The sequence below is a fragment of the Haliotis cracherodii genome, unplaced genomic scaffold (assembly GCF_022045235.1).
Source record: "Haliotis cracherodii isolate W230 unplaced genomic scaffold, xgHalCrac1.p SCAF_17, whole genome shotgun sequence".
NCBI lineage: Eukaryota > Metazoa > Mollusca > Gastropoda > Lepetellida > Haliotidae > Haliotis > Haliotis cracherodii.
Genome location: NW_027266272.1, coordinates 13,760,620 through 14,001,881, shown reverse-complemented (window position 1 = coordinate 14,001,881; position 241,262 = coordinate 13,760,620). Strand labels below are relative to the sequence as shown.

Genomic DNA, 241,262 nt, shown 5'->3' with positions numbered 1-241,262 from the left:
CGGCCATGGGCTGAACCCGTTTAATTTGTATAGAATCATTCTAAATGTCATGATGATTTGGGGAACAAACAAACGACTCATTTGGCAGTCTGACAATGGACGAGGTAACCGGAAAGTATTAGATAACTGTTGATAAGGCGGCTTGTCCTGGGATACGGGCGACAGGGTGGAATGAGTTGGGAGAGGGGGGTGGGGGCAAGTGTTCTTTTGGTATTCTATGAGCACACAATATCCAGATTAACCTGTTTTCTATGTATTATCAGAGAGACAAACTTGGATATTACCTTATATGGACTATTTTTCTCTATCTGAAATATATAATAAAAACAGATCTCTATCCACTTTGCAAGGATTGTATGCGACTTGTGTTGACGCGGTGTTGTGAGAGGCTGAAGTTGTATATAGTAGCGAATTGGTGGTATATAATAGTGATATGGTGGTATATACTGGTGATACGGTGGTATATAGTGGTGATATGGTGTTATATAGTGGTGATATGTGGTATATAGTGGTGATATGGTGGTAGATACTGGTGATATGTGGTATATAGTGGTGATATGGTGGTATATAGTGGTGATATGGTGGCATAAAGTGGTGATATGGTGATATATAATGGTGATATGGTGGTATATAGTGGTGATATGGTGGTATATACTGGTGATATGGTGGTATGTACTGGTGACATGGTGGTATATACCGGTGATAAGATGGTATATACCGGTGATATGGTGGTATATAGTGGTGATATGGCGGTATATAGTGGTGATATGGTGGAACATACTGGTGATATGGTGGTATATACTGGTGATATGGTGGAAAGTACTGGTGACATGGTGGTATATACTGGTGATATGGTGGTATATAGTAGTGATATGGTGGAACATACTGGTGATATGGTGGTATATAGTGGTGATATGGTGGTATATAGTAGTGATATGGTGGAACATACTGGTGATATGGTGGTATATAGTGGTGATATGGTGGTATATACTGGTGATATGGTGGAACATACTTGTGATATGGTGGAACATACTGGTGATATGGTGGAACATACTGGTGATATGGTGGTATATAGTAGTGATATGGTGGAACATACTGGTGATATGGTGGTATATAGTGGTGATATGGTGGTATATACTGGTGATATAATGGAACATACCGGTGATATGGTGGAACATACTGGTGATATGGTGGTACATACTGGTGATATGGTGGTACATACTGGTGATATGGTGGTACATACTGGTGATATGGTGGTACATACTGGTGATATGGTGGTATATAGTGTTGATATTGTGGAACATACTGGTGATATGGTGGAACATACTGGTGATATGGTGGTATATACTGGTGATATGGTGGTATATACTGGTGATATGGTGGTATATAGTGGCTATTTAGTGGTGATGTGGTGGTACATACTGGCTATGTGTGGAACATACTGGTGATATGGTGGTATATACCGGTGATATGGTGGTACATACTGGTGATATGGTGAAACATACTGGTGATATGGTGGTATATACTGGTGATATGGTGGTACATACTGGTGATATCGTGGTATATACTGGCGATATGGTGGTACATACTGGTGATATCGTGGAACATACTGGTGATATGGTGGAATATAGTGGTGATATGGTTGTACATACTGGTGATATGGTGGAACATACTTGTGATATGGTGGTATATAGTGGTGATATGGTGGTATATACTGGTGATATGGTGGTACATACTGGTGATATGGTGGAACATACTGGTGATATGGTGGAACATACTTGTGATATGGTGGAACATACTGGTGATATGGTGGTATATACTGGTGATATGGTGGTATATAGTGGTGATATGGTGGAACATACTGGTGATATAATGGAACATACTGGTGATATGGTGGTACATACTGGTGATATCGTGGTATATACTGGCGATATGGTGGTATATACTGGTGATATGGTGGAACATACTGGTGATATGGTGGAACATACTGGTGATATCGTGGTATATACTGGTGATATGGTGGAACATACTGGTGATATGGTGGAACATACTGGTGATATGGTGGAACATACTGGTGATATGGTGGAACATACTGGCGATATGGTGGTATATACTGGTGATATGGTGGAACATACTGGTGATATGGTGGTATATACTGGTGATATGGTGGTATATAGTGGCGATATGGTGGAACATACTGGTGATGTGGTGGTATATACTGGTGATATGGTGGTATATAGTGGCGATATGGTGGAACATACTGGTGATATGGTGGAACATACTGGTGATATCGTGGTATATACTGGCGATATGGTGGTACATACTGGTGATATGGTGGAACATACTGGTGATATGGTGGAACATACTGGTGATATGGTGGTATATACTGGTGATATGGTGGTACATACTGGTGATATGGTGGAACATACTGGTGATATGGTGGTATATACTGGTGATATGGTGGTATATAGTGGTGATATGGTGGTATATAGTGGTGATATGGTGGAACATACTGGTGATATAATGGAACATACTGGTGATATTGTGGTACATACTGGTGATATCGTGGTATATACTGGCGATATGGTGGTATATACTGGTGATATGGTGGAACATACTGGTGATATTGTGGTACATACTGGTGATATCGTGGTATATACTGGCGATATGGTGGAACATACTGGTGATATGGTGGAACATACTGGTTATATGGTGGAACATACTGGTGATATGGTGGAACATACTGGTGATATGGTGGTATATACTGGCGATATGGTGGAACATACTGGTGATATGGTGGTATATACTGGTGCTATGGTGGAACATACTGGTGATATGGTGGTATATACTGGTGATATGGTGGAACATACTGGTGATATGGTGGTATATACTGGCGATATGGTGGAACATACTGGTGATATGGTGGTATATACTGGTGATATGGTGGAACCTACTGGTGATATGGTGGAACATACTGGCGATATGGTGGTATATACTGATGATACAGTGTTACACTATTTTTCGAACTCGTTTATTAATGTATTTGCGCCTTTCACTGTACATGACACTATAGGATATCATCCGAAAAAAGTATTAATATTGTCTAGTCTCTGGATGCACCAAGAAACATCGACACAATTCTCATGTATCTGCACACTAACCCATCAATGGAGACGCACAACAAAATAAAATAGCACGTAGAAACATCCTTGGCGTACACCAATTACACAGGCAAACATGTGAGACACAATCCATGCTTTCGACCGTATGATTGAATACTGTAATGTATGTGACGAAGAATTTTCCTTTTTATACCCTTTTATTTAAATGAGGCAAAGGTCTTAGCAAAGTTGAAAATTAATGCTTATAATTTACCGCCTTTGACAATAGTAAGAACGTGTTATTCTTTGTGGAATGGCCAAGTCTAAATCTTGCATCGTGTTCTAAGACCGTATAACTAGTTTTAAGTGGATTATTTGCTAAAGATCTATCAAGGGAAATAAATGAGAATTCAGTATCTGGTATCCAGTAACCCAGGTTGTCGAACATCATGTTTATTGTTGTTTGCAAGCTACGTAATACTTACTGTTATGGTGTTTGGTCTGCAGAAAAGAATACACATTTTAGACTGCTTTGATTATCAATTATCACGAAAAGACGAAAATTGCTCTGGAATTAGTACCAGATACCAAACATGAAAGTGAGTGATTGAGTACGGTTTTACGCCGCTTTTAGCAATTTTCCAGCAATATCACGGCGGTGGACACCAGAAATGGGCTTCACACATTGTGCCCATGCGGGGAACCGAACCCGGGTCTTCAGCATGACCAACGAACGCTTTAACCACTAGGCTACCCCCCAACCCCCAACATGGAAGTATTGGCTTACTGTCGTGTCATCATATAAATATTTAAGCGAATGTTTCACAAGGAATCCATCTTGGTTAAAACCCCTTAATAAAGGACTCTAGGCTAAAGGAATACTGTTTTCTGTCTTGAATATGTAATAATCGTGAAATATAAACGTATTCTTTGTACACCATTTTTTTCCGATTTTGCTGGTACTGAAACCTGTGGTACGAATATAAACATTGTACACACACTTACCTGTAAAAGAATCTTTCCCATCAAATCCAACACGCCGAATCATGTCGCACGAGGTGAATGTGGTAGATATCCACTTTATATATTGGCGTTTAAACGCTGCATCAAATATTGGCGTAAACTGATAAAAATGTCAGATTCACTTTTACCCCCAAAAGTTATCAAATGTTTTATCAGGCAGGTAACAATGGTAAAACCAAATGAGGCATAGATAATGTCTCTTCTTTATAAATGTGGTTTTGACTTTATTTGGAAAACCAGAGAGTTGACAGTCAAGAATATGTTTCTTTTACGTCAGCATTTATCTGTAGTTTAAATGTTACCCATGAACAAGATTGGCATACTGAATTGTGTTCTAGCACTAAGATGTTTCATTATTCATTGTTCTTGCATGGATCGATGCTCATGATGTCAATCACTGGATTGTCTGGTCCAGACTCGATTATTTTCCGGACCGCCGTCATATAGCTGGAATATTGCTGAGTGCGGCGTTAAACAACAACGAAACTAGCAAACGTTGTTCAAGAATAAATTTTCTGTTGAGCTTTATATAATATAGTAAAAGAAAGTAAATTCAGGTCTTCTATTGCACAGTTCCGCTGTAGCTCACATGAGTTATGTATTGAGACATGTAGATATGTATACGTACCTGGAGAAAAAGAAATGTCAAGTTTGTAATCTGGGTTTGGTGGAGACGGAGTACGCTTGTTGCTGATCAATAATGTGTATAAAGACCTCCGCCAAATGTACCAAATCACTGGTAAATATAACACAATCATACCTACAAATGAAACAGTTTTAAGAATTTAAGCTACCTCTTTTTACCATGCAATGAATGTCAGAAAAATGATCTCGAAGCACAAGGTAACGCATAACCGATTTGAGCTGCATACTGTACAAGTACAACAAACTACGGTTATAACGAACTCAAAGGGACCACTAATTTTAGTTCGTTATAACCGTAGTTCGTTATAAGCAGATATACAGCATGTGTGCAAAAAATGGTCGGGACTGTAAAACAAGTTCGTTATATCGGTCAGTTCGTTATAAGCGTGTTCGTTATAACCGTAGTTTACTGTACCATGGGCCTATGGCATACATCTGCTCTAAAAAGAATCAAGAATAAAGAAATCAAACTGCGCCAATTTGAGGGCACGAGATTTATCTGGATAGCAATGTATGAATGATAGCTCCGCGTTGGTATCTCAGAGTACACCTGTACTTAGTGTTTTGGCATTGCGTGGCGCGGTGACATTCAATAGCAGCGACATATATCAGGTATCTGTTAATGGCATCTCCTCGGTTTGCAGGTACTTAATGACTACACGTGACATTTAACATGCGTCTTTGAGGTAAGGTGTTTGTGCACTGGAGTGAACCTGTCACACTTATAATATATAAAGTCGGGAAGGGTTTGGATAGTGATCACTCGCCCCACGTGGAGGTTCATGGTTAAAATCCCAGCAATCTCTGCTTGTCGTAAGAGTCGCCATGGATCGGTCGGTCAGGCTCGGTGACTTGCGTGTCATTGCATTCGTCAGCACTCGCCCCTTTCCGTAATCTGCAAGAAGACTCGTCCCCCTATCGATGAATGTTATGTGCGAAAATACGACAAACCAATCAGAATGCGCGTATGATTTCAAGTTCTTCGTCAAAGATTCCCTCAGAAATAATTTTTGATTTTACATATGTCTTGCATCTAAAAATATACCCAAGACACAGTTAAATGTGTTCAATCATACTGTATAATTCCTCATGTCCAGCTGTGCTTTAAATTGCATCTTAAATATATATAATATATGGGTAAAGATGTGTGAACCATTACGCAACGAGTTGAAAATTGTTTTGGGTATGTCCGTTTGCGCTAAGACGGAGTAAAAATGGCCATGAGAGGGACACGAGTCGCTATTCGGCTTGTCCCGGAATAACACGAGTTGGTCACGAAGTAGGGGCACGAGTCGCTATTCGGCTTGTCCCGGAATAACACGAGTTGGTCACGAATTAGGGGCACGAGTCGCTATTCGGCATGTCCCGGAATACCACGAGTTGGTCATGAATGGTGTCACTGCACACCAACGACGTGGGACGATGTTAAAAAACAAGCTTGTTGTGACTCTAGGACTTCATGCTCCGTCATATTGGTGTGCGAGACTGATACGATCTAATCCTCACTGAGGAAATGCGAAATAGCGACATCTTTTGTTGTGGCCATTACAAGATGCCATGGAGGTATATCCACACACAAATTAGTAAAATAAGCAGCGTCGTTGACCATTGGGAAATAAACATAAGTAAAGAGGTCCCTTCCAATGCCACCGTAAAGAGGTAAAGACCGTAAAGAGGTAAAGACCGTAAAGAGTTTCAGCGTGGCAGGGAGGACCGTGAAGCGGACCAGCGCCCTGGAAGTCCTGCCACATCAGTAACACCAGAAATGATCCAGAAAATCCACGATATGGTTGGTTGGTTGGGTTGTTGTTTAACGCCGCACTCAGCAATATTACAGCTATATGACAGCGGTCTGTAAATAATCGAGTCTGGACCAGACAATCCAGAGATTGACATCATGAGCATCGATCCACGCAATTGGGATATAATGACATGCATCAACCAAGTCAGCGAGTCTGACCACCCGATCCCGTTAGTCGCCTTTTACGACAAGCATAGTCGCCTTTTACGGCAAGCATGGGTTGCTGAAGACCTATTCTACCCCGAATCTTCACGGGTCCCACGATATCGGGATGGCCGACCGGCGAATGACCAGGGGTCATATCGCTAGTTCAGTAGGCAGGTCCCGGGCGAGAGTACTTTCCACTGTCATAGAAACAATGAAGAAAGTCGTCGGGTTTCAAAGCTTTACGTCTGATCCAAAACGTATCAAGGCACAACAAATCTAGCTTTGTTTGAAGCTGATCCATCGATTTGTGGGGCCACGGGTAATTTGTGGGGGCACGGGTAGCCCAGTCGTCTAAGGCGCCGCTATTCGCTGTGGAGAGTTGTGTCCCTTGGGCACAGAAACCTATGATTGTGGGTTCGAATACCGGTTCGCCCCGATTATGTTCCTAGGTTTGTCAGCACCATACCCGTTCTCGTGGTTTTCACCGAAGTGGTAATCGTCTGAGACCTGCATCACTTGGGGCTTTTCTCCCACAATAAGCTGACACGCCGCGACATTACTGGAATGTTGTTAAAAACGGTGTTAAACACAACTCACTCACTCACTCCAACGATTTGTAACAAAGGATGAAACCTAGATTTACCACTTCCAAACAACAATCAAAGCAGTGAAGCATTTGGCATCACCATCACCAAAGAAGACAAAGACTGTACCATTAGCTGGAAAGGTTATGGCATCCTTGTTTTGGTAGTGATAAACACAACATGTCAGGTGGTAATCTAGCTCTGTTTGATTCTGATTCAGAAAGGTTGTTGCAACGACTTGTAACTATGGAGGAAACCTGGGTTCATAACTCCAGCATCACCATCAGAGTCCAAACAACAATTTGCAAGTACTTGATCACTGCACGTCTTCACGTTTGTCCATTTTCTAAAGGTCGCACCCCCGTACTAATTTCCCTGACTTGTCACAGCGAAACAATTTTCTCAAGTGACTGAGGTTTTGCGTGGATATACTTCTATGACATCACATAATGTCCACACCAAAGATTTTACCATTCCTTGCTCTGTGAGGTTTAGAACTCAATCAACCCTCTCAGCTGGAATTGTGCTGAATGAGGCGTTAAAAACAAACAAATCATAGATCATCGTAGCTCAAGACGTCTCCCGAAGACTTACTGACACTCGGAAGCGTTGAAACCGAGCCTAGCACACAGTCAGAAACAGGGCTGGCTAGCCATGGCTCTATTAGTCGGAACGCGGAGAGACTCACTTACAAGGCGAAAATTCCAATTTCGTTAACTCACTCACCTTCCTTCCATTTCTGACGCCGTCTCTGTACCCACACGGGCCTGGCATCGTGTCGGACATCCGGTACTGTATCTGCCATTCATAACACACACATTATGATGGGGCCAGTACAGTCATAGCTGCCATCTTGTATACACGGTCACATATTGTTTTCATGGCTGCACAGTGATCATTTGTTTCTTGTAGAAGTGATCTTTTATCAAGATCGTCGGCGTTAGAAGTAAACACACATACCAAGACTGGCGGGCCGAGTCATGCCAGTCAATGGGGCGTTCAGGCCTCCCGGTGACATGCTCGTATATATATAGATATAGATATACACATACACATACACATATATACACAAGTATGTGTGTGTGAGAGAGTGTGAGAGAGAGTGTATGTATGTATGAGAGAGTGTGTGTGTGTGAGAGAGTGTGTGTGTGAGAGAGAGTGTGTGTGAGAGAGAAAGAAAGTGTGTGTGAGAGAGTGTGAGAGAGAGTGTATGTATGTTTGAGAGAGCGTGTGTGAGTGAGAGAGTGTGTGTGTGAGAGAGAGTGTGTGTGTGAGAGAGAGTGTGTGTGAGAGAGAGTGTGTGTGAGAGAGAAAGAAAGTGTGTGTGTGAGAGAGTGTGAGAGAGAGCGTATGTATGTTTGAGAGAGCGTGTGTGAGTGAGAGAGTGTGTGTGAGAGAGAGTGTGTGTGAGAGAGAAAGAAAGTGTGTGTGTGAGAGAGACTGTGTGTGAGAGGGAGTGTATGTGTGTGTGAGAGAGAGAAAGTGTGTATGAGGGAGTCTGTGTGTGTGTGTGAGTATGTGTGTGTGAGGGAGTGTGTGTGTATGTGTGAGGGAGTGTGTGTGTGAGAGAGGGTGTGTGTGTGTGAGGGAGTGTGTGTGTGTGTGTGTGTGTGTGAGGGAGTGTGTGTGTGAGTGAGAGGGAGTGTGTGTGTGTGTGTGTGTGTGTGAGTGAGGGAGTGTGTATGTGTGAGTGAGAGGGAGTGTGTGTGTGTGTGAGGGAGTGTGTGTGTGTGTGTGAGGGAGTGTGTGTGTGTGTGTGAGGGAGTGTGTGTGAGAGAGAGAGGGAGTGTGTGTGAGTGTGTGTGTGTGAGTGAGTGAGAGGGAATATGTGTGTGTGTGTGTGAGGGAGGGAGTGTGTGTGTGTGTGTGTATGAGAGAGAGGAAGTGTGTGTGTGTGTGTGAGGGAGTGTGTGTGTGTGTGAACAGATCGTAATGCTGATTAGAGTGAGCGGAACAGTGAGTGAGTTTTCCTTTACGCCGCTTTCAGCACTATTCCAGTAATATCAAGGTGGAGACAGCAGAAATGAGCTTCACATTAATGCTGAATTACGTTTGTAGGCATGGCGCCGCTTTGAACAGTATTTCAGTAATAACACGGCGTGTCAGCTTCATGTGGGAGGAAAGCAGATCATTTATCATTTTGGCGATTCACGAGTACGGGTATGGTGCCGACAAACCTATAAACATAATAAGGCGAGTCTGGGATTCGAACCCAAATTACGCTTCTGGTACGCCTAAGGGACGCCACTCACCACGGTGAATTACGGCGCCTTCAGCATACAGGGCAATTCGTGACTCCAGAACTCATGGTATATTGTTTGAAGCAAAAGGTGTTTTCTTCGACATTACAAATTATCACAACATAAATTACACCACGTAAATTACAGATCCAAGCAACTGGGATACGATGACATGCATCAACCAAGTCAGCGAGCTTGACCACCCGATCCCGTTAGTCTTATCTTACGACAAGCATGGGCTGCTGAAGACGAATTCTAATCCGGATCTTCACGGGGGATCAGTACCGTGAAATTGACAGCTGTGTGTGAACCCAGATAGCAGGTACATAGTCAATAGTCCACCAGTACATAGTGTCGTTACCGTGAAGATCCTGGGTAGAATAGGTCTTCAGCAACCCATGCTTGCCGATAAAGGCGACAATGCTTGTCATAAGAGGCGACTAACATGATTGGGTGGTCAGGCTCGCTGACTTGATTGATGCATGTCATCGTATCCCAATTGCGTGGATCGATGCTCATGATGTCAATTACTGGATTGTCTGGTCCAGACTCGATTATTTACAGACCGCCGTCATATAGCTGGAATATTGCCGAATGCGGCGTTACACAACAAACAAACAAATCCTAGTGGCGTTCAGTTTAACAAAGGTCTGATATCCCATGCTGCCAAGTAGTCTATATTTATTTAGAGCAAGCCCACAGCTCAAGCCGAGAGATGAACAAGCCCACTAATCAACTCCCTCCTCCACTGCCTACGTGGTTGGAGTCTAAAAACTCTAATAAATAGACCCAGGTATGTATAAGTATCAACTACTTCTAGTTCGGTGTACTTTTTGTGTTGGTAGACTGACTTTGATTTATTCGAGTCAGTGTCATCTTATTACACATGCCCCAACTGTTGTGACAATCCACCAGTACATTGAGGTCATTCTCATCAATATCGTCTCCGTCGGCTAGAATGCCGATCGTACCTACGATCGCAAAGGTGACAATAGCCACCCTTGTCTAACTCCATAGTTAACGTCAGTCCACTGATATTTGATATCACACAGCACGAAGACCGCCTTTTATAATGAGACAATGGAATTGTAGAGTGTAGTACCAAGACCATCGAACTTTTCAAACAGAAGAAATACATTATATTGTAACACAAGGTGTTGTTCCAGTCTGTGTAATATCGTTATTTCATTACTTGGGGTACCCCTCATGAGTGAGTGAGTGAGTGAGTGAGTTGGGTTTAACGCCGCTTTTAACAGTATTCCGGTTATATAAGGGCGTGTTAGCTTGATGTGAGAGGAAAATTCAAAGTGATGCAGTTCTTAGACGTTTACTTCTTCGGTGAAAAACCAAGAGCACGGGTATGGTGCTGACAAACCTAGAAACGTAATCGGGGCGAACCGGGATTCAAACCCACAGTCATAGGTTTCTGGCGTGCTCAAGGAACGCAACTCTGCACACCGAAAGTTTTACCCAATATGACTAAAGGTCGACATCGTGCGAAGACACCCCCGGCTACACTGGCAAAATCATCATCATCATCATCATCATCATTAATATGAGAGAGAGAGAGAAAGAGAGAGAGAGAGAGAGAGAGAGAGAGAGAGAGAGAGAGAGAGAGAGAGAGAGAGAGAGAGAGAGAGAGAGAGCGGTGACATCAAAAGTTACATTTGTGTAAAAATAATAAGGTACATAATTACGTCTAAAACTGTCATAATATGGACATTGTAAACAAAAATGATATTCAGATTCCACTTCAGGTCTTACACAAAATGGACATCGTCTCTTAGCTCTAGGTATATTGTACTTCCATCCAATATCAATTAGTAAGGTATGACCATAACATGGTTTTGCTGCTGTTGCTGCTATTTCTTCCATGGCAGTGAGAGGTCACATGACAAGCAGGTGAAGTATTCTTGAGAGAAAAGTAAAAGTCCACTGGAATGGACACATTCCGTTTATGGAATATAACTCCATGAAAGCAAATATGCCTCAAAACATTTTAATTCTGACCTAATGACATCAATAACATTTCTGATTAAACGCAATTCACTCGCCGTGTTATTACTGAAATACTGTTCAAAGCGGCGTCATGCCTACAAACTTAATTCAGCATTAGTGTGAAGCTCACTTCTGCTGTTTCCAGCTTGATATTACTGGAATAGTGCTAAAAGCGGCGTTAAGGAAAACTCACTGACTGTCCCGCTCACTCAAATCAGCATTACGATCTGTTCACACACACACACACGCACGCACACACGCACGCACGCACGCACGAACGCACGAACGCACGAACGCACGAACGCACGCACGTACCACGCACGCACACACACACACACACATACGAATGGGATATAACGAATACGAATATGTGTGTTAATGTCACTGTATTCAAATGGTGGCACAAACGCAGCGATCGACTTGTTTCACCATCTGTTCAGTTTCCATCTTATCGGCTGACCCCTCGGGCAGGTTCTAGTAGTATTTATTGACATCAGAGCATCGTTCTCACTGTTGTCAAATAGGACGGAAAAGTAAAAGACATAATTACTTCTACCATATCACCATTTCCTGCATTTGACTGCATTTTCCTCTGACATTCCCGACCCTTTCCGACCCGTGAAGATTCTGGGTAGAATAGGTCTTCAGCAACCCATGCTTGCCGTAAAAGGCGACTATGCTTGTCGTAAAAGACACCTAACGGGATCGGGTGGTCAGGCTCGCTGACTTGGTTGATGCACGGACATCGATCCCAATTGCGTGGATCGACGCTCATGATATCAATCACTGGATTGTCTGGTTCAGACTCGATTATTTACAGACCGCCGTCATATAGCTGGAATATTTCTGAGTGTGGCGTTAAACAACAAACAAACCAACCAACCAACCCGACCCTTTCCTCGTTGTACCCAGAATTACACTAATTGTAAATATCTCGTACGAGAACAAACTCGGATTCCCCGGTTTCGACATTGCTCAGAAAATCAGCTCTCAACATGTCGCCTCCTCTACGTGGAAATTAGAACTACGTTTATATATGTTTGAAAGTACATTTTGCGGTTGGTAATATGATTTGCAATAACCAGCACGTCACAAGTAGCCTTTAAACATGCAGAGTTGGTGCATATAAGCGTGCATTGCGATACCACGAACTAAATGGTAGTGAGTGAGTATGGTTGTAAAGGGTGCAGGCTAAAACGGCACCTCAGCAAAACGTCACCGATTTCTCTGGCGAAAACGGCACCGCATTTGGCGAAAACGGCTACTATGTGTTGGGCGAAAACGGCACCTCTATTTTTAATAATGATAAGAACGATTTTTGTAGTAATATATATGGTTTATTTACATGTGATTTGATGTATATGATATGTGATGTCTTTACACGGACATGTAAGAAGTCTGAAGGTAAGAAGGTGTGAATAAAAGTTAAAATACAATATTCGTTATGTTACAACAATGCGGTTATTCTGAGAATTTATACAATAGCATTATGTAGTTTATTTTATTATTATTTGTACCTCCAAGTCCAGTTCCCGTGTTCAGTTCGCCATGCGAATGAGGGTTGAATGGTTTTGGCGTCCACCAGCCTGGTCGGGGTCGACGAGTCTCTGTTGAGCATCTTCAACGATGCTGACGCCCGATTTGTAGATGTTTTCAACAGCTTGTTCCTTTACCTAAAACTTAATAGTTCAATTACTCTGCTGTAACAATAAACTATTCAACATGTAACTGACAGCTTATTGTAAATTACCGAGAACAATTACACCAATCATTTATAACAACAATATTAATACCTCAACTCGGAATTGAATTGCTGTCAACACTGTCCTGGTACCTGGTTTTTACTGCTTGATCATCCAGAAGAACTGTATACCGTATCGATATGTCCTCTATTAGACGCTCTGATGCAAGCCAGGTCTCGAAAAAACGCCAGATTAAGGGATCTCGCGAAATTAATAGACGCCCGAGTGTCTGATAGAGGAGCAACGGTACGTTTGATATTGGATGTTCTTGGCGGCGATTTTGACGTCCATGGACGTAATCCTTACTGCTTCGATGATGAGATTACAAAACTTAATAAGGCATATTTTTTACATTCAAATGATAACGTTTATGAAACTGTTAGGGGCATATTTTATGGCGAGCAGGTAATTTCCTCACTGAAACAAGCGATAATGAAAGTCAAATAAAACATAATGAAAAGTGATAAAAAACTTTATTCATGACAACATGGTGTTTCCAGACCTTTTTGTGATCGATATTTATTGTCATCTCCCTCAACCACCAATTTTAGGATTTGGCAGAAAGGGATTTGAAAGTCCATTAGAAAACACTGGTCCCTTCCTAAGGCCAAGACAACTCACAAACAAATGTCCCAACATAACTGCAGTCACAGCACAGAGAAATAAATTCGTTCAGCATTTTTTTTCACTATTTCTACCAACCAACAATGGGAGATGAAATAGTTGATTTTCAAGAAATTACGTATATTCAACGGGTTGCAATGAAATTAAAACATATATCATTGGACTCAGTTTGGAGGGTTATTTGTCAACTTCTTTTTTAAAAGCTATGTGTTTTGAACTAGTAAATACCATTTTTATTTTATGCTTTAATACTTTAGACTTCCGATTGCATGTGTAATACGCATTCCAAGAAAGCACCATTTTCAAAGTGCCCTTTTCATCATGGCAGAATGAAGATAAAACTACTGTGTTTTGAAATTTGATGAAGTTACACTATAGAGTAGATACACCCTTTTTATACATTCGAAACCTCCAACGCTCAGTTCCAAATTAAAGTAAGAGATATTTACTCTACAATGGGACTTCATCAAATTGGACATCACAACACAGTAGGTTTATCTCCTAAATACTAATGTGCTCCGGGAACTGTGCACTATACAGGTACGTCTCATTTTCTCAACCCATGGACAAGCTATATCATCTCATATGATACACCAGTAATATAATAACACAAGCGAAGATTTCAGTGCCCCGTAAATATTTGTCAGTATTTGAAATTTCCAACATCCTCGATTATCAAATATACTTCCTTTAGATTGTGAAGTACCAACAGAATTCTTTGATAATACCATATCTCTTAACAGCTGCTAAATGCGAGATGCTGCTTGCTCACTGACTGGTCCAGGTAGGAAAAGTATATGCAATGCCTGTATAAGAAAACAAGCTTCTCTCGGCATTATGTTGACATTATTAGTTAACAACTAACAAAGTATGCAACTCCACATACATTGAAGATTATTGCACTTATTTGCGTCGTGTGTGTGTGTGTGTGTGTGTGTGTGTGTGTGTGTGTTTTCCGGTCTAATCCAGATTTTATAGAACTAGCCCACCAAGATACCATGCTCCAATTTAACTTGAATCCTCCACTCAGACAGTACACTGATTCCGAGCCGACCAGTCCTTGTTTTAGTCCCTTCATGCCGAGCACCAGGCAGGGTAACAACAAGGACCATCTTTTGGTTTGACGCAGCAGGGCATCGAACCCCTTACCTTCCGCTCCAGGTAGTCGCACTACCAGGGGATATTCTGACTGTGGGACCTCTAAGTGATTGGCTGCTTGGAGATGGAGTCATACAAATAGTATCCCATGTTGCCATGGAACTGGAGCATGTTCAGCTTCATTTAAAGTTACTAAAAGTAAGTACACAGTTCAAGTATACCAGCTGCTGTCCTCTAGTAAGGTAACAGTATAAAACAAAAATCTAGGGCTGCACGCGTCATATTAATGTGACTGGTCCGAGGTGTGGCAAAATACTTGACTTGCAATAATTTCGAAAATATCCTTGATACCTCACTCAGACACATCATACTCTGAGATGGCCAATCCGTGTTTATCCCTTCCGTGTGGAGTACCATCTTCTAATGTCTTTTGGTATGATGTGGCCAGGGTTGAACCACCGAGCTTCCGCACTCTGGAAGACACGGAGTACCATAAGCCATGATCTTGAGTCTGCATTTTCTGCCCGGGGTACTTTCTGTAATTTTGCTGGGACAGGCCCACAGCTGCCTTTTCTGGTCACAAGAGGCCATCAGATTGGACCAGTTGGTCAGGTCTGGTGGCATTGTTGACTGCATGTCACCACAGCCCAGTGGCATTGTATGTTGCTCATAGTGAGTGAGTGAGTGAGTTGGGTTAACGCCGCTTTTAACAGTATTCCAGTTACATCGCGGCGTGTCAGCTTAATGTGGGAGGAAAGCCCGAGGCTATGCAGGTCACAGACGTTTACCACTTCCGTGAAACCCACGAGCATGGGTATGGTGCTGACAAACCTAGAAACATATTCGGGGAGAACCGGGATTCGAACCCACAATCATAGGTTTCTGGCGTGCCCAAGGGATGCAACTCTGCACAGCGAATCGCGGCGCCTTAGACGACTGGGCCACCCGTGCCCCCATGTTGCTCATAATATCAATCACGGGTTTATCTATTCAAGATTCAACTATTTACAGTCTGCCTTGAAACTGCTTGAATATTTCTGTTCTGCAGCATTAGACAACAAAAACAAGACATTTGGTTTCATCATTATATATCAACACAAAGGACAAAGCAAATAATAATAAAAACAATCATTTAATGTGACCACTTCCCAATCACAGATAGACAATGTTGCCAGACATGGCTAAAACAAAATCAATATACAAAATCAACTGTTGTACCTAAAATTCCAATCACTTTTAGCCATGTATTTTTCTTAGTTTCAAGAGACATTATATTCACAATTATGGAATTGTGGTGAATAATCCTGAACGGTAAGGATTTTCATCTGAATATGTTTCCTTCTGCGCTAGCCATGGCATAACCTGGCAGTGTTACCTGATGTCTGCACAGTTGTGTGCGTGGTGAACATGTACATTTGCATTCAGTATAATTAGAAATTTGGACCTTTTCAGATTCGATTTTGTTCCCATTATCTCAGCTTCTGCAAAATCCATAAACCATTTTTTCACAAAGTCCAACCTAATCATAGTTTTAAACTTGCTTCAGTAAATTGGGTCCCTTTTCAAAAAGTGAGCAAAGTACTTTGCAAGGGTCTTCAATGCATGAAAGGTTTTTTTAAATTCTAGACATTATTTCTTTACATGGTTCAGAGATCTGCCAACTCTCAACATCATGAATGTGGGGAAATTGTAGCTTTAATACTGCCAAGCCAGAAAATCACACTTACTAAAAACAAATAACAAATTGTTTCCTTTAAATGTTTTCCCAGAGATTGAGATACAGCCTCAACAAATCCTATCAATAACTTCACTGATATCCCAATCAGTGTCTGGCTTTGTCCCTATGTAAACTGTTAAAAATCTGTTAAATTCCTGTTTCACAGAAATACAAAATGAAAAATACCAAATTTGAAATTATGTTTTTTATTATCCTACTGGCCCTATTCTTTTCAGCCCAAAATCCAAATTGAAGAATCTTATATTTGTTTCAACCAATAACCCAAAACCATAAAACTGATGAAAAAAATACCCTTCCCTGAAACTGGAGCCAAGTTCCTTATCATCAGCATACCTCTCACCTGACGACCCCTGACGATTCCGGGGTAGAATAGGTCTTCAGCAACCCTTACTTGCCGTAAAAGGTGACTATGCTTGTCGTAAAAGGCGACTGTGCTTGTCGTAAAAGGCGACTAACGGGATCAGGTGGTCAGACTCACTGACTTGGTTGATACATGTCATCGATCCCAATTGCATGGATCAATGCTCATGATGTCAATCACTGGATTGTCTGGTCCAGGCTTGATTATTTTACAGACCGCCGTCATACAGCTGGAATATTGCTGAGTGCGGTGTTAAACAACAACTAACAAACAACCAAAATCTCACCTGACATTACAGAAATATGACGAACACAAAACACAACAAAGGCTATAGCATGACATTTATTCATAGGGTGACCCAGAACAGTGATAAACAGGGCTTGACATTCATGGAAGTACTAGCCAATATGTCTAGCAAGAGATAGTCAACTAGCCAGGTTTGTATACCACTAAAACAGGTGGATCCAGGATTTTGAAAAAGTTGGAGTGCACATAATACTCAAGTCAAGAGGTGAATTGGCCGAGGGTGCAGTTAACATGTAAAGTGTATGAAAATAAGGAGGGATAGGGTTGGGGTGGGGAATGAGTATCCCTCTCCATCTTCCCAAGTCTTTTTCCACCCTTGCCACATCAAGCCCACTTTCCTGTGCTAAATATGATTGGTCTATCGCACATATCAGGTCCAATCAGATAATGTTTCACAAAATCAACATCCACGACTGGTACACCTTCGTATGAAAGTGATTTACCAATGCCTGTCCTTGTTGACACGAATATGTCATTTTCATCTTTTAAACCCTTCAACAATTGTCTATATTTTTGTGTCAGGGATGAAATCGCGAATGTTTTCGTTATCTGACTAACTACTAACGGTAGGTCATTGCCTTTGGTAGTCGCCACCTCTGTGATGCTATACGAGATAAGAACAGAGATCTGATTGAAATACGCATTTTCATTTCAAGGGTCACAACTTGTGATCTAAGCAAGGTGGTGCCAGGGTCTAGCCAAGAAAAATGGCCTTGATGTGGCAAGGGTAGGAGCTAGGCTTTGATATAGGCCAGGGAAGATGGTCATCAATAGATCCACCAGTAGTCCAATGCAAAAAGGTATGCATTTATCAGACATCATATACACAGAAAAGAACTGACAGGACAACATTACTTATTTACAATCGGTAGTCATCAATAATAATCGGCTGGTCATAGCTTTTAGGTCCAAAATCTAATAAAATATTTGTAAAGGTAGTTTTCAGGTCAATGCATCAACCCAACTTATTGCTTGCATCATCGACCATAAACCATATATAGTCTCTGAACTGCATCTTGGCCAATGAAACAAAATTGATGACCATGATAAAAACCAATAGCATTCGACTAGTTGTCCAACATATTTGTCAAGCCCTGATACATACCAAGGAATAGTCTTAAATCATGTTCATAAGTATACCGGTTGTAAATCGTTGATGTGAAACATTTATATACATATTTTGATATACATATAACAACCTTAATATATATATATATATATATATGTATATGTATATGATAATATCACAGACAGATGAAGACAATCTCACAGTGGAACGCCTGCACCCATGCAGGAACACTCAAATTGGGAGCAGATAAACAGAATGCGTCATAACTGATATTCTAATAAAAAAGTTCAGGACCACGGCATGACATATTGACTGTAGTAAAATGAAATAATCGGGTGGTCCTTAACTTTTTTTGAGGAGTATATAACAGCAGTATCCATTGAGGACCAGGTATCTTTGACAAAACTATATCTAATTAGAGATAAGAATTTATGGATGAACAACTTCTTTATCACAATTAAGAGCAACGTTTCATGGTAGGTTCTAACACCGTTATCAAGCAAGTGATGAACTGCCGAATCCAGAAAATGAAGTTGTTATGAAGGTGGTCAGATATGTTTTCATATTGCAGAGAACTTGCATTTCAATGCTTGCAGAACATGCTGACGCTTTTCTCGAACACCTGGTGTCATCACTGACGATTTTCAGTGATCCATTCATAAATTTTTTAACCCTACACCTTTCCACTTACATCCAATAAGTTATTATTCTCTGATGTTGTAGATTCTATTCTATTCAACACTTGCCAGTTTTTTAAATCAAAACATCAAATACAGAAATAAGGCTGATATGTGTCAAAAAGGCACCAAAAAAAATATGTTTTAGGAAAGATTTTCTATTATTTAGACATGGGCAAGCACTGAACTGATCGTCTAATTAGCTCTAAAAGATCATCTGATGTCATGGACTCATTCAACCATTATTCTTGTTTGAATTCCATAGGTTCAAAATGTAGAGTAAGTGAGTTTGTTTTGATTCCGCTCTGAAAAGTATTCCAGTAAAATGACAGCATATCAGCTTAATGTGAGAGGAAAGTCCAAAGTGATGCAGGTCTTGGACGTTTACCACTTTGGTGAAATCCACGGACATGGGTATGGTGCTGACAAACCAGAAACATACGGAGGGGAACCCATGATCCAAGGTTTCTAGCATGCCCAAGGGACGCAACTCTGCACAGTACACTGCTGAAAACATGCTATTTGTTAATCAAATGAACATGATCAATGACGTTCGAAACCATATTTAAATATTTCGTAAAATTTGAAGTTTTTAGTTGGCCAAAAAAGGGCCCTTATCTTCCCTCAACATTCCTTGGCTGATATTTCCACTCCACGGGTTGTAAAATACAGGTAGGTAAAACATCTAAAATTCTGAACCCTACTAAACATGTACAAAAAGAAACAGTTCACAAACACTATTCTGCATCAAGAAATTAAGCAATAAACAATTGTATAAGAGTGAGTGAGTGAGTTGGGTTTAATGCCGCTTTTAACTGTATTCCGGTTATATTGCGGCATGTCAGCTTAATGTGGGAGGAAAGCCCGAAGTGATGCAGGTCTCAGACGTTTACCACTTCGGTGAAACCCACGAGCAGGAGTATGGCGCTGACATACGTAGAAACATAATCGGAACGAACTTACAATCATAGGTTTCTGGTGTGCCCAAGGGACGCATTTCTGCACAGCAAATCGTGGCGCCTTAGACGACTGGGCCACCCGTAGTTTGTACGATATCATAAGATATGATATAAGGTTTGAAAGACTGAGAGTGATAACTTCTTCATATTTCCACAGAGAATGTAGCAATTCTCACAGCTGACTAAGTAGTGCAGGTTAAACAATCATATACATGCCATGCTGTTTTCATTGTCAATTTGGTGTCATCATCATCATCAAAACAAAAGGTTAATTTAACCCCAAGGAGATTCTGGGTTAAAACTGGTCCCAAGCAACCTATGCTTGTTGTTAGAAGTGACTTAATGGTCACTGCATGGATTGATGCTCATGATGTCAATCACTAGATTGTCTGGTCCTGATTCAATTACTTACAGACCAACATCATATAGCTGGAATATTGCTGAGTGTAGCATTAAACAACAAACAAACAAATTTCAGTAGAAATGCTGTTCAACGCTGCAGTCAGTAATATTTAAGTTATATCCCAGCAGCCTCTATATAATGTCTGGGGCGGTCGGGTAGCCTAGTGGTTAAAGAGTTCGCTTGTCACACCGAAGACCCGGGTTTGATTCCCGAACAATGTGTGAAGCCCATTTCTGGTGTCTCCCGCAGTATTGCTAAAAGCAGTGTAAAACCATACTCACTCACTCACTAAATAATGTCTGGACCATGCAAAAAAAGCTTTAGCAATGATCCAACCCATTTGGGAGGCACAAAGACAGCCATTTCACAGATCTGACAAACCGATTGATCTTAGCTGACTCTACCGACCAGCACAGATTACAAGGGACCTCCTCGATCCTGTCATCCCTTTCCCATCTGAAAGTCCAGCAACAGCAACTTCACCATTGACAGCCTAATTCCACTGACTTGGGTTGGGTTTAACGCCGCTTTTAATAGTATTCCAGTTATATTGCGGCGTGTCAGCTTAATGTGGGAGGAAAGCCCGAAATGATGCAGGTCTTGGACCTTTACCACAACGGTGAAACCCACGATGGTATGGTGCTGACTAACCTAGAAACATAATCGGGGCGAACCAAGATTCGAACCCACAATCATAGGTTTCTGGCATGCCCAAGGGATGCAACTCTGCACAGCGAAGCCACAGAGAGCCACAGATGCTTCTCACAACATTCTGATTTGTAAACAAACCATTTAACGGGTATACAGATTTTGACAGAAAAAACTTGTCCTTTCGATTGTCATTTGATAATTGTCATTTATCTCCTTATCACAAGAAAATAAAAATTATCTACAAACATGGATTAATCTAGGATTCCAAACTAAGTGCCCTTGGCAGGCAAATAGGGAAAAAACCTGATAGTGGATTTTTCATAATGTTCACATTTTCATACATTGTGAGGAGCTGTAATTTTTTAATTCAAATAAGGAGTGAGTGAGTGAGTATGTTTTTACGCCGCTTTTGAAATTCCAGCAATATCACGGCAAGGGACACCAGAAATAGGTTTCACACATTGTACCCATGTAGGGAATTGAACTCGGGTCTTCAGCTAGATGAATTGGCACTTTAACCACTAGGCTAACCCACCAACCCAATTCAAATAGGGACTTTTTATTGATCATTTTCTGCAGAGTAAAGGCAAAATATCGGTCTCTGAGCACGTCTAGATAAATCCCTGATGAACCATGAATTTTCACAAACTTATAATATTATACATAGTGCCTAACTAATTAAGCCTAAACATTCTAGGAGATATAGGAGTTGCAGGAACTACAATCTCATTCAAAATCAGATCTTAGTTCTCGCTACCGCTAAACAAAGATCTGAGGACATCCCATTAGGGGTCACGTCAGAACGACCTTTCATCCGACCAATCAGAGCGTCACTTACAAGATCATGAAAGTGACAGTCGGAATGTGATTTCTAATCATGCAGCCTCGAAAACATTAAAACGGGGTATTCCGAACGATAGTTACGGGCTTAACAACTGAATCTTTACAATCTAGACCATATATTAGCCATTCTAGAACATTCTTTTGTTCAGGTTTCAAATTTTTAAGCGAGAATTTGTCAAAATATGTTTCGAGGCATAGTCACCAATTTGAAATTAGTGCTGTAAAGCACGAGAAAGCTGCCTTCTGATTGGCTAATGTCGACTTTTTGTCAGTAATTCCATTGGTCGGTCAGAGTTTGCCAAAGGTCGGTCTGACGTGACCCGTAATGGGATGTCCTCAGATCTTTGTTAACGGCAGCGAGAACTAAGATCTGATTTTAATGAGATTGCAAGAACTACAACGTTTCTAAAAAAACCTAACTGACAATACATCCAAATATAGTTGGCTAACAAATCCAGTCGAGTTGCAACCTTGACAGTAACCATGACAAATTACATGACAAATACATGTATACAGCAATGGGTATATAGGAAAATATTAACAATTCATCTATACTGATGGAAGATTGCCACAGAGGCAACAGATCTCTGTGACCTTGACCTTATTGAAATCAAGATCTTCAAAACATCCCTTCACATTGGGTATAAAGGCTCTCAATAAGTATGTTAAGTACCCAAATGTCATGACAGCAATATTTTTACACTTAATAAATCAGCAGCGACCTTGACCTGTAAGATGCACTAATCCATGATTACATCATTTTCTCAACATTTCACTTGTTCTTGTCAGCTACCAAGGTAAAGACATGAAAGAGATCCTGTCACATGAAAGTTTGAATGAAAGTTCAGATGAAAGATGTATGATACAAAAGAGACGGAGAAATATCATCATTATACGCACAATATCAAATTCTGTATTCTATTCCACTCAAAACAAATTAAGGACCAGCTGATTCTTTCATATTATAATTAATTTGTCATGGGATAACATGATTAGCAGATAACTATGGTAATTTTAAAGAATCCGGTGGTGCTTAACTTCTTTTGAGTAGTATATCTATGGTGAACAAGAAATTCACATTTGGTAGAAGAATAAAATCATGGTTACTGTTCCTTGTACTGATTTAATAGTGAGTGAGCGAGTGAGTTGGGTTTGAACAGTATATCGCGGCGTGTCAGCTTAATGTGGGAGGAAAACCTGAAGTGATGCAGGTCTCAGACGTTTACCACTTCGGTGAAACCCACGAGCACGGGTATGGTGCTGACAAACCTAGACATATAATCGGGGCGAAACGGGATTCGAACCCTCAATTATAAGTGTCTGGCGTGCCCATGGTACACAACTCTGCAGAGAGAATCACGGTGCCTTAGACAACTGGGCCACCCGTGCCCCCACTGATTTAATAATACACTGAGGACAGGGTAATGTGATCTGCATGAATGGAACAAAACAACCAACACTGTACCATGATAACATCCCTCGAGCCAGGACCTGGCAGAGGTAAGCTAAATATATTTACACAAATATTATGCTATTAAAAACAATGCCATTATGTGGACATAAATATCATGTTGTCTGTGTATCATCCAACAAATGCCATATGTACCATTTTAAATACATTGTGTATGATGTATCTCTTAACAAATATCATGTATACCATGTATTGTTTAACAAATACCATGTACCATGTATCATCCAACAAATACCATGTGTATCATGTATCATCCAACAAATACCATGTACCATGTGGATATAAATATCATGTTGCCCATGTATCATCCAACAAATACCACGTATATTGTGTGTTATTTAACAAATACCATGTGTACAAGTATCTCTTTACAAATACCATGTATCTCTCAACAAATATCATGAGTACCATGTACTACTTCACAAAAACTGTGTACCATGTATCAGTTAAAAAGCGCCTTGTATCACTTCACAAACACCATGCAAAACATGTGTCACTTCACAAATATCATGTGTACCAAGTATCACTTCACAAATACCATATGTACCTTCACAAATACCATGTACACCTTCACAAATACCATGTGTACCATGTATCCCTTCACAAATACCATGTGTACCAAGTGTCACTTCACAAATACCATGTGTACCATGTATAACTTCACAAATACCATGTGTATCATGTATCACTTGACAAATATCATGTGTACCAAGTATCACTTTACAAATACCATATGTTACATGTATCACTTCACAAATATCATGTGTACCAAGTATCACTTCACAAATACCATGTATCACTTCACAAATACCAAGTGTACCATGTATCCCTTCACAAATACCATGTGTACCACGTATCACTTCACAAATACCATATGTACCAAGTATCACTTCACAAATACCAAGTACCACTTCACAAATACCATGTGGACCATGTATCCCTTCACAAATACCATGTGTACCAAGTATCACTTCACAAATACCATGTGTACCATGTATCACTTCACAAATACCATGTGGACCATGTATCCCTTCACAAATACCATGAGTACCAAGTATCACTTCACAAATACCATGAAGACCATGATCCACTAAAAACCATCTGTACCATCACAAGAAAACAACATGTACCACGTGTATCATTGCAAGAAAGTGTACCACCAATATCGCCTGGTACCTGTGTATGATATTGCATGACAAGCATCCCACACCTACATATCACCAAACTCTCATTAAACACTTGAGCAACAGTATCTGGAACAACAGCATCAGCACGTGCAACACCAACAGCATTACATAGAGATGAACTGCCTCTGTGTTTCTCCTGAGAAAAAACTATGTCTTGAGGTATTAATCATTAATATGACATGAGGTATTATTTATTAATATGCGCATATTAATCTGGAGTAATTGATTGGAAATTTTAGTTATACTGCTCATCTATAATGCTCATCAACTATTTGGACCCCAAAGGTAGCGTTGTAGCGAGGGATCACTGTATTAATATATTGTATTGTATATAGTTTCACAATGTATTGATATATTGATCAATAATAAATTAATTGTTCTGTATGTGAACACATAAGGAATTAACTATACAGACCTGAAATTATTAAATTTAATGTCTTTTCATTATCCATGTCAATCATGGAAATCTTAATAAATGTAAACATTTTTGTGGCAGTGAATTATCAATTTAGTATAGATATTAATAAATTTGAATCGATAAAGCATAAATATTATAAATTTATTGATCTTGTAATATGGGATGATTCCTAGTATTTATCATTCTCACACTCACCATCCTCGATGATCTAGGGAATAATATCTCTGTTCTATCATGACCTTGGACTAATTATACCTTGATAAAAATCCGGGTTAGAATTGGTCTTCAGCAACCCATGCATGTCTTCCCACATGAAGATCTGGGGTAGAATTGGTCTTCAGCTTGCTGTAAGAGGCTACAAACGGGATCGGGTGGTCAGGCTTGCTGACATACTGATGCATGTCATCGCATCCTAATTGCTCATGATGTCAATCACTGGATGGCCCAGCGCACACTCAAATATTTACAGACCACCGTCGTAAAGCTGAAATATTGCTGAGTGAGGTGTGAAACTACCTGGATCCACTACAACCAATACTTTTTACTGTTTAATTCGAATGACAACAATGAAAACGTAAAAGTCTTTTTGGTTTGTTTGTTTTGTTGTTTAATGCCGCACTCAGCAACAATCCAGCTATATGACTGCGGTCTGTAAATAATCGAGTCTAGACCAGACAATCCAGTAATTGACGTCATGAGCATCGATCATCACAATTGGGATATGATGACATGCATCAATCAAGTCATCGAGTCTGACCACCCAATCTCGTTAGTTACCCCTTATGACAAGCATAGTCGCCTTTTAAGGCAAGCATGGGTTGCTGAAGACCTATTCTACCCCGGATCATCACAGATCCTGTACAAAGTCACTGAAGTGAAGTTATAAGACAGATTGAGATGGCGTTGTCTCTTACCACTGGAGTCCTGCATATTTATCATAATCGAAACAAGATAAAATACGAATACTTAAGGTAATCGAGGACTACACACATTTTAGCTGTTGAATGAGTGAAAATGAGAGGTTCCCCTGTTTTGGGTTTTCAGACTCTTCAGAAACATTTGTAATTTTCTCGTTAATCACAAGAACAACTGTAAAACATCTCACTAACTTATAAAAGACAACTTTATCTTAAAAACAGGTCATCATCTGAGTATTTACAATATCTGTGTGACGCCACACCCCTTGTTATAGCATTAGTAAACACAATAAACATGGCCGTCTGAAAACGTATGATGTCTGAAAATCTATGATCTGACGATAATTACTTTCAAGTCAGCAAATTACAGTAACTATAGTAACCTGTACACAAACACTTATAAAATGACTGATAACGCGTGTTGGTATCTTTTTTATGCATTCAGTGTGTGACTCAGATCCTTGTGTATTGGAGTGATCCACCAACCTTCTATAAGTTAATGTATCACTGATCCCACAAGAACTGTGATACTGTGATATATCTGCAAGAAGACTCGTCCCCCTATCAATGGATGTTATGTGCGAAAATACGACAAACCAATCAGAATGCGCGTATGATTTCAAGTTCTTAGTCAAAGAATCCCTCAAAAATAGTTTTTGATTTTACATATGTCTTGCATATATAAATTATTTAAGGTATGCCCGTTTGCGCTTAGACGGAGCCCGGTCACAAAAATGGCCATGAGAGGGGCACGAGTCGCTTTTCAGCTTGTCCCGGAATAACACGAGTTGGTCACGAATGACTAAAACACTAACCAGCAGCAATGGTGACCATCTGACCGCCATATTACAAGTCACATCTCACCATAATGAGGAAGAATATAGGATCCCACATGTTCTTGACACGTAGTGGATCCCTTTCTCTCTGCCTTCCTACGTCACACTACATGTTAAGGCAAATCTGGCAATACCAAGGTGGATGAAAGTATTGACCACTATGTAGACTAACCATATTCCACGTAATAAGCGCCCCGCTCTAAGAAGCGCCCATGGCGATATTTGCTAATATATCGGCTAGTTAACAATCCCAGTTAGCACCCCTTCCGATTGATAATACACAAGACATATATATTCGTGTATAATATGCACTCATGTGTTATATGCACCCTTAATAATGGGCAATTAAATTCTGGCAAAATATATCTGTCGTATGTAAACATTTCAGGGTGTGGGTGTGGGGTTATGAGACGTGCTCTGTGCTCTGTTTCAAAAACTCTTCTCTTTTATACAGTAGTTTTACAACAGGAAAGCAAGAACAGAAGAAGGCATAACTCAACTACGTGTGTATGACCCAAAGACATTGAGATATCAAGGTTTCACTGAGGGCCAAACTCTTCACCCAACCCATAAAATATGAACATGTCCATCTTGTTCTTCAAACTTCGTTACATCACTGGCAGAGTAATGTCCCTATAAAACACAGACTGTTTCATTTCTCTGATGTGTTATTGCATCGATGGCCAATCTGTGTGGAACATAAAACTCTGCTTATGTAGAATGTCTTCTTGACGTGTAATACTTTCAAGGTATAACATCATCATAGGACAACCTGGATATAATAATGAAATGACAAGGAATTCAAGAGCATAAAAGAGGCGTTAGATGACCCTGTCTTGCCAGTACAGTCGTGAGATAGAGTGAGGTAGATAGCTAGGACTGGAAGCTCTTCTTGATGGCAGTGTTGGGGTAGATCTTCCTCCAGGACTCCACCACCACGTTGTCCAGGCCCGCACAGAACGACACGTCGAAGAACCGCAGCTTCTTACAGTTCTCCAGCACCCTGTGGCAAAAACATGGTGAGTGAGTGAATATGATTTTATGCCACTGTTAGCAATATCACGGCAGGGGGACACCTGAAATAGGTTTCATTTTGCATCAGGAAGTGACATTTATAAAAGCTCAAATTGCACTGAGGTACTTATCATGACATGAGCACTTCTACCCTTATTTGTCACCACCCACCCCTTTCCGTAACCCTCAAGAAGACTCAACCCACTATCGAAGAAAGTTATGTGCAAAAATACGACAAACCAATCAGAATGCGTGTATGACATCAAGTAATTTGATAAAAAAAATCCTTTCGGAAGAATTTTTGCTACTACCCATGTCTTGCATCTAAAAATATACCCTAGGTACAGTTAAATGTGTTCTGTCATACTGTAAAGAATACCGTAAGTCCCGATGTGTTTTAAATAACATCCGGAATATATATTACATGGGGGATATTTATGTGAATCATTAAGACAATTCTTTTACTTATGCCCGTTTGCGCTTAGACGGAACCCAGTCGCAAAAATGGCAACGAGAGGGGCACAAGTTGCTATTCGGCTTGTTGGTAACGAATGTTCTAACCTCTGTAACCATGGAAACCATACCTCTTTGTAGATGAGTATCATATTCACTGGTTAAATGTCTATATTGACTTACATAAAATTCATCAAAATTCACCCAGTGTCCATCCATCCATTCTTTAATATAAACAAACTAGTTTGGTTTAAAATATATTCTTGCTTATTCATCTTGTTCATCATACAATGTCAAAAACAGAATGTACCACTCACTAAATATATTTTATTGTACTCGTGAACCATGTCCTAACATTTCGGATATAATTCGTATGTACAATAACATAGAAGTAACATGTGGTCAAATTTGATCTTCATCCTTGAATTACCTTACAGCCGCATCAGCAGTTACCTCCCTTGTGCCCAGAATATCCAGCTGTTCTAGATTGGTCAGGTTCTTGGCTATGGCAAGGAGGTCCACATCACATACAGTCCTGTAGCCAAGCAAAGCAACATTTCACAAACACATTGCTGCAGATTTGTTAACTTGTTGCTTAACACTTCAGTCAACAAATATACTACTCAAAATAAGATAAGGACCACCCTATTTTTTCCTATCAATGTTAACTATCGACTATTATTGGGTTCTATCATATATCAAAAGTTAATCAAAAGTCAGATTAATTATCATCATATGAAAGAATCAGGTGGTCCTTAACTTCATTCATATTTCTGGAGCAGAGAAACCAGATAATGATGCTGTCAGGTGAGGTGAGGTGAAATCGGGTTTAACGTCGCGTCCAAGATTATTGCACTTATATAACGACGTGCATGCACGTGTATGTGTGTGTGTGTGGCTGCTTGTACTAGTCCGGACTGATGCCGATTTATAGCGCTAGCTCACTGAGATACCATGCCGCAGTTTAACATGAACACAGTTTACTGACTCTGAGCTGTCCAGTCCTTGTTTTAGCCCCTTAATGCCGAGTCACAGGGTGACAACAAGTACCATCTTTTAAAATCTTTTGGTATGACGCTGCTGGGGATTGAACCCCAGACCTTCCACTCTCCGGGCAAATGCTCCACCATTAAACTACGGAGGCGGTCTCAGTGAAGCTGTCAGGGCACAATGACATCAATCAGTCAAGTAGCCGAGTTTAATCCAGTGTTCTAGTTTCCCGGATATTGCCATTTTTTAACCGGTACAATTAGGCTTGGACCAGTAATTCTTGTGACTGCCAGTCCCTGTGGACCAGCAAATAAGGTATCTTGTAAATCTTTGTTGTTGAACAAAACATTGACCATAGTCAACAAATAGGGCCTGTATCGCTCACCTGGATATTTACGCAATCATGACAAAATATACAATTGCATTGTACATGTATATATTACTGCAAATATTTCGTAATTTTGACTCTGTGAACATTTAAAATGGGTGGATGGCAAATCTGACAGCATGAACGTGTATTTCTCTACAAACAAACGTAGCATAAAGATCTGAACCATTTCCATGTTATGATCCAGGATAAATGATATTAAAGGTATAATTCTCTTCATAACAAACAAATGTATACAATGTATCTGTTTATTATAGGGTGGGGATAATATCGATTTGCATGTAAGGTTCTAACTCCTTTGGTGCCAGACAGATGTACTGAAGGCCCAGTCCTGGTAGCATATGCCCATTCCTCTCACACTCTCAATTGTACATATGGTTATACGGTGGGGATCTTAACTGTGTCCAAGTCATAAACTCTTTTTAGCCCCTCTCTTTGGGCCCTGGGGTGGGGGTAGGGTTCGGCCCCTCCATTTCTCCAATTAGAATCCCCACCAACGGAGAAAGCTTCCAACCAAATATGGATGATAACTATCTCTTAGTTCCACAGAGGAAGTCGTTTAAAGCAATAACGCCAAATTTCCCCTATTTGGCCTCGCCCCTCAGCCCCTTGGGGGGTTAGCCTCTTCATTTGAACAATTTTGAATTCTCACCAATGGAGAATGCTTCCAGCCAAATATGGTTGATATCTATCTCTTAGTTCAAGAGAAGAAGTATCTTAGAGCAATATAGCCAAATTACCCCTATTTGAAAAATTTTGAATCCTCACCACCGAGGGATGCTTCCAGTCAAATTTTGTAAATTTTGACTTAGTGGTTCAGAAGAAGAAGTCATTTGAATAAATTGTTGACATACGGACGATGGAAGCCGGACGCCATGGTGGATGGCATAAGCTCACCTTGGTCCTTCGGACCCGGTGAGCTAACAATAGCCATATGACAAGTTTGGTTGCTGTTTCACTTCTTTTGAGTAGTATATAACCAATGCATAAACATGACATTGACAAATGTGACAATAAGTTGGTACCTGTTTGCAGTGAGGAAGAGCTTGCGTAGTTTCTTACACTTCTCTACTAAACTGATGAGACACCCGGTACTGGAGTGGAGGTCTGTGCTGCAACACAGGTGAATGAGTGAGTGTTGGTTAACTCTGCAATATTCACCTACATCATGGTGGCCGGTACATATTCAAGTCTGGACCAGGCATCCAGCTGCTGAAAGTATGACCAACAGTCCACACCATCGGTCAGCAATATTTACCTACATCATGGTGGCCGGTACATATTCAAGTCTGGACCAGGCATCCAGCTACTGAAAGTATGACCAACAGTCCATACCATTGGTCAGCAATATTCACCTACATCATGGTGGTCAGTACATATTCAAGTCTGGACCAGGCATACAGCTACTGAAAGTATGACCAACAGCCCACACAATCGATCAGCAATATTCACCTACATCATGGTGGTCAGTACATATTCAATCAAGAGTTCAATAGCATGACAACAATGCTTTATCTCAAACACCAGTTATCTCCCTTTGTAACAACAGGTGCTCACTAATATATGAAATGCTGTCTTCAAATGCTTTAGAAAATTCTCTTTTTCAGTAGACTAAACTCCACTGACCAATTCACATCGTTCTCTTCTCTACTCTGTCCCTTCTTATATGGAAGGGAATCCAAAGAAGGAGAATAGTTTAACACATCTTTGGACAGTACTTTAGTAACATCGCTGTGTCAGCTTCCTGTGGGAGGAGCCAAGGGGAAACAGCACATAGATATTTACCACTTGAATCAGCAAGCCCAACAATGTAGCTGACAAAGCATAACTGGTTTCAGACAAAGAGAAAACAAAGCTATGTGCCAACACATACCACCAGCCTATATCCAGCTCCTCCAGTTCAAAGCAGTTGTTGGCAATAGCTTGAAGCCCGATGTATGAGATCTTCCGAGATCGCCAGAGATCAAGAGATCGTAGCTTCCTGAAAACCAATACATCCGACACATGAAAACTTCTTTGTGGTACTATCACGACGCGCTGAATGGACCTCTATGCGAGACCACAGGTCAGAAAGTTGAACAGAGAGTACGGCAATCTAACATGCTAACACAGTGGTATAACATTTTGGGTCCCCATTCTTGTTTCAGAGTAAATCGTCATTAACAAAATAACATGAAAATCATCATCTGACACATGAAAACTTCTTTGTGGAACTATCACGACGCGCTGAATGGACCTCTAACCGAGACCACAGGTCAGAAAGTTGAACAGAGAGTACGGCAATCTAACATGCTAACACAGTGGTATTACATTTTGGGTCTCCATTCTTGTTTCAGAGTAAATCGTCATTAACAAAATAACATGAAAATCGTTCATTTAAATTTAATCAAAATGAAATATATAAATATTTTTACCACAATTATGACAATATTACTTAAATTTTGCATAAAAAGTGATTTGGATTTCTGAACAATTGAGAATGATTTACATCACATTTTTTCAAAATTTTAGTAGACATTTATATAAAAAGTACGATGGTAATGAGTGACATCGAGGAATACTGTACTTTGAGAACTTCCCCAGTGCTGCAGCAACATCGTCGTGACTGGAGATGCGGCTGCAGGAGCCGATGTTCAGGTGCTGGAGATCAGGGCAGGAACTGCAGAAGATGGAGATTTGAAGAGTAACACACATGTCAGATACAGGCAGGGATTTGTCCAGGGCCCACTTGCACAAAGCGATCTTAGCGCTAAGACTATCGTAAGCCTATGTTAAAGTATGGGAGTTACGATCATCTTAGTGCTAAGATCGCTTTGTGCAAGTGGGCCCAGGTGTTGCTTCTCGGATTGCCGGCAGCTTGATGTCTGTCTAGTAGACTAAGTGGATGATCTGCATGTGTGGACTACAATGCTGCTGTAGTGTAGTGCTGTCCCAATGTAGCTACTAGCGGGACACTTATGATTGAACTGTATACTGATGCATTGATTTACTGATACCGAAGGTATATTTGAATCATTTGTTTTCAAGAGAAGACACAATTCACCGATAATTAGGATTGTCTGAACATATATCAATATTTAACAATAATTTGTAGATTGAGTAGTGCCATCCAGAGAGTACAAAATGAAATTCACAAATGTGAAATTCACTCAATTGCAAAATGGCAAACGCATATGTGAACTATCGCTTCATTATCAACCAACGGAGTTGGCAGAATCTTGCAAATTCTGGGTATATGCGGTAGGGCTGGGATGATATATTGCTCACGATCCGATACGAATCAAGTTACTTGCATGTGCCCTTATCTGTGGTGTGTAAGCCATCTTTTTCAAAGACAGGATGGCCAAATACCTGTCACACTGACGATTTACAGTTGGCAGTGTCAATTTATGACGCAATGGATGAAAATATTTAAGTTTTCACTACTAATTTTCACTACTAATTAGTGTCTGATGTAACGTTTATCATAGCAAACATTTAAGGTATGAAGCAGTATTTTTTACTTAGTTTGCAACTGTGGTAGATACTTGTACACAGGAGTAAAAAACTGCGATCTACCGATGCATCAATATATCGCCCAGCCTGAGCCTCACATAGAAGGAATCATGTGATAGCGAAATCTTCTATTGCGGACATTACAAGGTGTCAAAAGGTATACAATCATCCACAAAAACAAGAACCAGTTGAGCAAACTTGTTTCACTGTGACAAGTCAGTAAACTAAGCAGGGGTCTGTGACCTTTGGAAAATGGACAAACCTCAGGAACGTGCAGTTCATTGAGATATCCAGTGCTAGGTGTACAGACAATGACAATATTACAGGGATTCAGAGTATTCCCCTTATTTATATACTTATCCCGACGAAACAGTATGCAATATTCCTTCTTGCTTCGATCATATAACAGTGTAGGACATTGTGAAAACAGTGAGTGAGTATTGTTTTATGCTGCTTTTAGCAATATTCCAGCAATATCACAGCGGGGGACACCAGAAATGGGCTTCACACATTGTACCCATGTCGGGAATCGAACCCGAGTCTTCGTGACGAGTGAACGCTTTAACCACTTGGCTACCCGACCACCCCTGTGAAAACAGTAATCACTGGAACACACCCTCCAACCAGCTCACTCCCAGCATGCTCCTGTACAACTCATCACTTTTTCCACCATCGCCCGTAGACAGGAGATAAGTGGATGCAAACATTGAGTGAGTGAGTTTGGTTTTACGCCGCTTTTAGCAATATTCCAGCAATATCACGGCGGGGGACACCAGAAATGGGCTTGACACATTGTACCCATGTCGGGAATCGAAACTGGGTCTTCGGCGTGACGAGTGAACGCTTTAACCACTAGGCTAACCGACCGCCCCCCAAACATTGAGGGGATGGACGGGCATGCAGTCATGACCTGTTATGTCAGGATAAGTACATAAGAAAGGGGAATACTCTGATTCCCTATATTTTGTAACTTATCCCTCCACAACAGTATGCAATTAGCCCATGGCGGGTCGGATCAACTGCATGTCCCCATTTGTGATTGAGTGGTTGGGCCAGAGCATGGACTAGATTAGACTGCCACTTTGTCCCCGACCCAAGGGTGTGTTCAACCTCACTAGTCCTGTAATCACATCACCACCATGTCTGGTGACAGGTAAGGCTGGGTCTGAAATTACGTTGCAACTGGAGGTACTCGAAAGTATGTAGTACAGAGTTTAATGCAATCATTCCATAGAGAGAAAGAACAAACATGCTGTCGTATCGGTATGGGTGTCCAGATAGGCAGGTGTTCTGTTCCAATTCATCAACAGGATGGGGAGGTGCGACGAGTTGGTGTGCGAAGACAAGAGCACCCAGCTGGTGGACTCCATCGACATCCTCAACGGACAGATCTTGGGGGTAGAATTGGCGAAAGTAGAGTTGGTTCGTCAAAAGCAACTTCGAATGATGTCTGTGACAGAGCTGTTTGTGTGTAGTGCATTGTGGATGCCAACGTCCGATTTTCAATTTCATGTGGATGGGAAGTGCTAGGAGGTTCAAACCAAGCATGGGCGTAAGCCTGAAGAATGGTGGAACGTAACCAAAATGACAGGGTATTCTTGGAGATATTCCTGTGACCCTCCTCTGTGATTGGGAGGAAAAGGCGTTTACGTTGATGCCGAAAACGACGAGTGACTTTAATATAATTTTGAAATGCACGAACAGGACATAGAGAGATGTTCTCTTTGTCACCAGACCCAATGAAGTTAGTCAGCAGGGCAATAGTGAAAGGGTGATCTGCCTGACCAGGCAATAAAGTCCCACATTAAGCCAAGATGTACCTCTGCACATGGACCACAGTCAAACGTGATTCAGGTGATGTGGAGAACGTGGAGTTCACTGACACGTACAACAGTGGCAAAGGACAGGAGAAAGGCAGTTTTCTGCATAAGATAAACCAGTTCCACGGAGAAAGGTTCGTAGGGAGACATGAGGAGGTGATGTAGAACCAGTCCCAAGCCCTAGTCTCGAAAGATAACCATTTCTGGTTATACAAGGAGGCTGTAGAAAGGCGGGGTGTCGGACGAAACCCCTGGCCGTCAATGCATTCTGTAAATTGACCATACTCATAGATGTGTGATTGATGAGTGTGTGGATTTCTGAGCAGACCGGGAAATACAGAGAGTTTTAAGTCTGGCTCTCTGGCGCATTGGCACGGATGCGGGAACCACGTCTGACTGAGCCAAAAAAGAGAGACCAAAAGTATCGTGACATTCACTGTAAATGCCAGTTTCTGGAGAACAAGGGGAAGGGGTGTCGGTTTTGGAAACGCATATATGCGTGTAGGCCGTTCCACTTGATGTGAGTGTGTCGTGATCCAGAGCCAGAGGGTTGGGTATCGGTGATATGAATGTCTGAAGCTGGAGGTTGTAACGTTTGGCGAATAAGTCGCTGTTTGGGTGGCCGAAGGGCTGGCAAATCATCTGGATAACATCTGGTGTGACTGACTGAGGCGAGATAGGGTGTCCTCGAGAATGTTGGAAACGCTGGGAATGTGACGAGCTCTCACCTCCAGTGGGATGGCATCTATGAGACGACAGAACATGAACGTGAGGTTTAGGAGACTCTATGAGTGAGTGGATCCCAGTTGATATCCCTATGGAGAAATGGGGCGGTCCATAATCCTGAGGCCCGGAGGTCCCTGAGATGGGCCCCTGATCCTTTGATGCATCCACGAACAGGTGTTGAGAGGGAACGAGGTGGGTCAAAGAAACCCTGTTGAAGACGTTCGACTCAAGGGTCCACCAGTGGAGGTAATGTCTAAGCGAGGCTGGGAGAGATACAACTTGGTCTGGTGTGTCCCGGTCGAACCATGGTTGAAGAAAAATCTGAAGATGACGTAACTGCAGGCATCCTCGGTGAGTAGCCCCAAGGACGGATCCACCCGTAGGTGTAGCTGAGGCAGTGGAGGTGACAGTCGCAGGCTTATGAGAGGGGTTTGAAGTCTGGCGCTGTAGTTGTTGCTGAGCCCTTTTTCGGAGTTTAGCTAGGTAAACGTTGAAATGGTCGGAGGAAAAGTGGGTACTTTCAAAACATCGCTGGGCCTGGCATTCAGGGCAAAGGCCGTCGATTTCTTCTCATGGCAGTCCACGCACTTTTGAAGATGGCAAAGGTATTCCTCAACTCCTAACACCATCTTCGAAATGATCACATCATGCATTATATTTCAATGAGAATAAGAATGGACAACATCACAAACATTAACCGACACGCAGCCATTCGCATTAAAATGAGGAAGGTATAAAAAAAAAAAGAGAAACAGAAACCAAAACGGAGCTTTCATGTGCCGTAAGTTATGTTAACAATGGTGAGGAAAGAATCGTGTGCGGAATGTAAGTAGCCATTATTACATATATTTATTGATAAGGAACGGCTTGGGACCTGTAGATAAATGTACAAAGACAAAAACTCAATTCAAACCGAAATGACAAACAAATAAAATCGAAAATGTGGAGTGGAAACAAACACCTCTGTTCACTACGGGCGATGAAAGAAAAGTGATGAGAAGTACAGAAGCATGCTGGGAGCGAGATGGTCAGAGGGTGTGTTTCAGTGATTACTGTTTTTACAATGTTCTCCACTGTGATCGTGGTTATTTGTTTGTTTGTTTTTTGTTTAACGCTGCACTCAGCAATATTCCAGCTATATGATGGCAGTCTGTAAATAATCGAGTCTGGACCAGACAATCCATTGATCGACATCATGAGTATCTATCCACGCAATTGGGATACCAAGTCATCCAAGTCAGCGAGCCTGACCACCCGATCCTGTTAGTCGCCACCAACGTCAAGCATAGTCTCCTTTTATGGCAAGCATGGGTTGCTGAAGACCTCGGATCTTCATGGGTCACACTGTTATATAATTGAAGCAAAAAGTAATATTGCACACTGTTGTGGAGGGATAAGTTAAAAATTATACTGACTATATGATGTTGAGGAGGGGCGTGAGCTCAATGAAGGTTCGGTACAGATTCAGCTTCTGCAACTTGGCCACGTGGGTCAGCTCCATCATGCCCTGCCCATCAATCTTCCGACAGCAGCTCAAGTCCAGATCTAGCAACAAACAACAAACTTGAAACCATGCTTACAGTGAGTGAGTATGGTTTTACGCCGCTTTTAGCAATATTCCAGCAATATCACGGCGGGGGACATTGTACCCATGTCGGGAATCGAACCCGGGTCTTCGGCGTGACGAGCAAACGCTTTAACCACTAGGCTACCCGCCCCGCCCTACAGTGAAAACATACTGACTATATTTTACGACTGATAATAAATATAGATGATATTGAACAAAATATATGTCTATAGCCACCATTAAATGTGAGTGAGTGAATATTGTTTAACACCACAGTCCAGCAATATTTCAGCAGCCTGTAAATTTGGGGTAAGCCAACCAGTGGTTGACAGCATAAGCATCAATCGAGGACACCATGAGCTCAGCAAAGTCAGCCAGCCGGAAACGACCGAGCATGTGTATGGTGGATGCTTGTACTAGTCCAGATTAATTCCGCCTTCATAGTGCTTAGCCGAACAGCCCTTGTATTATCCCCTGAGTGAGTGAGTGAGTTGGGTTTAACACAGCTTTTAACAGTATTCCAGTTATATCACAGCATGTCAGCTTAATGTGGGAGGAAATCCCGAAGTGATGCAGGTCTCAAATGTTTACCACTTCCACAAAACCCACAAGCATGGGTATGGTGCTGACAAACCTAGAAACATAACTGGGGCGAACCGTGATTTGAACCAACATTCATTTATAGGTTTCTGGCGTGCCCAAGGGATGCAACTCTGCAGAGCGAATCGCGGCGCCTTAGACGACTGGGCCACCTGTGTCCCCTGTATTAGCCCCTGAATGCCAAGCACCAGGCAGGTAACAAGTACCATCTGTTGATATCTTTTGGTATAACGTGGCTGGGGATCAAACCAACAACTCTCTGCTGTCCACTCCAGGCAGACACTCTGTCTACTTGACCACAGTGAGTGAGTGAGTTGGGTTTAACGCCGCTTTTAACATTATTCCAGTTATATCGCGGCGTGTCAGATTAATGTGGGAGGAAAGCCTGCAGTGATGCAGGTCTCAGACGTTTACCACTTCGGTGAAACCCACGAGCACGGGTATGGTGCTGACAAACCTAGAAACATATTCGGGGCGAACCTGGATTCGAACCCACAATCATAGGTTTCTGGCGAGTCCAAGGGACGCAACTCTGCGCCTAATACGCCACCCATGCCCCCTACCAATATATGAAACATGTTGACACTAACTAGTAGACCAATAAATTGCTTAATCTTACAGAAATATGGATAAGTGATGTGTAGATTTGATGGTACAAAATTGAATTTGAGAGATTTCAAATGATAAATTTGAATAGTGCCAATATCATGTTGATCTCCATTCCACAAAACTCAAAGTGGACTCTTGGGCTGGGATGAGTCCAAATTTACTACCCGGATATACCCACCCCTCTACTACTCTGCACAGCGAATCGCGGCGCCTTAGACGACTGGGCCACCCGTGCCCCCTGCTTGACCACCCGTGCCCCCTACTTGACCACAGAGGCGGTCTACCATCAGGTATGAACTGTGTGTGTGTTCCTACCTGTCAGATGTGGACAGTTTTCTGCAATCAGCTTCAAATATTCCCGAGTCACAAACTGGCAGCAGGACAGCCCCAAACAGGTCAAAGTCTGACCACAGACGCCCAGAAATCTAAGAAATAGATGAGTATAATATAGAATAAAGAACAAAATATAATTGCTAAATTGGACATTTAGGGTTGACTTGTACATCTAATAAATACTTGTCATCAGGACACAATATATTGAACACAAAATTTTCACCAATTATTCAAACAAATATGGGTCAGGTGAGGTGAGGTGAAATCGGGTTTAACGTCGCGTCCAAGATTATTGCACTTATATAGCGATGTGCATGTACGTGTGTGTGTTTGTGTGGCTGCTTGTACTAGTCCGGACTGATGACAATTTATAGTGCTAGCTCACTGAGATACCATGCCACAGTTTAACATGAATACCCCACTCAGACACAGTATACTGACTCCGAGCCGAGCAGTCCTTGTTTTAGCCCCTTAATGCCGAGAGCCAGACAGAGTAACAACAAGTACCATCTTTCAACGTCTTTAGGTATGACGCGGCCGGGGATCAAACCCCGGACCTTCCGCTCTCCAGGCGGACGCTCTACCACTAGACCACAGAGGCGGTGTATATGAGGCAGGAGGCATTTTATCTCTTATATGTATTTCCAAAACAAACGGTTCAGGCATCTGTGAACATTACCTTTAACTGTTGACAGATGGGATGCACATGAAACATGAATATATGGTTGGCTAAGTATGTGGTGTGTTTCTTCCAGTTGTCGCCGGTTATATTTAGGGTTAGTTGCCAAGAGTTATCTCTGTTTCATTTTACGGACGCTTTATCTCGCAATCTTACTCCTGGTTGTCTTACCAGCAGTATCTCTGCACATACCTGGGGTGTGACGTGAACACTTTCAAATGCCACTTTATGTCACGCCATTGTCGAGGGAAGACGTTCTTTCTCCCTTGACTTATCAATTCATGTTGATGTCATTTATATCTTTTTACAGGTATGTACCCTTATCGATCTACTTTCTTTATGGTAATCTAGTCAATAGTGAGTGAGTGAGTGAGTTGGGTTTAATGCCGCTTTTAACATTATTCCAGTTATATCACGGCATGTCAGCTTAATGTGGGAGGAAAGCCCGAAGTGATGCAGGTCTTAGACGTTTACCGCTTCGGTGAAACCAACGAGCACGGGCATGGTGCTAACAAACCTAGAAACATAATCGGGGCGAACCGGGATTCGAACCCACAATCATAGGTTTCTGGCGTGTCCAGGGGACGCAACTCTGCACAGCGAATCGCGGCGCCTTAGACGACTGGGCCACCCGTGCCCCCCTCTAGTCAATAGAATAGGTAACGCGACTGTTGAAACTAAATCATAAATGTAACAAATTGTGAATATCATTCTCCTTAAAAAGGCACTGCGTTGCATGAGAAAACTAATTCAAAATTTAAAGCACCATCCCGTAAGTAAGATTGTGAGTGAAAGATCTGGTTAAGTTCCTTTGTTTATCATGTATATATATTTGATCAATACATAAAAGATCATAAAAATATGACTTTTATTGTTGTGACGTCACACCTAACGTGTGCCTCCCAAAACATTTATTGCTGCGTTTGTAGTCTATAAAGTAACAGTGTTTGAATATTATATTGTGCCATTCTATTCAACGTAATTATGAAATGCCACTTTTTGTCACGCCATTGCTGAGGGAAGACATTTTTTCTCCCTCGTATCATTCAATTCATTTATATATTTTTACAGGTAATAAATCCTTTTGACAAGTTACTAATAATGTGCTAGATAAAACTCAGAAAAACAATTCAGATGTTTTTCTAGCACACACAGGAAAGAAGTGGGATTCCAGCCTTGCATATGTGCAAGAGGATTGGGCAGCAAGGTACTATTACTTGCACAACTGATTACAGATAGTGGACAGTGAAGAGGACTTCTGTTGAAACTGTGAAGATTTTGTGATGACGGTCAAAGTACAGGATTAATGGCAATGATGTAATCATGGTAAGAGAGCTATTGCATTTGCATGGGTTATCAGTTTTTCAATGTATGTTGCTAAAATGACTAATCTCTCCATTATGTCCATAGAAGAAAACAACGACTCCAAAATTCACATCAGTAAGCTTGTTCAAGAAAAAAATCATATTCAATTTACTTCAAGTACTAGTGATAGTACTTTTCACAAATTGAGCAAGACTGATCGAGACTTATTCCCTATGTCAGACTGTATGCTTAAGTCGTTGTCTGACCTGGTAAGAGCTGTAGTTGTGATGGGACCATTCTTGCCACACCAGGACAGATTTAGCCTCTGTATCATGTAACACCGACACTGCAGGCTGTCCAACACCTCGTCCGATATCTGAAACAGATGCTTCATGTTACTCCTCTCACATGGATTCAGTCAGGGAGCCTGTCAAGGGCATTTCTACTATCTCAATATTAGGGACTGGTCATTTATCATTTGGGCTGGTGGGATTGGTCTTAGGACTGTAACATGACTGCCCCATCCTACAATAAGGCCCTAAATAATAATCAAATTTATTCCTTTTTTATTTTAAAAAATAGAATGGTGTCATTTTTTCATGCCCCCATAATTGTGATAACTTTTGGTGCTCCCCAACCAGTTTTACCAACTGGCGTTATCCTGAAAGGTAACCTACCCATTACATGAAAATTTACAATACTGATACAGCTATTGCAATAAAACTGCAACAGGTTGCCGTTGTACAAAGGGAACTTAGCGCTAAGGTGATCGTAACTCCCATACTATCACATAGACTTACAACAGTCGTAGCTCTAAGATCGCTTTGTACAACGGCACCCAGGAAGATAAGTACCTCTATCGTCCTACAAACTAGAACCTTACAATATTGAAGATGTTGACAAGCCAATTATGTTCACCAAGTCCAGGGTCCCTAGACCAGATTATTTACACACCGCAGTCATATAGCTGGAATATTGCTGAGTGTGACGTTAAACAACAAACAAACCAAACCCTATATCACAAAGTGATTGTAGCGCTATGACTGTCCTAACTACTATACTTTGAGAAGGACTTATGCCAATAATAGCACTAAAATCTCTTTGTGACATGGGATCTAGGATCCATCAGCTTGCTTGGAAATAAATGAGTGAGTGAGTGAGTTGGGTTTAACGCCGCTTTTAACAGTATTCCAGTCATATCACGGTGTGTCAGCTTAATGTGGGAGGAAAGCCCGAAGCGATGCAGGTCACAGACGTTTACCACTTCGGGGTAACCCACGAGCACGGGTATTGTGCTGACAAACCTAGAAACATAATCGGGGCGAACCGGGATTCGAACCCACAATCATAGGTTTCTGGCGTGCCTAAGGGACGCAACTCTGCACAGCGAAATCGTGGCGCCTTAGACGACAGGGCCACTCGTGCCCCCTGGAAATAAAAGAGTAAAGGGATTGATTACTGTCGAGTATAAATTACGACTGCTACAAAACGAAAGACTCTTCTGAAAGAGTTTCCATAGCTACCTGAGGCCAGTGTGGCTGCAGGTTGACCTGGGTGTACAGCAGAGGGTCGTAACAGTGCTGGCGCAGCAACCTGTACATGGAGACAACCAATCGTAGTCAAGTTAGTCAACACCTATATGGGATCGGACGGGTAACTTGGGTACCCGGGTTGGGTGGGTACTGAGTAGGACCTGTGCCCTTGCCCCTGGCTAGTCATGGGATATATTGTTCAATCACAAAAAAATATCTAGAACTCTGTGGTTACACTATGAGTGACTTATGTTTGCATTTCTTTCTAAGCATGCATTCCTTCTGACTTCTATATGTTTGAGATTGTTTTATATGTCTATCTAAAAATGAGTGAGTGAGTGAGTGAGTGGGTGGTTTGGTGAGTGAGTGAGTGAGTGAGTGAGTGAGTGAGTGAGTGAGTGAGTGAGAGCGAGCGAGCGAGCAAGGTTTTACGCTGCTTTTAACAATATTCAAGCTATATCACAGTGGGGGACAGCAGAAATGGGCTTCACACATTGTACCATGTGGGGAATCAAACCCTGGTCTTCGGCGTGACAAGTAATACTTAAACCAGTAGGCCACCCCACCGCCCCTTTTCAAAAAGAAAAGCAGATCTATAAACATGGTAAACACATAATGTTTCTCTCTCAATTGTGTCGTTGTGGCCTTACTTGCATGTCTGGGAGGCACAACATATAGAGGGTGTATCCAGATAGCTGAGGATGAGTTGAATGACCTCCTCCTGAAATTGATAAACAATTTGTATAATATAAACATATGTTCATAATATTCTTAACAAACCAAGCCTGGAATAGCTCATTAAAAAATATGAAAGAAACACATTTTCTATAACCATTACAAGAATATAGTGACCACATCTACAAATCAGTACTGAAGTGAAGGCTCTTTTTTAAAGTCAAAGTCAGCAATTCTCAACACAGCTAGACCACGGTTGTTTGAAAACAAGTCTGAATCAGAAAGCATCAAGAGGCATCTGTTCACAACACGCTATCAGTCCAGCTATAGAGCCTGACCCCCTGACACAAATAAGCCGACTTAGCCCCAGTCCATACAGTTGTTAGAAGATTCCGGGGTAGAATAGGTCTTCAGCAACCCATTCTTGCCGTAAAAGGCGACTATGCTTGTTGTAAAAAGCGACTAACGGGAATCGGATGGCCAGGCTCGCTGACTTGGTTGATATATGTCATCGATCCCAACTGCATGGATCGATGCTCATGATGTTAATCACTGGATTGTCTGGTCCAGACTCGATTATTTTACAGATCGCCGTCATATAGCTGGAATATTGCGGCTTTAAACAACAAACAAACAATCAAACAAAACAGTTGTTACCAAGATTGGGGTTAACACATCAAACCCCAGCAAGATAATCCAACTCTTTAACTAGGCTACCTTATCACCCAAATATAATGTTTTACCTTTACCTGATGCTACACAGTGCCTTAGCTTCCCTACTTTTTACAGTATTGGAACAGAGAGACAGTTGAAACAGACTATAGCCCTTGCCTTGCCTCATACTCATTCTAGGACTGGGACGATACACCAACTGTGAGATCCGATATGTATCACAATATCTTACTCACATTTCAATATGTATCACGATACTTGCATGTGCTCTTATCTGTGGTGAGTAAGCCATGTTTGTCATAGACAGGATGACCAAATACCTGGCATACTGATGATTTACAGTTGGCAGTGTCAAGTATGGCACAACAAATGAAAATATTTATGTTTTCAGTAAACTTTTCACTATTAACTTGCACTACTGATTAGTGTTTAGTGGAACAGGTATTACAGTAAACATTTAAGGTCAGAATTGATATTTTTGACTTAGTGTGTGACTGTGATCGATACTTGTTTCGAGAAATAAAAAATCACGATCAACCGATGCATCCGTGTATCATCCTGACACTTTCATCAGTTTCTTATGTTTTCTGATGGTGTTGCAGGCATATATCCATTCCCTGGTACATATATCCACTTATCTGAGGTATATTTCTTGTTTAATTCATCTTTTTCCTACGACCACATAACTTTGCATGTTTTGTGCCTTGGTCACCATCTTAGCTTTTCACGTTCCTTGTGTCATGTTTGCTATGGTTTCATGAACTCATATATTTTCTTGTAAATGACTTTCAGTTTACATATTTCCTATTATTTAGGCATAATATGTTTCTGTTGTCTACCAGGCACTCTGCACACTGTGGTTGTGTTTGGGTGTGTGGTTTTACTTTTTTTCAGTAACGTGTTATGCTTTAACATTTTATACTGGTAATCTTACCGCTGTTTACATTTTTTGCTGAATGTCTTCCCATCCCAAGTCGGAAAAGACCCACATCATCTTTGCCCTTACAGACGTCCTGTGAGTTATTTCTGGACCAGACAATCCAGTGATTGACATCATGAGCATTGATCTACGTAATTGGGATATAATGAAAAGCATCTACCAAGCTACCAGCCTGAAAACCCGATCCCATGATTCTCTTACGACAAGCAAAGTGGCTGAAGACGAATTCTCAACCAGATCTTCACAAGTTCCAAATAATATGAAAAGTATTAGATGGACAAAGTCTTGTCCAAACTTACAGGTAAACAACCAAAGTATCCATTCACAAAAGGATTCCAGTCCCTGCTGGTTGTCTCTGGGGGATGGGTGTCTCTCAGCTCCAGCCTCTCCAGGGACTGGGTGAGAGTCTTGTTGGTAACTGCCCAGGCCTGGTACTGGTCCTTGTCGGTCAGCCCCTGCAGGATGACGGCATCCAGCTCGGTGTAGTACTGCAGCTTCTCATGACACAGCTCCAGTCGGACCAGGCTGCAACAGACATACATCACTCAGTTACATAAACAGACCTTGATAGACCTTGAATCTAAACCACCGACAATATGTCAGATCTTTGACCCTTAACAAGACCAATATGATAGAATTTGAATCACCGACAATATGTCAGACCTTAGACCTTGGACCTTTACAATATGATAGACCTTGAATCTAAACCACCGACAATATGACAGACCTTGGACCCTTACCAAGACCAATATGACAGAACTTGAATCAGCGACAATATGTCAGACCTTGGACCTTGGAACTTTACAATATGATAGACCTTGAATCTAAACCACCGACATTATGACAGATCTTGGACCCTTACCAAGACCAATATGATAGACCCTGAATCTAAATCACCGACAATATGACAGACCTTGGACCCTTACCAAGACCAATATGATAGACCTTGAATCTTAACCATCGACAATATGACAGACCTTGGACCTTTACCAAGACCAATATGATAGACCTTGAATCACCGACAATATGACAGATCTTGGACCTTTACCAAGACCAATATGATAGACCTTGAATCTAAACCACCGACAATATGACAGATCTTGGACCCTTACCAAGACCAATATGATAGACCTTGAATCTAAACCACCAACAATATGACAGATCTTGGACCTTTACCAAGACCAATATGATAGACCTTGAATCTAAACCACTGACAATATGACAGATCTTGGACCTTTACCAAGACCAAATATGATAGACCTTGAATCTAAACCACCGACAATATGACAGACCTTGGACCCTTACCAAGACCAATATGATAGACCCTTGAATCAGCGACAATATGACAGATCTTGGACCATTACAATTTGATAGAACTTGAATCTAAACCACCGACAATATGACAGATGTTGGACCTTTACCAAGACCAATATGATAGACCTTGAATCTAAACCAACGACAATATGACAGACCTTGGACCCTTACCAAGACCAATATGATAGAACTTGAATCTAAACCACCGACAATATGACAGATCTTCGACCTTTAACAAGACCAATATGATAGACCTTGAATCTAAACCACTGACAATATGACAGACCTTGGACCCTTACCAAGACCAATATGACAACTTGAATCTGAACCACCGACAATATGACAGACCTTGGACATATACCAGGACCAGTATCACAGCAGCAGATTATAACCATGATAACATAACATTAAACTATTTCTCTACTTACTCTGTAGCAAAGTTGACAGTGTTGAGGGGTGGGGAGAAGACTCGCGGCCTCATCTCTATCTGTGTGGGAGTGTCGGACCACAGGGTCACCCATCTGCAATCAGGAAGCACAAAACAAACACATGAAGCATCGGAAGCATGTTGGTCCCCGGAAGTTCTACCACATAACACTACTTCATAGTGAGGTGAGGTAAAATTGGGTTAACGTCATGTTCAAGATTATTGCCCTTATATGGAGACAGGCATACGTGCGTGCGTCTACTTCTACAAGTCAGGACTAATGCCAACTGAGATACAAAGCCGCAGTTTAACATGAATACCCCACTCAGACACAGTATGCTGACTCTGAGCCGACCAGTCCTTTTTTTATTCTATTAATGCCTAGCGCCAAGCAGGGAAATAAAAAGTATCATTTATTAATGTCTATTTGTATGGCACTGATGGGGATCGAACCAACAACCTTTCGCTCTCTGGACAGACGCTCTTTCCACTAGATCATGGAGATGGACACTTCATCTTGATTGATTGATTGATTGATTGATTAATTGATAGGTTGGTTGATTGATTGATTGATTGACTATGGTTAATGACAAATTGAACAATATTTGAGTCATATCAAACTTGAAACTTGATGAGGGTGGAAAGATGAAAGTGATGCAGACATTCACCACGTTGACAAAATTCATCAGAAAGAGCAGATAGAGCAAGGATCATAACTGGTATGAATCTGGAATAGTAAACATACAGCAGATCCTGGCAGCTAAGGGAGATGACTCTGCACACAGAGGTCCTGTGGCCTTTGACCACAGGGCTACCGATTCTGACTTACTTCCACAGATATTCTGTGACAACAATTTCTTTTTTTTACCAAAACAAAGTCTGTAAGAATGACCATGAGGAATGTTGCCTTTCAAATAGCTGTGGAGAATACACAATGTCTTAGGACTCTTGCTTGATGCATTAATAGCTGCACATACTGAAATAATTTTCTTATTTGAAGTTTACACGATATAAAGCTTTTTCACTGGAAGAGAGGCCAATCACATGACTTCGAAACTGACTTTCATAAGCATGATAAGCGTATGAACGACTTAATTTGACGTTCATACTTTTTTTCATGAGACTTCTGGAAATGACGGACTACTTCCACATTCCTGGGGAAACCCCTGGGAATTCCCTCGGATGAATACAAAAAAGTTCTTTCAGATCATTAAGACCCTTTCATCTTGAACTCAGCTTTTTAGCATATATTTAGAAATGTCGGAGAGTTTGACTGCATGATCATTCACAAATATTCTCACTACGACCCACCCTAGTGAACAAATCATAGTAATGCACATGCACTATCGTAGTATCGACTCGATCCATGTCTAGACTGACAGTTACAGTCTAAAGCAATCGATGAATTTACCTTAGTATCTATCTGACACATCTTAATAATGACTTAACATAACAGATCTTTCTCACCCAATAATGATATTATTTGAATACATTTCTTGTAAACAAACTATGACAGATATTCCTGTAAAGCAAGTTGAGCATACATATGCTCATGTCACCTCTCTTTTTTTGGAATTATCGTACTCCGTGGCTCAGCTTGTTGTTGTAAGGCTGTCAGTGTAAACATGAACTCACATGTATAGATCTAGCACTACAAATCTCAAGGTATTAAATAGTGATATAAAAAATTATAAGAATTAACTTTCACTTTCTGTGAGTTCATTGGAGTAAGAACCTTCATAGAGTGAGGACCAAACATTGTATGAACATTGTCGTAAGCTCCGACGTTCATATAGCTTGGCCCTCACTCTATGAAGGTCCATACTCCAATGAACTCACACAAAGTAAAGGTCAATTCATAAATATATACATTTAGATCCATGACATCCTCTCTGATTGTATACTCAGAACAACAGGTGTGAAGGAGGAAAGAACCATTGTCATAGTTACGTTACTTTTCCTGTGTCTACATCAGTACCAGCTGTAGTATCACATGCCATTATCTTGACAACTGCTCCAGGGTGGTAGGTCTCATACACATCCAGTCGGATTGGATACACTTTCTGCTCAAATGATAATTCTGAAACAGATAAGATATAATTAAACTTAAAGGTAACCAATGAGCCACACCAAAAAGCTTCCAGACATCAGCATGATCAGTATCAAATGACCAAAATATTTATCTTTAGTTTTGAATGTAGACAGCTGATAGACCAGTCTTGAAAGGACTTTGGTTAGGAAACCCCTATTACCGTATTCGACGTAATAAGGGCCTGCTCGAATAAGCGCCCACGGTGATAATTGCTAATATATTGGCTGGTGAATAATCCCAATTAGCACCCCTTCCGATTGATCAATGTACACAAGACTTATTTATTCGCGTATAATACGCACTCGTGTGTTGTATGAACCCTTAATTATGGGCAATTAAATTCAGAAAATATATCTGTCATGTATGATACGCACATACTTTTCTTTGGTTTCATTTCAGGCTGTCAGCATGAACTACGAAATTTACAATTTTTCAACTCTGTTTTTGTCTCACCAAAATTATATTCTAATAAGAGCCCCCTGTTTCTAATTTTGAGAGCGCCCTGGGCGCTTATTACATCGAATACGGTACCTTAAAATTAGAACAAAAAAGAACATCTTTGATTGAAAAATTAAGTTCATTCTTGTAACTTTGTTTAAAATAAAAGTTTGGTAATTTGCACATGTTGTACTCATCTATTACCTATGAAATCCATACTGCAGTATGCTCTGGGTGTCTTCTTGTAGACTCTACAGGATGCTGGAGCTTGACGCCACCAGGGGCCGTACGTCCTCTGTAATGGCAAATAATCATAATAAAGGATTTATGATCATGATGATAACATTCGCAGATTTGGAATATGTTTAATAATCATAATTAAGTTTTAACATAGTTGAAAAAGTTTACTGGACAAAACAGGAACAAGGTAAGTATTACCCTGATAAATTACCTATTACCTGATTACTTGCCCTATATCTTAATCATTTTGCCTAGAGTTCCTGATATAATTATCCCTCCCAAACTATGTTCTGTGGTGGATATAGAAACTGTTCTGTCAAGTGTCTGTCTGGCGGTCACATTTTGTTTCCAGACTATAACTCAGAAACTGATTAATATTTCTTCATGAAATGAATGAATAAGCATGCATTAAAGTTGTGCCTTGCCATTCATGAATTTGTTTAGATATGACTAAAGATGTGTCCCCCGTGGGGATCAAGGGTTAGGATAGGTCCCCAACAACTGATGTTGGTCAGTAGTGGCGACTAAATAGATTGGGTGGTCCGACTCAGTGACTTTTGGGATTGTGTGTCATTGTAACCAGACGGTGTGGATTGTTGCTCACAATATCAATCACTGGATTGTCTAGTCCAGAACTGATTATTTACAGGCGTTCATTGTATAGCTGGAATATTTCTGAGTGCGGCGTTCAACAACAAACAAATTAAACAAACAATGATATATCCCTGTGTTATGGGTTTTTGGACGCTTAAGAAACAGTCATAGTTTTCTGGCTAGTCACAAGAACAACCGAACATATCTCACTCACTTATGAAAGACAACTTTATCTTAAAAAAACATGCCATCACCTGAGTATTTAAAATGTCTGTGTGAAGCCACAACCCTTGTTATTGTGGGAGTACTCACGATAAACAGTGAAAATGTATGATGTTAGAAAACTTTATCCAACGATAGTATTTGGGTTCAATCAGATATTTCATTGGTCACTCTTGACAATCCAATGATTACAAAAAATAGCCGTTCAGACAAAAATTGGCTTGTCTGTTTTGAATGGCTCCCATTCAGACATTCACGAAATTGACCAATTCAGACATTCACGAAACTGACCAATTCATTCACACCCATCAACCCATAACATGCCTAACATTTTGTTTGCAGCTGACATGTCAGTGCATTGGATCCGCCCACGGTTAAGATCGCTTTTAGCAGAGACCATCTGCTTCTTGGAACATGGATCAAATAAGGAAAGCACTGGGCCTGGATCAAAATGGTTGACTTTATTAATGACAAAAATACTTTCACGATAACTACCGAACGTATCAGCTGTCAACTTACAAACACGCACGCTTGAGTAAAATCTCCATAGCCTGGATAAATATTTGATTTTCCGGCCAAGTTACAAGCAGTGTAAGAGATGCTTGTTTCACTTCCGTACTGCGAACTGAAATCAACCACATCTTTGGCGTAGTGCTGAATAATATTTAAATCTTGCAGGTGTTTGAAAGAATCGTCTTGTTTCGACGCCATGTTGTAAACGGAAGTAAACAAAATGCAAATGTGAAGTAGATCTATTTAGTTTCGTATAAACATGAAATTGCAAATCAAAAGTTACCACAAGTGCTAATTTAGCTTATTTAACATAACAACATCATCAACAATATCGACATTAATTAAAAAAATGAAAGGGAGTTTTGTTGTTATTTTTGTCTGCGAGAACTTTGGTCCAGTAAATAAAGTTAAAAGGTTGGCTCTACTTATCTGGCTCAAAGTTCACTTTCTAGCAGACAGGTGCTTGTTGAAAATTACTACAGTGACATACATCTTCTATGCTTTGTTACTTTGAAGTGACAGTCATAAACAATGGTTGATTATAAAGTAGTTGGGTCCATTGCATTTCTGGAAGTCAACAACCCGCCTGTCAATGCATTGAGGTTCGTGTTTTTTATGTGGCAATAATAAATGTAAAACCAAAAATGCATACCCACTGAGCTGTTTAAAATATTAGAAATTTATTTTGGAACTTTCAGACGAACCGTCAAGACAGAAATTTGTCAATTTTCTATCTCCGTGACGGCACATTCATTGCATCATGTCTGTTGAATTATTTTGCATTTAATATTTGCATCGAGTCTACTGGGGGCAGGGACGGGTAACTCGGGTCGAGCGGGTAATGAGTCGGACCCAGGTTCTCACAGGACTACCCGGACCAGTGGTTATAGTCACGTGATATATTGTTTAATGGAGAAAAAAAATCTAGAACTTTATGGTTACACTACAATTCACTGATGTTCGTATTTCTTTCTGACTATGCACCCATTCCTTCTGACCTTTATATGTGTTTGAATAAACAAAAACTTCAGTCAATGTTACTGTATGCATGACCAGTGTTTAATACGTGTATGTCTAAAAACATATTTCGGGTTAAACTGAAATCTGTTTGATCCATGTGACGTAAATAACATGTATGTAATTATTATGTTTATGTCCAAATGTGGAATTGCATAAAGCAGCTTATGGGCCTAAGGCTTTTCGTAAAATGAATCTGTATTTGATTTGAATATGTTTGTCTTCTTATTTGTTATATATTTCTTATGGCAAAGGGGCAAGGTTGAAGTTGTAAATTGTTGAGATTTTCTTTCTTTCTGATATTAAAAAAAACATCCAAATAAAGACTTTTTTTGTTACATTATTCAGGAAATCACATGATAAAGTTAGGCTCAACTCTCTGGACATGTCCACCTCTTGTCTTTTCAGATAATATTTTCAGAAATAATTACCTGATAAGCATGTACAAATGTAAAATTTATCGTCTACAGTCATTCAGTGAGGGTTGGCTTAGTGGAAGGCCTTGACCGCTCCAACAAGGAAAAAGCTGTTAAGGCCATCGTCATTATTGGAAAAGGATCGACCTTCATATCTGGTGCAGATATCAAAGAATTTGGGAAACCTATGCGAGGTATTGTCATGGAAAGTTTGTTGTTTTTTTGTTGTTGTTTTTTTAAAAAAATTTATTCAGTCATATACACAGGATACATATGCACTCGGAAAGCAATACAGCTTTATGAATACAGGTACTTCTCAAAAGGATATGGTACAGAGGAGGCCTAAGGCATAATCCACATCATGGTACAGATGAAGGCATAATCCACATCATGGTACAGATGAAGGCATATTTATGTATACAATTAAGAAGATGCTGTATTTATGGTACATCAAATTATGTTGCAAACATCAAGTGAATAAGTTATTTTGCAGTTTGAGTAAACAAAGCCCATTTTCTATTAAAGGCAGAGAAGTCAATATATCTACGTGCAATATGATATTCAGCGTCATAGATACTTCTTATTGTGTTCTTAAAAGCAACAAAGTCAACATTTTCATTCTTAATACACTGGACAAAGATAAATCTTTTAGCAGCTACAATCAAATGGTTAATTAATACATCAGAGGTACCAAAGAGGAGCTCGTTGTCAGTTATAAGGATTTTTCTATGCAAGATATGAGTCAAGTAAATACAGAAATCTGACCAGAAATTCTTAACATCATGACATTCGATATAAACATGAAAAACATTTTCTTTGTGAGTATGACACATAGAACACTCATCGTTATCAATAAGTTTCATTCTTAATAACTCACATTAGTAAATATTATTATATGAATAAATCTAAACTGGAAATCCCTGAGTTTTGTGTCCCTTAGCCCATGGCAATATACACTGAATATTTGATTCCATGGAAAAGAACATCCCAGCTGATTTTCCCATTTCAAACAAGATTTAGGGAGAGGGAGGGAATTCCCTATCAGTTTATTATAAAACACTTTTGTTCCTTTAATAGATCATAAGATCATAAATCCAAGGAGATACTGTGAGATTAGAAGAGGAATGTAGATTTTTATCAATATTTTGTCTCCAGCTTCTTGGAATATTGTCATGGAAAGTTAGCTACTGTAAGCTAACAGGACTAGTTGAACCTTCACACACACAAGTTAGAACCAGAAAGGAAGGCCCCAGTGGGCCAGATGTCTGAGGTCAGACTGTTTTTAAAACTTGGTTTATGATTCTGTCGTCTCTAAAAAATTGAAATGTTAATTACCGTATTCGACGTAATAAGGGCCCCGTTTTAATAAGCGCCCACGGCGACATTTGCTAATATATTGGCTGGTGAACAATCCCAATTAGCACCCCTTCTGATTGATCAATGTACACAAGACTTATTTATTCGTGCATAATACACACTCGTGTGCTATATGCACCCTTAGTTATGGGCTAATAAATTCTGGAAAAATATATCTGTCGTACATAAACACTTCAGGCTGTCAGCATAAACCACGAAATTTATCTTTCAACTCTGTCTTTTCATCAAAATAAAATTCTAATAAGGGCCCCCTATTTCTAATTTTGAGAGCGCCCTGGGCGCTTATTACGTCAAATACGGTATGATCTTTTTTCAACTGAAAAGCAGTATGTCTTTTTATACTGCTGTCCAGAAATAAGCAAGATGTTTATGATGTTAAAAAAACACTCATGTGCTGTCACTATGAAGATAAATCAGTTTTTTTATATAGAATTGAAGCTTCTTGATTTATCTTGAAACTTCAAAATGCAATTATGAAAAAAAAAAATTTCCTCCCTCTCCCACTTTTTTTTCTACCTACTTAAAATTTTGGGGAAATGAATAAAACAACCTGAAACTGGATATTTTAAAAATATATTTGTTCAAGCTATTGACCTGACATTTTGAGCCCAAGTGAGTGAGTTTGGTTTTACGCCACTTTTAGCAATATTCCAGCAATATCACGGCGGGGAACACCAGAAATGGGCTTCACACATTGTACCCATGTGGGGAATCGAACCCGGGTCTTCGGTGTGAAGAGCAAACGCTTTAACCACTAGGCTACCCAACCGCACCCCCTTCCGCCCCCAAACAAAGTGTAGTTATTTTTAGATAATTTTATGTACAATTATAGGTTACAAAATGCAGAGTTACTGCTACTGCAAAATTCAAAGTGTGTGTGACAATACATTTTCGGCAGAAGAAATGACAGAAGTCACCTTTGAGATTTTTGGGCCAACTGAAAGCTTGAAATTTGGTACTTTTCTTTTGATGACTGTGATGCTCGGTTCCAAATTAAATGGCGTTCGCCCGGGTTTGATTCCCGACATGGGTACAATGTGTGAATCCCATTTCTGGTGTCCACCCGATATTGCTTGAATATTGCTAAAAGCGGTGTAAAACCATACTCACTCACTCACTCACTCACTCACTCACTCACTCACTCACTCACTCACTCACTCACTCACTCACTCACTCATCATCATCATCATCATCATCATCTATTTGTATGTTTACAGGGCCATGGCTAACTGCAGTGGGTGAACACATCGAGGCCAGTGAGAAGCCTGTTATTGCTGGTATCCATGGCAATGCCCTAGGTGGAGGACTTGAAATAGCCCTCTTTTCTCATTACAGGATAGCATTGAAAAGTGCAAGGTGAGCTAAATACTTGTTCTTCATTAATCAGTCGCAGACGAATTCTGCGATTCCGCCATCCTGGAAAGATGTAACTTTCAGAAAATGTGAGTTACTGCAGAATTGCAGAAAAATCGCAGAATTTAGCCTTTTTAAAATCAACAAAGTGTCTTATACAATTTTGCATTGAATGATGCCCAAATATTTGACATGTGATTTAAACTTCAAAAATATGAATCCTACAATAAACTAAAATTTGAAACAAATAATTCTCATTTTTAGAAGTTCTTGTGGTATTATGACTACATAAACTATGTTTAAATCTAATATGAGTGACACGATGCATATGAGTTAGTATTAATTTTTTAGGGGGAAATGGTTGTTTTTAATGCAGAATTTACAGCAGAATTATGAAATTTTAGCTGCAGAATTTCAGTAATTTTAACGCAGAGTTTGGATAATTCTATCGCAGAATTCGTCTGGGACTGATTAATAATGAGACGCTTTGTATATTAGAATTTATTGTTACCAGTCTTTATTTATCTCATATGATATCAGTATCACTGCTGTTATTTGTTTTGTAAAGAGGCGTAAGAGAAAGAACTCTGATTCCAAGTACAGGGCTCTGTTCCACAAAGCGATCGTAGCACTAAGACAATCGTAACTCCCATACTTTAACATAGACTTACGACAATCGTAGCACTACTATCGCTTTGTGGAAGGGGACCCTGGACTCAACTTAACCTGGGCCCTGTTCCACAAAGCGATGGTCGTAAAGTATGGGAGTTACGATCACCTTATCACTACGATCCCTGTGTGGAACAGGGCCTTGGTTAAGTTGGGTCCAGTACTTGGAATCACAGTTTAAATTTAAGAAATTTGCATCCTATTTGCATTTAAAATTAAGAATTGATGCAAATAATATCCACTGCGAGTCACATTAAACACAATAGAATGGATGTTGGAATAAGTGAATCTAGTGAAATTGAAACATGGTCATTATATTTATCTGATATTTCCATTCTTTTAAGAAATAAAATCAATGTTCAGGCAGCCAATGTTGGAACTTTTTTACTCGATCACTTAGTTTCGATACAAAGAGGGAAATCCCTTTTTGTAACAAGCAGTAGGGCTGGGACGGGTAACTCGGGTACTTTGGTCGGGTCGGTCCTTAGGAGGACCCGGATACCCACAGGACTACCTGGACCCATGGTTAGTCACATGATATATTGTTAAATGACAAAAACACACTATAGCTCAGTGGTTACACTACAAGTTGCTAATGTTCGCATTTCTTTCTGACAATCCACACATTCCTTTTGACTTGTATATGTTTGAGTACAGATAAAGCCTCAGTCAACTTCACGGTACACATGATCTGATTTTTTTATGTATGTATCTAAATAGTTTCTGCCAGGGCTGTGGTAAAACAATTCTCAATTAGACATTTTGTACCCAACTCTTGAGACCTACAGTTGGTACCCGGGTAGGGTCGGGTAATAGGGGGTCAGGTAGTAAATTTCAACTCGTCCCAGCCCTATTAGACTGCACACTTACGGTAGTTTATATTATATTTGTTGTTAGCACAGTGGTCACCCAGAGACCCCCATATTAATTTGTGGGACCCCTCAAATTTATTACCTTGTGTCCCCAGGTATATTCCTGAAAGTGACTTTCTGTTATATCTATGCATTTGCTATTCCAAACTATGATGTGGTCAGCGACTATGAGCAACTCAGTTTCATCAAGATAAGTACATAAGATAAGACTTCCTGCGCTACATGTATTTCGATTGCGAAAACGTTATGTTGACATTTGATAGTCAAACTGCCTCAAATATTTTAGCGAGTCATGGTAAGTATTTATGATATGTGTATCCATTCTCTTGCATCTAAAGTTCGTTTCAAGGCATCAATAGCGGTAATCTAACCGTGGTTGCTGTAAATAACGGTGAGTTGTGTGATCTACCGATCACTTTGCATACGATTTCGCCGAAATTATTGTGAACATTATTATAATTATTGAATGAAATTTTTAATATAATTGATAAAATATGTTGCAAACATTAGTCCAGATAAACAATGAACAAATTGTTTACAACCAGATATTATAATAATAGGATTAAATTGCATTGGAGTTAATGACTGGTATTTCCGGTGTTATGTGATCGCGGTGATCAGCTGATAATGTTTTCTGAGATGAGGGAAAACATCGTGTCATTGGAAAAATTCAGTTTATGTTAGTAAATTTTGGGAGCCGTGCTTTACCGCACGCTATAATCAAGTTAGCGCTATATTGAAGAGCGCAATAGTGAGGGAACACTGTACCCAGAACCCGTGTGTCACCAAGTTTCGTTTCAGAAGTGACATCACCACCTCCATCTCGGGCAGCCTCCATCTCGAGCATTACTAAATTTCTCTCCCTTTTGAGACTTCTTTGATTGGACAGTTATTTTTAGAATTGTGCCATCTCAGGCTCGAAACAACGTGAATGGGTCGAGGGTATTTATCATAATAGAATGATATGATACAGAGGATAACTGCTGTCAAATGTCACAATTTATCAAACAGATTGATCATTGTTACAACAGCATTGATGTATTATTAATGAAATGATTCTAACGATAGGATGAAATACAGTATTTTTTTAAGTCTAGTGGCCACTTTTAAAAATTAATTACAGCGAGAGAGAAATAGTTTATTTGCGTGTCACGAGTTACAATGTTACAGATTATTTATATACAAATTCAATACAATATAAGTACAATTCATCAATCTCATTGAAATCAGATCTCAGTTCTCGCTATCGCTAAACAAAGATCTGAGGACATCCCATTAAGGGTCACGTCAGAACGACCTTTAATCCAACCATCAGAGCTTCGCTTACCAGATCATGAAAGTGACAGTCGGAATGTGTTTTCTAATCATGCAACCACGAAATATTTAACACGGGGCATTCCGAACGACAGTTACGGGTTTTATGATTACCGTATGTCCAAACCATCTAGGCCATCTATAAGAAATTTCAGAATGTTCTTCTTATCAGTTTTAATCTTTTTAATCGAGAATACGTCAAAATATGTTTCGAGGCGTAGTCACCAGTTTGAAACTAGTGTCGTAAAGCTCGAGAAAGCTGCCTTCTGATTGCCTAATGTCGATTTCTTGTCAGTCATTTCATTGGTCTGTCAAAATTCGAGAAAGGTCGTTCTGACGTGACCTGTAATGGGATGTCCTCAGGGCTTTGTTTAGCGCAGCGAAAATAATGATTTTAATAAGGTTGGACAATTCATATAAAAGATAATGATCATTTATACATTACTAAAAGGGTCTTAGATAAGCCATACAGCTGTGTAGAGAGGGTTATGTATAATACAACCCCAAGGAGGTTTGATGTTTCATTGCAATTTTTTTATTGACCATGTTTATTATTTACTGTTCCTTCACCTCAGGTGATTCTGTGTAGTTGTTTACTGTGCATTATACTAAATAAATCTGCTTTTTCCAAAACACTGCATCCGCAAGAGGGGTGCGCATAATGCTTGACTGTGCACCATAATCAAAGAATGGTACGTGTTATTAAATAACTGAAGGAATAAAAGAAGAAACTTTAATTTGCAGAGTGGGTTTTCCTGAAGTCCTCATAGGCATACTGCCTGGAGCTGCAGGAACACAGAGGTTGCCAAGGGTTACCACGGTGCCGGTTGCCATGGAAATGATAGCCAGTGGACGGCATGTTTCAGCTCCAGATGCCTTGAAATATGGCATTTTAGACAGGGTATGGGATGATGTCAACTGTTCAATAAGCTGCAGTGGAACTCTGTTAATCAGTGATGTTGTGCAGTAAATATCCAGGTCAAACAGAGCATAAAGCCTTATGATTCTTTTTAGATGGTTTACAAGACCAACCAACATTTTTATTTTTAGTACTGGACATGTAATCAGTGAAATGAAAGCGACAATGTGATTTTATCACTGCAGTTCATAAGAAATGGTGATAAATATGAGTAAATATCTTTGTTCTAACAATGAATCCAAACAATCATCTTGGTTTCACTCAATAGTACAGTACTCGACGTAATAAGCGCCCCGCTCGAATTAACACCTACAGCGATATTTGCTAATATATTGGCTAGTGAACAATCCCAAATAGCATCCCTTCCGATTGATCAAGGGTACAATGTGTGAAGCCCATTTCTGGTGTCCCCCGTCGTGATATTGCTGGAATGTTGCTAAAAGCTGCGTAAAACCGAACTCACTCACTCACTCCGATTGATCAATGTACACAAGACTTATTTATTCGTGTATAATATGCACTTGTGTGTTGTATACACCCTTCATTATGGGGAATTAAATTCTGGAAAATATATCTGTCGTTCTACCCTAACTGTTGCAGGTTGTTGATAAAGATCTGTCGTCAGAGTGCATGAAGCTGGCCTACAACATCATCGGCAAACCGCTCCATGATCGCAGGTTACGGAACAGGCCTGTGACACCTGTGGAAAACCTCAATGCTGTCTATGATGGTAATGCAAAATTTTCTTCAATTCAAAGGGCTAGTGTGAACCTCATTGCACTAATCCACAGTGTTTGTAGCAACATTTTTAAAAATGTGAACTGGTTCAGAATTATTACCCTCATATGCTACTAGTCCATGAGGGGCGGTCGGGTAGCCTAGTGGTTAAAGGGTTCGCTCGTCACGCCAAAGACCCGGGTACAATATGTGAGGCCCATTTCTGGTGTCCCCGGCCGTGATATTGCTGGAATATTGCTAAAAGCGGCGTAAAATCAAACTCACTCACTCACTAGTCCATGAGGACAACTATCATTGGGTCATTATGTTTTTACTTGCCCTCAGCACAATTTAGTAGTCTTGGGCGAGTTGACCAGTGAAGAAGACTGAATTGTTACACAGCCAATTATGTGTCAACATTTTCCCAACAGATATTCAGTTTCAGCTTACTTTAAAAATATCTCGCGTATGTATAAGAATTGTTACAGCAGACATATCTTATGAGAGTTAGTGAGTGAATTTGGTTTCAAGTTGGTTTGAGCAGCATTTCAGTTATATTACGGCATGTCAGCTTGATGTGTGAGGCAGTCGGGTCTTGGATGTATACGACTTTAGAGAAACACAAGCAAAGACGTGATGCTAACAAACCAAGAATCACAATCGACGTGTATCTGAGATTCAAACCTACAATCATAGGATCCATACATGCCTAAGGGACACAACCCTGCAGAGCGAATGGAGCTTGTCATTAGAACTTTAAATAGATGAGTAGAAATCTTGTTGATGAGGAGCAGGGGGGTTGCCGAGTGGTTAAAGTGTTTTTTTGCAATAGATAACAGTTCTAAATGTCAAAACCAATTATCGATTAATCGCTCTACCACTAGCTTTAACATATTTCAATCCATTGATCGTATAAAGTGAGTGAGTGAGTGTGGTTTTACGCCACTGTATACTCCCCAGGGAGCTGAGAATGAAAATCAGGTAAACACAGATCTACATGGGGAAGCACAGCCATGTTGATTTGAGAAATACTTTCGGCTTTCTTTTTTCAGCTGCACTAGCGCAGGCGACGAGACGATTTAAAGGCTTCATAGCACCAGTGGTAGGTATTCTTGTGGGCTTCCAGTCAAGTGTAAGGATTGATCCAAGTATCAGTGAGTGGCAAATGTTCACGTGAATATGTTGGTTATCCACTAGAAATATTAATAGAGGGAACTAGAAATATTAATAGATCTTCCCTCAAGAAGATCCTGGTTAGAATTGGTTTTCAGCAACCCATGCTTGTCGGAAGAGGCGACTAACGGGATTGGGTGGTCAGACTCACTAATTTGGTTGATGCATGTCATCGTATGCCAATTGCATAGATCGATGCTCATGACGTCAGTCACTGGATTGTCTGGCCCACTCGATTATTTACTCGATTATCGGCCCACTCGGCCCACTCGATTATCATATGGCTAGTATATTATTGAGTGTTGTGTTAGTTAAAATTGTTAATTCATAATGGTTTCAATCTAGAAATGCTTACAAGCTGTGAAGGCGGCAGTAACAGCAGACAACTATGAAGCAGGTGTAAATGAAGAATCAAGACTCTTCGCGGACCTGATGAGGTCTGGGCAGGCTCGGGCGTTGCAGTATGCATTCTTTGCCGAGCGAGCAACAGCAAGGGTAACTCATTTTAATATGAGTGTGTCAGGTGGAATGTTTTGTACTTTTTGTGAGAGGGGTAGTTTTATGATCTGATTTAATCTATCTCTTCAGATGAACAAAGATTGGGGTCACTGTGAATCCTATAAGCTCTTATATAACATATCTACTTAAAATGGTTAAAGCGTTCGCTTGTCACGCCGAAGACCCGGGTTCGATTCCCGACATGGGTACAATGTGTGAAGCCCATTTCTGGTGTCCCCCGCCGTGATATTGCTGGAATATTGCTAAAAGCGGCGTAAAACCATACTCACTCACTCACTCACTCTACTTAAAAACGGGCGGTGAGGTAGGCAAGCGGTTAAAGCCTTCGCTTGTCACACCAAAGACCGGGGTTCGATTCCTGACATAGGTACAATGTGTGAAGACCATTTCTGGTGTCCCCCGCCGTGATATTGCTGGAATATTGCCAAAAGCGGTGTAAAACCATACTCACTCACTCACTCTACTAAAAAAAATCGCAAACAATAAAGATCAAAGCATGTTTTATTTCACAATAAAAAATTGCACTATCATGACGTCATTTCTGGTGATTCGAATATGCGTTCACAACCTGATGACGTCATATATTGGACAATGTTAATTTTGAGAGGGAAGTGTTCAGTGAGTTGTTCCCCTTGTATAGTCTGGAAGGTACCGTAATTTAAGGTACCGACGTTTACTACAATATCTGAAAAACTATCGGACCTACTCCAGTCAAAGTTGGTCTGAGATTATTAAACAGTCATACATAACTGGATATTACATTTAAAGACAATCGGTGCATGAATAAAAACTCTATTTAGCTATCACTATATTTCATCAACAACCAGACCTCTTCGTCACGGGAGGAACGAGCATGCATTGTAACAGCCATCTGCATAATGCTACCCCTGTGTCACAGGGCCATATGACACAGTTGAACAATCAACACAACTCAAAAGGTTGCACGGGAATCACACACGTTGAGACGCCAAACGCTAACACCGTATTCGTGCGTGCATGATTCCCGTGCAACCTTTCGAGTCTTTCTTTACAGATTATAAAAGAATACAATAATACCTCATTACAAATAAATTACAATCTTAAACTTTGAAGACTCAGAAATTATTTTCTTCCCTTACCCTGTGTTTGTAGTGGCAACTCCCAACAGGAGAAAGCTATCGGACGTGTAAACCCCTCCCCATAAAGACGGTCGGTGTGATCGGCGCTGGCACCATGGGAAGTGGCATTGCGGTGACGGTGTTGAGGGCGGGCCTGCCTGTGACGTTGGTGGAACAAGATAGGAAGGTTGCACTACTAATCATTATATGATCCTTGAAAATCCAGGGTAGAATAGGTCTTCAGCAACCCATGCTTGTCGTAAGAGGCGACTACCTGGATCAGATGGTCAGGCCCAGTGACTTGGTTTGATACATGTCATTGTATCCCAATTGCTCCCAATAGATTGATGTTCATGATGTCAATCACTGGATTGTTTGGTCCAGATTTGATTATTTACAGACTGCTGTCTTACAGCTGTAATTTTGCTGAGTGCGGCATTAAACAACAAACAAACAGTTATTATACACCCTTCTGCAGGAGAGTTTACATATTACTATGTTTTGTAGTTAAAGTGATGCAGTGTCAATTCTGTTGTCACATTAACATTGTCTGTTTCCATACTAGAAGGAAACACTTTTATTTTAAAACGATAAAACTTTAAAACCAAACTCATTAAAATCAGATCTTAGTTCTCGCTACCGCAAAATAAAGTTTTGAGGACATCCCATTACGGGTGACATCAGGTCGACCTTGCGCGAACTTTGACCGACCAATGGAATGACCAATCAGAAGGCAGCTTTCTCGTGCTTTACGGCACAAATTTCAAATTGGCGACTACGCTTCGAAACATATTTTGACTAATTCTCGATTACAAATTTGAAACCTGATCAAAAGAACATTATGGAACGGCTAATAGATGGTATAGATTGTAAGGATTCAGTCATTAAACCCGTAACTATCGTTCGGAATACCCCATGTTAAAGTTTTCGAGATTGCATGATTAGAAATCACATTCCGACTGTCACTTTCATAATCTGGTAAGCGACGCACTGATTGGTCGGATGAAAGGTCCTTCTGACGTGACCCCTTATGGGATGTCTTCAGATCTTTGTTCAGCGGTAGCGAGAACCGAGGTCTGATTTTAATGAGATTGCTTTAAAACAAATTTAATGTAAACTGCATTATTAGTCACCTGGACTGAAAGGCTATGTGTTAGGTTTGAAAGTGAGAGAAAAATGTCACTCACGTGATCATTGCAAGATAATGGCAGCAACAGGTACTTTCTGAAATGCTTTCTTATCTTCCAAATCTTCCCGAGGCAAGAGCATCCACTAACCTTTTCATCAAAGCCTTATTTCCACCTTTGCCACATCAAGCCCACTTTCCTGTTCTAAATATGATTGGACTGTCGCATTTATGGATAGTCCAATCAGAGAACATTTCACTAAATCAACATTCACGACTGGTACATATTCGTATGAAAGTGATTAACCACCATGTCTTTTTCATCTTTTAAACCCCCAAACAATTGCCTGTTTTTGTGTCAGGGATGAAATCTCAAATGTTTTCTTTATCTGAGCCACTTCGTTGTTGCCTTTGGCAGTCACCATCTTTGTGAAGCTATACAAGATAACAGTGATCTGATTGGATATATGTTTTCATAACAAGGGGCACAACTTGTGATTGTGATGTACGTGAGGTGGCACAAGGGTCGTATCAAGAAAAGTGGCCTTGATGTGGCAAGGGTTGAAACTAGGCTTTGATATAGACAAGTGGACACGCTTGCCTGGGGAAGATGAATCTTCCAGTACATGTTTCTGTTGTTTGCAGTTCCTGGACCGGGGAGTTGCGATGATAAAGTCGGTGCTAGAAGGGAGTGTCCGCCTCAAGAAACTCAGTCCTCAGGGTTTGCAGAAGTGTATGTCTCTGCTCAAAGCCACAGTCAACATGGACGATCTCCGGGATGTCGACTTGGTAGGATTCTTCCTCTAGACATATCACCCATCTGTCCCTGTGGGACCTAGGATAGGTCCCCTGCAATCTATGCTTGTCGTAAGAGGCGACCAAATGGATTGTGTGATCAGGCTTGTTGACTTGGTTGATTCAAACAGTGTGGGATATTGCTGATAATATCAAACACTTGTTCATCTCGTCTAAACTTGATTCTTACAGGCCTCTATGATTTGGCTGGAATATTTCGACCGCTGTGTTACACAGTAAACAAACAACCCATCTGTTTATCCCTCCAGTCAGCCACCCTGCCACTTTGGTTCCATGTTTTCCTCCAGGTGATCGAGGCAGTCTTTGAGAGTCTCAGTCTGAAGAAGCAGATATTTGGGAGGCTGGACAAACTTTGTAAAGCTGAGACTATCCTGTGCAGCAACACATCTTCCCTGGACATCAACATGGTGAGTTGAGGAGTGGGTACCTCGCAGGTGTGTGGGTACCTTGCAGGTGTGTGAGTACCTTCCAGGTGTGTGAGTGTGTGGGTACCTTGCAGGTGTGTGAGTACCTTCCAGGTGTGTGAGTGTGTGTGGGTATCTTACAGGTGTCTTACAGGTGTATGAGTACCTCGCAGGTGTGTGTGGGTATCTTACAGGTGTGTGGGTACCTCGCAGGTGTGTGGGTACCTTGCAGGTGTGTGTGGGTATCTTACAGGTGTGTGAGTGTGTGGGTACCTTGCAGGTGGGTGTGGGTATCTTACAGGTGTGTGGGTACCTTGCAGGTGTGTGAGTACCTTCCAGGTGTGTGAGTGTGTGGGTACCTTGCAGGTGTGTGAGTACCTTCCAGGTGTGTGAGTGTGTGTGTACCTTGCAGGTGTGTGTGGGTATCTTACAGGTGTGTGAGTACCTCGCAGGTGTGTGAGTGTGTGGGTACCTCGCACGTGTGTGGGTACCTTGCAGGTGTGTGGGTACCTCGCAGGTGTGTGTGTACCTCGCAGGTGTTTGTGGGTATCTTACAGGTGTGTGAGTGTGAGTGGGTATCTTGCAGGTGTGTGAGTGTGAGTGGGTACCTCGCAGGTGTTTGAGTGGGTGGGGGTACCTTGCAGGTGTGTGAGTGAGTGGGGGTATCTTGCAGGTGTGTGAGTGGGTGGGGGTACCTTGCAGTTGTGTGAGTGGGTGGGGGTACCTCGCAGTTGTGTGAGTGGGTGGGGGTACCTTGCAGTTGTGTGAGTGGGTGGGGGTACCTTGCAGTTGTGTGAGTGGGTGGGGGTACCTTGCAGGTGTGTGAGTGGGTGGGGGTATCTTGCAGGTGTGTGAGTGGGTGGGGGTACCTTGCAGGTGTGTGAGTGGGTGGGGGTACCTTGCAGTTGTGTGAGTGGGTGGGGGTACCTTGCAGGTGTGTGAGTGGGTGGGGATACCTTGCAGGTGTGTGAGTGAGTGGGGGTATCTTGCAGGTGTGTGAGTGGGTGGGGGTACCTTGCAGTTGTGTGAGTGGGTGGGTACCTTGCAGGTGTGTGAGTTGGTGGGGATACCTTGCAGGTGTGTGAGTGGGTGGGGGTACCTTGCAGTTGTGTGAGTGGGTGGGGGTACCTTGCAGGTGAGTGAGTGGGTGGGTTAAGAGTTCATACAAGTTTCAAAAGGATGTTAGTGTTACAGCGTGCTAAAACTGGGTTCCTGTCTGGCACAGTTATCTCACGGTAATGTTACAGCATGCTACAACTGGGTTCCTGTCTGGCACAGTTATCTCACTTTAATGTTACAGCGTGCTACAACTGTGTTCCTGCCTGGCACATTTATCTCATGTTAATGTTACAGTATGCTACAAATGTGTTCCTGTCTGGCACAGTTATCTCACGTTAATGTTACAGTATGCTACAACTGTGTTCCTGTCTGGCACAGTTATCTCACTTTAATGTTACAGTATGCTACAACTGTGTTCCTGTCTGGCACAGTTATCTCACTTTAATGTTACAGTGTGCTACAACTGTGTTCCTGCCTGGCACATTTATCTCATGTTAATGTTACAGTATGCTACAAATGTGTTCCTGTCTGGCACAGTTATCTCACGTTAATGTTACAGTATGCTACAACTGTGTTCATGTCTGGCACAGTTATCTCACTTTAATGTTACAGTATGCTACAACTGTGTTCCTGTCTGGCACAGTTATCTCATGTTAATGTTACAGCATGCTACAACTGTGTTCCTGTCTGGCACAGTTATCTCACTTTAATGTTACAGTGTGCTACAACTGTGTTCCTGTCTGTTACAGTTATCTCACGTTAATGTTACAGTGTGCTACAACTGTGTTCCTGTCTGTTACAGTTATCTCACGTTAATGTTACAGTGTGCTACAACTGTGTTTCCTGATGAGTGACAGTTATTTCACGTTAATGTTACAGCATGCTACAACTAGGTTCCTGTCTGGCACAGTTATCTCACGTTAATGTTACAGTGTGCTATAACTGTGTTCCTGTCTGTTACAGTTATCTCATGTTAATGTTACAGTGTGCTACAACTGTGTTTCCTGATGAGTGACAGTTCTCTCACGTTAATGTTACAGTATGCTACAACTGTGTTCCTGTCTGGCACAGTTATCTCATGTTAATGTTACAGCATGCTACAACTGTGTTCCTGTCTGGCACAGTTATCTCACTTTAATGTTACAGCATGCAACAACTGTGTTCCTGTCTGGCACAGTTATCTCACGTTAATGTTACAGTGTGCAACAACTGTGTTCCTGTCTGGCACAGTTATCTCACTTTAATGTTACAGTGTGCAACAAATGTGTTCCTGTCTGGCACAGTTATCTCACGTTAATGTTACAGCATGCAACAACTGTGTTCCTGTCTGGCACAGTTATCTCACGTTAATGTTACAGTGTGCAACAACTGTGTTCCTGTCTGGCACAGTTATCTCATGTTAATGTTACAGTATGCTACAACTGTGTTCCTGTCTGGCACAGTGATCTCATGTTAATATTACAGCATGCAACAACTGTGTTCCTGTCTGGCACAGTTATCTCACGTTAATGTTACAGCGTGCAACAACTGTGTTCCTGTCTGGCACAGTTATCTCACGTTAATGTTACAGTGTGCTACAACTGTGTTCCTGTCTGTTACAGTTATCTCACGTTAATGTTACAGTGTGCTACAACTGTGTTTCCTGATGAGTGACAGTTCTCTCACGTTAATGTTACAGCATGCTACAACTGGGTTCCTGCCTGTTATAGTTATCTCACGTTAATGTTACAGCATGCTACAACTGGGTTGCCTGATGAGTGACAGAGATAAGGCACTGTGTCACATATTACTGATATTGGTTCAGTTGTTTATCAGGTGGAAAGTTTGCCTAATCATAAGTTACCCGTTGAGTCAAATATCGATGATTCTTTCGTTGTCTTTCAGATTGCGTCTGCAACAGATCGCCCAGACAGGGTTGCAGGAATGCATTTCTTCGTGCCGGCCTATGTGATGAGACTTCTGGAGAATGTGTATGGAAAAGCAACGTCAGGGACAACAGTCGCCACCATCATGCAGTTGGGGAAGAAGCTTGGAATGGTATGTCATTAGTTAGGCACGACTTTTTGGAAAATTGGTAAAGGAATCTGCCAACTCCCTAAAATTGAAATCTTAAAAAATTATTACCATTGTTTTGTTTTTTAATTCTTCTGACCAGAAATAAGTAAAATGCTTAAAAAAATATTTACTGTTGCTATCATTAAACATATTATATTTAAAATACTGTGATTAAAACATGAAAATAATATTTTGAACTCCCATTTGAGCCGAATATCAGCCTCTGAGCTGGGCTCTGGCCCACAAAGCAATCATAGAGCTAAGACGATCGTAACACTTCTACTTCAACATAGACTTACGACAGTTGTATTGGTACATTGCTTTGTGGAACAGGGCCCACGTGTAGATAAATCGCTGGTATGATACTGATTGTAACAAAACTGATTGTGATAATACCAATGCACTGCTTGGTGTGTCTGAAGTTGACATGTTGTTGCTGTCTGTCAGGTGTCTGTGCTGGTCGGCACCTGCAACTCCTTCGTGGCCAACAGGACCATGCAGAAGTACGGCACACAGGTGAGATATGCACAGCTAGTTAGGTATGTTGTTTCATTTGGCGCTGACCCGTGAAGATCCGGGGTAGAATAGGTCTTCAGCAACCCATGCTTGCCTTAAAAGGCGATTATGCTTGTTGTAAGAGGCGACTAACGGGATCGGGTGGTCAGACTCGCTGACTTGGTTGATGCATGTCATCGATCCCAATTGCGTGGATCGATGCTCATGATGTCAATCACTGGATTGTCTTGTCCAGACTTGATTACTTACACACCGCCGTCAGCTGTAGCTGTAATATTGCTGAGTGCGGCATTAAACAACAAACCAACCAACCTCCCCAGATGAGCTATCATTGAGCTGACACACCGGGACGTAACTGGAATATTCAAAGCGGCATTAAATCCAACTCACATGCAAACACAATCTAGGTCAGACATTGACATATACCGGTCTTTCATTTATATTTGTTGACCAATAAGCAAATTGTAGTTATTTTGTGTTGCCAGGCAACCTTTCTAGTGGAGGAAGGAAGCCTGCCGCAGGAAGTGGACCAGGTCCTCACAGACTTTGGGATGCCCATGGGGACGTTTGCTGTCGGAGACCTTTCAGGTGACTGCGGAATCATTACAGTCTTTCATGATCTGTTGCAGTCTATCTTAATCTGATACCTCTGTCACATTCTGACAAATCCTCGATATGAAGTCAGGTCTTATGAACGCTGAGAGAAACTGAGCGCCCTATCAAAAAGTGATGAGCTGAGGTGAAATTGGGTTTAACGTTGTGTTCAAGATTTTGCACTTATATAGCGATGTGCTAACCTGCCCGGGCACGCGAGCATGTCTGCATGTATCTGTCTGTGTGTCCACGCGTGTGGCTGCTTGTACTAGTCCGGACTAATGCCGGTTTTATAGTACTAGCCCACTACTATCATACATCATTGTAACATGAATACCCCACTGAGCTGACGAGTCCTTGTTTTTGGCACATTAATTAGCATCAGGCAGGGTTACAACAAGTACCATCTTTTAATGTCTCTTGGTATGATACAGCCGGAGGATTGAACCACCGACCTCCCGCTCTGTGCAGAGATGCTCTATTCACCAATCAAAATGAAAGATGTGAGGTTTTTGAGCCGATCAGATGTCAGCTTTCTGGAACAATTCATTACTTGTAGATTTGAGTATTGAGGATATTTTACTCCATTCACATAAACTTTTAGATGTGAGCATTTGACTTGTGACTTCTGGTAGAGAAAATGTGGGAGTTACTGATGTTGCAGGACTTAAGCTAACAGTGACTTTGTGCATCTGTATTCAGGTCTGGACATAGGGTGGAACATCCGGAGAGAAATAGCTCAGGCACAGGGCATGACCTTGACCTTTGCTACACGTTTCATGGGCGGCGACCGCTACAGCTCTCTGTCAGACAGACTGGTCCAGAAGGGTCGTATTGGACGGAAAGTGGGCAAGTACATGATTAGGTTCTGTGTGTGCACATTCAGTACAACTTACACAGTAGGACATTTGGGCATGTTGCCAGCCATGATTTGCTTAGAGTCAGCAAATTAATCGCTCACCCTGGGGACTGCAACAGCTCGAAGCACTTGCACACTCTTCCAAAATGGCGGCACAACTAGCGCTTGTTTGCCTTTCCCTAATGAAGAGTGTAATAGAAGTGGCTCGGTGACGACTATTGATGGCTACCTTGAGGATGTGGAGCAGACTGGGTATGCTGGGGGATGTTGGCTGCCTTTGCCCATCTCGCAGTTGATTCAGTCAAGAACTTCTTGTTCTACTTTCAAACTCAAATTTCAGTCTGCCATTTTGGTTTGAGAACAAAACGACATCAGCCAGCAATTGGTGGAATTGCAAGCGACTGAAAGTTAGTGCCCCGTTGTAAGGTGAATCGCTGTACATCAGCGATTGACTGTTTTCAACGCACCCTGAGGAAGCACTTGAAGTTATTAAAATCTCATTCACATGATTATCACATGACACAACAAAATGTGGCCACATCTGACTGTTTCAAGGTGCTTTACATCTAAAGGGACACGGGGTGGTCGGGTGGCCTAGTGGTGAGTGAGTGTGTGAGTTTGAGTTTACGCCGCTTTTAGCAATATTCCAACAATATCATGGCGGGGGACACCAGAAATGGGCTTCACACATTATACCCATGTTGGTAATCGAACCCAGTTCTTCGGTGTGACGAGCGAACGCTTTAACCACTAGGCTACCCGACTGCCCCTCCTCCCTAGTGAGAGTTAGCACCTATTTCTGTTCAGCATGGTGAGATGACTATCAATTCCATACAGTCATACTGCGCCTGTGAAGATCTGGGTTAGAAATGGTCATCAGCTACCCATGCTAGTTGTATGAGGCGACTAAAGGGATCAGGTGGTCAGACTGGCTGACTTGGTTAATGCTTGTAATCGATCCCAATTGCGTGGATTGATGCTCATGAGGTCAATGGCTTGATTGTCTTGCTTGTCGTATCACAACTGTGTGGATCGATGTTCATGATTCGATTATGTCCAAACTCAATTATTCACAGATCAATGTCAAATGGCTGAAATATTGCTGAGTGTGGCGTTAAACAACAAACAAATATAATAAAGCAAACTTCCATACTGTAACATGGACATTGTTACACACACAGCATGTTTTCCTGTCTGGTGTTTGACAGCAAGGCGGACAGGGATGAAAATAAAATACCGTATTCGACGTAATAAGCGCCCCGCTCTAATAAGTGCCCAGGTCGATATTTGCTAATATATTGGCTAGTGAACAATCCCAATTAGCACCTCTTCTGATTGATCAATGTACACAAGGCTTATTTATTCATGTATAATACACACTCGTGTGTTATATGCACCCTTAATTACGGGCAATTAAATCCTGGAAAAATATATCTGTCGTACATAAACATTTCAGGCTGTCAGCATAAACCATGAAATTTATCTTTCAACTCTGTTTTTTTCACCAAAATGATATTCTAATAAGAGCCTCCTATTTCTAATTTTGAGAGTGCCCTGGGCGCTTATTACGTCGAATACGGTAATTAATTTATTGTGACTTATATCACAGCTTGAATATATTGATGACTAATGGAGATCAGTAAAATTACTACCAGTAAGGCTGTGCAGCAAGATCTCATTTTTGGCTGCACTTGAAGACAGTAATCTATATTTATGTATTGACCCTGTTGAAAAGAATCTGTGGCAAAGACGCTAAACATGGCCACGGCTTTCTTTGGAATTGTAACTCTGTGATAATGATAAGTTGATATTTCAGGCAAAGGTTGGTACAAGTATGAAAAATCTGGTGGCAAGGTTGCAACCCCTGACCCTGAGGTCACTCAGATAATACTGGATCACTGCAAGGAGCTTGGCATAGAGCGGCGCAGTATTTCACCACAGGTAAGCATTGTTTCAGCAAACTCCTCTGCAGGGTTTTGTGCTTCGGTTTCAGGCTTATCCTGGAATCAGTAAGCCAAGAGTGAGTGAGTTGGGTTTAACGTCGCTTTTAACAATATTCCAGTTATATCACGGCGTGTCAGCTTGATGTGGGAGGAAAGCCCCAAGTGATGCAGGTCTCAGGCGTTTACCACTTCGGTGAAACCCACGAGCATGGGCATGGTACTGACAAACCTAGAAACATAATCGGGGCGAACCGGGATTCGAACCCACAGTCATAGGTTTCTGGCTTGCCCAAGGGACGCAACTCTGCACAGTGAATTGCCCCCAGTAAACCAAGAGTCAATGTAGTTGCCCAATGTCACCAGGCAAGAAATGGTGTCATTATTCAGTGAATGTTCAGTGTGTTGCAATACTCCATAACAATTTTGTATTGGCAGTTCATGTATATATATGACATGCTGTACAATTTTAATTTTTAAACTTTAATGATTCAATATGTGATGCTTTCTTGAATCTAATTACAGTTTAAATTATGTGTACTTATTCACAATTTTTATGCATGTAGATGCAATATATGGCGTAGCAGATTAACTATAGTAATGTTAAAGAATTGGATGATCCTAACTTCTTTTGAGTAGAATGTATATTTTTCACCTTATACGTATATGACTTGCTGTAACATGAATCTGTTTTACAGAAGAAATATCTATAGACTTTACTTGACTGAAAGACAATTTTTGGTGGGCACGATCTAGACCTAAATTTCACACAAACATAACTTCACCAAATATTAGTCTATTTCACATGTGAAAAGTGGTGAAACGATACGTTGATACAGTATTGTATCCCAATAGAGAGCCCATGGTACATTACATTGATTTACACCCCCTGTATCATGATACATACGATACATGACTTCACAAATTAGTTTGATGTAAAAACATGTGAATAGTAACAGTGAGTGAGTGAGTGAATATGCTCTTATGCTGCTTTTAGCAATATTCCAGCAATATCACAGCGATGGAAACAGGAAAATGGGCTTCACACATTGTACCCATGTGGGTAATCAAACCATGCGTGATGAGCCAACGCTTTAACCACTAGGCTACCTCAACCCAAATTGTAACAAACTATACAACAACCAGTTCACGCAGATTCTCTAGTATGTCCTGGTGGTCTATTAATAGCAAAACATCCCTAGTGCCCTCTAGCCTGTATTTCTACCCTACAAAGTCCCATCTTCTATATCTGAATTAAAAAAATATGTGGGGTGGAAAATGTCAGAAATAATGGAATTCAATGGTCATAAGTCCAATGATGAAATCCTTAAGAACCAGAACAGATAGTAACAGAGTGTCTTGAAAAATACAATGGAACATGTGTAATTGCTGTTTGTTATGCAGGAGGTGATAGAGAGGACATTCTACGCAGCAATAAACGAGGGCTTCCGATGCCTGGAGGACGGAGTGGCAGCTAAACCTGAGGACATTGATGTCTGCTGGTGAGTGTTGTCAGACTGACGTCTGCTGGTGAGTGTAGTCAGACTGACGTCTGCTGGTGAGTGTAGTCAGACTGTCGTCTGCTGGTGAGTGTAGTCAGACTGATGTCTGCTGGTGAGTGTAGTCAGACTGTTGTCTGCTGGTGAGTGTAGTCAGACTGTCGTCTGCTGGTGAGTGTAGTCAGACTGCTGTCTGCTGGTGAGTGTAGTCAGACTGATGTCTGTTGGTGAGTGTAGTCAGACTGTTGCCTGTTGGTGAGTGTAGTCAGACTGATGTCTGCTGGTGAGTGTAGTCAGACTGCTGTCTGCTGGTGAGTGTAGTCAGACTGATGTCTGTTGGTGAGTGTAGTCAGACTGTTGCCTGTTGGTGAGTGTAGTCAGACTGATGTCTGCTGGTGAGTGTAGTCAGACTGCTGTCTGCTGGTGAGTGTAGTCAGACTGATGTCTGTTGGTGAGTGTAGTCAGACTGATGTCTGTTGGTGAGTGTAGTCAGACTGTTGCCTGTTGGTGAGTGTAGTCAGACTGATGTCTGCTGGTGAGTGTAGTCAGACTGCTGTCTGCTGGTGAGTGTTGTCAGACTGATGTCTGGTGGTGAGTGTAGTCAGACTGACGTCTACTGGTGAGTGTAGTCAGACTGACGTCTGCTGGTGAGAATAGTCAGACTGACGTCTGCTGGTGAGTGTCGTCAGACTTTTGTCGTCTGATGAGTGTAGTCAGACTGACGTCTGCTGGTGAGTGTCGTCAGACTGTTGTCTGCTGATGAGTGTAGTCAGACTGACGTCTGCTGGTGAGTGTAGTCAGACTGCTGTCTGCTGGTGAGTGTAGTCAGACTGATGTCTGCTGGTGAGAATAGTGAGTTTGACGTCTGCTGGTGAGTGTCGTCAGACTGTTGTCTGCTGATGAGTGTAGTCAGACTGACGTCTGCTGGTGAGTGTTATCAGACCGCTTTATGCTGGTGAGTGTAGTCAGACCGCTTTCTGCTGGTGAGTGTAGTCAGACTGTCGTTTGCTGGTGAGTGTAGTCAGACTGATGTCCTTTGCCAGAACAGACGTGACCTCTCAGATGTCAGCTGGTGTTGTATGATCGTTCTTACCGAGAGCAGTTGTCCTCATTCAGCAATCTGTGGTACAAGATGACTGCATGTCTTTAACTATATGAAATGATAATTCTATTTTCAGGCTCCTAGGCTTTGGGTTTCCACGGTACCAAGGTGGACCAATGTTTTACGCCAGTCAAGTTGGTCTGCGCAGTGTGTATGACAAAATATGCCAGTTTCATGAGCGCTACCGTGAGTAGAAATCTGTCAATAAAAAGCATACATAATACATAATAAACCCACTGCAAATTATCCACAAATTATGAATAAGTATTTGTTTGAATAAGTTTCCAGATAACATGGTGAAATTGGTTTGTCATCAGTTGTATATCAATAGGGTCGAAAATGTCTTCTTGATTGTTTCAATGCAACGTCTCAATATAAATGCTGGTAATATGATCAAGCAAGTGTTAAAATTAGTCAATCAGCTGAAAAGAAATCTGTATTCATGTGATGGGTGAGTGAGTTGAGTTTATTGACAATATTTCCTGGTGTGTCAGCTTGATATGGGAGGAAAACCCGAAGTGATGCAGATGTTTGCCACTTTGGTGAAACCCACATGCATGTGTATGGCGCTGACGGACCAATGATCAAAACTAGGGCAAATCTGGGATTTGAACCCATGAACCATGGCACCAATGGTCACATCCCTGTACTGCAAATTGTGGCACCTTAGATGCCTGGGCCACCATATCTAGCATCCAGTCCGAGGACAAACACAATCTTCCTGGATACTTTAATCATGACGTACATTAGTACGGCGACAATTTTCATCCATTTTTAAACTCATGCTGGTCATTGGACAAGATACAAATATCTTCGAAACTACTTTTATTTTGTCTGTAGGCATTGATGCAACACCGTGCCCTCATGTGATAGGATGATGACACTGTTCCAATCATACACTTTGTTATGTGTTTCCAGCCAACCAGAGTATCTGGATGCCCTGCGAACTCCTTCGTCGACTGAGCAGGCTCGAGGTCACCCCACCCATGAGTGAATGGACCATGAAGACCACCAGTAAGCTGTGATCAGCTCCACCAGCCAATCAGTACACACCATGCCTTGAAGGATGCTGATAATCAGACAGTTTCGAATCATTTTATGCTTTGTTTATATGAGATTTCAGGGCCTTATCTAGCAGAGGCCAATATTCTACCCAAGGTTCATATGTACAGCAGAAGTGAGTGAGTGAGTGAGTGTGTTTTTACGCCGCTTTTAGCAATATTCCAGCAAATATTGCGGATGTGACGTTAAATATTAACTCACTCTCATCAAGTAATGAAAGAATGGAACATTGATTTTCTTCATCTGTATGAATGCATTGGGACAACAAAATGATGTGATTCAGGGTGCTTGGTTGTGAGGCAGAGATGAAAATGTACTAAATTGTTGTGGCCTAACACTTTGAATAATGCCAGAAATAATTTTATTTAAAAAAAAATCAAGGATGAATTATACTTTATTTACAATTGTTAAGTTTACATATGCCATTGAATGATTTCTTCCACAATATATGTATAAATGTCCACATGATCATATGTTTTTCATCTGATTTTCTTGATCTATTTTGATAAATTGCTGTTGGGGATATTATGATAGTGTTTTCATATTGGGTTCATTACCTGTCAGCTGATAAGACCACCCTTTCACCACGGAAATGTGTGAAGTGAGTGAGGTGGGATTAATTCCTGTCATATCACTGCGTATCAGTTTGAACTTGGCAGAGAGCCCAAAGTTGAGAGATATTTACAAGGTTGGTAAATCCCTTAACACGTGTATGCTGCGGACAAGCCAAAGATCAATGTCAGGGTGATGATGGGAATCGAACCCATGACAGTAGTCCACTAAGGGACATAACTCTGTTGAGCAAATGTGTCACCTTGCTCTTGCCTCCTGTCGCATGTACACAGGATTGTTTTCTGCAACCATGGTTATTGTGTGAGCAAAGCAGAAATCCGGGGGAACCATTTTGCCATATTGTTATATTATATTATATATTGTTTTATTATTATATTTTGATACATATTTCATGTTATACAGACCCGTGAAGACCCAGGGTAGAATAGGTCTTCAGCAACCCATGCTTGCGGTAAAAGGCGACTATGCTTGTCGTAAGAGGCGACTAACGGGATCGGGTGGTCAGGTTCGCTGACATGGTTGATGTATGTCATCAGTCCCAATTGCGTGGATCGATGCTCCTGATGTCAATCACTGGATTGTCTGGTCCAGACTCAATTATTTAACAAACAAACATGTTATACAACTTTACAATTTAACCATAGTCTTAGATTGAATGGGATTTTAAACTTTTAAAATCTCATAAACAAGTACCACAGCGATTATCTCACTCCACAGCCTTATTGTGTGCAGCAGTCAGAATACATCAGCTTTATCAGCGATCTGTGAATCTGGACCAGACAAACCAATATTTGACAACATGAGCACATTATCTCCACGTTAATCAGCTTCCAATGGGAGAACCAGGGACTGACAGATTAAATATCACGGGTATATATTGGATGAATAAACAACAAAGGTCTTGCAGTTTCATTTCATGTTTACTGAAAATGTTTGTGAGACAGTGTTCACAATGTAGAAATTTTCACATTTTCATGATTGCATTCAGAACAATGTACATTAATACATCTATGTACAAAATACACCGAGTCAATGAACAGCACATACATGATGAACTCGACAGATTGTGATGAAAGTGATTACAAGAAGATGGGAAAGAATTCCTTCTTTACCGATTTCAAATTTACAACATATTGGTTCACGAACAAAATGTCTGGACAGACAGCACCAATAACCATGTTCCATACAGTCTCTCAATATGATCCTTCACCTCAGAGGAGTTTGTGAATTGTGGAAGGAAAACAAGTCACGCAGGACGGAAACATTTCCATTTCAGCTGCAACTCGAGCATGGAGTGAGTGAGTTGGGTTTAACACTGCTTTGAGCAGTATTCCAGTTATATGTCAGCTTAATGTGGGGAGAAAGCCCGAAGTGGTGCAGGTCTCGGACGTTTACCACTTCGGTGAAACCCACAAGCACTAGTATGGTGCTGACAAACCTAGATTCGAACCCATGATCAATCTGGCATCAAGCATGGATATGAAGCTGACCACAAAGCATCATAGTTGGGGTGAATCTGGGATTCAAACCCACACCCAATGAACCTCACTACAGCTAAGGCCCATAACTCTGTCCTTGTCCTTACATTGGAAAAACTTATTTGAAAATTAACAACTCATGAGTGTGAGTGAGTTGGGTTTAATGCCGCTTTTAACATCATTGCAGTTATATCACGGCATGTCAGCTTCATGTGGTAGGAAAGCCCGAAGTAGTTGAGGTCTCAGACGTATACCACTTCGGTGAAACCCACAAGCACGGGTATGGTGCTGACAAACCTAGAAACATAATCAAGGTGAACCGGGATTCGAACCCACAATAATAGGTTTCTGGCATGGTACGCAACTCTGCACAGCGAATCGTGGCGCCTTAGACGACTGGGCCCCCTAACAACTCGTGAAACTAGACATGAAATCAAGAATACACAAATTCAAACATAGCTCCAACAGAAACACAAGCTGTTCTACAAGCAGAATACAAATCATGTTGGCTGAGCCCTGTTCGAGGTTCAGTCTGGCCCTTTGATGAAGGCAACTGAATCACAAAACCAAGACGAAGCAGATATTCAGCAAATATGGATGCAAAAAAAAAAACATTCCAAAGAAATTCATCATAATTTGATACAACATCTTAATATAGCTGTTGTAAGTCGTATCTTATAGATATCTGGTCATGTGGTGAGTCGGGACCGTCTCCTATGAGCCTGAGGGAGTGTGTGGCACAAACACTTGTTCTGGTCTGGGCCCATGGCAATGCATCAATGACATGAAACATCAATGGTTAACACCGATACCATGCTCCGCCACTGATGGTATCAAATGCAATGCAATGAAAACAAATTCTGATAGATTCCGTTTCCAGTTGTTTTCATCCAAATTAGAGCTTCTTGAAGACCTGAATACCCATTTGGAAAAAGTTCTGGAGTTCACATTTCGAGGTACCGCCATTGCTCCACAACAAGTTCCCCAGAGCTTGATGGACAAGGTAGACTTTGTCATCACCTCAAATAACGCAAGGAAATGTATGCCTTAGGATTATAGAGGTACTTATCAAGCTATCACAACTCTGTTATTCACACTAGCTGTATCTATATCGGAGTGGTATAGCAATTATTTTGGTCAGCACTCCAAAAGTGTATCATTCCTTGCTGAAAAGACACTGATGAGTGAGTGAGTTGGGTATAACGCCGCTTTTAACAGTATTCCAGTTATTTCACAGCTTTAAGTGGGAGGAAAGCCAGAAGTTCTCAGACTTTTACCACTTCGGTGAAACCCACGAGCACGGGTATGGTGCTGACAAACCTAGAAACATAACCGAGATTCTAACCCACAGTCATAGGTTTTTGACATGCCCAAGGGACGCAACTCTGCACAGCGAATCACGACGCCTTAGACAACTGGGTCACCCATGCCCCCTAGACACTGACGAAGGTGCACCTCCACTGATTATGCCTAGTTGCCTTGTATATTGTTGGATCACAGTGCTCGAAATAAAGAGAGGTCCTTGAGGTTTGCTCCAGTAGAATTTGAAAGACCCTCTAAATCTTCCAACTTTTAGCCTGAGGGCAATGACAAGGACTCCTTGACTTTCAGGCTTCATTTCAAACACTAACAGCAGTGTGTGAAGTCAGCAGTCTCTACAACCATGGGTGCCAGGCCGGGTCCATCCGGCAGAGATTATCATGGCTGTTGGCGGCAGCTACTAGCGTGCTCACACGACTCTCAGCTCCATCAAAGGTGGCCAGATCTGGAAAACAGCAGAGGTATGTGAGAATGTTTACATATCATGTCAGAGACTATAGTCTGGAAGTTAATTTAAGGTACCGAAGTTTACTACAATATCTGAAAAAGTATCGGACCTACTCCAGTCAAAGTTGGTACGAGATTAAACAGTCATACATAACTGGACATACATTTAAAGACAATTGGCGCATGAATAAAAAATCTGTCTATTTAGCTATCACTATATTTCATCAACAACCAGACCTGTTCGTCACGGTAGGAACGAGCATTCATTGTAACAGCCATCTGCATAACGCTATCCCTACGTCACAGGGCCATATGACACAGTGGAACCAATCAACTCAACTCGAAAGGGTGCACGGGAATCAGGCACGTTGAGACGCCCAACACTAACACCGTATTTGTGCGTGCGTGATTCAGGGACTAGCATAGGCTGAAACCTGGTATGTATGAAGAGCACCATCCTGTGATATATTCTGCAATTATCTTGCAATCTGACTGGCCAGTATGTTTCTAACTCATCAACTTTGGCATTAATTGAAATTCTTTAATGCAATGAGGTAAACAAAAAGCTTTCAATACATACTCTGTAGGCGTGTCATGATGGCGCTGACAGCTTTGGTTACCATGCCGATGAGTTGTTCCCCCTCCATGTCGACAGGTTCGGTACTTGGGCTGGTCTCCTCGTGCTTCTGGAAAAGTGGCCAAATTTTAATATTTGTAGTCGTGATTTCATGATGATGTTTATATGACATATGTTTTAACCCATAATATCTGGACCTTGATATTTATTAGGTAGCAAAACGTGAGACATTAGGGACCAGTCATCTATTATGGGGGGTGTCATCAAAGAGTGGGACAGTATTGAGTCTTTGTCTACCATTCAGCATTTGAAATTAACATTGATTTCCATGGAAGATCCTGTACCTTTTTGTGCCATGTGATGTATTCATCTCGGAGTATGGCTCGGAGAAAGCTCTGCAGTTTAAACTGTGGCTGCACGAAGCATCTTGCTGCTGCAACCATCGACGCAGTCAGCGGACCTGTCACTCCAGTCATGGTGAGGAACTCCGCTATATTGGGGGTCAGTCGGAATGGAACTGGTCTGTTTGCATCAAGGTCACCTGAAACAGCCAACAGAACAATTATAGGATGTCACATACAAGCATTACCCATAAAAGAAAACCAGCTATCTGATAAGTCCTCATCTTTTAAAAACCCATACCAGTTGTAATGATGGATATTATGAGTGAGTGAGTGAGTTTGGTTTTACGCCGCTTTTAGCAATATTCCAGCAATATCAGAGCGGGGGACACCAGAAATGTGCTTCACACTTTGTACCCATGTCGGGAATCGAACCCGGGTCTTCTGCGTGACGAGCGAACACTTTAACCACTAGGCTACCCGACCGCCCCGATGGATATTATGATGTCACACTATTTGATGTGGCATAACTTGCTTCACACTTTGACTAACTATTCAGAGAGTCCCATAGTGGTCACAAGACAGATCTCACCGTCACAAATATTTCATCAAAGTACTCTTTGCAACTTGTGAGACGGTCGGGTAGCCAAGTGGTTAAAGCGTTCGCTTGTCACACCAAAGACCCGGGTTCGATTCCCGACATTGGTACAATGTGTGAAGCCCATTTCTGGTGTCCCCAACTGTAATATTGCTAAAAGTTGTGTAAAACAATACTCGAACGAACGAATGAACATACGAACATACGAACATATCTGATATCTGATTTCCTCCGCAGTGTGCCAGGATGCCTCAAGCGATAAGTCAATATTAAATTTTTTTAGCCCAGCAATACAGTTGCTGCAGTTACAATAACATACTGCGAGGTCATCATCATCATTGTCAAACCCCATACTTGGTGAAATCTGGGATTCAAACCAGTGACCAGTGCATCCACATATGTCCTGAGGTTCTGGCCATTCTCATCCTCAGTGTTGTCTCAGGTACATCCTACAGGTGCTGGGGCACGGGAGGCCCAGTTGTCTAAGGCGCCGTAGTTCCAGTTCACCCTGATTATGTTTCTAGGTTTGTCAGCACCATACCCGTGCTCGTGGGTTTCACCGAAGTGGAAAACGTCTAAGTCCTGCTTCACTTCGGGCTTTCCTCCCACATTAAGCTGACACGCTGTGATATAACTGGAATACTGTTAAAAGTGGCGTTAAACCCAACTCACACACTCACTCACTCTACAGGTGTGGCCGACATTGGACTCACCTGACTGATCATCAATGTCGAACTTGAAGTAGGAGATGTTGAGATAGCCACAGTCCTGGTGCAGGTACATCATGTCAGGGTTCATGCGGGACAGGTGGAGGATGAACTCCGCGAACCCCATCAGCGCCAGCTGGATTGTCAACTGAAGACAGAAAGTTTGTTGTTTAATGACACACTTAGCAATATTCCAGCGATATGACGACAGTCTGTAAATAACCGTCCAATCTAGAACTATGGTTCAATTGTAAAGTTGTATAACATGTTTGTTTGTTTGTTAAATAATCGAGTCTGGATCAGACAATCCAATGACTGACATCATGAGCATCAATCTCTGTAATTGGGATATGATGACATGCATTAACCAAGTCAGCGAGCCTGACCACCCGATCCCGTTAGTCGCCTATTACGACAAGCATGGGTTGCTGAAGACCTATTCTCTACCCAGATCTTCACTGGTCAGGACAGAAAGACTCAGGACAAGAGACAAGCCAAACAGTTTACATGAAAGTCACCACAAAGGAACACGGTAAAGGGGCCTTTTTTGTCTACAAGATCTGCATACAGTCGTATCCCGTTATCTCGAACTTAACAGGACCATGTTGTAAGTTCAAGATATCCGGAGATTTGAGATAACGAGGCATGATAGAGAGGTGGTCAGGATCAGAGAATAGGTTCGAGATATCATTATGTTCGAGATAACAAGGTTCCACTGTAATCTAAAAAATGAGCAACTTGCGTAGAAATCATTACTGACATTATCACATGTTCATATGAATGAGAATTAGACGTGTTAAAGACCAGTAAAGTGCATATTTAGTCTGAAAGATGTTTTCAAGAGTATTAAGACAGGAAGGAACTTGTTAAGCTCCAACATATTCCCAGTTGTATTGAAGACGACTCACAAGACGGACCGACAACTGTTGATATCACTGTTTATATTTTGTGTAAGTTGATTGGATGGCTATTTGTAACATTATGTCATTGGAAACACTATCAAAACAAGGCCATAAATATTGTATGGTTTTCAAGAGCAAAAAAATTTTTTTTTTCAAAATCAAAATCAAAATAAAACTTTCAAAAGGCACCAGTTCACTACTAACCTATCTATGTGCCAAGCTTGGTTAAGATATCTCTCATGTTTTTTAAGTTCTGCTCTGAAAACAGAACATGATGGACGGACAAAAGGCGGACAGACAGAACCTATTCCTATATTCCCCTTCCTCTTTGTGGTGGGGGATAATAAACTCTGGTGACAAATGGGTATTTACAATAACAGAATGGTGACATAATGTACTGGGCCTTTTAGGGGGAAATATTCTTTAATCCCAAAGGACACAAAACTGCCACAATGAAACAACTGGAAATTTTCCAATAACTTGTATATTCGTGTAAGGTCGCTATGCACGTGTGTGACCCAGTTGTTGGGTGGTGACCATGGTGATGCTGGCATCTGTTTGGGTGAATTGTTTTTCAGAAGCTGGAAACTCTGTTCAAGCACGTTTCCACACAGGATCAAAGAAGAAAGAAGAAATGCATAGTGGGAGACAGGATAAGAGATATGTCCTGTGTAGATCATTTCCTTCCAAAATGTTTGTGATGATTCTGTGCTAAAAGATAACCATATACTTACAGTCTTCCGGAAGGTCCAGTAGTCCGTGGCGTTCAGGAACGTGTGCAGCGCCCACTCCTTCAGAAGACCTCGAGGTACCATGTTTGTCTGCACCTCCTTCAAGATGTCTCGCAGAACTTGATGGCTGGCTTGAGAGCCGCGGGCTTGAACTGTTGCCAGACGCTCATAGTACCGGGCTATAGGGGAGTCGTGCTCAATCCCTCTCTTGCTGCAGCGCTGTGGACAGAAGGGAAGAATTATTAGCTCCTGTGTTCTTGTAACTTGTAAGACAAGGCTAATCTAAATGGGGCTGTTGTAAGTTGCAGGTGATTTCTACCACTAGGAGATACTGCTAAGATATAACTAATTTATCTATGTCTTTATAATGAGTGGTGAGAATCACAAGTCATAACATTCAGAGGTAGCAACAAACCCCTCATAAACAGAGAAAATGTCTGCTATACGTTATGAACGTTACCACTATCCCGGCTTGAAGACATTACAGGTAAATTTCTATCCCTGAGTTTCTAATCACAGACGCAGGTCCTGGATTTAATAAAAGGTGAACATGATTCCCAAGTGATGAAATGATCTGGCTCAGGGCGCAGTTAACTCCACATAGCGTGATCTGTTTTCCACAACCATGTATCGGAGTAAACGTACCTGTTTGTAGATATCCAACAGGGACACCGAGGCAGGGTTGTCTTCCACCAGCCTCATCTGTGGTGACACTGCCACCACCCGCGGCACCGTGAAGTACAGCATACGTCGACACGTCTCCTTCTGCTTCGTCAGGAAGTGGTTCAACATCCTCAGCAGCTGCAACACCCTCTCCTCCCGCCGCGACTCCGTCAGACACGCATCGTTCACAACCAGATATGGGTACACCTGAGGAGTACAGCATATGTGATTATCTGTGATGGTGTTTGTTCTAGATTCGGTGTAATTCTTATCAGCTGCATCAGGAACAGTTAGGTTTGTTTGTATGTATAAGTTCTTTGTTGCTTAACACTACACTCTGCAATATTGTACCTATATGACAGTGGTGTGTAATTATTCAAGTCTGGACCAGACAATCCACTTGGTGATAACACATCAATGCTATCATGCTCTTTGTAGTAATCACTGCAGCAATATCAAATTTAGCAACGCTCAAAATTAACTGCAAACATTTTCCCATGTGAGAAATCTAACAAGGGTCTTGGATGTGATGGGTGAACACTCTCTGGGCATTACAGAGTTATGTCCCCTCCCTTGCCGTTCTGACCTCTGATGTAGATTCTCCAGGCATTACAGAGTTATGTCCCCTACCTAGCCGTTTTGACCTCTGATGTAAAGTCTCCAGGAATTACAGAGTTATGTCCCCTACCTTGCCGTTGTGACCTCAGATGTAGAGTCTCCAGGCATTACAGAGTTATGTCCCCTACCTTGCCGTTGTGACCTCTGATGTAGAGTCTCCAGGCATTACAGAGTTATGTCCCCTACCTTGCCGTTGTGACCTCTGATGTACAGTCTCCAGGCATTACAGAGTTATGTCCCCTACCTTGCCGTTGTGACCTCTGATGTACTCCAGACATTACAGAGTTATGTCCCCTACCTTGCCATTGTGACCTCTGATGTAGTCTTCAGGCATTACAGAGTTATGTCCCCTACCTTGCCATTGTGACCTCTGATGTAGAGTCTCCAGGCATTACAGAGTTATGTCCCCTACCTTGCCGTTGTGACCTCTAATGTAGTCTCCAGGCATTACAGAGTTATGTCCCCTACCTTGCCATTGTGACCTCTGATGTAGAGTCTCCGGGCTGCAGTGTTGTGTTTCTGCACGATCTCCACGCGGGGCATGAAGCGAGCGATCCTCACGTAGTAGTGGCTGTGCTGTAGGGGAAGAAGCACGGATGATCAACTCAGAGTAAAAGACTTTGATGAGTTAAGGTGACATGTAGACAAGATACCAGGCAGCTTGAACATTGAGTTGGTTGGTTGGTTGGTTTGTTGTTTAATGCCGCACTCAGCAATATTCCAGCTATATGACGACGGTCTGTAAATAATCCTGACAATCCAGTGACTGACATCATGAGCATCGATCCACGTAATTGGGATCGATGACATGCATCAACCAAGTCAGCGAGACTGACCATCCGATCCCGTCGGTCGCCTTTTATGACAAGCATAGTCGCCTTTTACGGCAAGCATGGGTTGCTGAAGACCTATTCTACCCCAGATCTACACTGGTCTTGAACATTGAGAGATAGGCTTCTAAGCATCCGTTCTAAACATTGAGAGATAGGCTTCCAAGCATCAGTTCTCAAAATACAAACATTACCGGTCATGTTCTCCAAAAGGGATACAGGACTTGAATACCAACTTCCTTTAATATTTCTAGTCAAAAGCCACAGAGTAAGGAGCTGCCAGTCACTTGGAGTCTCTAGTGGTTCTTACCTTCGGCAACAGGAACTCCCCAGGCAATTCCACCTCTGCAGTGTTCACAGAAAAGTTGCTAAGGAAACGGCATTTTTCTTCAATCAAGAACGACCTAGAACAGACATCAACACTTAACATGAAAGCAATGATAATTATCTCAGTATTAGTATTAGTATCTTTCAGTGCCATTCAGAAGCAGTGGCATCAGTGAACAGAGGGTTGAAAGATTGAAGAAATTTAAACCCATCAGTTAACTCTGTCACAGGTCACAGATGACTTTATGGGGGAACAAGGATACTTGTCAGTTAGTCTGAGACGAGTGATAAATGCTTTATCTCATGATTTACTGGTCTGAAATGAGCTGTGGGCTAGTTGGACTTGACCAATGGGGTCTATCCCTGTAAAACCGCCAAGCACGAGACAATTTTGGCACATGATCGTCATCATGTTAATCCGGGACACACCAAGACACACGAGGAGTGAGACCACCTCCATATCATTGAATAGAGAGAAAAGAATGAGGTCTTCTATATTGCGAGATGTTTCCACACCACACAGGGCATGATCAAAGCACTACATTATTATTACCCTGGTCAGTAAATCAGTGTGCACTCAAATTTCATTCTCAGCTCCCTGGGGAGTATACAATCTAAGCATGATCAAAGCGCTACAATATTAATACCCTGGTTAGTGAATCAGTGTGCACTCAATATTCATTCTCAGCTCCCTGGGGAGTATACAACCTAAGCTGTCTGTGAGGTACTAGAATATTAACAGTCACATGTTTACCAGATCAACTTCCAAATGTGTTACATTCCTCCTGGAATGAGTAAACCAATGAGTCGGCGTGTTCTCCCACACTTACTTTGGTAGCAGCTTGGTCTTGGCCTCGAGTATTTTGATCCACTTCTTGAGTTTGTTGATGAGGTTGTGGAGCTTGGTGGATCCTGGCACACTGTGGAGGAAATCAGATGTCAAGCTTTGTTTGTTTGTTTGCATATTGTTTTACACCATTTTAAGCAATATTCCAGCAATATCGTGGGGGGGGGGGAAACACCAGGAATGGGCTTCACACATTGTACCCATGTGGGGAATCGAACCAGGGTCTTAGGCGTGACAAGCGAACACTTTGACCACAAGACTACCCCATGGGCCCTCAGGCTTCTAGAACACAGACAGTGGGGTTGTCATGATTTACAGGATTACCAGGGCACTGGAACACTTTGTGCCGTGATAAGGATTGTGTGGATGGGATGCTGTCTTCAACCTTCTCTAAACACTACAGACAACTTATATTTCTTAAATGGTTGGCTGCGGGTGAAACAGGCCAATTTGAGGGGTAGTGACATGGATGCCCCACCAAACATTCTTTATAACCCGAATCCACAATTCATTTGTATGTTTGTTGTTTGACGCCACATTCAACAAATAAACAAAGAAAGACAGTTTCCCCTACTGCCTAAATAATATGACTTGTGTTTGTTGCTTAACGCCGCACACTGCAATATTCCAGCCACATGACAGCGGTCCATTGCGCGATTGTGATTCGACTATGCACAGACTCGTTAGTCCAGTCCAAATCTAACTGGACTTTTATAGTCAGTTTACTCTACATGCATAAACCAAGTCAATGAGCCTGAGCACTTGATCTGGTTAGTTGCCTTTTATGACAAGCATGGGTAGCTGAAGACCCATTTTGACCTGGATCTTCAAGGGTAAATGACTTGTGACCCACCTGAAGTCGAAGTCTGTGGTGAACTGGCTCTTCATCTTCTGGAAGACGGGGTCCTGTGCTGTGGCCTGGGCGCGGCGGGCGAGGGACTCGGAGGCGGCACTGGAGAACGTGGACGATACACTGGACACGTTCTCAATGCCCACGCCAAATGTACTGACCAGCTTCTTTACAAAGTTGAGCGTGTGAGGAGTGATTGTGGCATCGGCAACTGGAATCAGTGTAGAATATGTGACGTGCCATTATGGGAAAGATAGACCAATGTGCATGTGACCAACAGGTGAGACACATGTTCAGTTGAAGAGTGCGTAATGGAAATATTCATTGACAAACAAATACAAAACTGTCTGTATCTAAGATGAGATTATTTTTTAAGAAACCTGTCAATAATATGAATTTGTTTCTTTTTTAGGAGAAAAAAACTAATCTAAAGGGATTTCTGGTATTTTGAATGAGAAAGCAATATTTCCACTTGTGGTTAACACAAAAATTGCATGTTTCGAAAATAGAAGACCAAATATGAAACTGAACATTCGGTTAAGCCTATTTTATGACCTATTTCAACTATCCACACTGAAAGTTAGTCTGGTCGACCCCACAAGTCATGTACCAACTGACCTGCTCCTCTATTTTCGAAGGCCACAGCGTAGCACTTGGCAAGCCCCTGCCGTAGCTGTCGTAGCACTTCCTCGTACCAGTTTTCCCGGAACCACACCATCTAGACAAACAAAACACACGTCAAACCGACTGGTCCAGGCATCGATGTACATTAACGTTTCACAGATGTGATTCAAGCAGGTATGTGATCATTCCCAACAATGTGAATCAGGGCGTATTGTAGGGATTGGTCGGGGATGAACATCCAATAATAAACTTTGTATGGCCCAATCATAGAGGACACAGAAACGGACTTCACATTGTACCCATTATGGAAACTATGGATTTTTGATGCGATGAGCAAATACACTCTCTAGCAATGGGCTAACTTTGACATATCAGTGAGTGAGTATGGTTTAACGCCGCTTTTAGCAATATTCCAGCGATATCACGGCGGGGACACCAGAAATGGGCTTCACACATTGTTCCCATGTGGGGAATCGAACCCGGGTCTTTGGCGTGACGAGCGAACGCTTTAACCATTAGGCTACCCCACCGCCCCATGTGATAGCAGCTTGTATGACTAATACATCAACAGAGGATTTCATGACAGCAAGAAAAAAATTAAAACGGTTCATACAAATGGAACACTCAAGATTTACTGATGGGGACCTGAAGCGTTCAAGGCCTTTTTGAAGCCTGTATGAACCTTGAATGGATATCAGTCAATTATGTTTTATTTTTGTTCAAATGGAGGTTTGTTGCCACTTTAGAGATTTCAATCTAGTCAGGTCCTACTTTCACCTGATCGACGATTCCCTCGAGTGAGGAGAGAATGGTTGGGTGCAGCTCCCTCTGCATGTGCATGATCCGACTGCAGCGCCACATGGGGGCGGGGGCCTTGATGGGGCCCGCGGCGTCTGACTGGCTGGCACTGCCTGAGCGGCCAGACTGAGATGCTCCTCCTGCTGTTGTGGGCGTGTCTGTAAACATGGAAGATGATACAGTGCTGTCAAGTGCTAACAAATGCTCACAAATTTTAACAAATGCTGATAAGTGCTGACTGACAAGTGATGACTTGTACTGTTTGTTTGTTTGTGGTTTAACGCTGCGCTCAGCAATATTCCAGCCATATGACGTCAGTCTGTAAATAATCAAGTCCGGAACAGACAATCCAGTGATTGACATCATGAACATTGATCCAGGCAGTTTGTTGGTTTGTTTGTTGTTTAACGCCGCACTCAGCAATATTCCAGCTGTATGACGGCCGTCTGTAAATAATCGAGTCTGGACCAGACAATCCAGTGTTTTAATATCATGAGCATCGATCCACGCAATTGGGATTGATGACATGCATCAATCAAGTCAGCAAGCCTGACCACCCGATCGCGTTAGTCGCCTTTTACTACACGCATAGTCACCTTTTACCGCAAGCATGGGTTGCTGATGACCTATTCTACCCCGAAATCTTCACGGTTTCCAGGGAATTGGGATCGATGACATGCATCAACCAAGTCAGCGAGTCCGAGCCCAATAGTCGCCTCTTACAACAAGCATAGTCATCTTATACGGCAAGTATAGGACGTGAAGACCTATTCCACCCCGGATTTCACGGGGCCGGAATAAACTGTATGTCCTGTCAACCACTCCCATGTCCCTACCTGTGACTGAGGCAGAGGGTTCGGGCGTGGCTGGGGCACTGGGGGGTGCAGGGCTTGCAGCCTGTGCCTGTGTTGCAGTGTTGCCACGGTTACCAAGGCCAGCTAGATCACCTCCACTCTTATCTGAAATGATATTTTACTCATTTAGATTGATTCCAATTCAAAGAGATCTCAATTTATTACAATTTCAGTAAATGCTAATCAACGTTCACATGCCAGATGTATTGTACATGTAGTACTGTCAGTAAAGGGACAAAAAAAAATTCAAGTAAACTAGTATGAACTGTCCTGTCCTCTTTAGTATTACTTGTCAATATTTGCATGCATTTGTATGACGTGATATGACGTGATCAGCATCTTTGTTCTTTCCCAGTGCAGTTAAAGATGTACCAGACTGACATCGCTGCTACTATTCTGTGTCTATGTACAAAAGTATGGAAGAGGAAACAGTCCTTGCCTTAAATCATTTTGTGCTTAGAGTGCTTGTGCTTAAGAGATATTTGCAGCAGATTAAATGAACATAAAATAATTAGCTAACCATTATGAGTGAGTGAGTGAGTGAGTATGGTTTTACGCCGCTTTTAGCAATATTCCAGCAATATCACGGCGGGGGACACCAGAAATGGGCTTCACACATTGTACCCATGTCGGGAATCGAACCCGGGTCTTCGGTGTGACGAGCGAACGCTTAAACCACTAGGCTACCCGACCGCCCCTAACCATTATGACGACGTCACCCTTTGGTAGTAGAGAAGTTATACATGCAACAATACATGGTTAAAGCAGGAGAAATCACTCGAATCTGTTCATTCTAGAAGTAGAATTCTTTGGTGCTGGTGATTCTACTTCCGAAGTCAACAGATTCAAGTGATTTCTCCATTACATACAAATACCTCACACCAATTACAGCGACACCCCATAAAACAACCTGAACAGCCTAAAACCCTCCTAGCCCTCAGAGTGCTGTAACATTGATGAACTGACTCTGCTGTTGCTAGCTTCTATCTCTGAGTGTGTGGATCTACTCACATCGCTCCCGCTGCTCGATCTTGAGGGTGAGGTAGAGGGTGCGGATGGGGAAGTAGACGGCCTGGGGGTACATCCTCCCCACCTGACTCAGCAGGTTCATGATGAGGCGACCCTCGTTCCGCACCAGGCACGTCAGCAACTGCGGAATCCTGAAACAAATGGCAAAATGAGGACTCCTCGTAATATCTACCATATCATTGTTTTTTTGTTGCTGTTGTTTAACGCTGCACTCAGCACAAGTCCAGCTATATGACCCCAGTCTGTAAATAATCCAGTGATTGACATCATGTGCATCGGTTTATGTAATTGGGATACGATGACATGCATCGACTAAGTCAGTGAGCCTGCCCACCTGATCCTGTCACTCGCCTCTTACAGTGAGTGAGTGAGTTAATATTTAAAGTCACATCGGCAATATTTCAGCCATATAGTGAAGATATCAAATTATACAATACATCAATTTAGAATATAAACCTGTCGACAAAGGACAGTAAAAGTATTAGATTATCACAGATGTCGGTTTAAAACTAATAAATGATCATAAAACTTCACAATTCGCCCATAGGGTAATAAACCTATGATATTTGCACATAGAGCCAAACAGTTTTGTTGTCACGATTCTTGGTATAAATATGTTCCCAGCGACCTATGCTTGTCGTATGAGGCCGACGTAATGAATCAGTTGGTCAGGCTCTCTGACAATTCCTGACATAGATATAACAATTATACTCATAAGTGAAGGGAAAAAAATTGATTACCATGGCAACCACTGTATAGGTGGCACACCGACACAGTACTTGTCCACAGCTGTCGCCAGTGTGAGTTTCTCGTCGTCGTAGGTAAGCAGCCACAAGACTTTAGCCAGGTACTTCCTCGATTTGCCTTCGTTTTGATGGCGACACGCATGCAGGTAGCACGTGATGGCAAACTCTCCATGCTGAATTTGTCTACACCAGTAAACAGAAACAAAACAAACAACAATATAAGTTAACGGTAAGGAAATTTGTACAAAAATAAATATCTATGATCAGAGTTCAAGCCTTCATAATAAACTGAAAAGAAGAGCATAACCATTTTTTAAAACTATTTACGCCTTCACAAGTTGAAACAGTGTCAGCAAACATGGCAGTTGTTGACTCACTTGTCGCGGGTAAACACGGTCTCTAGGTAGTCTCCCCACAGGGCCCAAGCCTTCACCAGTGTGTCGTGCATCTGGACTGCCGCAGAGAACGACTTGTTGGCCTCATCAGAGCGGTTTATTTGAGCCAGGAACATGCCCTTGAGAGCATAGAACTCGGCCGTCATCTCCTTGGTGAAGTACTTCAAGTTGGTGGACTCGATCACCTCCAGGCCCTGAAGTATCAAGGTAAGTGTCTCCACAATGTGGTCATAAAGCTACAAAAACCTTAACCTCTTTTTTTTCAAATTTTATCTGAAGAAATTGGTGGACTAATAAATCAAGACTGGTTTTTCTTTGGTTTGTTTGTTGTTTAACGCCACACTCAGCAATATTCCAGCTGTATGATGGCCGTCTGTAAATAATCGAGTCTGGACCAGACAATCCAGTGATTGATGTAATGAACATCGATCCACGCAATTAGGGTACGATGACATGCATCAACCAAGTCAGCGAGCCTGACCATCCGATCCCGTTAGTTGCCTCTTACAACAAGCATAGTTGCCTCTTACAGCAGGCATGGGTTGCTGAAGACCTACTCAAACCCTTATTCTTTGGTGCTGACATTTTATAAATTCATCAATGCTGCATATAATTTTATTGCATGTATATTTTTCATCCATTTTCCACTCTTGATAACCTTTTAAAGTATTGCCTAACATGTGTGCAGAAAAGGTAAATAATTCTGAGAACATGTTTGTCTAGGGGATATATCCACTCCGTCTGAACTCCACACAAACCTCTGTCAGCTCATTCTTGCCCATGACCCCTGACATCTGAAGGTAGCACTTGACCTGCTGGCGGATCTTCTGGAAGCAGTCCACGATGGGGACACTGGGTATGGTGTGGATCCTGGGGATACAATGGCTCATGTCGTACATATGTCGGGGGAAATACTCAACGTGAAGTAGCCAGTTCAAGCATAGCTTTGACTCTTTGGTTGCTTGGCTGTTTTGTTGCTACACGCCGCACTCAGCAATATTCCAGCTACATGACAGCGGTCTGTCAATAATCAAGTCTGGACCAGACAATTCAGTGATTGATGTCATGAGCATCGATGCACGCAATTGGATACAATGACATGCATCAACCAAGTCAGCGAGACTGACCAGCCCATCCTGTTAGTTGCCTCTTACGACAAGCAGAGTCGCCTTTTAGCATGTTTAGCATTGGTTGCTGGAGACCTGTTCTACCCTGGCTCTAGACTCTTAACACATGCAACAACAATCTACACCAATCCTGTTTCTAAACTTGGAAATATATATCAGGTGATCTGAAATAATCGAGTGGTGTTAACAGGGTGTTGATAGCAAGAGCAAATGAAAAAAGTCATTAGGGTGTGATGGGGCACATGCTGCATTCACACCTGGTAACTACCCGATGCTCATGTGGGTTAGGGGGCTGTAGAGTAGCCTGGTGGTTAAATCATTTTCTCGTAATGCTGAAGCCCCAGAGATGATTCCCGACATGGGTACAACATGTGAAGATCATTCTGGTGTCCCCTGCTGTGATATTACTGGAATTTTGCCTAAAGCGTCGTATGAGTTATGGGGTAGTGTGGACCTAATCTGCCCTGGTATTCAATGAGAGTTTGTTCAGACAGCCCTTTCTACAAAGATCTGATAGTGATTTATGAACACATGCATATGAAATAGTCAGAATCCTCAATGGACTCTGCAATTAGCAGAGATTTCTTATGCTTATGCAGAGGGTCTTTCCCCTTTTACTCAGGAAACAGACTTCCAGGCCAGTACCTGCTGAGTGAGTCCAGGGAGACGCCGGTGAGGTTGTGTTTTCTGGCAATCTTGCCAAAGTGGATGATGGCTTGAGCTGAAGCATGGACCCCCAACATGGAGTGATTGTTTTGCTGTAAAATAGGAATAAAAAAGGAAAATTAATCCTACAGAATAGGAAACATCACCTCATGAGAGTATGTAAAGTATCGCGGTATCATGTATCAATAAGTCTGATTTCATACAAATTGTGGAAAGCAAAGCATAAATAATAGTGAGTCGGTGGCAGTGTGGGCGTTGTAGTGGTTGTCAATAACTTACAGGGTCAGTGGTGGCGTGAGTGTCGTAGTGGTTGTCAATAACTTACAGGGTCAGTGGTGGCGTGAGTGTCGTAGTGGTTGTCAATAACTTACAGGGTCAGTGGTGGCGTGAGTGTCGTAGTGGTTGACAATAAACTGGTAGTGGTGCTGCCGCCATGTGAAGATGTCACTCCAGTGAGATAGGTCGTCGGAGATCATGGGCAGCCTGTTCCTCCACGTCTTCACGATGGCCTTCATGTCATGGACGGATGAGCTGCGCGTGATGTTGCCGGGCTGCAGGCCCTGGTTGATCTGAGCTGCTTCCTGCAGCTCCATGATCTGCTGAGCTGCCTGTGGACAGAGAACAGTCTCAATAGCTACACACAGCCAGCAGGTGCCCTGTCAAAGCTAACATGTTTAGAAACAGACTTTCCATTAAAAATAGTTTGAATGTTTTGGGTTGAGAGTATTCTGCCCTAAGAATGTAAACAAAGTGTTCAAGGCCATATGTGGATTTAGTAATGAAGGCGAACCATGGCTCATATCCCATGCTAAGCAACTCTGCACAGCTGTGAGTGAGAGGAGCCAGTCCAGTTGCAGTGGTTGTGATATTACCTACCTGTGGTGCATGATGTTGCCTACCTGTAGCAGGGATTGTGAGGCTGCCTATCTGTGGTGCGCGGTGTTGCCTAACCATTGTATTTGATGTTGCCTACCTGCAGTTTCATGTCATGCTGCCTAGCTGTGGTATGTGTTGTTGCTTACCTGTGGTATGTAATGTTGCTTTCCTGTGGTACATGGTGTTGCCTACCTGTGGTATGTAATTCTGCCTACCTGTGGTATGTAATGTTGCCTACCTGCAGGTTCATGTGATGCTGCCTACCTGTGGTACATGGTGTTGCTTACCTGTGGTATGTAATGCTGCCTACCTGTGGTATGTAATGCTGCCTGCCTGTAGCAGGGGTCTGAAATGTTGCCTACCTGTAGCAGTGGTATGTGGATATTGGAGACAATGCTGGGGAGCCTCCTCCACTCCTTGATGGCCAGGTTACTTGAAACCTCAACCAGCCGCTCGATCTGGAAATAATACACACACCATTAAACATCTATTATTCACTAATTGAGGCCATAGCTATTATGGAGGCAAATGTGCCCCCATCCCACCTCTAGCATTTCTCCGTTATGATTACTTCACTGTAACCACAGGACAACTCTGCTATGAACCAAGCCAGGATGAAGGGGTGTTCAACAGCTTCCAACTTACTTTGAAATATAATCTAACTGCAGCCAAACATTTATTCTTTTTGAACGGTTGTTTAAAAAATTCCCCGATTATCATTCCTTTAATACCTCATTTTCAATTCCTTTCAGAGGAGGTCGGGTAGCCTAGTGGTTAAAGCGTTTGCTCATCACGCCAAAGACCTGGGTTCGACTCCCAACATGGGTACAATGTGTGAAGCCCATTTCGGGTGTCCCCTGCTGTGATATTGCTGGAATATTGCTAAAAGCTGCATAAAACCATACTCACTCACTCAATTCCTTTCATTCACTGATCCTATAAGCTGTGATACAGTTTGGTATAATGTGCACCATCTTTTTCAAAATGCTAGCTCTGTAAGCCACTATTTTCTGTACAACTACCTACCATGACCATGTTAAGGTGGTGGTCGTCAGGGTGACAGATGGCGATGTACCCTCGGTAGAGGTTCACCCTCCACGCCAACTCCTTCGGGCAACTCATCTCCACCTACAACAGACAAATCATTGAACTAAAGCCTCAAAAGTCAAACTTATTCAAGATTCTTGACATACACAGGGGTGTGGTAATATGAAAACTGTCAACTTGTCCCTGGTCACTCGTCCATATTATTGACCAAAATTGGCGTTTGTTATTTGTTATTTTGATATCACAAATTGTTTGCTGTACAAATTTTGGCGGTGATGTTTACGAGTAAGTTTTTGTATCTCCATGGCTTTTCACACTACGAATAATGAATTCTTCCACTGCTGATCCATAATTCAACGAACACTATAGATTTTAGCAGCCACTGTGGCCTGCCGTGACTATACATCATAATATGTTGCACAAATGGTACACCAATCAAACAATCTGATAGCATGGCATAAAGCCTGATTGAAATCAGAGCAAGGAAGTAAACAATACACTGCGGTCAGTCAGAATAGTCATACTGGCAATGTTTTCACTTTTCTAAAGCTACATTTACCACTTGTTATGAATAATGTATCCAAATTGACTGAAGGTCTGCTAAATTTTAAGATTCTCCGCAGACAAGTGAAGCTGATTTGTTTATGAGATCCCAGGCAGCAAGTCCTTTACATGGACTGCTAACTTCACACTCTCATCCATCAAGGCTGATTCCAGGTTTCATGTCAAACAACATCACAAAGTTCAATGCTTATGAAAAGTTTAACACAGCTATTTTTAAACAGTGAACTTATATTTTTATTGTTAGGTAATTTACTTGAAATTGGTTAGGAAAATTCAAGGCCTTATCAAGACAGTATCTAAATTCTAATTTGAAGGCCTTTTGAAGATAAACACCAAAATTCAAGGCAAGTTCAATGTAGACCTAAAATTTCAGACCCAACAGCCAAGGCATTATCAATGTAGACCCAGCAGTCAAGGCATTATCAATGTAGACCCAACAGTCAAGGCATTATCAATGTAGACCCAGCAGTCAAGGCATTATCAATGTAGACCCAACAGTCAAGGCATTATCAATGTAGACCCAGCAGTCAAGGCATTATCAATGTAGACCCAACAGTCAAGGCATTATCAATGTAGACCAAACACTCAAGGCATTATCAATGTAGACCCAGCAGTCAAGGCATTATCGATGTAGACCCAACAGTGAAGACATGATCAATGTAGACCCAACAGTCAAGGCATTATCAATGTAGATCAACAGTCAAAGCATTATCATTGTAGACCAAACAGTGAAGACATGATCAATGTAGACCCAGCAGTCAAGGCATTATCAATGTAGACCCAACAGTGAAGACATGATCAATGTAGACCAAACAGTGAAGACATGATCAATGTAGACCCAGCAGTCGAGGCATTATCAATGTAGACCAAACAGTCAAGGCATTATCAATGTAGACCCAACAGTCAAAGCATTATCAATGTAGACCCAGCAGTCAAGGCATTATCAATGTAGACCCAACAGTCAAGGCATTATCAATGTAGACCCAACAGTCAAGGCATTATCAATGTAGACCCAACAGCCAAGGCATTATCAGTGTAGACCCAACAGTCAAAGCATTATCAATGTAGACCCAGCAGTCAAGGCATTATCAATGTAGACCCAGCAGTCAAGGCATTATCAATGTAGACCAAACAGTCAAGGCATTATCAATGTAGACCCAACAGTCAAAGCATTATCATTGTAGACCCAACAGTCAAGGCATTATCAATGTAGACCAAACAGTGAAGACATGATCAATGTAGACCCAACAGTCAAGGCATTATCAATGTAGACCAAACAGTGAAGACATGATCAATGTAGACCCAGCAGTCAAGGCATTATCAATGTAGACCCAACAGTCAAGGCATTATCAATGTAGACCCAGCAGTCGAGGCATTATCAATGTAGACCAAACAGTCAAGGCATTATCAATGTAGACCCAACAGTCAAAGCATTATCATTGTAGACCCAGCAGTCGAGGCATTATCAATGTAGACCAAACAGTCAAGGCATTATCAATGTAGACCCAACAGTCAAAGCATTATCATTGTAGACCCAACAGTCGTGGCATTATCAATGTAGACCAAACAGTGAAGACATGATTAATGTAGACCCAGCAGTCAAGGCATTATCAATGTAGACCCAACAGTGAAGACATGATCAATGTAGACCAAACAGTGAAGACATGATCAATGTAGACCCAGCAGTCGAGGCATTATCAATGTAGACCAAACAGTCAAGGCATTATCAATGTAGACCCAACAGTCAAAGCATTATCATTGTAGACCCAGCAGTCGAGGCATTATCAATGTAGACCCAGCAGTCAAGGCATTATCAATGTAGACCCAACAGTCAAGGCATTATCAATGTAGACCCAACAGTCAAAGCATTATCATTGTAGACCCAACAGTCAAGGCATTATCAATGGAGACCCAACAGTCACAGCCTGTGTGAAACATGATAGACATGTACTGCGGGTACGACAAGGACCCCTTGACATTAATTTTTACTTTGGATCAGGTTATCATTGGTAGCTGACAATGGGTATGAGCTGTTGTGTTACCTGAGCCAGCGAGTCCTTCATGAGAGCCCAGTTGGGCACCCTCCACGCACTCTCCAGGACCAGGTAGGGGTTGGTGTTGCCCTTCGAGTTGGCGTACTCCAGCAGCAGGTCCCACTGATTGAGCTCCTTAGAACATCTGGAAGTATAACCACAATCTCATCCAAGTGTCTGTTGACATCAAATATATCATCGGATCATATGTTTTCCGACATCATATGTTTTTGAAGACGGACAAGTTTATCGTGAGTACTCCCACTATAACGAGGGTTGTGGGTCATCCAGACATTGTAAATACTCAGGTGATTGCTTGATTTAAGATGAAGTTGTCTTTTGTGAGTGAGATGTTTTACGGTAGTTCTTGTGACTTGTGAGAAAACTATGTATGTTTCTTAAGCATCTGAAAACCCATAACACGGTGATACCAACACGAGTTAAAAAAGCTTGCCAAGGAGTTTTGAAACTTTTATCGACAAGTACCAAAAGATTTCTCATGTTCAATCTGGGATGCAAAATCAAAGGGATGTAACTCTGCACAGAGAATTGTTATGCCTTGGATGACTGGGTCATGAATCCAGTATAGGATGCTGGGGGTCTATTTTAACTGGGAATCCCTAGGCTGCCTGTGGGGTGGAGGTATTCACCTGATCCAATGGTCTTCCCATAGGCGATACTCAGGCAGAGCAGTGGGTGAGGCAGGACCTGAGTTGTGATCCTGACGAGCCTTCGTCAACGCCTGTTGATAGAAGAATGAGTACAATGATACAGTGAATGATCTGGGCCTCGTTCCACAAAGCGGTCGTAGCGCTACATCTGTTGTAAGCCTATGCTATAGATTGTGACTTACGATCATCTTAGTGCTACGATTGCCAGTCTCTTGCAAACACTGGAAGTTGAATAGACAGCAAAATGAAGGAACATTTCAGCATGATAGAAGGCTAATTTGACGATGTAAGGATATTTCTGATATCTGACCTGAGGATGATATATTTTTGTATGGTTAAAAGAGGAATTTCACGGTAATTCCCTTTCCTATGATACACTTATGATAATAAACTTTTTTAAAAAACATTAATAAAAAAATAAATAAATCAACATTTGATATATTTTCATTCATATATATTGGCTTTAAAAGATACAAAATTTCCAATTTTCAAACAATTTTGTATGGAAAAACAATATTTCCAAACATTTGAGAAATTCAGAATGCCTAACTGCAAAGTAATACTAATGATATCTGGCTTTCAAGTGTCTTAAATCTTTTGAAATGTAAGACGCTTGAAAGTGAGATATTATAGATGCCCTACCACTTCATAGGCATTCTGGGCCTGTTCGAAGAATCCATGCTGCTCGTAGGCGATGGCGGTGCTGGTCTCCGTGTACTTGGCCCGCTTCTGCCACAGCCCCGCCCACATGTCCTCCTCCTTCAGCAGGGGGTAAAGGTCACACAGGGCATCCAGCGTCTCCTGCAACCCAGCCTCCACCATGACACAGTAGACACAATTTATGGATAACCACTTCATTATTTACAGTAAAGGCGACGTTTTGGTATAGATCATTACACCGTTGTCAAGCAAAACTCGGGACGGCCTAAATGGACATTGTGTAATCTTGCAGAATTCCAATCAAAATACAATACATCTGTAGATTATCCAAGACTCCAAGGTCTGAGAACATCTATTAGAGTGTATTTAATGAAACTAATGAAGGGTACACATATAAGGCCCCTGGACAGTCCAATTCTTCCATTTAATCTGGTGACCCTTGGAAAGTTTCCACTACTGAGATTTGAGGCCATATTTTGTCTGAGTAGGTGGATTCCGTCAGAGGACTTTTTCACCTGTACTCCCTGGTTATCACAACCAGAACAACATTTATACATACATACATACTGCATGATTGCATAATTTAAGTATAGGCTCTATAAATACAGGACCCGTGAAGATTCCGGGGTAGAATAGGTCTTCAGCAACCCATGTTTGCCGCAAAAGGTGACTATGCTTGTCATAAAAGGCGACTAACGGGATCGGGTGGCCAGGCTCGCTGACTTGGTTGATGCATGTCATCGTATCCCTATTGCGTGGTTCGATGCTCATGATGTCAATCACAGGATTGTCTGGTCCAGACTCGATTATTTACAGACCACCGTCATATAGCTGGAATATTGCTGAGTGTGGTGTAAAACAACAAACAAAGAAACAAAAAAACTATAAATACAGCTGCATGTTCTTGTAATCCATGTTACCAACCTGTTGAGGTGACGTTGATGGCTCAAACTCGTATTCACTGCCGGACCGACTTTTGATGGGGACAGACGGATTGTTGTCGAAGGCCGTCTGCTCCAGCAGCAGACACACTCGGTGCCACAGGTTGTGTGTGCGACCCAGATACTGAAACATCACACAGCGGTCAGTTGTGTCCAAATAGATTGAAAGCAACCCAGTTTCTATCAAACAATAGTCCCTATATTACCAAGAGCCAGTCATCTGACAATGATGCCGACAGACAGTTTTGGGCTAGTCAATAAAGAAGTGTTTGTCCCAAACTAGTACCATTGTGTAAATACACACCTTAAGGACACAGGGTCGGATGGGTACCAGTGTGTAAGCTATATACACACCTTAAGGACACAGGGTCAGATGGGTACCAGTGTGTAAGCTATATTCACACCTTAAGGACGCAGGGTCGGATGGGTACCAGTGTATAAACTATATACACACCTTAAGGACACAGGGTCGGATGGGTACCAGTGTGTAAGCTATATACAAACTTTAAGGATGCAGGGTCGGATGGGTACCAGTGTGTAAACTATATACACACCTTAAGGACACAGGGTCAGATGGGTACCAGTGTGTAAGCTATATTCACACCTTAAGGACGCAGGGTCGGATGGGTACCAGTGTGTAAGCTATATACACACCTTAAGGACACAGGGTCGGATGGGTACCAGTGTGTAAGCTATATACACACCTTAAGGACACAGGGTCGGATGGGTACCAGTGTGTAAGCTATATACAAACTTTAAGGATGCAGGGTCGGATGGGTACCAGTATGTAAACTATATACACACCTTAAGGACGCAGGGTCGGATGGGTATAGGGGGCACGCACAAGGCCAGGCCCTCCAGGAAGCAGTGCACAGCACTGGGCTGACAGTCCTTCTGTATCACATGACTACCACTACACAAGAATGGTACGAGTTCAGCTCCAAGCAACTGAAACATATCAAACAACAGTTATCAATCAACAAAGTCTTGTGTATCATGGCCATACATGGGGGTGAAACTCTTCCTTTAGCGCTCTCAGTTCTGCACTGAGCGTAACCTTGAAACACACAACACAATGGCATTAAAACCAGTAAACTCTCAGTATTGTGAAGCTGTCTTCCATATTAGTCTGTACATTAATCCTAAATCTTCTGAAGATGATGCCAAGAAACAATTTGGGCCAGAGGACTCAGTGAATCATTTGAGCAATATCAATCCCTCAAATCCAGAGGACATTACACCGTGACAACTTCCTACCTGCTGCTGTTTCTCGGAGAGAATCTTCCAGATGCGGGGGAAGAGGTCGAGCCAGCTCATGTGTGCCAGCTCCGTGTTGCTATGAGACAGCTGTGACAGGGACTGTAGGTACTGAACCGTCTGCAACAACAGCACATTATTACATCATAACTTGAACAGCACACCTCAATTTCATGCTGCTATATTATCAGGATCAAGTACCATGTCACACAATCAACAAGGACCTCAGTCCACAAATAGACTAACAGTGCTTTGACTGCCACAACTCATACTTAGTCATACACTGTGATAGTCGTAGTGCCAGAGTAGATCAGGGTTTAAAAGAATTTTCTATCTAACATGAATTGTCTCTTAAAGAAGGCATTGTCAACCTATTCTGCCCGGACTCACTGGTTCAATGAGACAGGCCCTAACTTCACTTCCCAATGTGTCACAAATTAGACTTCTCGGTTCAACGAGACATCCCTACCTTCACCTCCCAACATGTCTCAAATGAGGCTTCTCGGTTCAATGAGACAGGCCCTAACTTCACTTCCCAATGTGTCTCAAATTAGACTTCTCGGTTCAACGAGACATCCCTACCTTCACCTCCCAACATGTCTCAAATGAGGCTTCCCAGTTCAATGAGACAGCCCTAACTTCACTTTCCAACATGTCTCAAATGAGACTACCCGGTTCAACAAGACAGCCCTACTTTCACTTCCCAACATGTCTCAAATGAGACTTCTCGGTTCAACGAGACAGCCCTACCTTCACCTCCCAATATGTCTCAAATGAGACTTCCCAGTTCAATTAGACAGCCCTAACTTCACTTTCCAACGTGTCTCAAATGAGACTTCCCAGTTCAATGAGACAGCCCTACCTTCACTTCCCAACATGTCTCAAATGAGACTACTGGGTTCAACAAGACAGGCCCTACCTTCACTTCCCAACATGTCTCAAATGAGAGTTCTCGCTTGAGTGAGACGGGCCTACCTTCACTTCCCGACAAGACTCCAGGAACTTGGCCTCTCTCTGCAGTAGAGTCTGGAGGCTGTGTTTGGGGTCCTGGGGGTCTCGCTTCGGGGCATCTTTGGACAACGCCTCATCCGACGACACCCCAGACAGTTCCATGTCAATCTCCTCCTAGACACACAAACAACATCAGTTGAAGATGTAAACATTGGAATGATAAATTGTGAAAGGAAAACAGGCTATGGCATGTTCATCATAGCAGGTCCTCTCCTCTCCTTGACTTTAAGCGTTCTCAGATCATTCACTTCAAATCATATGACAGTCTTTGTTGATACCTCCACAAAAGATCACATATCAGACCTATCTTTTATTTGTACATCACTAACACAAAACACTTTTGTTTATTTTGCATGTGCTTTAAGTCAACATCTGTGTGGCAAGGGGCAATTCTGGATGCGTAACATTCATGGTCACGTGCAGTGGCCATGTTTCTGTGAATGATCAGTTCACTCTTCGCTGTGTTCGCCCAACCACATCGCAGTCCATGGACTACAATCGACCTACTGGTGTTCAAAACTTTACATTCATTTTCCTCAAAAAATTATATGGGAAGAGACATGTAGATATTCACTGAGAAAGTGCATCCCTTTATGGAATCTTACCTCCTCTTTGTTGGAGTCTATGGATTCTACATCCATGGGCTCCTCCTTCATCTTGCTGACGATGGCGAAGGTGGCACGGTCGTGGCTGTCAGCGAGGTTGACGACGGAGCAGGCAGACGGCAGGAGGTTCATGGGTGAGGAGCTGTTGATGGTCATGCCGTTGACCGCCACAGACAGCAGCAGCTGGAAACAGAAGGGACTTCAACAACTGGACAACATGAAGCACTTTCACAAGTAACTCGGGGATATATTTCTTGTCCAATAGTGTGATGTTTATGGTATCTTAGAATACAAGTTATTACTGGTATCCTTCCAAATTCAACCTGTGCTGGAAAAACTTGAATTTCGGGTGTTAGACACATGTGCATGTCTTGGACAGAAATCAGCCCTTGACATCTACCCAATAACTTTATTTTCATCATTTAGCACAACAGTTTTAAGAAAATAACTGCAGAAGACCTATCTCGACTATTGGGCACTTGACAACCAACACAACGTTGGAAGACCTGACCTGACAACAACTGTAGAACGAGAAGACCTGATGACAAAAATAACTGCACAAGCTCTATAAGTTAACTTGATTGTAGGAAGTAAGGATAAGATTTAAAGATGAACAACTTCTTTATTACAATTAAGAGCGATGTTTTGGTGTAGGTTCTAAGACCGTTATCAACACAAGTTTGGAAGACCTGGCCTGACAACAGAGCTGACTGACTGACCTCTGTGCACTGCTTGATCCAGAAGTGAGCCCCCATGGCCTCCCAGTTCTGGGAGCAGGTGATGTAGAGCAGACGGTCAAACACACGGCGCTGGATGCTGTTCTCAAACACCTGGAAACAGCAAGTTGCCACCATGTCATGCAACATGACTTGAAACAATCAATCCAGAAAGTGTTGTTATTTTGTCCCAAAATGAAAGAGTGAAAACTGTCGACTGTCAGTTTTATCGTGTGTCTGAAAAAAACTTGTCTGACGTCAGTTTACTGTTCAGATGATGTATTGTTATCAGGTTTTATTCAACAATGAAGTAATGTCATGTCATGTTGCTTCAGCCCACCACTCAGCTCTGAGAATCGCACAATGAGCAAATATTGGAAAGTAACTTGAGCCTATTCCTTCATGAATAAAATTCTGCCCCCCTTCATGAACAACAGGGGGGCACGGGTAGCCCAGTCGTCTAAGGCGCCGCGTTTTGCTGTGCAGAGTTGCGTCCCTTGGACACGCCAGAAACCTATGATTGTGGGTTCGAATCCCGGTTCGCCCCGATTATGTTTCTAGGTTTGTCAGCACCATACCCTTGCTCGTGGGTTTCACCGAAGTGGTAAACGTCTGAGACCTGCATCACTTCGGGCTTTCCTCCCACATTAAGCTGACACGCCGCGATATAACTGGAATAATGTTAAAAGTGGCGTTAAACCCAACTCACTCACTCATGAACAACACAGTCCATGCCCCAAGTTCAAAAGGAAACACATCCCAGACATTCTCACCTCCACAAACTTCTGTCTGATCGGAGCCTGGTTGCACCGGAGTCCCGCCAGGAAAGCCGGTTCCAGTTTTGACGTGAGTTCGCTCCCCTGTAAGCTGTCATCCCTGTAGATGTAGTTGACAAGATCAAGGAACTGGGCATTCAGCTCCTGGTCGTCAGGGAAACGCTTCTCCACGTTCTGCATGAGCTTCATCAACAAGATGGCTTTCTCTCGGATAATTGGAGACTGGTTGATAGCAATTGGGGTCTGCAAATGAATCAAGAATGTGAGCTTAATGTGGGAGGAAAGCCCCAAATGATGCAGGTCAGAGACGTTTACCACTTCGGTGAAACCCACGAGCACGGGTATGGTGCTGACAAACCTAGAAACATAATCGGGGCGAACCGGGATTCGAACCCACAATCATAGGTTTCTGGCGTGCCCAAGGGACGCAACTCTGCACAGCGAATCGCGGCGCCTTAGACGAGTGGGCCACCCGTGCCCCCGAATCAAGAATAGAAGATCATCACACTGTCCCTTATTCAAGTTGACATAAACATCAAGCAAGGGCATCCCTCATCAGGGTTTTCCCCTTGAATTACAAAAGTTAGGGTCTAGGGGACCCCCAATAATTAAATATAAAGATCCTTGGAGGCAATATGAGGGTCCTGTAAAGTAATGAAATGGTGTGTCTGTAAATTTAGATGATTTCTTTAGACTCTGGAATGAATTAATGATAATTTGGACAGTGGTCATGATTGATGGATGAAATAACAGACACCCATAATTGTTCTTATTGTGCTATAGGTACAATGAATACTAAATATTGTTCGTCCCTCAGGGTGCAGTATTTTTTTTCTGCATTCATTCTCTACATCTGTTCGTCCTGGAGCACATTTGTGCATCGTGTAAAACCCTGCTCAAATGATTTATTCAAGCAACTTGTGACTCACTCCCTCACTCACTCACAGCTCCAGCCTTATCTTCACTCACCTTGATTTTGACCCAGTCTTCCACCATCTTGGTGATAGCTTTCATCACCTTGTTGTCTGGCGTCTTCTCAATCAGCCCCACCAGGATCTGCCCAATGAAGCTCTTCCTCATCTCCAGACTCATGACCCCTACTCGGTTCTTCACCAGGTCGAGGCTGACGATCAGCAGCTCGCTGGCCACCCCGGGGCTGGCCTCGGGGGTAGTGGGGGTCAGGTGTTCCCGTGCCATCTTGTGCAGCACCTTCATGAACGTGGTGATGAGGCGGTCGATGTAGCACTGGTTGTGCATGCAGGCTGCCTTCAGTATCATCAGCGTGCTGAACAGCTGGGATGGGGAACCATTGGTCGCTCTGGAATTCATGCATTACATTGTTCATTACACCAGGGGTCCGGAAAATTTAAAATCCCAATCGGACATTTGCATTTAGGCCACACCCCATTCAATTAGCGTATTTTAGTACGACTTTTCACACACATTACAAGTTGTTACGTTCAGTGTTCCCTCGTTATTGCGCGCCTCAATAAAGCGCTAACTCGGTTATAGCGCGCGGTAAAGCCTGGCTTCCAAAATTTACTAACATTTTTAACAAATTTAATTTTTAATATCAGTAGGAAGTGTTTCTTGATTGTTTGTTTCTTTTGTTTTTGTTGTTTAACGCCACACTCAGCAATATTCCAGCTAAATGACAGCAGCAAATAATCGAGTCTGGACCAGATCATCCAGTGATTGACATGTGCATTGATCTACTTAACCGGGATATGACTTGTATCAACCAACTCAGTGAGCTTGACCACCCCATCCTATTCGTCGCCTCTTTTGAAAAGCATCATCACCTCTTACAACAAGCATCATTATTGTCATGTTCAAGCAAGACTAGCTATAAACTGTGCTGACTAGGGAAAGAATTTCTAAGTCTGCATACTTAGCAACAGCTGTTGACAGCAACATTAAACAATGTTCCCTCTGAACAATACATTATAATAGATCAGAAGCCACTGCCATTTCAAGACAAACTTCAACCGTGAAGATCTGGGTTAGAACCAGTCTTCAGCAACCCTTTACTATGTTCATATTTTTTGTCATTTCCATCTCACTTGCTACCAGTTGATGAGGACTACCATCACTGGATTTTTAATTGTCCTCAGTACAATTTGCTTAGTCTTGGAATGGTGAGTAGTGTAAAGAAACAATATTTTTGGCGTTTCTTATTTTTTCCCCAAAAATACTTTCAGGACATCCAGTGAATCAAGCAAACATGTTTAATATCTTCCCCCAGAACAATCTTTCAAAATATATTTTACAAAAAATCAGAGGGCCCCTTCATTATCCAATAGTCTATCCCCATGACACCGTAATTATTGGCATGCACCAACAACCATGTTCTTACTTCTCATAGTTGGTGAGTCCCTCGTAGACCACCTTGCTGACGCAGGCATAGAGGCACTCCAGTTCCTCGTACTTGGAGGCCACGTTGGACGTGACCGGCTCGGTGGGGAAGTGACTCATGAGTCGAGACAGCAGGCTGTGCACGGCCCGGATCACTTTAGTGTTGGGGCAGGTCATACACGCAGCGATTCCCCGCTGCAGAGGCTTGAAGCTTGTCAGGATTGTGTCCTTTTTCTGAAATTTGAACGTGTAAATGTTGTTCACTGTTGCAGTTAGCAAAAATCCACATACAGTCAATCCAACATCCAACAATCGGCTTTATTCGACACTAATGATGGGAACCGGTTAAACCTGTGCTATTTAGACCCGTTAATCAAACAGTCTTGCACTCCGACTCCGACACACCTAATTTGCAACGAATTACTGAAATCACTTATTAATCAGTCTTGCTAATCTGACAGTGATTAGCGTAATCTGTGGTCATCTGCCCATGAGTACACGGCTCGGTGTTTTGATCTGAGATGAGTCAGCTGGTAGCTGCATTTTACAACAGCTGCAGAGATAGCTTGCTGAACAATAAACAATTACTGCTTTGAATAAAGAAAACAGGATTAATCACATGCTAAGATTACTTCAATCTCATTAAAATCAGATACAAGTTCTCGCTATCGCCGAGGACATCCTATTACAGGTCACGTCAAAACAATCTTTGGCGAACAATGACCGACCAATGAAATGACTAACAGGAAGTCAACGTTAGGTACAAAGTAAGCAGCTTTCGTAAGCTTTGCGGTACCAGTTTCAAACTGGCGACTACCATTCCAGGCTATGCTTTTTAAAGTATTTTGAATGTCATACAGTCCGTAACAGTTGTTTTGTGTTAAACTTTAGAGGTTGGATGTTTAGTTAACATATTCCACTAACAATGTCACATAACATTATGAATAATTCACTTTTCATTTTTTTATCACGTGTTTATATCGTTTTCTATCGTATAGTTGTCCAATTTTCGAACAGAAACATTGATATTACTTAATTTCTTTTATCCGACATACTTGTTATTCTGACATAATCATATGCAACCAACTATGTCGGATAACGGGACTTGACTGTATATCACGTCAGTCTAACGTTAAAGTCAGTCTGTCTAACGTTAAAGTCAGTCTGTCTAACATTAAAGTCAGTATGTCTAATGTTAAAGTCAGTATGTCTAACGTTAAAGTCAGTATGTCTAACGTTAAAGTCAGCCTGTCTAACATTAAAGTCAGCATGTCTAACGTTAAAGTCAGCATGTCTAACGTTAAAGTCAGCCTGTCTAACGTTGTAGTCATCCTGAAGGCTACTAGGATTTCAGACTCTTCTGTAATAATAGCACGCCTATTCCCCATATCACACCAGACAAAGATGAAAGCTTAAAGTGCTTAACATATAAAAGATCAATGATACAGATCAACGAGCATTCAATCTGCATTCTCAACTCCCTGGGGAGTATACATCGAACTCACCAGGATGTTTAGAAGGAAGGTGAGCAGCTCCAGAGCCGTGCAGATGTTAGCAAAGTTTGGTTGGTGGTTCTCCACCGTTGTGAGGAGCTTATCGAACCAGGCCAACTTGAGCTCCGTGTTCAGCCACACGTCTGCACGCAGCACGACCTTGAGCAGGGTCACACACTTCCTTGACAGAAGCTCCCCGGGGGAACCAATGGAAGCAGATGCCTCGTTCACCTGGTGGCAAAAAGATATTTTAAGAAAGTAATCATCAAAATGTGAACATGAAGAACACCCATCTGCTCATGCATCACTTGAATGAGTGAGTGAGTGAGTGTGTGTGAGTGTGAGAGTGAGTGTGAGAGTGAGAGTGTGTGTGAGTGAGTGAGTGAGTGAGTGAGTGAGTGAGTGAGTGAGTGAGTGAGTAAGCAATATTTCAGACATATGACGGCCGTCTGTAAATAATCAAGTCTTGACCAGACAATCCAGTGATTGACATCATGAGCATCAAACCAAGTAATTGGGATACGATGACATTCATCAACCAAGTCAGCGAGCCTGACCACCCGATGCTGTTAGTCGCCTCTTACGACAAGCATATTCGCCTTTTACAGCAAGCATGGTTTGAGAAAGAAGAGTCATGAGACAAGCACGGGGCAGTTGGTTGGGTGTTCTCTAAATATCAGCCACACAGACCTGGCAGGCTATCCTGAGGAGGAAGTTGACGACAGCATCGCAGTACTGCTTCTCCACGGGCTTCGTCACGTCACTGTTGCTGCGTGTACTCTGGAATAGGACAAAGTTAGCACTACCTCACACAGCAGGAGTTTCTTTATTACCTAATTGTAAGTAAGTGGGGTCCTTTCAATTTAGAACACTTTTTCAGTACTTTTTAAAGTTCTCATTTTCAGAGTTTCTTAAAGACTGCATTGTAACATTGCATTCAATACAACAATGTAACATAAGGTCTTCTTCTATTTGGGTCCGTTGTAAGTGGAACTCAAGTCACCTCGACCAAGCATCACATTATCTGTAACTACACTACATGACATAGACATGGGAAGAGATTCTGCACACTCGATGACTCCTGACGTCACAGGGCATTGTTTCAATGGTGTGACTGGCAACGAAATACTACAAATTACGTCATAGGGTATTGTCACGTGTTTGAAAGGTTTGTGGTACTGTAATTCATAAACGGGAGAATTTGCAATCCACAAATGGCCATTGGACCTACACATGTGTAAGCTTATTCATGAAACAAGTGAATTTTTTCCAGTAAGAAATAGTCTATGAAATAAAACACTACCAAACAAACCGACAACCAGGCAATCTATCTGGAACATGTTTTCTTCGTGTTTTCAAGGTTTGAAACTAAATACTACAATCTACAGATAATACTGATTTTTATAACGTGTAAACTTGTAAGTTTTTAGACACTCTTCGAGATCTGCCCAAATCTAAATCTGACACAGGCATATTATTGCCGTAACATAATTACATCATCTGAGCGAATCTAAGAGTCGAAACTATTTGTATTTTGTTCTACTGCCTCATCAAGAGGAATAGCTAAACAATACAAATAGCATATATCTGTTCATCATCTATATTTTCCAGTCAGATTATACCAAAATTAATTGGTCCAAAAGCTCTGAATTATTTGTGATTCGTTATACGAAGAATAATTACACAAGAAAAAATCATTAGTTTAAACAAACATTCAGATATTCAAGTAAGATAATCAGAAAGTAGACTAGCCATAAAACTCGGAACAACAAAGATACACCTATGACATGTAAACAAAACGTTTTATTTCCAGGGACAACAGCTATAACAGAACTAAACACAAGAGTTTCCTCCTGGAGTGTTGAACCAAGCAAATACGGAATAAATTATAAATATCAATACAAGAAATTATTATCACAATATTTTAAGACTATCAATAATAATGAAGAGGAAAAGTGAGAAAAGCGACAGGCAATACTAACAGATTCTTGACTCACTGCGCCTGAAGAGTGTCGGGATCGTTTGTCTGCTTGTTGAGGTGAGTCGATGGATGCCGAGCGCTTCACGGGGATATTCTGAGCTAAAGCTTGTGTCACGTCCTGGGCCGGCTAACAAGATACAAACAAAATACAAACAACATACAAACAACATACAAACAAGATATCATCCCAAACTGGCTTCCACAGGAGATATCGTTCGGGCAAGATCAGGCAATATCTCCCAGGAGATATCACTACAATGAACATGAATCACAACGTTTTCAGACTATTGTGATGTCATTGGTTACCATGACATCATTACCAAATGACATCACTAATTTCTCTTCACTGAATCTGGTTAGCTGTACTGTTTACACTCAAGACACTGGCTATTACTGTTTACAGCCTGAAAATGTTGGCTGAATCATTTGGGATGATAAATATCATCCCACCCTTGTGTATTTTGAGCTCAAACATACCAACACAAGTTGATAAAAGTTAAAAAAAAACACCTCGGGAAGACTCAGGGTTAAAACTGTAATCAGCTTGTGTTGATATATTTGATATCAGAAGACACGAAGGTGAGACTATCTATCATCCAAAATCACTTTGTTTTATAATTATGTGAAACGAAAAAAAATAAGAACCAAGAGATTTTAACACTGCTGTTGGTAAGAAAGGGTGAATAATATGTACAAAAATCTTATATCAAAATATAAACAAAAACAATCAAACATCTTATGGGATAGTTTCGCAATTGTACTTCCGTGATGGTGGGGCCTACAAGTTTGTTTTTCATTCATTTGAAGCCATACTAATCTGGAAGTTGAATTTAAAAAAAGAAAATTCAACCACCTGCATCAAATTTTAGGTGAAATCTTCGAAACCAACTGATAACAAATGACAGGCCTTAACACATTGTACATGTGACGAGTGATGGTACTGGAACTGCTCACCTCAATAACCCCCCCTGGCAGGTCCTGGTCATCTTTGAGTCTCTGCAGCTCCCACTTGATGATCACATCCGCTAGTTCCACAGCCAACTTCCGATGCTCAATGGACGCCTGACGAAGACATCCAATACATTATACAATCTCCCAGTGGAAATCAAACAAATTTTCAATTCTACCCAGCATTCACACAATTCACACACTGTGTGAATATTTCTGGAAGTGAAACTCATAGTTGTAGTCAGGGGAGGTAACACCAGCCAGACTTTCAGTCAACATGGGTTAAAGAAAGAGTAATCCACTTAGCAGAAAGCGACCTAAGAGATACGACGGTCATAAGTCAGTGTTACAGTATGGGCATTACAATTGTTTCAGAGCTATGACGGATGTATCTCAATGACATGATACCCAAGACAAGATGGGTGCAGTTAACATGTAAGGTATTTCTTTCTTTCTTTCTTTCTTTCTACCCAACAGTGGAGTCCTGTTTTGCCCTAAGCAGTGGTATACATACGTTTGCTGTGAACCCAAGCCTCTGTAGAGAGTTGACCATGTGTTGGATGAGGTGATGTCGGACTGGATAGTACACTTTGTAGTGGCGCACAACCAGCTGCCTGTAACATAGATTTGTTTTAATGGCTCTTGGCTCTCAGCATTAAACAAGGACCAGTAGGCTGGGATCAGTATACTGTGTCTGTGTGGGATATTAATGTTAAACTGTGGCATGGTATCTCAGTGGGCTAGCACTATAAAACTGGTATTAGTCCAGACGAGTACAAGCACACATACATGCACGTCACTTTATTGGTGCGATAACCCCATTTCATATCACCTCCCATCACAGACATTTACAACTTTAAGTTGGGTATGGTGCTGGCCTACCAAAGATGATCATCAGTACAAATCTGGGATTCGAGAGGCTGACATGACTGGTCCATCCTTGCTCTATGTACACATAGTACACATTGTGGGGGCACGGGTGGTCCAGTCGTCTAAGGCTGACACGCTGTGATATAACTGAAATACTGTTAAAAGCGGGGTTAAACCCAACTCACTCACTCACTCACTCATAGCTGTTGTATACTCACAATATATGCACCAGCTGTCCAACGCTGTGGCCTTCCTCCACGATTATCTTCTTTGTCCAATGTGTTAGCATCCCCTGTGGAAGCTAGATCGTTATCACGAAAAGATAAGCTTAGAAGGGAGACAACTGCCCGTCTGTCGACAACAGTAACACCGTCACCGTGACAACACCAAACATGCAAACATCACTACCGCTACAACTATCCAGTTATAGTCTTTGATAGGCACTTAGAAGTTGGGAGAACATGAATACAGGACACTTTCTATGGATAGCAACTGCTAATATTCTTTGTCCCGACGTCTCAGAGCTACTTGTTGCTCCTTCATCAGATGAATGATCATCTCCTATCAATCTCATTGGCTTCATCATTATATTGTTATCTTTCATCACCTTTGTCATTATATTGTTATCTTTCATTACCTTCGTCATTATATTGTTATCTTTCATCACCCTCGTCAATATATTGTTATCTTTGTACATTAATCCTATCCCATTGACTCGTCATTAAATTGTTGTGTTGTGTAAACATATCATGACTACATATATTAACTCTATGCACTTACTAAGCATTCACCTGACGAAGGAGCAAGAAGAAGCTCTGAAATGTCGGGACGAAGAATAAAGGAAGCTGCTATCTTAAAACATGTCATGTATTCAACTGTCCAGTTAATTTTTATCATAAGGGTCACTACAGTTGACATACACAGCAAATTACCTTGTACGAAACGGTCATATGAAGCCAAAGTCTTTCATTTTTTTATCTTTTCAAGTTTCTCAAGGAATTTTCACAAATAATGGTTGGCTCTATTTTCTTTCATGTATACACACTGAGAGAACACATCATCAGACGACTAGTGGGCCACGTCACTACAACTACACTACAACACAACTACATCTACTACAGACATCACAGACAGTGCATGTTCACTCGCTGTCCTTCACCAAGGTCAAGGGACAAACCTCAATCAGCCCTCCAAGCCAAAAACAATCAAATTTTAATTTCTTCTTCCCTCAGCACTCCAAAACAGATCTTGAAACAAGTTCCCATTACTTCACATAGATTGACATGATGATGATTTACGAAATATCTAGCTTGGATTTGAAAGGTATTCTTGATGACAGATCCCACCTAGATGATGGTGTGATACACTGTCCATGACGTCTGTAGGGCAACAACTCACGTTTCCATCTTCCATCCTGCCTGGCATCGCAGGCGTGAGGATCTCTAGGGCTTGCCGCACAACGCTCCGAGCCTCCACAGCATGGGCCTTCAGCAGACTGTGGAACACCTGCACACAACACACAAGATGCTTTAGGACCTGGATCAGTACCTAAGAGTGAGTGAGTGAGTGGGTGAGTGAGTGAGTGAGTGAGTGGGTGGGTGGGTTTTGAGTGAGTGAGTGAGTGAGTGAGTGAGTGGGTGGGTGGGTTTTGGGTGAGTGAGTGAGTGAGTGAGTGAGTGGGTGGGTTTTGGGTGAGTGAGTGAGTGAGTGAGTGAGTGAGTGGGTGGGTGGGTTTTGGGTGAGTGAGTGAGTGAGTGAGTGAGTGAGTGAGTGAGTATAGTTCAACGATGATTTTGGCAATATTCCAGCAATATGATGGAAGGGGACACCAGAAATGGGCTTCACACATTGTACCCATGTGGGAATCAAACCAGGGCCTTCGGCGTGACGAGCGAACGCTTTAACCACAAGCCTACCCCACCGCCCCCAGTACCTAAGAAAGGCGTGGTGGTATCACCCATGGTGGCAACTGTGTAACATCGGCATAATCAGACCCTGCCTGACAACTATTTTCAGTTACATTAGTCCAGTTGATTCACATGAAAAGTTTTAAGCATTAACAGCGATTAAGGAGAATGAATGTTGCCTAACGCCTCCTCATGCAAACTAGTGACTGAAAAAATGATCAATGAGGTCATCTCCAGCCACATGTTTGACTGTCATCAGAATGCATCGTCCTGGAGCTACAGAAGCCCTGCACGTCCAGTGAGCCGTGAGACCGGAGAAGGCACCCACCTGCAACACAATCCTCTTGTGGATGGCAAACTTGGCAATGATGTGGGCCAGCAGAAGGTGGCCATGGTACTTGGTGGCCGGGTCCACGCAGTTCTTGGACAGCAGGCAGGGCCACGCAAAGGTCATCAACCGCCGCAGCTTGTTGCCTTGTTTCCTGCAAATATAAATGGCAAATGTTGGCTGTCAACTCGGACTCGCATGAAACATCAAAATGATGTCCAGGAAAACTGGAAACATATACCACTCCACTTTTGGTAAGGATAGTTTTATCTCTCCATGACCCAAAACTGACCTTCATATTTCATGTGTAATGAATATCAACATAGAAAGGATAATCCCTATCAAAAGTTGAGTAGTATTTATAAAGAATAACTTACATACACTCAATGCAGCATTTATCAAAAAAAGAATTCCCTGAAAACCCAATACCAGCCATGTTTGTTTGTTTGTTGTTTAACGCCGCACTCAGCAATATTCCAGCTATATGACGGCGGTCTGACATGCATCAACCAAGTCAGCGAGCCTGACCGCCAGTTAGTCGCCTCTTACGACAAGCATAGTCGCCTTTTACCCCAAGCACAGGTTGCTGAAGACCTATTCTACCCAGGTCACAGGTCTCCAGCCATGTGAAGGGGACACCAGAACGGGCTTCGAACATTGTACCCATGTGGAAAACTGAACCCGGGTCTTTGGTGTGACAAGCCAAAGCTGTAACCACAAAGACTATCCCCATGATTTTACATATTCGTTTTAACAATGAAATGTTGCCAGTTTGTATCCACTTTAACCTACAAACTTCCTAAACGGCTACACCTGCACGTGTCTTACTTGTTTGCAGCATCGTGGATGTGGGGCGAAGCTTGCTCCACCAGCAGTGACGAAAACTGCAGTAGTAAAATCCGCACAGCGTCCGATGTGCCAAACGGGTTCTCTGGATCGATGATGCGGGTGATGAAGATGCTGATGACGTTGTCCTCGTTGTCCTGGTCGGGGGCAGGGTGACCCCCAATGAGGAGATCCCCCTCTCCTCGTTCGAACGAGGTCTGGAAACATGGGATGAGGACGTGTTGCAGAATCTGAAACAGATTTTATTACAATTAGATAACCATGTAAAGATAACACCATTCTGAAACAAAATTTATTGATGAGTAGTTAATTACATCTTTCTGCATCAGCTCTTCTATTGTCATTGTGTGGTAATATGTTATACGCTGCACTTAGCAATATTGACAGGAGCCTGTACATTTTTTAAGTCTAGACCAGACAAACCTGTGATTGATATTATGAACAACGCCCCACTCTGTTCCTACTTCTCACTACATATATGTCTTTGCTAACAAATGCCATAAAACACTCCATGCACATCCTGGAAATCAAACATTAAAGCTTGATTTGAATTAATAAATCAATTTCATTTGTTCTTAATACTCTTGAAATACTAAATTTTGCTCATGTTGGATGTAACTGCTAAATATGTCATGTACATCGGCCATGGATTTTAATGATGTTTATCTCTAACCAATGTTTCATTTGCTAGGAATGTTTTCTTGCCACAGATGCTTTGCTTAAATTGGCTATTCAGAGTTGCCTCCCTTTGACATGCCAAGGACCTATGTGAGTTCGAATCCCAGTTCTCCCAATTATGTTTCTGGGTTTGTCAGCACCATACCCGCGCTCTTTGATTTCACTAAAGTGGCAAACTTCTGAGACCTGCATGACTTCAGGCTTTCCTCCTGAATTGGAAAAATGCTTCACTCACTCACTCATTCTACAGATGCTCGGACACATGCTTACCTTTGCTTTCAGTTCCTGTGGCCAGTTCTGGTCATGGAAGACATCAACAAACTTGAAGAAAGCTTTCCTCTTCCACTCAATGTCATACAGCTGAAACAGAGGCTAACATCTGTTACCATGCCACAGTGACCTCCTACAATCTGCTTGACTTGACATAGACTAGGTGTTATATTAGGGTTTACGGATCTGCTCAACCATGGCATGTTTAAAGCTTCTTTTATTACCGCTACACCAGATAATCATGCTAATCACAGCAGGGTTGTACTGGACGCAAAGAATTTAGACCTATATGCATACAATCTCATTCTTACTTCTGCTAAAAACAAAGGTCTGAGGACATCCCATTGCGGGTCACGCCAGAATGACCTTTCATCAGAGTGTTGCTTACCAGATCAGGAAAGTGACAGTTGGGATGTGTTTTCCAATCATGCAACCTCGAAAAGGTTGACATGGGGTATTCCGAAAGACATCAAAATCATTGTCTGTCTCTTGCTTCAATACACATTTAAATGGAAGAGACTTTGCCTAGCCCGTGGGAGGTACTACCATACAATCTATTAGACATTCAAGAATGTTCTTTTGTTCAGTTTTCAAATTTTAAATTGAGAACTTTGTCAAAATATTTACAAAGTATAATCTGGAATTGAAGCTGACAGTTTGAAACTAGTGTTTGAAACTGTATAGCTCAAGAAAGCTGCTTCTTGTTAGTCCATCCATTGGTTGGACAAAGTTCATGAAAGGTCGTTTTGATGTGACCAATAATGGGATGTCTTCAGATCTTTCTTTAGCTGTATCGAGATCTAAGATCTGATGTTAATGATATTAATGCACATACAAATCGTGAACAGACAAAAATGTACACTGTTTGAATAAAACAATATTAAACTAAATTGTAGATTGCATGTTACAAGGAACTGACATTTTTATTCTGGTTAGAAATTCATTCAATGTTCAGAGTGTCAAAGGTTGTTTTTCTTAAGTCGAACTTACTGTTGCCACAGTGTCATCCAGGAACTCCTTGACAAACTGGAATTGTGGGATGTATCTGTGAGTGAAGCATCGCAGGATGTGGAAGAGGAGGTCGATCTCATTCGTGTGATGCCTGAGGGATGAAGAGCATCACCAGTCATGTAAACAACTTCGGGCTAGTAACCATCAGCATTACATCTCAGTACGAAAACATACAAACATTTTAACTTCTTTGAGTGGCATTTAGAAGTTGGAATGGTAACTAAGACAACATTGTTATGGATGAGCAACTTCTTTATTACAATTGGGCAACGTTTCTGTGTAGATTCTAACACCGTTATCAAGCAAATGATCGTGACCCTTATCATTTGCTTGATAATGGTGTTAGAATCTACACCGAAATGTTGCCCAATTGTAATAAAGAAGTTGCTCATCCACAACAATGTTGTCTTAGATACAAACTTTTGTTTGTTTCAAGCATATTTTATCCTATTGATAGCGGGGGCACGGGTGGCCCAGTCGTCTAAGGCGCCGCGATTCGCTGTGCAGAGTTGCACGCCAGAAACCTATGATTGTGGGTTCGAATCCCGGTTCGCCACCATTATGTTTCTAGGTTTGTCAGCACCATACCCGTGCTCGTGGGTTTCACCGAAGTGGTAAACGTCTGAGGTGGTGAGGTGAAATGGGGTTTAACGTCGCGTCCAAGATTATCGCACTTATATAGCGACGTTGGTAAACGTCTGAGACCTGCATCACTTGGGGCTTTCCTCCCACATTAAGCTGACACGCCGCGATATAACTGTAATACTGTTAAAAGCGGCGTTAAACCCAACTCACTCAATTCCTATTGATAGCAAGAATACAAAAACACTGTAAGTCTGGTGTGTTGCTTTAAATGCACCAACTACATCTCAACAAGATGCCATTTCAAATAAATAAGAGTTTGTGACTGTGTATATGAGCACAAATAATTGGAAATGACTTGAAGATTCATAGAAACAAACATGTATTGACTAGATTTTTAACATGTTTGTTTGTTTGTTGTTTAATGCTGCACTCAGCAATGTTCCAGCAATATGATGGCAGTCTGTAAATAATCGAGTCTGGACCGGACAATCCAGTGATTGACATCATGTACATCAATCAACGCAATTGGGATTGATGACATGCATCAACCAAGTCAAATAGCCGGACCACTCCTTCCGGTTAGTCGCCTCTTACGACCTATTCTACACCGGATCTACACAGGTCAGATTTTCAAATTGGGTAACATTTCTGTCAAGCTTGCCCATATGTCTAGATTTTCAACAAGACATGGCAAGCTTGACCGAAATGTCATTCACCCAATTTACAAGTCACTGGCATTTGACTAGCAGGCAGGCAGCTATTTCAAACACTGGGTACAACATACACTTTGTCCAAAGGCCCGGATTCCATTCCCCACATGGATCCCCACAATTCTGGTCTCACTCACTCACTCCATATCATTTACTTGAGGTTAGCATTATTACTGAGTAGGTTCCCACGGCAACCAGTGACTCACTTGAAGTAGTTGAGGAGACATCGCACCAACAGCGCAGGCTCCTTCCAATGGACGAAGTCCAGGGAGTCCTTGAGCAAACATACAAAGTACACATCAACACTTGAAAGAGAATATACGTTAGCAACTGTTAGCACTAATACAGCAGTCAGCCTGAAGAGAAACATTTGAGCCTGGGTCTGGTAAACCAGTGGTTGATAGCTTGAGGCACGCAATCACCAAGGTAACACACTGCAGGTGAGCTGAAGTGGAATTAATGTTTAAGATTATAGCACTTAAATAGCCTTGTGCATGCACCTGTACTGGTCCAGACCAATGCCAGACCAATGATGATTTTATAGAGCTCGCCCACAGGAATACCATACCACAGTTTTAATGGACACAGTACACTGACTCCTAGCCAAAGAGTCCTCATTTTATCCCCTTGTTGCCAAGGGCAAGGTAGGGTAACAATAAGTACTATCTCCTTTTGATATGACGCGGAAGTGGATCGAGGTACCAACATTCCACTTTCCAGGCAGACGCTTTCGTGCTTAATTTCACACACTGGATGATGTGATGATGATATAGTGCCAGGTCCGCTGGAGCTGTTCACACTTCTACAGTAGACTCTACGCTTAGTTGGACATGTTCACGGACTCACCACTTTCTTGTGTCTCTCCTGGAAGCTGTCGGACACCCAGATCTTCAGCAGCTGGGTCACCTGGAGGAAGAAGGACATCATCATCTTCATTACACAGAACGAGCAGCATGACCACACGGTCGGCAAGTCACAGCAAACTCCCAGAACCACAAGTATGCACCAACTTTGATCATTATCTGGGATCATGCATGGGCTAAACACAGTTGCTGTGGTACCTAATAGGACCAGACAAACGCCGCACTTAGCAATATTCCAGTTTTATGACGGAGGTCTGTATATAATCGACTCTGGACCACACAAACGTCATACTAAGCAATATTCCAGCTATATGACGGAGGTCTGTAAATAATCGACTCTGGACCAGACAAACGCTGCACTTAGCAATATTTGGAGCTATATGCATGATATGACGGTGAACTGTAAATAATTGACTCTGGACCAGACAGTCCAGTGATTGACATCATAAGCATCGATCTACACAATTGGGATATGAAGACATGCATCAACCAAGTCAGCCAGCCTGACCACCTGATCCCGTTAGTCTCATGAGTTGCTGAAGACCAATTCTAATCCGGATCTTCACTATCATAATTCAGGCAGGACTAGTGATAGAAACCTTGTGGAGTGCCACTCTTACCATTAGGTAGATTGCAACTCTGTAGCACGTCAGTTTTGTTGAGTGGTGACAAAAAGTAACATCTATCCTTGCTGTAAACATCTAGGCCTCCCGTGCCCCTTTAAAGATCGTGAATGTACTCACCACCTGGGAGTGCTTGGGCAGCCATTCCTCGTGGAAGTGGACCAGGATGCTGATGAGGCGTATAGCCTGGTACTGCAGCTCGGACTTGGTGGTGGCGGCAGACGTCAGGGGTGACGCACTCTGGGTCTGTGGGGTGAAGTGAGTCAGGAGTTTCATAGCAATATTCAAGGACATGCAAGGATTTATCTAGATGTGAGCAGAGGCCGATCATTGTCACCAAGCAGCAAATGTCAGTGAAAACAAATTCTCCATTTGGAATAAAAGCAATTCTTTGGTCTTAGGACTCTATAATATTTTGCTGCCCCCCACCCCCCAAAACTTTGTCATGACTTCCCTCCCCACTATACTATATGACCTGCCCCTTAGATCTGGGCCCACTTGCACAAAGCGATCTTAGCACCAAGACTATCGTAAGCCTATGGTAAAGTGTGGGAGCAACACTCATCTTAGCGCTAAGATCGGTTTATGAAAGTGGGCCCAGATGTCTACATCTGGTCTTGGAGGAGGAGACAGGGTCGAGAGATAAGCAGTATGGTAGAGTATTCTGCAGATGTTCAGGACTAAAGGACAATGTCTGCCAACCTGTAACTGTCCAAATGCCATGTTGACGAGCCTCATTGGGTTGGACTGCAGAACATCTCTGAACGGCTGGCCATCTTTCTGTTTCAAAAGGTACTGAAAAAGCAAGAGTGAGTTATCGCTGATATCGCTGCAATGAAATTTCATCACAATGCTTTGCAGACCATTGTGACGTCACTGGTTACCATGATGTCACAATAAAATGACATCACTAATGGCTCTGCTACTGAAGATGTTAGCAGTACTTTTTACATTGAAGACACTGCTAATTATTGTTTACAAATTGAAAAAGTCGGAAGAATGATGTTGGATGATAAATAAAATTTCACCCTTGTGTCTTTTGATATCAAATATATCAACACTCGTTGATATAAGTGGCAAAACTCCTCGGCAAGCCCCGGAATTTTTCCACTTTTCTCAACTCATGTTGATATATTTGATATCAAAAGACACTCGGGTGAGATTCTCTATGTATCAACTAAGTCAGCGAGCCTGATCACCCAATCCCGTTAGTCGCCTCTTACGGCAAGCATAGTTGCCTTTTACGGCAAACATGGGTTGCTGAAGACCTATTCTACCCCGGATCAGATAATGGTTAACTTTATCATGAACAGAATTTCTTTCAAACATTTTGATCAAACCGTTTGCATCTAAACATTACATATCCTTGTGTTTTGAAAGAGTTTCTATAGTGGAACACAGACTTCCTCCTGTTGTAGCCCCACAACCCTGTATCAACGCCTTGGTGCCTTACCTCCAGATAACGGTTCCACTGCTGATCCTTCAGGGTACTGTCTGTCAGGAACATATCGATCGTCTGCGGCGGGTAACGCAGCAGGAACTTCATCAGAGGTTCTCGGAAAGGACTCCCGGCCTGAAGAATATCACGCTCACAATCATCACCTAACCCTATTTCACAAATGTCAGCACAAACTGTTTTTGATGGTGTGCCTGTTTAATGCCACACTTTTCAATATCCTAGTCACACAAAGGCACCCTGCTAATAATCAAGCCTGGACCAGATGATCCAGTGATTCATATCATAAGCAATGATCTACGCTGTTCGGATACAATGGCATGCCAGGTAAATGAGTCTGACCACCCGGTCTCATTAGTAGCCTCCTAGACAAGCATGTGTACTGAAGACCAATTGTAACCCATATCTTCACGGCAGACTGATAAATTTCAGGAAGGACTTTTCCTTGTGGACTACCAGTTTTACCATCAACAGAATCCCTCAGAACAGTAGACACACCCAAGACTTGGCCCCATGGGCTGTAACTCAACAGCGTTTAATATCTTCACACCAACCACAACAGAATAAAGTGGACATGATAGGTGAAATACCTGCTTGACTGAGTGAGAGAAGTGTTGTTTCATACCACAGTGATAAATATTCCTGCTATATCACAGAGTCTGGACCAGGCATTTTTTTTTACCATCATGATGAGAAACAATCAGCCCAGATACTGAGCCGGATCACATGATCCTTCTTAGTGGCCTCTATGACAAGCATGAGGTCCCCAGGACCTATTCTACCCTGAATCTCAATAGGGGCAACCTACCTCAATGAGCAGCGCCCGCTCCCCCCGGAGAACCAGCAGAGTGAGCTGCTCTATCATGTTCTTGCTGGCTGCCGGGATCAGGTGGAACAGATTCACGATGGCTGCACATGTCTTCAGGTCCTGAGTGAGAGGAAGGAGACGGTTTAACACATAATCTGCAATGTCGTGGCAGGCAGACAGTAAATCCTACTGGCCAGAAGATATCATATTTTGAATCAGGGGGAATTGTACAAAGCGATCTTAGCGCTAAGGTGATCATAACTCCCATACCCTAACATAGACTTACGACAGTCGTAGTGCTAAGGTGATCGTAACTCCCATACCCTAACATAGACTTACGACAGTCGTAGTGCTAAGGTGATCGTAACTCCCATACCCTAACATAGACTTACGAAAGTCGTAGCGCTAAGGTGATCATAACTCCCATACCTCAACATAGACTTACGACAGTTGTAGCGCTAAGGTGATCGTAACTCCCATACCCTAACATAGACTTACGACAGTCGTAGTGCTAAGGTGATCATAACTCCCATACCTCAACATAGACTTACGACAGTCGTAGTGCTAAGGTGATCGTAACTCCCATACCTTAACATAGACTTACGACAGTCGTAGTGCTAAGGTGATCATAACTCCAATACCCTAACATAGACTTACGACAGTTGTAGTGCTAAGGTTGCTTTGAACAATGGCACCCAGAGCATTTTCTTTCACATGAGGAGCCAAACCTCTAACCACAATGCTCCTCCTCTGCCACTAATGATGCAGGAGAACTGACCTGTCCAGTGGAGGGCTTCTGACCACTCTTCTGAGCCACAGCGATCACCTCCAGCAGTTTCTTCAGGTGGACCTGCAAAACACATCACATTATTCTCACATAAGTCCTGCAGAAGATGCTGAAGATCTTCAACACCACTCAGTCCCCTTGGTGACAAACTACGCTAAAACATGGTCACAATGAACGCTAACAGACTGTTCAAATCTGTTTGTTATATTGGTTATTCGCAAACCTTGTCTGCCATTTAACAATTTCCCACAAAAATAAAATATTTCACATCCTAGTATGGAAAAACATGGATTGAATACGTTATTTTCACCACTGTTATTGAATTAACTGTACATAATGGTTGTTGTCGATTTAGTACTTAAATTCATATTGTGACACAAGCATACAACATGTATAACAATGTAGGGTATCGTAGCTCAAGAATAGGACAAGGTCGGGAATCATGGCTCAAGAATTGGACAAGGTAGGGTATCATGACACAAGTCTGTAACAAGGTAGGGTATCATGACACAAGTTTGTAACAAGGTAGTGTATCATGACACAAGTCTGTAACAAGGTAGGGTATCATGAAACAAGTCTGTAACAAGGTAGTGTATCATGACACAAGCCTGTAACAAGGTAGGGTATCATGACACAAGAATTGGACAAGGTAGGGTATCATGACACAAGTCTGTAACAAGGTAGGGTATCATGACACAAGCCTGTAACAAGGTAGGGTATCATGACACAAGAATTGGACAAGGTAGGGTATCAGGACACAAGTCTGTAACAAGGTAGTGTATCATGACACAAGTCTGTAACAAGGTAGGGTATCATGACACAAGTCTGTAACAAGGTAGGGTATCATGACACAAGCCTGTAACAAGGTAGGGTATCGTGACTCAAGCCTGTAACAAGGTAGGGTATCATAACACAAGCCTGTAACAAGGTAGGGTATAATGACACAAGTCTCTAACAAGGTAGGGTATCGTGACACAAGTTTGTAACAAGGTAGGGTATCATGACACAAGTCTGTAACAAGGTAGGGTATCATGACACAAGTCTGTAACAAGGTAGGGTATCGTGACACAAGTCTGTAACAAGGTAAGGTATCATGACACAAGTCTGTAACAAGGTAGTGTATCATGACACAAGTCTGTAACAAGGTAGGGTATCATAACACAAGTCTGTAACAAGGTAGGGTATCATAACACAAGTCTGTAACAAGGTAGGGTATCGTGACACAAGCCTGTAACAAGGTAGGGTATCGTGACACAAGTCTGTAACAAGGTAGGGTATCATGACACAAGTCTGTAACAAGGTAGGGTATCATAACACAAGCCTGTAACAAGGTAGGGTATCATGACACAAGTCTGTAACAAGGTAGGGTATTGTGACACAAGTCTGTAACAAGGTAGTGTATCATGACACAAGTCTGTAACAGGGTAGGGTATCGTGACACAAGCCTGTAACAAGGTAGTGTATCATGACACAAGTCTGTAACAGGGTAGGGTATCGTGACACAAGCCTGTAACAGGGTAGGGTATCGTGACACAAGCCTGTAACAAGGTAGTGTATCATGACACAAGTCTGTAACAGGGTAGGGTATCGTGACACAAGCCTGTAACAGGGTAGGGTATCGTGACACAAGCCTGTAACAGGGTAGGGTATCGTGACACAAGCCTGTAACAAGGTAGGGTATCATGACACAAGTCTGTAACAAGGTAGGGTATTGTGACACAAGTCTGTAACAAGGTAGTGTATCATGACACAAGTCTGTAACAGGGTAGGGTATCATGACACAAGTCTGTAACAAGGTAGTGTATCATGACACAAGTCTGTAACAAGGTAGGGTATGCTGACAGCCCTCAGGGATGAACACTTACATGGGACAGTATGGGAACTTACATGCAGCTGTTCACACAGCTTCTCGTTGAAGACGTTGGGGAAGAGCTGGATGAGGCTGGACAGGATCTGGATGATGTTGAGGGTGAGACTGCGGAAGTCCCCCAACTTCAGCAGCAGGGGGCGGATTGCGGTGTGCACCGTGTCGGTCTCCACCTGACATCCGCCGATAAACTACAGCAAACAAATTAATTGTATGAATCAACTGGATTTAGATTACTAAACCGACAAATAGGAGACTTGAATTAGGACTTGAAAGATGGACGCAACTTGCCACAAGCCCAAGTCAGTACGTGTTACGTTAAAAGTGTCACGATCACTGTCAGGGCAAGTAAATGTTTTAGTTTCATTGGCATTTCTGTAACTATCAATGAGCGAGTGGGTGCATTGGGTTTAATGAGACTTTTAACAGTATTCCAGTTAAATCACAGCATGTCGACTTAATGGAATGAGTGAGTGAGTTGGGTTTAACGCCGCTTTCAACAGTGTCAGCTTAATGTGGGAGGAAAGCCCGAAGTGATGCAGGTCTCAGACGTTTACCACTTAGGTGAAACCCACGAGCACGGGTATGGTGCTGACAAACCTAGAAACATAATCGGGGCGAGCCGGGATTCGAACCCACAATCATAGTTTTCTAGTGTGCCCAAGGGACGCAACTCTGCACAGCGAATTGCGGCGCCTTAGACGACTGAGCCACCTGTGCCCCCTCGACTTAACGGAGGAAAGCCTGAAGTGATGCAGATCTTAGACTATACCATTTCCTTGACACCCACAAGCACAGGTATGGTGCTGACAAACCTAGAAACATAATCAGGTCGAAACTTGGATTTGAACCCAATCATAGGTTTCTGGCATGCCCAATGGACGCAACTCTGCACAGCAAATCACGGCACCTTGGGCAACTAGGCCATCAGTGCCCTTTGTAGCTATCAATCAATGTATTAGATCAGACAGTGTAACCATGGTAACGGCTGTGTGAGCCCTGTACCTTCTTCATGCAGTCATGGGCAGCTTCCTGCAGCTCGCTGTTGGTGCTGTTGAGAGCCTTGTACAGGATCGCGAAGATCTTGTCTCGCCTGCTTGGGATGTAGTGACAGGCCGCAAGTGCTCCTGGTAAGAAATAATCACATCATTATGCCTGATCATTTAATGTCACATTCAGCACAATTCGAGCCATATCATGGCAGTCTGTGGTGATGTGTAGAAAAGCAACATCCGAGTCCTGTTACACACATCCCTTGAATACTGGTGAATTTGTCATTTCTCAATAATACAACGGTATTAGGATTTTGCACATCTCATCGAGGTCCTAATCCTGAGCAGCATCATATCCAACACTCTGGGTCCTCCACAGCCAGCAATATATCTGTGTCAGGCAGTCCTCTTGGGATCACTCATTTCTGTTTTTATAATTCCTTACTGTCATAAGTATTTACTTTAGAAAGACTTTTAGACCCATAATTTCACTTTAAACTATTCAGAATATTAATTCAATCATTTAAAAGAAATTGACCAACATATTGAACACATTAAATAACAAACATAAATCTGTTGCCTTGGTTACACTGATGCTAAAGTAGTTTTCCTACTTACTCAGGGCGCTTTTCTTCAGCGGTACAAGGTTCGTTACGTTCTTGTAACAGGGCAGTTTGACGAGGATAGCATCATCCGCCTCGCACAAGCTCTGCAGCTGAAACATGGAGAGGAGGATTTCCACAAATTGAAAGATATTTGTTCGCTTGCTGACTGACGATGCAGAAAACAAAAATTCTAGCTAGATCACAGCCTGTAGATAATGAGTGAGTGAGTATGGTTTTACGCTGCTTTTAGCAATATTCCAGCAACATCACTGCGTGGGACACCAGAAATGGGCTTCACACATTGTACCCATGTCGGGAATCGAACACGGGTCTTCAGCGTGACGAGCGAACGCTTTAACCACTAGGCTACCCGACCACTCCTGGAAATAATGGACCAGACATGTGCACACTAGTGATTGATCGAATCAGTAAGTGAGTGAGTGAGTATGGTTTTACGCCGCTTTTAGCAATATTCCAGCAATATCACTGCAGGAGACACCAGAAATGGGCTTCACACATTGCACCCATGTGGGGAATCGAACCCCGGGTCTTCAGTGTGATGAGCGAACGCTTTAACCACTAGGCTACCCGACCGCTCCTGGAAATAATGGACAAGACATGTGCACACTAGTGATTGATCGAATCAGTTGATCTATTGGGGTACAATGAGACAGAGTGAACCTGACTATCTGATCCACTAAGTTGACAAGGTTGTTTGGTCTATTCTAACCTGGAACCATGTACAGGATGCAGGTACTGACCTCACTGAAGAACACATTGTGTTCCTGTATATTGATGTCCATGGTGAACAGCCTTGGTTCCAGCGTCGTACAGAAGGTATTTCCCTCCTGAAACACACAGTAGTCAAACATACATCAAATTGACACAACAAGCGTTTCTAACCTGACCATGAGGGCTGTCTGAGCTATGAGGGGTTGAAGACGCAGCAGGTTTTTCTAAACTCACCCTGAGTCCTATCTGAGCTATGAGAGGCAGGTGACGCAGCAGGTGTTTCTAAACTCACCCTGAGTCCTATCTGATCTATTAGGGGCTGGTGACGCAGCAGGTGTTTCTTAACTCACCCTGAGTCCTATCTGATCTATTAGGGGCTGGTGACGCAGCAGGTGTTTCTAAACTCACCATGAGTCCTATCTGAGCTATTAGAGGCTGGTGACGCAGCAGATGATTCTAAACTCACCGTGAGTCCTATTTGAGCTATTTGAGGCAGGTGACGCAGCAGGTGTTTCTAAACTCACCGTGAGTCCTATCTCAGCTATAAGAGGCAGGTGACGTAGCAGGTGTTTCTAAACTCACCATGAGTCCTATCTGAGCTATTAGGGGCTGGTGACGCAGCAGGTGTTTCTTGGGAGGGATCATGTCTTGCAGCACTTCTCTGTGAGGCTCCATGATGTCTGTGATTGACCGACCCGTCGTCTTCGCCAGTGCTCCAAGAGAGTGCATAGCCTGTAAGGAAACAACAGTTACTCTTCCAACTGACCAGCTGTATTACACCAGGTTTGGACATCCACTGAGCACAGTGGTTTAAGTAGGCAGTGACTCCAAGCAAACAGGAATTGGTAAACAGTAAAACACCCAAATGTCATGAACTCAATATATCCCGGCCAGGAGTGAGAAAGGTCAGTAGTTTCATCCCCAGACAAAGCTGAAAGCGTGTACTTGTCTTTACCCAGCTTTACCCAGGTGTTTGGCATTAAGGGGATAAAAGACGGACTGGACGACTCGGAGTCAGTATACTCTATTGCCCAGTGTGTTATCTCACCATGCTATTGCGACCGCCTCTGAGGTCTAGTGGTAGAATGTCCACCTGGAGAGCGAATAGTTGGGGTTTCGTACCAAAAGACGTTAAAAAATGGTACTTGATGATACCCTGCCTGGCGCTTGGAATCAGTATACTGTGTCCGAGTCGGGTATCCATGTAAAACTGTGGCATGGTATCTCAGTGGGATAGCACTATAAAACAGACACTAACCCAGACTGGCACAAGTATTTACATCACTGTATAAGTGCAAAAATCTTGAATTCGAAATTAACCCCATTTCATCTCACCTAATCTCAATAAATTGTTGAAGACAGTTAAATGTACTGGTCCACAGGTCTGAAGTTATCCCTTTGATAACCTTCAACTACAGACAACATGATGCAGTTAAACCCTGGCAAATTGGGAAACCCTGGCCACCAAGAAACCCTGTCTTCTGGATGCTTACCATTGATAACATCAATCTGCGTTAAGGGACATTTATAGGTCCTATGATTTGTTAATCTGGGAATTTGTTAATCCAGACAATTTCAGTAGAAATGGCACTGTCTGGACCAATGGGGTTTCATCATGATTTTTTTTACAGGTTGTTAGTACTTCATTTAACTCTTTCAACACCGCAGGCCGGTTATCCGGCCAAGAAGCATCGAGTCCCCAGACACCGTAGGCCGGTTATCCGGCCAAGCCGTAGTCACATCAAAACAGTATATATTTTTATGGACCTACCAGTGATATCATTCATTTATTAAATCTATCACATTTCTCAATGTCTGAAATACGTATTCCATTTCAATTTATCATTTTTTATCGATAAATTAAAAAATTATTCACTATTTCCCTCGATGTTATTGAAAATAAAATTCTCGGACACACATTTCGACAACGGGTCCACATCGAACATGTCAAAGAGCAAAATAAAGACGTTTCAAACAAATCTTTAAATATATTATACAAAGTAATAAATGAAATCAACAAAAAAATATATAAAAGTAATCAAACTTACATCTAAGTTATTATTTCCATCTTTTCGTGAGATCGCGCATAATGTAAGTCAAATGACATCTCGGCTGTCGTCGCCTCGAATTCTCGGCTCGGACACGATGTTTAATGCAAAAATATATGCATGAAAAATCTTTGTCACAGCTCGTAACCTAGCACGATACATTCACGAAGTTCCATATTTTTAATATATATCGTAATTTCCTGCTTAAAACGTTCAGAAGATTACGATTTAACAAAAATCTTTCGCCAACTTGTGAAATTTATCAAACACGAGCTTGGGATCACAGCTGTCATCTGATTGGCTGCCTTAGGTCACGTGCTCAAAATAGACCAATCACGAAACTTGTTGCAGATTTCAGCAAGAAAGCGTCACTAGAAACCAATTTTAATCCAATGAAATCACTTGTTATAACTAAAAAAAAAACCAGGCGATGTTACGAGCATGTAGATGAAGGAATAAGCTTTCCAGCAATGTGTCATATGCCATTCTTCGACGAATGTGCTTTTCATACGAAGCCTCGAAAACGGGGGTATTTCTTCATGTTACTGAGCGGACAGCCGCTGTTATCGTGAAATGGGTGATGATATAGATACTGTTTATAATTCTTTTTAAAATGATTTTCAATCACGTAAACAATGAAAATAAAACAGAAATAGGTAAGTGCATTTTATGAAATCTTATATTTGCAGAAAATAGTCAAGTTTTTGCTTCCTTGGTCCTTAATCTGGACGTTAACAACGTGTTAGCTTACATTTTTTATTTACAACAAACTTAAATAACTTCTAAATGCATTATTTTAAATAATGTGAAAAACATAACTTTCATATTTATAAACCATAGGATCAGACCTTTCAAATGGTGTATAACATATAGTAGCAAATATATTTTACAAGCAGGTATTTTCTTTGATAAATGTTGGCTTCATCTATCACACAAGAGTCTCTGGGAACTCGGTGTCCCAGCAGTAAACACTTCTGGTTGACTGGTGTTGAAAGAGTTAAACAAGGTTTTACAAAATGTCAAAACTGAAATAACAGCATTTGTGTGTATGAATTGGGCAGTGTCTTTAATATTCCTAAATAATGCAGTCTGAAGATTGACAACAACAGAACTGTTGAAGACAGAGATTGTTTGAAGACAAAGGGAAGGGGTTTACCCACCTGTTCTCTAACCAGCGTGTTGGGCGATGTCACCTGTCGCACCAGCTCATGAGTAACTTCATGGAAGGACTTCTTTTGGGCAGCAATCAGCTCATCGGTTTTCTGGTCAGGCTCGATATCCTTTGCACAGAGGATCAACATCTTCTCCAGGTTCGACTTGGCTCTGTCTACAGCTCCCGAAGACACCTGAGGCATGATGGGAGATGGTAAATACAAGGGAGATAACCAGGACCAGTGTCACCCAGAGTGAGTGAGTGAGTTAGGTTTAACGCCGCTTTTAACAGTATTCCAGTTATATCACGGTGTCTTAATGTGGGAGGAAAGCCCGAAGTGATGCAGGTGATCAGACGTTTACCACTTTCGTGAAACCCACGAGCATGGGTATGGTGCAGACAAACCTAGAAACATAATTGGGGTGAGCCGGGATTCGAACCCAGAATCATAGGTTTCTGGTGTGCCAAAAGGACGCAACTCTGCATAGCGAATCGCTGCACCTTAGACGACTTGGCCACCTGTGCCCCCATGTCACCCAGAAGAAATCTAGGTTCAGTGACATGGGTTTAATGCCACTTAGAACAGTCTGTCAGCAATATCATGGCAAGTAACCTAAGTGTTGAAGAAAAACCCAAAGTGATTTATGGCCGACGATGTTTATAACTTTATAAATATTTATCAGCAGTGGTATAACGGGCTGACGCATGACGCTACAACACAGAACTTCAGCTATGTTTACATGTGTTAGCACTTGTGGAATGTTTCGAGTCACCTGATGATACATAAAGCCGCTTTGAACACTATTCCACATATATCACGCCATGTCAGCTAGTGTGGGTAAATCCCAAAGTGACGAAGGTCTTAAACCTCGTTCACTATGTGAAACCCAAGTGCACATAATCATAGAGCAAATTTGGATTTGAAACCACAATCACAGGTTTCTGGTACGCCTAAGGGAAGCAACTCTGCACAGCAAATTGTGGCAGCTTCAAGGTATTGGTCACAGACAGTGGTGAGGGATGATAACAGCCGCTCCACTCCAACTCCAGGCCAACTCCAGGCCAACTCACCTCCCCCGTGAGATCCATCATGACAAACAGTAGGGCCTTGAGGAACAGGAACTGGTGCTCCAGCACCCATCTCAGTGCCATGGAGTCGCACAGGAACTTGATGGCCAGGCAGCTAGGCAACAGACAACATGGCAAGGCTAACTACAAACTCACTAGTGTGATAATGAAAGTTTATCAATTGCTTTTCAATATGCTAAAGAAAGGATTAGTTTCAGATGTTCAAGTGAGAGTGAGTGAGGGAGTATGGTTTTACGCCACATTTAGCAATATTCCAGCAATATCACGGCGGGGGACACCATAATCGGGCTCCACACATTGTACCCATGTTGGGAATCGAACCCGGGTCTTCAGCGTGAAGAACGAATGCTTTAACCACTAGGCTACCCGACCACTCATGTTCAAGTGAAGTTACATATGCTTATGTAATGTTGAATCACAACATAGGCACTATGTAGGCTAGACGGTTAGAGGAATGTCATCGTACGACAGAAGGTCATAAGATGCACAATAACAGCTTACACTTACAGATTGATTCTTGGGAATAAAAATTACCAATGACAAAACTATTTTTGTTTATTTCCATTGGATAATATGACATTACCAGATCTTGACTTACTGTACTTGTTTTCACGTGATCATGGTAAAATATCCCCTTGCTGAAATGTCCACATTCTACTCACCCTCCATATTTGGCATACCAGGCCCGGTCATAGCAGAGAGAACACATCCTGTCCACGAGGTACTCGAACAGGGGCAGGTGGCAGGCCTGGAAGAACAACCAGTGATTACTCTAATGAAGAGACCCGTGAAGATTCTGCAATCCGGGGTAGAATAGGTCTTCAGCAACCCATGCTTACCGTAAAAAGCAACTCTGCTTGTCGTAAAAGGTGACTAACGGGATCAGGTGGTTAGGCTCGCTGACTTGGTTGACGCATGTCATCGATCCCAATTGCGTGGAGCGATGCTCATGATATTAATCACTCGATTGTCTGGTCAAGACCCGATTATTTACAGACCGCCGTCATATAGCTTGAATATTGCTGAGTGCGGCATTAAACAACAAACCAACCACGAAGAACATTCCACTCCACACCATAGAGCAATGACACAGAGCCTGACCTACCAATCCATGTGTCCACCTCACCTGACAAGCATAAGTTATTATTCCAACAAGGGACCCGTTCCACAAAGCGATCTTAGCGCTACGACTACCGTAAGCCTATGGTAAAGTATCTGAGTTCCGATCGCCTTAGCGCTAAGATCGCTTTATGGAACGAGGCCCAGAATCCCAAAGGGGACATTCAACACTGAAACAACAACCCCCCAAAAAGCCATGGTGCATGTACCCCCTCACTGCTGTCAAGGATTGTGGAGGCGGTCTTAGCGCTACGACTACCGTAAGCCTATGGTAAAGTATGGGAGTGACAATCATCTTAGTGCTAAGATCGTTTAATGGAACGAGACACAGAATTCCAAAAGAGACCTTCAACAATGAAACAACCTCCACAAAGCCATGGTGCACGTACCCGTTCCTTGCTGCCGAGGATGGTGGTGGCGGTCTCCAGGATGAGCACGAGGGCGAGGTTCCCCGGCTTACACAGTTCCTTCTCCTCATGCCCCATGATGACGGCCAGCGCGTCGATGAGGATCTGGGTGTCCATCCCCTGCAGCTTGTTCTGCTTGTCGCCCACGGGGAAGGGCCCGCACTGCTGGGAGATGGCGATCATCGTGTAGTGCCGCACCATGCACGCCATGAAGGGGAGCGCAGTCTGTCGCAGCTCCTTGATGGCCGCTGCCACTGTAACCATGGTAACCACAGATTATAATTTGTGATAAAACAAAGGAATTCTTATGTAAATTAGGTAAAAAGTATCTCGTTCTATAACAATGCTCACTTAAATCTGTAGCTACTGGATTAGACTGAGTACAGAAGTCATTGTCTTTGTGTCATTGCATAAAATCCACAGACAGGATCAGGAAGAAGTTCATCAGGTTCCATTCACATGAAGTCGCTGATTTAAGTTAATATTGTCATTCCATCAGGGGAATATTCAACGAATGCACTTTGAATGTTTGACCAACCATACAGGTCCTGATAACTGAGCAAGTATGCTTGTCGTAAAAGGCGACTAATGGGATCGGGTGGTCAGGCTCGCTGACTTGGTTGATGCATGTCATCGATCCCAATTGTGTGGATCGATGCTCATGATATTGGTCCCTGGATTGTCTGGTCCAGTCTCAATTATTTACAGACCACCGTCATATAGCTGGAATATTGCTGAGTGCAGCGTTAAACAACAAACAAACCAAACCAAACCTGATAACCTGAAATATTAGCAATACTTATTGACAGGAGGTTGTAACATTGCACCCTGGGAACTCACCGAACATGCCAGTGAGTGCCTGCTCATGGACCTTCCTGGAGTGAGAGTCAGGGTTCTTGTACAGCGGCCCTGTGGTGGTGGATATCTCCTTCTCCGTGAAGCTGGAACACATCACACACATTTCTATGGCAGTCAACTTTTTGATCATCTTCCCAAGGCAAGGGGGTTAACTGACTATAAAAGTCTAGTTTCCACCCTTGACGAACTAGGCTAGAATTCCGGAGTTACATTTTGGATTGAGTGTTATAGATTGTGAAAAGATATTGATAGAATAGCTCTTTGATACTTACGAACAGCTATGTTTTCAGGAAGCTGAATTCTAGGTGAGGTGAAACTGGGTTTAACGTCGCGTCCAAGATAATTGCACTTATATAACGACGTGCATGCACGTGTCTGTGTGTGTGGCTGCTTGCACTAGTCCGGACTATAGTGCTAGCTCACTAACATGAATACCCCACTCAGACACAGTATACTGACTCCAAGCCAACCAGTCCTTGTTTTAGCCCCTTAATGCCGAGCACAGGGTAACAACAAGTACCATCTTTTAACGTCTTATGGTATGACGCGTCTGGGGATGGAACCCCAGACCTTCCGTTCTCCGGGCAGACACTCTACCACAAGACCACGGAGGCAATCCCTCAATCCAGGAGGCAAGGTTTCAACAAGGATGCTTCCTACATGGAAGGAGACAGTGCCATCTCTGGTGCCAGAATTCGTTGTGAAGAGTCGTATCCCTTAGTTGCTCAAGGATCTGCTCATTGTTATGATCCTGGTTTGTCAAAAGGATAAACTGAAACACCATGATATAACTGAAATAATGTTCAAAGTGGCGTTACACCCAACTTACACTCATACCCTCCTGTACTGCAACCAGACTGTGTACCTGATGTGGGAACCCATGAAGATCGCTGATGCATGTCATCGTATCCAAATTGCATGGATCGATGCTCGTGATATCAATCACTGGATTGTCTGGTCCAGACTCGATTATTTACATTTAGCTGGAATATTGCTGAGTGTGGCGTTAAACAAACAAACAAACAAACAAACAAACAAACAAACAAACAAACAAACAAACCTTGTGTGGGTGAAGAGGTGGGTGAGGGTCTGCTTGTCATCCTCCAGGTTCATGACAGACACCAGGAAACACTTGATCAACTCCCACGCCTGTTTGCGACTAAAAGCATCTGTTGAGCTGCTCTTCAGTGCTGTCAGAGCTGTATCTATAGCCTGTAACACAACGTACGTACATCACTGGGCTACACAGAAGCATCAACAACACATTTCATAACTTCAAATGTGAACGAAGATCTGTCTTGAAATCATAATGCATTATGACTTCCTTAAAAGAACAAACAAGAAACACACAAACATTAGCTACATTTGGAACATTTTTCTGGTTTGGGGAACCATCGTTTGAAATTAAGAGGTGTCCTGGATGCTTGAGATGTTCTCTGATAGCATTGGAATCTAGGAACTGGTCATTTATTAACATGATTACAGGGTGGTGTGGGTCTGTGTGTTTGGGAGGGGGTGGGGTGGTTGCATTACAAAATGATACATGTATCGGGGAGGGGGGATGATTAGATGGGGTGGGGTGGGGTGGGGTGGGGTGGGGCAGGATGGGGTGGGTGTGTGGGTGATTGAGCAAAATATAATAAAGTCCTGAGACCAACCCCACCACCCCACCCTTAATAAATCCCCTAGGGATCCCCGAACTTATATCACAAACACTGTGGATGGCTTATACAAGCAACAACATAACAGTGGGACATCGTCTGATGGTATCCCCTGACAGCACAACAATATGGTACCTTCTCGACAGGCAGCGTGATGGGCGTCTTGGTGTCCTGGAAGTGTATGTTGATACAGGGACCCACCGTCTCCTTGTCGTTGTACTGCAGCTGTAACCACAGAAAACAGGGATTGAGTGAGTATGGTTTTACGCCGCTTTTAGCAATAATCCAGCAATATCACGGCGAGGGACACCAGAAATGGGCTTCACACATTGTACCCAAGTCAGGAATCAAACTCGTGTCTTCGGCGTGACGAGCGAACGCTTTAACCACTAGGCTACCCGACTGCCCCCACACAGAAAACAACTACAGTGAAACAGACATCAACTACAATGAAACATGCATCTCTACAACATGTCACGCATGTCTGTTGCTTTACACTACCATTAGCAATATTTGGGCCGCATATAAATCTGGGTGAACAAACCAAACACAAGCCTACCTAGCTGTCCCAACTTACATAGTGAGATAAATGTTTGTTTATCATACTTCCTATCAACACAACATGTAACAATGTTGCACAACATACCCGCTGTGGTTCTCTCAGCATCTTTCTATTGCCGCCTCCGAACTTGCCGAGGACGCGGAACGCCACGTGAGCTATGTTGTCTTGAGGGTTGCGTAGAGTCCGCCACAGAGCCTGAATTCAGAATGTATCAAGAGATAAGTCAGTTTCCTGCTTTCGATAAATGAAAACAGACAGGGAGGGAACAATCCCCTTTAAACATTGTTCCACAAATATCACAGTATGTCAGTTAAATGTGGGAACAAAGACATAAATAACTTTACCCTTTTGGTCAAACCCTATGACATGGTTCTGACACACGAAGGATCTTAATCAGGGCAAGTCCTAGATTCACACCTATGAGTGAGTGAGTGAGTGAGTTGTGTTTAACGCCGCTTTTAACAGTATTCCAGTTATATCACGGCGTGTCAGCTTAATGTGGGATCACACCTATGATCAGAGGATCCGATCACAGCTAAGGGACACAACTCTGTATGTTAAGATATCGCTCCTTATACCACCGAGCAGCAATACTTGGAGCTACTCTTCAGAGTGAGTGAGTGAGTGAGTGAGTGAGTGAGTGAGTGAGCGAGCGAGCGAGGTGTTGTGCCATTTAGAACAGTATTTGTCATACGGCAGGTCAGCTTCTGGAAAGCTAGGTGTGATGGAGGTATTACACGTTTACAACTTTGGTCAAACCACAAGCACAAGTATAGTGCTGGGACAAAACAAGAAACAAAACAGGACAAATCTGGGATTCATACCCAAGTTCAAGGGTTTTTAACACGTCTAAGGGACACAACTCTGTACAGCTTACTGCTGTGCCTAGGACGTCTAGGCCACTTGTTACCTCCTTGATACAGTATTGATGAGGTGTCATGTCACATACCTGCATGAGTTCTGCTCGGACGGGCTGGATGTGATCGTACAGGAAGTCCGGTTGCAGGTTGTCAACACACAGCTCCAGAGTACGCAAACCCTACACAGAGATATAAGTTAAAATCAGATGAATTTCTCCAACTGAAAATATTATTGGCATTGATTTGTATCAAATATACTGATTTTGAAATTAATGTTTGCCGAGATGCATGTGGATAGAATATTGCCCCACTTCAAAATTACTGACGAGGGTCTGCAAGCTTACCTGACTGTGCGCTGACAGGGATAGAAATTAACACTAGCCCGCTAGCCTGGGGCTTGTACAAATTTCTGCAGACTAGTACAAATTCCCAAATTTTCCCATTGTTTTAACATTACAAGGATAATTTATCTTTACCCGGATTAGTAAAACGTTCGACTTTGGCTTACCTGACTGACGAGGGTCTGTGAGCCGTTGAGGGCAGACACCAGAGGGTCCATCAACATGGGCAGGTACGGCAGCAGGGAGGAGAGGCGGACCGGGACTGTGAGACACAGCTCCACAAACAGATCCTTCATGTGCTGCCGGTGAAGGCCACTCTGCAGGCTGTTCAAGCCTGGAAATGTACACAAAATGGTAGGAGTGAGTGAGTGAGTGAGTGAGTAAGTGAGTGAGTGAGTGGAGTGAGTGAGTGAGTGAGTGAGTGAGTGAGTGAGTGAGTGAGTGAGTGAGTGAGTATGGTAAGCAATATTCCAGCAACATCACGGTGGGGGACACCAGAAATGGGTTTCACACATTGTACCTATGTCGGGAATCGATCCGGGGTTTTCGGCGTGACGAACCACTAGGCTACCCGACCGCCCACAAAATGGTAGGAAGGAAGATTCCAAGATTTGGCATCGAAGCCAATGATTCAAAAGTATCTCTTCTATTATCAACAAATACCACAGTGGAAGATGACATAAGGAGGCTTATAATACATGCAGGGAATCACATGCCTTCAGGGATTTAACTGGACATGCTCAGAGGCTGATGTTCAACCCCAAGTCTGCAGGAATTGTCAGTCAAATTCCTAATTTGCAATTAATAACTTCAAATTCAAGTTAAAATTCATGTTATGGCTTTGTATGAGTTGTACTTCTCTGGTAGCAGGATCAGTGAGAGGAAGAAGCCTAATGCTAAGTCTTAAATTATCATACACAATGCAATGTTAGGGTGCAATGTTAAAATTGGACTCAGTTTAGGAAAATAACTACAAACAATCCCAATTTTGAAATATTCCTAATTTGCCTCCAAGGGCACCCAACATAAATCCCTGACCTTAATCTACCAATCAGAAACCACAATTCTATCCCGATCACTGACTTCCTCCTGCACCATGGCTTACCTTGAAGTTAAAATTCATGTTTTGGCTTTGTAGAGCTGACTGGAAGTTCAATAATGAGGTAGAAGCTTAATGATTACTTTTAAATTATTGCACACAATGCAATGTTGAAATTGCACTGAATTTAGGAAAATGACTTTAAAAAATCCCAATTTTGAAGTCTTTACCAACTTGCCTGCAACCCTCGATAAATCCCTAGCCTAAATCTAACAATCAGGAACCATGACTCTAATGCAGCTATTCTATATTCCAGGGATATTATGGTGAAAGATGCCAAAAAGAGGCTTTGAATACATGTGAGGAATTGACATGCTTCAATCAGAAACACAGACTTCCTCCTGCGCCATGGCTTACCTTGAAGGAGGTTGGGGAGCAAGGGAAGGAACTCTTGGTACAGCAGGTCGTGACTGCCGCCACCGATGGAGCGGAACAGCGCTCTCAGCAACAGGAAGTAGTTGTATGGCTCCTTGGCGCTCATGGCCAGTTCCATAGACTGGTTGACGATGGTGTGCAGATGAGGCTGGACAAGGAAGGGAAACACACATCAAGTGTCACATCCATCACTTCATAGCAACAAGCTTCAACATGTTAAACTGAAATGGGGTTTAACATTGCGTCCAAGATTATTTCACTTATATTGCGACATGCATGCACGTGTGAGAGAGAGTGTGGCTGCTTGTACTAGTCTGGGCTGATGCTGAGTTTGTGGTGTTAGCCCACTGAGATTCCATGCTGCAGTTTAACATGAATACCCCACTTAGACACAGTGTACTGACTCTGAGCGCTAGGCAGGGTAACAACAAGTACCATCATATAACGTCTTTCAGTATGACGCGGCTGGTCAAACCCTCGACTTTACACTCTCCAGGCAGACGCTCTACCACTAGATGATGATGGCAGTCACAATAACAAGGTGACACTGGGCAACAGAGGCTGGATGGATGAGGAAAAGAGATTTGATACCTTCAACATCTGTTCATTTTCTGCAGCAAACAGAGACACAGAGCCAAACACGAGCTTGAACAGTTTCAGGTACAGGTTGGAACGCTCCATGTTGGCTGAAATAAAATAATGTTGCTTGCATTACTTGCACGTCCGAACATCACAAATGAGTTACTGTCTCTTGGGTGAGAAAGTTGGGTTTTAATTGTCATGATTGTAGGGCTGGGATGAGTCAAAATTGACCACCCGGGTAGCCAACGCATTACCCGACCTTTCCCGGGTACCCGCTGTAGGTCCCAAGGGATGAGTACAAAATGTCCGATTGAGAATGGTTTGAAAGGAGCTCTGACAAAAAGTATTTAGAGACAATATAAAATGATCTGGTCACGTATACACTGAAGTTGACTGAAGCTTTAACTTTATTCAAACATATAAAAGTCAGAAGCTATGCGTGCATTGTCAGAAAGAAATGCCAATATAAGTGACTTGTAGTGTTCTAGATACTTTTCGTCATGAAACAATATATCACGTGACTAGACACAGGTCGAGGTAGGCATGTGGGTACCTGGATCCTACTCAGTACCCACCCAGCCTGAGTACCCCAGTTACCCGTCCCAGCCCTATTTAATTGATGAAACTTCCACAAATGATATTGCCACATGTCCACAGTTGTTACTATGATATGACAACAATACAAGACACACAGTAACAGTATATACTGGGACGATAGTTGACTTCCAGTATATATTCATAAGTTGAAATGTTCACATTTGACAACATGAACATGATTTTTAATGACAGTAAGAAGTTGTATGTGAATAGTCTGATTACTCACAGCCCATATCCTCCAGTCTGGCAAGCAGGTACTCCACAAGAATGGTTGCAAATGTTGCTGACGTCTGCAGATTTGCCAAGAAAGAGTTGGCAACAATCTGAAAATAACAACAAATAAACTATTATATGTGCAGACTTCAGAGTGAGTGAGTTAGGCTTGACGCCGCTTGGAACCGTATTCCAGTTATATCATTGAATATAAGCTTACTGTCGGAGGAAGCCCTGATGCAGATACATCCTTTGAAAATTCATGGCCTGCAAATAATAAAGTCTGGACCAGACAAAGCAGTGATTGTTATTTAACAACACCCCACACCATCGGGGCATAATGATACGCAATCAACCAAACCATTTAGTCATTTTTTAAGACAAGCAAAGGTTGCTGGAAATGAGTTAACAATAATACATGACTGTCTGCATCTAGTCTAAATGTCTTACATACTTCAAGGAGGACACACATTGCTGTCAATGAGTTCTCCACAAAGGGGGGAATTGGGTTTAACGCCACTTTGAACAGTATTCCAGTTTGATGTGGGAGGAAAGCCCAAAGTGATACAGGTCTTAGACGTTTACCACTTTGATGAAACCCACGAGCACAGGTTTGTTTGTTTGTTGTTTAACGCCGCACTCAGCAATATTCCAGCTATATGATGGCAGTCTGTAAATAATCAAGTCTGGACCAGACAATCCAGTGATTGATATCATGAGCATTTATCCACCCAATTGGGATATGATGACATGCATCTGGATATTCACAGGTAACAAGCACGGGTATGGTGCTGACAAACCCTGAGACACAATCAGGTTTATCCACGATTCGAACACATGGCCACAGGTTTCTGGTGTGCCCAAAGATGCAACTCTTAATTATGGGCAATTAAATTCTGGAAACATATATGTCGTATATAAACATTTCAGGCTGTCAGCATAAACCACAAAATTTATCTTTCAACTGTTTTTTTCACCAAAATAATATTCTAATAAGAGCCCCTATTTCTAATTTTGAGAGCGCCCTGGGCGCCTATTATGTCGAATACGGTATATGCCCTTGTATGGTTCCCAGGCTGCTGATTGCTTGTTGCACGTACCTGTAGGGCGTAGTTGTTGTGAATCCTTTCTACCATGTACTGAAACAGAGGCACATAGTTAGGCCACATCCAACAGACTATTTGCGCTTACAAATGACAGCAATATTTCTTCTGAAAACAGAATAATTTTATTGGTGCAGAATTCATACGACCATCCTGAGCCATAAAATTACTCCCTGGACAAAAACAACAAGTTAATACAGGTCAATCTCTTTTCAGAGTAATACATTATTCCATATAGACCTCGACTTTCAAAACACAGTACACTTACCTCCTAATTGGTTCAATAAGTAACACTACCAGATACTGTCATGTTTGGGTCTGAAGGTGAGTTGAAATGGTGTTCAACGTCGCGTCCAAGATTATTGCACTTATATAGCGACGTGCATGTACGTGTGTGTGTTTAAGTGGCTGCTTGTACTAGTCCGGACTGATGCCGCAGTTTAACATGAGTACCCCACTCAGACACAGTATACTGACTCCGAGCCGACCAGTCTCTGTTTTAGCCCCTTAATGCCGAGCGCCAGACAGGGTAACAACAAGTACCATCTTTTAACGTCTTTTGGGTGGGTGTGAAGACTGAAGCAAGAAGTGCCCCATCAGACAAAGCAACCAATCAAAGCTTACCTCAATGACTGAGGAGAAAATTTCCTTGAAGGTGATAGGGCTCATCATTGTAAACTGTAAAAGAAACACACATTTCTTCAGGTGATCTGTACCAATATCTAAGTTGTAGCTAGCTCATGTCCATACACAGGGATAGTAGGGATACAAGGGATAGCAAGTGAACAGGGCAACAACCATCTTTAAACATCTTTTGGTATGACGAGGCTGGGGATCGAAACCAGCAACCTTTCACTCTCCGGTCAGACACCATATCCATGAGACTACAGAGATGGTTCTAATGTTAGCACTATCCTGAAGAGCATAATTTTCAGGGTTTCCACGAGATTATTCATGTTTTCACTATGTGGACTAGGAACATTTCACTCCTGATACAAGAATAAACTCAACCAACATAAAAGAACAGAACAAATCTGGCTCTCTTAATTACTTTGTTTGAAGCCTTTATCTTTCACATAATGCAAACTTTGAAAATCTTTTAAAAGTGAAATCGCTAATATAAAGACAAGGGTCCACTTGTACAAAGCGACCTTAGCACAATGACTATTGTAAGTCAATGCAAAGTGTGGGAGTTTTGATCATGGTAGCACTAAGATCGCCCTGAGGTCTACCTGGGCCCTGTTCATGTGTTGCCATATTCAGTGTCTTTCAGAGATGTGGCAACAAGGCCTTGTCTTGTTCACATCTCATATTATGAACATCCTATTTCAACTTACAACTCCTGCGAAATGTTCCAGAACTTCCTTCTCCTCCTTGGTGCGAACAGTCTGCACACTGTAACAACAAAGACCACAGCACCATCACAGCAATGAACATACTCCACAACTGCTGTAACATACTCACTGGAATCAGCTGTAGACATGAAGGCGGAATTTGAGAACAGTTTCCAACGTTACGAGGAAGATTGTGGTAAGAATGTTAAACATGAAACTATAAATAAAAATAGAACTTCAGGATTGTTTTTCATAATGAAATGTCTCAAACTTCGCAGAAGCCAGAGCTTCTAGAAGAAAGACAATCTGAAAAGGAGGAGAGTTTAGTGTGTGACAGGAGATTTTTTACTCCTTTTTAACACCTATCCCAGAAGGCAAAGTACTGAGTTGGAATTGTGTCTTTTCAAGTATTTCCTCAAAAATTGGTCTCTATGGTAAATTATTCTGACTGGAGTTTTGACAAAGAGAATCAGCTCACACTGCCGGTCTAATGAAGGCCTGTCCTGTTGACGTCACGTTGACCGTGTAGATGTCCAGAGCCTCCAGCGCGTACTTGACCAGTCGCACATACACCAACGTCTCCTTGGACTGGAACTGTTTGTTCTGCAGAAGGCTGGTGTCCGCTGAAAGAGTGAGTGAGTGAGTGAGTGAGTGAGTGAGTGAGTGAGTGAGTGAGTGAGAGAGTGAGCGAGTTGAGATTAATGCTGTCTTAATTCACACAACAATGAAACTAATTTTCTTTCACTTTCCGATTGCAAAAGGAACAAAGATACAAATTCATACTTTATATTAAACACAAACTAAGCATTGATATTTTAATTTTTACGACATTTTGATTTAAACAACAAACGCATCATGGCTTTCTTCCTTTGATTATGACATGACTGGTGCCCATTACGTATCCCCAAATAGCAAACAAACTAAGCATTGATATTTTAATTTTTACGACAATTTGATTTAAACAACAAACACATCATGGCTTTCTTCCTTTGATTATGACATGACTGGTGCCCATTACGTATCCCCAAAAAGCAAAAAAGTGGACTACACCTACCATTTCCGATAGCCTTGCAGGACAGCACCCCCCAGGTGATGGTCTTCACTCCACAGACCAGGGTCTTCACCAGGCTACGGCAGTCAGCGACGGAGTACACGTTGTACTGGCTGGGGGTGACGCCGAAGCGGTTCTGTGTCTGCAACATCATCACCACGTAAGTCAGGCCAAAAAGAAAATATATTTTTCTGGGCGCTTTCCGTGTCATTTTAAACATCCAAGGCTATTTTCCGGATTTATTCCCTTCCCCTTCTCCCATCCACAGGTACCTCTAGCCAGCATCCCCCAAAATGAACATACAAACTGCACATGACGCTAAATGCTTTTCCTGTCCATGCAGTTTGTGTGTGTGAAGATTAAAAGACTTTGGGGTCTTGTTGAGTGCAAGTTAGACATCACTTGACTGAATTTTTATGAATCACTGTGAAAAGGGTATCTTAATACCAGAGACAGCTATGCAGATGGCCTTAAACATGCATTGTCACATCATTTTAGGCCAAACTAAAGAGTGAGTGAGTAAGGTTTTACGGCGCCTTTAGCAATATTCCAGCAATATCACAGCGGGGGACACCAGAAATGGGCTTCACACATTGTACCCATGTCGGGAATGGAACCCGGGTCTTCGGCATGACGAGCGAACGACCGCCCCCCAAACCAAAGACCAGAAACAGATAAGTGTACATGATACAACAGGTCTCTGAACTCTCCGAAGAGAAATTGGAGTCCCACTGCACACTAATAGAGACAATAGCTAGGGAAGACATGGGGTAGAGACAGGAAGGGGTAGAGACAGGAAGGGGTAGAGACAGGAAGGTATAAAGACAGGAAGGGATAAAGACAGGAAGGGGTAGAGACAGGAAGGGATAAAGACAGGAAGGGATAAAGACAGGAAGGGATAAAGACAGGAAGGGATAAAGACAGGAAGGTATAAAGACAGGAAGGGATAAAGACAGGAAGGGGTAGAGACAGGAAGGGATAAAGACAGGAAGGGGGTAGAGACAGGATGGGGGTAGAGACAGGATGGGGTAGAGACAGGAAGGGATAAAGACAGGAAGGGATAAAGACAGGAAGGGATAAAGACAGGAAGGGGTAAAGACAGGAAGGGGGTAGAGACAGGATGGGATAAAGACAGGAAGGGATAAAGACAGGAAGGGATAAAGACAGGAAGGGATAAAGACAGGAAGGGATAAAGACAGGAAGGGGTAAAGACAGGAAGGGATAAAGACAGGAAGGGATAAAGACAGGAAGGGATAAAGACAGGAAGGGATAAAGACAGGAAGGGGTAGAGACAGGAAGGGATAAAGACAGGAAGGGATAAAGACAGGAAGGGGTAAAGACAGGAAGGGGGTAGAGACAGGATGGGGGTAGAGACAGGATGGGGTAGAGACAGGAAGGGATAAAGACAGGAAGGGATAAAGACAGGAAGGGGTAAAGACAGGAAGGGGGTAGAGACAGGAAGGGATAAAGACAGGAAGGGATAAAGACAGGAAGGGATAAAGACAGGAAGGGATAAAGACAGGAAGGGGTAGAGACAGGAAGGGGTAGAGACAGGAAGGGATAAAGACAGGAAGGGGTAAAGACAGGAAGGGGTAAAGACAGGAAGGGGTAAAGACAGGATGGGGGTAGAGACAGGATGGGGTAGAGACAGGAAGGGATAAAGACAGGAAGGGGTAAAGACAGGAAGGGGTAAAGACAGGAAGGGGGTAGAGACAGGATGGGGTAGAGACAGGAAGGGATAAAGACAGGAAGGGATAAAGACAGGAAGGGATAAAGACAGGAAGGGGTAAAGACAGGAAGGGGGTAGAGACAGGATGGGGTAGAGACAGGAAGGGATAAAGACAGGAAGGGGGTAGAGACAGGATGGGGTAGAGACAGGAAGGGATAAAGACAGGAAGGGGTAAAGACAGGAAGGGGTAAAGACAGGAAGGGGGTAGAGACAGGATGGGGTAGAGACAGGAAGGGATAAAGACAGGAAGGGATAAAGACAGGAAGGGGTAAAGACAGGAAGGGGGTAGAGACAGGATGGTGTAGAGACAGGAAGGGATAAAGACAGGAAGGGATAAAGACAGGAAGGGGTAAAGACAGGAAGGGATAAAGACAGGAAGGGGGTAGAGACAGGATGGGGGTAGAGACAGGATGGGGTAGAGACAGGAAGGGATAAAGACAGGAAGGGATAAAGACAGGAAGGGGTAAAGACAGGAAGGGGTAAAGACAGGAAGGGGGTAGAGACAGGATGGGGTAGAGACAGGAAGGGATAAAGACAGGAAGGGATAAAGACAGGAAGGGGTAAAGACAGGAAGGGGGTAGAGACAGGATGGGGTAGAGACAGGAAGGGATAAAGACAGGAAGGGATAAAGACAGGAAGGGGTAAAGACAGGAAGGGGGTAGAGACAGGAAGGGGTAGAGACAGGAAGGGGTAAAGACAGGAAGGGGTAAAGACAGGAAGGGGTAAAGACAGGAAGGGGTTGACATGGGGTAGAGACAGGAAGGGGTAGACATGGGGTAGAGACTCCTGCATCAGCAAAATCCGGGAACAACCTACAAGAAATCTGTTGTGTTAAGACACAACTAAAGAACTAAGCCTAGGTGTTACCTTGTTGGAGTCCTCCTTTTCCTTGGAAGACTCGGCAATGCTGGCGGCAAACGTTTTGTTCTCATCTTTCGGGGTTTCCGGCAATCCTGGCTTGACCTCAATTGTTGCCTTGGTGTCTCCAGGTTTAATCTCTGCCGGTAGGCTTGAGGCAGCGGTGGTGGTGGTCTGCTGCTGGTGTTTGCTGGGAGACACAAGAGGTGGATATAGAGGAATGGGTAGACAGAGAGTAGCCATAGGGTAGAGACAAGAAGGGGGAGACATAGTGTAGAGATGGTAGAGACAGGAAAGGGTAGAGATGGGATAGAGACAGGAAGGGGTAGACATGGGGTAGAGATGGTAGAGACAGGCAGGGGTAGAGATGGTAGACAGGAAGGGGTAGACACTGTGTAGAGATGGTAGAGACAGGCAGGGGTAGACATGGGGTAGAGACGGTAGAGAGGAAGGGGTAGACATGGGATAGAGATGGTAGATACAGGAAGAGGTAGACAGGTGGTAGAGACAGGAAGGGGTAGACATAATGAAGAGAAATGCTCATTGTAACACTTACAGGCATCATTGAAGACACAAGTATGATGATTTTCAATGGCATCATTATTTCATTCTTTTGAAATGACAAAATCCTCATAAAATATAATTCCAAGTTACAATTTCTCGGTTGGGACTCGTCCCAGGCTGTATTCAACAAAACACCAACATGAATAGGGCCCACTTGCACAAAGCAATCTTAGCGCTAAGATGACCGCAACTCCCATACTTTAGCATAGGCTTACAATAGTCTTAGCGCTAAGATCGCTTTGTGCAAGTGGGCCCAGGACAGACACTGTGAGCTGGCATTGTGAAGTTCCATTCGAATGTTTGTAGGGAAGCTGTTTTTGTATTTAAACACAATCGTTTAAGTCAGATCACATCACCACCAAAGAAAAATTTAGGGCCCATTTTACAAGTAATCAGTTTGTTGACAATGCCAAGGACGTGTGGTATTTACACCATTCCCACCATGCTCTGTTTCAGTCTCACCATTTCTGGAGTATCTGGGGCAGCTGAACTGTGGCAATGGTCTTGAACTTCAGCACAAACACTTCCAACATTCTCATCAGCAGTTCCCTCCCCTGAATAGGAAAACACCACGACATGACCGGTTCATATTCCTGAACAACAATACACTTCAAAGAACTGAGGTGTCACACAGCATTTGGAAAATATTAGCCAGTAGTTCCGATAGATTTAGTGATGTTTTCGCTTTTCTGTCATCTAAAAGTTTGGTAGACATCAATGTCAAGTTTCATATCAATAGCTCATACAATCCACTTCTCAACACAGTAGTTAAAACATGACTTGCAGGTAATGAGATTTTCTGTAACTGTAGTGATTGGCAAAGTTTGTAATAAAGTGTTCTACATTATGGCAGCAATTTCACATGAATAAGAAATGTATCTCCCACCTAGGCTGTATTTGCTAATGGCTAAATTCCCGATACAACTGCTAATACTTTTATGATTTGTGTAAATGTGTTGTGTCATGTTGTGATGTGTTAATGCTTCATATTGTTAATGCATTGTGTAGTGTTATTGCATCATGTTGTGTTAGTGTGTCATGTTGTGTTAATGCATGGTGTTGTATTGTGTCAATGCATTGTGTTGTATTTATGCATCATGTTGTGTTAGTGTGTCATGTTGTGTTAATGCATCAAATTGTGTTAATGCATGGTGTTGTGTTAATGCATGGTGTTGTGTTTATGCATTGTGTTGTGTTAGTGTGTCATGTAGTGTGGATGCGTCGTGTTGTGTGTCGTGTCGCTCACATTGCCGTTCTCCTGCTCGCTCTTCTGTCGGATGCACTCCACCAGGTTGAGGAGCAGCTTGCAGGACATGGTCTGGATGCTGCTGGGTAGCGACTCGTCATGGACGTTCTTCGAGAACAGGTTGACCGCCAGGGACAGGTCATTCAGGGGCAGGGCGGACCTCACATGGTGGACCAGGTCGGCCAGGGTGCTGTAGGCTAGGGGTCTGGGAAGAGTTGAATTGTTTATAACATTGTGAGACAACATCAACAACATCAACAACATGTATTTGTGTGTTGTGTAGAACTCATCAATATTCCAGATATATGACGACCGCCTGTAAATAAACAAGTGGACAAGACAATCCAGTGATTGATATTGCAAGTCACGATCCACACAATCGGGGTAGAATGACATGGCATCAACCAAGTCACCTGTTCCAATAAGTCGTCTCTTACAACCAGCATAGGTTGAGGGGACCAAGTGTGACCTGGAGTCCCCATGGAGATGAGAGAGTGAATGAGTATTGTTTTACGCCGCTTTGGGCAATATTCCAGCAACTAAGGGACACCAGAAATGGGCTTCACACATTGTACCCACGTGGGGAATCACTGGATTGTCTGGTCAAGACTTGATTATTTACAGACCGCCGTCATATAGCTGGAATATTGCTGAGTGCGGCGTTAAACAATAAACAAACCAACAAACAAACATAACGTCTTGACCAAAATGAGCTGAGGGCAAGTAAGAGATGACCGATGGCATCTACTCCTGCTATCATAATGTTCTAAAATATGAAATATTAAAGGTGATTTTATGTCAGCAGATGTGATGTCACCAGGCATCACTTGACAAGACTCCATGTGACGAGACTCCACGTGACGAGACTCCACGTGACGAGACTCCACGTGACGAGACTCCATGTGACGAGACTCCGCGTGACGAGACACCATGTGGTCATGCAAGGTGACCAGACATAACATACATAAAAGAATCATTACACAAGGCATCAAGTGGCCAGGCCTTACTTTACACAACATCTCTCCAGTTATTACCTTAGAGATTCATGTGTGGTCCATCCTGAGCCAATCAGTGTGTTCTCATCAAACAGCTTGTCAATACAGGGCACAAACTCTGAAAGGCAAATACAGTCACTGGAAAATGTGTTGAAATTCGCATCTCAAGTTCTCTAATAATAATAGCCGCTTCGATCACGTGGCTACAGCTTTCTTTTCTTTTTGAACCTGCTCTGAAATATTTATAGTGAGTGAGTGAATGAGTGAGTGAGTTGGGTTTAACGCCACTTTTAACAGTATTCCAGTTATATCGCGGCATGTCAACTTAATGTGGGAGGAAAGCCCACAGTGATGCAGGTCTCAGACGTTTACCACTTCGGTGAAACCCACGAGCACGGGTATGGTGCTGACAAACCTAGAAACATAATCGGGGTGAACCGGGATTCAAACCCACAATCATAGGTTTCTGGCAGTATTCCAGTTATATCGCGGCATGTCAACTTAATGTGGGAGGAAAGCCCGAAGTGATGCAGGTCTCAGACGTTTACCACTTCAGTGAAACCCACGAGCATGGGTATGGTGCTGACAAACCTAGAAACATAATCGGGGTGAACCGGGATTCGAACCCACAATCAGGTTTCTGGCGTGCCCAAGGGACGCAACTCTGCACAGCGAATCGCGGCGCCTTGGGCGACTGGGCCACCCTTGCCCCCTAAATATTTATAGTAAGACGTTTCCACACGATTTGCCATAAATATGCGTAACATGATATGTATGTGTCATGACCTTGCCGCATCGTTTTATCCCAAGTCATTGTACCCTGTACCAACACCATGTCACATTACAACAGCGAAGTACTTAAAGTACATCCGACTCAGAAACACTCAGGGTACGGCTACCAACTTTCCCAAATTACAATAAGCTCGATGATATTTTATGGCTTAGTTTCTATTTCGACTACAGTAACTTTGAATATGAGTGGAGTGTCTCGATTGGACAGATGTACCACTATAAACAGACTGCATATCAGCCAAATAACAAGTCGTGCACGAGAAATGCTAAACTCACTGTTTCTCAGATCGGTGGAGAGTATGTGTCTGGCAGCAATCAACAGTTCCTTCCGCAAATGGGCCACTTCCTGTGGACACAGCGTCAGCAATCCCAGCAGTCCCTGCACCATCTGCTGGGAGTGGTTGTTCACCTGACCCTGTAACCATGGTAACACCAACATTTCAGCTCAGGTTTGGGTCTATCACAGATACATCCAATGTTTAATGATCATGAAGTGAAGGTGATTGCTTAATTACCTCTCTTCCCACAAGGTAGCTTAAGCCTTGGGCACCATTCCACAAAGCGATCATAGAGCTATGATCATCGTAAGTCTATGTTATGTTAAAGTATGTGAGTTAAGATCGTCTTAGCACTAAGATCACTTTGTGGAATGGGTCCCAAGTTACAATAGCGTACCACCCCGTTGTCATGACCACCCAACTGTGCTTCTCAGACACAATACTGAGTGTCTTGATCACTGTACCTGATATATACGGATGATGTACGCCAGGAAGGAGAGTGTTTTGATCTGGGCTGCAATGAAGTCCACAAATACTTCTTTGTTAAAAGATGGGCTTGATCTGGAAAGACAAAGGTTACCAAAACTCAATAACAATTTATTCCATTGTCTTGATTTTTGTGTTCGAAAGGCAACATCAAAGCACATTTAAGACGAGGGGTCGATTAAACTGCTGGCCTGTTGGCCCATGGCCTGTTAATATTACAAAGGGCTTGCTGAAACATAAAGTAGATGGCCCATCTGGCCAGTCCAAATTTCACCCCTTCTGCATGTATGTTTAATTTTTTTAATTGGATCAATTGGATCGGTAGAATGACAACCTGCCGCCATTTGAAATGTTGTGTACAACTTCTTTATTTGCATGAATCATTAAATCGCCATTAAATGAGGCCAATGGAAGCCAAGATTTAAGTGAGTGAGTGAGTGAGTGAGTGAGTGAGTGAGTGAGTGAGTGAGGTTTTACGCAGCTTTAAGCAATATTCCAGCAATATCAAAGTGGGGGACACCAGAAATGGGCTTCACAATCGAACCCAGGCCTTCGGCATGACTGGCGAACACTTTAACCACCGCCCCAGTACAACTGTGGTGCCTCCACATGTTCCCTCCACAACCAGCTGGCCCAGTAGCAAGGGGGCTGCATCCTTTACCTATGCTGCGGCGAGGGCTGAAGTGTGATGGTGTTCATGATGAGGGGGATAAAGTCGGCCATGTCGGGGTGAACGTTCGTCTTGTACAGCTGATACATCAGCACCACGATGATCGGCAGCTCGGCCAACACCTTGAGTGACTGCATTCCCTTCGGGATGATGTTGTACTGGAAGTAGAATGTTCCACTTAATATCAGAGATAAATCCAGCATAACAACTCAGAGGGGGGAGGCCTCCATTCAAAATTGAAAATGGAGTGGGTGGGAGATCAGAAACTTTTCCATTCACTAAATAGGGGGGGAAAAATATACTTAAAGCTTTCAGACTTTATATTGTAATGTGACATAGTTCCGCCTGGAAAAATATTCTGGTGGAAAGTTATTCCAGGAGATTACTTTTCAAATACATCTTTTTTCTGTAGCTGTATTTTCCAGACATATGTCCATTCCCTACCCCCCTCCCCCACCCCCAACACAGAGACACACTCCTCTCCCCAAAGCCAACATTTTCTTCTTGAAGCAACAAGGCAGATCTAAAGCATCATAAACCAATTAAAAACAGTGTCTTTTACTTGGGGCCAGAGACTTTGAGCAGGTCTAGACAAATCCCTGACAATGCTGATAGGTTACTGTAGACGTATTCCACCCAAGAATCTTCACAGGTGCTCCTACATGGATGAGCAATAAACATAATGAAACTTGAGAATCTCAGCCGGCCACCCACCTGTGAAGATCCAGGGTAGAAAAGGTCTTCAGCAACCCATACTTGCCATAAAAGGAGAATTTGCTTGTCGTAAAAGGCGACTAACAGGGGGTCAGACTCACTGACTTGATTGATGGATGCCATCGATCCCAATTGCATCGATGTCAATCACTGGATTATCTGGTCCAAACTTGATTATTTACAGACTGCCGTTATATAGCTTGAATATTGCTGAGTACGGCATTAAACAACTAACAACAACAAACAACAGTCGGTCACACAGATGTTTAAATTAATTAGACCAATGAGAAATCTAAAATATCAACACTAGAAGATATTCAGTCTCAAACACATTCCATTAAGCATATAAAGTGAGTGATTAATTATGGTTTTGGGCCGCTTTTAGCAATATTCCAGCAACATCGCAGCAGGTAAGACTTCAATTGGGGTTTACACATTGTACCCATGTGGTGTGATGAGCGAACGCTTTAACCACTAGGCTACCCCACCGCCCCTTGGGTGTAAAAGGAAAAATAGATGTAAAACTTATACAAATTGATCCCCTGAAAGGTCCATGAAAAGACATTCTTACTGAGACACTTGTGTTGTCATTATTCTTCTTGTCCGTGAGTATCGTTGTCACCGTGTAAATCTCCATCAGCAGCACCTCAACATTAATCTCAGTAACGTCCTTCACCTTTTTCTGCGACCTCGGTTCAAAGATTTTGGGGAGGTGAGAGGGAAGGCTGTTGTAGATACTCTTGACAAACTGTAGGAAGTCTTGTATTTCATCGTTCATCTGAGGCCGATACTGTTTGTGTAACTCCAGGATGATTCGAATACAGACGAGAACATTCTCTTCATTTTCAATCTGCACGGGCAAAAAGCAATTTCAACATTTTTCTTGCTGTTTTTAAAGATTTTGACTTAAAGGAATGGTCAGCAGAGTGAAAACTAATTATGATAAGAAGGGAAAATTTAAAGAAAATAATGTGGTTCTTTGATTGTTTAAGTATTGCAAAAAATTAATGAAGTCAGGTGAGACTGATTGACTGACCATCAAAAACATGGTTCACCACAAAAAAACTTCTGCTCAAAGTAGGTAAAACTGCAAGATATACTTGGCAGCATATGAGTAACGTTTTTGAAAATTTTGAAAGAACATTGTCTGTAAACCAAAAATAAAGTCTCGCCATTATTGACTCATTTCCAAATAAATGGGCAAGTTAGAAACTACGACACACAGAGCCTGCTTCCCCTACTCCGATGTGAATTCCCAACTGTGAAACCAGACTGACCAAATGGAGAGATCCAGTGGTTTACAATTAACATGATTAAGCCCACTCACGACCAGCATAGGTTGCTGGGGACCTACTCTAACCCAGAGTCCTAGGGGGGCTTCGCTCTAACCATGGTAATAGAGACTCACCTTGAGGAGTTTAAACATGAGAGACAAAATCTGCTGAATGTACTTCTTCAGATGCTCGTTAGACGGAATGCGATGAATTATCTCCAGCAACAGTTTACGCAGTTGCTAAAACAACACCATAATTTGTCATGTTATGAACAACACATTTTTCGAACATGGGCAAATATAAACGCTTTTTTCACAGGTCATGTTTTATGCACTTAAAAACTGAAGTAAAATAGAAGTGACTGTGCATGTGGAGTTTAAAACAGAAACATAATATTGACGATGCCTTAGAAACACCTCTTGTTAACTGGAAACAGAAAAATTCTTTTACAGCATTTAAAATCACATAATACAATCAATAATTTATTATTATTTTGTTAATGTTATGTTTTCCTATTCCACTTTACTTGTTGATATAACATACTGTAGTGTACACACAATAATATTTTAATATTTTACAGTTCACTTCGTTACAAATCGGTTTCAGTTTCTTGGACAGATCAGTTATATAGAGTCGAATCCTGTTATCTCGAACCTAGCGTGACCATGGCATGAAAATCCACTTATCCAGACAGATCAAGTAACAGTATTATAGATACACTGCAATACGAATACATACATGAAAAATTAAGAACACAACGTGTATGCAATGAGAGTATTTCGCCGGCAATGATTAATAACAATTTGGCCAAATTCGGTACAGTATACATGTACCTCATTAGTGAACACAGTCTTCAGTTTGTAAATCTAACATAGCTACATGATAAATCGCAAAGAATAATGAAGAACGAAGTGTGGCTTATTTCAGGATAAAACATTGCTCTATCATGACGTCATTTCTGAAGATTCGAACATGCACTCGCCACTCGATGACGTAGGATATTAGACGATGTTACGTTTGAGAGGGAAGTGTCTACTGAGTTGTTCCCCATAGATGTAGCTAGGCAACGCAGATAAACGCGATGGCTGAAAGTTCGCATCAAAAAGCGGGAGAGATATGACAATCAGTATTTGTTGAAAAGGTACAGATAATCGACGTCAGGATTGAGAGAATATGCGGGAAACACCCACCGGTGAATAAAATGGACTTGTTGAACAATTGGCTTAGATTGCTTTGTACATTTACATCGCTGTTAGATGTGTGGAGAAATGTACCAGACATACTTGCGCTTCTCAAAGCTGTTAATGTGATACATGTAAATGCCAACTTCGAAAGGTAGGAAATTCTATAGTAATGTCAAAGTTGGGACCATGTCTAAGGTTTGAGATAGCGCCATGTAGTTTTATCTCAAATACAAGATTAGCAGGCAAATTTATATATACAGTATATTTATATAGTGATGCGGCCAGGCCGGAGAATAGGTTCGAGATATCAGTTCATTCGAAGAAACAGTTCGAAAATAACAAGGTTCTACTCAAAACAAGTTAAAGAATGCCGAATATTTTCATTTGACTATAGTAAATCTGTCATGGTTGGAGGTATTGCAACACCCAGACTTCCAATTGTGGGTGTTCTTTAACTTGTTTTGAGTAGTATACATGCAATTCAACAATAATAAATAAAATAACTTTGAATTAGAGATAAACCTAAAGTGTTTTGAGGTAGGTAGTCTACTTTAAGTTAGATTATTCCTATTTCAATCTGGAACCAAGTGCTTTAGAGCAAGGTTACAAATGTAATAAAAAGAGGTATCTAATCTATAGGTAGACAACCTAAAATTTCAAAACACATTAGGTTTATCTCCATTCTACCAGACGACAAGAGTGTTTTGAAAATGGTGCTGTCTTTGAATGCCTACTTCCAGATGGGCAAAATGGCAAAATCTCAGAATGAGCCAAAAAGATGTCACAGATAGTGACAAACATAAAAAATAGAACCAAGATCAAGATTAATTACTTATATTCTTCACTAGAATTGATGCATAGGCTATCAATAGATTGATGTTTTCATACGTAATCTTTGGAGTATATGGAATCTTAAGTTTGCGAAATGGAATTAGAAGGATAGCTGATTTTAATTTTATTTTGACCAATCAGACTCAAACATTCTTCAATGTCATGGTAGAATTCTATTTCAAGAGTTACTACTTAAACACAGAATACAGGGAAACCTGGCGAACTCATCTTGGGGGCAGTAATACATGTCAAGTTACCCCAGCTGACACAATCAGAGTGCCGATATACAGACAAGGGGTGTGTCGATATACATGATATATGCCCCAGTTGAGACGAGCAGAGTGATGATATACATGATATATGACCCAGTTGAGACAAGCAGAGTGTTGATATATACCCCAGTTAAGACAAGCGGAGAGTAGATATACACCCCAGTTGGGTTAACAGAGTGTGATATACATGATATACACCCCAGTTGAGACAACAGAGTGTGATATACATGATATACGCTCAAGTCGAGAAAAGCGGAATGCTAATATACGCCCCCATGGGACTAAGACGTCACAGTTATAATACTGATTAAGGAGTTGACAAGGTTTCTCTGTATTCCTTCACAAGGAGACAACAGTTTGATGGATTCCCGTAGTCGGGGTAGATGACCCTACCCCCACCTGTTTGTTGGTCTCTGCGATGAACTGCGCCTCGCCTTCATCCAGGATCTTCAGGAAGACGCGCATAGCTTCCTGCAGGAATTGTGGGTACTGAGCCGAAGACACCACTGTCTGAAATGGCACACAAAGTATTGACAATAACCAACATTGTACTTACATAGCGACATGCACATGTGCGTATGGCTGCTTGTCCTAGTCAACACTTATGTTGGTTTTACAGCGCTAGCCTACTGAGACACCATGCCGCAGTTTAACATGGTCACCACACTCACACACAGTGTGACTGACTCTGAGCCGATCTGTCCTTGTTTAAGCCCCTTGTTTTAGCTGAGCAAGGCAGAGAAACATCTTTTTACACCTTTTGTTATGACCTGGTCGAAGACTGAACCCAACCTACCACTCCCTGGACAGATGCTCTATCCACTAGGCCACACAGGCGGTGTGATTCCAGGTAAGAGTGAGTGAGTGAGTTGGGTTTAACGCCGCTTTTAACAATATTCCAGTCATATCGCAGCGTGTCAGTTTAATGTGGGAGGAAAGCCCGAAGTGATACAGTTCTTAGACGTTTACCACTTCGGTGAAACCCACGAGCACGGGGATGGTGCTGACAAACCTAGAAACATAATCGGGGCGAACCGGGATTCGAACCCACAATCATAGGTTTCTGGCGTGCCCAAGGGACGCAACTCTGCACAGCGAATCGCGGCGGCTTAGACGACTGGGCCACCCATGCCCCCTTCCAGGTAAGAATATGGGTCCCTAGCAAACTAAGCTTGACCTAAGAGGTGACTAGAAGGATCGGGTGGTCAGGTTCGGTGACTTGGTTGATTACATGGCATCATATCCCAAATCCATTACTGGATTATCTGGTCCAGACACGCTTATTTACAGACAACCCTTAGATAGCTGGAATATTGCTGAGTGCAGTGTTAATTACCAAACAAGAGAATGAACAAAATTAAAGCTATTTAATTTGATATTTTGTTCTTAGTAGTGACAAGTACTCGTTTCATGATAACACTGGGAGACAAGGCAAGGCTACTTGTCATGAGGGTATCACTAATTACCACAAGTTCACAAGCCACAGGCAATCAGGCCAGGATTGAACTTTGACATTCCCTCCTTATTATAAATTCATAGAAAACTTATGTACGATATGACACTGACCTCAAAGTTCTCACTCAGTTCTTGAGCTGCCTTCAGCTTCTTCTCCACAACTGCAAAACATGACAACATCATGAACATACATGACAACATCATGAACATACATGACAACATCATGAACATACATGACAACACCATGAACATACATGACAACATCATGAACATACATGACAACATCATGAACATACATGACAACATCATGAACATACATGACAACATGAACATACATGACATCATGAACATACATGACAACATCATGAACATACATGACAACATCATGAACATACATGACAACATCATGAACATACATGAACATACATGACAACATCATGAACATACATGACAACATCATGAACATACATGACAACATCATGAACATACATGACAACATCATGAACATACATGACAACAACATCATGAACATACATGCTACATCATGAACATACATGACAACATCATGAACATACATGACAACACCATGAACAGACATGACAACATCATGAACATACATGAAAACATGAACATACATGACAACATCATGAACATACATGACAACATCATGAACATACATGACAACAACATCATGAACATACATGACAACAACATCATGAACATACATGACAACACCATGAACATACATGACAACATCATGAACATACATGACAACATCTTGAACATACATGACAACATCATGAACATACATGACAACATCATGAACATACACGACAACATCATGAACATACATGACAACATCTTGAACATACATGACAACATCATGAACATACATGACAACAGCATGAACATACATGACAACATCTTGAACATACATGACAACATCATGAACATACATGACAACATCATGAACATACATGACAACATCATGAACATACATGACAGTAAGTTTAGTAAGGTTTGGGCCATTTTGAACCTAGCTACACTGATTTGAATATTTAAAATATCTTAGAAACCATGCAAACAATGGTAAATGTGAAGTCAATTTAAATTTAAAAAAAAACTGTATTTTTTCTCTTCCCTTCAAACATTCAGTGCCTATTAATTGATTCTTGCTATGAAACAAATATTCAAAGGATGCCCATAGGGGAAGGGAAGTAACTCTTTAATTTGAGTTTCAATATGTTCATTTTCACATGTATCATGGCTTTTTGGGCTCATCAGACCAACAATACTTCAACGGACAAGTTAAATAAAACTAAATACTGTTCATGAACATATTTGTGGTAAAAATAACATGATCTAACAATGACTTTGATTATTACCAACACCTAAAAAAGTTGTAAAACTCACTTCCTGGCGTTGGGTCAGCAATGAGGGACACATAGGACTTGAATGTGGTGAGCTGGGCCGCCGCGTCGTGAGGACTGAGCGGCGACCCCAGCATCAACGTCGTCGGTTCCAGCTGGACCTACAGAGAGGCAGAGCAAACATGACTCAACAGTCAGTCTGGCTATAGGTCCTGAGACACCTCACCTGTCTCCAACAGATCTATCCTGGCATGCTCAGAGTTGTTTGTATTTTATCTCTAAATCCCTGCCATAACCATCACAATATTTAATTGTTTATTTGTTTGTTTGTTGTTTGTTGTTTTATGCCGCACTCAGCAATATTCCAGCTATATGACGTCAGTCTGCAAATAATCGAGTCTGGACCAGACAATCCAGTGATTGATATCATGAGCATCGATCCACGCAATTGGGGCCGATGACATGCATCAACAAAGTCAGCGAGCCTGATCACCCGATCCCGTTAGTCGGCTTTTGCGACAAGCATGGGTTGCTGAAGACGTATTCTACCCCGGAATCTTCACGGGTCGACAATATTTAATGCCACATTCATTCAACAGTATATACATGATCTATTTTTGAACATACATTAATACTACAGATACAGTAGGACATGTTACAAGTTAAAATGATGGTGAAAATATTCATAAGATAGCAACCTAAATGAAAAATCAAACATATTAACAGAGTGAGTGAGTTTTGTTTTACGCCGCTTTTAGCAATATTCCAGCAATATCACGGCGGGGGACACCAGAAATGGGCTTCACACATTGTACCCATGTTGGGATTCAAACCCGGGTCTTCGGCGTGACGAGCGAACGCTTTAACCACAAGGCTACCCGACCGCCCCACATATCAACAGAACATGTTAAACTGGACTTTTATAGCAGGTTATCTCCCTTGCCTCAGGAAGATGACCCTGAACTGCCTTTCGGTGATTTATAAATACAATTTAGTCAGAGTAAGGAGCTCCTCGGCCTCATGAGATGCTCTGAAACCTGGAAGCTAGGGACCTGTTAAATATTTATTTTTGACATTCAGGCTAGGTGTACAACAAATTAAATTGATCCAGGCTTCTATATAAAGCTGAATATTTTGCCCAGGTGTTATTGAGATTTACTTACGCATTTGACCTGCATCCTCAGCTAACCTTCAGTGTGTCAGGCTGTCAACAAAAGGTCAAATGTCATTTAACAATGGATGACAAAAATACAGATGTAATCCTCAAAAACATATTGTCAACATGGGCAAGTCATGTAGCAATACAAAATCAAACCAGTTTTTGTAATGTGTGATCAGGCCATGTGAAAAACAACGACAGTGTATCTTGCATGACTGTTATGATTAGGCAATGATGAATCTGGTTTGATTTTTTGTATTTTATCAGGGAAAAAACAGACTAATGGTAGTAATTTTCTTGACATGCTCAGAGACCTATAAATACGACCTCAAGTTTGCAGCAGCAAAACATTCCTAAACTGGAATAAAATAATTCCCAACAAATGTTATGGCTTTGGAGAGGTGACTTGGATTGGATTCATAACAGGACCAGTATAGAGGCTATTACATTATTATATTGAAATTTGAATGCAATATCAAAACACCTGTGTCAGAAAATAAGAACAAAAAATTACGGGCTGACTGACACATAACATGACAAACTCAACTCTACACTATCTATATTTTTGGGATGAGTAAATTCACTTTCAGTTATGTTATACGATGTATAGCTTGCATATTTATTGCATATTCATTCAAGTACTTATCTCTACTTCTTTTTTTTTACTGTTTTCATTTAGTGGTCTGCAATTGCGAATTTAGGTTGAAGTGATCGGGAGTGAGTGAGTATGAATGAATGAATGCTTCACGCCTCTTTTAGCAATATCATGACAGGGGACACCAGAAATGGGTTTCACAAATTTTACCCATGTGGGGAATTGTAAAGTGGTTGGGAAATCAAATTATAATATTACATTTAAATTCGACCTACCTACCAATTTGTTTGAAATCATGATGAGAAACAAGAAATACATTTTAATATGTGGCCTTTCATTTGGGTAAACAATGGTAAAGAAAAATTGACTTCCCACAAAATGTATTTATTAGAATGGTCTACGATTAGATTATCATGCTTATCAAAGTCTCCATGAAACAACTAGTAGTATACTACTAGTTGTTGGAAACTTTGATAAGCATGATGATATAATCGTACTAGTAGTAGGTATGAACAGTTTGGTCTCAAATTCATGTTTAAGTCTTACATGTTCTCAAAACGTTTCATTTATGAATGGTGACAGTTTGGGTAAATTTGTAAATGTTGTGATGGCCTTATGGCATATATTGCTTAACAGTGCTTACACGTTACACGAAGAAGTGGAACTCCCCCCCCCCCAAAAAAAAACAACAACTTAACGCCTACCTTTGCTCCATATAAGGTGCTTCCAGAATATGATAATTCAAATGATTTCTGTAGTGTAACCAGACACGACCTATGCACACATGTGTCAAAACATTTCACTCAAAACAAAAATGGTGGCAGGACATGTATCGAATCTTCGTGAATTTCTGTTTATTCAATGCATATTTAATCACACAATCATGTAAGACGTTAAATAAAGGTAGAATATTAAACAACAGATCTGTCAACGATAAAAAGAAGTGACAATAAGATGAAAATACAACGGTATAACGAAAGTAGGTCACAACAATGCGTCCGCCATTTTTGTCAAAAATAAGTTACCGCCGTTGTTTATATCTGTTATAACGACAAATCATAAAATCAAATAATCATTGTACTTTGCCTCCAGAATATTTAAACCGTTATGCATCGAAAAAACTGGGTCGTGAAGCATACTTACGGTTTATATCATACCAACTACATAAAAGAAATCGACGACACTGTAGTGGTATCGCATAAGTTTTGATACCTCGTATTTGAGGCCTTAGACTTCTGGGTAATTTGTTTTCAAATTTCATGTGTTTTTACCACAAATAGTGCTCATAACCAATGATACGAAAACAATATGACAACAGATTAATTATGATTAATAGTGAAGGAATCAAGTGTGTTCTAAGCGAACGCAAGATCAATAAACTGGATATTTTAACTACAAGCGATGCGCCAGGACTTCCGCTTTCGTAGCCTAAATTTAGAAGGAGCCTAGTTCAAACAAAAAGCCTGCAAACACCTAGCTGGGGGCTGCTCTCATACGTCAACCAAAGACCTAAATACGTCTTTGATTTAACATACTGCTGGCATGAACACATTTCTTAACAGTTACATATATTTATATACTCCTCTGGTAAATGTATGGGATTTAATGCGAGTGAGGTAACCGCTCTAAAATCCAGAAAAGGAGATAACAATCTCATTAAAATCAGATCTTAGTTCTCGCTACTGTTGTTTAGCGGTAGCGAGAACTAAAATCTGATTTTAATGAGATTGAGGATATAATGACTTGTTCTCTCACACCCAATGTGTGAAGTCCATTTCTGGACATAAGAGTGAGTGAGTATGGTTTTACGCCGTTTTCTAGCAATATTCCAGAAATATCACGGCGGGGTACACCAGAAATGGGCCTCACACATTGTACCCATATCGGGAATCGAACCCGGGTCTTCGGGTTGACGAGCTATAACGCTTTAACCACCAGGCTACCCGACCGTCCCTCTGGAAATAAGAAGTTCCTTTGGATGCATTTGTGCTGTGTCATGCCTAAACAGAAACTAACTTACCTACCTCTCCAGTATAGAGATGGACTCTGGTGGCTATGATAATTGACATCATTTCACATCCATCGACTGTGAATTGTTATGATCGTCATAATAGTACAAGTATTCACGTTTTTTCACTCAGTTTATTAAGTAGTGAGATGCTTGGACAAAAGTGCAATACATCTACAACTGTGACCAATACTATGTCCATTTGAATTGAAATCTGATTTTGTGGGTAGGTTGGTGTCGCTAGAGTGAGTGAGTATGGTTTTTCGCCGCTTTTAGCAATATTCCAGCAATATCACGGCGGGGGAACCAGAAATGCGCTTCACACATTGTACCCATGTGGGGAATCGAACCCGGGTCTCCGGACGCTTTACCGCTAGGCTACCCCACCGCCCCGGTGTCGCTAGATAGAATAGCTTTCAAAATATATCATTTGTTTAATTGTTAGGGATAAATATAATTTAGTGAATAATGCACATAAGTGAAAAGGCCATGTAAAAAGCTTTCATGTGATACTACATGACCATGTTGAACAACTTTATTATATCTTGAATTTGAAAGCCGGTCGAAAAGGCGGTCATCTTGAAATGCAAGATGGTAACCATAGCTGCTCATAGAAAAGCTTGAAACATCATTTATCTTTATGATTTTACTATTTTTATTGTTTTTTTAAGCATTGTTGCAAACATCCGACCCTTCCAAAACATTTACATTATATACCACCATATCTCAATAAGAAGTTTTCGCCAAAATTGGACTTTTTGTTTGTTTTTGTTTTTGGGTGGTGGAGGTAACATTGGATACAATATCTCAGCTGCATTGTAATATATTTTAACTTGTTACTGTATGGAATATCACAATGGTTCAGGCAGGTGGTTATACACAGTTATAGTGGTTTTAGTGTCACAGTTCAGTGGTATTGGAGTTTTACCTACTCACAAGATTTGAAAATAAAGTGAATTTTTTTTATTTGTATCAATGTTTTCTGGGTGAAATACAACAAAAAGTTAAATGAAACAAAATGTTTGCGAAATTGATATAACTTATTTACATGTTACCTGTACACCATTACATAATTTGCACTAATTGATGATTTAATAAAAAAAATTACGGCCAATTTGGTCAAATAATGCCTTTTCCCTTCAATTTATCCAATTGTGACCCCCTGAAAACAATCGCACACACTTGATGCTTCCTACTGCCCAATGGAAATTGTGTACTGATAGACCTTTATGCAGTAGAAAAGCCTGTAGGTATATTGGAAACAGTGGGAACGAAAATACAAAACTTAGCCTTTTTTCATCTGGTGGCCAACTGACTTTGATAAGGTATTGTCATTTTAAACACATACACAGTAAGATATAAACAATAACAATATTCAGGGCAAAATAATACGATTACAACAGTGTCATTAAAATCAAAGCATTTACTCAGATACGATACTTCTCTGTGTCAAGATTTGACGACACTTCCACATTGATGATGGTGATGATGATGATGAAGAAGAAGAAGATGATGATGATGATGATGATGATGATGATGATGATGATGATGATGTACCCGATTTCGCAATCGGGGCACACCTATAAACTTAATAAAATACAAAACATGAATGAAATGGTATTTTTCTTTTATTATTTTGCAAGGCGTTAAGGGTGAGCAAGGAAAGTAAAGTGAGTGAGTGAGTATGGTTTAACGCCGCTTTTAGCAATATTCCAGCAATATCACGGCGGGGGACACGCATTGTACCCATGTCAGGAATCTAACCCGACCGCCCCAGGGAAGTAAAGTAATTAAACACAAGAGTAATGTAGGGATATTTTTTGGAAGGGTGTATGTAAATTCGTAACCCAAACGAATTCGTACCGCAAGAAATGAGAACATTCGTACCCGTATCGAAGTAATTTCGTAATCTTATTCACTAAGCAATGAATTACGCTATATAAGACATTAATTTAGATTTAAACCACGGCTGCTTTGTCTTTCAGCGTGGTCTAACTAACTGAATTGTAACTTGTTTGATAGGCATTACCAGTTGACGGATGACAAGGTAGACACAATTCTATGGATAAGAACTTCTTTAATACTGTAGACCCGTGAAGATTCCGGGGTAGAAGAGCTCTTCAGCAACCTATGCTTGCCGTAAAAGGTGACCCTGCTTGTCGTAAAAGGCGACTAACGGGATCGGGTGGTCAGGCTCGCTGACTTGGTTGATGCATGTCATCGATCCCAATTGCGTATATCGATGCCCATGACATTAATCACTGGATTGTCTGGTCCAGACTCGATTATTTACAGACTGCCGTCATATAGCTGGAATATTGCTGAGTGCGGCGTTAAACAACCAACCAACTTTAATACTGTAAAAAGTGACGTTTCGGTATAGATCCTTATATCGTTGTCAAGTAGTTGCTGCGCGTCTCGTGGTTTAACTAACCATTTCAATGATAAGACACTGTGTCCTCGTGGTCTAACCTTATACTCAGAGAACACCAGCCTACTTGGTTTATCTGCTGACTGAAGCTAATATTTAAGGAAAGACAGTTTCAATACATAATAACTTGTGGGCTGTTTTGTTGTAGCTGGTGTAGATGAATCTGCATATGCTTTTGTTTTACACTTCACTGTTTGACGACCAGCTTTATTCCTTATTTTATGATTTGTGCTTTCAGAAACTGTATTAGATGTAAGACTACTTGGCGATGTCCGGTTGGAGATGAATATTCATTATGCAAAACGTAGCCAGTTGTATCAACATCTTTCATTTGTATTGCATTCATCATATTTCATTTGTGACAACATAACATCATTATCCTATACATGATACATGGGCTGGGACGGGTAACTCGGGTACTCGGGCCAGGTGGGTACTGAGTAGGACTACCCGGACCCGTGGTGAGTCACGTGATATATTGTTTAATGATAAAAAAAATATCTAGAACTCTATGGTTACACTACAATGTTCGCATTTCTTTCTGACTAAGCACCATTGCTTCTGACCTTTATAGAATTGAATAAAAATAACACTTTAGTCAACTTCAGTGTATGCATGACCAGATCGTTTTAAACGTATATTTAAATACATTTTACCAGGGCTACGCTCAAACTATTTCCAATCGGACCTTTTGTACCAATTTCTTGAGACCTGTAGCGGGTCCCCGGGTAGGGTCGGGTAATAGCGGGGTGGGTACCCGGGTAGTAAATTTGGACTCGACCCAGCCCTACATGATATCTCATCATAAGTACACATATGTTCATATCCATTATGGCATCTTGGCATAAAATAAGTCAAGTTTCAATTCAAATTAAATTTAACTTCAGCAAACGCTAGAAGCCAGTTCTCAATGCACGTTATGAAACAACTTAGGTTGATATGTATTCACATTCCTTCATATACTTGTCTTTGTAATAAGTGTTAAAAGGACTAGTCTGATGTGGGAAATGGAAGACAGGTATTCAGTAATTATTCCGTCATGTGGACTTATCCCCTAATTAAACGTATTATGTGCATTACAAACCGTAGGCAAAATGAGCTGTGAGCAGGATGAGCTGTAGGCAGAATGAGCTGTAGGCAGAGTGAGCTGTAGGTAGAATGAGCTGTAGGCAGAGTGAGCTGTAGGCAGAGTGAACTGTAGGCAGAATGAGCTGTAGGCAGGATGAGCTGTAGGCAGAGAGCTGTCGGCAGAATGACCTGTAGACACAGTGTGCTGTAAGCAGAGTGAGGTGTCGGCAGAATGAGCTGTAGGCAGAGTGAGCTGTAGGCAGAATGACCTGTAGACAGAGTGAGCTGTAAGCAGAGTGAGCTGTAGGCAGAGTGAGCTGTAGGCAGAATGCCCTGTAGGCAGAGTGAGCTTTAGGCAGAGTGAGCTGTCGACAGAATGACCTGTAGGCAGAATGTGATATAGGCAGAGTGAGCTGTAGACAGCATGAACTGTAGACAGAATAAGCTGTGGGCAGCATGAGCTGTAGGCAGAATGACCTGTAGGCAGAGTGAGCTGTCGGCAGAATGAACTGTAGGCAGAATGAGCTATATGCAGATTGAGATTATGCAGATTGAGCTGTAGGCAGAATTAGCTGTAGGCAGAATGAGCTGTAGGCAGTGAGCTGTAGCCATAGAGAGTTGTAGGCATAGTGAGCTGTAGGCAGAGTGAGCTGTAGGCATAGTGAGCTGTAGGCAGAGTGAGCTGTAGGTAGAATGACCTGTAGGCAGAATGAGCTGTAGGCAGAGTGAGCTGTAGGCAGAGTAAGCTGTAGGCAGAGTGAGCTGTAGGCAGAATGAGCTAGCTGTAGGCAGAGTGAGCTGTAGGCAGAATGAGCTGTAGGCAGAGTGAGCTATAGGCAGAGTGAGCTGTCGACAGAATGAGCTGTAGGCAGAATGTGATATAGGCAGAGTGAGCTGTAGACAGAATGAACTGTAGACAGAATAAGCTGTGGGCAGCATGAGCTGTAGGCAGAATGACCTGTAGGTAGAATGTGATATAGGCAGAGTGAGCTGTAGACAGAATGAACTGTAGACAGAATAAGCTGTGGGCAGCATGAGCTGTAGGCAGAATGACCTGTAGGCAGAATAAGCTATGGGCAGTATGAGCTGTAGACAGAATAAACTGTAGACAGAATAAGCTGTGGGCAGCATGAGCTGTAGGCAGAATGACCTGTAGGTAGAATGTGATATAGGCAGAGTGAGCTGTAGACAGAATGAACTGTAGACAGAATAAGCTGTGGGCAGCATGAGCTGTAGGCAGAATGACCTGTAGGCAGAATAAGCTATGGGCAGTATGAGCTGTAGACAGAATAAACTGCAGGCAGAATAAGCTGTGGGCTGTATGAGCTGTAGGCACAGTGAGCTGTAGCCATAGTGAGCTGTAGGCAGAATGAGTGTAGGCACAGTGGGTTGTAGGCAGAATGAGCTGTAGGCAGAATGAGTGCAGGCAGAATGAGCTGTGAGCAGAATGAGCTGTGAGCAGAATGAGCTGTAGGCAGAATGAGCTGAGTCTTTAGCTGAGTCTTTAGCTGAGTTGCTGAGTCTTTAGCTGAGTCGCTGAGTCTTTAGATGAGTCTTTAGCTGAGTCGCTGAGTCTTTAGCTGAGTCTTTAGCTGAGTCGCTGAGTCTTTAGCTGAGTCTTTAGCTGAGTCGTTGAGTCTTTAGCTGACTCTTTAACTGAGTCGCTGAGTCTTTAGCTGAGTCGCTGAGTCTTTAGCTGAGTCGCTGAGTCTTTAGCTGACTCGCTGAAGGAAGATGATATCGGAGAAGACCTGGAAGATTGCGCCACAGTTCTGGTCCAGCTGTGGCAAATCTCAATCCCCAAAGGTACTGTTGCGTGATTAATGGAACGGACAACACATGCTGGCTACCTGATCGGGATGGACTGCGCTCTTTATGAGCTCATTCATATATGTAGCTGCTTGTCTATGCTGTACATTGAATACTGCTCAGAATCTTGAACTGGATTCTGTGTGTCAGTGTCAGCCATTGAAACTCCTCGAGCATCGGCAATATTACCTTGCTCGACTGATTTCCCCGGCAGCAGAATTCTCGAGCCTTTGTAGGAACTGGTCACCAAGTAGCCCTTCAAACGTAGGACATAATTAGTAACAGGTTATTATAAATAGATTTCAGAAAGACCAAACTCAGCGATGACATTCCCAACAAAACGCACCCAAAGATACACATATGAGCAGAACGTTCACTGTAGAGGATGGTAGCATGGCAGCATGGCAGCATGGCTTCTTTGTTTTGACATGTGGTCTAACTAACAGATACTAGTGAGACCACGAACGGAACTTTGTTCTTATCATTGACGTTGATGCAAGCAAGTATACTCGAATCCCTAATTCTCTGACCTTTGCATTAAAATTTGGTCTAATCACGAAATCAAACAGTAACAATATAATAGGTAGATGATTATATCGGATTTTTAAAATAATTATAAACAATTCATCAGAAGATGACAACCCCGCCCCACGAAAGAACAAATCATCTGATTTGTCCTACAAAAGGGTTCGGTCCATCTTGAGGGGGCACGGGTGGCACTGTCGTCTAAGGCGCCGCGATTCGCTGTGCAGAGTTGCGTCCCTTGGGCACGCCAGAAACCGTTGATTGTGGGTTCGAATCCCGGTTCGCCCCGATTATGTTTCTAGGTTTGTCAGCACCATACCCGTGCTCGTGGGTTTCAGCGAAGTGGTAAACATCTGAGGCCTGCATCACTTCGGACTTTCCTCCCACATTAAGCTACCAAAACAATTCCAATGAATTGGCATTCGGAACTTTGTATTCTGTATTTGTATGTTGCAAAGATATGAGTTAGTGGATGTCACACAATTGGTGCATGGCTTATGCTATAATCTGTTCCATTACCAACGGTAGTTATCCATAGTTACTGAAGCTCACCTTTCACGTTAAACTTATGCAATACTATAATATTGCAGCCAAACAATACAGGTATAAGTGTTTACACTAAACATTTCCCTCCTGTTACCTTGGTTACCTTCACTGGTGAATAGCTATCCAGACAATCTTCAAGAGTCAAAATCGAAGTCGTTGCCATGGAAACAGAAAAAAAGGTAAAACTTCTAAAAATCCTAAATAGCAAAACGTACCTATTAACAACCTGGTCTTTGTGCGTGCAAAGTTTCATGAAAGATTACTTAGTTTGAGAGGATATGACCCGGGCAATAAATGATAAGGGTCAGACGAACGTACGTACGACCAGGCCTTTATTCAAGGTAGGCGTTTATTCAAGACGGGTGCTTATTATGAAATACTATGAAATAATACAAAATACAGCCCCTACACACGCACGCACGCACGCACGCACGCACGCACGCACGCACGCACGCACACACACACACACACACACACGACATGTCGTGTCATACCGAACTACGTTAAAAGATGGTACTTTTACCCTGTCTTGCGCTCGGTATTAAGGGGCTAAACAAGAACTGATCAGCTCGGAGTCAGTATACTGTGTCTGAGTCGGGTATTCATTCTATACTGCGGATTGGTATCTCAGTGTGCTAACACTGTAAACTCAGCATTAGTCCGGACTAGTACCATCTTCCCGAGGCAAGGGAGTTAACAGTGGCTATTACGAGTAATGTCCCTTCTATGTTCCACCTATTGACCAATCAGATACCTTCTCTCATATGACTTGCATTTGCTTCAAACAAAATAACGGCGCCCAGTCAAGACGATCTGATCGTTAATGAAGATCTAAATTGCAATAAAACGCGAAGTGCATCATATAATTGACCACCTTGATTAAAAATGTGAAAAGATTTGCAAAATATCTGTCGACGCCCAGTTGACGGTACACATGCTTGGCAAATCCTGCAGAAACCGGATGTCTAGTTTCGTTTCGCGATTTTGATTGGACTATAGCAGACTCCGGAATTCAAGCCTAGTTCGGCAAGGGTTCGGCAAGTTTGCCCCGGGAAGTTGACCAGTTATGTCAGCCTAACACACACGCACGCACGCACGCACGCACACGTGCATGCGCGTCGCTATATAAGATCAATAATCTAAAACGCGACGTTAAACCCCATTTCACGTCACCTCACCAATGTCCATGAAAGGTTATATAATGTTCTTATCAGATACATATGCTTATAGTGTCAAGCACCTTATCTCCAACGACAGACAGGCAAAACCGTGTTGAATCTCCTGCGTATTCATCAATCACACACTATCTCGACAGCTGTCGAATAAATTTGCAGAATACACAATGCTATTTGAATATTTAAGAGGCTTCCCTGTCTTTGCGAAACACACCCTCATTCTTCCCGTTTAAGCTTATCAACTTATGCACCATCCATCACCAGGGCCCGGGTAAAGTACTATCCCGCCCCGATCAAACATAAAAACACTTCTGATCTGATGGGACGAAACTGACTTGAGTCACCCCATCAGTGATCGCCCTAAGGAAGGTTTGACGCGTGAATTGATCAAACAGGTTAGTGCGTAATTCAATATTTTCGATTTGTTCACTGTTATTGGGTATTGGTGCTGGTGGAAATATAATACTCTTTTAACATATTTCTTTGATAATCGGGGGCACGGGTGGCCCAGTCGTCTAAGGCGCCGCGATTCGCTGTGCAGAGTTGCGTCCCTTGGGCACGCCAGAAACCTATGATTGTGGGTTCGAATCCCGGTTCGCCCCGATTATGTTTCTAGGTTTGTCAGCACCATACCCGTGCTCGTGGGTTTCACCGAAGTGGTAAACGTCTGAGACCTGCATCACTTCGGGCTTTCCTCCCACATTAAGCTGACACGCCGCGATATAACTGGAATACTGTTAAAAGCGGCGTTAAACCAAACTCACTCACTCACTCACTCACTCTTTGATAATCTCATTCATCATATCAAGTATCATTTTCAAATACTATGTCTAAGGGAGGGCCTGTGTAGTTGGTGGTTATAAAGTGTTCGCTCAGATATATAGGGTTTTATTCCCTATTACCTTGTAAGTGAGTGAGTAATTTAGGTTCTACGCCGCTTTTAGAAATATTCCGGCCTTATTGTGGCGTCAGACACCAGAATAAGGCCTCACACATTGAAGCCACGACGGCAATGAAACCCGGATGTTCGGCGTGAAGAGCGAACACCTTAACCACTAGGCCACCCCACTGCCCCTATCAAATGTGAAGCCCGTTCCTGGTGTGGCTGGTATACTGTTTTCCTTTTTGTGTATGAAGAGATAATCCTACAAAGCAAACATATTTCTTATCAGAATATACTTGAGAGATGGCTTTAATTGTTTGATGCTTGACGCCGCATTCAGCAATATTCCAGCTATATGACGACGGTCGAGTGTGGACCAGACAGTCAAGTGTTCGAGCATCGATCCATCATAAGCGTCGATCTAAGCAAATAGGATACGATGCCATTCATCAACCAAGTCAGAGAGTCTGACCGCCTCATCCCGTAAGTCGCCTCTTGCGACAAGCATGGGTTGCTGAAGACCAATTCTAACCCGGATACAACATCACACCCAATATGGCCAATCGCTTCCTTTCTGTGTCGAGATAATAGTGTACGTTTTAAGTGGGGAGATTTAATATGAACAAGAATTTTGTACAAAGCCAATACATGTACAAAACAAACGACTAACAATGAATGAAACTCCTTTGGCCCTTTCGACTTGTGCTATGTAAAAGCTCCGCAAAAAATGGCTATGCAAATGAGCTATGACGCATTTACAAAATTTCCTCGGGGTGTTATGAAATATACGGTATCTTATATTTGTTATACCAAGTCTGAATAACGAACCCGGTGCTGGTTTGTTTTTCGTTATTCAAAAGTATTGAATAACTAAACAGCTTTTGGATGATGATGTAAGACGAACCTGTTGTCTTCTATTAAATGAGTTTCAGTGTATTTGACAACATTACTGTAGTTGTTTAATATACAGCCTGCGCTGGCTTGTTTTTCGTTATTCGGAAAACGAATAACGAATAACGAACCCGCTGCTAACGTCAGGCCCCTGGCTGCTTGTACTAGTCCTGACTGATGTCGATTTATCGTGCAAGCTCACTGAGATTCCATGGCGCAGTTTAACATGAATACCCCAATCAGACACTGACTCCGAGCCGACCAGTCCTTGTTTTAGACCCTTAATGCCGAGCGCGACAGGGTAACATCAAGTACCATCTTTTAACGTCTTTTGGTGTGACGCGGCCGGGGATTGAACCCCGGACCTTCCGCTCTACGAGCGGACGCTCTACCACTGGACCACGGAGGCGGTCGGGCATGTTGGATGTTCTGAAAAATAATGTATTGTGGGTAAACGAATCTATTTGAAAACATAAATCCCATGGCTTCTTGGAATGCATTGTAAGCATTATGGGCGGGTGAGTGAGTGAGTTGAGCTTTTCACCTCTTTGAAAAGCATTTCAGTTATATCACCACGTGACAACTCAAAGTGTTGCAGGTGTTTTGTGAAACCTACGACCAAGGGTATGGTGCCGACAAAAAAAAGAGGGCGAATCTGGGTTTCGAACTCACGATCACTGTATTCTGGCACGCGTAAGGGACGCAACTTAGACGTGTTAGACAACTGGTCCGCCCGTGAACCAACATTTGGCTGATCTATGCGTAGTCTTACCCTTACGTGCAGCTATACTATCGATCACAAGTCGATCACTCAGCGATATTTCAGATATATGAAGGCGGTCTGTAAATAATCGAGTCTGGACCACACAATCCAATGATTGACATCATGACCATCGATCCACGCAATAGGGATATGATGACATGCATCAACCAAGTCAGTGAGCCTGACCATCCGATCCCATTGGTCCCCTCATCTTACGACAAGCATAGTCGCCTTTTACCTCAAGCATTGGTTCTGAAGACCTATTCTACCCCGGATCTTTACATTATGGAGTCTGTGACGTTAACATATAACTTAAATATATATTTAGTCTTGGCACTGAGACTTAGACCTAAGACCTTTTGTTTTTACACCGGGTATCTAGTAACGCAATTTCTTAGAATCTTAAGATGAAGAGAAAATTTGATGGTAAACCTTAGACATCTCTCGAGGCGGCTTAAGACTGAACTTGTAGGAAATAAGATGACAGAAGAATTGTTTGATGGGCATTACTTAGAAGTTGACTTGAAAACGGAAAAAGGATTGATACAGAAACGTCGCCTTTACAGTAAATAATGTCTGCTTTGCCAAGAAGACAGAAGTTGTTCGACTGTTACTTCGTTCCGGAAATAGTCGATGGAAACTGAGAGTTACTGGGTATTTTGGAACCCGCTCGATTTCTACAGTAACCATAGGCTATTCAGTGATTTGGGGCCACGGGTGGCACAGTCGTCTAAGGTGCCGCGATTCGCTGTGCAGAGTTGCGTCCCTTGGTCACGCCAGAAACCTATGAGTGTGGGTTCGAATCCTGGTTCGCCCCGATTATGTTTCTAGGTTTGTCAGCACCATACCCGTGCTCGTGGATTTCACCTAAGTGGTAAACGTCTGAGACCCGCATCACTTCGGGCTTTCCTCCCACATTAAGCTGACACGCTGCGATATAACTGGAATAATGTTAAAAGCGGCGTTAAACCCAACTCACTCACTCACTATTCAATGATTTAGATTTCGTCGGCCTACCTACATTGTCGCGCATTTGGTCGTTGTTGAATCTGCTTATCCAACTGAACCGTCTCAGGTCTTTCTTCACTTTTATCTTTTCACAATTTATCGGTTCTGGAACCTTTCAGTTCACTTCTCTCTCACTTCTGTATGCCTACTTTGTCAACAGGTCGAACGACAACGGTTGGATGTCATGTTTAGGAGGGACGAGTAGAGTTATTTAATACAGACACGATGTTCTCACGACGGCCGCCCGTTAAAAGAGAACTGGTGTTCCGGGAGCTCTCTGTCAACAGAGGCGGCAGTCCTGCTGTAAATCAAGTTCATGGACGTGTGAGGCCCGGGGAGCTCATGGCGGTTCTTGGTCCTAGCGGTATTTCTCACTGATATGTCAACATACAGGTTGACAATGAGGCAACCATGTCTTTGCTACATGCACCTGGAAGACGTATACGCTTTTTGTGGGCAATGCATGCATTGAAACATATCAGAAGCTTCATGCTGCTATTGTAGGGGGTAGATAAGAATGAGTTATTATTTAAGAAATAAACGCCGCGTGGGAGTTGTTTATCGTATAATAAAACACTGCCCCTCATGGTTTATTCTCCCTGCAGTGTTTTATTGTACGATAAACAACTCCCACTAGTCGTTTATTTCTTAAATAATTACTTTTTAATATTTATTTCTCAAATACAGTATGTTAATTAATAATCCATCGATACTAAGCACGACAACGCCAAATGCCTTTCTGTGTTGTTGTTCGGCCGACATATTTTCCGAAAATGTTAGTTTTGAAGTCTGAAGGCCAATCACTAGTACCATAATTTATATTGATCTGGTTTTTTTTAAAAAAAATATAAAAAAATCTTAACCAGGTTGTGGCAAAACCTCTTTGGTGTACGCCTTGGGAGGAAGAGTATCTATCACTTCCGGTCAAATCCACCTCGGAGGTGACCCGCTTGGAAGCAGACGACAGGAGCTCGCCATAGTTGCAGCAGACGACATCTTTCTTCCTTTGTTGACAGTCAAGGAAACTGTGCAGGTAGGTTGGAGCTGGCAACCGGACACTTCACGCAGAAAACCTTTGAAGATAAGTTAGCCCCGGATAAAAAAGTAGTCCAAGCATCAATGCGTTTGCCATATAAAAACCCCACTAACATTAAAAACATGTACATATTTTCAGTATGACGCGTCCCTACGTTTACCGTCGTTGATGTCGCTGTCTGAAAGGGATGAGAGAGCCGACAAAGTTATTGAGTTCTTCGGACTCAAACAATACATTGTCTTAGGTAAATGGTCACAGAACTGCCGAGTGGAATACATACTATTAGCTTTCTTTAAAAGAATAAGGAATTATTGTGGAAGAAACAAATGTTTAAAGCACTGGTTGTTACTCCCTTTATATTAAGTGGGGGGCACGGGTGGCCCAGTCGTCTAAGGCGCATGATTCGCTGTGCAGAGTTGCGTCCCTTTGGCACGCCAGAAACCTATGATTGTGGGTTCGAATCCCGGTTAGCCCTGATTATGTTTCTAGGTTTGTCAGCACCATACCCGTGCTCGTGGGTTTCACCGAAGTGGTAAACGTCTAAAACCTGTATCACTTCGGACTTTCCTCCCACATTACACGCTGACACGCCGCGATATAACTGGAATACTGTTAAAAGCGGCGTTAAACTAAACTCACTCACTCACTTATATTAAGTGACCATGCAGACCGGGCTCGGTTTCACAAAGCGGTCTTATCGCAGCAGCTATTTTTGGTCAATGTTAAAGTCAGGTACTTGTGTCTCAGTGCTAAGATCGTTCTGTGCATGTAAGCCAAGGACAGTGTTTCGCAAAGTTGTCTCAGCACCCAAATATTAAACATACGCTTACGACAGTCCTGGAGCTAAATTCGATTTGTGAAACGGAGCCTTTCTGATGCCTCTGCATGGGCTCTTTCAACATGTTCTTTGTTTGTTGTTTAACGCCGCGCACAGCAATATTCCAGCTATAAGACGGCGGTCTGTAAATAATCGAGTCTGGACCTGACAATCCAGTGATTGATATCATGAGCATCGATCCGTGCAATTGGGATACGATGACATGCATCAACCAAGTCAGCGAGCCTGGCCACTCGATCCCGTTAGTCGCCTCTTATGGCAAGCCTTGGTTGCTGAAGACCTATTCTACCCCGGATCTTCACGGGTCACTTTCAACATGTAGGCCTATTTACACGTATTGACTACGCAGTAGGGGCGGTCGGGTAGCCTAGTGGTTAAAGCGTTCGCTCATCACGCCGAATACCCGGGTTCGAATCCCGACATGGGTACAATGTGTTAAGCCCATTTCTGGTGTTCCCCGCCGTGATATCGCTGGAATATTGCTAAAAGCGGCGTAAAACATACTCACTCACTCACTACGCAGTATATAAACATAATATGAAAGTGTATGTGTTACTTTCAGTGTCAATCATGTCATATAGTGTCCTGATATATGATTGAAGTATTGGTCTGTCCACAGCTGCGCAATTCACATCACCAATGGTAAAACGGCGTCTGAGCTTAGCGTGTGCGATGTTGACTGATCCGTCTGTCCTGCTGGTAGATGTAAGCCTCTGATCGAGAATATACGGTTCTGCTTCCAGTCATGCATAGTGGGGGGCACGGATGGCCCAGCCGTCTAAGGCGCCGCGATTCGATGCGCAGAGTAGCGTCCCTTGGGCACGCCAGAAACCTATGATTGTGGGTTCGAATCCCGGTTCGCCCCGATTATGTTTCAAGGTCAGCACCATAACCGTGCTCGTGGGTTTCACCGAAGTGGTAAACGTCTGAGACCTGCATCACTTCGGGCTTTCCTCCCACATTTAGCTGACTCGCCGCGATATAACTGGAATACTGTTAAAAGCGGCGTTAAACCCAACTCACTCACTCATGCATAGTGACCGTCAACATTTTTTCTCTCAAAGTAATGCTTTGTATAGATATTTATTTATCAGTCAGGTGAAGTCTTAGAGTGTCGGAAGTATCTTTGAATTTGTATTCATGGCATATCAAGGTCATTGAGGAAGTGAAGCAAGCCCACTACAGTTAACTACGTTTATAACGAACACGCATAAAACGAACTTCCGGATATAACGAACTGTTTCTTGATCCCGTCCATTTTATGTGTATATGTTGTACATATGCTTATAACGAACTACGGTTATAATGAATTAAAATTAATGGTCCATTTAAGTTCGTTTTAACCGTAATTTATTGTATACCGTTTCAACATTCGAATACTAATTATCGGAAAACATAACATTTGTAACACACTAAGGATATGTCCTCTCAGCTTTGTTAGTACACATGTACATAACCGACATATACTACTCAAAGGAAGTTAAGGAACCCCTTATGAGAATTATATATTGACGTTTCAGGAGCCATTTTCTGGGCTCAGTTTTGAGGAATCCATACGTCTTACGAGAAATCTGAAATATTTAGCGGAAAGCTTGGACAAGATTGTTGTCATAGCAACCGAGAGCGTTAGCAGCGCTATATACCAGATGTGTTCCAAAGTGATCTTCCTGCATGCAGGCGAGGTATGTATTCATCGTTTTGAGGGGGTTGGATATATTTGTTTATTTGCTCATCAGTCAACGTATTCATTCATCAGTTCTCGTTGGTAAATATGTGGGACAACGAGCATGCCCGCGCCTTATTCTTGCCCTTAAGCTTCCTTTTGCACCACCAACACGTCACACCACACACCTGTCTTCCCAACCTACCGTCACACCACACACCTGTCTTCCCAACCTACCGTCACACCACACATCTGTCTTCCCAACCTACCGTCACACCACACACCTGTCTTCCCAACCTACCGTCACACCACACACCTGTCTTCCCAACCTACCGTCACACCACACACCTGTCTTCCCAACCTACCGTCACACCACACATCTGTCTTCCCAACCTACCCTCACACCACACACCTGTCTTCCCAACCTACCGTCACACAACACACCTGTCTTCCCAACATACCGTCATCCCTCACACCTTTCTTCCCAACCTACCGTCACACCAGACACCTGTCTTCCCAACCTACCGTCACACAACACACCTGTCTTCCACACCTACCCTCACACCATACACCTGTCTTCCCAACCTACCGTCATCCCTCACACCTGTCTTCCCAACCTATCGTCATCCCTGACACCCCTCACAACCGCCACCCCTCACCCCACACACCCGTCTCCCCACACACCCTTCAACCCTTACACCAGGGTTTCCAACCACCTGCCACCCCACACACCTGTCACCCCAGACCCCCTTCACCCATCACACCCTTCTCCCCTCAAACCAGGGTTTCCAACCACTTGCCTCCCCACACACCCGTCACCCCAGACACCCTTCACCCATCACACCAGGGTTTCCAACCACCTGCCACCCCACAAACCTGTCTTCCCAACCATCTGCCTACCCACACACCCATCACCCCAGACACTCTTTACCCCTCACACCAGGGTTTCCAACCACCTACCACCCCACAAACCTGTCTTACCAAGTTGAACCATCTGCAACCACAGACACCCGTCACCCCAGACACCCTTCACCCCTCACACCAGGGTTTCCAACCACCTGCCACCCCAGACACCCTTCCCCCCTCACACCAGGGTTTCCAACCACCTGCCACCCCACAAACCTGTCTTCCCAACCATCTGCCACCCCACACACCCGTCACCCCAGACACTCTTCCCCCCTCACACCAGGGCTTCCAACCACCTGCCACCCCACAAACCTGTCTTCCCAACCATCTGCCACCCCACACACCCGTCACCCCAGACACTCTTCCCCCCTCACACCAGGGTTTCCAACCACCTGCCACCCCACACACCCTTCACCCCACACCAGGGTTTCCAATCACCTGCCACCCCACAAACCTGTCTTCCCAACCATCTGCCACCCCACACACCCGTCACCCCAGACACTCTTCACCCCTCACACCAGGGTTTCCAACAACCTGCCACCCCACAAACCTGTCTTCCCAACCATCTGCCACCCTACACACCCGTCACCCTAGACACTCTTCCCCCCTCACACTAGGGCTTCCAACCACCTGCCACCCCACAAACCTGTCTTCCCAACCATCTGCCACCCCACACACCCGTCACCCCAGACACTCTTCACCCCTCACACCAGGGTTTCCAACAACCTGCCACCCCACAAACCTGTCTTCCCAACCATCTGCCACCCTACACACCCGTCACCCTAGACACTCTTCCCCCCTCACACTAGGGCTTCCAACCACCTGCCACCCCACAAACCTGTCTTCCAAACCATCTGCCACCCCACACACCCGTCACCCCAGACACTCTTCCCCCCTCACACCAGGGCTTCCAACCACCTGCCACCCCACAAACCTGTCTTCCCAACCATCTGCCACCCCAGACACCCGTCACCCCAGACACTCTTCCCCCCTCACACCAGGGTTTCCAATCACCTGCCACCCCACAAACCTGTCTTACCAACCACCTGCCACCCCACACACCCGTCACCCCAGACACCCTTCACCCCACACCAGGGTTTCCAATCACCTGCCACCCCACAAACCTGTCTTCCCAACCATCTGCCACCCCACACACCCGTCACCCCAGACACTCTTCACCCCTCACACCAGGGTTTCCAACAACCTGCCACCCCACAAACCTGTCTTCCCAACCATCTGCCACCCTACACACCCGTCACCCTAGACACTCTTCCCCCCTCACACTAGGGCTTCCAACCACCTGCCACCCCACAAACCTGTCTTCCAAACCATCTGCCACCCCACACACCCGTCACCCCAGACACTCTTCACCCCTCACACCAGGGTTTCCAACCACCTGCCACCCCACACATTTTGCTTCATTAAGTGAAACAATTTAATGACTCTTTAGTATAAATCTGTCTGTCTGCCTGTCTGTTAGTATTACAATACAATTATGATGAGGTGATTTTGTACTGGTTCAACTATATGATGACAGTATCTACATCGTATGGACTGAATGATGCTGTCCTTGAAGGTGGTGTATTCTGGGGAGACGTCTATGTTGACGGAACAACTACAGGCAGTCGACATTACATGCCCAGTCAACACCAACATGGCGGATTTCGTATGTAAGTGAAGACCAGAATGATGTACTCTTCAATACAACGTACACCGCTTCCACTCGACTGGATGCAGTCATGGGAATATATGCTTACAATGAGATGTATAGTCAAAACAAACAACCCATACCTCTTGACAAGGCTTGACTCTTCATTGCCACTATCCTAATGATGATGGTGATGATGATGATGATGATGACCAAAAAAAATAACAACAACAATAATCATAATAATAATTAATTCAATTTATAATGCGCCAAATTCCTCCCAATAAATGCTAATGGTGCTGCATATTTACATTGCATTACCCCAGTGGATCAGTGTACACTCTTCTTTCTCATCTCCCTGGGAAGTATACGCGGTATACATCGTATGTAAAACGTCAATGGCACATGTTTGTAGACAAATGACAAACCAATCTCTGTAACTGACATTCTGCTCAAAGCTGCCCAAACTCATTCAGAATTCAGGCGTATGTTTTATTTATATCATTTTCTTTCTCATCTCCCTGGGAAGTATACGCGGTATACATCGTATGTAAAACGTGAATGACACATGTTTGTAGACAAATGACAAACCAATCTCTGTAACTGACATTCTGCTCAAAGCTGCTCTAATCCTAACTCATTCAGAATTCAGGGCGTATGTTGTATTAATATCATTATGTCCATGTCCACAGTGGTATAGCGGATTTTAAGATGTTTAAAAAGAAAAAAAGAAAAATCTGAATTACGCTTGACAAATCATCACTTATTTTTCAGTAGAACTCATTACATGCGAGGATCATAGTGATGACACCAGTCGCCTCAGAATATTAATCAAGGCAGTTCGGCAATGGAAGTAAGTATTCCAGTTGTGGAGAATGTTAGAAATATCAGAGAGTTTTGCTGAAACGATCCATTGTGTACCGACTGGCTAGCAATGTAAAGACTTGCAAACTGAAATAGTGAGTGAGTGAGTTGGGTTTAACGCTGTTTTGAAAGGCATTCCAGTTACGTGACGGCGTGAGCTTCATCTACGTGGAGGAAAGTCCGAAGTGGTGTAGGTTTTTCACTGTTACCACTTTGGCGAAACCGACGAGCACGGGTAGGTGCTGACAAACCTAGAAACATCATCGCGGCGAACCGGGATTCGAACCAACAAACACTGGAATAGAACTTAACTACTCCTATTTCATGTTTCCTTGACAACATATGACTTAAGAACTTATTCGATATGTAACGTTTCAGAATTTGTCTTCAAGACGTTAACATTTGAATTCAGTTCTGGCCTATTTTTTCACCTTGCTCTGAACTAATTATGTAAATATATATCTTTTTCTACGTTATTAACGTGTCACAAAATAACAAGCAATAAATGCGTAGAGAGACAATAAAATCTTATGGATAGGTAGTGTTTGAATTATATGAACATTAGATGGATTCAAATCGGAACTGGTCGACAGATTTCTTTATCGAACCCAAGATTACAGGTCACACTTGATGTGACCACGTCCCATTTACAGAGACCACTCTGGAGACGGAGCGCATAACGGCATGGGATGTCGCAAAACACCGCTCACTGTCGGAGAGGCCAGAACACGCTTAAAGAACAGCATCCATGCCAAGGATAAAGGTGAGTGGGTGGGTGGGTGAGTGAGTGAGTGAGTGGGTAAGTGAGTGAGTGGGTGGGTAAGTGAGTGAGTGAGTGAGTGGGTGAGTGGGTTAGTGAGTGGGTGCGTTAGTGGGTGGGTGAGTGAGTGAGTGAGTGAGTGAGTGAGTGGGTGGGTGGGTGGGTGGGTGAGTGAGTGGCAGGGTGGGTAGGTGAGTGGGTGTTTGAGTGATTGAGTGAGTGGGTGTGTGGGTGGGTGTGTGGGTGGGTGAGTGAGTGATTGAGTGAGTGGGTGAGTGGGTGAGTGAGTGAGTGAGTGAGTGAGTGAGTGGATCGGTGGTTGAGTGGGTGAGTGAGTGAGTGAGTGGGTTAGTGAGTGAATGAGTGAGTGAGTGAGTGGGTGGGTGGGTGGGTGGGTTGGTGTGAGTGAGTGGGTGGGTGAGTGAGTGAGTGAGGGAGGGATTAGAGGTGAAGATCAGACGAACCTAAAACGGTTTAAGGTAGCAATCAAATCATGTGACACAACACAGTAATCATGACATGTTTAAAGTTACAATTAATGTTATCATTTGTCGTTTGATATTTCTTGTTACACAATTGTTACGAACTGCCGGGCAATAGAAAGAATACACCCATGTTTGATGGTGGCAAAAAATTAAACAAACAGGACCTGGTTATTCGATGGTGATGTATTTGATACAGGTATTATAATTGTGTTTTGGACCGGAAATTTGCAGTGCAGTTTATATTTTCCTTCCTTCTTATCGTGACAACGTCTACATTATTTCTAACGACGATTCTGAAGTTTTGTTTAAGTCCTTATCCAGGACCTTCTACAAATTCGGACCGCCTCCGTGGTCTAGTTGTAGAGCGTCTGCCCGGAGAGCGGAAGGTCCGGGGTTCGATCCCCGGCCGCGTCATAACAAAAGACGTTCAAAGATGGTACTTGTTCTTACCCTGCCTGGCATTAAGGGGCTACTGTGTCTGAACTGGGAATTCATGTTAAACTGCGGCATGGCATATCACTTGGATGGCACTTAGAATCGACAATAATCCGGAATAGTACAAGCAGGCACACACACACACACATGTGCATGCACGTCGCTATATAAGTGCAATACTCGTGAACGCGACGTTAAATCCCATTTCATCTTACCTCACCGTCTCCAAATTCGTGATTGTTTGTACAAAATGAAGTTAATATATGTTATCTATTTCAGATGAAATATCCCTCATGATAGAATCAAAACCAACCGACACGTCAGAGCATCACCGGAATCAAACACGTCCGACGTCATTTTGGAATCAGTTGTCTACGCTGACGTCACGCAACTTCCGGAATGCGCGACGTCGGATTTTAAACCCAATCAGCATCCTCCAGAATACCTACATTCTGGTGGTTTGTGTCCTTATATGGTGGCGACCAGAGAGGGTAGAAGGCAAGGTCATGGACAGGATGGGGCTGGTGAATGAAACTGTTATATGGAGAACATTTATGCGTTGATAAATATGAAACAATGTTTGTTGTTCAACGCCACACTCAGCAATATTACAGCTATATGAAGGCGGTCTGTAAATAATCGAGTCTGGACCAGACAATCCAGGGCCAGTGATTGGAACCATGAGCATCAATCCACGCAAATTCATTCGGTCAACCGACCCGTGAAGATTCAGGGGGAGAATAGGCCTTCAGCAACCCATACTTGCCGTAAAAGGCGACTATGCTTGTCGTAAAAGGCGACTAACGGGATCGGGTGGTCAGGCTCGCTGACTTGGTTGATACATGTGATCGATCCGAATTGCGTGGATCGATGTTCATGCTGTCAATCACTGGATTGTCTGGTCCAGGCTCGATTATTTACAGACCGGTGTCATATATAGCTTGAATATTGATGAGTGCGGCGTTAAACAACAAACAAACAAACAAACAAAACAAAACATTCAGTCAACCAAGTCACCGAGTCTGACCATCCGATCCATGTTTGATTGTGGCTGAAAAGAAACCAACAAGAAATGGTTATTCTGTAATGAAGTATTTGATACGGGTATCATAGATTTGTTTTGGACTTAAGTTTGTAGTGTTCCGGCAACTGTTTTCAGCCTAGTAACTTTTGTAACGTTTGTAATTATTTCGTAAAATTCAATTTTCAAGTGTATACTTTCTTTTGCCCGACAGTTTGTATTCTTAGCGCGGAACCCCCACTGTTAAACGAAACAGCTATCGTCACTTTGTTATTTGTTTTCAGTTTTTCTTCACGACTGTTCAATGGGCATTCTTTGCACTGCTCGATGCTGTGTTCACTTGTGAGTATAGAGTACAGCTGAGTTGGTATATTCAGTTGAATATTATTTCAGGGACCTTTAACAAAACCGTCATCATATATTATAGTTAAAATGGATACAATTATCATTAAACCGCCCGCATGTTATCAGAAATGAGCGGGCCACTGTAACTTGGTAATGCCCTCATATTGCTTGACAACGGGCCATTATCACGCCCGCTGTTAGATAACGTCATAGGATAGGGATTGTGACGCCACGTTGAATAGCGACGTCCATATTTGTAAAAGTGGGTCAGTGTTGATTGCAGTAAATGTTTCAAAACCGATATTGTTGTTTCTTTTTATTTGATAACAAATTCCATCCATTTCAGCCATAATAACGGTTACGCTATTTTTCAGGGCATTATCATTGCAGAAGCGCTCGGTTTTTTCAACTGTTAATAGAAGACCTCGGGCTTCTGCAAATGATAATGCCCTGAAAAATAGCGTTTACCCTAACAGTTTATTATACATGGTGTCATGCCGCAATAGCCACTTTCGTATCAAGGTAATCTTTATTCATTGATAATTTGGAATAAATTTAATGTATTGCGAACAATCTATTTCAGAAGAGAAAAGTAGATCTTTCTGTTAATTATCTTGTTTATCCCCTTAAACATTTAGAGAATATAAAAAAACATACGCATTTTGCATCAACTGCTGACTTTATGTTCTTAAAAATATTTGATAAGATCTATTTAAAATACGTCCGGGAAACCTTGTGCCCTTCAGGCGCGCCACAAGCCTAGGATAATGTGTTTGGGGTCCTTTCCCCCTGGTTACTTATATAAGTTTGTCAGGAACATTCCCATGCTCGTGGGTTTCATGAAGACCTTCATCGCTTCAGGCTTTCTTCCCACGTGAGGCTGCCAGTGATATAACTGGAATACTGTTAAAAACAGCGTCAAACCCAAATCACTCACTCACTACATTCATCCGTGAAGCTCCGGGGAAGAATAGGTCTTCAGCAACCCATGCTTGGTGTAAAAGACGACTTTGATTGTTTTAAGAAGCAACTATTGGGATTGAATGGTCAGGCTCGCTGACTTGGTTGATGCATGCCATCGTATCCCATTTGCGATGTTCGATGTTCATGATGTCAATCACTGGATTGTCAGGTCCAGACTCGACTATTTACAGACCGGTGTCATACAGCTGGAATATTGCTAAGTGCAGCGTTAAACAAACAAACAAACAAACAAACACTCACTCACTATAAGAATGTCCGTACACCAGATTCTAACTGTCTCCTGTATCCTAGTCCCTAAGGAGCTGAAGGTGGTGACGAGGGAGAAAGCCCAGGGCGTGTACGGAGTGACCGCCTACTGTCTCGCCAAGAGCATCAGCGAGTTCCCCCTCACAATACTCCAGCCTTGTGTATACATGTGCGTCATGTACTGGGTCGCCAACCTCAACAGCGTCACCGCTTTCGTCAAGTCCGTCGGCGTCGTCATCGCTGATGTCTATGCGGCACAGGTAACCAGTTTCTTGACTTCTTGATCCACCACACGATATAGCTCCTACAGTATGTTGACCAGAATGTTTAGTTTCTTTCTATTAAGGAAGAGAATTTATGGATGTCAACTTCTTTATTATCAGGAACACAACGTTTCGGAGTATATGCTTACTCCTTCATCAGGTGAATGATGAAAGAGTAAGCATATACTCCGAAACGTTGTGTTCCTTATAATAAAGAAGTTGACATCCATAAATTATCTTCCTTATGTGTATTAGTTCTAAATGACTTTCAAAGACCTATCTTTCTATTATTTAAAGACCTGTCGACGAGTGACAGCATAATAGCTAGTAATATTAAGACAGAGGTTTACATTTAGTTGGAGAATATTAAAAAAAGATTAAACGACACAGAATAAAAATGTGGGTACTACCTATAGGTGTAGGCCTCAAAACCAATCAAGTATTGGTTTGAAGGTTCCCATGGTAACCGGTTTGTGAACGGCTGCTGTTGTGTGAACTCAAGAACCTTAATTTAAAATACATCCTGCGTCACTTCGGTTTGTCCTCCCACGTCAAGCTGACACGCCGTGACGTAACTGGAGTACTGTTCAAAGCAGCGTTAAACCCAGCTCACTCACTCACTCGCTTAATTTATCGGATTTGTATCAGTGGTAGAATTAGCGCGACCATATCTGATATTGATTTTCGAGAGGGGTCGATATCTGAAACAACTGTTCTCGAGTGGGGAGATATTTGATATCACTGTTCTCGAGTGGGGAGATATCTGATATCACTGTTCTCGAGTGGGGAGATATTTGATATCACTGTTCTCGAGTGGAGAGATATTTGATATCACTGTTCTCGAGTGGGGAGATATTTGGGGGGCAATATCAGTCCACCGTCACTCGGCAGAGAGAGGTGATTTATCTCAATACATTAACATATCTCATTGCCAGTTGTCCTATAATCCTAATTATCTCAACTTGCAATTTACAGAGTATTGGCCTGTTTCTTGGCACGGTGTTAAACCCGCCGTGGACTGTCACCGTGATGTCGCTGGGGCTGCTGTCCATGATGTTGCTCGGTACAAACTCACCATATTTCCACACAAATAGGGGGTGTTGAAGTGAAAGGGGGCCTAACGTCGCGTCCAAGACTGTTGCACATATGCAGATATATAGCGACGGGCATGTACGCGTGTGTATATGTGTGTGTGGCTTCTTGTGCTAGACGGAATAATGCCGATTCTATAGTGCTTATCCACTGAAATGCCAGATTAATATGAATGCCCCACGCAGACACAGAATACTGACTACGAGCCGACCATTCCACGATTTAACCCCTTAATGCCAAGCGCCAGGCAGGGTAAGAACAAGTACCATATTTTAACGTCTTTTGGTATGACGCGGCCCGAGATGGAACCCCGAACTTCCGCTCTCCGGGAAGGCGCTCTACCAATAGATCACGGAGGCGGTACATAAATAGGGGAGTAAATGTAACGCAACGCAACTGCCGAACTGCTTTACATTCAGCAGCAGTAACTATGAGTATGTATATCATCATAATGTCATACTAGTGAGCCAGTGAGGTTTTACACCGATTTTAGCCATATTCCAGCAATATCACGGCGAGTGAAACCAGAAATTGGATTCACGTATTGTACCTATGTTGGGAATCGTACACGGGCCTTCGATGTGACGAGCGAGCACTTTACCCACTAGGCTACACCAGCGCCCCTTAATACTAACATAGTTATATAATAAATAATAAATAGGTAATTAATAATTTGTCATAATTAAATAGAGCAAAAAGTATATTTATAAAGGGACAGTCGCCCCATGGATGTGCCCCAGTCATGTGATCATGGGGGCGGCGGGGTAGCCTTGTGGTTAAAGAGTTTTCTCGTCACATGGAAGGCCCGGGTTCGATTCCCCACATTAGTACAATATGTGAAGCCTATTGCTGGTGTGCCCCGTCGTGGTATTGCTGGAATATTGCTAAAAGCGGCGTAAGAACCATACTCACCCATTTGATCGTGGGTTCGAATCCAAGATTCGTCAAGATTATAATTCTTGGTTCGTCCGAGCCAAACCATTGCTCGTCGGTTTCACGTGGTAAACGGCTTAGATCTGCATTTCTTAGGCCGTGATATAACTGAGATACTGTTTAAAGGGCTTGAAATCACTATGCTATGAGCGGAAGTGTTTTGAAACGTTCCCAACCCCAGGATACAGAATTGGTTGAGGTGATGTGTTGTGGCTTTTTCTGTGCCAGGTGGTGCGTTCAACACTCCCCCTCCGTGGCTGCAATGGGGGAAATATGCCTCTTTCTTCTACTATGGTCTCCAGTCCTTCATCTCTCTCGAATTCTCCGATGCTCAACCTATAAGGTAAGTTGTTGAAATATTCCATATTTTAAAATGACGTATGAAGGTTACAAGTATAACATTTTTTTACCGAATAAAAGATGAGCAGATTCTGTATGTACTGCATAAAGAAGTTGGAGATAATTTTAGTGGGATGTTTTGTTTTGAATACTCAGCACACAATTTCATAAAAAATATCCCCCAACAAAACGGAGGGAGGAACTACATAGTTCGAGGAGAGGGTGAGTAAGAATGTTTTTCGACGCTTTTAACAATATTCCATCAATATCACGGCAGGGGCCAGTTGAGAGGAAGAAAGAGTATGTGAGTGGATGTTGTTTTTTGCCACATTATTAGTAAAACTTCATCCCCGGCCGCGTCATACCAAAAGACGTTAAAAGATGGAACTTGTTGTTACCCTGTCTGGCGCTCGGCATTAAGGGGCTAAAACAAGGACTGGTTGGCTCGGAGTCAGTATACTGTGTCTGAGCGGGGTATTCATGTTAAACTGCGGCATGGTATCTCAGTGAGCTAGCACTATAAATCGGCAACAGTCCGGTCTAGTACAAGCAGCCACACAAACATGCACGTCGTTATATAAGTGCAATAATCTTGGACGCGACGTTAAACCCCAATTCACCTCACCTCACATCGAAATATTTCAACCCGGCGGTTTAGAAGCAGTTTCGTCTTGGCCAGGCCAACCAGTTGTCCAAAGCATGTAGAACGACCCATACTTCGATGTACGATAGAAATTTACTCAGGAAAGTCAAGCGTTGTAACCAGCGTTGCCTCTGGAGTCAGCCCCGCCTCCGTGGTCTGGTGTCTGCCCGGGGCGGTTGGGTAGCTCAGTGGTTAAAGCGTTCGCTCGTTACGCCGAAGGCCCGGGTTCGATTCCCAAAAGGGAACAATGTATGGAGCCCTTTTCTGTTGTCACCCGCCGTGATATTGCTGGAATTGTGCACACACAAAAAAGGCGGCTTAAAACAATTCTCACTCGTGTCTGCCCGGAGAGTGGAAGGCCGGTGGTGAGATTCAATTATACGTCAAAATTTAAAACCAAAAGAATCCTAACTTGAAGGCTCTGTTTGATATTTTCCCAACTTCCTCAACAATTATGATGTCTGACTTTGCACCCCAACATTTACTCAACCTTTATATATTAATAGTCAATGCTTGCAAAATTAAGTATAACATCAGCTACGCACTACTTCATATTGTATTAAACAATTGTAAGATAAGTTAAAAGAGACCCAACTCTGTTTTGTTAATATTGCTGCTAGGATCCATAAAGGTTTTTAAATAATTTATTTAATCCATATGCAAGTATCTTGAAATTAACGCGAGCGTGAATTAAACGCGAAAAATGCGAGTGGCCTTTGCTCGCATTATTAAACATCACATTTATATCAACAATAAAACATTTTGGATATCAGAAATATCAACTTAGACATACGCTGAAAACAAACAACTATGTATTCCTCATGACTGTTTGGGGCGGTCGCGTAGCCTAGTGGTTAAAGCGTTCGCTCTTCACGCCGAAGACCCGGGTTCGATTCCCGACATGGGTACAATGTGTGAAGCCAATTTCTGGTGTCCCCCGCCGTGATATTGCTGGAACATTGCTAAAAGCGGCGTAAAACAATACTCACTCACTCACTCATCACTGTTTATTCAGCAGCACTTGTAACAAGTATATAAACAATGTCATTCAAACACGAATTACATTCTGTGAATTGTCACTGCTGGGGTCAAGACAAGAGTTTTACTCACTTATGTCATCACTGATCACACCTGCAAGTCCAGACAGACGCCAGCCATGCATCACGTTGTCTTTGTTGTTTGAGACTGCGTCAAAGACCGACACGAGCCAGTGCGCATGTATTGTTTTAGCGGAAGTACTCTTCTCTGCGCTGATAAGCGGTGATATTTGGTGTGTGATTGAATTGATGTTAAGTTGGATTAAAGTGAGGATTCTCCTGTAAATCTGACAGATGACATTTTCTTTAGACATAAATCCACTGATGCTTGAGAGAATGCGGGTGTCGCATTCATATTGAGTTGCATTTTTTGCTAGGGGCCAGCGGTCGCATTCTTTTGGAGACGCATTAATTTCACGATTTATAGTATATATTCCATTGCTTATAAACTCCCATTTGCCATAATTCTTTTTATGATTGACTGAATTATTCATCCCTTGCTTGTAAGACGTAGATCAGCCCAAGTATATCATTTTAAGAACAAATTATAACCGTATTTAACAAAAGCCAACTTTCTTAGCACAAATATATATATATCTGCTGAGATCTGAACAACTTGCCTGTGGTTACCTCCACGGGATGTAATACATTCCGCTTCTGGAAGTCCTGGTATGGTTTGAGTTGTGAGGGGTTTATTGTACATCTAAAATTTGGGCAGACATCTCGCATCTGAGAGTAATGTAAAATAATGGCTTGTGGTGTTACATCAAACAAAGACCGGTGAAGATCTGTGGTAGAATAGGACTTCAACAACCCATGCTTGCTGTGAAAGGCGACCATGCTTGTTGTAAGAGGCGACTAACGGGATCGGGTGGTCAGGCTCGCTGACTTGGTTGATGCATGTCATCGAATCCCAATTGCGTATATCGATGCTCATGATATTAATCACTGGATTGTCTGGTCTAGGCTCGATTATTTACAGACCGCCGTCATATAGCTGGTATATTGCTGACTGCGGCGTTAAACAACAAACAAAACAGAGTGGAGTAGAGTTGTGTTATATTTTTCAATAAGTTATCCAAAGCCACTAAGAAACGCCATGTCCTTTTGTTGTTGTTAGGTGTTCAGAGAACGGAAGCATGATAGCGCTGTGTGGGGTCGTGGATCTGGCTTCTAACACAACTTCAACCCAGTTTCCGGCGGAAGTAGTACTGAGGATGAACAACATCGACTGGCCCGCCTGGGCCTACGTGTCAGTGCTTATATCTGTTATGCTTATTTTGAGGCTCCTGTGGTACATCGCCCTCAGGTTTTACAGGAAGCCTGCGACATGGTAGACTCAGACCTTAACAACATAACTCCTGTTTTCCTTCATTTGTTTGTAATGTTATGTGCCCCCGACCAGGTTCAACCCGACTTATGCTCGATCGATGTGCGCTTCTTAAAATGTGAATGTAATGTCATACGTGTATTTATGTACAGAGTGTAATCAGATAGAGAGAGGTCTTTTGTACATCGCATATGCATCAATAAAACTTCACTTGATATTAACGACGGGTGTTTTGTCATTCACAGGAGTCATATAGCCGGTAGCCAAAACCCTGAATTGGTGAAAGAAGATAGGTAATTTAAGTACCACGTGTTTTGACGCGTGGTTTTGGTTCCGTGTTTCATGCATTGTACACGCGTGGGTCACTCGTTGCACACGCGCTGCACACGCGAGTTCAACGGATGCTCAACCCATGTACAACCCGTTAAGCATCCGTGTCACATGCGTGTTCCACGCGTTCTGAACGCGTGTAAGGAGAATGAACTTCTTGGCAGTAGTGTACCTTTATTTAAGATGAGACCTACCCCATATACTGTTTGTCAATTTTTTTATCCTCCTCCACCTTCCTTGGAGTGTTGGGGATTTTACGTGCGCTTTCTCCGACTTTATGCATATTTCGCACAGGCCATGCCATTTTGTGTATTTGCCGAGGAGGGTAAGTCCGAAAAGGAAGGGCAACCTGGGGTACTTTAGGGTTGCTTATTTAATTTGGGGTAATTTGGAGTTTTGAAGAATGCCGTGCTATAGGTAGGGGAACTAAGGGAGTGTTGTGTTGTAGTGTGTTAATTTGGTTATTGGTTTTTAAGGGTTTGTGTTTTTAGGGCTTTAGATTGGTGATTGCATGAGTTTGTAGTTTAATAGATGCGGCCGAGTAGGTCTGTTTTAATTAGGAAAAATGCCTAGTGCTTTGAAGTTGTTAGGTCGTTTAGTGGGTTTAGAAGAGACATTTGGTTGTTGCAAATTTATTGTGGACTTGTTGGTGGTGGTGTGTGCAGTGTAATAGTGCATGTTCAGGTGCTTATATTAGGTTACACTGAGGGAAATTACTCTGTTTGGTGTTTTCTGATTTTGTGTAGGTGAGAGTTAAGTTAAGTGTGTCCTCTCCGTATTTTGAATATTGCCCTGTCAGTGTTTTTGGATTTGTGAAGGTTTTTTTTAAATGGCTTTTGGCGCACATGTTTTAGTCTACAGATTGATTTCTGACATTGGTTTTGCCACTTTAGGAAGATTTTACTCTTAGTAATACTTGTTATCTTGTTTTTAGATATAAGTAGGTTGGTGCTTATTGCTTCTACTTCTAGTGATGCTTTGGCCACTTTGTCGGCGTGTTCGTTACCAAACACTCTGACGTGGGCAGGGGTCCATATGAACTCTATTTCTTTACCTAGATTGCGGAGTTTGTTGGCGTTTATGAATATCTGCTGAATTAATTTAGGTCGTTTTTTTGTGTTTTTGTTTTCAATAGCTTGGAGTCCACTTAGTGAGTCAGTTACTGAGTTAGGATTAGGTTTTTGTTTTGTTTTAAATTTGGGGCTTATGAAGAATAATTATATTAATTTCTTATTATAGTGTCACCAGCCGTACACGTAAAAAGACAAGGCAAGAATGTAAAATGTCAGCGGCCGGCCAAAATATACAAAATATGATATTTTATACATATGCACATTACATGTAATAATAATTATGAAAACAGCATTCATATTGTCCCCCATACAAGCATCCTATACACACACAACCACATCCATTCCCACATCCAGACCTTCACTCACAGCAGCTTACTCAAACCACTCAAACACACCCGCCCATTCAAACACATCCAAACCCTTGTTGACAACTGCTCAATCACATCCGACCCCCAGCCACACCGCCACACCGCCACACAGTACCCTTACCCACACCTTATTCCTCAAACGTACCCTCACCTGTACCCATTCCCGCATCCATACCAACTCCCTTATCTGCATTATCAACCACGCCCTCAATCGCAACCACATCCTTTCCCACTTCCACAAAAAGAAGAATCAACCACGTACAAAGACACTAACAAAGTAACATTCTACTGTCATATATACCCACTCCCAACTAAACAACACACACACACGCAAGCACGCACGCACGCACGCACGCACGCACGCACGCACGCACGCACGCACGCACGCACACACACACACAATTAGAACCCGACAATACGAAACAAGCATACAGCACAACCTTACAGGCCAGTCACTCATCACAACTCGCAGCACCTCCATACAACAACCATACACACAGCAAAACAACAGTGAAAATGATAGGAATTACCACATGTATATAACTACCCAATGTATTATTTTATATGATATTTTCTTCACTGAAACATTGAGAAGATTAATACAGCAAGTAGTTTAACCAGATCGTCGCACTGCATTAAGAATACGGTTTGGTCTGCAGGAGACATGGTAATAAACGAGGGGTTACTAAGGTATACTTTCTGCCAAAGATTGAGTTTTAGATCTCTATAACAATCACACGTTACCAAGTGAACTTCATCTTCAACAGTTTGGCTATTACATAATTTACAGACGCGTTCAGAAACGGGGAGTTTTCGGGCATGTATAACGACCTCTTTCTAATTCTAAGGGTAAAGTTCAACAGCGAAGTTTAGCTAAAGTGCATCGTCGTGATTTATCCAGAATATGACTAAACAATCTAAACGTTCTAAGCCTATTACCTGTAGTTTGGCCAGTGTCATTCCAAAGTCCATGAAACCAGTTTTCCATATCAAGTTCTATCAATTTGGATATTCAAAATTTGGAAACCACTATTACCAATCTTATACAAATCCAAAAATGGTAAGTCCCAAGAACCAAACAATCTTACAACTCTGCTGTCCCAGGACTCTCGGAATGACAGAGACCAGTTTCTGATATAGTGGCACATCCAACAGACTGTGGACTTCTCTCTGTGGCCCATCCAACAGACAGTGGACTTCTCTCTGTGGCACATCCAACAAACAGTGGACTTCTATCAGTGGCACGTCCAACAGACAGTGGACTTCTCTCTGTGGCACATCCAACAGACAGTGGACTTCTATCAGTGGCACATCCAACAGACATTGGACTTCTATCAGTGGCACGTCCAATAGACAGTGGACTTCTATCAGTGGCACATCCAACAGACAGTGGACTTCTCTCTGTGGCCCATCCAACAGACAGTGGACTTCTCTCTGTGGCACATCCAACAAACAGTGGACTTCTATCAGTGGCACGTCCAACAGACAGTGGACTTCTCTCTGTGGCACATCCAACAGACAGTGGACTTCTATCAGTGGCACATCCAACAGACAGTGGACTTCTATCAGTGGCACGTCCAACAGACAGTGGAATTCTATCGGTGGCACATCCAACAGACAGTGGACCTCTCTCTGTGGCACGTCCAACAGACAGTGGACTTCTATCAGTGGCACGTCAAACAGACAGTGGACTTCTATCAGTGGCACATTAAACATACTGACTGATAGAGAAAGGATAAATTCAGGATAACTGCGTAAGGGGATACAATTTCTGATGCATTACGTGGATTCACTTCTCAGCGAATGGTATTTCGATACTATGTTGTTGAAGAGTTAGGACATAGATTGTAGTTACTGCTCTGAATGTATGTGAGGACAAGTGCTTCCTCACTGCTTTTATCACGGAGAAGGGTATAGGAATAAGTGGAATTGCCCCGACGAACCTCCCAAATGTACCAGCATACCCTGGGAAAGAGTACTTGCCATAGGTCGGAGGCTCGTACCGTAGAAGCGTCAGCATGAAATAAAATCTGAAGTCATGATAAAGAACATTTGTGACATTTCTTTTTCCCCAGATAGATAGATAGATAGATAAATAGATAAATAGATAGATAGATAGATAGATAGATAGATAGATAGATAGATAGGTAACGTTCTACTGTATGAACAATACATACACATAGATGTGTATTAGAGGTCTATGTACTACTTACATTCATTAATGGGTAGGTTGCAGGAAATCGCCAACGACAGCGGGGATGACAAAAGCGCAGAGGATCTTTATACAAACTGGAACAGGTGACCCAATCATCATCACAAGATCTTTGCTGGCTTTATCCTTGGTATAATGACAACAAACACAGGCACATGAACACAACTATAATCATGAAGCGATTTTCTTTTCTTGTGCATACAATCATCGATCTATTCAGGATTGTATTGAAAGCAATGGAGCTACAATACATCTGCAATGCAAATAATAATAATCACCTTTTTCAGTCCTGTTACTTGGAATAATGATGATAATAATAATAATAATAATATGGCTTTTCTGTTTGCTTCTCAGGACCAGTCACTTCCCACTCGAAACCGTCAATGTCTGATTTTGCATCAAAATGTAAACATTAAATATAGATTATGCAATGAATTAAATGTGACCCTCCAACACATTGTCAGTGGGTGCTTTGGCACAAACACAGTATCTTAAGCGACATGATGGAATGGCTCGATTATTTTCTTCGCCATACCTATGGTTTTGTCACAGAGGTAAATCCATGGTACGACCCAGAATATGTAGAGGGCGACATGGAAAATGATCCAAAATTCTTTCGAATAGGCCCGTATACAACCTCAGACGTATCCAGGCCAACAAACCTGATCTTATCCGTTTTTGTAAATCCAATAAAATCAGTCATTTATATCATTGAATTTTCTGTCCCTTTTGATACTAATGTGATTGACAAGATTCAAGAAAAACATGGACAAATATGCGGACCTCGCTTTCGAAATGTCACGCCTGCATCCCAAGTACCAAGTTGTCCGACTCCCCATTGTTCTCGGTGCCTTAGGTTTGGTACCTCCCAATCTGTTGACTGACATTGAGAGAGTACCCGGGTTTGCTTCCAGGAATACAGCCCTTCTGACAATCTGGGTAATGCAGAAGGCTGCAGTGTTGGGGAGTCTTCACATTCTCCGAAAAGTTCTAGGTGGGTTCGACTAGGCAGCGCGTCGTGGGAGAAGTCCCATTCGCTGTCTGGGCTGCGTGTAGAGGGGGCCCTGAGTTGACGATGAGCCTAACCAGCCTGACTGTGCCAGGATGATCTGGACCCTCTTTGCTTCATTTATCTATTTTAAATGATGATGATGATTATAATCGTCGTCGCATTATGAAATAAATCAATGCAAATCTCTGTGACAATTAGCAAGTTATTAACCAAATCTGACAGTACTGAAGATAATACGCCGATATTGACTATTGAGCTCATCTCACCATAAATCCATACAACGGACGCACATTCCAGTGTGCAGAACAGATACACATAGAAGGCGCCTATCAGTCAACAAGCCGACCTGGGTAGGTTCCACCCTGGAAAAGCAAACATAGGAAGAAAGTGAAAGTTCATTTGCATTTACCACACTAGTATTTCAAAACAGAGTTCAATAGAGTTATTCTCACTCCTCGGATCTTCTTAATTTGTCATGTTTCAAAAGACGTTAGGTTCATACTAATCGATTGAAATAATACTGAGCTACTCCTTTTACTTTTGAAGGAAACAATAACAGACGTATGTTATAACCACAACAGGTGTGATATGTGTTGCATCGAGTTCGGAATATTAATAAAATGATAGTGTGTGTGTGCAGGAATATCAAAAGAAAGCACCGAGAACGCACACATCTGTGGATTGTTCACCTACGTCTGTACAGTTAAAATATGTTTTAAGTAAATACATGTAGTGAGAAAATTTTAACATTCACCCCAATTGAAACAGGTAACACGTGCGACCCCAATAATGGCGAAGGGGGGATATTGCTTTACCGCGAGAAAGCGATAGAACGATAGAGCGAGAAGCGAGAAAGCATTGTCCTCTCTCGGTCACCATAAGATAGTGGACCTTTGTACACATGAGTAATTACGCGTTCCAAGACAGAACCTTTTTCAACTCTGTATCTCTATGCATATGATTAGGAATTTCAACTCGGATTGGCAAAATAACACAAGAGAATTTGGCCAAGAAGTTTAACTTAAGGTTCGGTTATCTCGATGTCCTTATATCTTTCAATAACGGTCAAATAACCAAATCTCATCCACTGGTTTACCCACCTGAACTAGAAATAGAATGAGACCCGCGAGACCGACACGTTTGTTTCATATTTCGATATTTTACATGAAGATTCAGAATGACAAATATATCTCCACAAGACTTGTATGACAAGACGGATGACTTCAACTTTCCCCTTTATGTCGAGCAATATTCCAGCAGCCTCAGATTTTTGTGCCTACGTTTCACAACTCTTCAGGTACAATTCTGCATGCTCTTTCTACGAAGATTTCGAAGAGCGTCATATGATTCTTTTTTAAAGGTTACAAAATTCAAGGCAATTAGTATGGTAGACATGTACATGTGGAGGACATTTCCAAATTTGACGCGTCAGTGACAAAAGTGATATCTGATGCAATTCCCTATTTTGACTTTAAACGTATGTTGCCCTGTTTGTCTAGGTGAACAATTAACTTGCCTTTGCGTGTGTTTGTGGCGGTGAGGTAGAATCGACTCACTTCATAATACATATGTTCCGTGTGTTGCTATATTTATAATATTGTTCTGGTTTTCACCATGCTCTTGAATGTTCTCAAACTTCTCTTCCAGATGTTGAATTTGAATGTGACGTAAAAATATATCAGTTCACTTTTTATGAAGATAAAGTAATCTCAGCCCCCAAAATGAGGGAAAAAGCACGACTCTACCAAAACAAAACGCCCCCTCCCCTAATATGAAATGGTGCGCCCCTAATTAAGCTGAAAATACATGCATGGTTAATTAGTTCCATGTGTTTTTGATCTTATGTTCAAGGTGAAATGTGTTGTATATATAATGCCCATGTTAAATACAATTCTAGTCGACCCGAATTCCAGCAATCTATAATTTCATTATGCAATAAGACATTTCACCACTGTAATCAGAGCAAGACATATTTCGCCCCACAACGACGTCTGTACATAATTTATTGTTTGTTTAATTTCTCTTTGCATATCGTCAACTGACGCCAGGTATTTTAGTGCTGCTATAACACCAATCCGTTTTAGCCTTATTACACGCGAAAGGCAACCCAAACAGGGCCCCTAAATTCGTTTCAAAGGGAGGTCACTCTAAACGAACGGTGACATCGAAAACAAAAATATGAGGAGTCAGAGAAATGAGACTGCTAATAGTTTTAGTTTTATTGACAGGAGTGGATATCATAAGTCCGTCTGATTCAACAACATTAAGATTCGTGCAAATTGTGAGTATGTCAACGCTATTTGTGGGCTACCTTTTCCGAGCCATGTTCAGTCCCTTCATCACAATCATACTCAGATACTTGTGTGACATAGCTGTCTCATACATCACAGTCTGACAGTAGGGGTGTCGGAAGATCTGGCACAGATACAGGGGATTTTGTTGTCGAGATCTACTGATTTTGTATCATATCGTGTCTGTATTAATCTTTATTAAAAGCCTGGGAGTAGTGCACATTTTTCGGATTTCAATTATCGCCGCGTGAAATCGAACTGACATTGCCAGCTCGACGCTATTGGCTGGAGTTACGAGTTCGCCAACACTTTACCTACCACGGGACCACCGGCGCTATCACGACTAATTAGACATTTTCATCGCGAAACTAGAAACTTGATAACAATCGTACCGAGTCTGTTCAAAAGTAAAATTACATTGAATTAATTCGCTAAAAGTCATAGCTAACACATATCCGAACTCACAACTCGCCCTAACCGTAATCTTACTCAAATGATCGTGAAGGGTGCTTGATTGTTAACGAAATTGTAGGGCGAAGGATAGAGTTGGGAGAAGCCAAATGAGCTGTGCAATGGACACTTAATATAGATTAAGTGTTAAGTGTCCATTCCTGTGCCTGGTAAACTACATTTTTGGTGCCAAAGACAAGACTTAATTGGGCAACAGTGCAGTTTATCGAGCACTACCATCCGCTCTATTACCAGGCTATAGCCTGACTGCTGTCTCGCCTTACCGTTACTGTGCCTCACGCTCCAGTGACTCTTGCTTCATGTTTTAATGAAGTCATTGTTGTAATGAAATCAGCTGTCTATTTATTAAGCATAAAAATGGTTGGAAAGATTGAATCACTAATTGCCTCACGCTTCTCCGACCTAACATACATTGCCTGTGAAGCTACTATGCCTTGGGGCTTTCACTTGTCCCCAGGGTTGATAGAACATGTGTTGCCATTAATCTAATGCATTTTGATGAGCTAATTACTGGGATCCGGGGCACTCTATTACACATACATGATTTTAGATAACCATTTTCACGTACATGTGCACAAACATAAAGGATCGTATACAATGCTGCAAGCGTAATAGTTGTTTTTAAACTTGATAATAAATATGGATTTTCCTTCGTATACACTGTGTTACAATTGTACATGCAAGAAGTAGGTGAGATAGTGAACCCAAACTCACCTTCAATCAGAAAGGGGTAGTCATACCTTAGGAAAAGGTATTGACCTTTTCACAAGTTTGCCATCTTGGATCGAAAACAAGGCTTAGAGAGCATAGCTCCATGCAGTGTGAGTCGCATCAGCTATTAGGGAGGGAACAGACAGCATTTCACTGATGGACATTTCAAACAAACAAAAAATGGTATCCTCTGTATCATAAGGTCCAACTAAAATATGCCTGTAATACACTGGAATTAGCATTTTGCTGTCAGGATCTCGGAAGTGAATCGAAAGGTGCATTTCGAGATACATATTTCAGAAATAGATTATTTTATCATAACCTCATCGGGGTCACGGGTGGCCCAGTCATCTAAGGCGCCGCGATTCGCTGTGCAGAGTTGCGTCCCTTCGGCACGCCAGAAATCTATGATTGTGGGTTCCAATCCCGGTTCGCCACAATTATGTTTCTAGGTTTGTCAGCACCATACCCGTGCTCGTGGGTTTCACCGAAGTGGTAGACGTCTGAGACCTGCCTCACTTCGGGCTTTCCTCCCACATTAAGCTGACACGCCGTGGTATAACTGGAATAATGTTAAAAGCGGCGTTAAACTGAACTCACTCACTCACTCATAACCTCGTCGGCATATAGGTACAATGTCACTGTACATTCAATGACAGAAGTTTTTGTATCGTAAATGAACTGCATAACATGAAACACTTCCGTGTACTTTTGCAAATTTGCTCAGTCAAAGCGTGGCTTGGCGAACTTGAGATCGTCGATCATGTTTATTTCACGTTTCATAGTGGTGTTTGCTGCACAACGCACTATCGTTTTGCTATGAGTCCAGTTGACAAAAGACACTTTTTCTGCTATGATTGTTATCTTAACATATTACGATCTAAATGAAATTAGTTCACAAAATAATTTGTGCGTCAAAATAAATATTCAGAAGGGGCGATAACTCTATTCAGTGTGTACAATGACAGATGATACTTTACTTGTCCTTCAAACATCACTTACTTAACTGATTATTGCCAATTGAGATTGCACCATGCACAACAAAAGTAATAATGTTCGAACTGTTTAAAATAAGTTAAAAGGAAACTAAAAATTGATAAATATAAATAATGCATGAAATTGAAGAAATATAAGAATTGATACAACCACCAATTTCTTCAACACCCTCACCTAATCCTGTATGATGATAGGTAATTGTATATCTAAAGGAAGCTACTAATACATTTATCCTGAATATTTTGAAAATGTCTTTATCAGATATGAGTACAGATTAAATAACAAAGATAAAAAGGAATCAACTTCAATTGGTAATCAAGCCAAGATAAAATATATGTATTGGTACATATCATGCTGATGGAACAATCTGGATTTCTCATATATAACAAAGAAAAACAAACTGAAATTTCCATGTCCTTATTTCTCACAATATAAGTTTTCAAAACTTAGCAAGGACCAAGTGTCTTTGTCAGTCAAAAGCACCTTATTAAATTCCAGGAGAAAATAATTTTCTTGCTTGTAAACAAATTGTACAATGTGCTTTTTTAGTGTCTGATAAATATTGGCTATGTTGTTTTGTGAGTGAATAAAGCTTTTCACTTCCTCATCCTATTTAAGTGAAATATGACAAGAAGCACATTTGTTGATTAAATGAATATGGCTTTTCACTTCCTCGTCCCTTGACAGGATGCAAATTGTAACCAGTGTGTTACTGTCAGCAGAAAGCTCCTCCAGACATCCATCACCGGATACCGGTACTTCCTTGTGTTGACTCGATGGCCTGAAATGAATAATTCAATAATATTGTAATAATATTTCTACTTCAATTTTTTTTTTTATAAACGATGCATATTCACCTTCTCTCAAAATATTGCTTATTTAGAAAACAACATTCTTCTGAAATAGAGAAATTTAAGGAAAATTAATCACAGTGTGTAACATTACATGCTACTTTAAAACAATCTTGAAGGCATCAATTCATCTGATATGTCTAAAACTCAAACAGTATATTCTGTGTAAACAGTAAACTCAACAGATGCATCAATTTAATGACAGTTTACCCACGCAACTACAGCTCTTTATATCAATTTCACACAAAAATTCACTCCTGTTTTAATGAAACACGTTTTGATATTTGTATTACCGGTATGTATTTAATCAGGGTTAGAAACTAACAGTTTTTGTCCACTAGGCCTTATAATTATAACATATAGCAAAACCCTTAAAATGGGCCAATTTCTACTAGTCCTTAGGATACCTTTACTATTGGGCAGTTTGGTAAGGACTACAGGACTAGTGCCAATTTCTAACGCTGATTTAATCATGAAATACTTCGTTTAGTCTGACCATGCTGAAAACATACTTTCACTGGAGTGAAATAAATAAGATTAAAATCAGGTGAAATATCACGTTTTGTCACACCTACAGTCAGTCTGCCTCATTGACACTATGGTTTTCTGAGTAAGGTCATGAAGATCACAAAGAAAATATAAGACTTGAATTTATTGTGTCAAATGAAATGTTTATCTCTTCAGAGTCTTCTTGTGGTTTACTTAAGTTGATATCTTGACTTGAAAATATTAACTTTGTCAGATCACAAGATTAGATAAATTCATGCTATCATCGTTATTTGACGAGGAAAACAAATTTCTTCCATGTATTTATATTTTTTTATTGCTAAAAGCCGCGTTAAACCATACTCACTCACTCACTTTTCTCTTGTCGGTGAGTATATTTAATATTACCAGATGTTTTTATTGATATTGCGACCTTTAAACAATATGAATGTGTACAGTACTTGTTGATGTTCGTCAGTTGATGGAGACAGTGTGAATGAGCAAATGAACTAATTCAACATGTCAGGGATGGAAATTAGAGCTAGCCTTGTTCGACCAATACCAATTTTGTTAAAGGTTGGTTGGTTGGTTTGTTATTTAATGCCGCACTCAGCAATATCCCAGCTATATGACGGCGGTCTGTAAATAATCAAGTCTGGACCAGACAATCCAGTGATTAATATCAGAAGCATTGATCCACGCAATTGAGATGGATGACATGCATCAACCAAGTCAGCGAGCCTGACCACGCGATCCCGTTAGTCGCCTCTACGACAAGCATAGTCACCGTTTACGGCAAGCATGGGTTGCTGAACACCTATTCTACCCCGGATCTTCACGGGTCTTGTTTAAGGTAATCTGAGGGCAAGCAGAATGTCAACCATTTAGGGGTATTGCTATATGTTATCACTATTTGAGCTAGTAGACAGTTTTTGGTTAATTTCCATCCCAGCTTGTTTGTTTGAGTTGATGTACATCAACAAGTCCTAAAATGTTATCAAGTCTTTCAAAGGCATTTAGAAGCGATACACATAAGGAAGAGAATTTATCCACAACTAAGTTGACATCCATAAGTTCTCCTCCTAAAATCTTATATTCTTAATATAACCTGGATGTTAGGAGAGGACATTTCTTCTCTGTTTCAGCTGTTCCGCCATGGTGACCGTAGTCCGACCCATGTGTACCCCACAGACCCCTATCAGGAGGACTCCTGGCCCCAGGGGCTGGGGCAGCTCTCCAAGGTTTGTTCACATCTTCAGATTCATTCTAGAGCCATGCCTCCGCTATTTCAATAATGACATTAGAATTATCTCAAATGGGTGTCATTCAAGTGAATGGTTTCCAACATCAGGGATTTATTTACACCTGCTCCGAGGCCGATATCTGGTCCCAGGTCATCAGCTGGGACGGCTGTCCGTTTGTTTACAGTTTCAGCCTTCATTCTAGCAGCCTGTGCCAAAACCATTTGATCCAACTAGATATTTAGCTTGTCAAAAAAATTTCCACTGGTCCTGAGCATGCTGAGTTTAGTTTATGTTATACGTTGTAGCAGGATCACGAGGGCTACATGGGGTTTTATGTGTCCCTTGTTAGGTTTTATATCAAAAGGTGGAGTCAGTTTTCTGAAATGATTTGTTTTCATGTCAGGGTACAACATCCTACTGTTATGAGAACGTCACATTAACAGGAATTTTATTGGGTCGACTAAGTTAAAGATCTCCTCCACTCTATCTGTGTATAAAATTATGTTTGTCATATAATGTTACAGGTTGGCATGCAGCAGATGTATGAAGTGGGTCAGTTCATCAGAACACGCTACGTAGGCGCTGGCTTCCTGACTGCTAACTACACAAACACAGAGGTGAGTCAGTTCATCAGAACACGCTATGTAGGTGCTGGCTTCCTGACTGCTAGCTACACAAACACAGGTGAGTCAGTTCATCAGAACACGCTACGCAGGTGCTGGCTTCCTGACTGCTAGATACACAAACACAGAGGTGAGTCAGTTCATCAGAACACGCTATGTAGGTGCTGGCTTCCTGACTGCTAACTACACAAACACAGAGGTGAGTCAGTTCATCAGAACACGCTATGTAGGTGCTGGCTTCCTGACTGCTAGATACACAAACACAGAGGTGAGTCAGTTCATCAGAACACGCTACGTAGGTGCTGACTTCCTGACTGCTAACTACACAAACACAGAGGTGAGTCAGTTCATCAGAACACGCTATGTAGGTGCTGGCTTCCTGACTGCTAGATACACAAACACAGAGGTGAGTCAGTTCATCAGAACACGCTACGTAGGTGCTGACTTCCTGACTGCTAGCTACACAAACACAGAGGTGAGTCAGTTCATCAGAACACGCTACGTAGGTGCTGACTTCCTGACTGCTAGCTACACAAACACAGAGGTGAGTCAGTTCATCAGAACACGCTATGTAGGTGCTGACTTCCTGACTGCTAGATACACAAACACAGGGGTGAGTCAGTTCATCAGAACACGCTATGTAGGTGCTGACTTCCTGACTGCTAGCTACACAAACACAGAGGTGAGTCAGTTCATCAGAACATGCTACATAGGTGCTGACTTCCTGACTGCTAGCTACACAAACACAGAGGTGAGTCAGTTCATCAGAACACGCTACGTAGGCGCTGGCTTCCTGACTGCTAACTACACAAACACAGAGGTGAGTCAGTTCATCAGAACATGCTACGCAGGCGCTGGCTTCCTGACTGCTAACTACACAAACACAGAGGTGAGTCAGTTCATCAGAACACGCTACGCAGGCGCTGGCTTCCTGACTGCTAACTACACAAACACAGAGGTGAGTCAGTTCATCAGAACACGCTACGTAGGTGCTGGCTTCCTGACTGCTAACTACACAAACACAGAGGTGAGTCAGTTCATCAGAACACGCTATGTAGGTGCTTGCTTCCTGACTGCTAGCTACACAAACACAGAGGTGAGTCAGTTCATCAGAACACGCTATGTAGGTGCTGGCTTCCTGACTGCTAGCTACACAAACACAGAGGTGAGTCAGTTCATCAGAACACGCTATGTAGGTGCTGGCTTCCTGACTGCTAGCTACACAAACACAGAGGTGAGTCAGTTCATCAGAACACGCTATGTAGGTGCTGGCTTCCTGACTGCTAGCTACACAAACACAGAGGTGAGTCAGTTCATCAGAACTAATAATATGGTATACTTCCAAGGGAGTTCAAAATGAATGCTTGTTTGTTTGTATGTTGTTTAATGCCGCACTCAGCAATATTCCAGCTACATGACGGCGGTCTTTAAATTATCGAGTCTGGACCAGACAATCCAGTCTTTGACATCATGAGCATTGATGTACGTTATGTGGATATGATGAATGCATCAACCGTGTCAGCGAGCCTGACCACCCGATCCCGTTAGTCGCCTCTTACGACAAGCATGGGTTGCGGAAGACCAATTCTAACCTGGGATCTTCATGGGTCTCCAATTGATTTGTTAAACTGACAATAATGTCATGTGCTTCTAGTATGCCCTTTAATAGTGTGGATCCTTGTGTCATGCACATGGCCCATTGACATGATTACTATTATGATTATTATTATGTTCTGTAGATTCGTGTTCAGAGCACAGACATCGACAGAACGTTGATGAGTGCCTACTGTGTTCTCACTGGCCTTTATCCACCAGAGGGCAGTCAAGTTTGGAATGGCACATTACCATGGCAACCAATACCAGTGCACACAGTTCCCCGATCAGAGGATTATGTAAGTGTTGTGTGACAGTCTATATCTAAAGTAAATACTAATTTGTTCATCTTCGGGAGGGGCAGAAGGCTTTGCAATTCACTGTACAGATTTGCATCTCTTTGACGCAGAAGAAACCTATGTTTGTGGTTTCAAGTTCCAGTTCATCACGATTATGTTTCTGGTTTGTCAGCCGCACCTGTGCTCATGGGTTTCACCAAAGTGGTAAAAGTTTAAGACCAGCATCACTTCGGGCTTTCCTCCCGCATCAAGCTGACATGTCGTGATATAACTGGAATACTGTTCAAAGTGGTGTTAAACCCAACTCACTCACTCACTATATCTAAAAGTAAATACTAAAATTGTTCAGCTGCTGTTATGTGGGGCTGACTAGTGTGTCTCTCAAAATCTTGATAGTTAATAGCGCATGTGCCCAGAGAGCGGAAGGTTGGTGGTTTGATGCAAGGCCACATCATACCAAAAGACGTTAAAAGATGGTACTTATTGTTATGCTGCTTGACAGTATCAAGGGCCTAGATCAGTCAGTATACTGTGTCTGAGTACGGTATTCATGTTAAAACTATGCCATAGTATCTCAGTGGGATAGCACTCTAAAACTAGCACTCTAAAACTAGCCTAGGACAGGATCTTGAAGATGCTGTTGCACAATCTGACGATCCTGACATCGGGTGGTGACTTTTGGTCTTCCACTACGTGGTCGGTCATCTGTAGTGTTGGTGGTCTGGTACCCTTGCTGGGGCCTGTATATGGTCCTTACGTGGACTTGAAATGCATTGGCTACTTGTCGGGCGGTTTGTCCAGCTTGCAATCCTCCAAGGGCTTGGCGTTGCTGACTTCTTGTCAATCTTGGCATGTGGTAGCAATTCAATAACAAATGAATGTTATCCGGTCTGAGTGGATTTTTATTGGGCAAGAAATGGGGGAACACATGTACATTTCAATTTGCACGGAACTCACGTGCATCGGCTTACCATGGCCGTTGCCGTGATGTGCTTAGGCGATGGGTTTTATTGTCATCTGCTTTGTTTTTTATCATCAAATTTCATTTTTCCGGATGTTCCTAATGTTAAATTTTAGAAACTTTGACAAACATTACCCAGATATTTAAATGACAACTTTTCATGCAATTTTACTTTGGATGACATGCATGTACTTCGCTATATTAGTGCATGTACTTCGCTATATAAGTGCAATGAACGTGACGTTAACCCCATTTCACCCACATCCCACATCTTCATGTGTTAAAGATACAAAAGGGAATACCATAATGGCATATCATAAAATAGCTTCATACATACAGGTCCCAATATGGCTGAAATAATGCTGATGCATCGTTAAAACTCACTCACTCATATATACAAAATATGTATCCGTGTTAAATGAGTAAACAAGACTGATGAGGTATGACTGATACTGATGTGATTTGCCATTAAATGACGATGATATACCTTGCATTGGCTTGACTGGGATTTATCTTGATGATTTTGACGGTAAAAGCTGCATCTGCTCTGCCCGGCCTATGAGAAGGCGTACGAGGAGATGATGAAGAGTCCCCCCGTGATTCAGATACAGAATGAACACAAGGTAGGTTGACTAACAGTGTTAGTCCACTCGTCTTATAATGATAACATATAGCTAAACCCTTAAAAAGAAGGGGGGGGGGCAGGGGTGGCCCAGTCGTCTAAGGCACCGCGATTCGCTGTGCAGAGTTGCGTCCCTTGGACACACCAGAAACCTATGATTGTGGGTTCGAATCCCGGTTCGCCCCGATTATGTTCCTAGGTTCGTCAGCACCATACCCGTGCTCGTGGGTTTCACCGAAGTGGTAAACGTCTGAGACCTGCATCACTTCGGGCTTTCCTCCCACATTAAGCTGACACGCTGTGATATAACTGGAATACTGTTAAAAGCGTCGTTAAACCCAACTCACTCACTCACTTAAAAGGGCAAACTTCTACCAGTCCTTATGATACCTTAACTAGTGGCCAATTTCTAACACTGGTTGACTGGATCGAATGAGTGAGTGAGTGAATATGGTTTTACGCTGCTTTTAGCAATATTCCAGCAATATCATGGCGGGGGACACCAGAAATGGGCTTCACACATTGTACCCATGTCGGGAATCGAACCCAGGTCTTCGGCGTGACGAGCGAACGCATTAACCACTAGGCTACCCGACCGCCCCGACTGGATCAAGGGTGAGTCTACATTCACATGGTTGTCCAGTTTACATGGTTGTGAAAGCATGTCCATCACTGGCTTTATATGATTGTGATTTCAATTAACATTGTCACAATGTTTAAAAATTTAATATAATTTCAAAGTGTGGGATTCGGAGTTCAAGTCTGGGGACATATTGTTACAATGTAACCATGCCAGTACAGTTCTAACAACCCACTGTCGCTCTAATACAAGTTTCAAATCCCAGTACCGCCTCAGTGGTCTTGTGGTAGAGCCTCCGCCTGGACAGAGGAAGGACCCGGTTCAAACCCCGGCCGTGTCATACCAAAAGATGTAAAAAAATGATACTTGTTGTTACCCTATACTTGTTGTTACCCTGTCTGGTCTGCTCGGAGGCAGTGTACTGTCTGATTTGGGTATTCATGTTGAACTGCGGAATGCTGTCTCAGTGGGCTAGCACTACAAAATCGGCATCAGTCCGGACTTGTAAAAGCAGCCACGCACACTCACACACACATGCATGGATGTCTTATAAAAGTGCAATAATCTTGGACACGACATTGAACCACATTTCACCTCCCCTCACCTTGAATCCCGGTTCTCCTCGATTATGTTTCTAGGTTTGTCAGCACCATATCCGTGATTGGGGTTACACCAAAGGGTAAACGTCCAAGACCTGCATCACTTCGGACTTTAAACCCGCATTAGGCTGACATGCTTTGCTATATCTGGAGTACTGTTCAAAGAGGCGTAAAACCCAACTCTCTCATGCTCTCTAATACAAGGAATTTCAAACCCTGGGGTGAAATGCCCAGGACAGTAATAGGGGAGACAATTAATCTGATATTTGTTTCCACCTTAATGGTAGTTTTCTGTTTATTTAACATATATGTCAGATCAGCTGAAGTGTAACATACCAGATTTACTTATTACATCTGACCAGTTAATTATAGCTTGTTTCTGATCCATCCATCCTTTATGTCCAGGATGTTATAGACTATATCTCCAAGCATGCTGGTCTGAGTGCTACACTTGACAGTCTACTCCTGATAATGGATCCTCTCGTGTGTGAGGTATGTTTAGCAAGTTGCTGCCATTACAATAAAAATATATCATTCTGGTATAGGCTGTTTGGTATGAACTATGGCTGGCTTGCAGACCCAGTATTAAAGGCTGCAGACAAATGTTCTTAAATAGATAAATCTTTCAGAAACTTTTACTAAAATTTCCCTGCATTGATATCTTTACAGAATACATTTAGTTTGTCTCAGTCCTAGTCTCTCATACAGACCCAGAAATAAATATATCCAAAACAGCCCATGCAAGTCTAGATTACTGCAGTTTCTTGGCTCCCTTGTATTATATTTTAAGATCATTTAACAACTGTTTTTTTTGTGTAAAATATGTTTGTTTCAGAGTCGCTGAACCATATTATTTCCCCATGCACCCAGCACTTACAGCATGTACAGCAATGCTATAGACCTAAAATGAAGCAAGTCTAGATTTAACATAGGTTCTGAATCTCCCATTGCACTGCAGCTGGGGCACCTTTCCAATTTAAAAAGAGTTGTTTGTTTCTATCTAGAGTATATATTTTCAGAGACTAAGCGTTAGTCATACAATACAAAGTTCTCTGAGATGTATCTATCTGTTCTAACCTTAATGTCTACCTCCGTGAAGATCCGGGTTAAAATTGGTCTTCAGAAACCCATGCTTGTCATAAGAGGCGACTAACAGGATCGGGTGGTCAGGTTAGCTGAAATAGGTTGATACATGTCATCGTATCCCCATTGCGTGGATCGATGCTCAAGATGTCATGGATTGTCTGGTCCAGACTTGATTATTTACAGACCGCCGTCATATAGCTGGATTATTGCGGAATGCAGCATCAAACAACAAACAAACAAACAAACAAACAAACAAAACGTGTGCATGTGTGGATAGTTATCTAGATTTCCACCATGTTCATATTATTTTCATGCAGGGACATTTATGGCAATCTACATTAGCAGATATTTGAATTTGTTTAAGCATGAGATAGACATATTGATAAGGCAGAATTCTTACACTTTGACTTTGAAGATGCCATTAAAACTTATCAGTGATGTTTGATATGTCCAGCAAATACACTTGAAGCCCTATCCATCATGGCTGACAGTAAACGACACTGCAGAGAAAATCCTCCAGCTGTTGGATCTGAAAGGCCAACTGAGGACAAAGACACCCGAACTTGTTCGCATCAGGGGAGGTAAGTCAGTCTTTCAGACTATGAGAAAAATATGAAATTATTATCTCTTGCCACGAAGTGAGTTCGTGAGTGAGTTGGGTTTAAATGCTGTTTTTAACATTATTCCAGTTATATCACGGTGTGTCAGCTTAATGTGGGAGGAAAGCCCGAAGTGATGCAGGTCTCAGATGTTTAACACTTTGGTGAAATCCACGAGCACGGGTATGGTGCTGACAAACCTTGAAACATAATCAGGGCGAACCGGGATTCAAACCCACAATCATAGGTTTCCGGCGTGCCCAAGGGATGCAACTCTGCATAGCGAATAGCGGCGCCTTAGACGAGGGGGCCAACCGTGCCCCCTGCCGCGAAGTGGAAGGGGGTTATAAGAATGGGTACTGTCGGTCGATCCTTCCTTTTCATCTGTCTGTCAGGTTTTGTTTCCAGAACAGAACTCATAAACCATGAAAGATAGCCGAAACAAATTTTGCACATAGCTGGGTCTAGTGGTGAACTGGTGCCTTTTGATATTTTGGGATTTTAAGAATTTTTATTTTTTGAGTTTCCATGGCAATGACTTTAACGTAATGAAAATGATGGTAGTGGTCGTTTCAGGAGCAGATCTTGGAAACTGTAAATATTTCTTGCCTTGCACAAAACCGGACTTGTCAATTTGGTGGGGGATATCTATGTACTGGACTTTATTAACCGTTATATAATCTGATCGCTTGTGAGATGCTGGTGCAATAATTGGCTTGGGCAGAATCAGTACGTCTAAAGTCAGGTGTCATGATGTCATATGAAAACAGGACCTGTAGTGCCCTCAAATTATCAAATTACAGTCATCTCCACATTTTTTGATCAGATGATGGCCATTTTATGATAATTCTATCAATATTTGCTTTTGAGTGCAATATAGTACTTCTGACGTAGTTACAGGAAGCTTGCCTCATATTCTTCCAAATGTGATGGTATATTTTCCCATTATGATTTGGCCATTGCCAATATGGTCATAGAAATTATAGTTTTGACATATGAAAGTATTTGTTGCTACTGTTTTTCATACAGTGATTTCACTGTGCAGACGTCCCTTGGGCAGAAACCTATGATTGTTTGTTCGAATCCTGGTTCGTCCCAATTAGGTTCTCGGTTTCTAGGTTTGTCAGCACCATACCCATACTCATGGGTTTCACCAATGAGACCTGCATCACTTTGGGCTCTCCTCTTTCATTACACGCTGTGGTGTAACTGGAATACTTTGGGCTTTCCTTCCACATTTAGCTGACACGCCGTGATATAACTGAATAGTGTAAAAAGCATGTTTAACTCAACTCACTCAAAGCAGTGATAAACCAAACATACTCATTCCTTCTGACATTGATAGCCATAGCGTAAAGCTCTGCTTATTTCAAAATATTTTACTGCTCCCATCATGTTGGTTACATTCGTTCTTTTTATTGTTGTCCCCCGCCGCGCGAAAGCGCGAAGCGGGGGAAATAGTATTCACGACCGTCCGTCCGTACGTCCGTCCGTACGTCCGTCCGTACGTCCCATCTGTTTGTTGCCGCGATATCTCAAGAACTAAACACTGGATTGTCTTCATATTTGGAACGGTGGTGTATATACAGACTCCGCAGACACCAGTCGGTTTTGGTGACCTTGACCCCATTTTCAAGGTCACAGCAGGCAAATCTGCTTTTGGAGTTGGAAAACGGTGTTGCCGCAATATCTCAAGAACTAATCGCTGGATTGTCTTCATAGTTGGTACTATGGTGTATATACAGGCGGGGGACATTTCGTCACTTTGTGACAAATACTTGTTTTACTTGACGTCACTCTCCACCTTCGTCATTTCTGCTGTTCCTGCAACAATCAACCTTATGCAATATTTGAATGCTAAGAGTTAACTCCATTCACTCCCCTTCAAGCGCACATGCTGACATTTCACTGATATAGTATTAGGCTAAGGGCAGTGAAAAACTACATCGAATCACTTTAGGGGAACGAACAGAAGATTGATAACAAACTTGGTCGATGTAAATATAAAAATTGCAATAAAACTTCAGTTTGAACATAATTAATCAAATGGGTAACTCTATATAACCAGATAGTGTAATAACAGGATTAACTTGCATTCTTTGGCAAATGCCACCTTCCTCACTTTTTCTCAAAAGTTGGATGAGAATCTATTATTAAGTTATTATATACAACACAAATTAATAGAAACGTGGAAGACATCATCATAATTTTACAACAAATATATTATGGTAAAGGTCATAAAATATTATTTTTGTATTTAATCCAGAATGATTTTTATTCACTGATATCCTAATTAGTTCTGATGAAAATTGATTTTTTTATTATTTTGAAAATGAGTAAATCATTTCATCAAAATTATCTGTTGTTTGGCAGAGAAAGTTGTCCAAACATTATGTCTTTCAAATGTACATTTCAGGGAACACCTTAACATGATGTTTTTCACTTGAAATATTCAATGTTTTTTCGAAAATTTGTAAAAAGATCAGAAAGAAATGTTAAAAATATATTTTAGCATTGCTGCATGCACAAATAATGGTCAAGTGTTAAAATCTACTTTTAGTTTATTATAGCACTGTTTAACCGAGATGCATGTACTGTAAGATGTAGGGATATGAAGTGTGGTCAACAAGAATTAATAAGGTAATGATTCTAGTGATACTTTCTGATAAATATGTAAAGGGTTTGACAGCTAATTAGTCAATTCCCCAAAACCTCGCAAGTAAATCATCAAATCTCGCACAGTCTCGCACGAAGGTTGCCAAAGAGCCCTGAGGACCGTCCCTCTGTATATGGTCTCTGGCTAGCGTTATAGAACTGGCATTAGTCCGGACCAGTACAAGCAGCCACATACACACACATGCATCGCTATTTAATGCAATAGTCCTGATCACGATGTTAATCCCCGTTTCTCATCACCTGTCCGTCTACATCCAATCTCATTAAAATCAGATGTTAGTTCTCGCTATCGCTAAACAAAGATCTGATGATATCCCATTATGGGTCACGTCAGCACGACCTTTCATCCAACCAATCAGAGTGTTGCTTACCAGATCCTGAAAGTGACAGTCGGAATGTGTTTTCTAGTCATGCAACCTCGAAATATTTAACAGAGGGTATTCCGAACGACAGTTACAGGTTTTATGATTATATCCATTCCAGAATGTTGTTTTGGTCAGTTTTAAAAATATGTTTCGAAGCATAGTCGTCAGTTTGAAACAAGTGCCGTAAAGCTCGAGATAGCTGCCTTCTGATTGGCAACTGTCGATTTCTTGTCAGTCATTTCATTGGTCGGTCAATGTTTGCGAAAGGTCGTTCTGGTGTGACCTGTAATGGCATGTCCTCAGATCTTTGGTTAGCGGTAGCGAAAACTAAGATCTGATTTTAATGAGATTGGTCTACATCTGCTGGTATTGACTCAGACCATCTTCCTGTGCCCACAGGTCCACTGCTTGGAAGAATAATACAGAATATGAAAGACCAGATCACTAATAAATTGACAAAGAAAGCCCTTCTCTTCTCCGCAGTGAGTTTTCACTTTTTGCATTTATTGAGAAATGTTTGAATCACTTTGAAATCATGGACTGTAAACATAAGCTTTATCTTTCTGTAACTTGATAAACAATGGAGCCAAACTATATGTGTGTGTTTCCAGGGTCCTTGACTGGGAGAGATATGACAATCGGTATTGGGAGAAATGATACAGGTCATGTGGGGATTGTGAGAATATGTGGGAAATACCCACCTGTGCATATAATGGACTTGTCCAAAGTTGCAGAAGTTGGATTCTATTGAGGGAGTCATCATTATTTAAATAGGGGTTAATAGTTTTAAAGCTTGTACATTTTATCAACATCCTGAAAGAGGCTGTACATAATGTTGATGTTTCATGTAATGAGACTCATGGTCGTAGCTTTTTGTACAATAAAACACTGCAGGGAGAAAAGAACCATGAGTGGCTAAAAAACTGCAGGGAGAATAAACCATGAAAGGCTGTGAAGTGTTTTATTGTACGATAAACAATGACCACAAGTCGTTTATTTCTTAATGATACTGTTTCCAAGAACCTAGGCTAATATTTAGTGTTTTGTTAAAAGAAAGTTTCTCATCCCTGTATCACCATCATGGTATTGTCTGTATTTTGTGCCACCAGCTGAACTTTGACATGCTTCAATATTGATGAATCAGTCATTGAAATAAAATAAGAACAAAAACTAAACCTGACATAATATACCTATTATTGGATATGTTGAAATGGAAACACACATATATGTTTAGGGTGGAGCTTAATGCCAAGCTCTGAAAATCTTTAAAGAACATAAATTGACTTCTGTCTGTTCTCCCTTTCAGCATGACTCCACAATCGAAGCCTTTCTTAGTACCATGAATGCATTCAATGGTCTCTACATCCCCTACGCAGCCAGTGTCTATGTGGAACTACACGTCATCAATGATGCTCCTGTTGTGAAGGTGTTGTACAGAAATGACACCACTGCTGAACCCTATGTGCTCAAATTAAAAGGTAATGGACAAACTTCTATCATAACTTTCTGTGATAGGGTAAGGTTATAAGAACGTGAAAGTTTTCTTGATCCAGCAATCATGGTAAAGTTTGATACTTTGGTACTTTGATAAGCTTGAAACGTCTTTCTATTACATTAATTCTTGTGTGAACTTGAAGATCCGGGGTAGAATAGGTCTTCAGCAACCCATGCTTACGTTAAAAGGTGACTATGCTTGTTGTAAGAGATGACTAACAGGATTGGGTTGTCAGGCTCTCTGACTTGGTTGATGCATATCATTGTATCCCAATTGCGTGGATCGATGGTCATAATGTCAATCACTGGATTGTCTGGTCCAGACTCGATTATTTACAGACCACCATCATATAGCTGTAATATTGCTGAGTGCTGTGTTAAACAACTAACAAACAAACAAAAATTCTTGTGCAACATTTGGATGTCTAAATCCTGTTATGTGATTGGATTTGAATGTTGGAGCCCTGTTATGTGATTGGATTTGAATGTTTGAGTCCTGTTATGTGATTGGATTTGAATGTTTGAGTCCTGTAATGTGATTGGATTTGAATGTCTGAGTCCTGTTATGTGATTGGATTTGAATGTTTGAGTCCTGTAATGTGATTGTATTTGAATGTTTGAGCCCTGCTATGTGATTGGATTTGAATTTTTGAGCCCTGCTATAACGGTGTTAGAACCTACACCGAAACGTCGCTCTTAATTGTAATAAAGAAGTTGTTCATCCATAAATTCTTATCCTTACTTAGTACTCCACCTTCTAAATGCCTATCAAAGAAGTCCTGTTATGTGATTGGATTTGAATGTTTGAGTCCTGTAATGTGATTGGATTTGAATGTTTGAGTCCTGTTATGTGATTGGATTTGAATGTTTGAGTCCTGTAATGTGATTGGATTTGAATGTTTGAGTCCTGTTATGTGATTGGATTTGAATGTTTGAGTCCTTTTAGGTGATTGGATTTGAATGTTTGAATCCTGTTATGTGATTGGATTTGAATGTTTGAGTTTTGTCATGTGATTGGATTTGAATGTTTGAATCCTGTTATGTGATTGGATTTGAATGTCTGAGTCCTTTTAGGTGATTGGATTTGAATGTTTGAGCCCTGTTATGTCATAGGATTTGATGCCTAAGTCATATTATGTGATTGGATTTGAATGTTTGAGTCCTTTTATGTGATTGGATTTGAATGTTTGAATCCTGTTATGTGATTGGATTTGAATGTTTGAGTCCTGTTATGTGATTGGATTTGAATGTTTGAATCCTGTTATGTGATTGGATTTGAATGTTTGAGTCTTGTTATGTGATTGGATTTGAATGTTTGAGTCCTGTTATGTTAGTTGATGTGAATGTTTGAGTCTTGTTATGTGATTGGATTTGAATGTTTGAGTCCTTTTATGTTAGTTGATTTGAATGTTTGAGCCCTGTTATGTGATTGGATTTGAATGTTTGAGTCCTGTTATGTGATTGGATTTGAATGTTTGAGTCCTGTTATGTTAGTTGATGTGAATGTTTGAGTCCTGTTATGTGATTTGATTTGAATGTTTGAGTTTTGTCATGTGATTTGATTTGAATGTTTGAGTTTTGTTATGTGATTGGATTTGAATGTTTGAGTCAAACACCACGCCACTAAACCAAAGATGTTAACCCCTTTGAGCAAGCTTACAAGGTAAGGTTGTCATCTGTGGGATGACACGTCACCAGTGTTCGAAATAAGCACCTGTCTGTTGGCCTGTGGCAGTAGATCTTGTGCCTGGCCCGTAGTTTCAAAGTTATATGGGTCCTTATGGCCTGCAGTAAATTTACAGGTATATTTAATGTCACAATAAGCTGCAGCTTCTTTGAATGAGAGCCTGGAGAGTTGAGTGAGTGCCTGGAGAGTTGAGTGAGGGCCTGGAGAGTTCTGTGGGGGCCTGGAGAGTTGAGTCATAGCCTGGAGAGTTGAGTCAGAGCCTGGAGAGTTGAGTCAGAGCCTGGAGAGTTGAGTCAGAGCCTGGAGAGTTGAGTCAGGGCCTGGACAATTCAGTCAGGGCCTGAAAAGTTCAGTCAGGGCTTGCAGCTCTAACATCTGTGGGTCCTGATGCTAGCCTGGCTCCTAGCCCTGCTACATGGACCTTTGCCTCAAGGTATTACCTTTCCTGCTGATGATGTCCACTGTTTAAGCTACATGGGGGATTAGAAAAGGTCCTCAGTAACCTATGCTTGTCCCACAGCGACGTAATGGATTGGGTAGTCAAGCCAGGTGACTTGGCTGATAGCATGTCAATATGCTCATACAACATGGGCTGTTGCTCATAATATCAATCACTGGTTTGTCTGCTGGGCACTTCATTATTGACAGACCGTCATCATACATCTGGAACCCTATGGAACTCTCTTCTTCTCTCCATAAAATCAGCTGAGACAACTTCCGAAAGCTCTTAAAGACACATAGACTTCAAGAAAACAAAGAGACAAGACCTCTTTTATTCCCTTAGACTCCTTTATAACAGCACCACTTAGCAGCTCTGAAGTTGAAGCCAGGTGTTTTTTAAATCAATTATTATTGATTATTATATCTGGGTACGGAGTTAAAAAAATAAATGTTTATACTTCAGGTTGCGGTGACCACTGCACTGTGTCGGAACTGGAACAACTGACTCAGCATATGATACCAGATGATCCCATGGCCACCTGTGAGGGGGACACACACAGTACACACCGGGATCATGTGTCAGGTAGGGTATTCTAGGATTGCCACTAGTGAGGGGACACATAAAGGGAGTATGTGTCAGGTAGGTTATTCTGGGATTGCCACATGTGAGGGGGACACACACAGGGATCATGTGTCAGGTAGGGTATTCTAGGATTGCCACATGTGAGGGGGACACACACAGGGAGCATGTGTCAGGTAGGGTATTCTAGGATTGCCACATGTGAGGGGGACACACACAGGGAGCATGTGTCAGGTAGGGTATTCTGGGATTGCCACATGTGAGGGGGACACACACAGGGAGCATGTGTCAGGTAGGGTATTCTAGGATTGCCACATGTGAGGGGGACACACAAAGGGAGCATGTGTCAGGTAGGGTATTCTAGGATTGCCACAAGTGAGGGGGACACACACAGTACACACAGGGAGCATGTGTCAGGTAGGGTATTCTAGGATTGCCACAAGTGAGGGGGACACACACAGTACACACAGGGAGCATGTGTCAGGTAGGGTATTCTAGGATTGCCACAAGTGAGGGGGACACACACAGGGAGCATGTGTCAGGTAGGGTATTCTAGGATTGCCACAAGTGAGGGGGACACACACAGGGAGCATGTGTCAGGTAGGGTATTCTAGGATTGCCACAAGTGAGGGGGACACACACAGGGAGCATGTGTCAGGTAGGGTATTCTAGGATTGCCACAAGTGAGGGGGACACACACAGGGAGCATGTGTCAGGTAGGGTATTCTAGGATTGCCACATGTGAGGGGGACACACACAGTACACACAGGGAGCATGTGTCAGGTAGGGTATTCTAGGATTGCCACATGTGAGGGGGACACACACAGTACACACAGGGAGCATGTGTCAGGTAGGGTATTCTAGGATTGCCACATGTGAGGGGGACACACACAGGGAGCATGTGTCAGGTAGGGTATTCTAGGATTGCCACATGTGAGGGGGACACATACAGTACACACAGGGAGCATGTGTCAGGTAGGGTATTCTAGGATTGCCACATGTGAGGGGGACACACAAAGGGAGCATGTGTCAGGTAGGGTATTCTAGGATTGCCACCTGTGAGGGGGACACACACAGTACACACAGGGAGCATGTGTCAGGTAGGGTATTCTAGGATTGCCACAAGTGAGGGGGACACACACAGTACACACAGGGAGCATGTGTCAGGTAGGGTATTCTAGGATTGCCACCTGTGAGGGGGACACACACAGTACACACAGGGAGCATGTGTCAGGTAGGGTATTCTAGGATTGCCACATGTGAGGGGGACACACACAGTACACACAGGGAGCATGTGTCAGGTAGGGTATTCTAGGATTGCCACAAGTGAGGGGGACACACACAGTACACACAGGGAGCATGTGTCAGGTAGGGTATTCCAGGATTGCCACATGTGAGGGGGACACACACAGTACACACAGGGAGCATGTGTCAGGTAGGGTATTCTGGGATTGCCACATGTGAGGGGGACACACACAGGGATCATGTGTCAGGTAGGGTATTCTAGGATTGCCACATGTGAGGGGGACACATACAGTACACACAGGGAGCATGTGTCAGGTAGGGTATTCTAGGATTGCCACATGTGAGGGGGACACACAAAGGGAGCATGTGTCAGGTAGGGTATTCTAGGATTGCCACCTGTGAGGGGGACACACACAGTACACACAGGGAGCATGTGTCAGGTAGGGTATTCCAGGATTGCCACATGTGAGGGGGACACACACAGTACACACAGGGAGCATGTGTCAGGTAGGGTATTCTAGGATTGCCACATGTGAGGGGGACACACACAGTACACACAGGGAGAATGTGTCAGGTAGGGTATTCTGGGATTGCCACATGTGAGGGGGACACACACAGGGATCATGTGTCAGGTAGGGTATTCTAGGATTGCCACATGTGAGGGGGACACATACAGTACACACAGGGAGCATGTGTCAGGTAGGGTATTCTAGGATTGCCACATGTGAGGGGGACACACACAGTACACACAGGGAGAATGTGTCAGGTAGGGTATTCTGGGATTGCCACATGTGAGGGGGACACACACAGGGAGCATGTGTCAGGTAGGGTATTCTAGGATTGCCACATGTGAGGGGGACACACACAGGGAGCATGTGTCAGGTAGGGTATTCTAGGATTGCCACATGTGAGGGGGACACACACAGTACACACAGGGAGCATGTGTCAGGTAGGGTATTCTAGGATTGCTGTTTGATGTAGGAGGTGAGGAACGCATATACTTTGTGGATAGCCAGCAGGGTGTCTTGCTTCTATGAAAGCTTGTGGACCTCCTCAGAGGCTGATATTTTACCCCAGATCTGCAGTATTTGTTTGTAAATATTCTCAAATAGGAATTAAAAAGATTGTATTTCATATTAATATAGTTATAACTCATATGATGCTTGGTAGAGGAGAGCCTTCTGTTCATCACGCAGAAGTCCTGGGTTCGATTCCCGACATGGGTTCAATGTGTGAAGCCCATTTCTGGTGTCCCCCGCCGTGATATTGCTGTAATAGTGCTAAAAGCGGCGTAAAACGATACTCACTCACTCACTGTTGGAGGAGACTTGTATTCCACTGGTAACAGGACCTAAAGGATGATGCGTCATTGAACATGATGGTATTGATTGCAATATTAAAATGCTGTGTAAAAATACCTGAAGAAAATTAAAACTTTTGAGAAAAATAACAAATGCTTTCAAAATGTTCCTGGCAAGATCACTGAGTTTGGAATCCTAAATTCATCCCTGCTACATCGTCGTTCCCTCGTCTGTCCAACAGGAGCAACAATAGCTGTAGCTGTCCTCATCCCGGTACTCCTGGCAGTATTCCTGGCCATCCTGGCAGTGAGGTTTATGCAAGAGAGGAAGAGACAGGCTTTGTACCGATACCGACCAGTAAACGAACACTTGTGACTAGCACGATGGCGGATCTGTCGGATCAGAAACATTCCACTTTTTATCAAATCTTGTTTTTTGCAAGTTGCAAGATGTTTTCCTCGCAAAAAATTCAAATGATATGAGACTCCCTTTTTTCATATACTAGATCTGATACAGTTGTATTATTTTCTGATTCAGTGATTCAGAGCTGCTTGACCCAAGATTCAATATTAAGTGTTTTTCATCTATATATACAATACATATCACCTTTGGGGGATCATCTTCCCGAGGCAAAGGTGTTCACTGACTGTTAAAGTCCAGTTTCCACCCTTGCCGAACTCAGCTGGAATTTCCAGGCTCAATCGTGGTGCCTCCAGTGGCTATTACAAGTTATATCCCTTCTATGTCCCTCCTATTGCCCAATCAGATTCAACCTCTCATATCATTTGCATTTGCTTGTAACAAAATGGCGAAAAATCCATGTTGTTTTTTAACCCGGTGCCTAGTTGGTCACGCAAGTTTGATAGGACTATGCATAGACTCATTAGTCCAAAATGTAACTCCGGAATACCAGCCTAGTTCGGCAAGGGTGAAAACTGGACTTTTGAAGTCAGTTAACTCCCTTGCCTGAGGAAAATGTTGGTTGATTCCCATGTCATCTTCCAGACCAGACCAGTATGTTTACTTGTCTTTCAGTTAAGCCATCCAATCCATTTGGGGATAAATTGTAAAACAAGTAACAGGGCTCAATTTGAAAAATGCAACCTAATATTCATGTCCACTTTCATATTCATACACTTTATATTAAGACTTGTTTATGCATCCATGTTTCAACTTTTATAAATTTTTGTTACCAGGGTGCAACCTGATTTTGTCTGGTGTAATTAGCTTTTTATGTCTACATGCATCTGAAATTGAGCCCTGAGTAATAAACTTTGTCTAGTCTGAATCGAGCCCTGAGTAATAAACTTTGTCTAGCCTGAATCTAGCCCTGAGTAATAAACTTTGTCTAGTCTGAATCTAGCCCTGAGTAATAAACTTTGTCTAGCCTGAATCTAGACCTGAGTAATAAACTTTGTCTAGCCTGAATCTAGCCCTGAGTTATAAACTTTGTCTAGCCTGAATCGAGCCCTGAGTAATAAACTTTGTCTAGTCTGAATCGAGCCCTGAGTAATAAACTTTGTCCAGCCTGGATCGAGCCCTGAGTAAGAAACTTTGTCCAGCCTGAATCGAGCCCTGAGTAAGAAACTTTGTCTAGCCTAAATGTGCCATGTTTAGGAAGAGGTTTAACATTAATACCTTGTCAACAGTAGCTTGGTGGAGGAACTTCATTCTAATCATGTAGATGGGTTGTAGATTGAAACTCTGACATTCTACATTAACATCATGAAGGTAATAAGTCCCCCCAAAACCAAAAGGCCGTTTCTGGTTTCCATGCCAACCTTCACCTAGAGCCCTGAACCTGTGTTTTTCCTCGTTTCTCGAGTTGCACCACAGCCAGAAGATGAATTATGATAAGAATATTGAAATATATTTTATTAAGGCCTTGCAGACAACTGTCAACCTTAGAGCATAAAAAAACGGAGAATATTCTTTTTGCTTTTATTTTTCTGATTTCGAGAGGCATGGAAAGCCTTTCGTCTTCCCTCTCAGACATTATCCATCGTTACCATTGCTGACCACTACCATTGTAGAAATGACCTCCATTTCGAAGCTGAAAGGGACTCAGGTGTTTCAGTGTCACAGATTAAGCATGGAGGGCAATGGGTCCTTGTATTGACCCCAAGTTATCAAGTCAGAGGGTCCCTAGATTCAAGTACTATAACAGCAAACCCCAGCAACCCCTTAATCTCAAACACTGTATTGTGTTTCCTACTTCATTGACATGTCTTTATGTATCACTGATGAATGTATGATTGAATACCCACCATCTTAGAGAACCTGTTGGGTGTAGCAGGGATAGACACAGCCACTAGTCCAAGACTAGTCCAAGACTAGTCCAAGACTAGTGAAAGTTGATATGGAACAGTTCTGTCCGAAACTAGCCCGAAACCCAAGTCTAGTAACATTATTCTTGGTCTAGTAAGCTCAGCTAATAGTAGTACATGTTGTAACACTTAAGACTACTGAAAATGATGTGAAGGGTCTAGTTCGGGCAAGCGGACTCAAAAGTTTTTGGCACTGTTTGTTCTTTTCTCACAAAATTTAGTTATTTTACATAACCTCTAGTCCGAAATGAGTTGAGAACTAGTTGGATATGACCAAGGTTGTCTACCCCTGTGGACTGTTGTTGTCTTAACCATGCAATGGTGAGTGTGCGTGTGCATGTTTTCTTTATAGTGGATACATACCGTTGCATCACATTATTTGTTTTTAAAATTTTAGACATATTTTGAATGTGGATTTGTACTTACGCATTGTAAGGATAAGATTTATGGATGAACAACTTCTTTATGACAGTAGCGTCCACCCGGAGAGCGGAAGGTCTGGGGTTCGATCCCTGGCCGCGTCATACCAAAAGACGTTAAAAGATGGTACTTGTTGTTACCCTGTCTGGTGCTCGGCATTAAGGGGCTAAAACAAGGACTGGTCGGCTCGAGTCAGTATACTGTGTCTGAGTGGGATATTCATGTTAAACTGCGGCATGGTATCTCAGTGAGCTAGCACTATATATCGGCATCAGTCCGGACTAGTACAAGCAGCCACACACACACATACACGTACATGCACATTGCTGTATATGTGCAATAATCTTGGACGCGATGTTAAACCCCATTTCACCTCACTCTTTATGAAAGTTGTTCATCCATGAATCCTGTCCTTACTTAGTACTCCAACTTCTAGACACCTCTCAAAGAAACTTACGTGTTGTGTTGATCATCATTGTAAAGTTGTTCTGAATGTGACAGAGATGTTTTTTGTTTTTGTGTTGGTTCAAGAGCAGAGGGTGTTGACATAGCCTGTTTGAGTTGGTCAGATACATGACCTAAACTGTACTACTACTCTTTTGATATTCTTTTCCCTGATTTCATTGTATGTTTAGCATATCACTGGTTGCAGTGGTGCAGATAATGGGCAAACTTAGGCCACAGGCACCAGTTCACCTTAAAGTTTGATGTTGAATGTGAGGGAGTTGTCTCCTTCTCACTACCAGTTGAACCCGTGAAGATCCGGGTAGAATAGGTCTTCAGCAGCCCATGCTTGCCGTAAAAGGCAACTATGCTTGTCGTAAGAGGCGACTAACGGGATCGGGTGGTCAGGCTCGCTGACCTGGTTGATGCATGTCATCCTATCCCAATTGTGTGGATTGATGCTCATGATGTCAATCACTGGATTTTCTGGTCCAAACTCGATTATTTACAGACCGCCGACATATAGCTTGGCTATTTCTGAGTGCGGTGTTAAACAACAAACAAACAAACTACCAGTTGAGCTCTCGGGGCCACTCGGCTCATTCAGCTATCTACTTAGTACCTTGGCAGCATTGGAGTACTGATACGGCATGAATTCACTGTAAACCATGTAACACCAGATCCTACCACACATAGGTTGTCTAACATGACGGTTACTTTTGAAAGTTGTGGGTGCCAAGTATCCCCTCTTCCTGAATCCTGAGACTCATTTGCTCACCACTGAATAATGAATAGTTATTTACGCAAGACTCAAAAGCACGTCCGAATTCACCCTTCAAACAATGATTAGAGACAAAAACCTTATATATATATATATATATTTAAACTACGTTTAATACTACAAGAAAAAAATCACGGATATTTATACATTGCAAAAACTGACATTTTCTTTTCCTGAGAGAGCATAATTAGGAAAAATATCTGTCATGTGATTTGCATACTCAAAGAATAGTTAGCCTTCATATTTCCCTCTCATATCTCATCTTGAAGTTTAGAGGAATTCACAAATACTTATATTCAAAACATCGACCAAAATCCACTGGTAAAAGGGAGTTGAATGAATTGTCTCCCTTTCACTTGTTTTGAGCGTGAAATTGACTGCAAGATGATGAATGAAAATGTCTTGAATTAAGGTTCCAATAACATCACATGATTCATAATGTACCGTTAGATAAGTTTGTACTCTGGCACTATTTGACATTTGTTCTTATTTTCTTAGAATATTCAAAGCCTATTTTTCCAATGTTGTCACTATGTTTATGCTAAAGGTATTGATTCCATGCATTATTTGAAGTTGGAATTTGCTTTGGATAAAAGGGAAAGCTTAATCTCCATAAGGCTTAAAAAAATAAAAGAATTGGTTCTCAGGTAATGTTTTTTGAAAATATAGTGTGGGCATGTGGTGTCTGTTTTTTGTGGTTGTTCAAACTAGTATGTACCCAAATTAACAGTTGTGTAATCAATAAACAGTTGTGTACAACCGACCTGGGAAAGGGCCTCCCTACATAAATGTATTCCTTGATGAGTAAAAAAATGGAATACAGTATTTGACTTCCATTGGATTTTTGAGGATTTTTGTGTGTTTTTGTTAAAAAATGGAAATGTGCATCAAATTTTATGATGATGCAGACGGTGCCTGAGAACCAAGACTATTTTTTCTAGCCTAATGAACACAATCTTTTGTTGTGATGTCATGACACTTCTCAATCACTGTACATTCCAGGATTTTGATTATTTGTGTGTTTTAATTTTCTTAAAAATTACCAGAAAATACTGAAAAATTTATTTCCCTCATAATTTTATACCAAACAAATAATTGTTCACTGGATCACCAGAAAAAAAAGTAAGTAAACAAATTTTTTGCACCTGCTTTCTCAGATTCGTTTGGTAGTTGTGACTGATGACATCGTCTGACTGTAACAGAATATCTTTAACAGACTGGAGGCTGACATCATTCCGACCTTTTGTCACAATAAGACTCGAATGACGTTAACAAAGCTGTCCAGATGACCAAAACAATACACTGGTGTGCGAGAGGTCATATGGGCACTAGTACACGTACAAATTTGATGAACTTGTTTATTTCTAAACCTGGTAAAGCTAGATTAATGCTGACCACAGGTTTAGACATCAAACAAACAAAACATGATTCAAGAGTATAGGTATTTATGTCAATTCCTTATTGTTTCTTTCATGACTTCAAGTATAATCAACCCTTGGCAAAAGAAAATGAGAGAAAAAACCCTTTGAAAGTGGCGTGTACTTTGCTGTCATTAGGAGACTTGAGAAATCATATACCATATTCGACGTAATAAGCGCCCCCCTCTAATAAGCGACCATTGCGATATTTGCGAATATATTGGCTAGTGAACAATCCCAATTAGCACCCCTTCCCATTGATCAATGTTCACAACACTTATTTATTCACGTATGATACGCACTCGTGTGTTTTTTTTCGACCAAAATAATATTTTAATAAGAGCCCCCTATTTCTAATTTTGAGAGCGCCCTGGGCACTTATTACGTCGAATATGGTAATGATATTATTTCATTGTATCAATAACACAACTACCCCATGATGAATAAAGATGAGGATGAAATGCTGCCAGAATTGGGTTTCACATCACACATTGCACCCATTTGAGGAATAGAACCCAGGCCTGTGGCATGATGAGCAATGGCTGTAACCACTCGCCTGCATCACGCCCCTGCCTCTTAAATGTTACAGTTTTAAACTGCTTTTAGCTTTATTCCAGCAAAATGACAGAAGGGGATACCAGTAACGGCCTTCACATACTGTACTTCAGTGTGATGAGACCCGTGAAGATCCGGAGTAGAATAGGTCTTCAGCAACCCATGCTTGCCGTAACAGGCGACTATGCTTGTCGTTAAAGGCGACTGACGGGATCGGGTGGTCAGGTTTGCTGACTTGGTTGATGCATGTCATCGATTCCAATTGTGTGAATCGATACTCATGATATCAATCACTAGATTTTCTCGTCCAGACTTGATTCTTTATAGAACCAGTCATATAGCTGGAATATTGCTGAGTGAGGCGTTAAACAACAAGCACACAAACCAACCAGTGTGATATACTTAGGCTTAACACAAGGGTACCTAATCGCCCCATGCCTCTTAAATATTTTAAGAACAGCATAGAAATACATGCAATGCATCAACTGCTCACTCTTTCTGACTTGGTGTTGTGTTCGTGGCATGGCTGTGTTTCACATAGGAATCTCATGTTGAGGTTGGAATGATTCCATTTCATTCTGTGTAATATATACTTCATTAAATGTGAATTGTGGATGTTATTATTGTATGTTCTTTTAACATTGCCGCTTGTTGTGACTGTTCTCGGTGTTGAATAAATTCATGTTATAATATATCTTGATTTATCACATCACTGGTGGTTGCATGTGATCCTGTGTACATTGCACTTCGCAAATCAGAAGTTATGCAGCATGGATCACTCACTCACTCACTCACTCACTACCCTGAACTCCTTGCTTTGTCAAATCAACAACACCAAAAGAATTGAAACGGATGGGTACAGGATAAGTTTATGTGGCATTGACAACATTTCACGGTTCAGCTCTGAACCTGCATCCCAAAGTATGTATAGGCCGGGCTTTCCTCCCACACACAGTGATATAACTGGAATACTGTTAACGGCTGCATTAAACCCAACTCGCTCACTCACTCAGATGAAGAATGTTGAATTTGTAGAGCCCAAAGGACATGCCAATATCATTACAAAAGGACATGGCAAGGAGAATCATTTTAGTGAAGAGGTCCAGGGTGATAACCTTCATCTTTGTTAAGCAAAAAGCTTAGTATTTAGTGACAAACAGAAAGAATTATTCCTCTTCTAACAGAAATGGGGCTCTGAAGTCACCACCTGCCCCTGTGAATACATCTGAAGTTAAAATGACCAACAATTCATTACTGACAAATAGTTTGCTCGGGGAGGTCAATATATTCCAGTATACAACCATAAAAGATATTCAACATAACAGTACTGTTTGATTGGCATTTCTTAGAAGTTGATGGAGGGCAAAGTAGACAAAATTTATGGACACCAACTTCTGGATTTTATTGTAATGGCGATGGTATTGATCATTATACTAACAACGCGTGTCGGTCTGACGTTGATTAATTAACAATTTGCATACTCGTATATGCAAGAGGCAGACATATGGTTCTCTGTAGGAAGTGACAACTTGGAGACAATGGCTTGCAGTATATACAGTTTTACTTTATACATGTAGATATATACATACAAATGACACTATGTGCCAAGTCAGCACATAGTGGTAGTGGTTGTTGTCTAGGTGTCCCGGAGCACCCAGCCTAACCCTAGCTAGGCTAAGGGTAAGACCTTTCTTCTCCCCCTATTCTCTCTGGACCAAGGCTTATATAGCCAAGGTCACCTGACATTTAGTAAGTAATAAATATAAATGTAAACAGTAAATCATCAGTGACATGCTTGCACATCCTGTTCAGGATGGCAGACGGTCGATGTACACAAAAATGGGGATTAACAAATAGGATTAGCATCTTATAAATAACAGCAATTAAGTGTTTCAAGGCATATAGATGTCATGGCTCTAGGGTAATGAGCCTTTGCAATCAAATGTTCTTCAGACAATGGGTGTCGTAAATCAGTCACCATGACAACTTCCCTCCGTTACGTGAAGCTTGGACCCCAAGCTTATATGAGTCCAAATTGATATGTGTGAGTTTTTTCACCAACGAAAACAACCATGCAAATGTGAACAAAATCAGTTACATGAAATCCTTGTGCAACAAATATATCTATGCAATGGCGGTATGAAAGTGATCATCTAGCCAATTTGAATTAGTGCCAGTTTGAAAACTAACCATGTGATCTTTGTAATGTGCAATTTCACTACAAGGTAATTACCGCTTTTTACAGATTCAATAAATATATCACAGAAGGTTCTTTGAATTCAGGAGTGACTCAGTACCGCATAATGATAATGAGTAATGTCATAAAAAGTACAAATTAAACATCTCAGCAAATATTTCGCATAAAGAAATTTGAAACCAGGAGTCTAGCTTTACCGCGTGACTCAAACGGTACTTGTGGGTACTATTGCCCTTTTAAGTACAATGGGTGCTCTTCCCGTGTCTTTGACGGAGCTTGCCCAGATATTGTGGGTGCGATGCCCAAGAAAAAAAAATTAAAATCCTTAATTCCGACATCAAAATTCTGAAATGCTGAATACTGCTGTGCTGTTAGTTACTTAATACTGACATACAATAAACATATGTGTAGGGTTGGCTCACCCAAGAATATCCCTAATCTGAATTCAAAGTCCTAGACAATACATTCAATTTTGTACCAAACTATGCACATTAATTACTTGTAACAAATGACAAATTTTGTCGTTTAGATCTTTGAAATTACGAGTCGAGCTTAGAGGTGTGACTCGATAACCCTACAGCTTAGGTTTGTCTGGGCCCTAGCTGCAACTATATGTCTGGCGTAGCCTGGAGACATTTCAAAGATTCCCTACATAATAACTTCAAAGATCTAGCTTGACTAAAGATGTAATTTGGAGTATATTGCACACATACAAAACTAAATTTTGGAAAGACACATTTTGGCATTAATATACTGGCTTTGATTAAACATACCTGGTTGCACTATTCAACAGTCACACAATATATATCCTTGATTGAGTCCATGTAAGTAAACACAAATTTGTCAGTCCCAATGGCATATCTTTACACAGTGTCCATCTTGTAGGTGCCCGTGAGGCGGCTTCTGTATTGTGCAGGGTCTGCATGATGATGGCTGTGGTCGGGTCTCTGTGGGATAGGCGTGTATACTTCTTTTCTTAGGTCATGTGCAGGAACGACATCTTGAAGGGGAAGTCTTAGCAATGTTGCTAAGATATTCGAGCAGGGAAGGTTTGGGATCGGAGAACTTGTTCTTGATTGGAGAGGTTCTTGTTCTTTCTTCAATCTTGTTAAAGGCCATTTCTTCGTTCTTGGTGATTGGCCCCCCAGGAAGGTAGTATATCCTTTTAATAAGAGACTGTCACTTCCTACAGTTTTGTGAACCATATGCCATGCTGCAAAGAGGTACAGGAAAGGACAGACTAAGAAGTCTGTCATACCCGATAGCTCCACCAAATTAACAACGCGTGTCGGTCCGACGTCGATTAATGAACAATTTGCATACTCGTATATGCAAGGGGCCCACGTATGGTTCCTGTAGGAAGTGACAACTTGGAGACAATGGCTTGCAGTATATACAGTTTTACTTTATACATGTAGATATATACATACAAATGACACTATGTGCCAAGTCAGCACATAGTGGTAGTGGTTGTTGTCTAGGTGTCCCGGAGCACCCAGCCTAACCCTAGCTAGGCTAAGGGTAAGACCTTTCTTCTCCCCCTATTCTCTCTGGACCAAGGCTTATATAGCCAAGGTCACCTGACATTTAGTAAGTAATAAATATAAATGTAAACAGTAAATCATCAGTGACATACTTGCACATCCTGTTCAGGATGGCAGACGGTCGATGTACACAAAAATGGGGATTAACAAATAGGATTAGCATCTTATAAATAACAGCAATTAAATGTTTCAAGGCATATAGATGTCATGGCTCTAGGGTAATGAGCCTTTGCAATCAAATGTTCTTCAGACAATGGGTGTCGTAAATCAGTCACCATGACAATACCATCGTCAAGCAGGGCTGAATAATAAACATAGTACAGAATATATACTCACTGACAAAAGAAACGCGAATACCATACATGGTCCTTGTTTAAGCCCTTTAATGCCGTGCGCCATCTTTTAAGGTCTTTTGGTATGACGCGGCTGGGGATCGAATGCCGGAGCTTTCACTCTCCAGGGGGACGCTCTACCACTAGACCACGGAGGTGGTCGTTTATATATGAAGAGTTACTCATATTCAAGAGATACTGGTATGTTGTGTGAATCGACGCTCATGAACGCATCACTTGTGACCTCTTGCTTTCATTACTGGAGACCCTCTATTGTTTCTGCAGGATTAGAAGTCAACTTTGAAAATCAGGTGCAACACACCCTGATAAGAAGAAAGACACTGTGGTAACACTTGACTGATTGTTAGTTTTGTCATTAAGTTGTACACCTTGGAAACATCTCTTTACCTTCATGTTTCTATGGTCGTGTTTCTTTTGGCGGTGAGTATATATGGTAGGGGGTGATGATGAACAGTAACAACAGTTGCATACGTGAGAGAGATTAATATGAGTAGGTTAAATAATAGCAATAGAAGGGAGGAAACATGAAAACATAATAGACAGAGAGCACATGATGAGGAAGCCAATTAAACGGGATTAAGTACACAAAAATGTAGGTGGGGTGATTATTGCATAGTAGGCGGATGAAGTAGCCTTGCTATTCTCTATTGATTGATGGCTCGTAGCGGCGAATGTGGACTGCTTGTGTAAGTTTTCTTTGAGTGAAGCCATTGATGTTAGAGAGAAATTGGACAGGATAAAACAAAACAAAACGGGACATATATCACCAGCGTCCAAGGCTAGGTCACATTACAAGGGCCATGGGGACTCTGCTACATGAATGGTACCCCAGCAGGATTTATACTGCCCCTATTATAATAATAATCAGTTTATTCATATATAACTGTAAGGCCACAGGCCCATAGTACAGAATACATGACAATGTGGAAGCGGTTAGGAATGTTACAAGGATTCATTTCTTAATAACATGGCATGATATATAAAGAGAGAGAGATTTTGTATAGCCGTTTTGCTCACATGTGAAATTAAAGAGATAAACTTGTATTTATTTGGATGTACATAGTATTTCTGTTCAATATATTTTTTCTTTAAATTGTCATATTTACAACATACAAGTAGAAAATGAAATTCATCTTCGACAACATTTAAAGAACATTGTTTACATAATCTTAAACATTTGCCCCTATTGTTGCTGGCGATTGTCAAATTGAGCCAATATTAAAACAAACAATGATTAAACCATTTAAATAATAGTAGGAAAAAACTTATTTTAAATGATGTGGTCTTACAAACCCTAACAGGAGGACACTACCTTGTGTCCCTTATGATGGAAAAATAATCAGACACGCAGGACATGATTGACTGTGATTCTCTCATCACAAGAGATACAGAACGGAGGATCCACAAATAAAACAATTCTCAACCTCTGAAGATCAGTGTTAGAATACTGACTTGGTTTGATGCATGTCATCGTATCCCAATTGCGTGGATCGATGCCAATGATTTTAATCACTGGATTGTCTGGTCCAGACTCGATTATTTACAGACCTCCGTCATATAGCTGGAATATTGCTGAGTGCTGCGTTAAACAACACACCAACAACAACCAACAATAAATACTCATGTGTACATTGAGTGTGGCCAATGCGACATCGTCGTAAAATAACTGGTGGGAATCGACTCCGGGTTTTCGACGAGCGCTTTAACCACTTGGTTACCCGCCAGCAGCTACACGACTGTGAAGTACTAACGATTAATGAGAACAAGGAACTAATATGGAAAACACAACCTTGTGATATTAGTTCACGTTCAAACACTTGGAAAAAAGCTGGAACAATACACCGAAGCACGATAGGATACCCCTTTTCATGTTAAATCGTGATATATCTAAAGACAACAAAGCTGATTGTTTTCTCCCAAATCTCTTTTCTAAAGTCAAATGCTGATGTTAACTTCGCGCTGCACAATATACAGCTGAATTGCGGAGTTGAATAATAAACAAACATTCTAGCTGGTTTGGTGTGCAATGTCTTCATTCTGCTGTGTGTTTGGTTATTAGTTCCAGAGCTCCGTGATAGCGTTTCTAATGTTGCTTCACACTGATCTATTCAATGAATACTAATAGTGATTTCTATCGCTCTTATTCAAATTTCGGATACTGCTTCATTGTAATTAAGTTGCTACAACAGAAAAGGACGGATCCATACATGTTTTGCGAAACTTTATTCAGTGTAAACAAAAGCTGCACAAATACAACCAGACTTAATGTAACAGTTACTGAAAAGTTAAAGTTAACCTGCTATGACCCGTAGGGATCCCTGGTGAGAATTGGTTCGGAGCATCCCATGCTTTTAACATGCGACTAAATGGATCGGGTGATCAGACCAGCTGACTTGGTTGACTGCGCGTCCATGCAACCCAACTGCTTTAATCGTTGCTCATGATATAAAGCACTGGCTTGTCTTGTCCATACTCGATTATTTTCAGGTCAATTCTCAATCATTCACTCTTCTATTGTGAGTACACGTCCTGACGTCCGCCTGTTTGAACCACAGAGACTCATCCTCCCGAGGCAAGTGAGTTAACTGACTATAAAAGTCCAGTTTCCACTCTTGCCGAACTGAGCTGGTATTATGGAGTTAGATTTTGGCTGGACTAACGAGTCTATTCATAGTCCAATCACAATCGCGCAACGAAATCGAAATCCGGTTCGTAAACTGTCATTCAGATGTCGGTCGATTGCAGGATTTGCAAAGCATGTGCACCGCCAATTCGTTGTCAACAGATATTTTCCAAATCTTTTCATGTTTTTAATCAAGGTGCTCACGTGTTTTGATTCACTTCGCGATCTAAGACCCGCTTTATCACAATATAGATCTTGATTATCGGTCAGATCGTCTTGACTGGGGGCCGCCATTTTGCTTGATGCAAATGCAAGTGATACGAGAGGTGGAATCTGATTGGTCCATAGGAGATGCACGGAAAGGACATAACTCGTAATAGCCACTGGTGGCGCTGCGATTGCGCCTAGGAATTCCAGCCTAGTTCGGCAAGGGTGTAAACTGGATTTTTATAGTCAGTTAAGTCTATTGCCTCGGGAAGATGACAGAGATTTTGATGCACTGATTGATTGCATTTTAACAATAAATAAATGTGGTGGTTTGAATAGCCGATGAAGCAAGCATGTTATGTTAACAAGTAATCGTTGACAAACAGCTACCAGCTGAGTTGGAAATGGTATGACATCCTTTGTGGCGGTGAGAGAAAACCTCCAATCTATTTTGCAAAACCACATACGGCTGAGTGAGAAATCAAGGTGAATAAAAATACACATGCCATGTTGGTGTGCAGCTATTGAAAGAAACAATACTGGAGTTACTGCTCCACTCCTTGATCACGTGAGAAAGGACACGCTGAAGGACAAACTGTCTCTGTCAAACTCACCGTCGAGTGACCTAGATGAATATATCTAAATGTAAATGTGAAGCACTACAACATCCAAACCAAACCTTTACATAAACATACTATCCGTCATGGACGCCGAAAATAGGCTACGTTTAGAACAATAAAAAGGAAGAATTTCAAAACGAAATGTCACCCTTCCCTCAAAGCTGTTTGGTTACACATTCGTTCATAGCTATAGGTGAGTGAATGGGTTTATTTCCTCTTCGAGGAGTATATTAGTTAAATTATGGCACATTAGCCTAAAAGGTGGTTGGAATACCTAATATGGCGGAAGAAGTACACATTTGGTGAGACCACGCACACGTTTATGTTTTAGTTGATCCTATAGTTGGGCATGTACCTTGCCAGTGAGATATTTCATGCCGTGTGAACTGAGTCAGTGGTGTCAAAACACAAAGTCACAAGGCCACACATACCTTGGCCAATAACCTATTCATGCTATAAAGCAACACGACACTCGCCATATAAGCCGATAAGTATGTCAAATCTGATGTACGATGCAACCAAACAAACAATAGCCATAATCTACGTCACATTCATGACACAATATATACCGTATACCATACAAGGATACTATTCTCTACACCAAATGCTCCGAGCATTATACATGATATTAATAATAATAGGCCATTGATAATGTGTGTATTTCCATCCCACTCAGGGGCATGTTCAAAGTGCTATTTTCACCCCGGTCTCAGGATCAGTCTGCACTCAACAATCATTCTCAGCTCCGTGGGGAGTATACAACCCAAGCTGCCTGTTAGGCGCTAGAAGGATAACAATCACAGAGGTGAGCACAGGCACATTCCGAGAAAAGTCAGTTGCTCAAGGAGACACCTCATGTGTTAATGTGCTTCAGTGTAGGGAAGGACCGAAGTCTAAGAAACTATCAGGCGCCAAACTCCCGAAATGCGGTACCCCATCCGAGGACTGTCCACGACCGACGTTGGTTCACCTGTACACAGGTCCATGTGTCGCCATGGTATTACACACAATCGTACCATAATACCCATTATACGAGAACAAGAATATTGATCAGACTTATAACCTATACATATACAATTCCTTCATTTTTTGCAGGGGCACCTTTCCAAAGTGAGAGTGGTTCTAATATCGTCTTTCATCGTACTGTCGAGACGGTTTATGTACATATGCTCTGCAAAAAAGGAAGTAAAATCTAACTGAATGTAGTCGGCATCCATACACAATAAATGGAAAATTAATGGTCATTTTTGTCTTGTTCTGACTTCTGAGCAGGAATTCAGATTCATGTGCATAAAAAATACAGATCAGCAAGAAGGGGGTGGTGGATTGGGGTGTGTGGGCACAATTGGTACCCATGGGGATGCCTACGTTTTGTCAAAATGTCTTACCCCTTGATGTTACGTAGATGTTATCAATGGGGAACTCCAGTATTTCATATATTGTTTACTCAGTAAACTTCAGATGACATTTGCTTTTGATTTTAACAGTTTTCTCTGGGATTTTGAGAATCCCTATAGTATAAATTCCACTTGTATCGAATACTCAAAGGATTATGGTGACTCTTTGAGACATTGATTTGGTGCTGTGAAAGTTTTGTGCTTATATATGTTTATAATCAGATACTGGTTTTATCACCTTTTTGCGATTTGATTTCAGTGCTTGATGTCACGGCTGAAATTGTTCTAATATCTGCTCTAGAACCTGTCAATTTCTCCCGGAGTAATCTCGTAACCCTATCTGTACAGACGAAGCTTACAAAGATGTAGAAACCCTGAAGGCCGTTCAGGATGATGAAGATGTACCAGAGAATACTGACGTCTGCAAAGGCTGCACCAAAACTGAAACACCAAGACACACCCATGATGACAAATAACTTGCCATAGATGATCACCTTGGCTTTGTCCTTCTTTGAGGATGTGATATTTTCGGACAATTTCAGACTTTTCTCTATATTACAGAGCGTCATGGTAAAGGCAATAATGTTAACAAGAAGCATCAATGCCAGGGGTACACCAAACACCAGGAGAGACGCGCGAGGATTAGCGATCCAGCATATGCCATGTGCTCCATAGCCAATGTAAATATTGGGAACCTCCATGAAATCTAGAAGAGCCGATGTGGTGACAATACACAGAGGGATTCCATTGGCACAGAGGCTAAGGAAGCCATGCGCCTTTGTCGTATTCTGGTTCAAGGCGTTGACGCCTTTATTTGTGAATGTACGAGCCAGTGTTATTGACATGACAGTCATCCACATGAAGGAACAGAGCCAAGAGAAGTGCATAGCGATGGCAAGTGCCTGACACAGGACTCCAGTGGGCAGTTGAATGAGGAGAAGAAGGGTTTGGGCAACCAGAAGGGAGGCAGACAAAGACATGGTAAGACGACCAGGTAAATTCCTCAATTGAGGCAGCAGTGAATACACGACCAGTGTGATCAGTAGACTAACCAGGGAAACACCAGACGTCACATAGGTCAGAATACCCTGAATGGGATCGTATTTGAAGAAAATTGGTGAGTGTCTCTCAGGCTCAGACTGAGTAAAGTTATGACAAGACAGCACTTCCTCTCCCACTATGAAGAAAGAAGCATTTGTCAGAATCACACCTGAATGTAAGTTTCTAAGATTCCCTTCCTCTTGTATGAAATCGGTTAGATTGTAAACAGCTGGATCACAATTTAGAGGAATTCCACACACAAATATCTTATATAGGTTGGGAGATTCATTTTTCAAGCAAAGTACGAATGCAACAGAATCTAATGTATAATATTTATATGAGTCTGTGGCGTAGAGTGTCCCATTTAAAGTTTCTAAAGTGACGTTTATCATTTGCATAACTTCCCCATATGAACATAATAGGTCACTTTCTAAATAATAATTCTGAAGAATGATATCCACGATCACAAGATCCGACTTTCTGAGGATCTTTTGGGCCATTATTGATAACAAGTGTTCCAGGGATCTACCATTTTCAATATAAATCCTAATCAATTGTTTCAAATCCTGACTAGATTCCCATTCTACACTGTGAAAAGAAATGTCACTAGGAAGTGATGAAACATTAAGTATTTCAATGTGTGCATGTATTTCATGCAAATCTTTTAGACCAAACAGAGTTATTACGTTGTCAATCTGCATTGGGAGTTCTGTGAGAACATACACGCTAACCAGGAAATGTAATGTACCGTTTGGGAAGAGTTGGTTTTGGCTGTCAGCAAACACCACTCCACTGATAACACAAGTGCCATTGATAGCCTCTTTACCTTCCTGACAACGAATCTTACGACATATTTTCTCATAAGTATCGTACACCTCATCTGACTGACACTCAAGGTGAGGTGAGATAAGCTTACCATCTTTGGTTTGGAAGCGGACATCCTTGTCATTGAAATTAAACAAAATGCTAAAACCACCAGTTGCACCCTCAGTTTTTCTGTCCTCACCCTTATCTTCTAGTGTCTGAAGCGTACATGACACATCATCCTCACCATGATGTAACTGAGCACAGTGTGGGTTTCTGTACTGTTTTGGCTGTATGTTTGAGTACACAGTATACCGATATGACCTGCATAATGATATCGCCTCAGAGTCATTACGCACTCGTATTTGATGGTTAATGTCCACATCCATACAGGAACGTCCTCCCATTCTTTCCATGTTGATCTTACAATATCCCGACAGATACTCTTCTATGTTTGTAAACCGATGTGATTCAGGTTTACAAGAAATAGATCTATCCCACTGAATCAATTTCTCTTCTGGAAAACCATGACATCTTCCACAATACACGTTCTTAAACACAATGTCCACATCATGAATATATGAAGCTGGAGTGGACATTGAATAATTAGTAATAGACGGAGGTGACTCGCATAGTGGGTCTTCTTTATTCTGTGGACATTTTGCTATTAACCATATCAGATTTCCTTGTGGAATAAGAACACAACTTCTGTATCTGATATACAACGCCTGGAGTTGGATGACTGTCTCTGTTGTTTGGATCTTAGTGTCTTCGAAACCATCAGTAATGGTCCTAGCTTTAGTATCATGTTCAACAGGTTTCCATGCTTGCATAAGCAAGGCATTGATTAAGGTTTCATTTTCAGCAAATTCGGTAAAAGTGAAACTGTTGCTGAGACAAGTTGAAATAAAGTCATAACAACAGTCGCCATATGTAATGCATTTAATATCACAGTGACAATCCTGATTAGTGGTTTTAATGTGGCAGAATCCTTTGCAAGAATGTTTGTGACAGTATGGCATCTTAATGCTGTGAAACCGAAAGTGTGATAATGTCTCACATGTGAATTTCCGAAATGTGTCATTTGTTGAACACGTTGCACAATGACTGTTTCTCACCTTAACACCTGTATCTGTGACAACAGGATAGATATAACTTCTGCACATCAAGCTGTTAAGACTTGAAAAGGATCTATCAACCCCATGTGTTGGACACAAATTATGGTGAGTATCATGGTCCTGTCTGCATGGCCGGGGTTGTGCTTTAGCTGGTACTTCACTCACCACCCTGCATAATGAGGTCATCAATTTATGCATAAATTCATCGTATGTGATACCAGAACTGCCAGAAAAACCATGGCACTTAGCTTGAGATGGCCACAGCATGACACTTTCCTTGTCTACACCATTGCATTGGGCACAAAAAATATTACGGAACACAATGTCAGGCTGTTGTCTCAGGGTCACTGGAACACTCCCAAGAGGATCAAGTGATGTGTTATGACATTTTGATACAATGTCAATTTTTGTATCGTCCAATGTTTCTTCAGTGTTGAGCTTTGAACAGCTTGAAATCATCCAGTAATGTTGAGTTCCTGTGCCATGATCTATTTCTTCACAACGCTTGAACAAGTACATCAACACGCTCTCCCCACCGATGTTTTTGCTTTTTTTGATGTCCTGTATAATGTTAACAATACCACTTGTATTGTGAACACTATACAATAATGACGTTAGATTTTGTTGAAGGCAAAGAGAAAAAAAATCATAGCAGCAGTCTCCAAAAATAAAACAATCTTCATCACAAGTACACTGTGTATCAAAGTTTGTTTGACCTTCAGAGTCGTTTTTCGGTTCATCCTCGTCTGATGCATTATTTTCCGAAACAGGACCTGTGCTGTTTTGATCATCACCTCGCTGCCGACCATCCTCATTCAGCCCTCCAGATTGCACTCGCTGTGTAATGTTGAATGGAGGAGAGAAACGTTTTCTCCTCACAGATCTTGTTGGGCGATGAATCGTTAACCAACCTGAATCCCAACACCTGCCCATACATGTCCCTTTCTTACAGAGCAGATTGGCATGAGCGTCTGGAGACAAATATACAGGAATTAGAAATATCAATAAGAAAAAAGAGATGAGAACAGTTGGTTGGTTTGTTGTTTAACGCCGCACTCAGCAATATTCCAGCTCTGTAAATAATCGAGTCTGGACCAGACAATCCAGTGATTGATATCATGAGCATCGATTCACGCAATTGGGATCGATGACATATATCAACCAAGTCAGCGAGCCAGACCACCCGATCCCGTTAGTCGCCTTTTACGACAAGCATAGTCACCTTTTACAGCAAGCATGGATTGCTGAAGACCTATTCTACCCCTGAATCTTCACGGGTCTGAGAACAGTTGTGTTGAGTAGATAAATGGTCACTTCTTGCTGTCTATTCCTATGTGCAGTATCAAAATTTGTCACTGCAAAAACAGAAGCAGCCCCTCTCAAACAGCATTACATGCCACAACCTCATTTCCAGTAAGTTCGCAAGACGCCAGTTTGAGGAAATACATGCTCACGACAACCTTCAATGTCGCAATGTCAGGAGTTTCGAATTTCGAATTTTCATCAGTTTTAAGAAGATTAATGGGCAAGACGGTCACTCACCCAGTGGATCAATAGGACTGTCCTTGCTTTTATTCTGGATATCTGATTCCTTGTCAGGAGGGTCTGTAAATTGCTTCAGACCAGGTTGGCCGATTTCCTCACGTATCAATGCGCCTGCTGGTAGGTCTGGTTGGACAGAAGCTGCTTGCACATGAGGCATCAGCAACATCACCAACAGGGCAAGGCGTTGACAAGACCAATCTGAAAAGGGTGGAGATATTTATATTGGGGTTAAACCTATGTATAATCTCAAATGTACTGTATATTGTTTATTTTTACAAACCTGTAAATGTGCTGGTAAGTGGAGGTTGGTAATTTGAAAAGTTACACATACACTTTTTCAGATGATACAATATTTGGTACATACTTTTGAACTCAATAAGAAGCGACAAAGACTCTTTCCTCCTTCATAAGAAATATCTGCTAAACGCACAGTCGGTTGTATGATTCCGTTTCCATGAATCAGGATTAAATGGTGAATAGATGATACCAGGTGTTTGCGAAAAGGAAAGAGTAGCTGCTCAATTATCAGGACGCCACACTGTCACCGTGGAAAAGGCCAAGCTATATATTCTCTGAAGCAGATATTGAAGAAAAAGGATTTACTGGGTGGGTTGATACAAACGAGCTGTCGTTTGCAATCATTGGGGAACTTTCAGCAATGGGTTTTTCACTCTGCATCTCATTTCACAAATGCGGAAGACATTGCTAACTTGCTAAAAATGCCTCTTGAAGGTCATGAAACTAATGCAGGTTCAGAAACCTTTACTTTAATTCCGTATTATCAGGCTTTCTTTAGCGTGGGTACAGGGACATCTATGATTAGGTCAGTCTCCCATCACCGGCGTGTGGACCCGTGAACATCCTGGGTAGAATAGGTCTTCAGCAACCAATGTTTGCTGTAAAAGGCGACTATGCTTGTCATAACAGGCGACTAACGGGATCAGGTGGTCAGGCTCGCTGACTTGGTTCAATGCTCATGATAACCATCACTGGATTGTCTGGTCCAGACTCGATTATTAACAGACCGCCGTCATATAGCTGGAAAATTGCTGAGTGCGGCGTTAAACAAAAAAACAACCAACCATCCTTCAAGAAATGGTATCGAAAGTTTGAACACAGCTGCTTCAAGTCATGCATGACATAGGCTATTGCAATAAGATTGCAACCCTATGTCAGTCATTTACTTGGAAGACCGTCTTACAGCGTGTCAGAGAATACAGACACAAACAGTGTGAACTGCAATTGGGACGAACACTTCCTTTTTCATGCATTTTGTAATTGTTAAAAGAGAACAGCCAAAGTGAAGTGCCCCACCCAGGACGTACACTCGAACAGAGTCAACCTCACCAGTGAGCTAAAAATAGACCGGCATTTACACATATCAATATACATCAAATGGAACTAATGTGGTGGTCATCCTTATATACCATGCCCTTTCTCACTTTTTTGCAGCATATGTTTTGAATCCTATCAAAATTTAGTATTGTGGGATGGTACTGTGAGCATGGCAAAGCGTCCTCAGCTGCTGATGGGACAAACACTGTGGGCACTGTGAAATAGCTTCATACAAGCCCCTCATCATTGAGTGTCATTGTCATGAAGTCATAGAACTCCAGCAGTCAGCATTCCTCGCCGCTTTTCTTTGATAGAATATCTCTGCATAGCAGGCCCTGGTAATCGTCTTTTATATTTCGAAGTAATCAACAAAGATCACACCCTTTGTATCCCAGAATACATTGGCTATAATTTTCAACACTGATCGCGTGGCGACTTGGGTGCCGGAGAAGTGGAATGGTGACATTCATTGGATTGATATTTTGACTCGGGATCATAGTGGCAGACCCATGTTTCATCTTTCATCATAGTTACTAATCTATTTTTGAATTTAACGAAACCCACCTCAATTATCTCTAAATTGTCTCTGGCAATGTCAGTTCTTTCTTCCTGAAGATCATAATTTAGAAACTGGGGAACCCAAAGAGCAGATATCTTATTCATCTAAATATGTTCATGAATAATTTCAATGGATCCATGGCTTAGACCTGTGTCTTCCTCAAGTTCAGCAATGGTAATATGTCTATCTCCTTGATTGAATCTTCATTGATGGAAGTTGAGGGACGTTCAGACCTACGATCATCACCAAGGCTTGTTCTCCCAGCCTTAAACATAGCTGCCCCACGCTTAACAGTGGAATAGCTTGGACACTTATCCCCATACACTTGTGACATGCGGTCATGAATTTCTTGAGGAGTATTTTTCTCTAAAGTTATAAACTTGATGACTGCTCGGTACTCGTTCTTTTCCATTTCTGTGTCAATTTGGACCCCCCATTCCGTTCAACTAGCAGTCACTAATATATAAACAGCCTCATCACTTGCAATGAACTACACAAACAATTTAATGCATTGACTAGATCACTTTGTTATGGCCAATAATTGAAAGTTAATCAGCCCTCGTATTGTCATTTATTACATTTCATGTTGCAAAGTCTGCCAAAGTGTTGTATTGCCTTGCATCAGCATCCGACTATTATTAAACTATTATGTCGTTTATTTAGTTTAGTTCAATAAATATTATTGGGCACGATCTGGAGTTGTTATAAAGAGTTTTAAAAGAAATACAACCTTGACATCATACTTCGATAAAAAATGCTTCAAGATAACCTGAAAACAAATTGGTGAGGTGTACCAAGCTTTGCACAGGAAAGTGATAGGACTACCATAACCAGCTGTTGCAGTATTGGGATAGGGGGATCTCGAGAATTAGTGTTTACATGACATGTCAATGTCATGACAATGACTGATGTGACATTCGCACATCTTTGAACAGGGCGAACAAAGCGAGCCTGGTAACTGTTGCGACATTATCGGTCACAATATGTGTGCACAAAGAATCATTTGACATCATGTTGTTCAAGTGTTGATATATCGCAGAATCATGAAGCATGGGAAGGGTTGGTTTGTTGTTTAACGCCGCACTCAGCATAGAGGCGACTAACGGGGTCGGGTGGTCAGGCTCGCTGACTTGGTTGAGACATGTCATCGATCCAAATTGCGTGGATCGATGCTCATGATATCAATCACTGGATTGTCTGGTCCAGACTCGATTTTTTACAGACCTCCGGCATATAGCTGGAGTATTTCTGAGAGTGGCGTAAAACAAAAAAACAACCAACCTCTCGCGAGTCGAAATGGGTACTGTAAATTCTTACACTAAACTTTTGAAGAAAGATGTTAATGAAGTGATGTTTTTGAACTATATATCAATTCGGAAATTTTAATATTTATCTACTGTATGTTTA

At 42.0% G+C, this 241,262-nt stretch overlaps 6 protein-coding genes across 6 annotated transcripts; 3 read left to right on the top strand and 3 right to left on the bottom strand.

The window, feature by feature from the left end:
* Positions 1–27,364: 27,364 nt before the first annotated feature.
* LOC139464631 (F-box/LRR-repeat protein 4-like) lies at positions 27,365–50,675 on the bottom strand. The gene is made up of 15 exons (XM_071246157.1): positions 50,484–50,675; positions 49,113–49,203; positions 48,329–48,458; positions 46,380–46,472; positions 44,937–45,162; positions 43,001–43,071; positions 42,342–42,411; positions 41,085–41,194; positions 38,817–38,926; positions 37,141–37,270; positions 32,251–32,343; positions 31,558–31,665; positions 30,710–30,796; positions 28,737–28,841; positions 27,365–27,842 (listed from the first exon to the last, which is right to left on the bottom strand). Exons 1-15 carry the CDS (start codon positions 50,673–50,675, stop codon positions 27,713–27,715), a joined length of 1,746 nt encoding a protein of 581 aa, XP_071102258.1. The 3' UTR covers positions 27,365–27,712.
* A 251-nt stretch (positions 50,676–50,926) lies between these two features.
* On the top strand, positions 50,927–76,420 carry LOC139464422 (peroxisomal bifunctional enzyme-like). The gene is made up of 18 exons (XM_071245955.1): positions 50,927–51,079; positions 51,965–52,104; positions 54,505–54,643; positions 58,240–58,396; positions 59,015–59,144; positions 60,184–60,233; positions 60,650–60,799; positions 61,955–62,107; positions 63,692–63,835; positions 64,150–64,269; positions 67,210–67,362; positions 67,828–67,896; positions 68,382–68,484; positions 69,193–69,339; positions 71,166–71,290; positions 72,694–72,791; positions 73,967–74,076; positions 74,809–76,420. The coding sequence occupies exons 1-18, from the start codon at positions 51,009–51,011 to the stop codon at positions 74,913–74,915; spliced, it is 2,166 nt and encodes a 721-aa protein (XP_071102056.1). The 5' UTR covers positions 50,927–51,008; the 3' UTR covers positions 74,916–76,420.
* Positions 76,421–77,364: 944 nt separating this feature from the next.
* LOC139464907 (transformation/transcription domain-associated protein-like) lies at positions 77,365–161,015 on the bottom strand. The gene is made up of 88 exons (XM_071246498.1): positions 160,940–161,015; positions 159,206–159,246; positions 158,086–158,203; positions 156,784–156,833; positions 155,617–155,727; positions 153,065–153,169; positions 152,228–152,506; positions 150,934–151,100; positions 150,251–150,347; positions 149,785–149,923; positions 148,756–148,834; positions 147,722–147,926; positions 146,938–147,029; positions 145,921–146,101; positions 143,328–143,466; positions 142,752–142,896; positions 142,277–142,334; positions 141,564–141,617; positions 140,937–140,975; positions 139,850–139,946; positions 139,036–139,130; positions 138,427–138,592; positions 137,138–137,304; positions 136,719–136,808; positions 135,854–135,964; positions 135,343–135,432; positions 134,607–134,758; positions 133,529–133,629; positions 132,671–132,942; positions 131,825–131,910; positions 131,145–131,256; positions 130,081–130,266; positions 127,455–127,604; positions 126,902–126,988; positions 126,154–126,250; positions 125,549–125,670; positions 124,564–124,734; positions 122,668–122,739; positions 121,890–122,009; positions 121,079–121,198; positions 120,328–120,420; positions 119,746–119,871; positions 118,986–119,045; positions 118,346–118,413; positions 116,824–116,935; positions 115,834–115,923; positions 114,868–115,115; positions 114,040–114,193; positions 113,203–113,310; positions 112,023–112,096; positions 111,449–111,548; positions 110,941–111,048; positions 110,003–110,113; positions 108,696–108,785; positions 108,018–108,236; positions 106,514–106,746; positions 105,127–105,475; positions 104,155–104,400; positions 103,385–103,495; positions 102,666–102,848; positions 102,025–102,174; positions 101,050–101,169; positions 100,597–100,740; positions 99,776–99,916; positions 98,834–98,992; positions 98,171–98,262; positions 97,530–97,665; positions 94,903–95,004; positions 94,239–94,334; positions 93,372–93,608; positions 92,980–93,092; positions 91,966–92,077; positions 91,190–91,401; positions 90,807–90,995; positions 90,049–90,197; positions 89,020–89,142; positions 88,163–88,341; positions 87,380–87,479; positions 86,765–86,972; positions 85,895–85,984; positions 85,048–85,141; positions 84,376–84,483; positions 83,272–83,496; positions 82,630–82,845; positions 81,000–81,141; positions 79,692–79,888; positions 79,351–79,456; positions 77,365–78,768 (listed from the first exon to the last, which is right to left on the bottom strand). Exons 2-88 carry the CDS (start codon positions 159,218–159,220, stop codon positions 78,659–78,661), a joined length of 11,670 nt encoding a protein of 3,889 aa, XP_071102599.1. The 5' UTR covers positions 159,221–159,246; positions 160,940–161,015; the 3' UTR covers positions 77,365–78,658.
* A 12,113-nt stretch (positions 161,016–173,128) lies between these two features.
* On the top strand, positions 173,129–189,778 carry LOC139464421 (uncharacterized). Its single transcript, XM_071245954.1, has 14 exons — positions 173,129–173,267; positions 173,770–173,936; positions 174,078–174,183; positions 175,397–175,482; positions 176,298–176,459; positions 178,923–179,016; positions 179,769–179,847; positions 180,512–180,621; positions 181,818–182,062; positions 182,844–182,901; positions 184,180–184,394; positions 185,373–185,460; positions 186,651–186,765; positions 189,562–189,778. Exons 1-14 carry the CDS (start codon positions 173,129–173,131, stop codon positions 189,776–189,778), a joined length of 1,881 nt encoding a protein of 626 aa, XP_071102055.1.
* A 7,152-nt stretch (positions 189,779–196,930) lies between these two features.
* On the top strand, positions 196,931–219,098 carry LOC139464420 (prostatic acid phosphatase-like). Its single transcript, XM_071245953.1, has 11 exons — positions 196,931–197,047; positions 201,718–201,813; positions 202,341–202,433; positions 204,179–204,331; positions 205,829–205,915; positions 207,499–207,585; positions 208,634–208,760; positions 212,219–212,301; positions 213,126–213,297; positions 215,905–216,024; positions 218,809–219,098. Exons 1-11 carry the CDS (start codon positions 196,961–196,963, stop codon positions 218,940–218,942), a joined length of 1,239 nt encoding a protein of 412 aa, XP_071102054.1. The 5' UTR covers positions 196,931–196,960; the 3' UTR covers positions 218,943–219,098.
* Positions 219,099–233,671: 14,573 nt separating this feature from the next.
* LOC139464630 (uncharacterized) lies at positions 233,672–240,267 on the bottom strand. The gene is made up of 4 exons (XM_071246156.1): positions 240,093–240,267; positions 237,959–238,159; positions 236,417–236,430; positions 233,672–235,516 (listed from the first exon to the last, which is right to left on the bottom strand). The coding sequence occupies exons 1-4, from the start codon at positions 240,265–240,267 to the stop codon at positions 233,672–233,674; spliced, it is 2,235 nt and encodes a 744-aa protein (XP_071102257.1).
* Between the last annotated feature and the right edge of the window lie 995 nt (positions 240,268–241,262).

What these genes read in the sequence shown, in the direction of transcription:
- LOC139464422 (XM_071245955.1), top strand. Translation starts at nt 51,009, where the DNA reads ATGGTTGATTATAAAGTAGTTGGGTCCATTGCATTTCTGGAAGTCAAC. An exon ending in CCGCCTGTCAATGCATTGAG is followed by an intron (nt 51,080 to 51,964) that starts GTTCGTGTTTTT and finishes TATCGTCTACAG; the next exon opens with TCATTCAGTGAGGGTTGGCT. An exon ending in CTTCCCTGGACATCAACATG is followed by an intron (nt 64,270 to 67,209) that starts GTGAGTTGAGGA and finishes GTTGTCTTTCAG; the next exon opens with ATTGCGTCTGCAACAGATCG.
- LOC139464630 (XM_071246156.1), bottom strand. Translation starts at nt 240,267, where the DNA reads ATGGAAAAGAACGAGTACCGAGCAGTCATCAAGTTTATAACTTTAGAG. An exon ending in AACAAGCCTTGGTGATGATC is followed by an intron (nt 238,160 to 240,092) that starts GTAGGTCTGAAC and finishes CACCCTTTTCAG; the next exon opens with ATTGGTCTTGTCAACGCCTT.
- LOC139464420 (XM_071245953.1), top strand. Translation starts at nt 196,961, where the DNA reads ATGAGACTGCTAATAGTTTTAGTTTTATTGACAGGAGTGGATATCATA. An exon ending in GGCTGGGGCAGCTCTCCAAG is followed by an intron (nt 201,814 to 202,340) that starts GTTTGTTCACAT and finishes ATAATGTTACAG; the next exon opens with GTTGGCATGCAGCAGATGTA. An exon ending in CTAACTACACAAACACAGAG is followed by an intron (nt 202,434 to 204,178) that starts GTGAGTCAGTTC and finishes TATGTTCTGTAG; the next exon opens with ATTCGTGTTCAGAGCACAGA.
- LOC139464631 (XM_071246157.1), bottom strand. Translation starts at nt 50,675, where the DNA reads ATGGCGTCGAAACAAGACGATTCTTTCAAACACCTGCAAGATTTAAAT. An exon ending in CTGCAGTATGGATTTCATAG is followed by an intron (nt 48,459 to 49,112) that starts GTAATAGATGAG and finishes TATCTGTTTCAG; the next exon opens with AATTATCATTTGAGCAGAAA. An exon ending in ACAACTACAGCTCTTACCAG is followed by an intron (nt 38,927 to 41,084) that starts GTCAGACAACGA and finishes TCTATTTCTTAG; the next exon opens with ATTTCTGGGCGTCTGTGGTC.
- LOC139464421 (XM_071245954.1), top strand. Translation starts at nt 173,129, where the DNA reads ATGTTCTCACGACGGCCGCCCGTTAAAAGAGAACTGGTGTTCCGGGAG. An exon ending in AAGGCAGTTCGGCAATGGAA is followed by an intron (nt 179,848 to 180,511) that starts GTAAGTATTCCA and finishes TCCCATTTACAG; the next exon opens with AGACCACTCTGGAGACGGAG. An exon ending in GCTGTCCATGATGTTGCTCG is followed by an intron (nt 185,461 to 186,650) that starts GTACAAACTCAC and finishes TTTCTGTGCCAG; the next exon opens with GTGGTGCGTTCAACACTCCC.
- LOC139464907 (XM_071246498.1), bottom strand. An exon ending in ACAATGTGTTCTTCAGTGAG is followed by an intron (nt 126,251 to 126,901) that starts GTCAGTACCTGC and finishes TCCATGTTTCAG; the next exon opens with CTGCAGAGCTTGTGCGAGGC. An exon ending in TCAGACAGAAGTTTGTGGAG is followed by an intron (nt 103,496 to 104,154) that starts GTGAGAATGTCT and finishes TGCTGTTTCCAG; the next exon opens with GTGTTTGAGAACAGCATCCA.